We start from the raw sequence: 243,793 nt of genomic DNA on the forward strand, positions 1-243,793 counted from the left end.
AGGGACAGGAGGCCGTCCTGGAGGGGGGAGCCAGGGAAGGGGACCGCGCAGTGGCCTTGCTACGAGGGATGGAGGCTGTTAGGCCGAGGGCCCCGCGAGACCTCACTGTGGCCGGAGACTCCATGAGCGGTCACAGCGCTGCTCCCGTGTCTCCAGGCACTGCTCGCCGCCCAGTGACCAGTGGCCGTGGAGGTCGGTGGGAGGGAGGGGCCGTGCTCGTGGCTCTGACAAGACGAGGGGCCAGAGCGGCAGAAGTGACCGGCAAGAGGGGTGGAGTCAGGGGACAGCAGGGTGATGGACACAGTGAGGAGAGGCAGGCCGGACACTGGGCACGCAGGCCCCATGAGCCCGTGGTGTCCTCAGACTCATGGTCACAGGGGCCACCCAGGCAGCAATGACAGGACTAGGAGTGGCCCATCCCACTTTAAGAGCAGGTCCCTCCTGGGGGACCGCTGAGGGACCCCAGCCCAGCCCACCTGGCAGCAACCGCCTTCTCACGCCCCAGACGGGATGCTGCTGTCCCCCCCTGAGCCACAGGCAGCTGGCAGCCCCGGCCCTCCCCGGGGTCAGCCTCCCCTCCCGGGTCTTGGGGGCTCCGGGCCGGGGCCTGGTGCTCAGGGCTCTGCTTCTCTTGCCTTCCAGGGAGAAGGAGCTGCCCGGCCTCAGCCCCCGAGAGGCCAAGGTACGAGCCAGTCCTGGGGCACGGGCAGGACACGGTGGGTGGGCGTGGGGCCGGTGATGGCAGACCCTGTCCCCAAAGCTGTCCCCAGGGCTAAGTCACCAAAGCCCCGTCCCAGGAATCCGCACGTGGCCAGGAACGGGCCTGAGCCCCAGAGACGCGGTCCGCGGGAGCGGCCCTGTGCCTCTCAGGCCCCTCTCAGTCTGTTCCCAGCACAGTCCCGGTCCCCAGGGCTTCTGGACGCTGCCCATGGGCTGGTCTCCCGCTCTGCGTGGCTTATCCGGTGCCCCCTTCTCCCGCTCCAGCAACATCGCCAGGAGACCCGCAGGGCCGACAAGTGGGTGAAAATGCTGAGAAACTGGGACCACTAGGGGCCCAGCGAGAAGGTGGGTGCCGGGGGCCCGCAGACGGCATCTGTCCCATGGGGGTGGGGGTAAAGCCCCTGCCTCCCCCGGCCCCCAACCCCACGGGAGTGCCCCTGTCTGGGGCAAGTCTGCTGGCAGAGCCCAAGCCTCCCCAGTTCCAAGCCGGCAGCAGAGGAAGCAACGGGTCAGGGCCCAGTGCCCTCCTCCTCGTGGGAGACGGGGCCCAGCTCCGAGGAGACCCAGCCTCTCGGGGGACACCACGGAACCAAAGCCAAAAGCTTCTGGATGCCTCTTGCTCCTAGGCCTGACGGGGCGGGCCTGGTTCTGGGTCCCGGCACTGCCTTCTCTCCTGCAGATGCATCGGCGCCTCTATAAAGGGGTCCCTCCCCAGGTGAGGGGGTCAGGTGTGGGCCCTCCTGCTCCATATTGAGAAGGTGAAGTCCACCCACCAGGGGCTCTACGAGGTAAGCCCTTGTGCCCTCAGCAGAGGCGTGGCCCTTGGAGGAGGCCTGGGCAGGAGCTGAAGACACCCCGCGGGGAGAGGCTAGTCAGGGCCTGGCTGGAGCTCCATCCTGGAGGACAGGGCTCCGTGCGGGGGAGGGGAAGATGCCCGGGCTGACCCTCGGGAGTGTCCTTGGCCCCCAGGCCTGCCCAAAAGATCCCTGACGCGGGCATCCGGGCACGGTGGGCTCCTGGGGGGGACCCTGCCTCAGAGACCAGGGAAGGAAGGAGGTGTCCGCAGGACATGGCCCAGGGGGGCTCGGGACGCTCTCTGCTTCGGGGACAGTTGGTGGCAGTTGGGGTTCTGTGCCCTGATGCTGGCTCCTCCTCCCCGGTTCTGCCCCCAGACAATGAAGGAGCGGGCCCAACTATCCTGCAAAGAAGTCAGACAAATCGACCTGGACGTGAACCGGACCTACAGGAACCACATCATGCTCCGGGACCGCTATGGCGTCGGGTGAGGCTGGGGGACAAGCAGGGCTCTGGGGGCACGGGAGCTCCTCGGGGGGTCCGGCGCGACCCAGGGGGCTTCTGGGCGGGGGACGCGGGGTCTCTGAGGAGGGGAGGAAAGACAGCAACGTGGTCCGGCCGCATGGTGGACGTGGGAGCAGGACCCAGGGGTCCCTACCCCCCCCCCAGGGCTGCTGCGATGGGAGGGCATCGGGCCAGGGCCTGGCGGGGCAGCCATGTGCGCGGAACCCAAAGGTTGGCGGGGGGCTCGTAGGAGGGAGCCGGAGGGCGGGTCGTGGCAGGGGCCACTACGGGGAGCTGGGGCCGGGCAGCACAGACTCGGCCGGGCGAGGACACACGTGGACGGACGAGGGACACACGGTCAAGGGGACAGCCCGCTGGGTGTGATTCTGCGTGGACTGGCATTGTATTTTCCACAGTGGACACTGTGTGTAAAGATGGCCAGGACCCCGAACCCCCAAATGCCACCTGGCCCCGCCCCGGGTCCCGTGCTCACCCCCCGCATCCCCCGCCGCACGCGTCCCGCCCCGAGCCTCGCAGAAGACCGCGGGTCCCCTGGGGCTGCACTCTGCTCCTCGGGGGGCTCCCACGCGGCTCGGGCAGCCCAGAGCCCCCACCCCGCTCTCCCGTCCCCAGGCAGCGAGGCCTGTTCCACGTCCTCCTGGCCTATTCGGTCTACAACCCCGTGAGTGTCCTGCTGCCGGCCCTCCTGCCCCGCGGGTGCCCATTGTCCCCAGGACGCCTGAGCAGGCGGGACTCCTAGTTGGGACTCCAGTTCCCATGGCCCCAGAGACGCAAGCGAGAGGCCCTGCACCCTAGGCCTGAGGCCGGGCTGGGGTGCAGACCTCAGTGCGGGGGAGGGACGGCCCCTGAGTCCCTGAGGGCTGGGTGCGGGGGGGCTCTGGCCTGCACCGCTGTGGTGCTGCCGCTCGGGGCTGGGTCCTGAGGAGCCCGTGGGAGGATCGGGACTGGGCGGGGAGGGCGGTTCCCATTGCTCTGACCTCCCCCCAGCGCGGTGGCCCCGTCCCATGGGGTCTGGCTCTTGCAGGAGGTGCGCTACTGTCAGAGGATGAGCGACATTGTGGGACTCCTCCTGATGCTCCTGCGTGAGGAAGACGCCTTCTGGGCCCTGGCCCAGCTGATGAGCTTGGAGACCCACGCCATGCACGGTAGGGGGGGCCTGCAGGGCGCCTGGGCGGGACCTGGAACTCGGGACTCCCTCCCTGCAGGGCGGCCGCAGCAGCGGGGCAGTCCGGGACCCCCAGCCAGCCCGCCTCCCCTCCGGTAAAGGGCGCGGCCCCCTCAGGGCGTCTGTAGGCGCGGCCACTGGCCCCAGCGTTTGCAGACCGTTCTCGCCTTCCCACGGGGCCTTCTGCCCCCTGTCTGGCAGCCGGCTTGCCCGCCGGGTCCCCCGGCATCCCACGGCCAGATGGAGCCCTGGCGGTGGCATGTCCCGCTCCCTGGACCCTCAGTCCGGCACCCAAGCCCAGGCGTTGGGCCTGCACACCCCATCACCCTCCCCGTGGGAGGCTTGTTCTGCCCCTCAGGGCTGGTGACCCCCTTGCCCCTGCTGCGACCACGGTGGGAAGTGTGCTGGGCCCGACGGGCCTGGTGCTCAGCCCGGCCGCCCACTCAGCTGGGTCTGTGAGGAGGAGGGACCCCTGGCCCGGCCCCCAGGCCTGGACAGCTCTGCTGCGGTTGCGGACGAGCGGGTGCAGCCAGCGCTGGGCGGGCTGTGGGCACACACTCCGGTCAGGGCATGGGAGCGGAGCCCCCGGCAGACCCACCGCCCACCTGCTGGGGACAAGGCCCTGATGGTGGGGGTGCCTGGGGCCTTCTCAGGGTTCTTCGCTCCGGGATTCCCAAAGCTGGCCCGTTTCCAGCGGCATCATGACAGCATCATGGAGAAGGAGCTCAGAGGCCTGAAGAAACACCTGGCGAGTAGACGCTCCCCGGAGGCCCTGCCCTCACGGCCCGGGGCAGGGGTAGGGGACCCGCAGAACCCTGCCCACGCTGCCCAGAGCCCGGTGTCCTGCTCTGTCTCCTGCTGGGCCCAGGGCGCCCTCGGGGCTGAGCGTGGCCGCGGGGAGTGTGTCCCCCCTGGCTGCGCGAGTGGTGTGCGGCCGCTGGCTGGGCCCCGAGCACCTTGTGTCCTTCTGCCAGGACGAGCAAGGGATGAGCGCGGGGCTGTACACCACCAAGTGGTTTCTGCAATGTTTCATCGGGCGGGTAAGGCCCTCAGGCAGACCTGGTCCCTGACCTGCTCCCGGCCCCGGGCCCAGGGGAAGCCCGAGCTCAGCCTCACGCTTCAGACCAGCCAGGCCCGACCCCGAAGGCCCCGAGCCAGAGGCTCACGGTCCAGACCCGTCCTGCATACTCCAAGGTCGTCTGGAGCCCATCTTCCCCAGGAGGAGGACACCCACGGGACAGGCTGCAGAGCCCCGTCCGACGCAGCCAGGGGGACAGCAGGGGCAGGGCAGACGGGAGGCCTTCACACAGGAGGAGAACCCCTGGGCCCAACTGAGGCGGCTCCCCCCACACCCGCTCCCCCGCAGACCCCCTTCACGCTCACCCTGACGCTGTGGGACGCCTACATGCTGGACGGAGCGCGCGTCCGCACGGCTATGGCCTACACCGTCCTCAGGCTGCACCGCAGTAAGGGACCCTGCGGGAGCCCAGGGGTGCCCCATGCAGGTGTGGGGGGCCGGGGAGATGGCCCACTGCTCCCGGGGGCGAGGAGCAGGCAGGCCTTGGTGGAGGGACACTGGCTGGCCGGTGGCTTGGGGGCCCCCCTGCAGAGGAGCAGCGGCCACGGGGCCTCTCCTGCGCGGCTCTGCCCGTGGTGCTCCTGGGAACAGCGGGACGCCCAACCGCTGTCCCCGGGGCAGGATCCTGGGACAGTGGGGAGGCGCCCCTCTGCTCTGACTCACACCCATTGCCCAGAACGCCTCCTGAAGCTGCCCCTGGAAGGGCTGCAGGGCTTCCTTCAAGACACCCTGGCCCAGCCCTGGGCCCTGGAGGATGAGGCGGTCTTCAGACACCTTCGGGCCTCCATGGCCCATCTCCGAAGGAGGAAGTGCGACCTGCCCCCTCCAGGTGGGCTCCGGTCCCCGTCCCCTCACGCCTCGCCCCCCTGGGGCAGCTCACAGTAGACCCAGTCCCCGGGGGCCCTCCTCTGTGTCTCTGACCCTCTGCTCTTCTGCTCCAACCTCAGGGAACCCAGGCCCGGCCCGGGCATCGGGGTGCTCCCCGAGGGGGCGGGGCATGCGCGGCCTGGATGAGCTGTGAGGGGCAGGTCCGGGTGGACACCCAGGGAGCCGGGAGCACAGCCTGGGGGCGCAGCCTGCTGGGCACAAGCAGCCTGCTGGAGACACTGACCCAGTCTGCCTTTTTGCAGCCGGCCCTGAGGATCCTGCTCCCCAAGATGCCCCTGGCCAGGAGCAGATGTCCCCAGCCCCGACGGCCCTCCTCCCTGCTCCTACCCTGGAGACGCTCTCCGGAGCAGACGGGCTGGCCTACCCAGACCCAGCCACACACGCTGAGCAGCTGGGACCCCTTCCACGCCAGGCCATGATCAAGGCCGAGCAGCCGCTGCGGGAGGGAAGGTCGATGCAGTCCTTGGCTCCACCCCTGCGGCCGGGAGCACCTGGGACCCTGGTTCTGTCGCGGCTGCCCCTGCAGCAACGCACACCCTCCCCAACCTCCCAGGACACCAGGGGGTGTGTGCAGGGGGCCTGTGGACATGGCCTTGAGGCCACAACCATGGGCCCCTTTTCCTTCAGCCCCTGCCAGGGCCACCCGTGTGGCCACACCCCAGACCAGGCCCCAAAGCGTCTCTGGGTCTCGTGGGATGAGGTCGCCCCAGCCCAGGAAGGAGGACGCAGTAGCCCGGGACACCCTTCCTGCCTGGGGCCTCCGCAGCTCCTGCCCCTGTGTGCGCTTGGACCGGCCCAGCCGAGACACCTGCGGGCCAGTGCAGAGCCCGCAGCCCCAGGGCCCTGCACGTGCCTGGACCCGCTGACCGTCTCCTCGACGCGCAACGTCGATTCCCCAAGGCCTCTGGAGAAGAGCTTGGGGGCCGAGAGGCTCTGGGCAGCCAGCACGGTGCCCTGCCTCCTCACTCTCGACTTTTTAGAAGATGGCACCCTCGCCAGGAGGTACAAGTCACTGACCTAGAGGGACCTCCGCTGGCCTGACCCCAGGCCCGGGGGAGCAGAGACGACACAAGCTCCCCACCCCCACAATGACCAGAAGGAGAACTGAGGGGTCTGAGGCCCTGAGTTCTGACCCAAAGCTGGTGAAGTCCACGGAGAACTCTCTGTGTCCGCCTGGGGACTGGGCGTGCCCCACAGGTTCACGACTCCCACCTAGGGCAGCGCTGGGGACCACAGGTCACCCCAGCCTGGGCACAGCAGGGACGAGGAGTGGGCTCCGCCCTCCCCTCGCCCACAGGAGGAGGCCAGGGCCACCAGAGCCCAGGACTCCAGCGATCACCTGGCAGCCATGGGGCACTGGCCGAGGCCAGGCAGACGTGTCGGGACCCTGTCCGGGATCCCTGACGCTGCTCAGGTCAGCATCCTAGCACCCGCCTCTCAAGACCCCAAGGTCGGGAAACGTGTCGACACCCGCAGTCAGCACAAGTGGAGGCGACAAGTGGGGGACGCTAGCGCCCAGGCCTCTGTGCGATTTCCCCCTTCCCCCGAAGGAGAACCAGGTCTCCGTCCCCAGGGGAAGGCTGGCACCCTTGTTTCTGAGCCCCTGTTGACTGCTGACATTCAATAAAGTGTTGTTGAGGTCGAACGCAAAGCCGGCCTGACGTGTGAAGCCCAGACGCTCTGCGAGACGTGCCACACAGACACCCAGACAGAACAGGGTGGCTCGGCCCAGGCCGCCTCCCCAGTCCCCGCAGGGCTCCCTGCAGAGGGGCCTCCAGGCAGACAACGCGGAGGGACCCCCTCGGCCTGACGCCAGCGTCCAGACCCTGAAATTATGGACTGAGACCCAGCCTGTGCCCAAAGGGCCAGGACGGGGCTGGCAGCAGAGTGACCGCCGGGTGCCGCTGGCCTCGGGTCGCCACAGTCTGTGCGGAGCTCGTCCTTTTTCCCTCTGCCCACCCAGGCTCCCACCCAAGGGGCGCCGGGCCCTGCTCCCTCCGCAGCCTCAGGCCTGCGCCCACCGGGCAGCTCGCTCCTCAGGAGGTGCCCCCCCCATACACATACAGGGTGGGCCCGGGGTCTGGCTCCCGGTTTGAACACCCGTGTCCCACTCCCGTTCGACCTACCGACCTTGTCCCCACAAGCCTACGAAAGGGACAGGGCCAACAAGGGCCCACGGGGCTCTCTGGGGACCTTGGGACCAGGGCCCCAAGGTCACTGCTCGGGTCTGTCCAGGGAGATTCCCCTCTCCCTGGAGCTGGGTCAGCCCAGACCCTGAGCCCCGCGCTTCTCGACCACTCCACCGTCCGGGGACACCTACAGCTCTAGGGGCTGCTGGGTCCCGGGGGTCCCGGGGGTCCTGGAGAGTCAGAGAGGGTTCTGTGGCTAGAGTCAGAGCCAGTGTGGCTGCCCTGTGTGGGAGGAGAGGGGGCAGGGAGCCCTGCTTGCTGGCAGGGGCGGGGCGGGGCGGGGACGGTCCCTGGCTCGCAGTGTGCTTTATAGCTGTCTCACCTGGCCCATCTTGGTCAAGATCTCCATGCAGGGGACGCCACAGCTCTAGGTGAGGTCTGGTCCTGCCGTAATTTTTTTTTTTTTTTTTTGATGGGGTCTTTGTACAGTTTGGTGATGCTGGCTTCATAAAATGAGTTTGGAAGTTTTCCTTCCATTTCTATTTTTTGGAACACTTTCAGGAGAGTAGGAATTAATTCTTCTTTAAATGTTTGGTAGAATTCCCCCGGGGAGTCGTCTGGCCCTGGGCTCCTGTTTGTTTGGAGATTTCCATCTCCTTACTGGTTATGGGTCTGTTCAGGTTTTCTGTTTCTTCCTGGCTCAGTTGTGGTAGTTTCTATGTCTCTAGGAATGCATCCATTTCTTCCAGCTTGTCTACTTGGTGGCGTAGAGTTGCTCAAAATATGTTCTTGGAATGGTTTGTATTTCTTTGGTGTTGGTTGTGATCTCTCTGCTTTCATTCATGATTTTATTAATTTGGGTCCTTTCTCTCTCCTTCTGGGTAAGTCTGGCAGGGGTTTATCATCTTACTAATTCTTTCAAAGAACCAGCTCCTAGTTTTCTTGATTTGTTCTATTGTTTGCTTGTTTGTTTTAGTCTCTATTTCATTGATTTCTGCTCTGATCTTGATTATTTATCTTCTCCTGCTGGGCTGAGGTTATCTTTTCTGTTCTTTCTCCGGCTCCTGTAGGTGAAGGGTTAGGTTGTGTATCAGGGACCTTACCTGTCACTTGAGAAAGGCTTGTATTGCTCTACACTGTCCTCTCAGGACCGCCTTTGCTGTGTCCCAGAGATTTTAAACACTTGTGTTTTCATTTTCATTTGTTTCCATGAAATTTTTAAAATTCTTTTTCCCGGTTGACCCATTCATTCTTACTAAAGGATGGTCTTTAGCCTCTAGTATTTGAGTTCTTTCCAACGTTCCTCTTGTGGTTGAGATCTAGCTTCACAACATTAGTGTCTAAAAATATGCAAGGGATGACCCCAGTCTCTCAGTACTGGATGAGACCTGATTGGTGACCCAGGATGTGATCTATTCTGGAGAAGGTTCCATGTGCACTAGAGAAGGATATGTATGCTGCTGCTTTGGGATGGAATGTTCTGAATAGATCTGTGATGTCCATCTGGTCCAGGGTGTCATTGAACGCCTTTATTTCTTTGTTCATCTTTGGCTTAGATGATCTATCCCTTTCCCTGAGTGGGGTGTTAAAGTCCCCTACTATTATTGTTTATTCTCGGTATGTTTCTTTGATTTTGTTTTCATTGATGTATATAATTGGCTGCTCCCCTGTTAGGGGCACAGATATTGAAAATAGTGAGATCTTCTCGTTGGACAGACCCTTTGAGTAGGATAGAGTGTCCTTCCCTCATCTCTCGTTATAGTCTTTGGTTGAAAATCTAATTTATCTGACATCAAAATTGCCACCCCAGCTTTCTTTTGATGTCTATTAGCATGGTGAATTGTTTCCTACCCCCTCACATCAAATCTGGAGGTGTCTCGGGGTCGAAAATGAGTTTCTTGCAGACTGCCTCTTGATGGGTCTTATTTTTTTAATCCGTTCTGATACCCTGTGTCTTTTGATTGGGGCACTGAGCCCATTTACATTCAGGGTAACTACTGAGAGAGATGAATTTTGTGCCATTGGATTTCCTGTATGCTGACTGTTACTGTATGTTGTCTCTGTTCCTTTCTGGTCTGTTAGATTTAGGCTCTGTCTTTGCTCAGAGGACCCCTTTCAATATTTCCTGTAGGGCTGGTTTGGTGTTTGCAAATTCATTTAGTTTCTGTTTGTCCTGGAGGCTTATTATCTCTCCTTCTCCCACAGCCCATCCCATGTTAACGTGGAATGTGTTTTTACAAAATAACTCCATTTGCTTTTCAGAGGGACTTTGAGAGTGGTGCCTGGGTGGCTACGTGGGTTGAGCATCGGCCTTCAGCTCACCTCTTGATCCCAGGGTTCCCTGCTCAGTGCAGGACCTGCTTCTCCTTCTCCCTCTGCCGCACCTCCTGCTTGTTCTCTCTCTCTCTGTCAAAGAAATACATAAAGTCTTTTTAAAAATGAAAGGGAATTGAGGAGAAGAATGTCTCATTTTGCGTCTTTGCAAATGTCTTCACTGCTTGGTGTAACTGGAGAGACCTTGGCCCTCACACCTGTGTCTATATTTTGGGGAGAGGGTTGGGTGGGTGGGGGTAGCCCCATACCCCATTTCCCTAGTTGGAGGGTTCCCAATAGAGATTGTCAACTGAGAACTGTGCAGCCCACCAGGACGTGGGTGTGGCCACCAAGGGGCGGGGTGGACCAGTGGGCTCCTCAGGCTCACCTGGACAGGTAGAGACCATGGGATCCCTTCCTGCCCTCTGTCCCTGAGCCGGGTGAAGAGGGCCCCAGTGCAGGCAGGGGAGACTAGGCCTGGGGGTCGGACCTCGGGGAGAAGGGAAGGTATTAGTCATGTTCTGTACTTTCTATATTTCATGATGCTTTGACATCTCAGGGCCTTGCACACCTGGAGACAGTCTGTCCCTCCCAGGGTCATCCAGTTCCCAGAAGCAGAAAACAAGTATCCTGCAACTCCCTGCGGAGATGCAAACCAGCCATGTCTCTCATCTGCTTTCTTTCATGAAACTCCTGTAGTTTGGGACACGCTCCCCCCACCACGCTAGGGCTGGGTACCAGACAACTAGGGACCAGGGCTATAGCCCTGAGATCACGGAAATGATTCATCTCATAGGATAACTCCCCTAAAATCATCGAGACATCAAGGTCATGGAAGCTATGTAAACACTAAGAAGCTTTTCCAGAGGCGGACACAGAAGCGTTCCTATTGTGTGCTTGTGCTTGTTTGTATGAAATGTCCAAAACAGGCCAATCGATCGAGACGGAAAGGAGATTCATGGATGCTTGAGGCTGACGGCAGGGAGAGACTGAGATTGGGGCTGACAGCTGACGGGTCCAGGCTTCTCTCCGGGGTGACACTCACGCTCCACGGATGGTGGTCTCTTCCACAGAACTCTGGGACTGCACCAGAAACCCCTGAACTGGACCCTCCCGATGGGTGAATTATACGATATGGTAAATGCTATCTCAAGAAAGAGGTCGCCAAAATATTAATCAAAGTCATTCAAGACGGGAATAGAATCAAACACAAAAATCATAGGATCATCTCAACAGATGATAAAATTTGATACAATTCAATCTCAGTGGATGATAAAAGCCCTCAGCAAACTTGATATCGAGTGGACCTTTCTTCATCTGATATGAAAACCCACAGCCATCATGCTTAATTGGAACCCTTTGTCCTTGGTGGGGCACCTGGGTGGCTCAGTGGGTGAAGCCTCTGCCTTCGGCTCAGGTCATGATCCCAGGGTCCTGGGATCGAGCGCCGCACCGGGCTCTCTGCTCAGCAGGGAGCCTGCTTCCCCCACCCCCTTCCTGCCTCTCTGCCTACTTGTGATCTCTGTCTGTTAAAATTTTTTTTTAAATCTTTAAAATTAAAAAAAAAAACTTTCTCCTTGAGTTTATGATCAACACAAGGATGCAGCATTCTGCATTTCTTAGAAAGGCTGACAAGCACAGGAGAGAACAAGAAAGAGAGGCGTAAAGACCGCGCAGGATAAACCAACTCCTGACGTGCAGAAAACCCGACCCTACGTGCAAGAGCTCCAAACCCGGGCAAAGGATCTGTTATCGCGAACGTGTGGACGGAGCAAGGTCCCTGGATAGTCTCCAGAGACAACCGCAACGTGAAGTTTAGAAGGAACTTTGTTTATAATACGAAGGAGTAAATTCTGAAACAATCCGAAACTCTGGGACAAACCCGTTGGAAGACTTGAAGGATCTCGACACCCAACCTACGAGACCTTGCTGCGGGAAAGCCCAGAAGAGCCGGGCGCCCAGAGGGGCACACGGCCGCCAGGGATGGCGAGAGGGGATAACCCGCAGACGCCCGTGGGCTCTCCCTGCCCGCCCCATGGGCTTCTGCAGGCCCCACAGCGGGGTTCCGGATGGCTCTGTCCGGGGAGGGGGCCCGTCCTGAGGAGCTGCAGGTCTCCGTGTGGCCAAGGGGCCATTGTTCTCTGGTGGGCCTCTGCTGGCGGGTTTCTCCCATTCACAAGGAAGAAAAGGAAATGAAGCAGACAGAGAGCCCCGGGGGAAGTTCCCCAAGGATGGGAGAAAGGGAGGGATGGTCAGGGAAGTCTGTACGCGACGGGTTAGGTCATTAAAAGGAAGCACAGAAAAACTCATTTTTTCACTGAGCTTGACATTAATGACCCGCAGAAGCTACTCGTGTACATGTTCAGGGCTTTGTGACGTCAGAGAGGAAACACACCTGCCCAGACACACAGGTTTTCCCCTCCCAAGTTGGATGCTCCGGAAGGAGGCTCCGCGGGTGGGGGCGGGGGGAGGGCGGTGCCCCAGGGTGACTGTCCTGACGGCTGATGATGGGTAAGCCAGACACAGCGGCTGGAGAATGAGAGCCGGCGGCAGTGACGGCTCGACCCTCAGGCCCCAGAGACTTTCCTGGGGGGACCGGGAGCCGCGGGAGGCCCAAAGAGATAGCGGTCTTCCCAGGGGCACCCCCGGCGGGTGTGACACAAGACGGGTCCTGGGTTCCTGGAAGGCTCCAAGCAGCGGAGCCAGAGGAGCGGCTCTCCCTGGTCCAGCTCCCAAACCCAGCAGCCGCCACTGCCGCACCCTGTCCTCGTGCACAGAACCCCCGGGGCCCAGCCGCTGTCAGTGTGGGTGCCGAGGCTGCAGGCTCCCGAAAGCGGCCCTTCCCTTAGGGCCATCCCCTCATGGGACGCTTCTTTGTTTCCATGTCCTTGGGATTCCCCCAAAGTTCCAGGAAACACAGCCATGTACTTAAAAGGATGTTTCTCATTTTTTTTTTTTTACCAAGAACTTTCCATTGTTTTACAACCGAAGCTTTTGTCCACACATCTGGCTTACCGGCTTATCGTTTCCAGAAGTGAGCGTCCGCCCCAGCGTCTGGGGGCACTTCAGAAACATCAGCCTGCCGTCTCCACAGCCAGCTCTCGGCGAGGCCATTTAGGACAGCTTCTCCCTAGGCGTGTGAAGACCAGAGTCTGGAGGACACGCCACTTCTGGGGTTGCATCTGTGTCTCGGCCCCCCGCTGGCTTCTTGGGACACTGGAAAGCCACGGGGCTGAGGAGGGACATCAAACCAAGGTCCACCCCCGGCCCACTGTGTCTGAATGTCACACCAGGATGCAAAGGGGAACGGCTCCTCAAGACCCGGGGATCCTTTTGTTGCTTGACGGCAATGTGGGCAGGAGCAGGTTCCCACACCTGGCACAGAGACACCACCATGAAGCGGAGGGTGTCTTCTCCCGGGTCCCCCTTGAGAGCAAACCCTGAGACAAGGAATTGGGCGGCAGCAGTTTATCTGGGAGGTGATCCCTGGTGAGTCAACAAGATGGCGGCATGGGGGAGGTTGAGTGGCCACCGTGTGCACAGCTAGGACGGACCCACCAGAACCTTCGAAAGTCTCTCAGAGCTGTCGACCCCAGGTGGGACACAGAAGGGGACTTATTCACCAACTAACTCTCCGTCCCTCGAGCACCCCCTGCGGGGCGCTAACCCTCCCTAACCCCAGCACGAAGGCTGTCCACGTGTGCCCACGGGCTCCTTCCTGCTTCCCACGTCATGGTCTCAGAGAAGCACAAACAGGAGGCTGGGCAGCTGCCATAAAGGCTGAGTTTGCACCTGGGACCAGCTGTGACAGCAGGAAGATGGGGGCATGAGAGGCGTCTGAGCCCGTCCGCCCCTGCGTTGGTCAGAGCCACCGGAACTCCACAGGAAGGGCGGCCGGAGCCAACCCTTCACAGAAGCGGCCAAAGGGACACTTGTCTGCTTGGCTGAACACTGCCCCCGGGGCTCAGGGCCCGCTCCCCAAGGCCATGAAGAATAGTCGTCATCTGTCGCCCGCCACTCTGTGTGTCTCTGTCTAGTGGCTGCTTCCCCAGGAGGGTGACCCAAACCTTCTTCGCTGGGGAGTCTGAGCCCACCCTGACCCGGGACGGCTGCGTCTCCCAGCCACGCTATGTGCCACTGCCCGGGTCCACGTTCCTCCTTCTCGCAGACCACGTGTCCTCCCACACAATGCGGACCCCATGCCCGTAGCCCTGTCCACCGGGCGAACGTCCCCTCCCGCTGGCCTTTGCGGGCACCCCCCTCGTAGGGCTACGCTGGGACGGCCGTTCATGCTGTGCTCGGACCAACATGTCAGCCCACCCTCACGGGACACACGTCGTCCCTTCCACGCTGTGGCCCCAGGGAACCGCCTTCAAGTCTTTAAGCGTGAGCTACCGTAGAGCCTTCCGTGACCTGGAGGTCTGAGCCGCCTGATCCTAATTCCTGGACCCACTGGGCCTGCTCTTGCCCAACCCCCACGCTGAGGACAGAGTGCTGCCTGCCTGGCTGATTTTAGGACTTGGGGAGTCTAGCAAACCCCAGGTCGGGTGGGCGGCCTCCGGCACGTGGTCACCTGCTAGCCTATGGCCAGGCTCTCAGCCGCTGTGAAGACCCAGGGTACCCTGGGACCTGCTTTCCAAGCTTCAGTGATCCTGCCACGGAAGGCCGGTCCTCGCCCCGGAACCTCAGGGCTTCCCGAAGGAGCCCACAACGTCCTGCCCGGACCCACTGGCGGAAGGAAAGGAGAAATGGCAGGGTTCCCCGGCACCGCATCTTCGAGTGCACCAGGTCGGACCCTCTGAACAGTCAGGCTCCGGTCACTGGGCCACCGGCCGCTGAGGGCTCCTGCTGCCTGTGTCTTCAGCAGCCCTTGGACCGGGCACTTTGTTTCCAAAACACTGGAGTGGGCAACGCTCTCTCCCTGGGGCTGTGACTGTCAGTTACCAGGTTGTTAGTGGGGCTGAGCACCTTTCCACACGCACAGACCCCCTGGGCGTCCTCTTCTGTGAACGCCTGGAGCACGGTGTCCCCTTCCCACTCCCTGTCTCCCTCCACTCTTTACAGGCTACTTGCAGTCCCGTGAATGCAGTTACCGCACGTCGCGCGTCTCCCCTCCGACTGCGGCTTGACTCGTCTCTTAACCGGCGGATTTTGATAAGCAAAAGTGTAGATATTTCACAGAGCTGATAGTACCACTCTTTTCCTACATGTTACCATTTCCTTGGGATCCGTGATCTCGCTGCCTGTCCTGAGGCCACAAGCATATCCTTCTGTATATTTTCTTCTAACAACGTTCAAGTTTTGTCCTTGACATTTAGGTCTCCTTGGAGCACGCATGGGGTGCGGCACAGATCAAGACCACTTTTCCCAAAGAGAGAACCGAGACTCCCACCAGGATTCCTTGGCTAGACCCTCTTCGGCCCTCGTATCAGTCCGCCTACGCACCGCACAGCACTGCTCCACGGGAGGGTCTGGTCCGCAGCTGTGGGCCCATCTTTTGTGTGTTTCTGCTGCAGCCGCACTTCGGATGGATGCAGCCTTGGGCAGACTCTCGGAGGACCCACGGGTCCTGGATCTGAAGCCCCGGCTGGGCTCGGGTGGCCACATCTGGACAGGGACATACATGATATTGTCCCTCGGGCTAACGATACTCCAAAAAACCCTCCCCCTGTAACTCCCACTGCCCCACGGAGACAACTGACCACCGTCCACTCGTGGGCAAGAGTGAAGAGTCAGGGCCAGTCCTCCAGTCCCAGTTTCTCGTTACTGTATCACAAATGTCCCTTAAAATGGCCCCAAACAATGGAGCCGTTTTGTTGTGTTCGTGGATTCTCTTGTCTAGGGAAACAGAGCCCAGGAGGGATGGCTGGTCTCTGATTCACCGTGTCCGGGGCCTCAGCTGGAAAGACCCACATGCTTTCTCACTGAACCCACCACAGCGGGAAGGGGCCCCCAACCAGGGCCATCACCTGGACGCCTCTTCCCTCACTTCCCTGAAAGGCTCACCTCCGTGGGGACCGTCGCCCAGCATGCCACCATGTGTCCTCTCCAGGCGGCTCAGTCTTCCCCACGTGTGGAGCCTCAGGGAAGCTGAACGCCAGACATGGGCTCGGGCCTCCAAGCGCCGGTGTCCCCACAAACTAGGAGGAAGCTTCCTGCCCATCTTGCACCTGGTTTCCCATGTCCCGTGGTGCCACTTTGGCCGTGCCCCATTGGTCAAAGACACCTAGACTCAACGAAGGAGGCACACAGTGTCTCCCGCTAGGAGAGCTGACAAAAACACTCAGAGCATGTTTTAAAGCCCCGTGTCTGCTTGGGTTAGAAGTGGGTGCGGACAACTAACAAGGTAGTTTTCTACCCAGAAGCATGGGAGCAGGCCCTAGATCTGCCCTGCAGGGGCAGCCCTCACCTTGTAGAATCGAAGAAACAAACTGTCTTCCCTTCCCCATGGTGAATAAAAAGTAGAAAGAAGGAAAAAACAAACACGGGCCATCGCATTTTGGGTCTGTCCCGCAATCTTCCAAGAAAACCGAGCAAATGAATCAGACTTTCAGAGGAAAACGTTTTCTGGCGATAAATCCAATGTAACCAGGCCGAGATCCTGCATCTCGTGATGAGGTGACCACAAAAGGAGAAGTCACCAGCCTCTTGTTTCTTTCCATATGAAGTAATAGCCCCCGGCCCAGCGAGGCAACCCTGGGACAAACGTGCAGGCCTGGGCAGAAGAGAGGACACTCACCCGGGAGTGGGAGTCCCAGCAGCCGACGGGAAAGGGAGAGTCTCCGAGATTGTTCTTTGGAGAAGGGCAACAGCCAAGCTTGCGGCACTTGCATTTAAGATCTAATATTCTAGCCCAGCTATGAGCCAAAGAACTCCCTGCCTGGGGAGAGCAAGTCCTGGGACTGGGAAGTTCGTACCAAGGGGACGCGTCGCCTGCAACACAGACGGGAGGTCCCGGTCATTCGGTTTTCGCGAGGCACGCGGTTTGATCAGGCCGCACTGGACTTTACAGCTTCTGCATCAGGGAAGGGTCACGGAAAAGCAGGACTTTCTCCCGCTGGGGGGCGAAGGAACCACGCGACGTTCTTTGGAGATGGTGCCAGAAACAGAAGGTGGCACTTCAGGGAAGACAGTGCCTGCAGGCAGGACGTGGGGGTCCACAGTGGGGCCGCGCTGCCCCCCGGGGCCACGCCCCAGCCCAGCCGGGCTGCTGCCCACGACGCCGGAGGGAGGGCGGAGGGTGCGGGGCAGAGCACAGCCCACAGTCAGCCCGCAGAGCCGCTGTCGGTCGCCGCATCCCACGGTCAGGAGTCACCCTTGGGAAGGGGGAGCGGGAGGGGGGACCCGCTATGGTATCCACGAGGTGGGGACCCAGCGTCCGGGCCAGTGTGCCCCTGAGAGCCTGCCGTCTGGGGGTCTGGCAGGACGGAGGTGTGCGGGGCAGAAACATGGTGGACAGATGGCGGGAAAGAAGGCAGACCCACGGACGTACGTGTCATTAGTCCTCCAAGTGCGGAACGCCAGCGGCACGCTCCTGAGATACCTTCTGCGCCGGTCACCGTTCTCGAAACACCGGGGCTGGCCCGGCCTTCGACAGCGTCTGGCGGCTTTAACACTGCTGGCGCCGCCGTGAAAACAGCAGCTGTGTCCCCGCGGTGGGAGTCGCCGGGAGCCTCTCGGGGCCCAGCCGCAGCGTCCCGGACCGTAGACACTCACTGCTTCTGCCTTCATCTTGGAGAAGCAAAAAGACAAATTTGCTTACTAAGTGGATGTGTCCGAGCTTTCCTGCCAGCCAGTGTCTAGCTGGTATAAATAGAGGAGCCGCGGGTCGGTCCCTCCCAACGACTTGTGTTGACGATTTCAAACCCACAGGAGAATTAAAAAAACAGTACCAAGAACACCTGAATATCTTTTTCTCGACTGACCTACTGTTAAGGTTTTGCTCGCTCTCTCTTGCCCAAAACTTGGAGAATACGAGTTGCAGACCCTTGACACAAATCCAAACGCTGCAGTGTAGGGCCCCCACCGCGGCCCTTCCCCAAGACACAGCCACCGGGCTACCGCACTCAGGGAAGTATTTCGTGCTGGGAAATTTGGGGTCTAATTCCCCTTCGCTTAATTCTGGGCTGGCCCTCTGGCCAATAACCCTGAGCGAAGCGACATTCAGGACATCCGAGATGGAGTCCTGACAAGTCCTGTAGCTTCCCCTGGGTTCCACAAAGCATCGTGCATTCTTGGGGCCCCCACTAGGCTGGGAGTGGCCATACTACAGATACTGCGGGAAGGGTCTCCCATCAGCGGCCCCGCGGGCTCCCAGACAGACCGCATTAGCGTGAGAACAAACCCTCCGGCCCCATGGAGCTTTCGGATGACTCCAACCCCAGCGACCCATTGTCTACAATCGCAGAGAGACCCCAGGTGGGGCCACCAGCTGGTCCTGCCAACTCACAGATGAGTCTAAGACTTAGGACGTTTGGAACACAGGGACACGGGGTAGAACATTTCCCAGTGGGTTCCAGAGATGGCTTGTGGAGGGTACGTGGCAGGCCCCGGAAGCTTGTCCCAAGAGCTGGCCTCTAGATGGACCACACCCTGTGGACATGACCGCGGGCAGGGCAGGCGGTGACCCAGAGGGTGACCTGTGGATCCTGTGGGTATGGGCACGGTGATGTCTGTGAACCCCCCGGTGAGCTCCTCAGTGAACCCACGTGTCCCTAACAACAACGCCTTCCAGTCATTGCTTCCAGGGAAAGTGCAGGGGGTAGAGTGGTCATCTCCCCAAAAGATGTTCATATCCCCGAACCGCAGATATGCCCGCTGACCCCATAAAACCATGGCAAAATGGCTTGAACCACGATCACGAGGCATTAGGACGAGAATTCAAGAACAAAGGGAAAACTGGAAAAGGTCCGTCTTGTGAACATTTAGAAACTCTATCAAACAGCTCTGGAATGATACAGGAAATAAAATCCACAATTTCAGAATTTCTAAAACACAATGATAATGAAAGCAATTCGCCTGAGGATCCGTGAAACACATTTAAAGCAAGGGGAACAAGAAAATCTATCATTTTTAATACATCAGTGAAAAAAAGGGAACTCAACCAAAAGACATAGGAAAAAGAGCAACAGGGGTGTCTGGGTGGCTCAGTGGGTTAAAGCCTCTGCCTTCGGCTCAGGTCGTGATCCCAGGGTCCTGGGATCGAGCCCCGCATCGGGCTCTCTGCTCAGCAGGAGTCTGCTTCCTCCTCTCTCTCTGCCTGCTTCTCTGCCTGCTTGTGATCTGTCTGTCTGTCCAATAAATAAATAAAATCTTTATTTAAAAAAAAAGGAGCAACAAAGGAAGGAACAAAATAACCATAAATAACAAGGAAAGCACCCAAAAACAGAATGTGGTCTGCAGGGGCCCCTGGCCCCCTGCAGGAACCCCCCAGATCAGCCCTGTCCCACTCTGTGCACCATCCGCAGTGGGACAAGCTCAGGGGCCTCCCTGGTGAGGGGTGGGCACTGATTCCCCTCCACTGTCAACCTGAGCCCACGCACCCTTCCTGCACCCCTCCCCAGGGTGCAGGGTGAATCCCCCATCCTTCTGGCCCAGCTACATCTGATACTGTCCCCTGCCCTAGGGCACTGACCACTGGGTCTTGGGCAGAGGCTGACACTGCCTTTAACTCCAGAGGGCACTGACATAGAGGGGGCCGTCCTTCCAGCTGGAGCCACTGGCCAAGCAGGGAGCAGACCTTCCGGACTCCACCGGGCAAGGACAGTCTCCACGCCTCACCCCCCTGCCCTGCCTGCACCTGCTCTGACCTCAGCCAGGATCCCGACACAGGCCAGGAGGGGAGGCAGCTCAGGGTCCAAGGAGGCCAGGCCCCAGGTCCAGAGTCAGTGCCCCGAGCCCCCACCACCAGGACCCCAGGAGCCCCCGGAGCTGTCCTGGCCAGAACAGTGTTCCCGGGAACAGCACGTCCCTGGTGCCGGACTGATCAGGCAGCCAATGGTTCCCAGGAAGGGTGTGGGACCCTGCTCCCCTCTCCGGGGGCCTGTGGGGAGGGCTGCTGGCCCCACGCCTGCGTGTTTCAGGGCACGGGACAGCCTGTCAGCCAGGAGCCCAGGGAGCCGCCTGACATCCCCACCCTGCCCTGACTTGGATGCAAGTGTGACAGTTACTGTCCCTCGGGGGCGTGTCCTGGTCACGTGAGGCCAGCTCATGGCTCAGCTATTTAATTATCTCAGAAGGGGGAAACAGCAAAAGTATTCAACCCCACAAGTCCACTGGACTCGTATCTGTTCTTCAGGAAAACACACAGTTCTTCCAGAGGCCCCCACTCCTTCCTGCTCCCACCCACCCCTCCACGGGCATCTGGGATGGGCCAGTGGACTGGGGCTGGTTCTCAGGGCTCTGGGGTCCCCCCCACCCACTCAGCCACCCCCCACCGACCCGCTCCGTGTGGCCATGATGGGGGCTGAGCTTGGATCTTGTCACAAAGGGGTGTTTTTAGAGAAGACTTTTTCCTGCAAGCTGCTATAAACTTCAAATATGAATCTGGGTCTAGACATAATGTTTTCTATTTCCCTTGGGTAACCATTCCAAGGAATGGGTTGTGGGTCACACCGTAAGTGTAGATTTAACTCCATAAAAAAATAAGTCAGTCTGACTTCCAGAAAGGCTATGCCATCTGGGTCCCCACCAGCAGAGCAGGAGGGCCCTGCCTCGCCACCAGGTCCCTCTGGTTCCGCCTCACTGTGGGCAGGTGACCCAAGCGTGTGGGCTGCAGCGTGTGTATGCACGATGCTGAGCCCCTCCCTGTCTGACTCTTCTATTTGCTCCTGAAAGGCGTCTGTTCAATCCTTGACCCATTTCTTATCAAGCTGTCCGTGGTCCTCCTGTTGGGTTTAGGAGTTCTTGGTTCATCCCGAATACAAGTCATCTTCCGGATGCAAGTACTGGGCCACCTCCTCTGTTGTGTCTCTCGAGGAACAAGATTCTCATTTTGATGAGGTTCAACGTACCCATACGTTCCATCGTGGTTCGTGTTCTGGTATCACAAAGATCACCCAAGTTTTCTTCTAGAAGTATTACAGTTAGAGATTTTGTACACAGGTCGGGGACCCGTCTGGGTTAGTTTTTGCATCTATGGGGTAAGGGTTAAACTTGTTTCCCACATATGGACACGCTGTTGTCAGTAGGCATTCAAGTTATTCAACGGATCAAAACTCAGTTGGCCCCACGCATCCACGGATATATTTCCGGACTCTGTTGTGTTCCATTGATCTGCACGTCAGCTAGAGATTACTGCAACGTTCTAGTAAATCTTGGAACCCGGTTGGGGAATTCCTCCAACTCTGTTCTTTTCCAAAAATCGTTCAGGCTAATCTAGTTCCTTCCATCTGCCATAACTCCTCAGCAATATTTTGCGGGTTTTGGTGCATAGAGTTATACATATTTTGTTATATTTATCCCTAAGTGGTTCATGGTTTTGATGCCATTATGAATGGTATTGTCATGTCTATGTCCACTTGCCATTGCCAGCATACAGAAATACAATTGATGTTGTATGTTGGTCTTGTCTCCTGGGAACTTGGAAAACTAACTTGTGGGTTTTGACAGATGCTTTATATGCTCCTTGGGGTTTTCTATGTAAACAATCATGTTCTCTGTGAATGAGGTACTTTTACGTCCTGCTTTCCAATATGCATATCATTTCTTTTTCTTGCCTTATTACATTGGTAGGAACCTCTAGAGCAACAGTGAGTTGGAGGAGTTAGAGCAGACGTCCTTGTCTTATTCTCAGTTCTTGGGAGGCAGAATTTGGTCTTCCACTAACAGGGATGGGGGATCTTGAGTCTGAGTGAATCATCACGGTCTCAGACTCAGACAATCCTGCATCAAACTCTGGCTCAGGCCCTTCAACCTGTGTGAGTCAGGGCAGGCTGCCGTCTCACTCGGAGCTTCCTCACCCGATGAGAAAGATGATACTACCAGAATTAATGAAATAATAAACTGGAAATGGTTTGGAAAACATAAAGCTCTTTATGAAGTGTAAAGCACCACCAGCCTGTGCTTGACCCAATAGATCCCACTCTACATGGGTGATGGCTTTTAACACCAGGAGATGCAGGGAAATTAGCACGTCGTCAAAACTCCACCATGGTTCCCACAAAAATCAAGACTAAATGGCTTGAACCACGATTATGAGCCAATAAGGCTAGAAATTGGTAACAGAATGAAAAGAGGAAAAGGTTCTTCTCATGAGCATTTTAAAACTCTATTAAACAACTCTTCCTAAAAAGGAAAATAAAGGTCTGCATGGGTGGCCTATTCAGTTAAGCGTCAATTCTTGATTTCGGCTTAGGTCGTGATCTCAGGGTCATGAGATTGAGCCCCTGGTGGGGCTCCACACTGGGCTTGGGGGGTGGTCTGCTTGAGATTCTCTCTCTCCCTCTCCCTCTGCTCTCTCTCCCTCTCTAAAACAAAATAATAAAATAAACATTTTTTTTAAAAAAGGGAAAATAAAAACGAAAATTTCAGAATTTCTAAAAAACAATCAAGAAGGCGTTCCATGTGAGAACCTATGGAAGATTCCTAAAGCAGTACCAAGAGGGACATCTATAGTTTTTAATAGTCCGGTTAGTACAAAAAAAATCAAAGAATGAAATAAATGACTTGAATTCTCCACTAAAAGAGACGGAACGCAGATGGGAGCCTGAGTAACTCAGTTGGTTCAGCAACCGCCTTCGACTCAGGTCAGGATCCTGGAGTCCCAGATCGGGTCCTGCATCCGGCATCCTGCTTGGTGGGGAGTCTGCGTCTCCCTCTGACCCTCCCCCCTCTCGTGCTCTCTCTCTCTCTCTCTCATTCTCTCTCAGATAAATAAATAAAATCTTCTAAAAAGAGAAAGAGAGAGAAAGGGAGACAGAATGCAGAATAATGACGTGATCACAGGAGGCCACCACATGTGTGAAAATGCCAGGAGAAAGCATACTGAGCAGCGGCCAAAGGCCTTCCAGATTGTGCTCAGAACCGGGCGGAAGAGGTCTCGGAAGTTTTGGAAAGCCTCGAGGAGAGAAAGGAGTATTTGCTGAAGACAACAGAGGGAAGAAAAGGAAGAAACCTCTCCCCTCGTGGACAAGCCTCCCGTACCCGCTTCCAACCAGAAAAGAAAGGACCAGAAGCCACACTTTATTGGAGGGACGGGCAAGGGTGCTCTTGATCTAGGAACCCTGAGACCGCCTGCCGTGGGCCGTGGGCGGGGATATAAATGGAGCAGCCACTTTGGAGGGATTTCAGCAGTTTTGTTAAAAATCAAAGCATTTACAGAAGTATAGCTCTGGTGCACGTCCACGATGGAAGCTGATCACGCCGAGTCCTTCCCCGCGTGAGAGAGAAGGCGCCGGACTCCCACCGTCCTCTGTAGCGGCTTCACGGAAGCAAGCGGAGGAGGGTCCCCCTGGCTCCTGGTTTTCTGAAGGATGTTACAAATGGGTATTGAGTTGTTCAAATTCCTTTTCTGCATCTACTGAAATGATTGCATGATTCTTTCTCCTTGATTCTGCTGATCTGGCGAATTGCACTGATGGTTTGCGACGTCAGGCCAGCCCGGATTTCAAAGATCGACTCAAAGGGCTGAGATTCTGCCCCACGTCATAAGGGCACTTCGAGCCCCTGCTCATGAAGGACGCTGGTCTTTATCCTCCGTGAGGTCTTTGTGTGGAGGAGGCCATACCTGCCTCCTAAAATGAGCTGAAATGTTCCCTCCTCCCCCACTTTCTCGGGGTCTGTGCAGGGGTGCAGTATGGCCCCCTGTGTCCTGGGACCTCCCGGGGGCCACATTCAGTGCCAGCAAGAAAGCAAGCGGGAAGTGAGGACCCGCGTTATTTTCACCAGGAGAATTTCTCATCAAGATCAGGAACGGCTCACTGGGTGTCGAAGAACCCCACCTCTGCCTCACGCAGACACAGTGTGGCTGGCGGCTTTGCTGCCGTCCTGCCCCTCTGCGGAGCCTCTCAGCACCACGGGGTCCCCAGGAGAGGGGCTGAGCTCTGTATGGGGACCACAAGGCTGGAGAGACCCCACCTGCCACTTTGGGGCTGGGAGCTTCCCCGTGGGTCCTGGGGATGACTTCTGGAACACGCACGGCTGGGGTGGGGGTCTAGTCAGTGGACTTAGGAGCTCCCAAAACTCACGCGCAGCTCTCTTTCAGCCTGAGTGCTGGAGCCCCAGCCGGGCTTTCCTGAGTGGGAGGACATGTGTCACTGTCACATGTGTCACTGTCTCTGTCTTGGGTCTCTTCCCCGTCGGCTGGCACAGGCGGAGCCCCACGGAGCTCCAGGCTGCTGTTCAGATGCTCGAGTTTCAGCCTCACATACCCACATCCCAGCCCCACCACCTGCCCCTAAGTCCTGCCTTCCCGGGGCCTCATGGACTGAGGGGTACAGTGAAGGGCCCTCGACTCCCGCTGGGGCTTTGAGCCCAGCCCCCGGTGGACCCTGCTGGCCGGGAGATCCAGACTGGATCACGGGGAGGACTCAGGGTCCGGGAGCCACAGGGTAGCCCCACGGTCGCCTCTGCCAGAGGGCCAGTGACCCCCTGGGTGCCCGCTCTTATCTCCACCCACAGACCCCAAGAGATTCTGCCCAAAGCTTGACCCCGCAGACCCCGGGTGGCAGCCTTCCCTTTATCGGCCGATTATGTCGCCCCCGGGAGTTAAAGCAGGAAATACGATGTTGCGAACCCGCTGGTTACATCACCGAGCAAGGAGGTACGTCCATCTAAAACGGGGTGCCCCGCCCCCAGTACCCATGCTGGCAGTCTTGCCTGTTTATTGTTTCTTTGTAGAGGACAAAACATCGGGGCAGAATTTGGGGCTCAGAGAGGAACCTCCAGAAGGCCCCGGAGTGGTCGTTATGATCGGTCCAATGTTCAAGACTGTGAGACTCGATTCCCTGACAGATCTGCCCCTACAGCTCCACTCGTGCCTTGGGGCCGACCCCCCACCCCCATACACACCCTCATACACACACACACACACACACACACACTTTCCCAGGCCAGGGCAATGCGAACTCCCCCCTCAGAGTCAATGACGAAGGGCCCTGGGTATGTGGAGAGCCCACTGAGGGGGACCCCTATGGTCCTGGCCTCATACCCAGAGCAGCGCCCCTTGGCCTGAAGCCCAGGCTGCAGGCAGGACAGCACCCCGAGACCTGAACATGCTGATGCTCTGAATTGGGTCCAGCACCTCCCAAGCCAGCTTTACGATGTCCCCAGGACTCCACACCCAGGACTCGAGTCATGACCCAGGGATGGAGTCACCTGAGAGGGACCGGTTTCTCCTTCCCTAAGTGAGGATCATTCTGACTTCAGGCCCCTGGGCCTCGGAGCTGGAGGGACACTGGGCCTCAGCCGGCTTTGGGCCCGTCCAGTCAGGGTGAGGGCCCAGACGCCTGCCAGGCTGGGTGGGCTCTGGAATCAGAGGTGCGGCCAACCTGGGCAGGCCCCACACGGGGGGAGCTGGGGCCACATCCCGCCAGCAGCGTGCCTTGCCCCCACCCCAGGCATCGCGGGCAGGGCTGGGTCTAGGGGTCCGGGAGGCTGGAAGGCCTTGGGCTGGCCGGTTTCTCCCAGAGCAGACGGAGCCCCCAGCGGCTTGGGGCCTCCCACCTCCCAGGGCTGGACCTACCGAGTGTCCTCAGCTCCGCCTCCAGAGTGGGCATCAACGTCCCTCAGTTTGGGGAAACAGGACCCAGAAGAGGAAGTGGCCTCAAATTCTGCTTTCGGCCAAAGGGTGTAAACTTCCCGCAGGCAGGGGAGAGCCGCGGAGGAGGAGCGCCGAGGAGGAGCGCCGATATCCCGCACTGGGCGTCGTACCCCAGGGGGCCCTCGCCTCGCGCGGGAAAGTGCTCCCGTCTTGTACGTGAGACCCTGGGCCGTCCAGAGCGGTTTAGTTACTGACGCTGAGCCCAGCAAGAGAGGGGCAGATCCCAAAGTGACCCCTCTGCCCCACGCTGGCTGCCCCGAGCCCCTCCTGCCCCCACAGCCCGTTGCCTTCTCTGGGAAGCCCCAGGTCAGTGACTCTCTGTGCTCAGCCCTTCCTAGAGAGCCCACGCCCAGGGTTCAGGGGCTTGGGGTGGCCTAAATTCCTCCTCATCAGGCCCGTGAGCAGGGGTAGATCCCCGAGCAACTGCAGAACTGCGTGTTCTGGGATCTCTATGGGCACTGGGCCCCACCCCACACCCCGGTCATGCATGTAACAGCGGGTGTGTGGCCAAGTGTGAGGCGCTCGCCAGGCTGGGATCTGCCCGCTAGCCCTGCCCTGGGGTTCAAAGACCTCAGGACACCGGCACTGGGGGGGGGGGGGGGCGTCCTTCCAGCTAGAGCCACTGGCCAAGCAGGGAGCAGACCTTCCAGACTCCACCAGGCAAGGACAGTCTCCACGCGTCACCCCCCCTGCCCTGCCTGCACCAGCTCTGACCTCAGCAGAGCAGCATGTCCCTGGTCCCCCGATTGATCAGGCAGCCAGTGGTTCCCAGGAAGGGTGTGGGACCCTGCTCCCCTCTCCGGGGGCCTGTGGGGAGGGCTGCTGGCCCCACGCCTTGCGTGTTTCAGGGCACGGGACAGCCTGTCAGCCAGGGGCCCGGGGAGCCGCCCACCATCCCCACCCTGCCCCAACTTGGATGTAAGTGTGACAGTTACTGTCCCTCGGGGGCGTGTCCTGGTCACGTGAGGCCGGCTCATGGCTCAGCTATTTACTCATCTCAGAAGGGGAAAACAGAGAAAGTATTCAACCCCAAACACAGTCCACTGGACTTGTATCTGTTCTTCAGGAAAGCGCACAGTTCTTCCAGAGGCCCCTTCCTCTCCAAAACCTGCTCCCACCCACCCCTCCACGGGCATCTGGGACAGGCCAGTGGACTGGGGCTAGTTCTCGGGGCTCTGGGGTCCCCCGACCCACTCAGCCACCTCCCTGGACCCGCTCCATGTGGCCATGATGGGGGCTGAGCTTGGTTCTTGTCACAAAGGGGTGTTTTGTTGTTTTTTTTTTTAAAGACTTTATTTATTTATTATTTGACAGAGATCACAAGTAGACAGAGAGGCAGGCAGAGAGAGGGAGGGAAGCAGGCTCTCTGTTGAGCAGAGAGCCCGATGCGGGGCTCGATCCCAGGACCCTGAGATCATGACCTGAGCCGAAGGCAGCAGCTTAACCCACCGAGCCATCCAGGCGCCCCCACAGGGGTGTTTTTAGAGAAGACCCTCCCGACAAGTACAAGAGCTGCGACAAAAGTCCCGGCCACCGCGGGTCAGTCTTCGTGCCGGGCACAGGATCACATGTGAAACACGCGTGACAGTGTGCCGACTTCACGAGGAAGCCGTGGAAAGCTGAGGTTTAGGAATGAACACCCCAGACCAGGATCCACGCTGGAGGCAGCAGAGCCAAGGACTAACCCGGGGGTCCGGTTCAGCCGAGGACTGACCCGGCGGGGTCAGGGGGTACTCCCAGCCCAGCAGGCTGCCCACCCACGAGCCCAGGACAGGAAGAACAGAGCCCCTGACCTGTGTCCCCTCTGCCTTTATTATCCGTATTTCTGAAGCTCTGGCTTCTGGGGCCTTGGGGATCCTACAGGGACCATTGCCTGGGAGCTTGCTTTTCAAATGCAAACCAGCCCAGTGGCCCAGTGGCCCACTATCTCCAGTCCTAGTCAAGCCGGCTGGTCTCAGACAGCAGGGACAGCCCCTGACTTACTCAGAGGGGCCCATCCTCAGCCCATTTGCCTGGCCTGGCCAAGTCCGACTAAAACCACAGGAAGGGCTCCTGCCCACACGTCCTCCTGCCTCGGCCGCTTCCCAGCTGTGGTCTCCAGTAGCCTGCCCTCCCCCGACGATCGCCCCCGACGCGCTGGCCTCAATGCCCACAGGCCGACGAGGGCTGGCCAGTGGCCTGGGTGTGGTGCAGGGCGGCCCCTCCCTCTGTCCCCATCTGCCCCTGGGGGGCCTGGGCAATCTTGGCTCCCCACTCTGGCTCTCAGAGGTGCTGATTTTGTCCAGAGGCTCGGATGGTATGTCGGCTGTGGAATCCGTGTGAGAACAGGTTCACCCCACACCCCCCACCCGTTGCCTGTCCCTCGGTTTCTCCCGATGTGGGCTCCTCACTGACGTGTGCACTGACTCCTCCACAACATGTCCCTAACCTGTGACGTCCCCCTCACCTGTGGACTTGGGACCCGAGGGACCGAGGCACGCTGGCCTCCTGCCGCCTCAGAGCTGGGCTGGGCTTGAACCGGGTGACGCTGCCCATGGCGAATGTCAAGAAGAGTCTCCTTCCGGCCACTTTACCCCACGGAGCCCCGCGTGGCACAGTCAGGCACCGGCTGCGAAAGCAGCTCAGGAAAGACGCATCTAAACATACGGCACGTGGCCTTTCTGGCTTCGGCCCAGCCTCCGAGGGCCTGAGAACGCGGAGCCTTTCGGAACCGAGCGCCCTGTGTGCTCTGGCGGGGAGAGTTACACAACGTGGCCGCCGCCCCCACGAGGCCCACACTGCCCCGGACACGTAAGCCACACATCCTCGGGGAGCCCGTCCGCAAGTCAGGGGACCAGACGTGTTGGGGGTGGCTGCAGGGATGACCCCCGGAGAGCGCGGACAGCAGAGCGGCCTCCCCTCCCTGTCCTGGGGCAGCCATGATGCAGGACCACGACAGAGGGGCACGACGGAGGGCCACGACAGCCGCCTGTGACAGAAGGGATGCCCTCCCAGTCTGGAAGCTGCAAGTCTGAACCCCGGTGCTCCCGGCTCGTGCTCCCTGCAGGGTCCCAGGGATGGTCCTTCCTGCCTCTTCTGCCCCTCCTGGGGCTCCAAGGGTCCCTGGGCTGTGGCCACGCTACCCTCCACTCTCCCCCAACAGCCTCTGCCTCCGTGGTCTTGTGGCTTTTTCTTTCCCTGTGTGCGTGTCTCCTCTCTCTGTTAAGGACCCCTGTCCCTGGGTTTAGGGTCTGCCCAGGTAATCCAGGATGCTCTCCTCTCAAAACCTTCACTCACTTCTGCCAGACCCTTTTCCCCCATAAGGCCGCCCTCCTAGCTTGCAGAGACTTGCCACAGACGGTCTCCCAGGGCCCCGTGCAGCCCGCTGCAGGCATCACGCCACTGTTCCTACTGCCACCAATGGAGAGCCTGGCAGGTGTGAGGCTCCACTCACGGCGGGGGACAGAAAACGCCAGGTAGGACCTCCCCCCAGGATCGGGATGGGATAGTCAGCATGGCTGGGCGATTGAGGCGTGCTGGGGGCAGCTCCCCGGGAAAGCTGGCAGGGCCGGGCGGAGGGAGCTTCTGGAGGCGCTGAGTGTCTGGAGGTCCTGAGGCTCCGGCATGTTGCAGGGGGGATCAGGCAGGGCAGGTACGGGTGCGTCCCGCAGAGGACACCAGGCCACCTGGCCAGCAGGCTGCACACACGGTTCGCATTTTTAGGCAAAGCGCAGGAAGGCCGGGAGCTGGGGAGTCAGCAACCCTCGTCTGGGCTCGGGCAGGCCCCCTGTGTTAGGGGAATGAGCCCGAGGCCACTGGGAACCACGGGGACACAGCATCTTTCCAGCACTGTTTCTGACGCAGAGTGGGCGAGCCCGGGAGTCCCCAGCAACCACAGACAGAACACGGTCGGTGGAAGAGGAAATTCCTCATCCGGAACGTCTCAGGCTCTCCGGCTCTGCAGAACACAACTTGGGAAAGTATTTTAGCCCCAAAACATCTGCTGACGGCTGGCACCCAGGGTCTGCAGCCCGCATATGGTGGGAAGGGGGGTCCTTGGGAAGGGGAACCGACCTCTGCGGACCGCCTGCAGCAACGCCCGCTAGTGAGCCCTCACGAGACCCAGCCCCAAGCCAGGCGCTGAGCTCTACACCAAGAGCCAGTCCAAGAAGGGGTAAACTGAGGCACGGGGATGGCAGGTCCTTCTTTCAAGGTCCAGGACATGCCCACAGCTCCTGCCTCCCATGCATCTCTGCCGCAAACCAAAGGACCTCAGGAGGAAGCGCCATGGAACCACCCAGAAGGCGTGGCCGGCCGGGCTGGACATGGGGTCTGCAGCCTGCCGCTTCCTCCCCTTCAGGCATCGGGTGGGCGTCGGGGGCGCTGGTATCCAGGATGGGCTGAGGAGGAAGGCTCGGGCCAGCCCACACTGCCTGGACATCTCTGAGCTCATCCCTGTGAACGGGCAGCACACTCCTCCCATTTCCAGGGAACTGGCCCGGATGCCTTCGGTCCAGCCCTCTAGGCCCCAGAGGACACGAGAGGATTTAGGGCAGGTGGTGAGTGCAGTGGCTCCAGCAGATCTCAGAGAGGCTCCCAACAGCAGGTGAGAAGGCTCGGTGCCCCTCCAGCCACGCACCTGCTCTGCCCAGGTGAGGAGACAGTCCTCCAAGGACGCTGGGGGACCGGCATGGGGACACGGGTCTGGGGAAGCAGACAGAAGTAGCTGGTGCTCTGGGTCCCCTTTTGGGTCAACGGGCAGGTGTACATGTCCTGAGAGTCCAGACCCTGAGCCATCCCAGCACGTCCCCCTCCCCGGCGCAGCCTGGTCTCCCCACCGCTGGCCTCCAAGCCCAGAGTCCACTCAGTCCTCTTGGCATACACTGGGGACATCACAGCCCAGAAAGGAGAGGGCCAGCACAGTCACCTAGGACACCAAAGGCCGACCCAGCTTACTGGACCTGAGAATGAGCCGCCATGTGCCCTGATATGGGACAAGGCTCGAGGGGACAAAGGCGAGACCCCACGGGGGACAAGGGCGACCAAGAGAAGGATGCTTGGGGTGCCAGGCTGGGGTGCTCAGAGCAGGCGGAGGAAGGGGAGCCGAGAGAGCAGGTCCTTAGGGTAGATGGGACCTGGGGAGGTGGGGAGGGGTCAGGGTACCCCAGCAGGACACAGCCCAGCAAAGGTGTATGAGGGGTGTCAGGGGAGCCCTGTCTCTCGCCGTCCGCCATCTGTTTCCCTCTTCGTCTCTGACTCTTCCAGTGTCACCCGGTCTCTGTCCCCCTCCGCTGTCTCTGTCCTCCCCCCACTGCTCTCCGCACCCCACACCCCCTAACCTGGAGCCAGGGTCTTGCCAGCCTCTGAGGTGGCATCTCTGGGCTGAGAACAAGGCCCACTGTGGGTCTGGGAGGAGGGGTATAGGAGAGGGACAGGTTTCGAGAGACCCTCAGCTGCCCCAGGAGACGTCCCTGGGACCCATTCTCCCCCCCCCCCGGAGACTGTCCCCAGCAGGGCACAGCCTGGACGGGGACAGAACTGTCAGCTGCTGGTGGCAAGCACTCCTGTTAGCTTCTCCCAGAGGACCCAGGGTCTGGAACCTGTCGCTGCGGTCAGAGCAGCCCGTCCCCAACGTCACTACAGCAGGAGCGCTGGGGGGTTAACCTCTGCCCGGCGACGCTGGGGTCTCCGCGGCCCTCTCACACCTCCCAGCCACCTGCTGCTCCCACCGCGGCACCTTCCTCCCCCTCTCGCCAGCGCAGGACAGTGTCCTTGGGCCTCAGAGCCTCTGGGGTGGGGGACTCAGCAGGAGTGGGGTCCAGGCCCTCCTGGTGGGAAGCCAGGTCCCAATGGAGGAGGCAGGAAGCCCCTGCATGGCAGAGCCTCACGGGGGTCCCTGTGCCTGCAGAGACCTGCCTCTCATTTGCAGACCTCGGCCACCGTGCAGGGCCCTAGAAATCTTAGATGCCTTCCGTGGAGCCCCCCTTTGCCAGGGGGAGGGCAGAGCCCGCACCCACTAGTCAGCGCCCCTCCCGTACCCCACACTAGGCACAGCTTGTCACCCAATCTGAGGCCTGAAGTGTCAGGCCTGGGCCGGGGAGGGTGCCCCCCCCGGGGGGGCTAGAACACCACGACCTGGGGCCATGCCTCGCTCCCTACACCGGACCCCACTGCCAGCAGCACCGTCTGCTGCCTCCCCCCAGGGCCGCCCGCCGCCGAGCCAGCCGGGATGTTCGGGCTCTGGAGAACCATCAACAATGTGCTCTTCTACCTCACCCTGGCCGTGGGCCTCGCAGGCCTGCTGGGCAACGGGCTGGTCCTCTGGCACCTGGGCCTGCACATCAAGAAGGGCCCCTTGTCCCTGTACCTGCTCCACCTGGCGGCCGCCGACTTCCTGTTCCTCGGCTGCCAGGTGGGCCTCTCCGCGGCCCAGGCCGCCCTGGGCACCCAGGACAGCCTCTACTTTGTGGTCCCCTTCCTGGGCTTCTCCGCGGGCCTCTGGCTGCTGGCGGCCTTCAGCGCTGAGCGTTGCCTCTCCCACCTCTTCCCGGCCTGCTACCGGGGCCGCCGGCCCAGGCACACCTCCGCCGTGGTCTGCGGCCTCATCTGGGCCCTGACGCCGCCCGCCGTGCTGCTGCCGGCCCACGCCTGCGGCCTGCTGGGGGGCCGCGCGCGCCCGGGGACCTGCCTGCGGTACCACGCGGCCAGCGTCACATGGCTGCTGTCCCTGGTGTGCGGGGCCTGCGGGGCCGGCCTGGTGCTCTTCGTCTGGGGGGGCTGCTGCTCCCAGCGCCCGCGGCCCCAGTTTTTCGGGGTCACACTGGGCTCCGTGCTCCTGCTCCTGCTCTGCGGCCTGCCCCTGGTCTTCTGCTGGAGCCTGCGGCCGCTGCTCGGCTTCCTGCTGCCGCTCTTCCTCCCGCTGGCCACGCTGCTGGCCTGCGTCCACGGCAGCGCCAGGCCGCTCCTCCACTTCATGGCCGGCCGCCAGCCGGGCCCCCGGCAGCCCCTGCGGGCCGTGCTCCAGCGAGCCCTGGGGGAGCAGGCCCCGCTGGAGGCCGGGGGGCTGTCCCTGCCCATGGGCCTCCTGTAGCTGCCAGCCCCGGGCGGACCCTTCCGGGGGGACCCCGCGGCAGCCCCGGCTCAGCGGCCCAGGGGACCGCAGGCTGAGGACAGGGCCAAGGCGGTGGTCCTGACCCCTGCAGCCCCCGGAGCCTGAGGAGGTCCAGGAGCCCGGGGGTGGGGAAGGACCCAGGGGCGCCGAGCAGCGCATCCCCAGACAGAGCCCCCGCCCGGGCTCTGGCCTCCTCTCCACCCTGCCCCAGCTCAGGCCGCAGGCGCCGACGCGCACCTGGAAAAGCAGGGCTGACAGAGATGCTGGACCGGGCTGGACGGATGGGAGCGCAGGGGATGGCGGTGCCCACGCGCTTGACTCTTCCAACGCGAGAGGGGCATGGAACCCGGCCGCGCCCCCGCCCCCCGCCCTCGGCGGCCGCGCCCCCGCCCCCCCAACCCCGACGGCCGCGCCCCGGCGCCCCAGCAGTTCCTCGCCGGCCGCCCGCCGCACCGCGCTGCATCCTCACCAAGTGCGGCTCGCGGGGCTGTGGCGGGGGGCTCGCTGCAGGGGGCGGGCACAGCCGCGGGGGGGCGGGGCTCGCTGCAGGGGGCGGGCACAGCCGCGGGGGGGCGGGGCTCGCTGCAGGGGGCGGGCACAGCCGCGGGGGGGCGGGGCTCGCTGCAGGGGGCGGGCACAGCCGCGGGGGGGCGGGGCTCGCTGCAGGGGGCGGGCACAGCCGCGGGGGTTGGGGAGGCAGGGCTCGCTGTAGGGGGCGGGCACAGCCGCGGGGGGGCGGGGCTAGCCTCCCGGCCCCGCCCCCGGCCGAGCGTCCCGGGCACCCGCCGCGCTCGGACTGCTGCAGCCGGAGACCCCCACCCTCATCCTCCGCACCTCCCCCGAGTCCTGCGCTCTTCCTCTCTTCGCCCCATCCCTGCCCGCTCCCTGCAGACCCTCCCCTGCGCGCTTCTCCCTGGGGCTTTCCTCGCTAAGGAAGTGAGAGAGAGAGAGAGGGACAGGGAGGGACCGGGAGGGACCGGGAGGGACAGGGAGGGGGAGGGAGGGACAGGGACAGGGACAAGGGCGGACGGGGCGGGGGCGGGGGGCATGCAGCCAAGCTTTCTCGCTTTCAAAGTGCAAATCATTTTGTGGATTTTCGGACATTGAAGAAGGTAGCTCACGGCCACGGTCCAGCATTCAAGCCCCGCGGGAGATGCCGAAACTCCGGAGTCAGCGGGAGGCGCGCTGGGTGCCCGCCCTTCGGCTCTGTGTAACCCGGAGGAGGACACTGCCCCCACCCCAACTCTGTGCCTGTCACAACGAAGCCTTTTACGAGCCCAGGAGGTTTGTTGGAGAAAGTGGTCGGTGCGTCTCCCCGGGAGCGCCCCGCGGCTCCCTGCGGGAAGGTCAGGCCGCGTTAAGAAGTGGAGAGAAGGAGGCGTCCCCACCCACAACCCGGAGTCACCTGCTTCTGCACGTTTTCCGTGCAGGGGGTGCGGGTGCTGCACGGGACCCGCTCTGGCCACACCAAGCCCCTCACCCCCGGCCCGCCCGGTCTCCCCGGGCCACACACGCCAGGAGATGGCGGCGAGAACTCGGTCTGATGATGTGCGCCCAGGAGCAAACGCCAAGAGCGAATTCTTGAGACTATTTCGGTGCAAAACGGTTTTATTTAAAGCACAGGAACTGGACCCGTGGGCAGGAGGAGGGGCCCTGGGGCTGGGAGGGCTGGTGATCTTGTACAGGTTTGGGGGCGGGCAGAATAAAGGATGATTCCCAAAGCATCTTCCTATGTTAAAGAAGACCCCCGGATCCCGGAGGGCTATTGTCAGGCTAAGATGACTTTTGCCAGTAGTGTTAGCGGCCGGGGCTGGGGTTCCGAGGAAGGTGGCTCTGCCTGTCTCCCGCGCTTGTCAGTGGGCTGCAGGATGTAAGGACATTTGATTTTACCTACACTTCTTCGCCGTTGTTCTCGTCCTGAGGCCGTCCTGAGGCTCTGGGAGTGTAGGGAAAGGGCCCTGAGCCCCGAGAGGTCAGGGAGGCTGCTTTGGGGGTGGGATGCGGTGGGGTGCGAGGGGCTGCCCATTCTTGTGACGTTTCTTGCCAGACCGCAAAGAGGGGTGTGGCCTCTTTCTTGGAAGGCCTAGGAATGGGATGAGGGTTAGGGGAGCATTTTCGGAGCTGGGGTGCCCCAGGATCAGCCCCATCCTCCCAGCCCTAGAAAATAGCGGTGAGCCCCCTGTGGGGCCCTCCATCTGTCTGCTGGCAGGAACAGGTGGGGACAGGAGGAGACAGGCTGCTAGCAGTGTCTAGGGCTCGTGATAAACAGCCCCGTCTAGACGGATGAGGAGGGCAGGGGCTTCTGGCCAGGACCCCGCTGCTGCATTGTGGGGACACCCGCCTGAGTGCAAACAAGCCAGTGAGCGTCCTCGGTCCTGGAGGGACGGGGCTGTCACTGTGCTGGCTCCCGTCCTGCGGCACCTCTCTAGCTAGGTGACCTCCAGCAAGTCTCCTGACAGCCCAGAGGCCCGGTCCGCATAGGGGGCGGGGCAGTGTCTCCTTCCAGATCTGATTCAGAGCAACAAAGGCAAGACGGCTTGTCCTTGGGAGAGGCCATCCCAGGTACCATCTGCCTCTCCTGACCTTCAGGGCCAACAGCATCACCTCCCATACCCAGCAGAGCTCCAGATGTCCGCAGCCAGCCCTGACCTGGGCACCCTACCACGCTCTTGGTGTGTCCCACTCAGCCGTCAGCGGGCACATGGTCTCAGGTGTGCCCCTGCGTTGGCTGAGCTCTCCAGGTGACCACCTGGTCCACAGGAGCCCCCACCTCCACCTCAGTACCTCTGTCCTGCGCCCTCAGTGGCTCCCCTGTCCTTGTCCGCAGCTCACTAGAAGGTGAGCTCCAAGGGGCAGGGAACAGGTGACTTTATCTACTGCTGCCTCCCTCGAGCTGGGGGCTCAGACAGACAGGAGGAGGGGCTCAAGGGGCATTTGTTGAATGGCAGCCAGGTAGAAGCGTGCGTGACATGGTCAAAGAATCAGTGATATGGATGAAGCAAGGTACAGCTGAGTGGACTTGGACCCGGCGGATCCCGAGTTCTAGAACCTTCCCAGGCAGCCCAAGTCATGACCACTGACCTGAACCCTGAGCTGGCTGTTGGTTACAGAGAGCTCGGGCTGAGCCCTGCAGAGTCCAGCCACCCCAGCCCTGGCCCCGCTTAGCCACACCCTCCCCTTCCAGCCAACAGACATCATTAGAGCCAACTCCGAGCTGGGCCCAAGACATGGATGCGCCGTGGTGTGGCCCCTGGCCCCACGGAGTCTGGGGTCTGGAGAAGGGACAGTCATAAACACTGTTCAAAGACAGCACTGAGCGAGGGTGTACACTTACGTGTGCAGAGGGCTAGGGAGGCACCGCAGTTTGCCCCGGACCATCCCAGTTCAGCCACATGGCCCTTGTGCCCTTGTGTCCTACTTTGTTCTCCCAAGTGTCCCCAGCGTCATCCTCCAGGGTTGACAAATCACCTGGTTGCCCGAGTGTGAGTGAAGCATGGAGGAGGGTCACATATCCCCACGTGGAAAGCAGGCGGGCTTCCAGGAGGAGGGGGTATCTGCCTGAGCCTCACAAAAGTAGTGTGGGATGAGGAGGCAAGGACTGCCATCGGTGGGAGGAGGGGAGGTCTGCTACGAAGAAGAGAAAAGTAGGGACTGCCACGGGAGGCCGCTGCCCTGGGCCCCAGCATGGGAGTGCGTGTCTACCAGACAGGGAAGGTGGACACCCCCCGGGAAACCGGGCACAGGCACACGAGTGGCCTTCCTCCCAAGTGCCTTTCCTGTGGTTCATCTCAAATTACGTGTGGCTGGTCTGACACGGTGATCGAAGCTCCGTGGCTTCGTTTGGTTTGGTTTGGTTTTCCCAAGCGGATATCCGGGCGTTCCAGCCCACTCGGAAAGATTTCCCTTCTCTCGTTGAATCGCATCGGTACCACCGGTGTAAATCCATTGATCGTACAGGGCGGGTCTGTCTCTGACTCTGTTTCCCCGATCTACTTGCCTGTCCTTCTGCCAACACCACCGTGTCCGTTACCATGGCGAGCTCATACGTCCTGAAGTCGCGTGGTCCGAGCCCTACAGTGCTCTGTTTCTTTCTGGGGACCCGCACTTCGGCATACGTTTTAGAATCTGCCTGACAAGGTCTTCAGAAGCGCGTGGAAACTTTTACCGAGATTGCATTGAATCTGTTGAACAGAGAACGGGCACCTCAGCGACGGGGAGTTTTCCAATGAACGTGCACGGTCTGCCCGGCACAGTTCTCTTCCATCGTGGTCTCCTGGACGTGCTTTGTAAACCCCATTCCTAGGGACCTGAGGTTTCCGGATGCCATGTGGATAACCTCTGCATTTCATTTTCCAGCTGTTCGCCGACGGTGTCTTGGTTTTTTTATATTGATCCTGACTGGTTGTACGATCTAACAGCCATCCCGCCAAATTGCTAAAGGTCCTGGCTGGTTCCAGTCGTCTCTTTGAAGATGACTGAGGGTTTCCTCTGGACGCAACCCCACCATTTGTAAACGGAGATAGTCTCTCTACATCCTGTGTTGGCGGACACCTGCCACGCCACGTTGAGTAGAAATGGTTGACGGGGACATCCTCGACGTATCCCGATCTTAGAAGGAAGATGTTCGTTATTTTACCATTAAGTACAATGTCATCTGCTGGCGTTTTATTTCCTCTGTCGTGTTGATCTCATTCCCATCTATTCCTAGTTTCCTGAGAGTCTGGGTTTCTGTAAGTCATGTACAGGTATTGAATTTTATCAAATGCTTTGCGTCATGTGTGAAGACAACAACGCAGGCACGCCTGGGTGGCTCCGTGAGTCAACCACCAATTCTTGATCTCGACTCAGGTCATGATCTCAGGGTCGTCACATCGAGCCCCACGTTGGGCTCTGCATTGGCTGTGGTGCCTGCCTGGGATTCTCTCTCTCCCTGTTCCTCAACCTCTACCCCCTCACCCTCTGAAAGAAAGAAAGAAAGAAAGAGAGAGAGAGAGGGAGGGAGGGAGGAATAAACCTGGCGTAGGAAGACAATGGTATTGCTTTTCTCCTTCCTCTGTTGGCGCGGTGACTTACACCGATTCATTGTCAGGCCGACCTCGAGCTCCTTGGATGAACCCCCCTTGACACAGTGTGTTGGCTCTGGACGTCTCCGTGGACTCCATCTGCCAGTATTGCGATAAGGGCATCTGCATTTCCGTTCCGGAGCGATGTTCTCTCACTTGGCTGCCGGACAATGTCCTTGCCAGGCCGGGGCATCAGAGCCACCCCTCCTCGTCCCTCCTCTCTGAGTTTGTGGCTGAAGCCAGCATTACCCCACCCGGCGAGCCATCGGATCTAGACTTCTCGTGAACGGGGTTTAAAACAGAGTTTCCGTGTCTTCCACCCACAGAGGGCTTTAGGTTCCCTGTCTCTTTTTCCCTTAGTCGGGAAGAGTTTTATTTTTCAAGGAATGCTTCCCTTCCAGCCAACAGGAGTTTAGCCTAAACCTGGAGGGGACACGCCCCATCCCATGTTACGTGGGTCACACCCACGCACTGTCTCTTGTGCCTCCTGGGGGACATCTGCGTTGGTCTCTCGCCCTCTCTTGGCAGGTTTGATCAATATCCTTCATCCTTCAAGAGACCGGGCTCTCCGTTTGGTGGCTTTCCCTGTCATTCATCTGCGGTCCACCCGCGGGTTTCTGCTCGTCTTCATTATGTCTTTGCTCCCACTCCCCGGAGCTTTAATTCTCTCCGCTTCTTCCAGCTTCCCGAGTCCAGTCGCTTCCACCGTTTCTTCTGGATCTTTCCTGCTTCTAGGAGTGCACACGAAAGCCACGGTTCCCCTTCAGGAGCTTCCCCACCCGCTTCCTGCCGCGTTCGCCTTCTGCAGATTCAAAATAATTCCTCGTTTTCTCTGTAGTTCCTATCAAAAGCCTGTCACGGACTTCTCAGCACTGAGGGAATTTCTATTTATCTCTTCGTTTTGTTGTCAGTTTCTAACACAATTCCTCTCGGGTCTGAAAACCGTCCTTCAGTTCTCTTGGGTTCCTTGAGACGGGCGGCTGCCAGGGCGTGCGTCCCGAGTGCGCATGGAGGACCGGCCGCGCGTCCTTGTCCCATGCAGCTCTCTAAACAATGTTCCGTTTTCCTACATTTGTACCGAGCGGCTTTATGTTGGTCATGTCAGTCACTAAGGCAAGAGTGCTGAGATCTCCACCTGTGAGCGCAGAATGTTTCCTTTTCTTTCTACCGGGTTTTGCTTTCAATATTTTGAAGTCATGTCATTAGACCCACGCCCGTTTGGGATTATTACGTGCTTCTTATGAAGGGGCCACTTTCTCATGTGAGGATCTTAAGATATGTCCAGGGATGATTCTCTGCTCCGCACATCTGAGCCTGGAGGCTCGCTTCCCTGCCTGGGGGGAGGCACCGCTCATCCCTTGGAAGAGTGAATGGACTCAAGCAGACACAATGACATGTGGTGCAGACCGAGGTCACAGGAGGCACTGTGGCTCTCTCCTGGCTCTCTCAGATCACTCATGCAGAGGGAGGCCATCCGCCGTGTCACCCAGGCTGCAAAGATGCCCACGTGGCCAGGAACCAAGGTCTCCTGCCAACAGTGGGCCACAGCCCACGGCCAATTGAGCACACCGTCTTGGAAGTGGACACTCCAGTTCCAGCCAGGACATCAGGGGTCCACAGACCAGGTTCCCGGCATGACGGCAGCCACGGGACAGACCCTGAGCCAGAGCTACCCATGGAAGTCCCCCCCCAAATTCCTGACCTACAGAAGCTGCGAGATGATTCAAGCTTGGTGTTTTAAGATGCTACATTTTAGAGTATTTGGTTGTGAAGCAATCGATTCCTCGTGCAGTCGTTATGAGATGCCCCCTCTGTCTCTGGCAGTGCGCCACCCCCAAGAGTCTGCTCAGCATGAAATTAATGCCACGGCCGAGGCTGCCTTGTGATTCTCACCAACACGGCCCCTCTTCGTTCTCTTCTCGTCCACCTGCGTCTTCATACTTGGAGTCTGTCTCTTGGAAGCAGTGTATTGCTGGGCAGTATTTTCTTTCTCCAACGGGAAAAATCTCTGCTTTTTAATCAGAGGGTATAGTCCGCTTACATTTAACATAATTGCTGATACGGCTGTGGGCAAGCTCGCCGTCTTGTCATGGGCTTCCTCTTCAAGGCTCATGGTCGATGTCCTGCTGTTCTTCCTTTCTCGCTTCTCTTGGTTTCAGAAAATGATGTTTGGCGTTCCGGTTCATCTGCTTTACCGGTTTTTTGTTTTTCTTCTGGCAGTTTTCTCCGGAGACTATGACATGCCCCTTTAACTTATTGCTGATAACGTACAGGCTCTGCAGCATCGATCAAGTCCCTGGTCCTTCTCCAGCCCTTTGGGCTATTGCTAGATATTTTATTTCTACATCGGTGATAAACCCCAACCTCCACGTTCACTGCTCTGGCTATCCATGGTCTGTAGATTTCTAAATAAATTAAGGAGAAAGTGTCCCTGTATAGTCACCATGTATTTGCCTTCCCTGGCACTCTCTATTTCTACTTTTTTTTTATTTATTTATTTTAAGAGATTTTATTTTTTAGTTTTTTATTTGAGGGAGAGTGAGAGCTAGAGAGAGAGCGTGAGTGCACACACACAGGGAGAGGGAGAAGCAGGCTCCGCGCAGAGCAGGGAGCCCCATGTGGAGCTGGATCTCAGGACCCCGGGATCATGACCCTGAGCCGAAGGCAGACACGTAACCGACTGAGCCACCCAGGCGCTCCTCTATTTCTACTTTCATCTGCATTATTCCTCTTCAGCCCGAAAACCTTCCTTTCACACTTCATGTCTTATGACCACAATTGCAGCTTTTGTCTGTCTGAAATGTCTTTACTTGTCCTTTGTCTTCTAGGATATTGTCACTGAGTATAAAACTCAGCTTAACAGGGTTTTCTCTCTCTCTCTCTCAGCATTTAAAAATGGCATCTGGCTCCCATAATTTCAGAGGGCAAGTCACATTTAATTAGTATCATTGTTTCCCTCAATACAATGCGTCTTTTCTCTCGGTGCTTTTGAAATTTTTACCTCTGCATTTCATCAGCTTGACCATGAAGTGCTTTGATGGGGTTGTTTTGGTATTGGTTCTGCTTGGGATTCACTGAGCTTCCCAGATAATGCCTCCCCAGTGATGTCTATGCCCTTTGTAATGTAAATATACTCCGCCTGGGAGCCTAGATGGCCAGAATAGACTTTTTCTAATCATACACTATATCTGTCTATAAAAGACACGCTGTAGATTCAAAGGCACAAATCGGGCGTGGCTATGCTAGCACCAGACAAAATCGACTCTAAGTAAATAGAGCAAAGAAGGACCTTTCTTTGAAGATGAAGGGATCTTTCCGTCAACAAGACACAACAACTCTAAACACATGTGTCTGTGGAGTGCTGAACGAGGCCGCCTAAAAGACATCCAGATCCTGACCCATGCAACCTCGGGATGTCACCTTACGTGATAAAAGGGACTTTGCAGGTGCAATTAAGTTAAGGATCTTGGGCTGGGGGTGGGGATTCCCTTGGATTAGTTGGGGGTTCCGATGTAATAAGGACCAGGGTCCTTATAAAAGGGAGGCAGGAGGACCAGGGAAAAGAGAGAGCAGAAAGAAGATGGTGGAAGCAAGCTTGGAGAGAGAAAACACACCAACAGTTGTGCGGATGGGATGGCGGCCGTCTCACGGTCCTCCCACAGTGGAGCCAGAGCCATCGTCTCGCTGTGGCTCTTCTTACAACAGCACCAATCCCATCACAAGAGCGCCACACTCACAACCCGGCCGCATCCTAGAGGCCCACATCCAATACTGCCACGCTAGGGGTTAGGGCTTCGCCATATGATTTCAGTCCATGGCAGCGGGTTGCCATCAGAAGGGGGGAAAGGGGAGGGATCCAGGCCTCCGGCTTATGGGCAAATCGGCAGGACTTCCCCGTAGAACGAGTAGGCTGGAGAGCTGGTTTCCTCATGTGCAAGCATGCTTCCTCTCCCAGAGAAGGGGTCCCCAAGGGTTGCCATCACTCCTCCCAGCAGGCATCTTGGTATCTTTGGATGCTGAGTCTGCCGCACTCAGCTCTGTGCCCGTCGCAGAGTGCAGGCCTGACCCCAGGCAGGAGCTGAGGGTTTGCAGAGTTACTGCAGTGTTGGACCTTAAGGAAATCTGCTCTCGGGTCCAGGAAAGCCCTCTGCCTGGACCCGTCCTCCCTCGGTGCTCTGGTGTAGTCTCCTAGCAACCCGCCCACCAGCTGACCTTTGCCAGCCAGGGCCTCCTGGGGACCTGTCTACACTGGACCACCCTCCAGCAACACCAGGCACCAGGCAGAGGCTTTGAAAAGAGACCCGGCTCCTCCAAACTCAGGGTCTGGAGCTGCTGATGAGAACACTTCGCACCCTGGAGAGTACCCAGCATCTCTCCTGGGCAACGGGGACCCTGCTGGGCCCAAGGGCTCAACAGACACAACACAAGGCCAGAGGTCAGCAACTGTGACCAGCAAGCCTGCAGACAGGTAGCCTTTCTGGCATTCACAGGGATTAAATATGTTTTAATTAGTTGTCAGCACTTATCAGTTGGGGAATTTCACATCAAAATCCAGATTTCAGGTCTCTCCTGAAGGTCAGAGATCGGCAAACCTCACCCGCATTTCCAGTTGGCTGCGAAGGTAGGGCTGCCTCACGCTCCCCGGGGGCCCCTTCCCTGATGTCACCCTGAGCCCAGACCACTCCTCACTGACCGAAGAGGAAAGTGAATGGGTCTTTTTGCTCCCATCTTTTTGGTGAAAAGTGGGGAGAAACAGGCCCAGTGACCCCCAAGAAAAAAATAGGGCAGGGCTCATTCCTTTGTGGTTGTGAACATTCCTTCATATCGAATGGGCAACAAAAAGCACATGGCCCTGAATTCCCCTCCGAGGATAAGAATCCCCCACACCGGACCCCTTCATTGTTTGGATGGAGAGACCGAGGCCCAGACAAAGAGTGCCCAGCCTCAGGTCACACAGCCAGGCCCCCTCCCCCAGATGTGCGAGCACATCTGTGATGCTGGGAGCCACAACAGTGGGGGCTCTGAAGAGGACCCTCCATATCTCAACCCCGCAGGGCCCATTGGAGATGACCTGCCTGCCTTGCAGACAATTGTGGGGGCCTTCCGGCAGGGGGGCAGCAGGTGGCCCGTGGTGTAGCTAATGGCCTTCAGGAAGGGGGAAGGCCACTGCAGAAACACCAATTAAGCACATTTGATGGCTTCCTATGGGGAGCCAGGCCCTGTCTTGCCAGAGAGACGTGGGAGCCCGGAGCAGACAGATGGAGAAGAGCACAGCCAGCGAGACCAGCCAGGCCAAGCTTCCTCCTCGTTAGTGTCTCTTTAGGACACCACTCAGTGTCTGTGCCCAGGGGAAAGTCCAACCTGATCATAGGGCAGCCTTTCTGGAAGAGATCTGAGGATGGGGTTATTCCCTGCTCTAAAATATTGCCTCTACTGACCCTCATGGGGTCTGAAGCTCCACCACTAGCATCACGTTGGCGGGTAGAGTGGGATAAACCGACAGCAGAATGGAGATTGGCTCCCAGGGCTGGGCTGGGACGAGGGCTGGCCAGAAACCAAGAGGCCGGAAGAGCAGACGTTCAAGGTTAAATATGGCCTCAACTGTCTTGCTAAGAGGGCGTGGGGGACCCACAAGGCCTCCAGGAGACCCAAGGGTTATTGATGCTACCTTGCACCAGGGGCCTGACATGACACCTTTTCTGTTTCATCATTACGTCATCACCATCACCATCGTCACCACGTCATCGCCATCACCACCATCATCACCATCATCATCACCACCAACACCATCACCATCACCACCGTCACCACAGTTATCACTACCACCATCATCACCATCATCATCACCACCAACACCATCACCATCACCACCGTCACCACAGTTATCACTACCACCATCATCACCATCATCATCACCACCAACACCATCACCATCACCACCGTCACCACAGTTATCACTACCACCATCATCACCATCATCATCACCACCAACTCCATCACCATCACCACCGTCACCACGTCATCGCCATCACCACCATCATCACCATCATCATCACCACCAACACCATCACCATCACCACCGTCACCACAGTTATCACTACCACCATCATCACCATCATCATCACCACCAACACCATCACCATCACCACCGTCACCACAGTTATCACTACCACCATCATCACCATCATCATCACCACCAACACCATCACCATCACCACCGTCACCACAGTTATCACTACCACCATCATCACCATCATCATCACCACCAACTCCATCACCATCACCACCGTCACCACGTCATCGCCATCACCACCATCATCACCATCATCATCACCACCAACACCATCACCATCACCACCGTCACCACAGTTATCACTACCACCATCATCACCATCATCATCACCACCAACTCCATCACCATCACCACCGTCACCACGTCATCGCCATCACCACCATCATCACCATCATCATCACCACCAACACCATCACCATCACCACCGTCACCACAGTTATCACTACCACCATCATCACCATCATCATCACCACCAACACCATCACCATCACCACCGTCACCACAGTTATCACTACCACCATCTTCCTCGCCATCACTCCTCCTCCTCCTCCTGCTCCTCCTCCTCCTCCTCAAGACATCCCCAAATCCCTGCCAAGGATGAAGGAAAGAAGGAAGAGACCCATCCCGCACCTCCATGCTCCACACCTCCGCTCAGGACGTGCCCTGCACTCACCCCTGTGTGCCTCGACGCCCTCCCCAACCCCGTGCACACACATAGTCTCCTCCATTGGGCCAGTGTCCCCGTCCCCTGGATTCGACCGCAGCCATCTCTACATCCTAACCTGCCACTAGCCTACACAGCCGATACACTCGCCTGTGTGCAAGCTCAGGTGAGCCTGGGCCTCAGGAACCACGTTCTGATTTGATGGTCCCTGTTTCGGGCAAAGACCTGTCAGGTGCTCAGCAAACACTAACGGGAGGGGGGAGGGTGGGGAAAGAGAGGGCGAGCGGAAGGGGAAGGAGAGGAGGAAGGGGACGGGGCCGAAGGGCGCGGAGCTGGGGGCGGGAAGGAGCGTGTCCGCAGATCAAACTTTCCTCTTGGCTGAGACTCACAGACCCCCTGGAAGTGAAAGCTCTCCAGACCCCACTCAGCGTGACGAAGGGGTCCTGCCAAACCCTCCGGTTCTGCAAAGTTCCCTTCCTCAGAAGGGACAAAATTCCTGCCCTTTGTAAGAAAAGGAAACCAAAATGAAGACACATCACCTTGCCCTTCCTGTTTATCAGACGGCAGACTCCATCTCTCGCTCGGTAAACCGAAGGGCATTGGAGCAAGCCCACTGGAACTCCACTGCAGAGACTCCCGCCTCCTGGTCCATACCCGAATAAGGCATGGGTCCCACAGAAGGCCTCGCAGGCCCACGGAATCCTGATGGCTGCGGGGAGCATGAGAGGGCATGCAACTGCTCAGCCGTGCTCCAGCCTGAGCAGCGGAGGCCCCAACTCCTACCCCTCACACCTGTTTGGGGCATCCCCCTCCCTTGGTGGGAGTGGACCGTCCGATGGCCCCATGCCCCACATTGTCATCGGGACATCTGGAAGGTTCTAGCTGGCTCCTCCAGCCTCTGTTTGGCGCACAGTCAGGGCTTCTGTGCTCAGCTCCCCGAGGAGCTCTCAGAGGCAAATGCTGGGAGCCCCTGGCTCCAGCTGATGTGTGCGGAGTACCCGGGAATGCCAAGAGCCCCCAAGATGGACGAGACCGAGATCGCCCACAGGCAAGCGCCTCTGAAGCAAGGACGGTGCTGCCTGGTGTCCATCTGGAAGTCAAGACGTCATGGGCCTGGCAGAGGGGTGGCCAGCCCTGGCTTCTCAGTGCTGAGAGTGGGTGCCCACCCCTGCTCCTGTGATCCCAAGCTGCCGTGATGTCAGGGTCGTCCCAGGGATCCTGAACATCAGCCTGGTGCCTCCAGGCATCACCTTGAAGCTTGTGGGGCAGGTCCCAGGACAGACCGGGGCTTGGAGGCTGAGGGCAGGGCAGCCCGCAGAGCCTTGCTGTCACTGGAGCCTGTCCTGGGTCTCGAGAGGCCCAGCCAGTCCCTGAGTGTTGGGCCCTGGAGGGGCCTGGGCCGGGGGCTCACAGCCACGAACTTGCATGGGGACAGGCTGGGGTTCTCCACTTCTGGAACTGACCCAGCTCCGAAACTTCTTCGCTCGTGTGGGTGAGCAAGCTTGTTGCTTGGGTTCCACCGTACCTCCCCACTCCTGCCTCTGCCAAGCTGACCCCTCCCAGAGGGGTCCTGGCCCACTGGCTGCCTTCAGCCTCCCTGGTCTCCAAATGGGAATCCCCTGCCTCACCTACCCCCTCTCAGCGCCATCTCCCGGCAGGCCCCCTGAGCGCACACACGTGCACACACGCGCGCTCGCGCTCTGGGCATTCCACACCCCAGAGGTCTCCACGAGCCTCCTTTAGCCATAGTCACCCCTGCCTTCTGGTTCACGTGGACACAAGGCTGAGGCTTGCCATCGTCTGAGACATCCTCTCAGTGGCCCCGGATGACCCAGGGAGCCTCGCAGGGACTCCGTGCACACATCCGTGAAACCGGAGCTTGCGGCCGGCCAGGAAGCCTTCTCAGGAGGATCCAGTGAGAGAACGAACAGCTCACAGTGCCTTTCCTGAGCGCTTGCTACTCGCCATGAACTTGGCTCCCGACAGAGATCACCACCCCACATCCCCATGAGGCCAGGTAAACTGAGGCACGGAGAGGCTGAGGGAGGGGGAGTGTGTCAATAAAGCCCAGGCCTTGGACCCGCAGGGTTTTCTGCCTCCACTTCAGTGTGACAAGTTTGGGCCAAGGAGCCGACCGGGCAGGGCAGAGGTGGACAGGAGAAGCTCGGGCCACCCCGGCCCCCCGTCTGAGCCCACCGCCCACCCTGAATCCTGCAGCCCACACGCCACTCCGGCCAGCGGCAGAGCTGAGCGTGTTAAAGAGAGGCTGATACCTGGGAGGCGGAGACACGCACAGCCAAGAGCCAGGGTGGCCTGACCCGTTCCAGACGAAGACTCTGCCCCACTGCCCTCTTCCCCAGCTCCCACGAGGAGTCACCAGAGACCGGGGACCTGCGGCTCTCCCGCCTAACTTCGCTGCACAGACTCGTCAACTAAGGCTGCTGCGGGCCTTACCCCGGGCACTCCCAGGCGGGCGAGGGGTGGGCAGAGCAGGACTGGGCGGAGAGGGACCGGCTGGAGGCGAGGAGGGTGGGCAGGGCCGGGATGAGCAGGACCGGCCTGGGCTGGGCAGGAGCTGAACGCCCAAGGGCATGGGGAGTTACACTAGAAGACAGGGAAGACTCCAGTTCCTCTGCTGTGCTGTGTGACCCCAGCGGTGGCCCACCCTCTCTGTGCCTAGGGCTCTGCCCCACCTGCCCCCAGAGGTCCTGTGGGTCTTCTTGGCGTTTCCCTGCGTCATCACTAAGCAAACCTACTAAAGAGAAGGCAGGGCTGCCGGGGGCTGTTAGGTAACACCCCGGCGTGTCCCATGTGCACCTCAGAAGGACGCAGCCAGGGCTGGAAGCAGATCTGCCGGGCGCCCAGGAGGCGGCTTCCGCAGCTGGTCCCGCTGGCGGCGGGGCTGCGGGCTCCGGGGAGCACACGCAGGAGCAGCTGGAGGCCAGCTCCAGTGCTGCTCTCCTGAACATCACCTCCCCACCCCCGCACCCCCGGGAGCGCAGGTCCCCTGCCATAACCCCCTGACCCTGCCCCGCCACCGGCCACTGGCCGCCAGCCACACACCCTGCTGCACAGTCCTGGACACGTCTGCCTGGCCACCAGGCCCACGCTCAGGAGCTGCAGGGCTCCCCTCAAGAAGAGCCCCAGCCAGGGGCACCGGGGTCCGCGGCACTGGCTCGAGCCTTCTGCAGGCTGGCAGAGCCCGGGCGGCAGGCGGTGGAGCTGAGGACACTCGGGAGAATCAGCCCGGAGCGGGGAAGGAGCGGGCGCCCACATGCCTTGCTGCACGGTGAGTGCCGCCCAGGGAGGGGGCTCCCAGGGCTGCGGGGAAGGGGCTCACGGCCCGCAGGCGGTGGCGGGGTGGGGTGTGCTGGTGGGCGCCGTGGATGCCAGGCTTGGGGATCCGGAGCCGCGTGGGGAGGGGGCCGGGGAGCGGCAGGTGGCGAGAGCGCCCGGTGTTCTGCAGACTTCTTCCAAGTTCCGGTGGGCGCTGGCAGGAACTCGGGCCGCGGCCCCCAGCAGCGCGCAGCCCGGCGGGGACCTGGGGGCGGAGCCGGGTGGGCAGCCGGACGCGGCCAGGCGGTGCTGCATTGCGCCCACAGCCCGGCGCTCGCGGGGGCCAGCGCCACCTCCAGGGCTACCGGCCTGGCCCGCCCCCTCTTCCCCGGTGAGGGAGCCTGGCAGGATGGGAGCTTGGCGACCTGTAAGCAGCCACGCGCCCCCTTCGGGGTCACTTGTGCACCGTGCTCTCGCCTTCTCCGTGCCGGCAACGTTCCACGTTTTTGGCTCTCAACAGATTCTTTTTTAAAAACCCAGACTTGAAAAGGGTGTTGGGCAGAGCGGAGGCCGAGGCGGAGGACGGGGCGCTCCTCTGGACCTGGGGCACAGCGCGGGGTCTGCAGGCTCAGCCTCCCCGGCCGCCCGCCCAAGGGGAGGCACTGAGCTGGGCTCACACACACCCCGCCCTGGAGGAAGCCCAGCCTTGGGCCTGAGATCCTCGGGGCAGTGGCCCCTCAAACTGAAGTCCAGGGTGCCCCCTGGCATCATGGGGGGACAGTGTCACTGGAGGCTCCTCTGTGGGGCAGTTGTGGGTCACATTCAGGTGCTCAGAAGGACCAGTGCAAGCCCAGCTCCCTCCGGGCTCCGTCTTCACGGGAGCCCCTGTGGGAGCCCCTCACTTACCCAGATGGCTGCGCTGGCTGCATAGACGGGCTCCCGCTGGCCCGCTGCCCGGAAGGTCTCCCGAGGTGGCCTCCGCCGCATCTCTCCTCCTGTGTTGATGTAATGAGGCGCGGCTGCAGCCCCGGGGCTTGGGGTTGCAGAACCCAGAGAGGAAAGCACAGTAGCACCCACCGGGGCAGGAGTGGCCCGCTCAGGACCCTCAGGGAGAGGCGTGGGGCTGGAGCTCTGGTTATCGGGTGAAGCCTAGTCAGACGGGGCTGGGATGGCCCTGAGCCCTGCGGGGCCTGGACCCCAGTCTGGCTTCTTCCCTCCGCCTTGCTCTCCCGGTCTGTGAAATGGGAACAGTGGTATTAATCATTGGGCCCGCTTGGCCATCTTTGGGAGAATTAAATGAGCCCCTGTGGGGGATGGGAGTTGTGAGGGGAGGGTCTGGCCCTTCCTGACTTGATGCTTCGTGTGTGCGGGCTGTTGTCACCGGGTGTTTAACGAAACAATCATTAGCTTTGATGTGTGTCATGTACTCATCTTTGCGGGAAAACAGATTTATGTCTCGGGCAGTTATGGGGCAAGACGGGCTTACGGGGGAGACGCAGTGCCCCCAGGCCAGCCCCTGTGCTCCATGAAATGCCCCCGAATGCAAGGGTACACAGAAGGCTCTGCAGGTGCCCCGTGTCCCTCCGGGCTCTGTCCACAGCGCAGCTGACCCCATAGCCACACTCTGCAGCCGCCAGCCTGGGTCTGAGCCTCCCACCCCAGCAAGTAAGATCCCTCCACCACCGCGGCCGACAGGGGAGCCAGACTCTCCCGGCCTCCACAGCAAGGGGCTGTCAGGTCCTCTCAGCATCCCCGTGTCCTGATGGAGCCCCAGGCTGGGCGGTCTCCAGTCACCCTCCCAGGAGGCGCTGTGTGCGGGTCCGAGGGCTGGAACATACCTGCGGGTCCGAGGGCCGGACCCCGCCTGCAGCCCCTCAGGGGACGCGGCTCCCAGTTCCTCGACATTCCCCCTGCCTGTGGCTGGCTCCTGGCCCTGGCCGCCCGCTGCAGGACGGGAGGAGAAGAAGGCTGAGCAGCAGCCTCTCACACCCAAGCTCTGCCCCGCGGCAGGGAAGGAGGGCGGCCCAGGACGCGGCGCTGAGCACACAGCCTGGCCGAGGCAGAGGCTGCAGGCGCCGGGGCCGGGCCCCTCCCCAGATGCTGGCCTCTCCCTGCCTCTTCTCTGCGGAGTCCTGTGGTGATGGGCAGGTTGGTGGGCTGGGAGCTGGCAGGAGCCAGAGAAGGAGGTGAGGGTACTCGATAGTTTGGGGGTGCTGTTGGGCCGGTGTGAGCGATGAGAGGGGGCTAGACAGCCCCAGGCTAAGCCTCCTGGCTGGTCTCCTGCCTCCGTTCCCAGGGAGCCCCCCTGGACCTCCGGGGCCCACGCAGTCTCTGCTGCCCAGACGCCCCACCATAGCCTCGCTGCCCCGGCCTCCCCACTGCCCCTGGGGGTGGGGCACTCTGGCAGGGCTGCCTCCTCCTGTCCTCTCTCCACTGGGTGAGGTTGGGGCAGGCAAGGACGCCCAGATCCTGCCAGCCCGAGGAGCCCACTCTCTGTCCAGCACCGGGGCAACGCGGGATGTGTCCTGGGGACCTTCTGGGCCTTGATTTCCAGCCGGCGAATTTCACATTTCAGCTGGCTGAGTCAGAGGCAGTGTCTTCCGGATGGTCCGGAAGATGGTCCTCTGCCGGCCCATCCATCCTGGTCACACACGCGCCGGTCTGCCAGACCCCTGCCCTCCCCGGAGCCCTGGGTCCCCGGCTCTTCCTGTCCCGTCCCTCGGGCTGTCCTGGCTTCTTCCCCAGTTCCCTCTGGGCTCTGAGGACCAGCTCAGCAGGAGGGTGGCTCACAGGCTGGGGCAGGAGCCCCCCCATCTCACAACAGAACCACCGAGAGACCGGCCCTTTCCCTCAGTGGGGCCCTGCCGGCCATGGACAGTGAGGGCGCACGCCAGATCCCACCGGCGACCCACAGCCCTTCCCTCACCGGCCGCTCCTCTGTCTGTCTGGCCATGGGTGTTGTCACCAGCAGACACTTCACGGGCCCTGTTTCCGTGTGTCACCCTTTAGGGCCAGGAGGTACAGGGAAGAGCTCCAGGGAGGCCCCCAGAGGAAAGATTTGGAGGAAGTGGGCAACAGAGCGGTGGGGTGTGTGCGGCCCGCAGGGGGCAGGGCGCCGTCCCCCCGGCCCCTCCTTCAGTCCCCACAACCACCCATGAGTAAGGGCCCCATGGCCCCATTTTACAGCTGGGGAACCTGAGGCATGAGCCGGTCGTACTAGTTAGCTGCTCTTCTGTGACAAACCACCCTACACTTAGCCCCTTAAAATGAGCCCCAGCTACCACCTCCTGTGAGCTGACAGTCTCAGCTGGCCCGCTGGGTCCTGCGCTCAGGGGCTCACAGACAGAAGTCAGGGCCCGGCCCGTGGCGCTGCTTCTGTAGGCTCGGGGCCAGTCTGTTCCCGCGCTCATCCAGGCGTGTGGTCGGCCAGAGTCAACTCCTTGCCGCTGTAGGACCCAATCCCGTCTCCTTGCTCCTGCCCGCGGGGCCCCCCGAGGTCCCCTGCCACCGAGCCCCTCCATCTGGGAGCCAGCCACAGACGGCTTTTCACACTCGGGGCCCCGCTCCTCTGTCTCTGACCCCCGCCCCAGCCAGAAGGCCCATCCTGAGGGTCCCCCAGGCACCCCACGGCAACCCAGCAGGGACCTCCACGAATCAGCGAAGAGCGAGGCTGCGAGTCACGTGACTCTCCTCCTCGCCGTGGTCCTCCGCCGGGCGCGGGGTCCCGGGCCTCCTGACTCTGCCAGCCCAGAGGTTCACCACTTTCAAGTCACGCAGCTTGTCCTGTGGTCACCAACCCAGGAGGCCGGGTTCCAGGGAACCAGCCCACCAGGGAGGGAGTGCCGAGCCCAGGCGCCAGGAGGCACATGGATGTGGGAGCTGCGGGGGCCGAGTCAGAGCATGAGCATGGCCTGGAGGGCCAAGGAGGCGGCCAGCTGTGTGGGCAGCAAACACCCTGACCGCAGAAGGGGGACAGGAGGGCCTTTGGGCTCAACCCCTCCCTCCAGACCCAGCACATGGCTGTCCAGACGGGGACCAGCCAAAGACCCTAGGAGGTGCCGGGCAGAACCAGGGAGGGAAGAGACCCCTGCTTCGTAGACCCAGTCCACAGTGGTTTGTGCGAGGGCAGGCCTTTGAGAGAGGCCGGGCTGCCCCTGCTGCCGAGGAACTCTGGGGGCAAGGCTGCTGGGAGAGATAGCCGGGGGTACGCCCTTGGGTGAACTGCTGTCCTGCCATTCGCCTGTTTCTCGTCTGTCCGCCCCAGTGGTCGCCCGGGAGGTGGGACCTCTTGGCTTTGCTCCCCACAGGGCTCGCAAGGTGCACACAGCACGGGGTCAAGGGCGGCCTGGTACTGACACTGGACTCCCCAGCTTCGAGGCCACCACCTGCCGGCCCTCCTGCCGAGCAGACCAGGCTCCCAGGACCTCCTCTGAAGAGAGGCAGGCCGGCAGATGGGGTCGGGCCCACGCAGGCCAGCCTTATCCTGGGCCTGAGCTCCGACAGCCCCTGTGCCCTGGGACAGCGCAGGCCACAGCCACGGGGCTCGCAGCCTCCTGCTGGAGGCGAGGGCGTGGGGGGAGGCATCGCTGCCCGGACCCCCGCAGCCTGCTGTAGCCATAGGCCTCCACCAGGCGTCCTCATCCCGTGTGTGAAGGAGAAAGGCAGGTCGCGCAGGCCTCCTGGCACAGATGGGTTTTGTCAGCTGCCTTAAATCACAGCCTTAAATTACAGCTCGCTCCCCCAGCCGGCAAGGCTGTCTCCTCCCTCTCTCCTTGAGCAGGCTCTCACTCATTTCCCTCTGCCCTGCGGGGGTTCTCTGCAACTTCGAGAGGGACGTGAGACACGCGGGTGGACGGAGGCAGGGATTGCTACGGCCAGGGCGTCAGCAAGGAGGCCTTTCCAGGTGCCAGGGCCGGGCTCAGGGCTTCCTGCAAATGCTGCCGCTGAGCACCGATAGGACCACCTTGGCACCCCACCCCCTCCCCGGGCCCCAGGGGCCGTGGACCATTTGAGGGGGTCTGGAGAACAGCGTGGACACCACCACGGTCAAGCAGGAGAATCAACAACATCGGAGAGCTGGACCGGTGGGGAGTGGGCAGGGGGGCAAACAGAGGTGAGCAGGGGCCAGGGGCTCAGGAAGCTACCAGAGGCTCCCCGGAGGAGGTGAGGAGGCCCCGGGCGGGATCCCGGAGCTGGCCAGCCCCCACCCAGCCCTCTCCTCTCCTCCGCCCCAGAGTCTTCTCCTATCTCCAAGACAGGGAGGGGCCACGTTCAGTTCGGCCAGTCGCAGGCCACGTGATCAAAGCCTGGCATCAGTGCCCTTCCGACACCTGCCTGTCACCCGTCACCCACTCGCGAGCCCAGCCGAGACCCTTGCCAGAGCCCGGGACACCCCCCGGCACCGGCGTCCAGTCCCTTCCAGACCTGGGGGCCTCAAGTCCGCCGTCAGGCGTCCGCGGGCTGCCTCCTGGGGCGGAGCGGGTGTCTGGCGCCCGCATGTGCCCTGGCTTCTGGGGTCGCAGGCCAAGTCCGCCGCTCCTTGGCGGGGGCATCACCCGCCGAGCCAGCAGCCGGGCGCCCGCCAGGCCCCTCGCCCGCCGCAGCCCCACGCGCCCGCAGGGAGACTTCCCGCGGCTTGCGGCCCGGCCCGGTGAGCAGTCGCTGCGCGGCCGGTCAGCGCGCGGGTACAGATGCCCAGTGGCCCCGCCGGTGGCCTCCAGCAGGTGTGGAGGCTCGACTCCGCCTCCCCGCGGGCCCCGGGAGCAACTTCCCTTCTGCCCAGCAGAGGGCGCTGTGGGGTAAGGGTTCGGCCAGCGGGTCCCGGGAGCCGCCGCGCCGGGGAAGCGGTGGGCGGGGCCCCGGCGGGGGCCGGGCAGGTGGGCGGGGCTGGGGTCGGAGGAGCCCCCGCAGGGCGGGGCTGGAGCCGGAGGCGGCCGGACTAGGAGGGGCCCCGAGCCCGCGGCCGATGGCCGGGTGAGGACCGCTGGGCCGGCCCAGGGCCCTTGGCAACACGGCTACTCACCCCTGCTGACCCCTGGGACGCGCCGAGCCTTAATGGAGCGCCTTCTGCATGCCAGGCACAGAGCCCGGCTCGGGAGCATTCTCTAAGCCCTGCGAGAACCCTGGCCGAGGGGGCGGGAAAACCTCCCTTCTCCGGGAGCGGGGGCTGGAGTGACGTCTGGGATCCGACGTCCGCACACCTTTCTCAGCCCCTACAGCTCTTCTGCTTCTCCTACGCCGCCGCCTTCGCACGGAGGTGATGACGGCTTTGCCTCCCAGGGACAAGACGGCTTCTCAGTGGCAGACGCCAGACGAGCCGGGGCAGTCCCTCGCGTTTAGTGTGACCCGGCAGGAAGCAGGAGGGGCTGCTAGGACCGGCAGCGGAGCACTGGGCTTCAGGGGAGCTCCCTGTGTAGGGGGTGCACCGCGCAGGGGAGCCCCAGAAGGCAGCAGAGGCCCAGCCGGCCCTTCAGAAAGAGGAGAGTCTACACTCAACACTGCCCACCCTGGGTCCGGGGTCTCCCTGGCAGGGGCCACCTGCAGAGATGAGCCCCTGGTTCTCCCTGGAAGCGGGGAGGGGACCAAAGGGTTGGGGAGGTGAGGAGGCGCGCAGAGAAATCAGGGCCCCACAGGCATGTGCAGCCCACAGGGCGGGGCAAGAAGCCCGTCTCTGTCCCTAGAGGCCCTGTACCCAGGATGGGGCGGAGGCGCCCTGGGGGAGGGTCCTCTTTCTGCCATTCCTCTCTCTAGCCAGGAAAGGGGTAGCCTAACCTGGGTGGGGAGCACAGGGCTAACAGTTCTGAGACCTGCCACCCCCCTCTTCTCTCAGCCTCCAGTTTGTCAGGAAGGACCTGACCCAGGGTCCCTAAAGACCTACGTTGGCCAGGAGGCCAGAAAATGCCAGAAAGATCACGTGGGCTGGTGGGAAAGAATAAGGCTGTCTGCAGGCCTGGGGCGCTTCCCGGCCAGTTGTCCGGTCCAAGCCCAGCCACACCCCTCGTCTGGGAGACGTGGGGCTCCGTGCCAGCTGCACCCAGAGTGTGTGTCCCTGCGGCGGAGGGGGGCTCCTGCTCATGGCAGGGCCGACGGCAGACGCCACCATCTTCCCCAAAGGCCGGCTCTCAGACACACCAGCCTCCCCCCACCCTGGGTGCTGAGGCAGCCCCGTGACTTCCGGGGCTACGGCCCTGGCGGGTCCCCTCTACTCCTCCCTTGCAATCCCCGCAGCCCAAGCCTAGCGCTGAAATTCCAGCAGCCCGCAGGGGTGGAGGAGACTACCACTCACAGTGCTTTGCTCCAAGTGACCTATTTCTAAAATAGAGAGGCGTTTGTGCATGCGTGGGGGGCGGGGGTCATGTACCCGCACCCACCCAACCTCCCGCTTCCGTAGAAGGACAGCAGCCAAGTCCAGCCAGGCTGTCTCTCCCTCCCTGTTCCCTTCCATTCTGTGATCCTCCGGAGGTGGGGGACTCCTTCCAGCCCCAGAACCTGGGGGTCTGGCGTTCAGTGCCCTGGGCCCTGGGTCAGCAAATGAGCCAATGGGAGCTGTGCTTTTTGCGGCGCACCTGCTGTGTCTGAGGTCGGGGACTGCCCTGAGGACACAATTCATCCGCCTCGCTGTGCGTCCATGAACTGGGGCGCTGGCAAAACTCCCAAGGCCTGGACCCACCGCACCCCGCCCCCAGTTGCCAGGACCAAAGGAGAGTACCACATCCCGGGAGGAAGGGCCTGGGAATCCCGTCTGACTCGCCCCTGGACCTCGAGCCCTGCTGAGTCCCTGTCTGCTCCGGAGCCTCATAGGTGCGGGGCCGCCCCTGGGGCTCACGGGGACTTGCGGGGGTGGGGGGGTGTTTGGGAGGGCTTCCAGGAGGAAGCGAGGCCAGAGCTCAGAGCGGAAGCGGAAGTGGTAGAGGCTGGGAGGAGGGATGATGCCAGGTGCGTGCCAGGCTGAAGCACCTTTCCGTCGAGTTATGTTTCCCCTTTCGTGTTCTTGGCCCACGTGCGGTCAGGTCCTGGCATCAGCTCCCGCATTCACGCCCCCTGGCTTCATTGAGACGCTGCGGGTTCCCAAACAGCTCAGCTCTCCAGGCCCACTCCCTTCCTCGCTGGGAGCCAACCGCTTCCCCCATAGCCATCCTCTGGGGCCCCTGTTCTTGGAATGCCAACGCCAGAAGTGCCAATGTCCTGACCCCTCCAGGAATTAGTGGGTCTCGCCCAGGACCCTGGACTCTGCATTCAGTGCTCTAAGCTGATGAGCCCCCACATCCTGGTAGCAGAGGCCGCCTCTCTGCACCCACCGTGCCCAGCCCCCAACAGCCCTTCCGATGAAGCCAGTCCGGTGAGTGGACACCCCTCGGCACCACCAGCCATCTGCCCACGGGCGGGTGCTTGCGGAGGCTCTGCCTCTACGCGGTGTGCACAAACACCCCCCCGACGCCCCCCCCCCATGCTGAGTGCGGACACAGTGGGGCCCGGGGCTTCCTCGGGCTCCTCCGGGGACAGATGATCGCCTGCCAGTGAACGCTCGCGACAGCAACGACGCAGCGGATAAAACGGTGACACTCTGGTTGCAACAAGTACGGACCCCAAACCTGCCCCATCCTTCCCCTCCTGCGGCCAGCGTTTTGACCACGAATGCAGCAGGAGAGCTAATCCTCCGGGACTGGCCTGCGCTCTCGGGAAATCACATTCTACTGCGCCTTTTTTAGACCTGACGCCCTGTTTATGTTGACATCAACTGCACCACGTAAATCCCTAAATCTGAACACTTTGAAATTGGTGGTTCCATTTTAAGCCAAGTTTATTTTCATTAACAAAAATCTTCAGAAAAACATCTCCAGGGAAGAAGCTCCCCCTTGCGCACACCGTCGTCGTAGATTGCCGGAGCTCAAAGGATGCGCGGTGCCGGCCAGTCTTCCCGCCCCCGACGGCGACGTCACCTGTGCGGGAGGATCGCCCACACGGACTCAGGAGTCAGCAGTGGAATGCTTTCCCACCGAGCCGGCTGCAGCCTCTGAATCCCCAAGAGAAAGCACTGGGCCTAATTCTGCCCCTGGGGCCACTCACAACAGGCAGCACTTTCAAGCATCCCACTTCCCCCACACACACCCCACTGCCAGGACCCGAGCACGTGACCCCTCAGCGGTCAGTCTGCTCTCTCGGTCCACTCCTATTTGTCTGTGTCTGTCTTTGTGCCCACTCCTGGTCTCAAGAGCCCAGGGTAAGCAGGTTATGATACATTGGACCATCACCTCCTATGATGCATACACTGTACCTCTGTGAATGTGACCTGTGTGTGTGCGTAGCGTCTGTATCACATGGCCCAGTAACACATTAATGAGGATCTCCTTGAGACAATGTTTGGCTTTATTGAGGGCCCTGGGTAAGAGAATCACTGACCCACTGGCCCTATGAGAAACAGCTCACACTACGAAATAGCAAAGCCAGCCCACATGCGTGGGGCCTACGTGGCAGCCCCTTGTCTCCATCAGACTCAGCTGCAAGGCAGCCCTCAGTGGGGCCAGCCAGGCTTGGGGTCTCCTCCACAGTGCCCTCAAAGGACCTTGCCAAGGACGACACCCCTGCTGGACGCCCCTGCCCAGGCCTGAGACCTGAGCGTGGAGACACATTGCTCTGGGTGGCCACCCCACTTCCCAGGGACACCCCGCTGGCTCCCTTCCAGGTTCCCCCACATGGGGTGTTACACGCGTACTCGCCAGGGGTCTCCAGAGAAGCAGAACCAGTGGGGTGTAAAGAGGTGCCCACAAGAGGAGGCTTGTCATAGGAATAGGCTCACACACTTGTGGCCAAGAAGTCCCCTGATCTGCTGTCCACAGGCTGGAGATCCAGGGAAGCCAAGGTGTGATGTGTCTGAGTCTAATGGCCTGAGCACCAGGGGCTGCTCAGGCCATTAAATAAATAAATCCCGAGTCCAGAAGCCCAAGACCCAGGAGATGGAACCACGGAGGCCAAGGGAAGATGGATGTCTCAGCTTCAGAAGAACGAACGAATCCTCCCTTCCTAAACCCCTTTGTCCCGTTCAGGCTCTGGCTGGACTGGACGATCCCCAACCCACTGGAGGAGGCGGGTTCTTTACTCCGTCCGCTGGATCCAGTGCCAGCCTCCCAGACACACCCAGAATAGAGCTGCGCCACCTGCCTGTCCCAGCCTAAGAATGAACGCATGGGGAACAGAGTTGTCCTGATGGTTCCTGCGCTCCATGGGCCGGACGCGCACGGCGCTCAGCGAGGGCGCCCCTCCTCGTACGGTTGCCCCCGTCCTCTGGGTGTGAGGTGGTCTCTCCTTACGGCCCTGATTTGCATGTCTCCGAGGATCGGTGACGTCCAACATCTTTCCGTGTGCTCATTGGCCATTCATGTCTTCTTTGGGGAAGTGTCTCCAAGTCCTTCGCCATTTTTGAATCGGGTTTGTTGTTGTTGAGTTCCAGGAAATCTCTATATATGGTAGATACCAACCCCTTATCAGGTATGTGGTTTGCAGATGCTTGTTCCTTCCTTGGGTTGCCTTCTGTCTCCTGGTGGGGCGGTCTGTGAGGCACAAAAGTTTTTGATCTTAATCAGGTCACACTTTAGCTATTTTTTTCTTTAGTTGCCTTTGTCTTTGGCATCACATCCAAGAAACCACTGCCCAGCTCAATGTCACGAAGCTTTTCCTCTGTGCTTTCCTCGAGAGTTTCCATGGTTCCGGCTCTTACCTTGAGGGCTTTGCTCCATCCTGAGTTCATCTCTGTAGACGGTGTGAGGTTGGGTCCAATTCCATTCTCTTGCACGTGCGTGTCTGGTTCTCCCAACACCATTGCCCGAAAACCCCCCATTGAGTGGTGTCTGCAGTCTTGTTGCAGAGCATTTAACCTCATGTGTGAGGCTTTATCTCGGGCTCTCTCTCCCGCTGGTCTGTCCGTCTGTCTTTATGCCAGGACCACTGGCTGTTTTGATCATGTAGTAAGTTTTGAAATCAGGAAGCGCGAATCCTCCAGCTTTGTTCTTTTTCAATGTCGTTTTGGGTGTTCAGGGGCCCTTGTGATTTCATATGAATTTTTGGATGGATTTTTCCATTTCTGCAAAGGAATCACTGGGATATTGCTAGAGATTGCATTGAATCTGTAGATGACTTCGAGTCATATTGACGTCTTAACAGGCAGTTCCTTTTTGCCCTGGACCCTTCCCACCTGCTAACCAGCTTACAGTCCAAAGGCAGAGAGGCCCCTGCAGAAAAGGAGAGAAACTACTTTTCAGAGTCTTGACCTGCACGGTCCGTTACAGCCGCCGCCAGTCGCACTGGCCCAAACAGACTCAAACAGATGCCAGATTCATTAAAACTCAGCTCCCCAGTCACAAGAGCCATACTCTGAGTGCTCGGCAACTGCATGTGGCTGGTGGCCACCAAACCGGCCCATGTGGCTTACCAGACGTTTCCATCACTTCAGAAAGTTGTGTTGAATGGTGCCATCCTCAACTTTTTTTTTTTTTTAAAGTTTGCTTTTTTTAATTCCAGCAAATGGACAATAAAAAAAATATATACTCACAGGCACCTGGGTGGCTCCATGGGTTAAAGCCTCTGCCTTTGGCTCAGGCCATGATCTCAAGGTCATGGGACTGAGCCCCACATCAGACTCCCTGCTCAATGGGAAGCCTGCTTCCCTGCCTCTCTCTCTGCCTGCCTCTCTGCCTACTTGTGATCTCTGTCTGTCAAATAAATAAATAAAATCTTTTAAAAAAAGAAAGACTAAGACTTCAAACATGACCCACATATTTCTTTTTCCAGCATAACTGGTGCACAGTATCATCTTAGTTTCGGAAGTTCATCATTGTGATGTGGGATTTTAATCCAGTAGGATGTGATTCCCCCCAGTGAGTCCACCGTCCATCACCCTACAAAGCCGTTACACTGTGTCCTGTGCTCCCCAGGCCGTGTGCTCCCTCCTGTGATTTATTTATCCTGCAGCCAGAAGTGTCTTCTTCTCAGCCCACTCCTCCTCACCCACGCCCCCGCACTCTGGCAAAAACACCAGTTATTTCTGTGGTCTGTTTCTGTTTCCGGTTCTTTGTTTTTGTTTTGTTGAGAGTCTACATAGAAGTGAGACCTTCCAGTGCTTGTCTATCTCTGTCTGACCTATTTCACTTGTCATAATACCCTCTGGGTCTGTCCATGTCGTGGAAGATGGCAGGATTCCATTCTTTGTTATGACTGAGTGATAGGCCATCTCGTGTGTGTGTGTGTGTGTGTGTGTGTGTGTGTGTGTGTGTGTGTGCGCGCGCGCGCCATGTCTTTATCCATTCATCTGTCAGTGGACAATTAGTTTGTTTCCATATCTTGCCTGTTGTAAATAATGTTGCAATAAACAGGGCTGCAGATATCTTTGCAAATTCATGGGTTTGTTGGTGTTGGTGTTTTTTTTTTAAGATGAACACCCAGTAGTTTGATTACTGGTTCATAAGGTAGCTCTATTTTGAACTTTTTGAGGAACCTCCCCAGTGTTTTCCAAAGTGGCTGCACCAGCTTGCATTCCCACCAGCCATGAGAGATGGTCCAGTTTCTCCGCATCCTCGCCAGCACTTCTTGTGTCTTGTGTCCGATTTTAGCTATTCTGACTGGTGTGGGGTGGTATCTTATTGTGGCATCGATTTGCGTGCCCCTGGTGATGAGGGATGTTGAATGTCTTTACCTGTGCCTGATGGCTCTCTGTGTGTCTTTGGAGAGATGTCTGTTCATGTCTTTTGCCCATTTTTAAGTCAGGTTGCTTTTTTTTTTTCTTACTATTAAGCTGCAGGGAGTTCTTTATATAGTTTGGCGACTAACCCCCATCAGATGTATAATTTGCAAAGATCTTCTTTTATGCACTAGGTGGGCTTCTCGTCTTGGTGGCCTCTTTGCCGGTCAGAAGCTTTGGTTTGCTGTAGTCCTGCTTGTTAATTTTAGCTCTTCTTGCCCCTGCCTGAGGAGACCTGCCTAAAAACACACCACCAAGACTGATGTCAGAGCTACTGCTGCCTGTGTTCTCTTGGAGGAGTTTTCAGGCTCCTGATCTCACGTTTGGGTCTGTCACCCACTTGGACCTGATTGGTAGGTGCTGTGAGGCAGGGGTCCTGCTACGTTCCCTGCACATGGTGGTCCAGCCCAGACTTGGCTCAGCTACAGGAGGCCCAAAGTGGAAATATAAAAATCCCCATGCTGAACAGGCTGAGATTCTTTCCACAAAGTAGGGCCTCCAAAGTAGGACCTCCCTGAAGATCAAGGCAACTGCAGTCAGCTATTGGAAGGCAACATTGCAATCCTGACGGAGGACTTGGATGTGGAGGAGCTGGTTCTCATTACAAAGCAGGGAGGAGGGAGGGGAGGAGTGGACACTGGTGGTGCACACAGGAGGGCTTATCTGGAGGCCACCTCTCACACCAAGGAGATGCAGGAGCTGCAGGCAGCCTGGTCTCGCGTGCATCTGGGGACAGGAGACCCAGGCCCCGTTCTCTTCTTATAAAGATCATACTGGACAGACTCACCTCTGTGTCCTCCCCCTGCAGTGAATGGATGAGGCTCCCTCTTTCCTCCTGTGATTGGCACCCGGTAGCTCCACCCACTGCCCCGCCCCCTCCAAAGCTGGGCCTCCTGCAGCAGCCTCCTCCCCCCAGGCCCACCACGTGCCCCTTCCTCTTCAGCCAGCAATAGGAGGTATGAGCTGCAGAGCTGTGGGCGAGGGCCTGATTGTGCACACACCCACGTCTGCGAACAGTGTCAGGCCCCCCATCAGCAGCTGTGTCCGGGAGGACTGCCCCACACTCGTGGCCAGACTCCTCCGGAGAGGACCAGATGGAGGACCCGTCAGGCCCCCGTGACAGGTGCCACTCCTCTTCCAGCCCAGACAAGGCTGTGGTCCTTTCCTGGCCCGGTGCGCTCCAGGTTCTAGGTATGTTTTCAGAGACTTTGAAGGCACTGACATTCTGGCTCGCCCAGCTCCTGCCCTGCTCTCTGTGGTCCCAGGAGCGGCCCTCTACAGCCTGGCCATCAGCAGCTCCCTTGTCTTGAGTGGGCCCCATGGGGCTGTCACATTAGCCTCTGCGGATGGCCTATGTCCAGAGGCACCCCTGTCTCCTGGGATCCATGCTTTTGAGGGGCCCTTGCAATAAGACTCCAGGGAACTGGAACTGGAACCATCTCTGGAGCAGACTAGAGCTGACCCTGCACAGGCTGGGTCCTCTCCAGAGCGCTTATGAGCCCTGGCGCGTGTCTCTGTGCTGACCGAGCTGGTCTGGTCCCCACTGACTTCTTCCTGATGCACGACCATACTGACTTACTTTCAAATTGTCACTTACCAATTACATATACACACTTTTTCATTGTTCCACTGACTTGCTTTTTGAAGTGTAATTTATATTCTGTAGAATCCATCCTTTTCAGGGTATAACTGTAAGAGTTCAGATGAATGTATAGAATTGTGTCATCACCACCACAACCGAGGTGAAGACCCGTGGCGGCAACCCACCCGGATCTCCTGGTGTCTCCCCGTGTGGCTAGTACAGCCAGCCCCCAGCCCTAGGCAAAGCCAACGTGATTCCTGTCCCCACATTTTGCCTTTTCCAGAACATCACGTGAACCACACCATACGTCAGTGCTCACGTCTGGTTTCACTCACTTGGAGGGCATGTGGGGTTGGGCTGTGTTGATCTGTGTTGTCAAGGGAGTCTACGGTTTGCTTCTTAGATGGCTGGCCAGTTTCCCACTGAAGGGATGCACCGCATTTTCTTGACTCCCTCGTGTTGAGGGACATTCGGTCGTTTCAGTCTAGGATGATTATGAGTATGGAAATGTAAATGTTTTCATGCAGGCTTTGCGTGGGTGTGAGTTTCCAATGCCCTGGGGTCATTACCCCACAGTGGAGTGGGCGGGTCTCGTGGTCAGTGCAGATTTTCCTGCACGGGGAACCACCAAACGGTCATCCAAGCTGGCGGCACCACTTTGCTCTGCCCCCCATCCCTGCAACATGGGAGGGCTCTGTCGCTGCCCACCCCAGCCAGCCCTGGGTATGTATCAGCTGCCGGGGTGGCTGATCCAGCCAATCTAGCGGGGGTGCGGTGCTGTCTTCGTGGTTTTTATCAGCAATTCCCTAATGACCAAAGCTTATAAGCCACAGTTGGTAAGGTGATCGCTCAAATGTTTTGTCCATTTTTTATCAGGTTGTTTGATTTTCTTACTGAGTTTTGAGAATTCTTTGCACTTTCTGCACACCAGTCCTTTACCAGATACATGTCTGACTAACATGTTCACTTAGCCTATGGCCGGTCTTCTTGTTCTCGTAACAGTGCCTGTGAAAGAGGAGACGTTTTTTGCTCACTTGTCAGAGAGAATGTACACAAGCAGGGGAGAGGCAGGCAGAGGGAGAAGGAGGCTCCTTGCCCAGCAGGGATCCCAGGACCCTGGGATCAGGACCTGAGCCAAAGGCTGACACTTAACCGCCTGAGCCACTCAGGCATCCCAAAAAGATTTTAATTTTGATGAAGTGCCAAAGTCTGGTTTGCCATTTTATTCTGATACAGATTTTGCTAAAAAACCATAGGCCATCACAAAGTCGCTGAGATTTTTCTCCTATGGTTTTCCTAGATGTATTATAGTTTTATGTCTCACACTTAGGTCTATGATCCAGTTAGAGTTTATCTTTGGTTAAGGTGCAAGTTATGGACCAAGGCTGATGCATTTGTCTATGTATACGTCTGTTTACTTTTATGTGTGGATACCCAACCGTTTCAAGACCATTTGCTGGAAAGAGTCTCCTTTCTCCATTGAATTGATTTGTCATCTTTGTCAAAAGTTGATTGACCCTATGCATGTGGGTCTGTTCCTGTCCCATTGATCTCTGTGTCTGCTCTTCTGCCAATACTGCACAAATTGATTTCTTTATCTTTAGAGTAAGTCTTAAAATCAAGCAGTGTGAGTTTTCCAATTTTGTTTTTCAAAACAGTTTTAGCTATTCTAGTTACTTTAATTTTCCATATAAATTTTAGAATCAGCTTGTGACTTTCTGTACCAAAAATTCCTGCCAGAATTTGGATTGAGATTGCATTGACTCTATTGATCGGTTTGAGGCAAATTAACATCTTAACAGTATAGAGTTGTTCTAATTCATGAACATGGTATGACTCTCCATTTGTTTCTGTCTTTTAAAAAAAGATTTATTTATTTATTTCAGAGAGAGAGTTCATGTGGGCGCCCACAAGCAGGGTGGAGGGGCAGAGGGAGAGAATCACAAGCAGACTTCCCGCTGAGTGAGGGGGCCTATGGGTGGGGGTGGGAGACTCAATCTCAGGACCCTGACATCATGATCTGAGCCAAAATAAAATGTCGGAGGCTTAACTGACTGAGTCACCCAGGCGCCCCTGTTTATGTCTTATTTGGTGTTTTATCATCAGTGTTTTTGTATTTTCAGCATATAGACTTTTTGCATATTTTGTTACATTACATTTTAATGTTTCATGGACTTTGGCGTACCAAGGGTACCAAGGGTAGATGGTGATTGTGACAATAACGGTGATGATGGTGGTGATGGTGGTGATGGTGATATTGTGATGGTAGTGATGGTGATAGTGGTGATGGTGGTGATGATAGTCATGGTGATGATGGTGGTCATGGCTGATGGTGGTGATGGTGGTGGTGATGGTGATGATCATGGTGGTGATGAAGGTGATGGCGGTAGGAGGGAAATGGTGAGGGTAGAAGAGCCTGGATTCACACTGTGTTCTGACTCCAAGCCCAAGCTCGTATCAGCATACTGTACTGAAATCTTTATAATCCCCTCCCAGCAGCCTCTATATCAGTGACTCTCAGCCTTTTAACCTCAGGATCCTCTGCACTTTAGAAAATATATATTTGGGACCACAAAGAACATTTACGTCTCTAGATGAGTCTTTCAATGTTTACTCTAATTTTTAAAACATATATTTAATTATTCATTTAAAAAGAACAATGAGAAATCCATTATGTTAATATAAATAATGTATTCTTTATGAAAACTAACTATATTTTCCAAAATAAAAGTATTTAGTGGAAAGCGTGGCATTGTTTTTGCATTTTTTGAGAGACTTTTTAATGTCCAGCTTAATGGAAGCCAGCTAGAGTCTCACATCTGCTTCCACAGTCCGTCTGTTGTGATTATCACATGGTTGTGGCCTCTGGAAACGCCCCTGTGGGCTGTAAGAGAATGAACACAAATAGCATCCCGGAAGTATAGTGATTGCTTTCATGGGGGCGCCTGGGGGACTCAGTCGGTGGAGCATCTGCCTTCGGCTCAGGGTCTGATCCCAGGGCCCCAGGATCGAGTCCCACATGGGGCCTCCTGCTCAGCGGGGAGCCTGCTTCTCCCTCTCCCTCTGCTGCTCTGCCTGCTTGTGCTCTCTCACTCTGTCGAATAAATAAATAAAATCTTTAAAAAAAATAATCACTTTCATGTTTGGGGCCCCTGGAAGGTCTCCGAGACCCCCAGGCGGGTTCCAAGTGCACACTTGGAGAACTGCTCTAGATCCTCCAAAGCGAGTATACATGGTCTCAGTGGTAGGGTGTCCTGGAGCTTCTGCAGGAGCAGCAGAAGCTCCCCGGAGCTATGCAAGCTCTCTAGAGGGACTTGCCACGTGACCTGCATGATCTCCCTTCCTCATCTTCCCCGTTACCTTCCCCGAGTGTTGGCTGGGCTTCTGCTCTGCCTCTCGGCGGACGAGTTACACCCGCAAACCAGGACCCACCCCTACAGAAGAGTCTGGTGAGCGGCGTCCCGTTGAGGGGAGCGGCAAGTGAACCTACCAGCGGGCCCAGCTCCACGGATCTGCAAAGCCCCGTTCCCCAGGACAGGTTTCCACATCCCAGGAGAAAAGGCAGTCCCTCTCTCAGGCACATACACCCCGGGGCCCTTCTGCCCGCCTTGGGCACTCCTCCTCTAGCGCTCCCTGTCCGTGTGTCACCAGGCAGCAGCCCCAGGCCCTCCCCAGACACGGAAGACAGGATGTGCCAGATTCACCCTGGTTCTCCCAAAGGCAGGCCGTAGAAAGCCAGCCTTCGGTCAAACCCTGGGCCTCAGGACGTTGGGTCACCCCCAGTGCAGCGGGGCTCACCAGACAGAGAGGGCAGCCCTCAGGGAAGGCTCAGGCCTTCAGGGCTCCAGGGAAGGCCCTCCGTGCACATCCTGTCCTCTTTGCCGCTGGGCAGGGAGGGCAGGGATGGGCGTCCATTCTGGACTGACTTTCCGTGGCTTCCAGGACTCTGACACTGTCCTCACGTGAAGACACACAACAGAAGCATTAAGAACAGGAAAGAAGCCCAGTGGTCTAAGGACCCACCCAGCGATACAAGCAGTGCAGGTCTTCAAGAGTTACCTGCTGTCATGGGGTGAACGTGGGACCTATGAATGGGACCTTATTTGGACATAAGGTGCAATTTCAAGTGTAGTTAAGGGTTTCCAGATGAAATCACTCTGGATGATCTTGGGGGACCCTAATCCAATGACTGTGTCCTAATAAGAGGAAGGAGAGGGAGATTGGAGAAGCGGACACAGGAGGTGGGCGGGGACAAGGTCACGGAGGACCGAAGCGGAGGTCAGAGAGACGCATCCCACAGGCAGAGGAACGCCAAGGACCCCCAGCAGGGCCGCCAGCCGCATCCCAGCTTCTGAGCGCTGCTGTGGCCCAGGGAAGACGCCTCCAACAGGCCCCGCCGGCCTAGCTCAGCGGTGGGTGGGCCGTGGGGATCCTGGGGCTGTAGGTCCGTGAGCCAGCCCTGCCCCTCCGGGCACCGTCCGCCCTCGCCCTCGGGGCATTTCCCCACCTCTCAGCTGTGCCCTCCGTGGTCCTGCTCCCTTCCCAACGCTGAGTGCCCCAGAGGACGCTGCCAGCACCGACCCCACACGGGAGGGTCAGAGGTTGTGTCTGCCAGCCTGGATTCCCACCTGCAAGAGCCAGCTCATGCACGGGAGGGGTCCGGGCCCGGGTCCATGAGCACATCCGCAGGCCCCCGGCACCATGTGCTCCTCACGAGCCCCAGATGTCACACCAGCCTCCCCAGCGTCTGGCCCCGAGGTGTGCCCTATACACGGCACCTTCTCGCCTCCCCAGGCAGGAGAGCGAGTACGGCCAGCAGGAGAGTAGGACTTTACCATCCGGTGTTCGCCTGAACCTGGGGCTGGGATGTGTCCTCCTGGAGGGTGGGTATGTGTGTGAGAGAGAGAGGAAGGGCGCGTGTGAACTCCACCCGGCAGCGGGCCTCTTCAGGGAGCCCCAGCACCGTGGAAGGCCCCCCCGCCCACCCCCCCCCAGTCTTCCCAAGGGAGACTCTGCAGCCGGACTTCCCAGGTTTCCCCGAGAGAACCAGAAAACACCCTTGCCCGGCCCCCCACACCTGCTTGGTGACTCAGCTTGTGAACACATCACACAGCGACTCTGTGCCGGAGAAGGAGGGCCACGTCCGGGGACAGAGAGCCTCCCTGCTCCTTCCCCAGGCCCCGACCTCCTGCTCCACCCTCCACCGTGGGCGCGGAGGTGAGGCCGCAGACAGCAGGCCCGCCCAGGCCCGCCCAGACTGGGGGAGTGGAGAGGGAGAGCCCGGGACCAGCTTCTCCAGCCAGCGGGCCAGGCCGGGCGTCGGCCCCTTCCCAGCCGCCTGCCCGAGCGGACAGCCGACCCTCGCTACTGTGCCGAGAATGGTGACCGCCACCTACGGGGAGCGGGCGATGCCGTGGGGCCACACGCGGAAAGTGGGGCCACAGCGCCAGCCACAGGGCGGGAGATGCATGAACGCCACTGTTGTTTATATGATTAGGGTCTGGGTTCTGGAGGCTGTGTGGGCTCCAGACTCCGCATGACGCACCGCGCGGGGGGTGTTGCCTCCGCCCCGTGGCCCAGGTAAGGACCCAGACCAGGGAGTGAAGGGTCTCGCCGCAGAGACGTTCCCGGAGCTGGCTCTGAGTGGCTGTCAAGCTCCGCAGGCCATATGCCTAAGGTGGCCCTGCCCTTGGGGCAGCAGGGAGGGCCTCGGGGCCCAGGCTCACCTGTCCTGCCCAAGCCTCCAGGTTCCCCCACTGCTGCCCAGAGGAACAGGATCGGGGCCCAGCTAGGAGCAAGGAATCCCACCCACAGGCCTGCTCCTTGGGCCTCAGTCTCCTTATCTGAGAAATGGGGAGAAATCATATGCAGATTCTGCCGGTTCGGGAAGCATGGGTAAGGATGGGGCTGGCACCACGTCTGGCTCAGCGCTCTTCCCCTGTGGCCCTCGGCCGGCCGGCACGTGGCCCTGCCAAGGCTGGAGCCCCGGCAGCCCATCCCTGCAGGCACCCTCTCCGAAACGGGCCCAGGTAAGCGCCATGCTCGCCCAGGAGTGAAGTCTGCACGTGCAAAGGCCCTTTCGCACATCTTCCCACGGGCGGATCTCTCTGATCCTAAGATCAGAGCCGGGGAAGAAGACAGTGGCTGCTGTGCAGACTGTGCAAGCCGTCCCTTCCCCTGGGCTCAGCTCAGAAGTCTGTTTCTGCCCTGGGGATGCGTGGCCGCTTAGGCCAGAGGAGGAACAAAGCTACGGTCGTCGGCCCCGTTTCTAGGCGAGGAAACCAAGGCAGGGCAATGCAGAGCCTTGCCCACGCCCGCTCCCCTGACCCCAGCTCCCAGGCAGCTAGCTAGCCCTGCTCTGCTCACCCCCGAGCCCTCGGCCCCGTTTCTAGGCGAGGAAACCAAGGCAGGGCAATGCAGAGCCTTGCCCACGCCCGCTCCCCCGACCCCAGCTCCCAGGCAGCTAGCTAGCCCCGCTCTGCTCACCCCCGAGGCCCCTCCACAGTCGTGTTTCCTGCACTGACCACAGTGCCCATACACACCTCCATTTGACAGGTAGGTAAACAGAGGTCCAGAGGAGCATGTCACCTGCCCGGGACTGAGCTGGAAGAGTCCAGAGCTGTGTCCAGTGCGTGGAAACTTCCTTTCTTCCTGGGCCTGCGGCCCCCTGCTGACCCATCCCAGTGAGCCCAGCTCCGCCCTCTGACCCACCCCTGCTTTGTCATCTTGGAGGGGGCTTCCCACCCCCACCCCTCTATTTGGCCAGGTGTCCCTTTGACCTCTGCCCTCAGCAGTCTCATTTCGTGAGATCAAGCTGCCTGCAAATAGCCAGTATCATCCGTGACTGGAAACTTGCCCCGTGTGGGCCCCGGAGACCTCCGCCCCGGGGGAGAACCGCTTTGTTTTCTGGCTCAGTCCCCTGCGCATTGGCCCGGCAACCAGCACACCCCAGCTTTGTGTAGATGCGAGGCTCTTCAGAGAGTGAAGAGCCTGGCACACTGAGCGGACCCTATTCTGCGGGGGGCCGCCTGCTGCAGGAGCAGAGCGGGCCCCGCTATGGCCCTGAGCATCTTGTCTGAACACTTCTGCATCCAAAGGCCTTGCAAGGTGACAATGGGGCAGGAGCGGGCTTGTCCTGGGGATGAGCTTAGAGCAGGGCCCCCGGCCCATGGCCCCTCAGATAACCATCCCTGGCTGGTGCTTCTGTGCCCCCCTGGGGAAGGCACCTGGTCTAAGGTGGGTGGGCCCGGTACTGAGGCTGGGGGAGGGGGTTTGGTCCGGGCCACCCACCTGGCTGGTTGGGAGCAGAGCCAAGGTAGGCGATGGCTACCCCATGCCTACTCCAGTCCCAGGGCCTGAAGGGGCCCCCCCAAGGCAGCCGAATGTGTCCTGCATATGGTCCTGCCTGACCACCAGGCTTAGGGGGCACTCTTGGCCCAACATAAAATCAGACTGTGGAAATGCCTATGTGGGCCAAAGTGTCAGACGTGGGAAAGGCTGGGGCTCGGTGAGGGTCGGTCCCATCCCTCGGAAGGGAACAGACTGAGGGAGCGTTTCCATTTGGAAAAGGCTCTGTGCCCTTGCATGTCCTCCCTGGTCTGGGGATGCCTGGAAGAGCCCAGCTCACCCCGTCTTGGCCTCGGGGGGGACAGATGCTATTGGAAGGCTGCTGGCAATTCTGAAGAGGTCCTGAAGTCCTGAGGTTCTGAGGTTCTAGAGCACCTCAGCCTGGAGGGCCGGGGCTGGGGAGACACTGGGGCCAGTGAGGAGGTCACACGGCTTCAGGGCCTACAGGTGAGGAGCTGGGGAAGACCCTCACCTCCTCAGCTCCCACCTGCTGAATGAACGTCTTCCACACCAGAGGGCATCGGGGTCTAGAAAGGTCTCTGGGAGCAGAAGGGACAAGGGGACCCACAGAAGGAAATCTGCAGCGGGTGGGTTCCTAGCAAGAGTCCCAAGGAAGAGGTGCTGTTAGAAACATGGGGTGTGACCTCGAGGTCCTGTTCGGCATACCTGTAGGACAAGGACAAAGGGCTGGGGTTTCCGGGGTTCTTCATGTTCCGGTGGCTTCTGTCCCAGCAAGAAAACTGATGACAGTTTCTGGGGCCCAGGAAGAGAGAGGGGGCACCCGGGACTGTGCTTAGGGTGGGCTGGAGGTCGCCAGGCATCTACCGGAGAGCCCAGGCGGCCTCCCTGCTCACCGCCATCGAGCCTGCCCAGCGGCAGGACCTGTGGCGGCTCGGCGGCCCCGGCCGGGACTGGGGGGCGCGGAGTACGCCTGGGGTCCCCGTGCCCGGCTCCAGCGCCGCGGATCCCTCCCGGGTTTTGCGGCCGCCGAGCCCTCCCCCTGCCCCCTCCCCGCTGCGGCCCCCTCCCTCCTCCTCCCTGCTCCTCCCCCGCTCGGTCCTCCAGCGCCCGGCCTCCTCCCCGCCCCTCCCCGCCGCGCTCCCTCCTCCCGCCGCCGCCGCTCCCCGCCCGGGCTCCGCGGTCGGACCAGTGCGCTGGCATTTCCTGCAGCCGGGCCGCGCCGCCAGCTGAGCCCCGCGCGCCCGGCCCCCGGCCCCGCGTCGCCGCACGGTAGGGGCAGGGGCGCGGCGGGCGGGGAGCGCCGGGCCGGCCGGGGAGGCGGCCGGGAGGGCCCGGGGAGGGGCCCGGCGGGGCCGCGGCCGAGAGGGCCCGGAGCGTCCGGCGGCGGCCGACTGCGGGGCTCGGGGACTGCCGCGGCCGGCGGGGGCCCGGGGACTGGGGCGCAGCCCGGCGCGCGCGACAGCGGCCTGGCGGGGAGCCCCGGGGGCGCGGGGCCGGTCCCAGGAGCGGGCGGGCCGGGGCGCGGGTGGGGCCCGGGCGTGGGGAGCGGCGCGCGCAGCCCGCCTCCCGCCCGGCAGGGCCTGGAGGAGCGGGGCCGCGGGGGGCTGGCCGTGCGCGCCCCCAGCCCGGCGCACCCTGGGTCGGGTCCGGCCTCGCCGCCGTGGGCTCCCTCCGAGCGCGGCGGCGTCTGGGCCCACGGAGCCAGCGGCCGCCCGGCCTGAGGGACGACCCCTGCCTCGCCCACCGCCCTCCCATCTGTAGGCCACTGACACCCTAAAGATAGAGTCGTAGCCAGTGTTGGGAGGGGGCGGCGGACATGAGTCTCCCAGAGGGTCGCCAGCGCTTGAGGCTCCTGGGGAGGGTGGGACACGGTGGAGGGGGCGCTGTGGGCAGCCCCTGGGGGCCACTCTCCCGCCTGGGCTCCCTGGGCTCGGCCCCTCCCTCCTGGTGGGCTGTCCGCTGTCAGGGGCCAGCTGGAGCTGGGACTCCGAGCGTCTGGGGACAGGCACAGGTCGTCTGGGCCGAGGTGGGCTTCTCTGCCCCCACACATCCCTGGGCTGGGCCAGGCCAGGCCAGGCCTTGCTGGAGCAGCTGGCTGGGTTCCTGCTCTTTTGCCATCTTGGGATTCTATGAACTTGCTGCTCTGTCTACACGGGAAAGAATTTAGATACGCATCTGCCTCTCTGCCTGAATCCCTTTGACAGGTGGGCCTTTGGGATTGTACCCAGGTGTGTCCCCCAGGCCAGGGAGAGCCTCAGGGTGTCACAGCTAGGGACGTGGGCATGGCCTCCAGGTTCGATGTGTGAGTCCTTGGCCCCGCGTGCACCGTGTGGATCCGGTTCCAGAGCGCAGACACCCTGCCCTCAGCGCGAGCAGGCTGGGTGGTCTTTTGGTCACGCTCTTACCCCAATGCCTTGCTTTGCAGGGCCTTGTGGCTCCTCCAACTTGACCGGCTTTACGAACAGCGGGGCTCGGGGGCATCTGATGCCCCCCTTCAGGCTTCAGGCTCTGGATCTCGGAACCCATTGTCTGCCCCACGTGTGTGGGGCCGCGGGGGCCTGGGAGGCAGCAGCCAGTGGGTCTGTCTGCTGTGTCTTACCAGGCTGTGCTGAGAAAAGGTGACAAAGCAGATGGGCCAGGAGAGGGCCTTCTGACCCCGCCTCGTCCTGGGGAGGGGGGAGGCCTGTGCAGAGGCCTGGGCAGGGAGTCCTGGAAGCCAGCCCAAAGCTAGAAAGCTGGTCCTTCCTGGGCCCTGAAGGCGGCGAGTCTGTCCTCTTCTGAGCCCTGCTTCTGGCTCCGGCCGCTGAGTGCAGCCGGTCCCCCTTAGCATGTCCGGGATCAGCGTCGGTCCCGCAGTCTCTTCAGGGAAGCTTCCCCAGCCAGGGGAGTAACCTGACATGCTAAGCGGAAACCTGCACGAGGAACCCCTGGTTTGCAGACTGCTGGGTGTCTCTGGCCGCTGTGTTTTTGGGGACTCGTGTCTCTCGATTCTGTGGTGTGCACACGCGGTGTGCAGGTGGAGGGGATCCCCCCCAAGGTGACAAGGTGACAGAAGCACGCCCTGCCCCTTTCCCGTGTGTAGTCCCAGCGACAGGCATGCGGCCGCAGCCGAGCAACCGTGCAGACCCAGCTCTCGGTTATAGGGGTGAGGCATGAACCCCAGGACGGGGGCTGAACGGTGCACAACAAGAGGACCCAGATATCCTGGCACGAAGGGAGCTGTCAGATGTGCTTCCCCCCGTGGGGCCCCTGGGTCGGGTGCCTTGCTGGGGGGAGTGGCAGGGTTGGGGTGGTGCAGTGACCTCCCAGCAGTGGCCCGGCGCGCTGGCCCGGGAGCTCCTTGCACGGCTCACGGCCACCCTGGAGGAACAAGACACTGTTCTGGGGGCCGGATTTGCCCCGTAACCTACCAAGCCTACAGGTCAAGGGAACAGAACTTTAGCCCTCAGAGGCATTGCACCGGCCTGGGCTGGACTGGGGACCCTCACGAGGCGACCACTCATCTGGGGAGATTCTAAGCAGCCTGTGGACCTTCTGCAGGCCTGGGTAGTGATGGGTGCATACAAAGAACTTGGGCTGGGAGCAGGCGGTTCCGAGCCAGGGCCCTGGGAGCATGCACTGGCGGGTGTGAGTTTGGCTTCTGCTGGCCTGGTGTCTCTGCCAAGGGGAGTGGGCCCCAGCTGTGTGGTCAGGACCTGCCCAGTGGGGAAGCAGGGCTCGGGCAGGGCCAGGGCAGAACAGTGGGTCTCGCCTAGAGTTCTTCAGTAAAGTAGCTGGGGGACAAGCCACCCAGTGCAAGGAATGCTGCTGGCCCAAGATGTGGGGCAGCCCAGAAGAGCTTTGGGGATCTGTAGGGAGGAAATCCCCGCGACCAGGATCACGGATGAGGGGTAGAGTGCTTGATGACCCCTGGGAAGGGCCTCAGAGCCATCCGGCCTGGCCCTAGGGAGGCCCGGGACCACCAAAGGACTAGCAACATTATCTAGGCCATTGGGCCAGGGGGAGACAGTCCCCACCGCTCAGGACAGGAGCTGGGTGGCTGGCTTTGGGGGCTCCAGGACCCCCAGGGGGCCTTTGTCGTGTATCTCAAAGCCAGTGGTTCGCTCAGTCTCCAGAGGCCACCTGTCGGCCTCTCTTTTGTCCCGGGCTCAGACCACACCAGCCCCCAGCAGACTTCAGTCTCACCCCCCGGCTCTGTCTCCAGCCAGTAGCCAGCATGATCTCTGAAATACGGGCCACCTCGTGCAGCCTACCGGCTTCGAGTCCTCCGTGACTCACAGTGACCTCCAGATAGTCCCACACTCCCTTCTGGGCCTCACGAGGTGCCGGACGGCCGGTCCCCGCCTGCCCATAGGCCCCCCGCACCTCCGCGCCCCTGCCCACGGGCATCCGGCCCCAGGCCTAGCCTCTGTTACCTGGGGCCTTTGCCTTCCCTGTTCCCTCGTCCTCGGGGCCAAGCAGCTCTCAACTCAGGTGTCGCCGGGCCCCTCTGTGGTCACGAGGCACCCGTTCCGAGGTAGCTGGACGGGCTTCATTTTCTTAGCCACGCGGATCCGTGTCTGAATCACCTCCCTCCTCGGTTTGCTTCATGGAATGACCGGATGCGGAGAAGGCGGTCGGTCGGCCAGAGCCAGGCCTGCGGCAGGCGCTTAGCGTGAGCACGAGCGGTCGTCACACCCCCGTTGCCTGACTGTGTGCTCGGGGCCTGGCACCTAGTAGGTGCTCTGTGCTCACGCGAAGCCACAGGATTGCCCTTGTCTAGGGAAGCCAGCGTCTTGAGACGACGCCCGCTCCGCGTCTCCTGTCGGGTCCCCCGATGTGCTCATGTCCAAAAGGCCTAGTTTGCGGCGCTGCCCAGGGCGCCCGTCCTTCCTGAGTCAGAGACAGAAAGCGCACCGTGGCTCACCTGGGAGGAAAGGCTGCCGCTGAGCGGCGCGGACCCCCTGGGCCCCTCTCACCCTCACAGGCACGAAGGACTCGGGGAAGATGAGGCCCCACAAGCGAACTGTGTCCCGTGACGGGGAGTTTCAGGAGGCCTAATGAGGCCGTGAGGAGGGATCTGGCAATACCCCATCCCACGGGTCACTGCCCCGTCTAAGGCCCGGGCAGTCTGGAAACCAGGCACAGGCCGCACTCTGGATTGGAGATGGGCAGGTCCCCAGGAAAGCAGGAGGAGGAGAGGGAGTAGGGGCCTCTGCGGGCCAGCGGGCAGGCAGGGTGGCGCCTTTGTCCCTTGGCCACAGCCACACTGGGAACAGCAGCTTGCACACAGGGACGGGCATCCAGGCCGAGGGGAAGGAGCTCCTGCTGCTTCCTGGGGTGAATGGGCACCCGGAGGTCGCTTAAAGGGCCAGCTGATGCCTAGGAGGGACAGGAGGTGGGGGGGTGCCCTGGGATGTTCCTGCCTGCCTCGTGGGCTTCAGCCTGCGAGGGTCCCTTAGAGGGCCCGTGGCTGCATATCATGTTCCCTGGGCCACAGCAGCCCGAGGAGACCAGTGAGCAGCAGAGCAGCTAAATGGGGAGGCCAGATCGGCCTTATGGGACGGACCCCACCCCACTTGTCAGGAAGCCCCCCAAATCCAGAACCCTGGGCCCAGGGGGCAGGACAGCCACACTCAGACCTGCAGTCTCCCCGCTGTGGGATGAATACTATCACCAGGGGCCCCGGCTACCCGGAGCCCAGGGAAGAGCCCTCCTGCCGTTGCTTTGGCGTCGCTGGAATGTGGGTTTCTGTGCCTCGGCTGTTTCAAGAGAGCGCTCCTTTGTGGGGGCACGGGCGTGGGCTGCCAGTTCTTGTGTGTACCCTGGAGTTAGAGGAGGTCTTCAGGATGTCGGGGGGTCGGGGCCCTTGCCAGCATGGCCCTCCCATGGGCCTTGAGGTTGTAGGCCCCTCACCCCAGCCCTGGGAGACAGGATGTTCTCTGCTCCACACCAGCCGCTCGGACCCTAAAGACCAGAGTGGCTGTCTGGGGCTTGGGGCACTTTGTTTCCGCCTTTCTGCAGCAGCCCCTTGAACAAAGCCTGGGCCGGGGTCTCTGGGTTAGCCGCATGCCCCGGTCCTGGGGAATCCTGAGCAGGGGACGGTGGGGAGCCCTGGATCCCTGCCTGCCCGACCCCGCCGAGCTGCTGCACGGGGCCGAGCAGAGCGATGGATGACTCCACAGCCTGGCTTTGGAGCCGCAGAGATGCCCGACCCCGGCCCCCGGCGCTCTGTGGACAGGGGGCGGCAGGGGGGGTGAGACTGGGCCCATGGTGGGTGGATTGGGAGGCCTGGGCAAGGAAGAGACGGCTCTGGGGTTCTCAACCCCAGGTGCTGGGGGCAGCAGAAACTTCCTTTGCTATCTGTAAGTGCAGGCCACAGCAGTCCCCTGAGAAATCAGACGGTCTCCTGTGTCTCCTGGGTAAGCATCAGCCACACGTTGGTGGCTCTGGGCAGCTCCTCATGAGTTAGAAACCAGGTGTGGGCGGTGCTGACCCAAGGCCAGCTGCACAGTAGGACCATGGGGGTGCTGGCCAGGGGAGGGGCTACAGGGAGGGGGCGCTGGGACTTGGCATTAGAGCAGAAGCTGAGCTGTAGGTATGGTGACGAGGAAAGCAGGCTGTCACTGCACCTGCTGCCTTAGCATATGCTGTTCCCTTGCCTGGAACACTCTTCCAGCCCTGCAGCGGACCAGCTGTTTGGGGAGGCTCAGGCGTGGCCTGGCACCTTCTCTGTGGAGCCTGTGGTCTTCGGGGTAAGCTTGCAGGAGTCCCCCTCGCCTCCTGTGTTGGGCCTCCTGCTCCTGGCCTGACCCCTTCTGATCTGAGCCCCCGGCTCCTCCTTCCCACGCGCTGGCAAAATGGCATTTGTTTTTCCCCCGGCCGGACAGTGAGCTGCTGATTTTGTTTGTTCGGTTGGGATGTCTTGTTATACACAGAGGCAGGCAGAGAGCTGGAACTCGTCAAGCCAGATGCCCCGGTCTGTAAACACGGCCTCTGCCGAAGGTGCTCCGACTTCCCGTGGGGGCTCCGGGGCTGCGCAGTGCCTGCTGGTTAGGACATGGGCTCCGCAGTCCACGCACTGGCCAGGAGTCCCTGCCCCTCCTCTGATCCGCCTCTGGCCGAGTGGCCCTGGGCAAGCCCCTGGAGCTCCAGGCCTTGGTTTTCTCATCCATACAATGGGCGTCACAGTGCTGAGTCCTGTGCGGGAAGCTCAGGGCTGGCCCACGATGCGCACCGAGCCCAGACCGCCCTCTGCCGGTTCAGGTGCTGCCAAGCCACTGGGCTCTTGGAACGGGGAGGGGCCGACTCCTTATCATCAATTAAAACTGCGATTAATGGGCAACGCTTGTGAAATGTTGAAACACAGGAACCACACGAAAGGATACAACCCCCCCACTCCCCCGGGCCAAGGTTGTACCGTCCGGCTCTGGTTGCTTCGGGTTTAAAGCCCGGAAGGTCGAGCAGAGCACAGGGCCCTGACTGCCCAGGAGAGCCTGCAGGACGCCCTGCCCGCCGCACCCCTGCCCCCTGGAGACTTTCCCAGCTGGGCGCAGCCTGTTTCCGTGTTTTGACTATATATGGGCGGGTCCACAAACAGCGCAGGGCCTCCGGCTGGTGTCCCCTTCCTGCCCTCTCTCCTTCCTCTTGGGTCTGGAGGCGCAGAGAGCTCACCAACGCGCGTCCGCGGCCGTCCGCGGTTCTTGTGGGTCGCGCGTCCCTGCGCGTCCTCCTAGCTCTGTAAGGCGCGGGCTGTTCCCGCTCTGCCTCCCAGGGACGACCGGCTCGTTTCCATTTTATTCCATTTTCTCCCAGGAGCGCGTTCTGTGTCCGGGTCTCACCGGCAGCGGGGCCGGGAGCCCACCCAGGGCATCGGCCTGAACTGGGGTCTCGGGGTCTGAGGGTGCGCGCCCGCCCGAGCAGCCCAGCCGGATGCAGCCGAGTGGCCACTGGTGATGCTATTGGGGGAGGGATCGGTGAAGAACACAGAGCGTGTGTGGAGCTCGAGACCCCTGGGCCTGGGTGGGTGAGCAGAGGCCGCGGCTCCGAGCAGGGCCAGGGTCCTGGCCCGAGGCGTATGTTCTTAGCAACTCAGCTTACTTGCCCGGCCCAGGGGCCCCACCCGCCACGTCCGTCCCCGTGGGAAGACCACGGACTCCCACCCCACTGGAGGGAGAAGCCGTCCCCCGGCTGCTCTCGGCACGGGGCTGCAGGCTCAACGGCCCCTCCCGGGGGGCACGCAGGACAAAGAGGTTTGCCAGGGCCCCCTAAGGGGACTCTCGGTGACCAGCACACGCTGTTAATTAGAAACAGCAGATCCGTGTGGCGCGATGGCGCTAGTTGATGACTCCACCTTAGACTTAAAATATGCCAAGACGGTAGAATTTACACTTCTCACCTCCGGGAACAGACGAACACGCAGGGGACAGAGGCAGTAACAGGGCGGGGGTCCTTCAGCAGCGTGCGTGGTTGTGTCTCCATAGAGCTGGTAGAAGCAGCAGCCTGACCTGGAGCCCTCCAGGGTCCAGGGTCCCACTAAGCTCTGCTCCCAGCTGGTCAGGGTACACAGGCCACCAGATGGACCTGGGCCGCTGCCAAGGGCAGGAGGAGGGGCCCGTGATGGTTACGCCCTGGACCGCGGGTGCCCCTCCCTCCACAGTGGCCCATGTGAAACCAGACGTGGCCTTTCTTCCAGGCAGGATGTGGTCGATGCCGCAGTGGGCTGTGGGTGCTCATGCCGCCGGCCTTTCTCCGGGACAGTCACGTGGGGAGTCGTGGGGGCCCCTCAGGGTCGGCCCTCCTGCCCCACCCTCTAGAACTCTGGCTGGGGGCGGGGTCTTCTGGGTCCCCTGCCCCCCCTGCACACTCAGAGAATGGGGAGGAGGACTTCAGTGCCCGTAACCAGCGCCGTTCAAACGGCCCGGAGCCCACGGGAGGAAGAGCGGGCAGTGCCCGGAGTCCCTGCGTGGAGCTGACCACGTGAGCTTCGGAAGCGGGGCCTGGACTCTGCAGACCCCACCCAGAACGCCGAGTGCAGCCAAGAAAGGGGGGGGGGGGACGTCCTCCAGGCAAAGCGGACGTGGGTCCATCACTCTTGGTGCGGCCGGCTAGGGGCGGGGGGGTGGTTCCTCGGGCGCGTCCCCCCCGAGGGACCGTTGCTGCCGCCTGCCACGGGGCCCCACCAGCCTGTCCTCCCCCTGCTTGCCAGAGGGCACCGGGGCTGCCGCGCCGGTTTTACGCCGTGACGGGGCGAATGGCAGGAGGAAGACAGGCGGGCGACTGACTGTCTTCCCGACCCGTCATTATTTTGAACCGTGTCTGCTTCTCAGTTTATTTTTAAATCTCGAACGCGCAGGGAACACACTGTTTATCTCCGGTGCGCTCTCCCGGCGTGGCCGCGTGTCACGGCCGGGGCTGCGCCGGGCCGCCCGTGGGAGCAGGAGTAACCCCATGGGGCAGTTTCGAACACACTCCGTGGAAATCCTGCCAGCGTGAGTTAACCCCCCACCCCCGCGCCCCTGCAGGATTCCTCACGGCTTTAAGGTGTGAGAAATCATTTAACCCTTCCCTGGCAACGATTCGTTTTACGAGGGATGAACATTTTTTGAAGGGTTTGAGATGAACTCTCTCTTTTAACCCTTTGAACACACCAGTGCACCGAGCCCTACCAGCATCCCCGTCTGATGGATGCGCAGGTCGGGCCTCGGAGAGGCAGGAACGCCTGCCTGCGAACATCCGGCGGGGTGCGGGGCGGGGCGCGAGGGGACGGGGACCACCTGGCCACGTGCCCCGCGCCCCCAGCGCGTCCGGGACTGACTGTCCCTCCACTAAATGGCCCCAGACTCCTTTCCTGATGCTCCGTGTTGCAGACTTGCTGTTTGTTTTATTTTCTTCTTCTGAAAGCTGGTTTCTGCTTCGAGCCTGCTCCAGTCGAGGCAGCCAGATGAGGAAGGTTGTGGGGAGGGTGTGCGGACCCCGAGCGGGTGGGGCTGCAAGGCGACCTGAGATTTGCCCGCGAGTCGTGAGCGAGGCCGCGCACAGCGATGTGACTTAGCGGCCGGGACGGTTGGTCTCGGTGTGTTCGTTCTCGCCCAGGGTCTCGCGGGGACGGGCGTCCGGTGCGCACGGGTGCCTGCTCGGTTCCGGCTCGGGAGGGCTTGTCCAGAAGCTCTGGGTCAGACGCCGCCGGCTTCCCACAAACTGTGAGCGGGGGAGGGGAACGGCGGAACACGGGGCGGATGGGACGCCAGCCTGGACCCTAAGGTGCAGCGCGTGGTGGGTCTGGTTGTCCCTGTGGGTCTGGTTGTCCCTCGGGGGCGGCAGGGCGCCGCCTGGGGCTGGCATCCTGGGCGACCTGGGTTCTGACCCGGGTGGGGGTACGGCCCTGGTCTAGGAAAGTCACGAGGCCAAACGTCTGGCTGGTTTTCTGTATTTACATTTTATTTTATGGCTGAGACCCCGGCCGTCAAGGCGGGGCCTGCTCGAGTGGAGAAAGCGCGGGCCCCTGGCCAGGGTGGGACCCCACACTCTGAGCGGCTTCTGGCGTTTTCAGGACGCCTTCCGGGTGCTTCTCGGGCTTTCCATGGCTTAATTTCTCCACTGCCGTCTGTACTGTTACTCTGAAGCGCGTCTCTGTAAATCCGCTCACTTTTTACATAAGCGAATTTGTATCTGACAAGAACGGATCAGTTGTTGCGACAGCTAGAAAATCCCCATCGTCTGTCAGAGCCGGGGGCTGCGCGAAGCCAGGAGCGGGTGGTCAGCGCCCCAGCCACCCGAGATCGGCAGGACAAAGACCAGACGCCCCTCCCTTGTCACAGGCAGGAGGCCGGAAGGCGACTGTAGAGAGAGGCCACCATCCCCAAGACCAGCGAGGAGAGCAGTGTGGCCGCTGCCGGCGGCTCGTCCGCTGTCCGCCCACGCTTCGGGGAGTGTGAGTGATAAACGCATCTGGAGTCTGGCTCTGGGGGCAGAGGGGCCCATGGTGACCCTTCCAGGGGCTTCCAGAAGCCGGCCGAGTGGGATGGACAGGCTGCCGCCGGACCGCAGGAGATGACCCCAGCCGTGGGGCTGCGGTGTTGCTGCGTTGCCCGGAGACCCTCCCCGGGAGACCGGCTGGCATCTGCAGTCACGGGCCGGTTTTCTGCCGGGTCGATGCTGGGACGGTGTCTCAGCCGCACGGGGCTGGGAGGGACGGGGGACGCTGCTCATGGGGGACGGGGCAAGGGGCTGATTTGGACGTGCCCCAGATGGGGCAGAGGGAAGTGTTAGAGCGGAGCTGCCTGCCATGTCACTCTCCTCCGGTCTGGACAGTGTCCAGAGGCAGGGGGCCTCGGCCTCGTCCTTGGGGCAGGGAAGGAAGCCCCACTCAGCTTCGGTTCAGGCCACTCCCGCTCACAGCTTTGACCTTGAGCTGAGGGCCTGTGTCCGGCAGGGACTGCTGTGACGAGGACCGCATGCTGGGCAGGGACCCACAACCACAGAGGCCTCCTAGCGTCTCCCCGTTCCGGAGCAGGAGTCCCAAATCCAGGTGTGGGGAGGCTCCAGGAGACGATCCTTCCTGCCTCATCCGGCGTCTGGGCTGTAGCTGTCCCCGGGCGGCGGCCGCAGGGCTCCGGCCTCTCCCCTGTCTTCACGGGCCCCCCCCTGCGTCTCTGTGTGTCCTGTTCTCATACAGGGGCATCGTGGTCGGGCCGGGCCCACCCTCCTCCCCTGTGGCCTCGTCTTCACTTGGTCACCTCTGCAAAGGCCTTACTTCCAAAGGTGGCCACATTCGGGGGTCCCAGGGTTAGGATGTGGACATAGCTTGCGGGGGGAGCACCGTTCAACCCACTGTACCCGGGAGAGGGTGGCCACAGCGGGCAGCAGCCGGGAGCTCGCTGGGATGCGGAAAAGGGAGAGTTAAGAGCCGGGCTCAGCTCTCTGGGGTGATGGAGAGACGAGTGACCGTTCCGGAAGCACGGAGGTGACACAGGTACGGTCACACCGACCTCCCAACGGTCCTGGGCCTGGGTCCAGGAGCTGCCTTGTGTTATACACGAGAGCTGAGCTGGGAATGAACACAGTGTGACCACTGGGGCAGGACATGCACCCCACGAGGGAGGGGGTGTGCCCTGCGCCCCCTCACCAGTGTGTCCATGTGTTTCCACAGCACCCACCCCCGCTGGGCACAGGCCACCAGCCCCAACATCCAGGATGCAGGAGGCCAGGGTCTTCAGCCTCCAGGCCCCCGCCCTGCCCCTGAGATGTCCCTGCCCCCGAGTCCCTCCCGGCCCGCGGCTCCTTGCATCCTGCAGCGGCCGGCCGTCCAGACCTGGGTGCGTCCTGAGTGCTCACATCCAGGCGGCAGCACAACTCCGAGCTCCTCCCACTGGGCGGCTCTCTGCTGCCCCCAGGCCTGGAGGGGGAGCTCAAGGGGGTGCCGCTATGACCAGGGCACCCAGGAACCAGAGCGTATCCCTCAAAGAGGGCCACCTCCAAACAGAAAAGGAGAAAACAGTGCCCTGGGACTCGGGACCCTGAGATCATCTCCTCGGTGCCCCTCTGCGGGGGGCCTGCTGTCCCAGACACGGACACACACACTCACACACACGCTCTGGTCCTGAAGCCCCTTCTTGTCCGGATCCGGAGTGCTGCCCCCGGGACAGCTGTGCCCTCGGGGGAGGCCAGGCTAGCGGGGGGGCATGGTGGCTGCTCAGGTCACTCCCGATGTGCTGACGGTGTGGAGCCCGGTGTCCACACGCTGTGTGCACACGCCCGTGTGTAGCTGTGCGTGTCCGGGGTGGGGGCAGTGAGCACTCGGGGTGGAGAAGGGAGCAAGCAGACCCTGCACCCTTGGGCGCCAGCAGCTGTGCCCTGGAGCGCACGGAGAGTATCCAGGTCCAGGCTGGGGCAGTGGCCGCCCGCAGACGTGTCAGGTCGGGGAGAGGTGGTGATGATCAGACAGACAGGAAGGGACAGGAGGCTGCCCTTGCCTTGGGGGAGCTCCGACCTGTGCCGGGGCCGGGGTGCTCGGCGGCACTGACGACCTGCCGGGGGGCTGTTGGGAGTCGCATCTGCCCTGGGCAGCCAGGCGGCCGTGTGTTAGGGCCGGCACCTCTGAAGGGGGCTACGCTGAAGGCTGGGGAGTCCTGGGGGTTGGGTTCCCAGCCAGTGGGAGTGCACGGTCTCGGGCGCCTGCAGGCCACAGGGACGCTCCGCGGTGGCCGCTGCCTCCTCTTCCCCCTCGTGGCCCCGCTGGCTCTGGGTCCTCAGCACCTTCCCTGTCTCGGGGAGGTCCGGGGGCCTCCACCCAGCTCGCTGTCGCCTTTACTGCAGAGGTGACTGGCTCCTTTTCAGTCTTTGAAACTCTGAGCCTTCCTGGGGGGTTGGGACTGGCATGGGCTCGTTTATTCTCTTGCTTGAAACCTTGCAAGAAATTCTCCCTTTACGCCTTCCAGAGAAAGCTTTCAGCTTCTCCTTTTTCACCGTAGAGCGTGGAAAATGTCAGAAGCAGAGGGGACGGCGGAACGGAGGCCCCTGGGCACCCCGCGGTCGGTCGCTGACGCCAGCCAGGCGGTGTCGCATCCACCTGAATGCAGTTTAAAATAGCTTTCTGTGCTCACCCCTCTGCTCCCTCCCCCTGTTGTCTTTCTTGGGCCACATGCCTTTGTCAGCACCGGCAGGGAGGGAGGCGTCCGGAGGAGCGCAGCCTGTGGACCGTGGGAGGGCGCCGGGGCCCCCGAGGCTCCCCTCCAGGTCTGCGCCCCGTTCCTGGGACCGGGTCCTGTGGCCACCCACCAGTACTGCAGAGCACAAAAGGCAGGGAAGGTTCTGGAGCTCGCCCCCCTCCCAGAGACCCCTCATGAGCTAGACCTCCCCGTGGGGTTGAGCCCCCCTCCCAGAACACGCCCTTTCCTCCTTCTGCGGTGGTGGGCTACTGGGAGCAGAGCCTCTAGCTCTGCCTGTGCTGGTGGGCTCCGCCCTGGCGTACCCCCGACCCCGTCTGTTCTTGGCCACTCAAGCGAAAGAGAGGTCAGTGGTTCAGCCCAGTGTGGCTACTAGGCGCCTAATGTATACACAGCCCAGTGGGCCGGACGCTCTGGGAAGCATTTGTTAGCACCTGCCAGTTGCCTGCGCTGGCTGCGCCCCGGCCCCGCTGCGGCCCAGGATCCAGGCCTTCCCTCCTCCGTGCTTCCTCCCGGCTGGTGACGGCTCTGCTGGGGCGTTTTCTACTGTAAAGCCACTCGCGCTCATCGTGGGGCCCGAACAGATGGGGGAGGCCCCGTCGCACACGCTGGTTCACACAGACGGATGGCCACAGTCCCTGTCCCGAGGCCCCGCCTGGCGCCGTGGCATGTGGCTTCTCCTGAGCCCCCACCCCGCCCCGTTGCGAGACACGGATCCCACTGCCCTGGTGCGGCCGCGCGTATGGCCTCGGTGCCGTGGCTCCTTCACCGCCCACACCCACCCGTGCGTGGCGTCATCCTCCTGCGGACAACACCGCAGAGCATGTCCCTCACGCAGAGCCCAGGAGACGGGATTTTGGTCCCGGCGGTGAATCTTCGGAAGATCCGAGCGCGGGGTGGCCGGCCTCGCTGTTACAAACGGCCCTTCCGTCTGCGCGTCCACAGTGCCTGCCTCTGAGCTGGGCCAGCGGTCAGTCACCGGGATGACCGGCACGGTACTGTGGGCCGGGGGGTCCCCAAAGCAGAGCGCTTCCCACCTGCAGACCGCGATCTGTCACTGTGGTCCCGGCTGGTTCTGTGACGAGGCTTCCCCACCCCTACCCCACCCCCAGGCAGCTCGAGGTCAAGGGCAGCCCCCTGCCAGGCCCCCCGGGGACACAGTATAAGACAGGTCCACGCTGAGGGCTGCAGACAAGCGAGCAGGCCTGCTCCAGCCTCCAGCCTTCCTGGGACCGTCCCAGGGCAGGTGCCTGGGGCTCCTCCACAGTCCGGAGGACACCCACCCCCGGTGCCCTCGGGACGGGGCGAGGTATGCAGCGGGTCCCTCGTGGTGTTGGTGGGAAAGCGCCTCTGCCAGGTCCACGGTCTCTCCCCGGTCAAGCGCGGGTGCCTAGATTTACCGAGGGGGAAGCGGAAGGCTGGAGGTCGCGCGAGTGGGCAGATTGCCCGGGAGCCGTGCTGGGCCGTCCCCAACTGAGGATGTCAGTCTGTGTAGTCCTCGCTGGGGACAAGGCTGGGGGCGGCTGTCGCACCAAGACCCCTCTGTCCTCCACTGAGCCTGCTCTGAAATCCCAGCCCCTGTGCGGCGGGCGTGGCGGGGAGGGAGCAGGAGGCACGTGAGTAAATGGAGGCGCCGCCCCCACGGTGAGGGGTGCTCTACGCGCCCGTGCTCTGGAGGTTCGTGCTTCTCTGTGCCACACGCTATTTCCCAAGCCCTGCAGCTGCCCCCAGACTCCCCCCTCGTGCCGAAAAGAAACCTGCCCACTCCCAGGAACCCCGGGCACACACCGGCGCCCGCCGGCCACTAAGCAGTCCTGCTGGAGACGCGTGGCCAGAAGTACGGTGGAAACCCGGTGTCGAAGCAGACAGCCCGAGGCAGCCCGGACGCCGGCCCCAGGTCCAGCCTCGGGGCCCGTGGGGGCCTCCTGGCCTCCCGGGCTGGACGCTCTCCTTGCGTCCCGTCCCCCCTACACGCAAGGGCCCTGCAGGTCCGCTGCCAGGTTTCCTTCTGCCCTCCCAGAGAGCGCCCGGGTCTCCCTCCCTGCATGTGCTCCAGCAGACGCCCAGACGGCTCTCTGGGCTCCTGGGGCCGAGGCGCTGGGGCTGGTGCGGCCCAGGCGGGGCCCACGGACGGTTCACAGGTGCGGCTGCTCCCAGGGACCGTGTTTGGAGCAATTTTCAAGCTGATCCCTGGAGAGCTCTCAGCCCACCCAGGTCCTCCGGTGTGCTGCCGGTTGGCACCACCTTCCTCCAGTGACAAAGCAAAGGCATGTGATGAGCCAGCACCGGTTCCAGAAGGTCCCGGCCCCGACCCTTCCTAGACTTGGTGCTCTCACCAGTAAGACGTGCACTCGGTTCTTGCTGGTTTGGGCAGGGCCTAAGGGGTTTGAGTCTGGAATACCTTCTTCAGCTCGCACTGACCCCCGGGATGTCAGGGCCCTGATGGACATGGCTGTTCTGAGCTGTGGGGACCTGAGCTGGCCCTGGGCAGAGCCAGATCCAACCCACCATGGCCAGGCTCAGCACCCAGGGAGCCGTGCTGGCTTGCTGGAAGGTTCCGGGGTGGGTGGGTGGCAGTGAGCTGGGTGCTGAGGGGGGCCTCTGATGGGGCTGGAGGAGGACGTGGGCAGCAGCGAGGCACCGTTGGCCCAGGGACATGCACAGGTGGCGTGGCCAAAGGCACAATGACCGAAGCTCTCTGGCTTTGGGGGCCGGGTGTGGGAGCAGGCCAGCAGGGGTGGCCAACAGCTTCTGGGGCTTGCTGGGGCTTCTGGTAGAAAGGCAGGGGCAGGAGGGTCTGGGGCGTCGTGCGGGAGGTAGCTGGAGCCCTGAGGGCGAGGGGGCCACGCTGGATCTGCTGAGGGCGCTTGGTGGCATTGAGAGGACCCGGGAGGTCATCGGCCTAGGCCAGGCGGGTGTGAAGGGCCACCCCAATCCCGGAGGCTCCATTGGAAAGCCCTGCCGGGAGTTGAAGGGTGACCCCTGGAGAGATAGACCATCGTCCTAACCCCAGACCGTGAAGGTGTCCTTCCTTGGTACGTTGGGACTTACAGTCGGACCAAAGTGAAGGGTCTCGGTATGAGTTCATCCTGGATTGTCTGGTGGACCCTAAATCCAGTGACTTGTGGGAGACAGGAGAGGGAGTTTAAGACAGACACACAGGGACGGGTCCGCATAACCTCGGAGGCAGAGGCTGGAGGGACACGGCCACAGCCTCCGGACGCATGGAGCCCCCCAGGGGAGAGGCAGGAAGGACCGTCCCCCGGAGCCTCCAGAGAGTGCAGGGTCCTGCCCGCACCTGCAGTTGGGACTTCCGGCCTCCAGAACCGGGACAGAATGAGTGACTGCAGCCAAGCTGTCCTGGCGGCCCCAGGACACTCCTGCACCCCGCTTTAGGGAAACTTGTTAGCTGTCTTCCAGAAGCCTTGAGACCCAGTGGAGCCGCCCTCCCAGCCCCGCCCGGCCACCTCTATTGTCAGCGGCTGACACGGGGGCCAGACCTGGGGCTCACTGGGTCGCTTCTCAGCTGGGGGAGCAGGAGGGGGCCAGGGCCCTGGGGGGAGCCCTCCAGGCCTTCTGCCTCCACCTCCAGTGGCTGTCGTTGGCTCTGGGGGGATGTCCAGCATTCTTCCCTGGTTAGAGAGGAGAGCCTGGAGGGGAGGTCATGTGCTCACCCCATGGGGGGCCCTCCCACACCCCGGATGATCCGGGAATCTAACCCCACCTGGCGCCGGGAAACCACTGGGACCCCAAGCGTCACCAGCAGGGGCTGGGATAGGCTGTCTCTTGACACTGAGCTGAGGCTTCTTGGACCAGTGGCACGTGCCCAGGGCTGGGTTCCCTGCGGTGTCCGCGAGGGCAGGCATTGATGGAGGGACTTTGGGCTGTCAGTACCCAACCTGGTGGGCAGGTGTCCGTAAAGCCCACCCCGACCCGGAAGGACACGTCATGACCCGGGGCCGGCCTCCCCTCACTCGTGGTGTCATTTTCAGCTGTCACCTGCTGTTCACAAGGTGTCTGCTGGTGCTTCATGCCTTGGGACTTGTCATCTCCTCGTGTGAGCGCGTGTCTGGGAACAGACCAAAATGCAGGCTCAGATTCCCAGCCCTGAGAGCTGTGGGGGGGCCCAGCCTTGGGGCTCCGGCTCTCCAGGGGTCTCTGGACCCTTCTCCGTGTCTCGGTGACTCCACTGGACAGCTCCCAGGTGGCAGGATTTGGGGCTGGGTGGCCTCTGCTTCAACATCTGGAAAATGGGCTCGGGCGTGCCCACCGTGCTCCAGAGAAAGGCTCGTGGGTCCCGGGCCAATGCCACACGGCTTGGGGTGAGCCTGGGTCCCGTGGTGAAATTCAGCTTTTTAAAGAAGACCCAGCGGCCCTCACCGAGCGCTGCCGCAGCTCCTTCCTGCACGCCGCCCCGCCCCGCCCCCCGGCGTATTGCTTTCGCGGGTGAGTCTGAGTCCCCGAGGGGACGGGCCGCCGCGTGCTTCCTCATCGGCCTGCGGGGGGCTGGGCGGCCAGCACGCTTGGGCGGTCTTGAACACGTGTGTTCGCGTTGCTGTGTGGACCTTTGTTTCCATTTCTCTCTTCGCCTCTTTAGGGACCCTTGGCCAGCCCCCCTGTTTTCTCGGGTCAGGCCGTGACACTTTCTTAGCAGGAAGTCAGGCGACCTCGTGCAGGCTTGGCTCAGGACTGGGATGATAGGCTCCCGGGGGGGCGGGGGGCTGGTGGCCGGGCCTGGGGGCTTACCGACTTGGCCACCACACCCTGGAGATGCCAGGTCACCTTCCTGGACGGTCCCTTACCGTGGCAGGACAGGAAGACGGTGCTTGGCTCTGTGCCTGCCTGGTCCTGCCAGACTCGCAGGCTCGCTTTCTGACGGAACCAGTTTCCCCAGATGCTGCCAGGGAGGGGCGGGGGAAGCCGGGGCTGTGGGCCGTCTGCAGCCCGACTCGGGGTCACCGCCAGCTGCCACAGTCGCTCACCCCAGAAGGGCCCAGAAAGTGGGCTCCCTTCACACCCCAGCAGCTGCCCACCCAGCCCGTCAGCAGGGGTGTAAGGCCTTGTGCTGGAGGCTGAAGGGAGGGGGCCTCGGGCCATGCGAGACCCCATCGGCTTCACCCAGGAGAGGTGCGCTCAGCCGCTCCCCTGGTTGAACGTGAACCAGCAGGGCCCGGCCGCACAGCACATAGTGGGTGCGCTGGGCTGTGGGAGCTGGCCACTGTTGGACCCACTGCGCGCAGCACCTGGAAGCAGGGGTATGAAGGACAGCCGTCCCCCCAGCGGGGTCGAGGGCTCTCCTCCAGGGCCGACAAGGCCGGGGGTCCGGCACGGAGTCCGCGGGCAGCCCCGCAGACATTCTGTTCTGCTCCGGCTCTCAGGACAGTCCCGGCAGCTGTGGGGCGATCCCCGGGGCTCAGCATCACCTGCCCTAGGTGAGCTGCCGGTCGGGGGCCTCCCCTAACCAGCCCCATGCCCCGGGCAAGTCCACTCATCCTCGGGGCTCAGTTACCACATCTGCGGAATGGAGAGAAGGCAGGAGAAGGGAGCATTTGGGGTCGTCTTGCTTTCAAGACGTGCATCCTCCCAGCCCCTGGACAGAGTGGGAGGCGGGGAGGGATCGTGCCTGCCGCCCTCCTCTGACTCACTCCGCATCCGGGGCCGGTGAGGACGCAGTGCAGGGGTGGCGTGCGCACGTTGGTGGACCTTCTGCCGTGTGAGAACTGGGACTGAGGGGGAGGAGGGAGTTCCTGGTTTACGCGAGGACTCACCTCCGAATCCGGGGAAGCCAGGCCTCCCTGCGACCCCTCCATCCACGCGGCTCGAGGGGTGACCGAGCCCCGAACCCCGTGAAACCTGTGTGCACCTCCGTGCTGTGCAGGCATGAGCTTGAGCCCTTCTGGAAGCCCCACTGTGTGGGGGACCAGGGGCCGAGGGGCTGGACCCGTGTGCTGGGGTGGAAGGGAGTCTGGGGTTCGTGAGACACGTCCTGCCATTGGCAGAAGCGGTCACGGCTCTGGGTGGCGTTTCCACCCGCGAGGAGGCCTTGGTGGCCCCTGCTAGCAGGGGCTCTGCTCCCCTCAGGGGGCAGGCGGGGCACTTGGTACCCGTATTGAGGCTGTTAGAGCTGGGCGTCATTTGCAGGAGCAGAGGAGACAACGGGGGGCCAGGGTTCTGCCCCTCCAAGGCGGGGAGGCATTCCCGCCCAGGTCTGGAGCCTCGTTCCCAGCAGAGGAGAGTGGGGGTTTCATTAGGAAAGGAGCCTTCCCCCCGACCTGTGTGCCCATGTGGCCTTGGGTGTGTGGAGTCCGAAGCCAGGCATTAAGGAGGGAGCCGTGGAATCGCCCGCCGGGTGGGCAGCCGTCCGACGTGTCTTCTGTGATGTATTTTGAATAGTTAGTTCTGGGCACAACTTTAATCATGTTGACCCGGGCTCCTGCTCCTGCTCCTGCTCCGGCCTCAGCCCTCCTGGGGCCGGACCTTAGCAAAGCGAAGGTGCGCTGTGGTCGGGAGGCAGCTGTAGCCAGAGTGGGGCAGGGCAGGAGCCGGCCGAGATCCTACTGTGCTCCAGGGACATCCCACCCGGCCCGAGCCCGCGGCCAGTTCTGGGACATGACAGCCGCGTAATTACCGCTCAGCGTCCGCTGGCCCGGATTCCCCCGGGGCTGCGAGCAAACCGAGGGTCCCCATGTGCCCGTCGGCCCGGCCACCAGGGTCGCTCCAGCTCTGTCTGAGCCCTCCCTCAGCCTGGCATCCCCAGGTGGTGGCTTCCGTGGGGACGCGGCTCCTTACGAAGGGAGACCGCGCTGGTTCCCGCGGGCCCTGGCGCCGAGCCTCCCCGGGAACTGCAGCGCACCTGTGCTCCTCCCACACCGGGCTTCCTTCCTTCGGGCCTAGCGTTAGCCCCAGTAATAGTGCACGTGTGTTGGCAAGCAGTGCACCCCCGAATGCTGCCTCCCCCTCCCCTCCCCTCCCCCCACTCCCATCGGGGATGAAAGCGAGAAGAGAGAGCACTGTGTCTGGGTGTGCGGGTCAGGGTCCTCCTGGTGTGTTGGGGGCGGGGCTGGTGCAGGCCCAGAAGGCGGGGAGCCGGGAGCCCCCAGCAGCCTCCCGGTCGCTGGCTTGATGCCCTGCCACAGCTGGGTAGGGGGACACTGCCTGTCCCAAGGTCCCGGCTTTCCCTCTTTCTGCCTGGGGAGGGCCCCAAACCAGGCTGGGCTGGCAGACATGGTGGCACTGTGAAGCCTCGGGGACAGACCAGTTGGATTTCTGTGTTGGGAAGGCTGGACGTCACATTTCCACAGACCCCACATGCCCAGCAGCCCAGGACCAGGGGCTGTGCAAAGGGGGTCCTTCGAGATCGGGGGCCCGTCTCCTTGAGTGCGCCAGGGCGTCCCCACCCAGTGCCAGCAGCTTGGGCCCAGGCAGGCTGGCATTTGAGACAGGCCACAAGAGCCCGTGAAGGAGAGAGGGCACGGGACGGTCCGGCCATCCTGCAGGCCGCCCCGGCCATCCTGCGGGCCGCCCCGTCCTGAGATGCGAGATGTGTGGAGGGGGAAGCCGCCGTCTGAGCAGGGAGGGGAGAGACCAGCCTGAGGGCTCAGCCTGCTGGTGGGGCCCGGCACGGGGGGCTGTCGGAGGGGCCCGGCCTGGCTTCTCCTCTGCACAGGCTGGTCCTCAGTAGGACTGTCACTGGGGGGGTCCCTGCCTGGGCCTGCTCCCGACTCCTCAGCCGAGGGCTGATGCCCCCGTCCAGGGCCCCAGCAGGGTTGGGCTCCTCCTGCACTCCCTCCTCCCTGCCACCCCTGCCCCGTGTCCTTGTCACTGCTGTTTTCTGGCTCCTTCGGGGAGGGGTCCCCACGCTTACCTACCTGCTGGCCCCAGAGTCCCCTGACGGGAGCAGCTGCAGAGGGTCCCGTGGGGGTGAGGGGGGTGGGCCGTGGAAGAGACCAGGCGGGGGAGTCTGGAGGCGGGCATAGGCTTGGCCACGCTCCTGGGGCTCTCCTGGGGTCAGCAGCGCGTGGCCGTCTGCAGCCCCGGGGTCCCGGCCTCGGGGACAGTGAGGCACATGTGAGCTTCGTCTCCCGGCAGCCGGTGGCCCACTTTGTCCAGCTTTCTGTCAGAGCCCGCCCAGCCTCGAGGCTCCAGCCCGCGGGGAGGGGAGGTGAGCAGCGTGGGCTGCAGACGGCCATGTGCCCGGCTCCGGCCACGTGCCCCGCTCTGGCAGCCAGCAAACCACCTGTCTATCCCACAACCAGGGCAGCAGTGGCCGGTGGGGACAGCAGAGGCCACCCAGGACCGAGGCCAGGCCCCCCCAAGATGGGGGTGAGAGCATCTCTCCTGGAAGAGGATGTGGGGCCTGAAGCCCCCTCCCTCTTCCAGACGTGGACACTGAGAGTGGTCCGGGGCCCCCTGCAGGCCTGGGTCGCCTAGCTGGCCTCCCAGTGCCCCCGTTCTGGTCACCCTCCCCACCACACCCCTGCCCCAGAGAGCTCCACTGCCGAGCGGTGGCATCTGAAAATCAGTGCCCTTGCTGTCGGGACAGAGGGCAGGGTCGGGGAGGGACACGGTGGGGTCAGGCCCGCAGGGGACCACGTGGAGTCCTGCCGGGGGACCGGGTCCCCTAGAGCTGGGTGGGAACGGTGTGTGCCGGGGAGGGCGGGCGGGCGCGTGCCAGGGCCCGGTCTCAACCCCCAGCCACATGGCCCGGCTGAGCCAGCCTGGGAACACCCGGGTCAGCAAGCACTTCCTGCCGCTTCCCCAGGGCCCAGCCCCACTTGGCGGCCGTATCTGGGAAGTGTCTCTCCTGCCCAGGCTCCTGCCGTCACCAGCCTGGCCCCATCCGCTCCTTTCTGGGCCTGGGCTTGGGCCTCCAAAGTACAGAAGGGACTCGGGGCTTGACGCTGCATCGCCAGAAAGGGCACAGGAACGGGTCACGCCGCGGGGCCTTTTTTCCCTTTGGGGCCTTGGTTTCTGCATCTTCAAAAACAGGATGGTGAGGTCTGCCCCCGTCTCTCCTGTACCGTAGGCATCCCCTGCGGTGGAGGACATGCATGGAGGGGCCCGTCCCTGGACGGACTGGAGACACCCCAGCTCCAAAGCCCCTTAGGCCCCAAACACCCCGGCCCAGATGCATCGGGGTGGGCACGGCATGGTCCCGAGGGACCAGCTCCCACACCCCAAAACGCACGTGGGTGCTCTGAAGAGGCTGCAGCTCCCGTGGCCCAGTTTGAGCCCAGGTGGTCGCTGCCGCCCGGGGACCACAGCCAGCCCAGCATGCTTCTGGAACCCCCTGCTGGTGTCTGCTCTCCGGAAGGGCCCTCATTGCTGGGCTAGACCATGAGGTGGCCTCTGTGGGGGGCTCCGGAGCCCCACGAGGCTTCCCACCGGCAGGGTCCTCGGGGTCACGAGCCTTGCGACCTGCCAAGCTCTCCGTGGGCTGGGAGGCTGGAGACCCAAACGGGTGGCCTCACGTGGCTTCATCCCTGAGCAGCTCCGTGATTCCGGAGTGTTTTCCCCATAGCCTTTCACAAGCCACCGGGTCCAGACAAAAGTGCAGGCACAGCCACGTCGGTGGTGCCATGGCCGTGGCGGTAGTGGCCAGACCACAGGCACCCGTGTCTCCTGCTCCCACCGGCGATGGAGAGGAACCTCCATTCATAGACAGGTGCTCGGAGGTACACGCGGCCAAGAGAGGCCCATAGCCGTCAGAGTCTGGACGCTTCTCCCCAGCTCTGTGTGGCCCCCAGACCTCTGTGGGGTGGAATGTGTTCAGAATTGTCCCTCAGTTCTGTGCCTGCGGTGGGGATGGAAAGTGAGTTCGTTCTTTTGGATTCTGCTGGATTCCTTCTTGGCCTCAGCCCTTCCCACTGAAAGCCGAGGCTTGGCGAGTTTTGGCCCAGATAACCAGGCTGTGCGTCCCGCCTGCCGAGCCCCGATAAGGCACCAGTGACCTTTCTTTATAAGGATCTCATTGTTCCGGCCCGAAGGTGGGCGTCTGGGTGGTGGTAGAGGGGACTGTGCTCGGTGGCAGGAAACTGCCCAGGACGCAGCTTGCAGTGGGGGGCAGGGCACCGTGCTGGCTCTGTGCCCACACCCCAGGCCTCGCTTTCGGCCAATGGGCCTTGGCTCAGAATCAGGGAGCCTGTCACCTGGCAGGTCCCCAAACTAGTGTTTGAACTCAGGAACATGGGGTTGGCCCAGGCCGGGGCAGAGTCGGACCTGTACCTGTCTGCTCCGGGCCAGCCCCACAGGGGACGCGTGGCCCACGGATGTCTGGGGTCTCTCGTGCCCCAGGTGGGAGACTGGAGGGGGTACCCCTGAGCCCTTGGGCAGCTGGAGCCCAAGCCCGGGTGGGCCTTCGGTTTGCCCATCGTGGGTGCAGCCCTGCGGGGGGGCTGGCTCCGTGGGGGCCGTTTCCTCATCTCTCCTCACTCCCCTCTTCAACCCTCTCTCCCTGCCCTCGGGCTCCGGGGTGGGCTGCGGGTGGCGATGCCCCTCCCAGGGCCTGCGGGCCTTCAGGTTTCACCGCGAGGAGGACGCCCAGCGTCCGGGTCGGTAGTCCGGGCAGCCCGGCAGCCTCCCGCTACCCGGTCCCCCGGCCCCCATCCTGCTCCCTGCCAGCACCCAGAGCGCAGGGCTCGGCCCTTGGCCGCACGGGGCTCTCTGACGCTCACGCCCCACGCCCCACGCCACACCTGGCTTGGCAGGCAGGCGGGAACAGGAAGCTCTCTGGGGCGGCGCTGCAAATCCTCCCAAACCGACCCTGGCCGCCTCTCTGGGATCCGCCCCTGACCCGCAGGAAAGGAGGAACGGGCCGTTTGTCGTGTGGCCTTGGCGCACCGCAGGGAACTCCGGGGTCCTGGAGCCCTGGGCCATGCTGCGAGCTCCTACTCCGGGCTTGTGTGGGATAGACAGTGAGCAGGACAGACAGACGCCACCCCCTCTCCTAGAGTGTGCGGCGTCCTGTGGGGAAGGCGCGAGAGAGGGACACTGAAGGTTCTGAACTCCCAGTGCTATGTGGAGAATTTGCCTACGTGAGGGGAGAGGGGGCAGCCCTCCGGGAAGGGGCATTGACGCTGAGTGTGGGAAGGGCCCCACCAGGCAGAGATGGGGGCCAGGGCGTTCCAGGGAGGCCCTTGGGCACGGGCTCTGCGTTTTCCAGGGACAGAAAGGGGCCCGTGTGGCCCGGACAGGGAGTGGAGGAGGGGACGGGCGCGGAGGGGATTGGGTCTGGACCGTGTTCCGCCGCTGGGGAGATGTGACCTGGATTTACTTCTGCTGTGGATCCAACGGCCTCGACCGCGGCGGAGAGAAGCACCCAGTGTCCACAGCAGCCAGGGCGGGCAGTGGGAAGACAAGGGAGCTGTGGAGACCCTGCGGCCCTACTGAGTAAGAGGGCTGCGCGCCCGATCCGAGGGGGCTCCCGGGGGCCCAAGCCCAGGTGTGGGGCGTCGGGACAGAGGGGACGCCCGCTGGGGCACACCCGCACTGCGTTCGGGGGGGAGGGCGTCTGTGCCCGCAGTAGGTCATTTGAATGTCACCTCTGATGGGCCTGATAGGGGGTCACCTGGGTCACCTCTGATGGCTAAGAGAGGGGAGGCGGGATATCAGGCCGCTCGGCTGACGGGACGGAAGGATCCATGGAGGAGGGAGGGGGGGGGAGATGAGAGGTCGGTGGACAGATGGTGGACGGACGGACAGAGAGGCAGATGAGGAAGGAAGGGTCAGCAGGCGGGTGGCGGGTCCCGGGGGGGAGGGAAGACGGTGTGGGACGGTGGGGAGGTATGGCACAGGTGCGTGGGCGGGGGAGCTCCCGAAGTCCCGTGGCCATCAGCCGTGCCAGGACAAGGCCCGCTGTAGGGTCTGAGAAGGTCGTGCCCTTCTCAGGGCACAGGATCCTCGTGCCCTCCCCACTCCGCCCTGCATGGAGCTGAGGCGGCTGTGAGCCGGTCTCAGGCGATGTGGGCGAGACTCAGGCCCTAGCAGAGGCCCCCGGGGAGGGAGGCCTGCCTGTGCCACTGGCCCTCGTGGCTCTCCCGGGGGCCCCTCTAGGTCCAGGTCATGCCTGACTTCCCTGGCAGGCTGCCCCTGTCCGCTGACCCTGCCACGCACGGGTGGGCCTCCCAGACGCCGACCCTGCTGGCCTGGTACCCGGGCTGCTGGACGCCGAGCCGAGGCCTGGGAGCGCAGGCGGGAGCGGGGTCCGCTGTCCGTCCCAGGGGCCTCAGGCTCAGGCCTGGCCAGTTAGTAGCTGTCTGGACCTTGGGCCAGAATCCCACCCTCTCTGAAAACCCGTTTCCCTGTCTGTCAAATCACGACGGCCACAAGCTCAACCCGGTGACAAGGTTAAGAAGGGAGGGTCTGGAGGGCCCGGGGCCCTTCACTCTGACCCCAGGCCAGGGCCCCGGAGGAGGATCTGGGGCTGCCATGAATGCTCGGGGGCCACCCTGCCCACCCCGAAGCCCTGTCCAGTCCCCTCTCCCACCAGGCCCCAGCTCCGTCTTAAGAGGCCCTGGGATCTGTCCTGGGCCTGGCAGGAAGCCGTGGGCCCACCCAGTGTGGCGGCCCAGGCCCCAGACCTGGCAGTGAGGCGGCTCAGTGGGCCTTTCCCGAGCAGGTCCTCAGGCAGTGGACGGAGCACGGGAATGGGAGCCAGAGTCCCTGTCCGGCACCACCCCCGGCCGTGACCATGGGCAAGGCCTTTAGCTCCTCCAGCTGCCATTTCCCCATCTGTAGCGTGAGCTGTCAGCCCCTGGGACCTACCGTCACTGGTCACCTGCTTGCGCCAGGCCTGCCCCGGACCCTGCTGTGAGGGGACAGGGGGACCCTGGAGGAGGCCCAGGCCCGCTCAGGAGTGCTGGTCTGGGCGGCCCCGGGGCTGTTTTGGGCTGGCTTTGGGGCGGGAAGGAAGCCTATTCAGGTGTGCCGGCCTTGGGGAGAGTGTGAATTAGGGCACCCCTGGCTTTGCACACCTCTGCTCTCTCTGTGTGAAGCCGCTGGGGCGCCAGCAGCAGAGACCCCTGTGGAGGAGCCCCAGCAGCGGGAGGGAGTGCGTGGCGCAGGGTCCCAGGGCAGCGGCCTCACCGTTCCCTCTCTGGGGGCAGCGCTCGTCCACCCCCCCCCCCATGTGTACCAGCAGCCACCTCCCCACCGAGAGCCCCGTCCCCAGGGAGGGAAGGTCTGGAGGCCCGGCATGGGTCAGTGGCATATCTCAGGTCCCCATGGCTGTGGCCTGGGTCCGACAGAACCCATTTAGGGCCGGGCCTGGGGGCGGGATGCTGGCAGAGAGGGGTCCTGCGGCACCCGTGACGGGCCACACTCGGCTGGGCTGGGTCCCAGTCCTCCCTTGCCTGCCCTGGTAAGCCCAGGCATGGCCTTCTCTGGGCTCAGTGCCCCCCACTGGCCCGCGGGCCCCCCAAACCTCCTCGTCTGTTTCTGAGACGCCCCAAGTGACCGGGTCACCCCTGCCACACACCCCCAGCCCCGGGAAGTGCCTCTGTCCCCCCGTCAGGGTGGGTGGGAGGCTGCCCACCTGGGGCCACCCCTGCTCTGCACATGAGGTGTGACTGCGTCTCTTCCTTCCTTCCAGAAGCCTCCCAGTGCCCAGGCCATGAAGGAGGAAGCCTTTCTCCGCCGCCGCTTCTCCCTGTGTCCACCTTCCTCCACCCCCCAGAAAGTCGACCCCCGGAAACTCAGCCGGAACCTGCTCTTCGGTGGGGAGAATGAGCTGTACCCCCTCAGCCCAGGTCAGCGGCGGCACGGGCTGGGGGACGGCACAGGCTGGGGCGGCTCCTGGGGCCTGGGTCCTCCCGGCTTTGTGCGCGGCTCTGTGACCGCAGGCAGGTCCCTTCTCCTCTCTGTGCCGTCCCAGCTCGTGCGGGCGACAGCCGTGCTTGGCTAACCCCTGCCCGGGGGCTGGGCTGTGCCGTGTGAACAAAGGGTTAGCGGGGCCCTGGAGCCCTAGGACCATGGGGCCAGGTGATGGTCTCTTGGCCGTGGAGGTTGGCAGGGGGCCCCCCGGCCCCAGCTCTGAGGGCACTCCTCTGTGGAGAGGCAATGTAGAGGGGCGGTCTCAAACCTAGCCCCCCAGGATAGGCAGCCTGAGTCCCAGCCACCTGGGCCAGCAGCAGGACCTCCCGGGCCTCAGTTTCCTCATCTGTAAAATGGGGATGTTAGTACCCTAGTCCAGACTGGGGCTCTCAGGCCTCTGGTGATAAAGCACTGAGCCCACGGGGCACAGGGCACAGGTCACCTGCACCTGCTGGTGCCTTCCTGGTTCCAGGTGCTCTGTGCCCCATCACCTGATTCCGCACAGCCCACCCAGTGGAGCCTAAGCTGAGCATGCTGTCCCTGTCTGCGACTGCTGCCCCCGGAGAGGCTGGCCTTTCCTCCCGTCCTGGGAGACCTCGCCTCCTCCCACAGCTGTCCCTGCCTGGCCTCCTCCAGCCCCCCTGGCCCTCGCTCACTGCCTGCCTGAGGAGGGAAGAGAGCAATACCCGAGGTCCTTCCTGGCTGTGGTGTCCGTCCTGTCCCCGGAGACCCCGGGAGAGCCTCAGGCCGACACGCCGTCAGGACTTGGGGGCTTTTGGGGACCCCCGCCCAAAATCCAGTGGATTATGGAAACAGGCCACATCAAAGATGCCTTGTCAGGTGACATGGGCCAGAGACACAGGACGGCTGGGGAAATATGTCCGACCTCCGTTCTCTGCCAGCGTGTCCTCAGGAGCCCGGGGAGGGAAAGGATAGGTCCCAGTTGGTGGCCAGTCTCAGGGCTCTTTGGTCCCCCGAGGGGCTGCCCCATGTAGTGTCGGCCCCAGCAGGCAAGGGACCTTCTCTGGGAGAAGAGCGGACAGGTCCTGGGGACAGGGGTGAGGAGGGAGGCCTGGACGGAGCAGACAGACCGGTCGGTACCCTGCTCCGACGGCCGCAGGGACAGAGCTCCTCCCTTGCGGGCTCCGAGGGCCCTCAGTCGTCCCAGGCCAGCAGGCAGCGCCCACACTGGGAGGTGACGGCGGCAGGACAGGCCGTTGAGTTGAGGGGGCCTGGAGGGAAGGGCGCCCTGGAAGCAGAGCAGAAAGCCCCTGCGCCCCCAGCCCGCCCCACCAGGACGGTGCTCCCCCTTCCCGGAGCAGAGATCCGGCAGTAAGCTGGAGGGTGTAGCCACCGTGCCTCCTCGGAGCCCACCCCTCGTCCCTGGCCCGTGGCCCGCAAACCCATCTGGAAACCCGCTCCAGAATAGATGGGGCGGGGGAAGGGTGCCCGTTTCCCCCGGATTGAATCCAGACACTTGCCGGGCCGCTTCCCCAGGAGAGCCAAGCTCCCCGGGGGTCAGGACGAGAGGGGACACCAGGCATGGTCCGGGCACCCTGAACCCACCTCGCGCCTCGGAACTGGACACCGCATTCTTCCTCTGAAAGCGGGGAGCCTGGCCTTGTGGGACCCCAGAGGACGTGCTGCACCCGCACCCCGGGTGCCTGGGCTCCTCCTGCTGGTCATGGGAGCTGGGCCTCAGCTCCAGGGTCCCTCCCGGCGGGGGACCCCAGCTGGTGGTGGTAGATCTCGGCTGGCTTGCTGCCTTGCCCGGGGGGCCTGTGGCCCACCCCTCTTCTGCCTCACGGGAGGCTGGGTGCCCGCCGGAGGGGCTGGTCTGCCCACCGCGCCCTGGTCCTCACCTTGGCCACTGTCTTGCAGGGAAGGACACGGAGCCCAACGGCCCGCTGCCGCCGAGGGATGAGGGGCCCCCGACCCCAGGCTCTGCCACAAAGGGGCCGCCGGTAAGAGCCTGGCTGTGGGAGGGCTCAGGGACAGGGGCTCTGCCCAGGGAACAACAGAAAGTAGCTCGGGGGGGTGGGCGGAGCAGGGGCACCGGGCCCAGCCCGCCGTCCCCAGGTCCCCAGCCCGTGTGTGGTAGGAGGAGCAGCTCTTGACGCCGCATCTGGGGAGGCTGGGACGAGGGACAGAGGGACAAACAGGGCCTGTCAGCTGGTTTATCGGGGCCCACTTCTTGGCATAACACAGGCGGGGAGGCCGGGAACTGGAGAAGGTGGGCTGCTTCGTGGCGTTTAGGGGCAGCACGTACCGTGAGAGGAGGCCTTGGAGTCTCTGTTGTAGGGAACCCCCGAGGGGCCAGCCTTCCCTTTCTCCGCCTGTGACCTGCTGTCCCTCCAGCAGGGACGCCCGTCTGCAGGGGTCAGGGCGAGTCCTGGAAGCACACGCACACCCCCAGCCCACCCGCCGCGTGCTGCCCAGCCCAGCCCCTCTTCACCCAGGCCTGGCTTTGCCCCTGCGGGCAGAATCCGGACCCCGGGAGGGTGCCGAGGCCACGGGCACCGCGGGCAGGTTTCATGCACACCTTCTTCCCCCAGAGGGTGTCGGGCCCCCAGACACTGGTGGGGGTTGGTGGCTCTCGGTTCTGGTGATGGGGCTGGGGAGCAGTGCAGACAGACACCAGGTCCCCCTGCCCAGCCCCCTGTGGCCCCGTGTGCTCTTGAGGGACGGCCTCACTGCTCTTGGACCTCGTGTCCTCGTCCGTCACATGGGGCTTTGCTGCGGCTCGCGGGGCCTGTCCCCTTGTCTGCCTCAGGCGAAGAAGAAACCAGACCTTTGGGGGGTGCACCCCGCTTCGGAGCCCGTGTTTCCCTTTTACCTTCCTGGACCAGGGCAGCCCGCTGCGGGCGGAGCCGCCAGAGTACACTTATTTTCTTACTTATTTTATCTAATTAAGACTTTCTTTTCCCATTTTTCTTTGCAGCAAAATATGCACGCCCCCAATTTACTGACCTGTGTGTCTCTAAGCCCAAAGCTCTGGGGCGTCAAGCATCGTCGCACTGTGGTGCAGCCACGCCCCCATCCGTGACCGGAACATTCTCTCTCCCCAGACAAAACTCGGTCTCATAAGACCCCGACCCCGTCCCTCCCCCGGCCCCAGCACCCCCGTCCACTCTCCAGATAAGTTTGACGCCCCTAAGGACCTCATACTCATACACATAAATGCTGCAGCATTTATCCCTCTGTGTGTGGCCTGTTTCGCTCCACATCACGTCCCCCAGGTCCATGGGTGCTGGCTGGTGTCAGAATGTCCGCCTTTTCAAGACTGGGGAGTCCTCGTGGCCTGGACGGACACTTTGTTGACCCATGCATCGGTCCCTCGGCAGTCGGGTTATTTATTTTTTTAAGATACAAGCTTCTGGCACAAAAACACCGAAAACATAGTTGCGTCCTTCCGCAACCCAATAAAACACAAACACCGTCAGAACCACGTGACTGGGCTCGAACCTGAGCCCCCGTGCATCCAGTAATTAGGTCTGAGCTGCCCGCGGGGCCGGGGGTGCCCGGGGAGGGCACACGGAGAGTGCGCTGGTCCTGGTGGGGGGCAGCACCGGATGAAACGAGTTAAACCTACAGCACCAGAGCCTGGGGTGGGGGCAGAAGGGAGGCTCCCCTGTGCACCCCCAGATTCCCAAGGGCGGCTCAGGGCTGCTGCCAGAGACACAGCCCGAGAAAGACACAGGCTAGGGTGGTGCTCCGTCTTTTTTGTCAGGTGGAATCCGAGGGTCCTAAAACCAGCCTTTGAAAGTGGGTTCAGGGACATTCAGTGCGTCTGCAATGCCTTGCAATCGCCGCCTCTGTGTAGTTCCAGAACATTCGGGTCCCCCAGCCCAAAACCCCGCCCCCTCACTAGCCCCGTGGCCCTGACTCCGCCTCCCGTGGCCGTGGCCTTGCCTGTCTGCAGGTTTCGTGTCGATGGAATCGTGCGGCGAGTGTGGGCTCTGTCCTCCGAGCCTGCTCCAAGACCCCCCCGGTCCGCAGCGTGTAGCCGCGCCCCGCTCCTGTGTGGGGCCGAGTCTCCTCCCGGTGTGGACGGCCCACACCAGTCTGGTCCCTCCATCCACTGGCAGGCATCTGGGCTGTCTGTTCTTCAGCCCCTGGGCCGTGTAGGAGCCCCTAAGACCAGGATCGTGGGCCCGGGGTTGCTCCCGGGTCACGTGGACTTCTCAAGCTTTCTGTGTTTAGCTTTTCAGGGAGCTGCCCCACTCGCCCGCACAGACAGCATCTGCACCATTTCACAGCCCCACTGGCAGGGAGGGAGGGCTCCCCGTTCTCACAGCCGCACCATACTTGGATTTTCCGGGTCTTTCCTTAATCGCTGTTGGAGTGGTCCCAGCGGTGTGCGGTGGTCTCTCTGTGGTTCTGATGTGCATGTCCCTAGTGACCTGTCACTGGTACTTCTCGACCATCATAGGCCTCTTTTGGAGACATGTCTGTTCGGGTCCTCTGCCCATCTTTGAATTGTTGTTGTTGGGTTGTAAGAGCTCTTTACATATTGCTGGACACCAGATCCTTGTCAGGTGTGTGATTGCAGTGCAGACGGTTTCTTGAAGTCACTTACAGTTTGCGCGTTTGCGGTCAGACTCCGGAGGTCCCAGCTCTGAGCTGCGTTTCTCCTGCGTTCTGCACTGTGTTGTCACGGTGCTATGTCACCTCGCTGTGCCTCGATGTGCAGCAGTGTGCCGGTGGGTGCGGTAGGGCCCAGGAGGCCTGGGCTGGGTCCCGGGGTGGCCCCGAGGACAAAGGAGCTGCCAGGCAGGGCTGTGGTGGCTGGAGCCCGAGTGGCCTTGCAGGACGGAGGCCCACGGGGAGGCGGGGCACGGACGCTCCGTCCCGCCCACCTTCCCCAGGCCCCGAGCCTGCTTCTCGTCCTCTGTTGCCCGGAACAAGGACAGCGGCACCTAGCCACGCCTGGAGGAGAGCTGGGCGGAGGTTCCCTCACGCATTCACTCATTCGTTCAAGATGCCTACCACACTCCCCGCTGCCGTGCCTGGGGTGTGCTGGGCTGTCACTGCCCCGGCAGGAACTGTAGAAGACAAACAGGACGGTCCGCATGGCAGTCGTCACAAGCAGTACTAGGCTGGCCATGGGCAGGTGTACAACCTTGGGCTCAGGGGCCAGCAGGGCGGGCACAGCCATCCTCCCCGTCCTGGGGAGTGGCTGGGAGAGGCCTGAGGGGGGAGCAGGGAACAGCATTCCAGGCTGGGGGCACAGCCTGCGTGAGGGCGCTGGGGCGCTGTGCGCGAGAGGCCCAGCTCCCCAGGAGGACTGTGGGGGCACCTCCGTGGGTCAGCCCCGGCCCCCAGAGGCCTGTCACCGGCCAGCGGTGGGTATATACGTCGTCACTTCCGCTTTAGCTCAAAGACAGCATCTAGAGCAGAGTCCCCGTGGCCCCCCGTCCCTCCTGCCATCAGTCCCAGCTCGGCCCCTTGGGAGCTGTGTGACCCCGGGCGGCTTCTGAGCGTCTCTGTGCCGTACCTCCTCATCCGCAGGATGTGGAGAACAAGACGGAGCCCCGGCTCTCGCAGCTCCAAGAGTCGTGGGTGGCCTGCGTCTCCTTCCCGCCCCCGGTGCCCAAAGCCGCGCCTGGCACGCGGCGCCGTGGGGCCGACCGGCCTGCCTAAGGGTGCAGGTCCCAGCCCTGCGGCGTCCTGACTCGCGGGGAGGTTCTTGCCCTCTCCGGGCCTCAGTTTCCCAGCCAGTCAAATGGGACGGTGACTGGGCCCATGGCTCCAGCGGGCCGGGGGCTCAGGGCCACGGGGCCTCCCTCCCTTGTGTGGGGGCTCAGGACGGCGGTGGCGGGAACGCCCAGGGCGCTCAGCCCAGAGAGCAGCGCAGGGCAGGCCGAGAGCAGCGCAGGGCAGGCTGGCGCTTTCTGGAAAGGACCAAGAGCGAGTCTCCGGGGCTTCGTGGCCCCGCGGGCTCTGTCTCAAGAGCTCATGCCGCCATCACGGAAAAAGCAGCCACGAATCGTAGGATTTTCACGTCTCACAAAATAAGACTCTTTGACTTTCTTTTCAAGCACTTAAACATGGGAAAGCTTTCCGACCCACGGGCTGAACCGAGACAGGTAGAGAGCGGGACTCAGGCCTTGCTTTGATCTGCCCTGCCTCCTGGCTGCCCTCACCACGCCCGGGCCTCAGTTTCCCCTCTCTTAAAGGCCACGGCCCCTTGCAGCCCCAGACTCCTGACTGCTGCTCTCGGCCCACAGCACGTCCAGCCCAGGAAGGCCAAGCCGTCTCCTCGGTCCGCTTGCCTCGCCGCAGCCACGGGCCACTCCCAGGGCACCAGGGACGAGAGTCCCCACTGCACTGTGGCCCCCCGCCCAGAGGTGGGGCCCATGGCCGGGGATGGGGCGGATGCTCCCCGGGCACCTCGGAGCTCCTGCGCACGTGCCGTGCTTGGCTACCCCGCGTCCTCCGTCTCTGCACCCCCACCCCCGGCGCTGCTGCTGAGCCGAACAGGGTGTGGCGCGGTGAGGGACAGGAGCAGCTTTCTGTGACCACAGGCCGCCCGGGCCGTCCGCCTCCCCCTCCTCCGCATACCCCAGTCCACGTGCTGATGCCCCGTCCGCCCCCACCTGCGTCTCTCTTGCAGGCAGAGTACAGACTCTACAATGGTTCTGACAAGGAATGTGTGTCCCCAACAGCCAAGGTCACCAAGAAGGAAGCTCTCAAGGTGGGTCCGGGCCCGGGAAGGGGGAACACAAGGGTGTCCCATGCCAGAGGAATGGGCGAGCGAGGTCATCACGCCCCAGCCTGCCCAAGGGTGGGGCAGACCACGTCCTGGCCGGCTCCCCGCCCCCACACTGCCTCTCCTCCCCTCCCTGCTCCGTCCTCCCTCCCCCCCAGGCTGGATCGTAGGGGTGCTGGCGGGTGGGATGGGGACCAGCCGGGCCCTTGTCCCTTGACGTTCCCGCTGGGTGCCCGGGGTCCAGGCACAGAAGGAGAACTACCGGCAGGAGAAGAAACGAGCCACAAAGCAGCTGTTCAGCGCCCTGACGGACCCCAGCGTGGTCATCATGGCCGACAGCCTCAAGGTACGCGGGGCGGGCAGGTGTGTGGTCTGGGCTTGGCCACCTCCACGGTCACTAAGGAGCAGTTCAGCATGTTTGGGCCTGTGGTCTGTGTCAAGGTCCTGAGGCATCCCTGACCAAGGACCACGAGCCGGGGGCTTTAAGACAGAAAGGACTTCTCTCCCAGTTCTGGAGGCCAGCGCCCGAAACCAAGCTGCGGGCAGGGCCTCAGGCCTCCAGAGGCGCTAGCGAGGCCCCTCCCGGCTCCTCGAGCTGCTGGGGGCCCCAGGCATCCCTGGGCTGCGGGACGCACCTCCCGGCCTCTGCCTCCGCGTGGCCCTGTGTGCCTGTGTCCAGATGCCACCCCTACGTCAATGTGGCCTCGTCCCCGCCTGCTCCAACCTGCAGACCCCCCATACCCGGTTGAGCTGGGGGCCCCGGCCTGCAGATGTGGGTCCCAGGAGGCGCACTAAGCCCCGCGTTGGGGCACAGGGGTGGGGAGGCTGCGCTCTGCCTTCTCGGGCTGGGGTCAGAGGCCCGCGTTCAGTCCTTCCTGATCCCGGGGATGTGTCTGCGCGCCCCCGCGGTCGGGGGAGAGCTGCCAAATCCTGGGGTTGCCTCAGAGGCCCAGAGGGACAGGCCTGTCCGCACGTGGTCATCTGCGAGGACCGGGGCCCGTGGGCTTTTTCCCCCAACGCACAAAATTATGAATGAAAAATGAGATGTCAAAATGGGTATTTCTTGGGGATGAGAAAAGACATGATGAGTGTCACGGCTTCCAGAGCTGGCGACAGTTGCTGGTGGCTGGCTGCTCGCGGGACCCCGGCAGGGCCTTGACCCTGGCCTTGGGCCTCCCCAGGAAGTCTGCTCCCGGCTGCCAGGCCCGTCTGCAGACTGGCGACCGTCTGTGCACGCGTCCCGTGCACTCCCGCTTCCGCACTCCTTGCGAAGCCGGAACCGAGCTCGGCCCGCCCCAGCGCCGCCCCCCGCCCCGCCCAGGCTGCCCAGGTGCCCCCGGGCTGTTGGCCTCCCCGACAGCGGCGCCCCTCCCCACAGATCCGGGGGACCCTGAAGAGCTGGACCAAACTGTGGTGTGTGCTGAAGCCGGGGGTGCTGCTCATCTACAAGACGCCCAAGGTGGGCCAGTGGGTGGGCACCGTCCTGCTGCACTGCTGCGAGCTCATCGAGCGGCCCTCCAAGAAGGACGGCTTCTGCTTCAAGCTCTTCCACCCGCTGGACCAGTCCGTCTGGGCCGTGAAGGTACCGCGGGGGCCCGGGGTCCAGGGCACGGGCCCCAGGGGAGGAGTGGGGCCTCGGGGGACGACCCCTGGGAGGCAGGTCCTGGGGGGCGGGGTTCCAGCTGGGCCCGTCACCACTCTGGTGTGGGGGCTGCGGGGTGGGTCTCTCGTGTGAGCCGCTGCTCCGGGCCCAGGACTCACGGGGGTCCGGTTATCAGATGAAACCCAGAAACCCAGTTAGATTAGGATTTCAGACGCACCGAATCGTTTCTGTTGGTGTGAGTGTGTCCCCGGTAGTGCACGGGCGACGCTTCTGCTCTTCTGCTCTGGTCTTTCTCTGAGATCTGAAGCGAAGCGGGCTGATTCCGGCCACCCTAGCACAGGCGCCCAGGGCTCAGGGGCCGAGCAGAGAGCCAGCGGCTCCTTCCCTCTGCCGCCGGGTGCCTGGCCCCGCCTGGCGGGTCTGCGGCCCCTCGTGTGTCGGCGTGGGTGTGCACAAGTCCACGTGACCGGTGTGTCCCCCAGTCCCTGGGTGTCCCCCCCCCCCCCGGGTGACGCCGGGTCTCTGTCTCCCCAGGGCCCCAAGGGCGAGAGCGTGGGCTCCATCACGCAGCCCCTCCCCAGCAGCTACCTGATCTTCAGGGCCGCCTCTGAGTCGGACGGTGAGTCCCCGCCTGCCCTGTGGGTCTGCCCAGTGACCCTGAGGGAGGAGAGCACCACAGCCGGCTTGTAGAGCAGGTGTGCGGGGCTGCTGTTCAGGCGCTTCCACTGCCCCCCTAGAAGGACAAGCCTGGGCTTGGGTCGGGCAGGCCTGCCACTCGCTAGTACCTGCTAGGGCCTCAGTTTCCCGAAAGTAAAACAAGAACGGTAGGGCCCGGCTCCACGGGTGTTAGGAGAACCACATGACCTGATTTCAAGTCGCCAGGTCACAGCCACTGCATGCCAGGCGCTTGCCGGGCACCCCTGAATCAGGAGGTTCTACCCACATGTGACGAATCGGGGCCTCGGCCACCTGCCAGCAAGGAGAGCCACGGCCTGGATGGGATCCCAAGTTCCTGGGACTCCGGATGCCGTGCACGCTGTTGGGGCGCCCTCCAGTGGCTGCTCCGGGTACCGCGGCTGCCGCCTTCCTGGCCCTCAGGACCCAGAGCCCTGGGCTGGTGGCGGCCACCCCTTAGTGGACAGACACCACGTCCACGCCCCGGGAGGGACCTGTCATGCTCTCCCGGAGCCCACATTCTGAGGGGAGAGAAAAGCAGCCGTCAGACGAGGCCGATGGGGCTGCGGCGTGAGCTGGGTCCCTGATGGGCCGGGACAGCGTGGGCAGGGAGGGAGGGGCCCATGGCCCCTGCAGGTGTGAGGACGGGCTTCCCGGAGGGCGAGGAGGGGGCCTCGGAATGGGAGAGTGCGGGGAGGCTCGTCCTTTGTGGCAGCTGCAGAGCTGGTGTCCTGCTGGGGCTGCTCCTCTCAACCTCCTCTGCCCCCACGATGTTCAGCCCAGGCTGGGCCCGCAGTGACATCCCGTGAGAACCAGGGCCACCAGCCCTGCAAACCCTTGCCACCCCGGGACACAGGGGCACCTCAGTGGACACATGTCCCCACAGCTGCTAACATCCCGGGGACACAGAGGTGGTGCTGGCTGAGCCCCCTGGCCGCCTCCACCAGGAAGGCAGCAGGGCTGGGGGGATTCGGTGGCTCTGCCCCCGGGTCCACTCGCTGCACTCCTGGCCCAGCCTCTGGAGCTGCCTTGCCTTTCGGAGGCCCCGGCCAGCCCTCCAGGACGCTCCAGGCCCCTCCCCAGCCTGCCACCCACCCTCCGGGCCTGTGTTCCAGGCCCGTGGGAGCCCCTGTGGCCCCTGAGACCTGTGGCAGGCAGTCCTCCGGAGGGAGGGCCTCCTCCCCGACTCTGTGCAGAAGCGGCGAGTGTCTGGGTGGAATTTGGGCTCTGAGTCTTGCTAAGGTGTGACCTTGAGGGCGTGCTGGGAGCATCCTGTGAAGGGCATCTCCCCGGGCAGGCGTCCCCCCCGACCCGGGCCTGCCAGCGGAGCCCCCGTCCTCCTCCGCGTCTGCACCCCCCAGCACGGCCCCCCACACGGCCGCGGTACCTGCGTCCCAGGAGGATGGGGAAGGGACGGGGCGTCCCTGGCAGAGGAGGGGCCACCCCCGGGTGTGGAGTGGGCTCACTGCATGCCGCCCCGCAGGCCGCTGCTGGCTGGACGCCCTGGAGCTGGCCCTGCGCTGTTCCAGCCTCCTGCGACTCAGCACGTGCAAGCAGGGCCGCGACGGGGAGCCTGGGTCTTCGCCAGATGCGTCACCCGCCTCGCTCTGTGGGCTGCCCCCCTCGGCCGCCATCCATGACCAGGACCTATGCCCGTGAGCAGGGGCGCAGCGGGCAAGGGTTGGCCCCTCCCAGAAGCCTGGGTCTCCTGCCTACTGGGGACCCCAGGACCCTGGCTGTTGCTGGGACTCCTACGTGGGGTCTCCTAGTATGTGGGCGGGGCCAAGCACCGGGGAGTCTGGTCCCCCAAACCTCAGATCAGGGGCTGGGGGCACCCGGGCCGTGCCTCTGACCGGGGGGACCCACGGTGCGCTGTGCCCCTCCAGGCTGAACGGGTCCTCCCTGGAGAATGACGCTTTTTCAGACAAGTCAGAGCGGGAGAACGGGGAGGAGTCGGATAACGAGACGCAGGAGCACAGCGGGAAGCCCGTCGGGGGTGGGCGCGCCCAGTCGGAGACCCTGGAGGGCCCCGTGCCGAGGGGCACCACGTACGTGGAGCAGGTCCACGAGGAGTTCGGGGAGGTGAGAGCCCGCCCCCTGGAGAACCGGGTGTCGCCCTGCACCTCACCCGCCTCCCTGAATCGGGGCGAGGGGGTGCTTGCCGCGCCCCTGGGGCCGGGGGAGCAGATCGGGGGGCCACAACTTGGAGAGCGTGGGTGGGCCGTGAGGGCTCGGCTGAGGGTGCTGGGAAGACCACTGGGGCAGTTTAGGCGGGGCCCCCTCGGGTCCAGGCGAGGCCTTTAGAAGCCCAAGGGATAGATGGAGAAGCCCTGGGCCCACTAGGCGAGAGCTGCTTCCGGGGGGGCCTTGCTCCTGGATAGCCATGGAGAAGGGCCACCAGGAGCCTGGCAGCGGGGAGTAGGGACAGGCCCATGATGGGGCTAGATGATGCCGGCGAAGGGCTTGAGGCAGAGCGCGGGCAGCCCGGGGGACCCTTCTGAGGCTGAGCACAGGCAGGCTCGGCTGAGCACCGACGAGGGGGCCGGGGGGACCTGGCAGGAGGTCCCAGGACAGGTGTGCAGGCACAGAGAGGCAAAGCAACTTTTCGAAGGCGGCCCAGCAGGGTCGTGACGGATCCTGATCCTCTCTGGGGGCGGCTGCCGTCGGGCCACAAGCGGACAGCCCTGAGTTCACGTCCCACTTTGGCCTCATGCCAGCTGTGTGAGCCTGGGCAAGTCACGTGTCCCTTCGGTAAGGCCAGAGCGACCACAGTGTGGGTCCCAGGGCCAGTGCGGGGAGTCAGCATGGGGAGCAGGAGGGGCACACAGGTAGCCTGGACGCTCCCTGCCTCCTGTGCCCAAATCCGGCTCCGGGCCTCTTCCAGAAGCCAGTCTGAGCCCACCTGTGCCCGTCCGGACAGGGGTCGGACACTTGCCAGGGAGGGCGGGGACAGGACAAGGCAGGACAGGCCGGCCAGGCCTCGGAGGGGCGCCTCCCGCAGCCAGAGCCTGCCGCGCTCCCTGCGGCTGCCTGGGGCCGGGCCCGACGGCAGCCCCTCTGCCAACAGCTGGGCCAGGCGTCCCAGGTGGAGACGGTGTCGGAGGAGAACAAGAGCCTGATGTGGGTCCTGCTGCGGCAGCTGCGGCCGGGCATGGACCTGTCCCGCGTGGTGCTGCCCACGTTCGTCCTGGAGCCCCGCTCCTTCCTCGACAAGCTCTCTGACTACTACTTCCACGCCGACCTGCTGTCCAGGTGAGCGGGCGGGGGCCGCCCCACACGCCCTCAGACCCCAGACGCCCCTCGGCATCTCCCCCCACCACCGTGGATATTTCCGGAGGGCCCCCCCGCTGAACTCCGCCCGCAGTCCCTTCCAGCCCCCTCCTAGTGGGCCCAGTCCTGCGGGGCAGCAGTGTGTCCAGTCAGGGCCCCCCCATCAGAGATGACTGTGGGGCCGTCCCCAGCACCTTCTAGCGTCCTGAGTACCGGACCCTGGCCTCAGTGCCCTCGAGCTGCCGCTTACAGGCTGGAGAGGCTGGAGAGAGCCGGAGGCTCAGGGGCCCGTGCAGCGGAGCTGGGGAGCGTGGGAGCTCCCGGAGGCCTGCCTGGAGGCAGAGGCACCCTGCCAGGGCTGAGCCAGAAACATCCTGTCTGCCCCAGCCCTCTGGTTAGGTGGAGAACCTGGGTCTCTGTGGGAAGGTGGGAAACTCCCCGCTGCCCCCGGACTGGGCGGGACAGGAGGGGCCTGGGTGACCCACGGGGGGAGGGCGGGAGGGAAGGCAGTCAGGGAAGAGGGTGGCCCGGCGGGAGGGCGTGAGAGGGTCTCCCGTCTCTCCCAGGGCGGCTCTGGAGGGGGACGCCTACAGGCGCATCAAGCTGGTGCTGCAGTGGTACCTGTCTGGGTTCTACAAGAAACCCAAGGTAAGTGGGGAGGCCCAGTGTGCTCTGCCCCTCAGAGAGCCTGGGGCCACGCCGACCCCACACAGCCTGGAAGGACCCTGATGGTCCCCACTGTGGCCCCCGGTCCTCAGAGATGGGGGCAGCGCCCTGACCCACCACCCAGGGACCCCCTAGCCAGGCCAGGCCTACCGGGGTGGTCCCCTGCAGGGCCCAAGCGGGACCGGCACACCTTGGAGAAGCACACACAACAGTGCCAGGAAAGGGGCTTTCAACCCTGCACCTCGGGGAGTCCCCTGGGACCTGTGGTTTTCGTGGTTTGTCTCATACTCATGGAAACCTTTTTGAGAACCCAAAATGCAGGCCCCGCTGAGCACAGGGTGTTGGGGGGCAGGAGGGAGGCACCCACACAGCTGGAAGGGACATGTCTGGCAGGTGGCATAAGGGGCGGTCGGCTGCCTCCCACCAGATCGGGGGTCTGAGCCCCGGAAGACGGGCTGTCCTGAGCGGGAGCAGTCCCCGCCCCCCAGTGGGGATGACCTTGGGGCACCGGGAGAGCAGGAAGGTGGTGGGCAGGGCAGAAGAGGAGGCAGGGACAGGAGCTGGGATTTTATCAAACGAGCAGTAGAAGCCACGGGTGCCTTGAACAGGTTAGGCACCTTCCATCCAGAGTCCGGGGACAGCACGCCCAGGGGTCTCAGGTCCCCCCAGGAGCCAGGAACTAGACAGGACATCTCAGAGGCTGCCCCCAGGACGTGAACTGAGGGCAATGCACGTTCTCCCCAGAGCACAAGTGGGGTGAGGCCCCCCGTGCTGGTGTCAGACCAGGCCCTCCCGTCCAGAGGGGCAGTGGGCCCTCCCCGTGGGCCCCTGAGGAGTGGGCAGTGGGCAGCCCCCACCTTGGCCCTCGCTCCACACCCCATCCCACGTGGGTCCTCACAGGAGCTTTCCACTCGTTGCTTGCAGGGGATCAGGAAGCCCTACAACCCCATCCTGGGAGAGACCTTCCGCTGCTGCTGGTTCCACCCCCAGACCAACAGCCACACCTTCTACATCGCCGAGCAGGCGAGTCCTCCCCATCCCCAGCTGGACACTGGGCTCCACGGTGGGCGGAGTCTGAGCCCTGCGTGCATTCTGGGGGTTCCCCAGACGCAGGCCCAGCGCTGTGACAGCAGGAAGTGTTTCCTCGGGTGGGGAGTGGGGGGTGGCAGGGGGTGGGGAGCCTCCCGTTCCCCCGGGGCACTGCAGATCGCGTGCATTGCCCTCAGTTCACGTCCTGGCCCACGACTCCGTGTCTGCTTCCCCGGGCAGCCGGCGTGAGTGGGGGAGTGGCCCCACGCCACGGGGCAGGGGGAGCCAGGCTCTCCCCTCCCCCCGGCCATCCCAGAGCACCTCTCTGCTCACAGGTGTCCCACCACCCGCCTGTGTCCGCCTTCCACGTCAGCAACCGGAGGGACGGTTTCTGCATCAGCGGTAGCATCACGGCCAAGTCCCGGTTTTACGGTGAGCGGGGGCTCCCCGGGCTCTGCCAGAGCCTGTGGGACATGGGGGCAGGGCTGGGCCCCCGAAGGCAGTGGCCGGCTTCATCTCCCTTCCCACCTCTCCGGGCCGGGAACCGCGTGGGCAGTGAGGTGCCCAGAACCTGGAGTCAAGATTCCTGAAGCCAGGCGCAGCCCGTGGGGCCCCCACTCCTGAGCCACAGGAGTGGCTCAGTGACCTGTGTGAACAGGCACCACAAGCCACGTGTGGCTTTTAGATCAGAATGAAGGAACATGAGCCGCGGCTGCTCAGATGGCCCGGCCACATCCTGCGTGCTAGGTGGCCGTGCATGGCTGGTGGCCCCCATGTCAGCACAGAGTGGAATAGTTCCATGGCCACAGAAGTTCCGTGGGGGCCTGTCCCCCCTCTGGGGGGTGGTGACAGTCAGAGCAGGGGTTTGCATGCAGCCTCTACCCTGAGAAGCCCTCCCTGGGAGCCGGGCCATGTACACCCTGGCTGGGGCGGGGGTGGGGGGGGCGGGCTTTTCCAGAATTTGAGTTTCAGGGAGGTGCAGTGACCCACAGGTCAGGTAGAGAAGCCCAGCGGCCCCACGGTCACCCGGCTGGAGGGACTGGGGACCCTTCGCACCTGCTAGAAGGGAGCTCAGACCGCGTGACTTAGGGGGTGGGCGCCCAGGTCCTGAGGGCCTGTGTCCACTCCCTGGTCACCCACCACCCCACGTCTGCAGGGAACTCGCTGTCGGCTCTGCTGGACGGCAAGGCCACACTCACCTTCCTGAACCGGGCAGAGGACTACACGCTTACTATGCCCTACGCCCACTGCAAAGGTGAGAGGCTTCATGCCCACCCCACCCCCACCCCGGGAGGGCAGAGCCCTGGCGGGTGCCGTCAAAAGGAAATGCCGGTCTTGGCATGTTTGTTGACGGTTTACCCTGTGCTCTTCTGTGACTTTCTAGCCTGGAAGGGAAGTCCCCCGGCAGGTTGTCTAACAAAATGTTTTCAGCCTGAACCGCAGGCTTCCTGTCGCAGACCGCAAGCCAGATCTGCTTCTTAAGAGGGCTTTTATCCTTGTTTCTAGAACTTTCCAATAAAAGAAACAGAAACATTTTTTTTTTTCTTAAAGATTAAAATGGATCCTGAGTTTATAGGTTTCCGATCCGGATCCAAGGCAGCGGGTGTCCGGTAGACCACGGGCTGACAGCAGAACCGGCTCCCCTACCCCTTACTTTCCCCTCCCCCGCCCCCGAGAGAAAGCCTCTTTGTAAACAGGCGGTGGTGGGTTGTGGTTACTCTCCCTAACCCGCTTCACACACACCCGTCAGAGGGGCGGCTAACCGGCCCTCCGCCCAAGAGGGCCAAGGCTGGAAACAGCCTGCCGCTTCCTCCTGGGGTTTGCTGTGTCCCAAGCATGCCCCGCTGCTGCGGTTTGTGAGAAGTCAGCAGGAGGTCCCTCTCCTGGGTCGTCCGCTTCCCTTTTGTTTCGGTTTCCTTTTGTTCCCCAGCCTCGCGCTGAGATTTCACTGCGTAGAGAACTACGGAAATACAGTTCTTTACCGCGGTCCAAAGTTCAAAACTCCACTGGCAGGTGTAGGCAGAGAAGGCTGGCACGTCTCCCCACCAATCCGCGGCCCCCGTGGAGCATCGGGCGCAGCCCCTGCCCGCAGCGGCCGCTCCCGCCTGGTGCGGCGACCCGGGCGGCTCCCCTCCTGTGCGCGGCAGGACTGGGGGGCATCCCCGGCCCTTCTGCTGTTTCCCTTGGCTTGCCTTTTTTTTTCCTTTCCGTTTTATCGCACATCCCCAACTGTTTCTAAGACACGTAGCTCTTCTTTTCTGTTTGATTTAAGTCCTCCACGTGGGAAGACACAGAAGAGCCATTCTGTTGTGGGTTTTTTTTTTTTTTTTAAGATATTATTTATTATTTGTCAGAGGAGACACAGCGAGAGAGGGAACACAAGCAGGGGGCGTGGGAGACGGAGAAGGAGGCTTCCCGCCCAGCAGGGAGCCCGATGCGGGGCTCGATCAAGTACCCTGAGATCATGACTCGAGCCAAAGGCAGACGCTGAACGTCGGAGCCACCCAGGCGCCCCAGAAGGGCCATTCTTTCCTTCATTAATTATTATGTACTGGGGACGCCTGGGGGCTCAGTCTGTTAAGTGTCTGCCTTCGGCTCAGGTCATGATCCCAGGGTCCTGGGATTGAGCCCTGCATAGGGCTCCTTGGTCAACGGGGAGCCTGCTTCTCCCTCTCCCTCTCCCTCTGCCTGCTGCTCCCCCTACTTGTGTGCTCTCTCTATATATCAGATAATCTTTAGAGTACATAAACATGATGTATGCACTAGTTAGAACAAACACGTCGGGCCAGTCCTGGATGCAGGAGTGGGGAAGACAGATGAGCCCACCTTGGGGCCCAAACTACAGAGCAAATGCAGATGGTGATCAGCGTCTCACGGGGGCAGCGGGGCACCTGGGAGCCTGGGAGCCTGGGAAGGGGACCTGGACGAAGGAACCCGCCAAGGGCGGTACATTCCCTGGACAGAGCAACTCTCAGAAGCAGAGGCCCTGGGGGCAGAGGGTCACTGAGAAGCCAGGCATGGCCCTGGGGTCAGCCTCCGGCCCCACCAACTCCTCTCCATCTCGAGGCTCTGCCTCCGGGGCTCCTGTCCTCTCCCGCAGGGTCCAACACCGGCCTCCTCGGGGTCAGCGTTGCTGGGTGGGGACACGGAGCGGGGACTGAGCAGGCGCCTGTGTTTCAGGAATCCTGTACGGTGCCATGACCATGGAACTGGGCGGCAGGGTGACCATCGAGTGTGAGAAGACCAACTTCCAAGCTGAGCTGGAATTCAAGCTCAAGGTAGTGCTGACCGCAGTACCCTCGGCCACCGGAGGCCCTCGAGGGGAGGGGGCTCGGACCAGGGAGGAGCCCCCCCGTGCCCAGGGGTGGCTTCTGGAGCAGGTGCACTCAGGAGGGGGCAGCTCCTGGCATTTCCGTAGCATAGGCAGGACCCAGAGAGAGGAAGGGGCTCCCGCAGGCCCCCGAGCAGAGCCAGGACGGGCCCAGACCCCTTCCCCGCCATGGGGCGCACAGGCCCGGCAGGCCCCCCTGCCTCCTTGAGTTCAAGCAGAGGCATCAGGCCAGTGTGGCGGCCTCCAGCTTTGGGTCCCATCCTAGCCGGGCTCCCACGCCCCGGGAGGTGAGAGCCGGCGCCCTCGTGAGGGAGAGCCCTCCCCCTGCCCGGCTCACGGAAGGGCACCAGGGGCCTGGGGAGGCTGCCAGCCCCTCACCAGCCTGGTCTCGGGGTGTCCCCACAGCCTTTCTTTGGGGGTAGCACCAGCATCAACCAGATCTCGGGGAAGATCACGTCAGGAGAGGAGGTCCTGGCGCACCTCACCGGACACTGGGTAAGAGGCCGCCGACCGGGGCAGGCACGGGCGGGCCCGCAGTCACGGGAGCAGCCGGGGGCCGCACCTCTGACCCTGCCTGGGGCGTCTGGAGCAGGACCGAGAAGTGTTCATCAAAGAGGAGGGCCGGGGAAGCGCGGAGCTCTTCTGGAACCCGAGCAGAGAGGTCCGGGGGCAGAGGCTGAGGAGGCGCACGGTGCTGCTGGCGGAGCAGACGGAGCTGGAGTCCGAGAGGTAAGGCCCGCCGGCACCAAGGGGCCCCCGGACCCAGGCCTGGCATGGCTGGGCAGAGTTGCCGCGCAGACAGCGTGGTCCCGGATGTCCCTGGCAGGGAGGGGACACTCCGTGACAAATGATATGTCCTGCTGGGGCAGCTGTAGGAGAAGGAGTGAGACCTGGGGACGCCAGATGCCCGGCAGCTCCCTAGAGGGCAGCCTGCCAGTGGGAGTTACGAGCTCAGGGTTGGGGAGAAGCACCTCATGGCAAATCTCCAGCACTCTAAGAACCCCTCGGGCTCCCCAAGAGACACTGAGCTCCCTGTCCATGGAGGCAAGCAAGTGGAGGTTGCTGTCTGAGCCTCCGCTCCAGGGCCGGGGTGGTAGGACCGTCCAGGTCACCCACTCAGAGCGCGTGCCCCGCTCCTAGGCTCTGGCAGCACGTCACCAGGGCCATCGGCGAGGGCGACCAGCACAGGGCCACACAGGAGAAGTTTTCACTGGAGGAGATGCAGCGGCAGCGCGCCCGCGAGCGCCAGCAGAACCTTGTGCCCTGGAAGCCGCAGCTGTTCCGGCTGGACCCCGCCACCCAGGAGTGGCGCTACCGGCATGAGGAGTGAGTGTGGCCCGGGGTGGGCAGACCGGCCCCACGGGGGCTCCTGCTGCCCTGAAGGGGAGGGTGATGGAGGAGAAGGGGATCCTGTGGGGGCCCCGGCCGCTACTGAGAAACTGAGGCAGGGCCGAGTTGGGGCCCCCTGCCCCCAAGGGCCACTGCTCCTGCCAACGGATACCCTCTGGACCCTCTAGCCGCAGCCCGTGGGACCCCCTGAAGGACGTCGCCCAGTTTGAGCAAGACGGGGTCTTGCACACCGTGCGGCGGGAGACCATGGCCCACCAGACCACCCTCCTGGGCAGCCCAGGGCCCAGGCACCAGGTCAGCTCCCCCAGGGTCCCTGCCCGGGCTCAGCCTCAGCGGCAGGAGGGAACTGTGGGGTGTAGATTCGGCTGCCGACCCCACCGACCTCTTACCTGCCTGCCACTCCCTCTCTGGTCCCCCCACCAGCCCCGTGCACTTACCCCTCCCAGCAGAGGTTCTTCTGACCACCCTGAGGCGGATTTGCAGGAGGCTGTGTGCAGGGCGTACCCGGTGTATGGGGCGCTGTGCAGGGGTGCCCTGGCTTCTAGAGCCCCCACCTGCCCCCCGAGCGTCTATCTGTGATGCTCACAGCACCCTCGCCAGTCTACAGAGGAGAAAACGGAGGCTCAGGGCAGCCTGGGGGTTGCTCAGGCAGGCGGAGGAGGAGTCCACATTCGCAGGGATGCTGAGCGGGGCAGGGAGGGCAGGTGGGGAGGCCCCAGGAACCCTGCAGGGGGTCTCCTGGGACAAACACCAGGTGCAGCTTGTGCGGAAGCCTAGCGCGTCCTCCATGGTGCCACGTGGACAGAGACCACCGCGTGACAGTCCCCACCACATGCTGCTGGTTTTCTGTGCCCACAGCGACCGCCCCTGTACACAGCGGGAGGCCAGCGATCACAGGGGCAGAACGGGCACGGACCTTCTGGCCCAATGGCCCCAATTTGCCAGCAAGCAAGGGGCACAGTATCTCACTACCCTTGTGTCCCAGCCCCTCCCCTTCCCCGCCTGCTGTAGCCCCTCAAACCGGGTGGCCCCACCCCCCTCCACGGGCACCGACCTGGATGCCCCCCGGGGTATCTTCAGCCAACCACCCCTCGGCCACTCCTGTGCTCTGGGCAGTTAGCGGCGGTCAGCCAATCCCGCAAGTCCCGCTGGAGAGGCCCCGCAACATTTGGGGAGGCCGGGCTGCCAGCTCCCGCGGTGGGACAGGACCAGCCATCACAGCCACACCTTCTAGAGCAGTCCCGTCCCCGAGGCCAGCACATCCCTGTCTCTGCGGGCACAGCCGTGGTGGACCCGGGTGTGCCCCCAGCTGCAGTGGCTCCGTCTCTCTCCAGGGGCCTGGCCCAGACCGGCAGCTCCGCAAGGCCAGCGACCAGCCCTCTGGCCACAGCCAGGTCACCGAGAGCAGCTCCACACCCGAGTCCTGCCCGGAGCTCTCCGATGAGGAGGAGGAGGAGGAGGAAGAGGAGGAGGACGGTGACTTCATTCCCGGTGAGCCCTCCCAGGCCGGCTACTCTGCAGGGTGGGAAGGGTCAGAGAAGCACCTCCCCGGGCGGGTGTATGGCGCACCTTGACCATCCTCCCAGGGTCCTCCAGCAGGCCTCCCCGGGCCCAGGGGCGTGGAGGACCGCGGTCCCCAGCCCTGCACTCAGATTGGCTGGCAGGGGCAGTGCGAGGGGCGGGGCTGGACAGTGTCCGTCTGCGTGTGGCCGTCTGATTCTGCTCGCTCCTCCCCGACTCCGTGCCTGTCTCTGCAGTGCGTGAGCCGCTCCCTGCCGTTTCTGTCTCCCAGGGCTTATTAGACGCCAGCTGAGCTTGGGGTCCCCTCTATGCCTGCCCCTCAACCCCCCGTGTCGTTAGCTTCACCTGAAGGCTCTTGAGAAGTGGGGTGGGGGCCCGAGCCGGGCACGACCCCGGGACCCTGCATGCCAGCTCCCTGGACACGCCCACTCGTCTTTGATTCTCCTCCATCCCCTGTCCCCTGGGTCCTGTGACGGGTGGCTGGACACCGCAGGCAGCGAGAGCCCGTGCCCGCGGTGCGGGAAGGAGGCGCGGCGGCTGCAGGCCCTGCACGAGGCCATCGTGTCCATCCGGGAGGCCCAGCAGGAGCTGCACAGGTAAGCCCCGCTCCCGGGGACACAGCCAGGGCGCCACCGAGGCCAGGGGTACCGTGCATCTGGACTGTCAGTCAGAGCTAGGACTCTGGGGGTTGGCAGAGGGTCTGGTGGACGGAAGACCGGAGGAAGGAGGCTCTGCCCTGAGCAGGCCCCGGGGGTGGGGGTGGGAGGTGCCGCGCTGGAGGGGATCCTGCTGGAACAGGACCAGCCCATGAGCTCTGTGCAAGAAAACAGCGGCTGGAGGCCCAGAGGCCAGGGGTGGGCTGGAGGAGCCGCGGTGAGTCAGGGAGTCCGCCCCCGGCACCGGAGAGGACGCCGGCCGTGAGGCAGGGAGCCGCGGGAAAAGCCAGCCTTTCTGCACGCGGTGCCGCCCGAGTCCAGGGTGAGGACGTGAGTGTCGCGGGTGGCTGTGACACCGTCCACAGACAGGGGACCTCACGATAAATGTTCACGGTCCCCCCGTCCCAGAGACCGACACCGGGGATGTAGGCGGGGACAGGGCCAGATTCTCCGGAGGCCTCTGCCCTCGTGTGCGGAGGGTCGTGCTCTCCCTGTGTCCCCACGGGGTCATCCCTGCGTGTGCGTCTGTGTCCCGGTCCCCTCTTCTCATAAGGACCCCGGCCAGGCTGGATTAGGGCCCACTCTGGTGACCTCAATTTAATTGAATCGCTTCTTGAAAGACCCCATCTCCAAATAAGTCACACCAGGGGTCCCGACGGTCAGGACTCCAACATGGGACTTTTGGGGCACGGCGACCCAGGTCAGCCTGTCACAGCAGGAGTGGAAGAGAGGCTGTGAGAGTCCCAGCTTCTCCAGCTGTGACTCCCTTTACCTGGAATCCGGGCCCGGGGGCCCCAGTGTAATGGGCTGTCCACTGAAGGTAGGGATGCCTGCCCTGCGTGGGCCGCCCGCCCTGCGTGGGCCGCCCGCCCTGCGTGGGCCGCCCGCCCTGCGTGGGCCGCCCTGGCTCAGCCGCCTCCCTCCCTGTCCTTGCAGGCACCTCTCAGCCATGCTGAGCTCCGCAGGGAGGGCCAGGCAGGTGCCGGCCCCAGGCCTCCTGCAGAGCCCCCGCTCCTGGTTCCTGCTCTGCGTCTTCCTGGCCTGTCAGCTGCTCATTAATTACATCCTCAAATAAGAGCCCTATGGGGGCACTGTGGGCGTGGCCTGCAGAACTCGGCCAGCCCCCTCCTCCCTTCCAGGCACCTAGCACTTTCAGCCAGCCCCGGAGAGGCAGAGAGAGCCGGCAAGCGTGGCCCCGGCGGACAGAGAGGCCCACGGGGGCTGGAGCACAGCAGGAGGCGCCCGGAGGGCCACACCGGCTCCTCCAGAGGAGCCGCTGACCTTGCCGGTGGGACCCTCCGCCCCGTGCCAGCCTTAACGCTAAAGCCAAATGCAGCTTTCGTCCTGCCTCTCGCCCCCTGGCCAACACGCCTGCTCGCTCCTGGTCCAGCGTCCACATGCCCCGCCGGAGTGACGGAGCCGGGCGTGGACGGACTGCCCAGGTTTTGCACGGTCACCCCTCAGCAGCATTGAGCTGGGGAGCTCTGGCGGGACAAGCCTGGAGTCCCAGAGGTTCCCACGCCTCCTCCGTCCGGATGCAGAGGGCCGTCCTTCCTGAGAGCCTGCCCGCGCCGCCCGAGGCGTGCTCAGAGGGGCCTCCCGGGGACTCCCGGGCAGACTGGAGCTACTCTGGAGACAGCACTGGGATTTTACTCTGCTTCTGTGCGGAGTGGACAGGACCCCCCACAACGCACACCCGGGGAGCCCACCCCGCCTCGCACAGCCTGGGCGTGAACCGGCACAGGCGTGCCTGTGTGGGCAGGCGTGCACAGGGCGCGGCCTCTCGGGCCCCAGCGTTCCCTGGGGCAGGGAAGCCCAGGTTGGCCACTTGGCTGGGACTGATGCCCGGTCTTCCTGTTTTACACTTTTTTAATAAATGCAATTGCAATATTTTAGGCAGGCTGCAAGCAGCGTCTGGCGTCTCGCCTGTTTCTGTGTCGAGTGCCACTGTGTGTGTGTGCACGCGCGTGTGTGCCCGTGAGCATCTGTGAGCCTATGTGTAGTCACACTGAGCCTTAAACTATGTGGGGGAGGTGCCGTCAGGACCCACAGCCCCATTCTGCGGAGTTTATATCCATGCTCTTGTTCCCTGCCTGCACTCCAGGCCGGAAATAAACAGGCACACACACTGTGTTGTCTTCCTGGGGGACTTCCGGAAACGTGGGGGGTGTTCCCATAGACAGAAGCCATGCCAGCGGATGCTGTCAGGAGGGCCCGAGGACGGGGAGGAAGTATCCAGGGAAGAATGGGGGGCAGCGTGCGGGCACCCTCCCTCAGGCCCCCAGCTCCCGGACAGGGTGGGGCTCGGGCTGGGGAGAGGCAGGGGCGGGTGGGTGATGCCTCTCCAGGCCCTGTGGCTGCCTTGGTCAGAGGGGACCCCAGGAACAGGATCGACCCCCGAGGGCGGTGCCCCCAGACTGGCCTTGGATCCCCTCGTAGAGGCCACCCACTGCAGAGGTCGGGTACCCCCAAGATCATAGTTTTCCACGACTCCTTACCAGGGCTGGCCGCCCCGGAGAGGAAGCCTGTGGCCACCTCCTCTTCCGTTCCGACCCCTCCCCCAAGTGTGGCCTGACTCACCAGCTCCGCTGCCACACCCCGAGGCAGCCTCAGAATTCCCTCCAGAGCTGGCCCTGTGTCCCTGGTATGCTGATGTGCTAAACCAACCAGGGAAAGGTAGACGGGTGGACGTGACTCTGCGGGAGCAGCTGGTCCAACCCAGATGGGCAGTTACAAGGGCGTCACGTGGCCCTCGGAAACAGGATAAAGTTGGGCATGGTGTCTGGGTTCCTAGGGTTAACCTGGGTGTGTAGACACTGCTGTGATACTCTCAGGTGCCGGGGGGCCGGAGCTGTGCCTCCCACCCCGCCACGCAGTCCTGCCCTTGCCTTGATCCAGGCGTTTCTCATCGCCTTGAACCCTCTCTGCGGTTCTTCGAACCCAAGGTACAGTCTGCCGGTTTCTGACTAAGATTTGTCAAAAAGTGCCAAAACCAAGAAAACCCAGAGCCATGTGCTAGACGATAAGGCTGAACATAAAGCACTGTTTGTGGTTTGTCTTTTTTTTTCCCCTCTCAGAGACTGGGGAGATGGTTTTAAATCTGGAGTCCATTGGACGCCAAATTCACGGTGAGCAGGAACAAGGCAGTGGGCCCAGCTCGGGATCCTCGGGCTGCGGTCGGCAGAGCAGAAACCGTGGTGGTCTGGGGACACCCACCCTGCCCTGGGCTGCACCACGAGGCGGGGCACCTGCGGGACTCTGAACGAGTCTGGGGTTTGCTCCTTTACCTGCTTCTACCTTTGCTGGGACCCGACCCCCAACTTTACACGTGCCTCATAGTGCACATAGGGTCTGTCCTCCCTGTAAGGACAGGCAGCCCCCAGACTTCTCAAGAGGCTTCCAGCGCAATGCCTCAGGAAGCACTGGGCGAGAGGGACGGGGGAGCCATCCCAGGCACGTTGCAGACCACCAGCCCTAGACGCTCCACACCCAGGCCCCTGGGCCCCAGGCAAGGGCTGTTTTATGAAGGCCCCCTGGGCCCGTGCGTGTTCTGGTTCTAAGCAAAGAAGAGACGCTCCTCGCCTTTCTGCCCCCCCCACCCCGCCCCGGCTCTGCACCGCCTCTACCTGCCGTCTACACCGTCAGTAAATCCGCTCCCTCCCGCCAGCTCGCGTGGGATCTCAGCCCTGCCCGCGGCCGGCACGCGCTGGGCTGGTCCCGCGGGTCCCCCGGGCTCTCGGACAGGCCGGCCCGCACCTGCCCACCGTGCCGGCGGGTGGGAAGAGTCCGAGTGTCCCCTCCGTCTGCTGGGACGGGTCTTCCGAGCTGGGGCCGCGCGGCTCCGCTCCCGCCCCCGACCTCAAAGGTCCCGACGCCGTGCGGTGCCGCGAGCAGAGACGGCGACTGCGGGAACGTGCGGGACAACAGAAGCTGCGGGACGGCGGCGCCCCTCGCCGCGGCGGCTCGTCCTCACAGGGGCCTTGTCCCGGAAGAGGCCGGCCCCGTCCCGGCCCCCGCGGTCACACCCGAGGGCCCTCGGGGGTCCCCTCCGACTCCACCCGGACAGGGTCGGGACTGGGCGCGGCGGAGGCCGTTTTCGAGTCGGGGCGGGTCGGATTCGCTCCGCCGAGGCGGCCGTGCGCGGGGTGCGGACCCGCGCGGACTGCGGGGGCGGCGTCGGGGGAGCCCGCCCTGCGGCCCAGCGGCCAGGCCCGGCGGGAGGGCGCTCTGGGGGCGTGCGGCGGAGCCGGACAGCACCGCGCCGGCTGCGCTGGGCTTCGGCTCTGCGGCGACGGCCCCACGGCACCCCCCGAGACGCGGGGGTCGGACGGGGCGTCCCACCGGCCTCGGCCGCCCCGCCCGACTTCTAAGCGGTTGTGGCCGCGCGGTGCGCTCTCCCCGGCGCTGTGCGGCGGGGCTGCCCCAGAGAGCGCGGGGCGCCGCCGCCCGCTCCACAGCCAGCCGCGCGGGCTCCGGGGTCCCGTCCCCGCCCCCTCCCCCGCCTCTTCCCCCTCTCCGTCCCGCGCACCCTCTCCCGGGAGAGCGCGCACGCGCACGCGCACGAGGGCGCGGGGCGGGGGCGGAGCGGGAAGGGGAGGGGCCAGAGCGGGGAGGGGCCAGAGCGGGGAGGGGCCCGCCCCCAAAGACGCGGACGAGAGCTCTTCCGGACCTAGGGATTGGCGGAGGCCCCACGGCCGAGATGACGTAAGCCGCACGGCGGGGAAAGGACCGCGCGGCGCCCATCACCGAGCCGCTAAAAGCCGGGCGGGCGCGAGCGCGCCGCAGAGCGCCGTGGGCGGCCGCCGGGATGGCCGCTCTCTGCGGGCCGCTGTGCCTGTTGGCGCTGTGCGTGCCCGTCCTGGGGGTGCCTGTCGGAGCCGCGGTGAGCGCTGCGGGGCTGCGGGGCTGCGGGGCGGGGCGGGCCCGGGTGCGGGCGGGGCAGTCGGGGGCCCGGGTGCGGGCGGGAGAGAGTGGCCCGTGCGGCGGGGGACCCCGGAGGCGGCGGGCCCGGGCATGCCCGCGGCGGGCGGGGGAGCGGCCGGGAGGGCTCGGGCGGCGCTGCAGGGCGCGCGCGGAGCCCGGTGTCCCGCGGGGGGTCCGGCGGGCTCGGGCCTTGAGCCGCGGGCGTGTCCCGGCGTTCGGGTGCCCTCGGCGGCTGGGGGCGCCCGCGGCTCGGCGAGGCTGCGGCCGGCGCCGGGGGTTGCGGCCGGGTTGGGGGTGCGGGACTGTCGCCCGAGGGCCGCGGGGAGCGGAGGGCGGCTGCGCTCGGACGGCTCAGCTGCGGCCCCGGGGCCGGCCGGAGGGTCGCGCTCCCGAGCCCGCTCACGGTGGGGCCCGGCGCTGCGGTCGCGGACGGGAGGCCCCGGCCCTCCGCGCCCGGCGATTCCCAGAGTGTCCCGGAGGCCGGGTGGCCGCGGCCTCGCAGGTTTTCTCCCCAGAAAAGGACGAATCTCCGGTTCTAGCGCGCGGCTTCCGCTCACTTATCTTGTACTTGTACTTCTCTTCGTTTTGTTAAATTCGGTTCACTGAGCTCCGGAGCATCCCTGGTTCCGAGGTAGAGGCCAGGGACTCAGCGGTCCCGGTCGCGGGCTCCTTCCCGCCCGCGGGCGGTGCCCCAGGCCGCCCCCGCCGGGCTCCAGCGAGCCGCGGGCTGTCTCCTGCACTCCGGTCTCCCCTCGGGCTTGCTGCTCTTCCCCTGCCTGCCCCCGCGCTGCTCCTTGTGTGGCTTCGGTTCCGCGCGGGATGGACTCCTGTGGTCACTGTCTCCGTGTCTGACCCGTCCCACCTAGCGCGGCGTCCACTAGCTCCATCTGGGCTGCTGCAAACGGCCAGATTTCTCGTTTCTGGTGTTGTTTTGAAGGCTGAGTGATGTTCCTTGGTCTGTAGGGCATCACCTCTGTCCCCGTGTCCGTCCCTGGCCGTCTGGGCTCTCTGTGTAGCTTCACTGTCCTGGACGTGCTGCTCTAAACCTTGGGCGCAGATGCCCCTTGGGATCACTCCATTTGTATCTTTTGGGTAAATAATAGTGCCACTGCTGGGTCATAGGGTAGCTCTGTGCGGAACTCTTTGAGGAACCTCCATACAGTCCTTTAATTTCTGCAAGAGTTTGTTTACTCATTCACTTATTTCTTAAGATTTTATTTATCTGAGAGAGCGCACAGCACAGGAGGAGCAGGGGGAGAGGGAGAAGCAGGCTCCCCGCGGAGCAGGGAGTCCAGTGCGTGGGGCTCCATCCCAGGACCTCAGGAGCATGACCTGAGCTGACGGCTGCTGCTTCACTGACTGGGCCACCCAGGTCCCCTGACTGAGAGACAGACCAGAGCAGAGGGGGAAGGAATTCCAGCAGACTCTGCAAGCTCAACACAGAGCCCGCTGCAGGGCTTGATCTCAGGACCCTGAGGTCCTGACCTGAGCCAGAACCCCGAGTCGGATGCTTCACCCACGGAGCCACCCAGGCGCCCCGGATTGTAGTTTTTGTAAATAAGGGTCAGGGTGCCAGTGGGAGTTGTTCGTGGAGTTCCCGATTTCAGTCCCGTCTTGGCATTTTCCTGCCCGGAGGCTGCTGGCAGCGGACACCTACTTAGATGTGCCCTCCGCCCGGGGCTGCCTGCTTCTGCCCACGCATTTGCCGGGTGTGCATAAGCACGTTGGTCCCGAGTGAGTTCAGAGCAAGGTCTGCCGGGTCCGATGGCTTGTCGTTTTCTCTGTCCTCATGTGTTCGCCGTCGACGCTGGTGGCTCGCAGCTTCCTGGATTGGGGGGGGGTCCCTTTGTGCCGTCTGGTCAAGTGTGTCCGGTGATGTTTGCAAGACCGCTCGGATGCGCTGAAAAGCTTGACGCAGAGGGCCTTTCTTTCTCTCCTTTTTATTGTGAGTTTCATTGGTTTTTGTGGCGAATATTGCACCCTGTCCATCTACCAGGCGTTCCTTGCGTGTTCATCTGTCTGTGGAGTCTGGCTGCTGCTGTGTCGGGGCCGTTGGGAATGATGTTGCGGCGACACGGGGCTCCGTGGGTCTTCTCAGACGACCCAGAGGTTGAGTTGCTGGGTCGTAGGGTAGTTCTGTGTTTAGTCTGGTGAGGAACCTCCAGAGTGTTCCCCAGAGGAGCTGCCCTCATCCGAATGCCCACGACAGCGTGGGGGGGGGTCCCTCTTCTCCGCACCCTCACCGACACTGCTGATGTCTCTGATCCAGCTGTCTGACAGGTGTCAGGTGACACGTCACTGGGGCTTTGATTTGCATTTCCCTGACGATGAGTGATGTCGAGCATCTTCCCGCAGGTTTGACGACCATCTGTGTCCTTCGGGAAAGTGTCTGCTCGGGTCCTATGCCCGTGTTTTCACCGGCAGTTCGGTGTTTTGCTACGGTGCTGTGTGAGCTCTCTGCCTGTGCTGGGTGTTAAGTCCTGGTTGGACGTACGGCTCGCAAGTGTCTGCTCCCTTCCCGTCGATGGCCGCTCCTTCCGCCGATGGTGTCCCGTGCTGTGCAGAAGCAGCGAGCCTTTGAGTCCGCGAGACGCGGTCATGCGTCAGAGTGTGTCACTTGGCGCCTGTTCGGGTCGGTTCTTCCATCAGCCTCTTGTCCTACAGGCTGAAGCTTCCGGGCTGGGAGAACCGGGGACCCGCGCCTTCTGGAAATAGCCCCCCGGCCTGCCTTAAAGGGTGCAGGGCAAATGCCTCCCTTCCCTTCTGGATGGCTGCGTCGCGGCTCAGGGTTCTCAGGACCCCCCTCCGGGGCCTTTTCAAAGCAGGCAGCATGGCTGGTAACTCCCGCGGGGTCCCTCCCCGGAGGACCTTCCACTCCGTGGGGCCAGGGTTGCCGGGAGGGAAGTGCTCACTTGAGAGCGGGGGCGCGTTCTCGTTCCCTGACGGCTTTGGCTGCTTGCAGGCCCCTCAGGGCTTCCCCCCTCGAGTGCCGGGGGTCTCTGAGTGCTGGATGGCTGTGGCTCCCAACAGCACAGCAATTCCTTAGGGGTATCTTGGCCCAGATGTGAAGGGGCCGGAGGGGACTTGGAGCTTGGGGGGCTGCTGGCAGGGGCCTGAGGGGAGGGCGGGGAGCAGGGGGACCTGGGGCTGGGGTGAGCCCCATGGCGGTGGGGGCATTGCTGCTGGCAGGTGGGCCACGGTGGGACCATGGGGGACCCTTAGTCATCTGGAAGGGAGGTGCCTGCCGGAGGCGGTGAGCTGGGTGCTTGTGTCTGGTGGAAAATGATGGAGTCCCCACAAAACTCAGGTCGTGTGCTGAAGAGTCCGATGCGGTCTTTTTGAGAAAGGAAAATCTGGGATGCGTGGGTGGCTCAGTGGATTGAACCTCTGTCTTTGGCTCAGGTCATGACCTAAGGGACCTGGGATCGAGCTCCGCATTGGGCTCTCTGCCCGGCAGGGAGCCTGCTCCCCCACCCCCACCCCCCTCTGCCGCTCTGTCTGCTTGTGATCTCTGTCAAATAGATAAATAAAATCTCTAAAATAAAAAATCCATAAAAGGAAAACCCATGTGAAAGCAGTCCATGCCAAAGTACAAACATTTCAGATAAAGAGAGAATGGGACCCTGTGCTTGGTCCCAGCCTGCCCACCCGCTTGCCAGGCTAGCGCCCCAGCTCTGGCTCCAGGAAAGCTGTATTCACAAAGGCTTGCAGCCGTCTGCTGATGCAATCTTTAGAAATACCGCGTCACATAGCTTTACCTCGGTTGCTGAGTTTGGGGGTGGGCTTCCGTTTTTCCACACCCTTGTCGTGGGCCTGCGTGGTCAGGACACACAGGACATGCCCCCAGCGTGCCACGGGGGTGCAGGTGAGACCGCCCATCCCCCCAGCCCGGCTTTCCTCCTGGCCGGGGGTTGGGGCACCGTGTTCCAGCATCCCCAGAGCTGGACACTGGGCTGAACTGGGCTGAACTGGACACTGGGCAGAGTTGGGGTGTCGGAGGGGGCGGGGCGGGGTGGGGCGGAGGCCAGTGGTCCTGAGTCAGGAGTGGGTAGAGGACAGGACACGACTTCTTTTACTGTTCTTTGCCACTTGGAGCGTCCCCTTGCTGACTGAGCTGGAGAGCCTCAGGCGGACAGAAGGAAATGGCCTCCATTATGTTCTTGACCAGGCTGAGTTCCAGAAAGGAAAGCCGCTTTCCTCTTGTCGTGAGAGTTTTTTTCCTTTTTTACTAGGGTTTTAATTTTTCAGGTTTCATTTTGAGATAGCGCTTGACTTTTGAAGTTACCAAAATAGTCCAGATGGTTGTGCAACCGTGTCGATGGGCTGGGTGCCACCGCACTGTACACTTCCCAGTGGTTCCTTGTGAGGGGCGTGCACATGAGCCCCCAACAAAGAAAAAACGATCCTCCCCTGCCCCGCAAAAAACCAAGCCCAGGGAGCTAAAACAGCAGAGACTGGGCGCTGGTAGATCCCATGCAGAGCTCTACAGCCGGCCCCTGTGCCACGCGCTCAGAACCAGGGGCCGACTTGGAAGCAGGGGCCTTCCTTGGGTCCCTGACGTCCTGCCAGTGACCTGCTGCCCCACCCCTGTCTCCCTCGGGCCGCGTTGTTGTCAGTCTGTCTTCTCTTCCATGATCTCCACGTGCTTGTCGAGTACTGATCCATGGTTTCGTGGAATGTGGCTCCATTTGGAGCTCGGCGCTGGCTTTTTGTGAATAAGTTCGCATTTGGCATTTTTGCAAAAGTGCCGTGGGAGAGACTCTGTGTCCTTCCGGCTGCCCCATCTCAAAAGACGCCCGACATCAGTTGGTTCCTTCAGTGACGACGATGGCTTTGGTGACAGTTCAGGGGGTGTCGGCCTCAGGAAAGTCCGTGTCTTTTCCATCTGTGGTCAGCAGTGTCTTGAGGGCGTTGCCTTTGGAACTGCGCCTACACTGCGTGTTCTCGGAGCTGTCGTCCACGCGTGCCCTCACCGCTCGAGGCCGCCTGAAGTGTGTGTCGTCGTCGGACTCGCGTGGGATTTCCTTCCTTAAGCCCATCCAGATACTCTCCTGTCATTTTTTGTTTTGTCTAAGTCAAGATGTAACGGAAACCAATAAAAACTGAAAACGGAATCTCGTCAGTTTTCCTGGGAGAAAAGGGAAGTGGAGACAAGGAATAAAGGAAGCAAAAGCCGGAAAAGAAAGGGAAAGGGACTGCACGGGAGAGAGGGGTACGGACACAGCGTCCCCCGCCGCGGCCGTCGTCACGGGAGAGTGGGGTACGGACACAGCGTCCCCCGCCGCGGCCGTCGGCCCGCACCTGCGAACAGGTCGAACTCCTTCCCAAACCATCGGCGGGCGAAGAAGGGAAAACGCGGCGAGCCGGGCTCTGCGGAGCCTGAAGGGAGGCGGCCGGCCCGCGGGAGGGGCGGCGCAGGTGGGTGGCAGGCTCCTCCCGGCCGGACGCAGCCCGAGTGCCATCAGCTCGAAAGGGCAAGAGTCCTGCCGCTTCGCGGAGCCAGGAGCGGCCGCCACTAGCCGCCTCGGGTTAGAGGAGAATGTCGCCGAGCGGGCAGCCTGGCAAACCGGAATTCAGCAGGCGGCCCGGGTGCCCGGAGTCCCGGCAGCGCTCGTGAAGCCCCTCGCCCCCCGCCGTGGGGCTCAGCATGCAGACCACAGAGCCTGCCGTAGTCGGGGACCCCTACAGACGCACGCACTTGGCGGGAGGCTGACTGCACCTCGCACAGCAGTAGCCCGAGCAGCGCGCGCAGTGAGGACGGCGGTCACGGGACCGCGTCCGGGGGCTTCGGTGTGTGCACGCGGGGGCAGGTACACGCTCTGCATCCCCTGTTCCACGCGGAGGCCCATGTGCTCTCCTGACACGTACACACATAGCTGCTGCACCCGTGAGCTCGGACAGAAGCGGAACCCTCGGGGCCCTGGGGCGGCTCAGTCCTTTGAGCGTCCGACTCTTGGGTTCTGCTCAGGTCACAGTCTCCGAGTCGTGGGATCGAACCCCGTGTCGGGCTGTGCACTCCGCAGGCTTGGGGAGTTCTCCGCAGTCTGCTTGGGGTCTCGCTCCCTTTCCTCGGTCCTGCACTGCCTCTGAAGTAAAGAAGTAAATCATTTAAAAAAAGAAAAAAACCCAAAAACAATACTTAGTCCCAAACGATTCAGCTCTGGCCAGACCAGGGGGTTAGACAGCAGCAGTAGGAGCAGTGGACCAGGCCACCTGTGTAGGGAAACGAAAGAGCGTTTTCCCCCAGAGTAACAGTGCTCCAGGTCAAAGTCCAAAAGTATGGGGATACGTAGGAAGTTCCCACGAGGTGTCCCCCAGCAACGCCGACCCCCGTGAGATGGCAGGGGCTGTCCCCTGTGTGCTTGCTCCTGTCCCACCAGAGGGTGTGTGTGGCTCCGTCTCCAGCGGCGGCTTCTCTGATGGCCCCGTCTCCTTTTCTGCTTGAAGGTGCCTCTGCTGGGCGGTGAGCCTGACTGCGGCCTGGATGAGTACAAGCCGGACGGTCTCGAGCGGTGCTGCAAGAAGTGTCCTGCTGGTGAGTCCCAGGGAACCTTCTGGAGCCTTGTGGGATGGCCCTCCCAGACTGGAGAAGGGAAGCTGTGGGCCCTTGGAGCAAAGCCGGAGGCTGGCACTGGAGATGGGTGGGGAGACCTGCACTGGCTCAGGTGGGTGGACCCCTCCTTGGCCATCGGCCACCCCATGTGAACAGGGTTGTGGGCTTGTTTTGTCGGGGAGGTACCTTGAGGAGGACGGAGGACAGCGTGGGGGTGCATGGCCAAGCCGGATACTCTCCGCCGCCCTCCCATTGGGGTGACTGTGGACACCTGAGGAAGGGGGTCCTCTCGGGGCAGCAGTGAGCCCTGTCGTCAAGCACAGCTTGTCCACGGAGGCTCATCCGCCTTCGTGAGGAGTCTCTGAATGAGTCCCATGGGTCAGGTGGGGGCCCCAGGCCCCCAGTGCCGCTCTGCCCAGCCCCCACGCCACGTCCTCCTCTCCACTCGCAGACACATGTGCACACGTGATCCGTGAGAGTTCCTTCACGGATCCCCCTTCGGGGGGTGACCAGTTCCTCCACCCTTCACCACCTGTGTCCCCCACTCCCCCTCCGACACTCTCGGCGACTGCAGGGCTCCTGCTTCGGGTCCCGAAGATCCACACCTGCACCCTCACCCTACATGCTCCCAGCACACCTATGTATGCACCATGCGTGTGTGTGTCCACGCCTGTGCACACCGGCACCCACAGCCCACACGCACAGCCCGTGTGGGCACGAAGGAGACACAGGTTCTTCACCCGGAAACCTTGTGAACTCAGCCCGTGGGCCAAGCACAGGTGTGACACACCTCTCCCAGCAAGGTGTGCTTGGCTCAACTACAGCCTTTGCCCGAGGCAGGCAGTAGAGCAGGGGCGCCTCTGGGACTGGTCAGAGACCTCTGTCTCCAGACCTCGGGGTTCCCCGTATATGAGTTGGACGCTGTGCAGCCCACCCTGGGGAGCCAGGGGTGGACCCTCAGACGTGGGGCTCTCGGTCCTCTGGTGTGTATGCTCAGAACCGTGTGCTGACACGTGTTCCGACATGTTGCTGAAAGCCGTGGGCACCAGGTCCCCAGTTCCTGGGACACGTGTGGCCAAGTGTCAATAAAGAATGTTTCAAGGAGGGGGCGCCTGGGGGGCTCAGTGGGTTAAGCCTGTGCCTTGGCTCAGGTCACGATCCCAGGGTCCTGGGATGGAGCCCCACATCAGGCTCTCTGCTGAGCCTGCTTCCCTTCCTCTCTCTCTGCCTGCCTCTCTGCCTACTTGTGATGTCTCTCTCTCTCTCTCTCTCTGTGTCAAATAAATAAATAAATAAAGTCTTTAAAAAAAAAAAAAAAAGATTGTTTCAAGGAGATGGTTGGCAGGGGTTGGTCCTCGAGTAGGGGCCTCAGGGGTCGGGTCTCCCCCCCCCCCCACCAGGGCTCCTACCTCACCTCTCCTCCTCCCCCTTCCCAGGCTCTCACGTCAGCAGACACTGTGTTGTAAACCATGGTGATCCGCTGTGTAGCCAGTGTGAACCCGGAACCTTCCTCGCCCACCGAAACGGGCAGACCAGCTGCCAGCCGTGCACTGCATGTCGAGCAGGTAAGTGAGCCACCGTCCCGCCCAGAGGGATCTTTGGATCGGAAAACCTCGCCGCCTCGCCTGGGCTTGTCGGTACGGCCCCCGACGGAATTAGGCTCGACGGGAGAGCTGCCGGGGTACCAGTGCCCGGTGTTCTTACACACGGGATGACGTGCGCTTGTGGTTAAAGAGTGAGCCTGCGGGTCGGGACTGTAGAGACGCTCTGTGCAAGAAACATACACAGAAGTTTCTTTTTCTGTGTGAGCAGCACGTTGTTTTAAAGGACGTAATTCCTTAAGACACCGTCTGCGCTAGCAGAGGAAACAAGGTGCTCTGAGATAACTCAAGCAGAGGTTGTCTAGAACGTTTATGTGAACGTTGTATGGAAATCTATGAATCCAGCTGTGCTCCGGCCCATTTTGTGCCGTGGCCAGCGCGTCTGGTTTCGGGAATCACGAAAGCACGGGGATGGGCTTTGGAGGGCTGATCCTCCCTGTGCGTGGGACGTGGTCCCCAGCGGGGTGTGGTTCTGTTCTGTCGTCATCTGGCCGCGGAACGCTGTTCTTGGCGTCAAGCACCACAGAAGGGATCGAGGCGGGGGGTGGTCGTCAACACGTCCGCAGTGGGTATTGCCGGAGTTGGTGGGGGTCTCTCTGTGGACCGTTGCCCGTCTGGGCTTTCTCTCCCACTGCGTCTCTGGCAGTGCGGTGCTCTTCTCTGTGGGGCGGACACATGAACGGAACCACGGGGTGGTTTCAGAGCAGGCAGCCCCGGCCCCTCGGCCCGGATGGAGGGCTGAGGTCTGGCTGTCAGGTCCCTCTCTGCCACTGCTAGGAAGGGCGGGGTGGGACTCGGTTCCATGGCCTCCACCGTGGGACTGCGCGCAGCCCTGTATGGGCCAGACGGTCCTGTCCCCCGGGCTGACCCTCAACCCTCCTCCTACAGACCAGGAGGTGGTGGCAGCCTGCACACAGACCAGCGACCGGCAGTGTCAGTGCAAGACGGGGAGCTTCTACTGTGACTCACTGAACTGCGCGGAGAATTGCTTCCGGTGTAACAGGTGCTGGGGGGGCACGGGTGTGGGCCCTCCTGTAGTTACAGTATGGCGGACCCTGAGCCCCCAGCAGGGGTGGAAACCTCCAAGAGGCGCAGAGGGAGGGGAGGGGAGGAGGGAGCCATCGAGGGTTCTGGGGGAAGAGCGGTCTGCGCAGATGGAATGGGCGCAGAGCAGCGTGACCACTCGTGCGCCATGAGTGGCCTGTGGCTGCCGTCTCTGGGCCACAGCTGGGTGCATGTGAGAAAACCAGCAGAAGTGTGTTCTCTCACAGTTTTGGAGACCAGAAGTCTGAACTCGGGTCAGCAGGGCCATGCTCCTGCCGCAGACTCTAGGGAAGGACCCTGCCTTGCCTCTTCTAGTCTCTGACGTTGCTGTCACTCCTCGGGGCTCCTTGGCTTACCTGCTATGCCCACTTCTGTCTTTATGAGGTGGCTTTGCGTGTTTGTGTCTGTCTCTCTTCACATGGCCCTCTCTCTATCCCAGCACACGCTGATCTGCTGCAAGGACACCGGTCACGGATGAAGGCCCACCGTAGTCTGGTGTGACCTTATCCGTCATGTGAGCATCTCTGCAGACACCCTTCCGAGGTTCTGGGTGGGCACGGATGTGGGAGGACCTTCTGGGGAACATTAATGGTGGCAGAGCCACTAAAAGAGTAGCTGGCATTGGTGAGGCACGTTATAAACTGACATGCCTCGGGCTGTGTTGAACGGTAGCTTCCTTGGACTGAGTGTCCAAGGTCAGTAGTGCTTTCAGGTGAGGTTCGATCAAGGCTCTGGCTGCTCTGTCTCCCCTCGCACATCCACCTTTCCAAGAGCTTCAGCTTTGGGCTAACTTCTTTCCTGAGGGAACTAGAGATACAGGTGAAGAGGCCAGTTCTCCCAGCACACACAGTGCTGTCCAGGAGCGGGTGTCCCCCATCCCACAGGTCCCAGAGCACAGGACAGAGCTTTACTCTTATGTTTACCAATCTGGGCCAGACATCGCGGAGATGCCGGGCAGTGACTGGGTGAAGGCTGGCAGCCATCCTGGGAGCTGGGGTTCCTCCTGACCCCTGACCTGTGGGTGGTAAGGATGATTTGGGCCGTGTCCAGACAGGGAGGAGCAATGCTGAGAGAGTCCTGCCTCTTTCAGATGTACTGGTGCTGTCATTCGGCCCTGCAATGCCACACATGATACGGTCTGTGACTCGGACGCTGGTGCAGACACACCAGGTAAGAAACAGGTGCTCTGTCTTCCATCCAAGTCGGGAGACCCTCCCTATAAAAGTAGGATGTTTAGGCTTTGCAGGCCTGGGTGCCATGAAAACGTGCAGGAATGGGCAATGGCTTGGATTTGGCCCAAGGGCCACGGTGCACAGCCCTGGGTCTTGAGTAAGCAGATTGCTTGGCTCCGGCACCGGGCGTGTGACCAGGGAAGCTCCCTGCCGGCGCCCCCACACAGCAGGAGGGGCGGGGAGTGGCTGGCTTCCGTGAGCCCTGGGGTTTGCTCCCGCTCAGTTGACACCTCTTCTGACTGCCTTTGTGGGACCCCGAGCCAGACCAGGTCCCTGCCTTCAGGGGCGCTCAGTTGGGCCCCAGGGCTTTGAGGTGTGCAGAAGCCGGGAGGCGAGCTGAGGACCCGGCCTTTGGGCCTCTTGTGCTCCGTGTCTGAGCGAGACTCGTGCTGCTTTCAAGTTGAGTCGTGGGCAGGTTCCTTCTTGGTTGTGTTTTTTGTTTGTTTGTTTTATGTATTACAGCTTTATAGCTTTTTTTTTTTTTTAAGATTTTATTTATTTGACAGAGATCACAAGTAGGCAGAGAGGCAGGCAGAGAGAGAGAGAGAGAGAAGCAGGCTCCCTGCTGAGCAGAGAGCCCGACGCGGGACTCGATCCCAGGACCCTGAGACCATGACCTGAACCGAAGGCAGCGGCTTAACCCACTGAGCCACCCAGGCGCCCCTCCTTGGTTTTGAGGGTTAGAGCAGACCCCTGAACAACGTGGGGTCGAGGGCACCAATTCCCCACCTAGTGGAAAATCCACTGAGAACCCTTGATTCCCCACAAAAGCTTAACTACGAAGGGCCTCCTGTAGAATGTAGCCTCCACAAAGACGCGGACGGTCGGTCGTTTCCTGGGTCGTGTGTCACACGCACCCATTTGCTGTGCTGTTCACGCAGCGTACACTAGAGAGACCGGGGTGCTAAGGAGGCGGTGCGGACCAGCACACATGCCGGCGGCTCAGGACCGCACTCACTGAAACAGTCCGTGCGCACGTGGGCCCTCGCCCTTGAACGCTGGGTCGTGGACGGTCAGCTTTATCTGTAGAGGCGGTGCTGGCGTACAACTTGTGGGTACAGCCCCTTTGTGTGTCGTATCCCGGCCTCGGCGGGTGCCTTCTCATCCGACGCTCGAGGGTGTCTTGGTGGCAGGACCTCCACTTTCATGGCATCCCTTTATCACCATGTCCTGTGTGGTTGGGGCGCGGGTGTCGTGCGGGAGAAATCTCTGGTCACTTGAAGGACTCTGTATGGCTCCACTTTGCAGATGTTGGGCTGCAGTGAACCCAGCCAGGTGTGGGGTAGGAGCTCAGGGTTTGGAGTGTTTTTCCCACCTGCACATCCGCATGACCCAGGATTGTGTTTTGCAAAGACCGTCCCTTCCAGCTGCTGCCCTGGCTGGACAGTGAGCATCCCTGTCCCGTCTTGGGCCACGGCCAACTTCACAGCAGGCCCTTACGTCAGAGGCACAGGATCCCTCACTCTTCCTCTGGGTCGTCCGGCTGTCCTGGGATGTTGGGGTGTCCGGGGTGTCCGTTTATGTGGCAGCATCAGCTTATGGATCCCACTGAACATTCTGACTCGTGGAGCTTGCACTTTTAAAGCATCTTTTAACACCAAAGATAACAAGAGCAAGTTAGGAACGGCCTAAGCAGGGCATAAAGAAAATCTTTGGCTCAAATGGTGGCATCACGTGAAAGACTTGCCCTGTCGCCTCCCTCGCAGCCCTGGCTGCCGATGCCGATGCCTCAGGTGGCCGACATCCAGGCTCTAACAGGCCTGCCCTGCCCCATGTGTCCATGTGTCCTTGTGTCCTTTTGGTGCTGTGGTGTCACCAGCGAGAGACCAGGACACCTGAGTGGTTCTGCCAGCTCTTCCCCAGGGTGGACCTGCCCTGCCCCTCGGGCCACCGTGGTTGGGCCTTGCTGCCGTCAGGACTGACCATCCTGTGCCTCAAGCTGGTGCAGGTGCAGAGGCAGAGCCCAGTCCTGGGAAACCAGGACCTCTCGCCACTCATCTGGCCATGCAGAGCTCCTGCTGCCTCCCGCCTGCGCAGGATCCCACGTCCTGTGAGCCCCGGGCCCTCGTCTGTGACACAGGAAGCATGAGCCTCTCCTGCCTCCCAGGAGGGACGTCACATTCAGGATCATGGTCAGCGGGAGACAGGGCTTGGGGCCCTGAAGGACCACAGGGCCTCTGTTCCTCCCGGAGCGGGGCTTCCTATAGCTTCCTATAGCTTGTCTCGTGAGTGAGGAGCACATGCCTGACCCTGCTCCCCCCGCCCTGTTCCAGGAAAACAAACACCCGAGGATGTGTCCGCCCATGGGTTCAAAATAGTCATTGTTGTCCTTGTCATCTTCGGGATCGTTCTCATCGGGATCTTCATCATCATCAGCAGCATCGTCTTCCCTGGCGTCTTCCCTGGCGTCTTCTGTTGCCTCTTTAAAAGGAAAGGTGAGTCGGCGTCAGGCCAGACCTGGAGAAGGCAGAGCAGCGGGTGCACCGGGGGCTCCGAAGGGACCTGCGGTTGGGCGTCCCCGATGGGGCTTCTGCCGTTAAAGCAGAGCTGTTTCATTTTCGCATTCTCAGGTCTGAGCTCAGAGCTCTGCCGCCCGCTCCCGGCACACAGCGCTTAAGACGCGAGCCTCCGCTCAGCTGGCTGGAGACGCCGTGTCCGGGCGCTGTGGGACCTGGCGCAGGGAGGGGCGGGTGTTACGTCAGCCTGGGGGCTCCTGGAGGGAGGCAGGGCAGCCGGGTGCGGGCCGTGCACTGGGGACACTCGCCTCCTGAGCTCCCCCTGTGCTCCCCTGTGATCCGCCCTGTTCTCACCCTCTGTGCTCACGTCCTGTTCCCCCTCGCAGGTTTGTGGCCTCCGTGGTTTTTCACCAGCATCTACAGAGGTAAGGACACTATGTCATAGATTCAGAGCAGTGTCTTCCATTGCAGAAGTCATTGTCCCTCTTGGTAGTGGTTCTGATTCTTTCTCCTCTTCTTGGTCCTCAGGAACGGCAGACGGGCCAGGCAGCACTGTAAGTATAGCCCTTCAGATTCCCTGACGATGGCACCAGGCCTTGGTGGCAGCAGAGTCCCATAACACATCCCAGGGGGTGGGGGCAGTCAGTGGGCGCACGGGAGCCCCTGCTTTCTAGCCGCATGTGCTTCTACCTTGGTGGATCCCCAGAACATGCTAGTCGGAGACTTCCGTTCTGCCGGTCTAGGCCAGAGTGGAAATGAGGGGCAGCGGGGCAGAGGGCTGTGCGTGAGCATGCGGGGGCTCCTGGAACGGGTCAGCGCCGCTGGGGAGCACAAAGCAATAGAGCCTGTTGCCTCCAATCTGTGGGCTGGACTTGGGGGCGGGGCTCTTTCAGGGCTCCGGGGAGCATCCCCCCCGCCTCTTCAGACGGGCTGGGAACCCAGGTTGTTGTGGGATTGATGTCTCAGCGCGTCTGCTTCTCTTCCCGCGTCCATGCATCCCCGAGTCGGCCTCCTGGAGGTCGCTCCCCATGGCGGTCGGTCACTCCTTACGGCAGGGCTCCCGTCAGTTCCGCTAGACCTCCTGTAGTCGGGTCCTGCTTGCAGGCGTAGAGCTCAGGGTGCAGACCCACGGGCACAGCGCGGGGGTGCTGTGGGGTGGTCCTAGACCCCTGCCGGGAAGCACAGAGGGCCAGATGGATGACTTGTCCGGTGCCCTGGAGGGTTCCAGAGTTGTGCTCGCACCACGGTGGAGACTCTGAGTGTGCGGGAGCGTTTCATCCCCAAACCCAGTGTGCACATCCTCCTCGAAAGATGCTTTATTGCGGGGCGCCTGCGGGGCTCAGTCAGCTCCGCGTACGACTCTCACACTCAGCTCAGGTTGTGAGTTCAGGCCCCACGCTGAGGTGCATGCTGGGCGTGGGGTCTACTTCAGTGGAAAAAATACGTTGCTGTTCTTAAGTGCTACCTGTCACCTGAGCAGCCAGCAAGTGGCACAGGTCACTGAGCAGGGTCCTCAGGGAACAGTCCCAGAGCCGGCAAGAATTACCAGAGTATGAGCCGGAGACAGACGTGAGCGAGGCTGTTGGGAAGACGGCGCACCCAGCCTCACCTGGGCAGGGTCGCCGCAGACCGCCCCTGTGAGGAGGCGGTAGGACCAGATATGCCTCTGTCTTTGGGGCCCCTTTCAGACCGAACAGGTTCGGGGGAGCTGTTCTCTAAAATTGCCAGTTTGCTGCCGGCCCCACAAGCCGCAGGAATTTCCCGCCGTGTGGGGACTTGGGAAGTGCCTATGTGGGCAGGCCCCGGGCCAAATAACACGACCTTGTCCGACCTTGTCCTTGACCACAGACTTCCCCTTGGCACAGTGAGTCTTTGGTGCCCTTGAATTCTGAGAACGAGCAGCCAGCCGCTGACGTGGAAGTGTCCTCCTCGGGAGCCAGGCTGGAGAGGGAGGGCTCAGCCTCGACGCCCACGGCCGCGCCCTGCCCAGCGCCCTCCGAGGAGCAGGCGGAGGCCACCGAACCGTTGCAGGAGGCAGTCGGGGGGAGCCCCGTGATGCCACAGCAGGCGCTCCAGAGTGTGGCCCCGATGGCCCCTGGGCCCCCCACCCTCAGGACCCTGGAGCAGGTACGGAACCGTCTGGGAGGGACCGCGGGGCAGCCTGTGCGTCCTGAGCTCCTCCCGGGCTCCGCGTTCAGTGCCAACGTGCGTGCTGCTCGGCACCTGTGGGATTTTCCTAGGGCAGCTTCCGCGGCCCCCGGGGTGTGTGTTGTGTCCCCGTCCCGGGGTGGAAGTCCAGGAATGACGTGGGGACTCGGGTGCTGCTGCCCAGGCTGTGAGAGACTGTCTGGGCCGGGCTTCTCCGCAGGTGGCAGCTGGCATGTGGCCGACTGCCGGGCTCGGTGGCTTGTGGGAGAGTCACCCCAAGATCTGGGCCCATCCCCGCGGGTGTCTCCCTGTGTGTGAGTCCGTGTCCAGATTTCCCTTTTCCCTGAGGACGCCGGTCAGCTGCAGTGAGGCTGACCCTCACGCCCTCGTGCCTCTGTCGTCCACCACGACCCTATTCCCAGCTACAGTCCTGGTTAGGGGTTTGGACATCCATGTCTGGGGGTACAGTTCAGTGCCTAGGAGCCCCACCTGCACCTGCTTCCTGGAGGGGATGTGACACCGAGGTGGGCACGGGGGCTCCCAGAGCGTCCTTGTCCGGGTCCCGTGGCTGGGGCGCAGTGGGACCGAGGAGGCCCAGCCGGCTGGTGTGGACGCCATCGCCTCCACAGCACGTGTGGGTCTCAGGTCGGCCCAACGCCCCTTGGCTGGCACCTCCTGTGCACCAGGCCCAGCCTCTGTGTAGCAGGGACTTCAGAGGGAGGGGCGAGCGGACACAGCACCCCTGCACAGTGTAGGCCGGGCTCGCCAGGGAAGAGCAGTAGCCCCCATGCTCTGTAGCTGGGCTGCGGGAGTCTGTCCCCCTTGTGACCCCTGCAGAGGGTTTGACTGGAGGAGCCGACACCCGCTCTGCGGTGCTGGGGAGTCAGGCTCTTTGGGAAGACGGGACAGCGCGTGCATCAAGGGACAGAGCTCGGGTCTGCAGACTGGCCAGGCCTGATGTCTGAATTCTGAGGTCAGGGCACAGGTGGGGAATAGAGGGACAGGGTTCCAGGGAGGAGATTGCAGGGCTCCTGTTCCGCAGGCCGTGGCCCGTGGGGTCCCGTGGTGTGGGCGGGGAGGTTGGGAACTCCAGCGCAGAGACTGGGTTCCTGGGCCGAGTGCCCACGGACATCACTGCAGCGAGGGAGCCCCTGACTCTTCAGATTCTCAGCCGGCTCCGAGACGGGTCAGGGTGGAAGTCGGGACCCGTGCCCGTCTCCGCGGGAGCCCCAGGGGGCCCTCTCAGCCATGCCTCTGGAGCACCTGCATTCTTACCCGTCTTCTGGCCGAGCAGCCCCTGCCCAGAGCGGATAGTTCCATGCAGGTCCAGCTGCGGGGGAGGCAGAGCCGGGGTCTGAAGGTGTGGCCCTCGGGCCCGCAGCGGGCGGCCTGACAAGGACAGGGTCTAACTTTGTGCGCGGGATCCACGGGCTGCGGGGCTGCCGCTCACAGGTACTCCGCGCTGGCATTGTCCTCCGCTGGCTTGTCCATGCCGTCCCCCCGGCCCTTCACGGAGCCTTCCTGGGGACAGGCATGCTGTGCTGTCCGCTTGTACTCCCTGGAGCAGAGCAGGTCACCCCCGAAGTGATACAGTTCAGCGGTACCTGCCCGCCCACTGGAGCCGGGTCCACGGGGCCGCCTCTGGGGGGTGGGCGTGACGTTGGGGGGCTAGACCTGGAGCACATGCCAGGGCTGTGAGCTCGAGCCCCCATGGGGTTTCCCCAGATGCCTTCTCGTGTCCCCCGAGGCTCCCCTGTCCGCACCCACTGCTCCCGCAGTCCTGACCGCGCTTCTGCTTCAGCCTCGCGCCTTCTTCCTCCTCCTGGAACAACCTGTTTCTTCTCTCTGTAGGAATACGAAGCTAAGTATTTTGTGAGGGACCCGTCCCGCGAAGGTATGTATCTGAACCCCTCTGTTCTAGGGACTGAGAAGTCTCCCTCTTGTCTGCCTTGAATGTCAAGGCCTGGCGTCCTTGTTTCCCAGAGCGGGCCGCCTGCCTGCGTGACGCCGCGGGGACCATCTGGCCACCTGAGATGCGTGTGTTCCCTCTCCAGAGGGACATGAGGGGAACAGTGTTTGTCAAACGAGGGTTGTGTGGGCTTCATGGACCTTGAATACCGTTTCAATGGGAGAAAGTGTTCGTGCTTTTTCAGGAGAAGTGGGCGGGGGAGGGAATCCTTGGTAGAGTCATCGGTGAGCAGGCCCCAGCAGGTGCCACGTGGCCCCCCACCGGCCGTGTCAACAGTTCTCCCCTTCGTTTTTACTTTTCTCAGCCCAGATCTACTATAAGTTTGAAAGCAGCATCTCTGATAGAGACTGGAAACCGTTCATGAGGTTCCTCGGACTAGGGGACAGTGACATTGACAACTGTGAGTGCCAGTACCCCGGCGACGTGATGGAACAGCACCACCAGATGCTGCGCGTGTGGAAGACCCGCACGGGGAGCGGCGCCTCCGTGTTCGGGCTGCTCGCGGCCCTCCGTAAGATGCAGCTGCAGATGCCTCTGGAAAATATCATAAACTGGTTACTCGACGAAGGACTCTTGGGCAGGCGTGCGGAGACCTCTGAATAAACTTCAGGCTCGGGCTATGCCTGTACCGGCGTCCTGAATGGATGTGATCTGACCTCCGTTCCTAGTTTGTATCGTACTGGAACCTTCTTGAGTTCGTGATAGAACGGTCCACACTTCCTAATAGATTCGCAGATTGTTTGCGATGGGGAGGTCGGGTCTAGATCCCAGCAAGACCGCTTCCTGCCCGACAGGACGAGCTGTGGGACTGCCTGTGGCTGAGGTGCTGCGTTTGGGCAGGGTGTCATGGTCTCCACGAGTCCTGAGCGGGGTGGTCGGGGAGCCGCGGGCGGCACCCTCCCTCTGCAGCCCTTTCCCCAGGCATGGGGGCTAGAGTTTTCTGCCCTGATCAGCTCTTGGGTCTCAGATCTGGGACGTCCCTGTGACCTAGAAGGGGGTGTGAGTGTGACTGAGGTTCTTCAGTATAAGCCTCAGTATAAGCAACTCAGTGGCAGGTACCCTCTACCTAATTGTTGAGTGTTTTATTTTTAAGTATATTTAGTTAAATTCAGTTATAAAAATCATGATTTGATCTTATGTATACATCAGAAGTAGTGGTAATGTTTATAGCATTAAATTAAAAAATTAAATTTTGTGTGTTTATAGTATTTTTTCTTTCAATCTTGTTTTTTTAGTTTTTAATAAGTATAATAAGTTTAATAAATTGTTTTGTGTATTTATAGTGTTTTTTTCTTTCAATCTTACTTTTTGCTTTTAGTAAGTTTAATAAGTTTTAATAAGTTTAATAAATTTTCTTGCGTTTAGTATGTTTTCTTTCAATCTTTTTGTTTTTAATAAGTTTTAATAAATTTAATAAGTTTTTTAAAGTTTATTAACATATATTGTATTATTTGCTTCAGGGGTGCAGGTCTGTGAATCGTCAGGCTTACACACTTCACAGAATTCACCATAGCACACGCCCTCCCCGTGTCCGTCCCCACCTCCCCTCCAGCAGCCCTCAGTTTGTTTCCTGAGTTTAAGGGTCTTAAGGTGTGTCTTTCTCCCCAGTCCCATCTTTCTTTTTTTTTTTTTTTTTTTTAAGGTACTTTTATTTAGCTTGGAGAGCGCTTGTGTGTGAGCAGGGGGAGGGCCGGGGCGGGGGGGAGGTGCGGAGATCAATCCCAGGCAGACTCCCTGTCCAGTGCAGAGCCAGGTGCTTTCCAACTGAGCCACTGCCAGACTCCTGAAGTTAAAAATTAACCTTTACCTAATAAGATTTATATTTTAAATCACACTTGCTTCCTTTCTGGTGGGCACACAACACACAACCTGGCTGTGACGCCCTTGGCGGGGGCTTCCTACCCAGCGGATCACACGGCTGTCATTTGCTAGAGGGAGGGCTCTGCACTGAGGGCTGGAGGCTGGAGGAGCCTCTCCGGGTGCGTGGTGTCCCCCAGGGTGTCTGTGTCTGGAAGTGACTGTGCTGTCCTCCCATGGCCTCAGAATGTGAGCTCCGCCCTGCCCCTCACCCCGAACGTCACCGGTCCCTGGGGTCCCCCGCAGATGTGTCTGTCTTTCTTTCCCGCTCATAGCCTCTTCAACTCCCCTGTGAAAGTCGGTGCCACACCGCTCAGCCATCTCAGAGTGGGTCACCACCCACTCTCTTGTCCCCTGCGCCCCAGCCACATCCCTGGGTTTGCTGCTTCCTGGGGCGCTCCCCGGACTCTGGGCTCGCCCCACTAAGGGGGCCATTTATGCTCCTCTGGATTGAAAGTCTTCGACCCTGCTTTCCTCTGGGTCTCCTCAGTGCATTCTGCCGCCAGCCGGCACTGGGGTCATTCTAAAGCACAAATCCAGCCCCATGCCATCCTGTCGGAACCCCTCTTGACTCTGCTTACAACATGCTTCTAAAAGGTCCAGCCCTGGCTCCCCCTCCGGCTCCATGACACCAGGCCTGCTCCAGCGTGGCCTGCACCCACATGAAGCCCTCAGGGGCTTGCTTTCTGCTGGGGCCCGTCTGCTGGGACGCCGGCTCGCTGGAGTGCACGCCAGGCATCCCGGGTCCCGTCCTCTAAGCTTACTCCGAACTGGGCCTTCTCCAGGCCAGCCCATTCCTGTCTCTGGGCGGCCCCGTCTGACGGGCGGGCTGGGGTGGCGGGGGCCTGTCCCCATGCCCCTTGGTGCAATGCTAACTTAAACAGGCATGCATGAGCCGTGTTTGCTGTTTTTGTAAAGATTTTATGTATTTGACAGAGAGATCGAAAGTAGGCAGAACGGCAGGCAGAGAGAGAGAGGAGGAAGCAGGCTCCCCGCGGAGCAGAGAGCCCGATGCGGGGCTCGATCCCAGGACCCTGAGATCCTGACCCGAGCGGAAAGCAGAGGCTTTAGCCCGCTGAGCCACGCAGGCGCCCCATGAGCGGTGTTTTCAATGCCTGTCTAGCGAGGCAGAAGAGCAACACCCCCCCCACAGCCGCACCCACGCCCGCACCGAGGCCCGCGCCCGCGCCGGTCCGGCGGCTCCGGTCAGGACCCGGAATGCGTGCCCCAGGGATGCTCCAGGAGGCCGCGCGCGGCAGCGACGACTACAACTCCCAGCATTCCTCGAGGCGGTTGCCTGGCGACCGGGCGGGCCCCGGAAGTCGGGCCGGGCGCGGGGCGGGACTTCCGGGGCGGTGGTTGCATCAGATTCTGGGAAGCTGGTGCCGCGGCTGCTGTTTGGGGCTTTCTACGATGTCAGGTTCCGCGGGGGAGCAGGGTGAGTGCGCGCGGCGGGGCAGGCGGGGCAGCCCCGGGCCCGGGGACGCGGCGCGTGCCCGGGGCGGGCGAAGGATGACCCCCGGCCCAGGGGTCGGCGCGTCTCGGCCGGGCGGGCAGTGACCGAGGGCCAGGGGGGCCGGCGGGTCCCCGGGGTCAGCCTGCAGTGACCCCGGGTCTGGGGGTGGCGGGTCCCCGGGGCGGGCAGGGGACCACCCCGGGCTTGTGGGCCGGCGGGTCTCCGGGGCGGCCTGGCGGGCGCTGAGCCACCCCGCGACCCCCGGCCTGGGCCTGCGCCGTCCGCGCTTCGCCGGGACCCCGCTTGGCTCCGGGCTGTGCCGAGGCCACCCCCTCCCCACCTTCCTGGGGCCGTGCCGGGGGTCCCCTGGCGGCCCGCCCCACCCGTTTCCCTTAGCTGCTGCCTGGGCCGGCCGCGGCCCCTCCTGCCCCAGCTGTGCTCCGGGGACCCGCAGGGCCGGGGTGGTCAGTCCGGCTGGCAGCGAGCCGGGGTGGGCGGAAGACGCCGGGGTTTGCAGACACACATGAAAGGCCTCGGGTTTTACAAGGCTTTCATCTGGGGCTCCACAGACACTGGCCATGGCCTCTGCGCGGTCAGAGCGTTATTACCCCGCTTTACTGCCTGCCGCCTGCGGGTTCAGGGAGCAGCTCTGCCCACCAGGGGCTCTGGTGTCACCAGCGCCCGGTCCGGCGGTCGGCAGGCCGGGCTGGCGCTGGGTCTTTTCCCACCGTCCATCAAGCAGGGCGGGGGCTGCTGGCCACACCAGAGATGGTCACCGGGATCCCTAGGTCTGAAGCAGACCTTCCGCCGGACACATTGCGCTAGAGTTTTTCTGCTCTTGGCGGGTGACAGTAACACGCGAGTGTAACACACGAGTGTCCCTTTTGCTCCTGAGTCCTTTGGGCTGCCAAGTGGGGAGCTCTGACCACCTGGGTAACCCCGTGGTGTGGGAGGCACCCGCGTGACGGGCTCGCTGGACCTCACCAGACGGGTGTGCCAGGATTCCAGCACCGTCCCCACCTGCCTAGAGCCTGGCAGCCCCCAGACGTCAGGGGAAGAGCCGCCTGTTCACAGCCCTGACTCCGGAGCCGCTGTGGCTGGCCTGGGCTCCGGGCTCAGCCCCTTTCTCGAAAGCACACAGGGGCCAGCGGCCCACCTCAGACGACATGGACCCTTAAGGGGCATCCCTCGGAAAGGGTTTAGAGCAGCAGCACCTGGCACAGGCCGGGCTCTGTGTCTGGGTTGAAACCTGGAGCTTGTTTCTCTGTTCTTTTTCGTGTTTTAAATGAAAGTGTGGTTTTGCTTCATTTGTGAACATAAATGACATGTTGGTATTTTCTTTTAATTGCTTTAGAAAGTCAGGTTTTCGTAGCCTTGGTAAGTATTGGCCTGTTTTGGAGATTGATCTACAGATTAGAATGAAGCCCCCAGGACATCCGGACAGGTGATGGACTTTTCTAGTCCTAAAGGGGCCCAGAGCACAGCCCGCCTGCCCTCCCTTCACTGCTGCCCCTCCCCTCACCTGTCCCTAGGCTTCCTCCAGGGTGGAGAATCTGTGTTCGTACCCCGAGGAAACAAGAAATAAAATCAAATAGGAAAGGCTGTGTGTGGGGGTACTAGACTCGTAGTTAGCCTCGGTTTCCAGTTTTTGAAAGTTTTTTATTCCAATGGTTGGATTCATCGAAAGTGACCGTCTTCCCAGGTTTTTTTTTTTTTTTTAAAATTTAAAGATTTTATTTATTTATTTGACAGAGATCACAAGTAGGCAGAGAGGCAGGCAGAGAGAGAGGAGGAAGCAGGCTCCCGGCTGAGCAGAGAGCCCGATGCGGGGCTCGATCCCAGGACTCTGAGATCTTGACCTGAGCTGAAGGCAGAGGCTTTAACCCACTGAGCCACCAGGTGTCCCGGTTATTTTTTTTTTTTTTTTTTAAGATTTTTATTTATCTGTTTGAGAGAGAGTGAGCAGGAGAGAGAGAGTGCACGAGCCAGGGGAGGGGCAGAAAAGCAGACTCCTTGCTCAGCCAGGAGCCAGACATGGGCTCCATCCCAGAACTTCAGGATCATGACCTGAGCCAAAGCAGACGGCTCAGCCCAACCGACCGAGCCCCCCAGGCACCTTCCCCAGGTCCCCGTTTCGTCTTCCCGTTTCAGCTCTACCTCACGTGGACTCAGAACGTGTTTGGTTCCCTGTGACGACACCGGGTTTGCAGCTTCTCCTTGGCTTCTCGGAGGGGCCGCCCCATTCCAGGCACACTGGAAAGACAGGGCTCCTCTCTGAGGGCGCCTGGGTGGATGGAGCTCCTCTCAGAGGCCTTGCCCTGCAGGCTGCCAGCAGTCTGGGGGGAACTCTGTCAAATTTGCTGTCTCATTCTTCACGCCGTGTGATCCGAAGGGCCTTTGTAATGTGGTCCGACCGCCGGACCAGGCGCTGGTCGCATTTCTCTCAGCGGCGTCTCTTCTGGGCACTGGTCTAAGCACAACTGTTGTGTCCTTTCGTCCTGAGAGCAGCCCCTGTGGCCGGTACTGCCCTTACCTGGCTGTCCAGGCGACGGTCCTGACATTCTGAGAAGTTGCCTGATCTGTCCGGGGCCACGCAGCTCGATGGAGGCCAAGGCAGGCTTCCGGCCCTGGCGGTTTGACCTTGGCGGAGACCTCAGCCGCCGTCCTGTGCCGGCTTGGATGAGAATCGGACTGATTCCATCAGAGTCACAACGAGAGCCCCCGGGCCGGAGTGCGTGCCATGGCGCACGCGAGACCAAGCCCATGTGCTTTGCTGTGTCTCCCGAAGGGAGATGGAGTGTGCGTATGCAGAGACGACAAATATTTGCTCTGCTGTGAACTCGTGTTTCCATGTCTCTGAGTGTTTACCTTTATTTAAGAGTCGTAAGAGAGGGAGCCCTCGGGGTAGAGATGAAGCCGTCTCAGTGTCGCGGTGGCAGCTACCTGGGCAGCGGCCCGTGATTCTGATGAAAGCTGCGAAAGGCAGGGAAGGTGAAACCGCCAGGTGAGAGCATTGTGGCTTCCCGTCCGGGAGGAGAGCGTCCCCGAGAGGCTCACAGGATGTACTCGGGTGTTGCCCATTTGCTCGCTAGGGACTTGTGGAGCACCTGCTGTGCCAGGCCGTGCCGAGTGCCAGAGATCCGACCAGGGGGGCGGCTGCACTGGGCCAGGCCTGCAAGCAGCAGCAGGGGCCAGTGGTCTGCTGGCCAGGCCCCAAGCCCGGAGATGGAGGACGGGGGCCTGGGAGCCAGAGGAGTGTTTGTGGAAGGGAAGTGGTTTGTAGGGCTGGGTGTGCAGAGCGACTGCAGGACGCAGCCCGGAGTGCCCGTACGCCGGGGAGGCGGGAGGGGTGCTGACCCCGGAGCCCAGGCTGCTCTTTGAAACACAGATAGCCCTGGCCTGGGGCTCCTGTGGAAGGCAGGCCTGCTGCTGCGAAGGGTCTGGCCTTGAGCAAGGGAGCTGCTGGCACACGGAGGTCTGCAGGCCGTGGGCCAGCACCGGGGCCCCCGGGGAGCTGCTGTGGGAACCCACTGTGGGCCCGCCTCACTTCCCTGGTGCTGATTCTGAAGGGCTTCAGTGGGCCTGGCCGAGCACTGGGCTGGAGCAGAGGAGGACGAAGAGGCAGGTTGAAAGGCTGGCGACAGGGACGGGGGAGAGGGAGGGGATGCTCGGAGCCGCGTCCAGACTGCGGTTCATTCCGCGTGGCGGGGGTTGCCACCGGTGCGGGAGATCGCCTGGTGTTCGGTCTGTGTGAGCTCGGGAGGTGTTTTATGACGGCTTCAGCGGTTAACTTGGAGAAACTGGGGGACAGATGGGTCTGAGCTGGCCCTGCACAGAACGGCGTTCCCGGGGTCAGAGGGGCCGCTCCCTTGCTGTGTGGGTGCGCGGGTGGCCCAGGCAGGCCGACATCCCCCCGACCCCGACACAGGGCGCACAGCGAGGGCCTCCACCACCGCCCCTGGGGATCCTGCTCGCCCACCGGCCCATCTGGTCTCGCTTCGGGGCTCGCCAGACCTCGGTCTGGCCGAAACCCGTAACCACGTCAGAGCCGACCTGGTTCCTATCAGTTTCCTCAAGACGCGCTCGAGTGCAGCCCCCACAGTTAGTGCGGCGACCGTCTGCTCCGCGCCGCCTGGGAGCCTGTCCTCTGGCCGCCTTCCCAGGGCCCCGCGCCTGCACGCCCCGAGAGGGCCCTCTCCTTGGGACGGCTGTGGCCGACGCTGCATTTTTAGTGTGCGTGTAGTCTCCGGGTGAACTCGCTCAGGGCCGTTCTGATAATGACAGAGGGACAAGTGTAGTCGTCAGTGGCAGACTGATGGGGCTGGCTGTGCACCAGGCGGTATTTTAAAGGTTTGCAAGGGTAATTTTACTGAGACGCAGTAGCTTTTACGAGGCGTGTGTGGTTCTGAGCCTGTTTTATGGAGGCGGGGAGGAGCTCCAGCCCCCGGCCCCAGCGCCGAGCCCCCCAGCGCTGAAACCCCGCAGCGCCGACCCCAGCACTGAGCCTCAGCACGAGCCCCCCAGCGCCGAGTCCCCCGGCACTGCCCTGGCATGGTGCCTCACCCAGCCACCGCCCTGCAGCACAGGTGTCCTCTGAGTCCCTCACCGGGGCTCCAAAGCCAGCATGGTAGGTAGGACATTTGACCTCTTGTTCTCATTTTAAAAATGGTGCATGCTCTTCGGAGGACACGTGGGGAGAAAAGAGGGAACTACCAGTCAGCCCTGATCCTGCTCCTCGGGGACGGCCATTCGACGTGCAGCGTGGCCCTGGGGGTCTGCTCTGGTCAGCGGACCTCGTTCCAGACGAGAGGAGTGTGCCCTGTCTGCTTGCTCTGGGAGTGGGGGGTCCCTGTCTGCTTGCTCTGGGGGTGGGGGGCGGGCTGGGCCGGGGCGGTGCTGTCCTTGCTCCGACACCCTCGCTCCCGGGGCTGGCGGCACGGGCAGGAGCCGGAGGCAGGGATGCAGAGAGCCAGCGTGCGGAGGACGACGGGCCGCAGGAGGCCGACCCCGGCCCCGGCTCTGCCCGCACCTCTGCCCGGTCCTCTCGTCGGGCTCACTGGACGCCGTTTTCTTCATCACGAGAGCGTGCCGGCCGCGCCCTGGCAGGCCGCTGAGCTGTCAGAGGCGTGTTGCCCGGTGAAGTACAAGTTCCCTGGGAGGAAGGCGCTGAGCAGAAAGTGCTCCGGAAGCCGGATGCTTACGTAGGGTTAGGCTTTCCCGGAGCTCTCGGCCAGGCATGGCCTCCCTTCTCCCCGGATTTCGCCTCCAGCCCGATGCCCCGCTGGAGCTGTGAGGTGGGCTTTCAAGGGCAGGCCCCTCTATAGGAGAGAGGGAGGCACAGACCCACTGGAACGTTCCTCCTGGTCTCAGGCAGAATCTGAGCCACAGGGATGTGGGGCCCGTGGCATGGGAGCCGCTGCCCAGGAGCCCTCGGGCTGGGTCCTCAGAGCCACCTGCTGGGGGTGGGGGGCGTGGGGCGGCGCCTCAAGGTCTTTCTGCTTCCTCTGACGATCCCAACGGTGGACATGGAAGGTGCCTTGTTCTCGCAGGTCTAGAGTGAACGAGAGGGGTGTCCCCTGTCGGCGTGCCCCCCTGGGCAGCAGGGCTCTGGCTGGGCAGGGCCTTTGGGGTTCAAAGCAGCTTTGGACTCAGCCGATGGGAAACCTGGTTGTCCCTCAGTTGAGGTGGGATGCCGTAAGGTCACGTTCACTGTCGCAGTGCTACGGAGAGTGCACCGTGTGGGGGCCCTCACGCCTCCCGTGCCGTGCAGCCACCACCGCAGCCCCGTTCCCCCGCTGTCCCATCCCCGCGGCTCGAAACCCCACTCAGCACTCCCCAGGTCCCTCCCCAGCCCCCACGGCCATCGTTCTGCTTCCAAGGTTCCTTCCCTGGGGAAGCCCTGTGCGTGTCCGCGCTCGTCCCGAGGCCCCCGGGCCCTGACTCACGCTGTGTGCCTCTGTCTTTCCAGCTCCTGCCTACAGGTCCATCCTGAGCATTAGTGACGAGGCAGCCAGGGTGCGGGCCCTGAACGAGCACCTCAGCACGCGTAGCTATGTCCAGGGGTACTCACTGTCCCAGGCAGACGTGGACCTGTTCAGGCAGCTCTCGGCCCCCCCCGCTGACCCGCGTCTCTTCCACGTGGCCCGCTGGTTCAGGCACATAGAAGCCGTCCTGGGTGGCCCCTGCGGCAGAGGCGAGCCCTGTGGGCGCCAAGCAAGTGAGTAGCAGAGGGAGTTCTGCAGCTGGTAGCGCGCCTCCCGTCGGCGGCCACCTCCAAGGTCAGGGCCCCAGAGGAGTGCGGCGCTGGCTGGGGGCGGTGGCAGTCCGGTGGAGCCCGCGGGGCTGCTCCTGTGACCACATGCATGCAGGTGCCCCGGCCGCCGACCAGCGCACCCCGAGTGCGGGTTAGGACGGACTCTGCCGAGGTGTCAGCCCTCGTGGATCCGAACTGCCCGTGGCCGCTGTAGCAGAGCCCAGGGAGAGCCACAGCAGGAGCCACAGCAAGAGCATGCCGCCCCTGGCGGGGAGGGGGTCTGGCGGGGGCCTGGGCACAGGCTGCGGCCTGGCATTCTCCGCTGACTGCTGGCCTGGCTGCGGTTGGACCCGCTGCTTCTCCTTCGTTCTCTCTGTGCTCCGGGGCGTGTTCCCGCCGGGCGTCCGACAGTTAAGGCCTAAAGCACTGTTAGCGGACGTTGAAGTCCCTGAAAATCCAAACAAGGTCATTTCTCGGCTTTGAGCTCGAGCTCCGGTCTGGGGTGCTGGCCTGTTGGCGGCGCCGTGACACCGATTATTTTAGGAGTCCTTCTGGAAGGTCTGAGGCCCCGTAGGGTTTCTCTCCTCGATGAACCCTGGTGCTGCGTCCCGAGTCACCTGATGCCCTCGAGCAGCTCCGCTTGGGCACTCAGGTGGCTGCGTGGGAGGCGTGGGCCATGTGCTGTCTCTGCTGGTCCTTGCCGAGCGGGGCAGCCTCCTGGGGGCTTTCCCAGGCTCCTTCCGTATTGCCCAGCACCTGCACCGCTGCGCTGGGCTGGGCCCTCTGCCCTAGCAGGCCAAGGCCGGGACATTGTTTCTCCCACGTGGTGTGGTTTGGTTTTCTGGATAATCCTTCCCCAGCACGGGGTGGGAGCTCTCTGTGTACATGGTCTCCTCCGCGGGCATCTAGTCCGGTGACCCCAGTGATATCCATGGTGTCGGGAGCCACATCCCCGTGGGTCCCAGCTCCTGAGAGACAGCGTGCAGGGGCGGAGGTCGGGGCTTCCGGGGCTCCCAGTCTTGGCAGCGGCCCGGCTCGTGGTCCATCCAGGACTTTGTCGGGAGAACGAGCAGAAACCCTTCAGCCGTGCAGAGGCAGGCACTCGAGGTGGAGGGCCGCACTGCGTGTCCACACGTCCCGGCTGGCTTGGAGGTGGGGGAGAGACACCCCACAGCGTTTCCTGACTCTGTCTGCCTCCAAGTCCGCTCGTGTGCCCGGGCTGACCAGGCTGGCCCCAGGACCATCTCTCGCATCCCCGGGAGGACAGGGGCTGAGCACCTGCCACCCCCCTTTGCTGCCAGAATTGAGCACTGCTCTGCCTCAGGGCTCTGATGTCCTGTCCTGGGCACGAGCGCCGCCTCTCGCAGTCCCCCACTTGCTGGCACCCTGTCCCCACTCCCTCCAAGCCCATCCCACCAGGGCCTGTGACAGCTTGTCCCTGCTCCGGTGGCTGGTGCCTGGTCTGTCCCTCTGTGTCCCTCCCTGGGGCTGTGGGCCTCAAAGCCCGAGGCACCTGCAGGTGCAAAAAGTGGGATGTGGGTGGCCCTCCGACCTCCTCCCGTCCCCTCAGCCTCCCCCTGCCCCGCCAGGGCCTGGCCCGCTGTGTGTCTGTCTGGAATGCTGCTGCCGCCGCCCGCGGGGTCTCTCCCGTCTGCCCCGGCTCCCGGCCCCACGGCGGGAAGCTCAGGGCCTGTGGCTGGAGGAGCCCCACGGTGCGGCTCCACCCTCTGCCCCGTGGCCCCCACCCCATGTCCTGGGGGAGCGTTTCTCCTCCCTGGGTGGTGAGATGGGCACAGCGCCCCTCGGCGGCGTGTGCAGTTCTGTCGAGTCAGGGGTTTGTGTCCACCATGTGCCCAGGACAGGGCCTGGAGGGGGCTGGGTGTGTGTTGGATAAACGGGTGTGTGGTCTGTGCTCAGTGGTTGGAGCAGAAACCGAAACAGAATCTGTGCGCGGGTGACGGCTGCCACGGCGGAGGTGCGGGGGTCGTGGAGAGACTAGCGGGAGCCCGGCCGGGGGTGGAGTGTCGCAGGAGGCCGCTGTCCCGAGTGAGCTGGGCTCAGACTCCTAGCAGGGATGGCACAAGGGACCGCTCGAGGACAGTTTCCTCACTGAGTCGGGGGTCCTTGTGTGCCCCACACCCTCAAGCCCAGTCGTGGCCCTGCGGGGCATGGCCCAGCTGCCTGGGCCGTGCCCCTGGCTTTGTCCTGCCACGTTCCCGTGGCGTCTCGGGTCAGCCTTCCCGCCTGGCGGGCCGGGCGCTGCCGGTCCCCAAGCTCCTGTCCTCTGGCCGGCGGCCCTGCCCAGCCCAGGGGGCAGCGCTGGCTCTGTTTAGGGGCACGGGGTCTGAGCAGGAGGGGAGGCAGAGGGCCGGTGATCGTCCCCGAGTGACAGCCGCGGGGCTTCCTCCCAGGGCATCAGCGGCGGTGTAGGGGGCGCGCGAGACGCCACCCGAGCTCGGGAGTGCGCACCGCTGATCACCGACAGTGCCGCCCAGCCCTGCCACCCCGGTTTGCCGGCGGTCACCGCAGGACCCAGCTCCTGTCGGGTGCGGGGCTCTCTCCTCGTCTGCTTGCTCCCCGTCCCCGTGCATGCGCTCACCCGCGCACACGCACTTGCTCTTGTGCACACGCTCGCGTTCACACCCACGTGGCCATGGCCTTCCTCCTGCACTCTCTGCTGTGGGTCACTGAAGTCAGCGTCTGCGTGGCTGGTGCAACTCTTGGGGCACGTGGCCAAGCCCGGGTCGGCCTTCCCCGTGACTCCCAGCAGAAGCAGCGAGCGGGGCTCTGTGGGGTCCCCGGTGGCAGGCCAGCAGGCACAAGAGAGAACCTTCGTGGGGGGCCGAGGCAGGGGCGGGGACTGGAGAGGAAGAGGGTGGCTCAGTGCGTTGCTGACCCCTCCCTGCTTGGGGAGGTGGGACAGGGACTGTGGCGGCCTCCGTGTGCCCATGCTGCGCAGTGTGAGCGAGTGCTGGGGGGCAGCTGGGCTCCAGACACAGGGTGCACCCCCTTGGGCTCTCGGGGCGCGGGCCGCAACCACGCCACCCAGCGTGGGCCTGGGACACCGAGAGCAGCAGGGGTAGCCCCGAGGCAGTGCCAGCGAGGGGGCGGGGTCTCTCCTGGAAGACTCTGAGGGCAGAGCCACCCCACAGTTTCCAAGTTGGCTGAGCCCCTGTGTGGAGCTGGAAGCCACAAGCGTCTCGTCCCAGCGGAGTCCGGGAGTGACAGCACGCTGTGGGGGGCGGGAGCAGACCTGTGGGGGGCTGGCCGCTGCTTACCGCCGTCCGATGGAGCTGGGCTGGCTTGGAGCCTGTTCTTACCGCGTGTCTGGGGCTGTGAGCTAGTTGTGGCCCGGCCAGCCCTGTGCTGCTCCGGACAGTGGCCCGTGTCCCTACCCAGCACCCCCACTTGTACGCTGCGCTTGTGTCTGGCACTGCAGGGCCCATGCCCTCTCGTGGCCACGAGCTGTGTCCACTATGGTGTCCGTTGGCGGAGGGAGGGCCTGGGTTTGGGGAGCCGGGGAGGAAGGGGTGTGACCCCTTCTCCCAGGTACCCTGGGCCGTGCTGCGGTTGCTGCTGCACAGACTGTGAGTGGAACAAACTAGAGACACCAGTGTGTCGGGCACGGGCGATGCTGACGGAGCCCCGGCCAGCCCCGTGTCAGGACATGCTGAGGACAACCTTGTGCCCGGGTGCAGCGTGACTGGTGTTCTCTCCACCTTGGCAGGTAGAGGCCGGCGGGGGCAGCCTCAGTGGTGCCCTCCAGCTGGGTCCCCTCCGTGCAAGCTTCGCCTGTACAACAGCCTCACCCGGAGGAAGGTAAGGGGGCGCGGCGGGGCGCAGGGGAGGCTGTGGACGAGCTCCGCAGCCAGCGGTCCAGGTGGGAGTGGAGATGGCTCAGCACTCGCTCCCCTTTCCACATGGGGCCCTGGGTGGGGCAGAGCCGGCTCCTACAGCGGGCACGCCTGGGGACAGCACGCCTTGACGGGACCGCCTGTCTATGGGGCTTGCGGGCCTGGAGCACCCCGGCCACACGTCACTCGGAGCCAGGCCACGTGCCCGCTGGCTTTCGGGAAGGCCCCGTGGTGGTGGCAGTTGTCTCCGGGCAGGCTGAACACAGCAGGGGGGCGCGGGGGGTGCTGGTTGGCGAGGTTGGGAGGAGACCGGGTTTTGAGAGGCGGCAGGATCGGATCCCGGTTGAATGGGGTTTGCTTGGTGTGTTCTGCTCCGCGTGGCCGTGGCAGCAGCGCGGCTGGTTGGGATCTCAGCCATGAGCACGGTGGCTGACGGGGACGCAGGGGTCTCGGCGATTCCAGCCGACTTCACCGAGCGTCTGTGACTCCTGTCCGTGGAACGGGAATGTTCTCGTTGAGTTTCTGTAGAGCAGCCATGCCCTCCGTCGCCGGCCGGGTGCCCCCGCACGGCGTCTCTTCCGCGGCTGACGGTCGGCGTTCTCCATTTTGAACACAGGACGTGTTCGTGCCTCAGCACGGGAAGAGGGTGACGTGGTACTGCTGTGGGCCTACCGTCTACGACGCGTCTCACATGGGGCACGCCAGGTAGGAGCTGCTGCCGGGCACCCAGCACGGGCCGGGGTCCCCGGGGGTCTGGAGGCGTGGGTCCCACAGAGCATCTCGGCCCTTCTGAGATCTCCTGTTCTTGAGGCAAACACCCCCACTCAGTAAGTAATCCATGCAGACGATGGGAAAGTTGGAGAGTGCGCACGGGCCACGAGCTCACTGCCCTGTCGCGCCATGACCAGCGTCCTGGGCTGCACGCCGATGTTTTGACCGCAGGCCATGGTTCCCCACCAGGAGCTGTGGCGGAAACCCAGGTGTGGAGCAGGCCGGGCCCCATGGCGCTCCCAGCCCCTGCACGGGGCAGCAGCTGACTGGTGGCAGGACCGTGGAGGCCTTCCCCTGGCCCTCGTGGCCACGGCGCAGTGGGCTGGGGAGTGTGGCGGGCGGTGGGCTGCGGCGGGCAGTGGGACAGGTGTGTCCGCACACTCCAGGTCCTACATCTCCTTCGACATCCTGCGGAGGGTGCTGCGCGACTACTTCGGGTATGACGTCTTCTACTGCATGAACATCACAGACGTGGACGACAAGGTGCGGCTCTGACCGGCGTGTCCGCCCACGCGGGGCCGGGGAGGAAGCAGTGTTTGTGGATGAAATGCGGGGGCCTCAGCCGGATGCACGGGGTGTGAGCCATCTCCGTGTCGCGGCATCACAGTTTATACCGATAACGTTGTGCGGGGGCCGAGAGAACCCCGCGTGTCCAGGCCCACTTGATAAAATGGCAGCCCGTGGGGCTTCGTGGCAGCAGGACCTGTGGTCGCGCGTGCTCTTCTGCGCAGCACAGCGTGGGGAGGCCGGGAGGGGGCAGCCCGTTTCCTCGAGACCAGCATGGTCGCAGGAATAGCGGTGGCATGGCGGCGCAGGGCTTGGAGCCTGCCTGCTGCACAGGGCATGACCCCAGGGTCCCTCTCCTTCTAGATCATCAAGAGGGCCCGGCAGAACTACCTGTTTGAGCGGTATCGGGAGAAGCAGCCGCAGGCAGCCCAGGTCCTGCAGGACGTTCACGCCGCCCTGAAGGTGGGCCCCTCGCTGTCTCCTCCCCGACTCCTGGCTGTCCCTAAGGCGGTGGCCATCCCCGCTGGGCCTCCCACAGTGGATGCAACTAAAACCAGCTCCGTCAGGGCCCCGGGTTCTGACCGAGGTGGTCGCCTGGCTGCTAGGAAGCGGCTCCGGAAAGGCGCTCAGACGGGGGTGTGCCGTCGGTGCCTGGGCCCCCCACTTCTGGGAGAGTGTCCGAGGGCGTCACGGGGGCACTGACAGACGCGCACTTGTGCGATGCTACAGATGTGCCCACGGGCTCTTCCAGGGCTTGGCCACGCGGTACTGCCCGGGGCGACCCAGGCGCTGGGCCGAGCCGCTGAGACCAGGGGTGCTAGAAGTTCCCAGAAATCGACGAGACGCGTCCTCCCGGTGGGTTCGCTTTGAAGGACAGCGTTTCGAGTTACTGTGGTAATGGAGTGAGGTCAGAGCACGTGGTTCCTGCTCCCAGCAGCAGTGACTGTTCGAGGAGCCGTGGTGGTCGTTCCTGGTGTGCCGCCACGTTTTACGTCCACAAGAAATGCTGGGAGTGAAATCAGAGCTTAGTCGTCTTCGGCCGACCAGGGGCTGGCCCGCCAGGTCATGGGTGCTTTCGTGACGTTCACAGAGTCCCCAGGTGACGCCCCCATGACCCGAGCACAGCCTGTGACATCAGACCACCAGCCCCAGGGCAGGCGTGAGGAGCCGGCCTTCAGGGTCCGTCTGCCCCGTCCGTCTGACCGTCCGGCAGGGAAGCTGGGCCCACACCCTTAGGGACGCAGGCTTCTCTCTCGCCTCCAGTGAGGAGCCCCCGGGCACGTGGGGCTGTGCTCAGCCGCATCCCATGGGCCTGCCCTGTCCTCTGCTTGCAGCCCTTTTCAGCCAAGTTACGGGAGACCACGGACCCCGACCGAAGGCAGATGCTGGAGCGCACCCAGCGAGCGGTGGAGCTGGCGGCCGAGCCGCTGCAGAGGGCTGTGCAGAGCGGCCTCCCGGCGGAGGCAGCCAACGGCTGTGCGGAGGTGAGGTCCCCCCGCGCCCGCCGCACCCCGGCGGCCTGCCGCCACACAGTGTCCTTACGGCACCGGGGGTCCCGGAGTGTGTGCGGCAGGACTCCGGAGTCTTCCCGCTGGCTCTCCGGTGCTGCTTGGGGTCCCCCTGCGCAGGGAGCAGAGGGAGGCTGAGGTTGCGCTGGGCTCTCCTGCCCCTGGGAAAGGTTCTCCCTCAGACCCTCGGAGGGCAGGAGTGCAAGCGGGCCCCGGCTCCCCGCCAGCCTTTCCCCGGAGAGGCAGTCAGTGCAGGCCGCCACGGGTCCCCCTGCCGGCCCTTCTCAACACTCAGGGACGCGGGAGCTCCAGAAAAGACGCGGCCACAGCCGTCTGCCCGCCTGGAGGCCCGGGAAGAGATGCCCCCAGAGCCCACCCGGTTTAGGCTTCGCTCTCGCTTTCCTCTTCGCTTACATCAGGCTGCCAGCGCCGCTCGCTCTGAGCTTGGCGAGAAAGAGCGCGGCGGACGCGGCCTTCCCGTGGCGTGCTCCTGCGTGGGGCCCCTGCGTGGCCACGGCGGCCTGCCTGCCACGGGCCGCCCCGCTCGCCCTCCCTCTCCTCCAGCGGCAGTCGCGTGCCCGCATGACGAGCAGCGTCACGGCGAATTTTTTCTTAATTGGTCCACTGATTCTTTCTCCTTTAGAAAGTGTGGTAAAATGTACACTTGTCAAATTTACCATCTTAACCATTTTTAGGGGCAGAGTTCAGGGGCATTAAACACATGCACACTGTTGTGCGGCCGTCCCACTATCCATCTCCGGAACTTTCCATCTTCTGAGACAGAGACTGTCCCTGTGAGACTCTGACCCCCATCCTCCCCCGCCCCTGGCGCCCACCGTCCACTCTCTGTCCCCCTGAGACACCGACCCCCGTCCCTTCCCCAGCCCCGGCACCCACCGTCTCCTCCGTCTCTGTGAATCTGGGGACGCCGGGGCCTTCATAGAAGCAAAATGCTATGGTGTCTCCTCTCACAGCTGGTGTCTTTCCCTTGGTATGATGTCCTCCTGGCTGTGCCAGGTGTCCTAGTGTCCTTTCTCAGACCAGGGGGCACTGGCGGATACGGTGTTCAGTTCAGGGTCTGACACACATTTGTGTCATTCCTGCCTTCGGGCCATCATGAGTGACGCAGCTGTGAGCAGGGACGTGCTCGGATTCGCTCAGATCCCTGCGTTGGGTCCTTCTGGGCAGAGACTCCGAGGGGAGCTGCTGGGCGGTGCGGCCGGTGGGTTTGCGGGATGCGGAGGAAGTGCCGCGCTACCCCCCACGGCAGCACGCCGGCAGTTTGTGCACATGGCCGCCGGCCCGGGTCACCCTGTTTCCCACATCAGCTTCCCGATGAGCGTGACGCGGTGTCCCGTCGTGCTGTCGGTTTGCATCTGCCTGCTCTGTTCACGGTTGGGGACAATTTTCTGTCCATCTCTGGGCGCACGTTTGCAAGCGTCTCGAGACCGTAACCCTGGGAAGGCTCTGCCGGACCGTGGGGCATGTGACCCAGGAATCTGGGTAACTCTCGGATCCCCAGCAGCAGCCATGCGTCTGGCAACCCCCCAGGAGGGTGGACGTGTCCTCTCATCTGCGGTGTCACGGGGACGCAGCCGGGGGCGGCTCCACGCACAGCAGACACGGCCAGACACGGCATGCTCCCCCACCGGCCGCAGACATTCTAGTTTTGATGGCGTCCAGCAGCCACCCCGTCCTCTCACAGACGGTGCCGTCAGAGTTGTGGCACAGACGTCACTGCCACCCGCACTCACGGAGCCTTGCTCCTCTGTGACCCTCTAGTTGTCTGGTTTTCCTCTCACTCTCAGGCCGGTGACCCAGTCTGAGCCACGTTTCGGACGGTGAGAGACCGGGTCTGGACTCGTTCTGAGCATGGACGTCCGGTCGTTCTGCACCTTCTACCGAAGGAGCCTGTATTTGTCTCGCTGAACGGCCTCTGCTCCCCCGTCACGGATCGGGCAGCTCCGTCGGGGTGGGCTGGGTCTGGGCCCTCTCTTCTGCTCCTGGATCTGTGTGTCTCTGCTTCTGCCCACACCGCACCATCCCTGTCACTACGGTTTCTGGAAGTCAGGTGGTGTCAGGCCTCCGACTTTGTTCCCCTTCAGTACTGAATTGGCTCTTTGGGGTTTTTGCCTCCGTGGAAGCAGAGAATCCGCATGCGACGTCACTGCAGTGCCGCGCTGGGATGTCGACCCAGATGGCGTCGGATCCGTGGATCGTGTTGGCAAGACCTGACATTTCGACAGGGTCGGGTCTCCCGTTTGTGAGCAGGAAGTAGCTCCGCTAGTTAGTCCTCCGACTTCTCCCATCAGACTTCTGTCGTCCCCGTGTAGATCTTGCCCACGGTTCGTTGGGTTTACACCTGAGGATTTCGTCTTGGGGCGTATGACGTAACGTGTTTGTGGCGGATTCCCCGTGTTGCATGCTGGCGTGGGGTCTCACGTCCTGCTCCCCGTGAGTATGCCTTCCGTTTCCTCCACTTGTCGCCGCGTGAGCCGGCGCGTCCAGGGTGAGGTGGAGGAGGGGTGGCGAGAGGGCATGTCCTCGCCTCGCCCTGGACCTAAATGGAAAAGCTCGTGTCTCACCACGAAGCACGATGTTAGCTGCGTGACTTCCGTTGCTGTCCTGATCAAGGTGAGGAAGTTCGGCGCTATTCCCGGTTTACTGAGACTTTATCCTGAGCGGGTGTGGGTTGTGCCCGTATGCTTTTCGCACATCTGTGTGATTACGGCGTTTTGCTTTCTTTACCGTGCCGCTGGAATGATTTACATTGATTGGTTTTGTGCTGTGGAACCAGCCCTACATACCTGTGATAGCCGCCACTTGGCTACGGTATATAACTCTTTTAGGACTTTTCTGGCTGTAATTTGCTAATATATTGTTAAGGATTTTTGCATCTATGTTAATGAGGAATATTGATCTGTAGTTTTCTGTTCTTGGGGTATCTTTGTTTTCGGTATTAGGGTAATGCCTTCCTCCTAGAATGACGTAGGAGCTAGTCCCTCTGCTTCCTCTGGGAAACTACAGAAAATCCATATAATTTGTCCCTTACATGTTGGGTAAAATTCACCAGTGAAACCCTCTGGGCCAGGTGATTTCTGTTTTGGAAAATCATAAATTATTAATTAAATCTCGTCACTGGCTCATAAGCTTCTTCAGATTCTTTGTATCATTATAAGTTTTGGCACTTTGTGTCTTTCAAAGAATCAGACCATTAACAGTTATCAAACTTGGGGGCACAGAGTTCTGTATAGTGTTTCTTTGTTATGCTTCTAATTTCCGTGAGGTCTGTAGTGATGTCCCTCCTTCGTTTTGGGTGTTAGAATCTGTGGCCTCTCTCTGTCTTAGGTAGTAGCCTGGCTAGAGGCGTAACAATTTCATTTATTTCCTCAAGGAACCAATTTCTGGATTTGTTGATTTTCCTCTGTTGATTTCTTGTTTTCGGCTTTAATTTTTATTGCTTCTTTTCTGTCATTTTGGAGTTGACTTGTTCTTGTTTTCCTACTTTCCTGGGGTGGAAGCTTGGATGACAGACGTTAGATCTGTCTGTGAGTCTAACCCGTCCGCCCGCTGTTGCGGGCTTCTAACTGCTATTTCGCTGCATCGCACCAATTTGGATAAGCTGTGTTTTCACTTTCATTTATTCCAAAAATTTTAATTTTTTCTCAAGGTACCTTCTTTGACCCTTCTGTGCTTTGGAAGCGTGTTGTTTGTGGGGACGTTCCGGCTCGCTCTCTGACTGATTTCCAGTTCGGTTCCATGGTCGTCCGAGAGCAGACACCATGTATGACGTCTGTTCTTTCAAATTTGTTCAGGCATGTTGTGGGGCCCGGACTGCGGACGGTGCTGGTGAACATTCCAGGAGAGCGTGAGAGGAATGTGTGTCCTGCTGCTGTGGGACCCAGTGGTCTGTAGAGGTCCTTCAGGTCCGGCTGACCGAGGGTGTGGTTGAGGTCAGCTGTGTCCTCACTGACCCCTGCTGGGCTGGTGCGTGCCGGAGGGAGGGTCCTGAAGTCCCCAGCCACCTTCGTGGGTTCATCTGTTTCTCCTTGGAGTTCTGTTTGCTTTTGCCTCTTGTGCTTGCTGCCCTGCCGTTGGGCCCGTGTCCCGGGAGGACCGCTGTCTCGCAGAATGGACCCCTTTGTCCTCCGAGCTCTTCTCTACCGCTGATGGCCGTCTTGCCCCCAGCGACGTGGCACTGTTGGAAAGCAGCCACTCCTGCTCTGTCTCGGTTCTTGTTAGCGTGGCTCGTTTGTCTCCGTCGAATGCGAGTCTGTATGTGTCTTATAGTCAAAGCAGATTCCCGTGACAGCGTACGGTCGGGGCGTGTATTTTGATCTCCCAAACTGAGCTGTGAGGCGCATTTAGACCGCTGGCGTCCCCAGCGGCACGGGGACAGCTGGGTCCCTCGCTGCTGGATTACTCTGTCGCCGCCCTCGCTCTCACTCCCTCTCCGTCCTCCGGTCCTTCCTGCCGTCTGTGGTTCTGACTGAGCATTTCCCATGATTCCACTTTCTCTCTTCTTAGAGCAAATCAGTTAACCTTTTTTTAGCGGTCACCGTAGAGTTTGCAACACTCCCCATGAATTTCAGTCCACTCTCAAAGGCACAACCCCACCCTGGGTGCTTTACAGGGACAGTGACCTACTTCTGCCTCCCGTCCTCACGCTGCCGCTGTCACTCTCTTTACCTGTCTGTGAACCCAGCGTGCGGGGCTCCGTGTGCGTCGCAGACGCACATAAGCAGGCAGACTGATGTGTTCTTGCTGTTACTGTTTTGATCTAACAGGTGTTAAGTCAATGAATAAAAGCGACTTGTGTGGCGCCCAGGGGGTCTCAGCCGTGGAGCTCAGGGCATGGTCTTGGGGTCCTGAGCTGGAGCCAGGTGTTGGGCTCTGTGCTCAGCAGGGGTGGCCTTGAGATTCTCTCTCCCTCCGCCCCCGCTGCACTCGCGTCCACACACACACTCTCCCTCTCAGCACATAAACAATTTTTATTTAAAAAGGAAAAACCCAAGTTTTCACCTTACCTTTGCATTTTCTCTCCGATGCTCTCCACAGACCCAGGCTTCTGACTTCTTTTGTGTGTTCTCTCTAAAGAACTTTTCCCACTTCTTGCAAACCAGGTCTCCTGGCAATAAGTTCCCGCGGCTTTTGTCTGCCCGAGAGCCTCCGTTTCCCTTTGCTTTTGAAGGATGAGCTCACAGGGCCCGAGGTTCTAGGGTAGCAAGTGTCTTCTCTGGATACTGATGTGTCCCCTGCATCCCTTGCTTTGTGAGGAGGAGGGGGCTGTGGTTCTTACCGTGTTCGCTCATGGGCAAAGTGTTTGTCCTCGGACTCCTTTCGGGACTCTCTGCAGCTTGCCCGTGGACGGCCCGGCTGCGGTGTCCTGCCGAGGTTCCCGGGGCTCCCTGTCCCTGCAGTCCAGGCTCTGCTGTGAGCGGGGCGCCCTCCGCCGGTGGACTCCGGCTGTTCCTCTGCTCCTTCCCCTCCTGTCCCTCTGGCGTCTCCCCGAGCACCCAGCACACTCTTGGTGCTTGTCCCGCAGTCCCTGGCCATTCTGCGGGGTTCCGCTCTGTCTCTGTGAAGGCAGCCCGTCTGCTGTGCCATTGGGGTTTCTCTTCAGGGGTCCCCCAGCTCCGAGACTCCTCCGTCGGCCACGTCCGATCTGCGGATGATCCCACCGAAGACGGTCTTCGTTTCTGTCCCGGTGGCGCCGCTCTCTGGTGTCTCCTTCCCGTTTTCTTAGGACTGCCTTCTGGCCGCTCGCAGTGCCCTCTGTTCTTGCCCACGGGCGGCCTGGTGCCCTGGAACCCGAGCGTGTTCGTCCTGGTGGTTTCCGGCCCCGGGGCTGAGAGCCCGGGATACCCGCCACATCTGGCGCTGCAGCTGTCCCATGTCCTCAGTGTGGTGGCCCGGCTCAGGGGGGGCCCGTGTGCCAGGCGTGGGACTCAGTCCCCAGTGTGCTTCGCCTATGGACCGAGCGTCCTGGTGGGTCCCCCTCACCCCTGGCCTCCCAGCAGCAGTTAGCAGGGCTGTCCCACCTGGGGGCTCTTGGCGGGACACCCTAGCAGCCCCTTCCCTGTCAGCCGCGTGGATCCACACGCGCCCACCCTGCATGCCCTCACCGTGTCTCCCACATGCACGTTCCCTGCACTTTCTCCCTCTGCCCTTTGTTCTTTGCCCTCTCACCCTCACAGGGGACCCCAGACCGCCTGCCTGTCCCCACGTCCCTGTCGCTCCAGTTCACGTGCTGGAGACCCCGGGTTCCTCCAGAGGTGGGCCTCGGTCCCCCCCGCATACGAGACTCAGGCTGCAGCTGTGACACCCACATCCGGTCCCAGATGGACGTTTCTCTGGAGTGACGTGGGTGCTGCGGTGACAGGACTGGTCTCCTACCATTGCCGCACTTGCGTGACATGGGGCTGGCATCTTCGGTTGACGGCCGCTGACTGTCGGGGCGCCGTGGCCTTGGCGCTTCTATCCGGGATGGGTTCTGCCCACCCGTCCTGGCCGCGGACGTCCTGAGATCGCATCAGCGAGCGTCTGAGCCTCCCGTTCGCAGTCTGGTGCCTCTCAGTGCTGAGCCGATCACAGGAGTGTCATCGTCTCGCGGGTTCGGCAGCCCTCCGTGGAGCAGGGCCGTGCGCGGCCGTGATCGAGGCCGTGATCCCCGCGGCCGACTGCGCGGGGTGCGGTCCGGCACGTGTGTGTGGACGTTGCGCTCTTTCTGCTCAGGTGCTGCTGGAGGAAGCAAAGGACTTGCTCTCGGACTGGCTGGACGGCAGCCTCGGCAGTGAGGTCACCGACAACTCCATCTTCTCCAAGCTGCCCAAGTTCTGGGAGGAGGAGTTCCACAGAGACATGGAGGCGCTGAACGTGAGTGCGGCCGGCGGGCCTGTGCCTTCTGCGCCCCGGTGCCCCCGCGGCCTCACGCCCCCAGGCGGCTTCCTGCGCACGCACCGAGGGCACAGGCTGCTTCTCGGCCGCATTTGGTTCCGTCGGTTTCCTGGGGGCGCTCGTCTGAGGCCGACGTTTCAGAAGGACATAAACCTTCTCTGGCGTCCGCAGGTCCTCCCTCCAGACGTCCTGACCCGCGTTAGCGAGTACGTGCCAGAGATCGTGAACTTCGTCCAGAAGATCGTGGACAATGGTTACGGGTGAGCTGAAGGGTGGCCCCTGCTCGGGGCCTGGTGCCATCCAGGAGGGTGGTTGCCGAGGAGGGCAGCTCTCGGTCTCTGGGAGGGACACGGAGCAGGGAGGCCGCCAGGGCAGTGGCTGCCCCGGGCGTGTGGTTGGCTGGCGCTGCTCTCACCAAGCCCACAGACCAGTCCGCCAGCATGCCCACGGGGCGGGCTCCTCAGGGCCCTGCGTAGGGGGTCGGTGCTGGCCCCGTCCTCGGCTTGCGGGCAGTGGCCTTCTCACAGACTTCTCTCCCGTTTGTCACTCTGCCTGTGGGCTGCTCGGGTTCCTCTTGTGTCCCGATGACCTCTTATGCAGGCAGCTGCGTGGGGGTCCCGCGGGGTTAGGGCTCACCCTGGGGACCCCACTTTGCTTCTGGGAAGACCCGGTCTCCAAACCCACCCCCACTTGGAGGTGCTGGCGGTGAGGACCGTACACAGGGATCTGGGGGCCTCTGCATGCTGACCTCCCGGCAGGCCTCTTGCCTCTGCACCGCTGGGTCCCCAGCTTCCGGGCTGCTCCGTAAGAGACCTGTCCGGGCTCCCCTTGGTATTGGCCACCATCCAACAGGTACTCAGCCCTGCGGTCGCCAGATCTTTGTTCAAGGCAGGCAGGAACAGCAGGAGGGTGTTGCTGGCTGCCCCCGGAGCCCTCGGCAGACAGGCAGGTGCAGCCTGGGATCAAGCCAGCAGGGGGCCCTGAGCTCAGACCGTGAGCACGGAGCCCAGCCTGGTGAGCGTGGACCTGCCAGGCGTCTGGAGGCGTTGGCCTCGCCATGTGGCAGGGAGTCACCTCCCAGGGCAAGGGTGTTCCCCCAGGGCCCTTCGCGTGGCTCTGATACCACACGCTCCGCTGCGGCCCTGGTCTTCGATCCTAGCACTGCCTGATGGCAGGAAACATGGCCAGCTGTCCGTGCTGGGCATGCTCCAAATCACCGCCAAGTGGAGGCATAAACGGGCGCGCGGTGTCTGCGGCACACGACGCTCGTTTGTGGCCCCCCGAGGAGATTGTTCTCCCCTCGCAGGGCAGATGAGGCAGCCACTGAGCCCAGTGAGGAGTGTGGGGCTCCTGGCGTGGGCCTGGCGCAGCGCCTGTTCTCTGGAAGGGACGGCGCCTCTGCACTCTGCCCCACTTGACACAGCCGCTCAGGGCAGCGCTGTGCCACCGAGTGCCGCAGGCAAGCCCAAGGTGGGAGAAGACGGAGCGTTCTGGGCCGCCACAGTCTGGCGGGCTTCTGGGAGTCAGAGAGCCGAGGCTGGGCACATGGGAATGTAGCCAGAGCAGGAGCCTGGCGGGACCATGCTGTTGCCCAGCTGAGGGGCCAGGTGGGAGCTGCAGGGTCACCACATGCGAGCAGAGGGTCTGTAGAGGGACCTGCTGCCCGGCGAGTGAGGAGTTGGCCTCCGTGGCGTGAAGTGTCCTTGTCGGGCCCGGTCAGCCTGCACCGTGGCCGTGGTGGGGTGTTGCCGTGTCACGCGACTAAATGGCCGAGCCTGCCCCGGACACACAGGGCAGAGCAGGTGGAAGCAGCCCGTGACCCTGGGCTCTTTGGGGCGTCCTGTGGTCAGGTGTCCTGGGCTATCTCCGGATCCTTCCCGCTTTCCCACAACCTTGTTCTGTTCTTCCAGCTACGCCTCCAACGGGTCCGTCTACTTCGATACGGTGAAGTTTGCGTCCAGCGACAGACACTCCTACGGGAAGCTGGTGCCCGAGGCTGTGGGGGACCAGAAAGCCCTGCAGGAAGGAGAAGGTGCACAGGCGGGAGGTGGGGGCGGGGGGCTCCCGGCCCGGGCCCCAGGGCTGGCGTCTGTGGGGCCGAGGGCACCTGAGGGTCTGGGAGGAACACGCCGTGCGCCCAGTGTGTTAGCAGTATGCGGGTTGTGCCCTGCTGAAAGAGGGCACGAAAGCCGCCCACGCGGGGTCGGCCGGCGGCGCCCCCAGCAGCCGAGCTCCCGCTTTGGGGAGATGAAACCCCGGGGCTGTTCTGATGGAAGGCGCGGTTTCAGTACCCCCACGCGGTCCCAAGGAGCGTAGCGTGCCGCTTCCAGAACGGGCACTGTCCTTGTACAGGCAGGGACGTGGGGCAGGAACTGTGTGACCGTCCTTGTACAGGCAGGGACGTGGAGCAGGAACTGTGTGACCGTCCTGGTTCTGGGCGCGAGCAGGGACGTCACACTGTCAGCGCCCCCGCAGCACCTCTCGGAGCTGTTCTCTCGTCCCAACGAGGGACGCGCGGCTCCCGCAGCCCTGGTGCTCATCATTTGAGCCCGGTGTGGCTGACCCTTGAGTGACACCGGTTTAGACCGCGTGCAGGTGACTCCCCGTGAGTGCAGCTCGGTACTGCCCACAGGTTCCTTCCAGTTTTCTCCATGACCTCTTCTCTAGCTCACGTTCTGGTCCCAACAGCGTGTGTGATGTGTTGTGCACAGTGTGTGTCTCTGTGCTGTTCTGCCGTCGCGGGGGGCTCTGGCCAACAGGGGAGCACCTGGCACTGGTCGTGGGAGTCAGCCTCCCCAGCCCCCTGCCTGGTGCTGTTCAAGAAGGGTCACCTGTATTGAATGTAGACACGAGGCTTTTTTGGGACCAGGCCAAATAAGGTTTGTCTTTCCGGTGTCCCTCCCCACTTACGCCCTCAGGAACTCTGGGCCAGACCACAGAAGCTGCAGTCCAGGGGCACGGGGAAGGCTCGCACACCCTTGAGGCACATGCTGTTTACCCGCTGTGTTTCTGGAAGGCAGTTTGCCCATAAAAACGTTCATACTTTTTGAGGAAGTACTTTCCCCTCTGGGACTCTGTGTAGGGAGACATCAGGACCTCGCACAGCACGGCGTGGAGATGCGGAGAAGCAATAGGCTAAGAGGGTTGGGTGGCGCTGGTACCAGACCCTGGGGCATCCGAGGCTAAAGGCTTGTCAGAGTGAAGGAGGCGTCTGGTGGCCCCTGTGTGGCCATCCCTGGGAGGGAGAAACACCGTGTCTGTGAGGGGAGGCAGTGCGCATGGCCCGCAGGCTGGTGGCTCAGGCAGGCTAAGGGTCTCGACCCGCAGGATTGGGTACACAGGGAGCAGGGCTTTGCATAGCAGATCAGGACTCGGCAGCATGAGTAAGGGCAGGGCCTGTCCTAGACGCTCATGCAGGACACGCGCCGGGCGCAGAGCAGGTCTCCGCGGTTCCCCAGCGGTTGCTGTCAGGTCGCCTGTGCCGTCCGCCCGTGACACACTGACCTGAGCCGGGTCCCAGCACCTACGCGGCATGCACGGGGGACCGACCCGTTGACCATCACAGTCCTAGTGACACCACAGGGACGCCACTCAGCAGCAGGGGCACAACCCGTCGCTTAGGGCAGCCGGGGCTTTGGGACTCGCAGTGAAAGAGCGAAGACGGAAGGCTCCTGGGGTGCGCGGCCAGGAAGCCCCGGAAGGCGCGGCCGAGAGAGCAGAAGACCGAGCAGGACAGACCGGATAGAGCGCCGCCGCCCGCCGCCGGCTCGGGGCAGAGACGGATCCCGGGGAGAACGTGCGACAAGCCTGACGCGTGAGCCCCGATGATTCGTGGAGACGCCTGGACGGAGCCGCACGGGACTAGCGGCCGCGCAGGGACAGCGGGCTGCACAGAGCAGGGAGCTCGGACAGCAGGTGGCGGGCACCGGGGCCGCGGCAGGGGGGAGGGCGCCGGAGACCGGAGCGCGCGCACAGCTGGCCAGCGGTCCTCACCGTCCTGCCGCTGCTGGGTTCTTGCTCTTCTGTTTTAAGTGACCTCTGTGTCCCGTGTGGGGCTCAGGCTCCCGGCCCGAGACCGAGTCCTGCTCTTCCGGCAACGCCAGCCGGGCCCTCGGAGTTCTTAAATATTGCTTGCTCCTCTGCCTTTTTTCTTCCAGACTGACTTTAGAATCGCTTCGTGGTCCAGGGACGAGTAGCAGAATCCAACAGCAAACACACAGGAGAGGGACATGCCTTCCTTTGGGGACAGTCCCGCTTCTGGGTGTTGTGACCTCTGGCACGAGCCCCTCACTGCAGGGACGCAGGGGTGTGGGGACTCTGGTAGAGACGGGGCCTGGAGCTGTCTCAGGGCTCCTGATGCGCGTGGGGTCACGGGGACCGCCTCCGGGGAGGGAGACGAGAAGTGACCCTGGAGGAGCAGAAGCGATCGCGTGACGCGTCTTAAGAACTTAGAGCACATAGCAGGTACTCGGCCAAGGTGACTCTGTCGAAGAGTGGGACACGGGCCACCTGTGGAAGAGGGTCCTCTCTGCAGTCCCAGAATTTCTCAAAACAAAATTTCAAAAGTCATGTGCGTCGTGAGTAACTGTGTACACAATAATGGAAGTCAGAAGCTTAAACGTGCGTCATCGGCCACACAGCGGCTAAAGGAATGTCATCGCACCATATGAGACCATGTCAGGGGTGCAACGCGGTGACCTGCTCCGAGAGAGGCAGAGGCAGCGGCAGCGAGGGCGGAGTCTGTCTGCTGCTGGGGTGGTCTGGGTAGGACACCGAAAGGCCAACGGCGAGAATCTCTTTATTTGTGATCATGCCTTTTTTTTTTTTTTTTAATTTTATCCATTTATGTGACAAACAGAAATCACAAGTAGGCAGAGAGGCAGGCAGAGAGAGAGGAGGAAGCAGGCTCCCCGCTGAGCAGAGAGCCCGATGCGGGACTCGATCCCAGGACCCTGAGATCATGATGTGAGTCGAAGGCAGAGGCTTAACCCACTGAGCCACCCAGGCGCCCCCGATCGTGCCATTTTTACTGGCTCTTCCTCGTGTTTCCCGCGTGTCCCACTCAGAGCGCCTGTGTTGCAGCCATCAGGTCTGTGGTGCAAACACCCTGGGTGCTCTCCCTCTGACTGCTGCCAGGGCGCCTTCTCCGTGGCCTGACTCCACGCCCGACTCCGCGCTCGGAAAGGTGGCTGTCATTGAGTTCGGGCCTTTGCGGCCCTGGACACTGGGCGTCTGAGGGACCGGCAGGTGTGGTTCAGGCCCTGGGGAATGGGAGCTTCCTGGGCTGGGGCAGCACCGACATCTGGTTGTGGTGAAGCCGTGTGCTGACCAAGCAAATGAGAGGAAATTCGAAGCACCAGCTAGTCACCCCCAGACGTGGCCTTGCAGTGACATGGCTCTGTCCGGCAGAGTCCTGCAGGCAGGTCCGGGTGACCCGCTGGGTCCAGACAGGCAGCACTGGGTGACCCGCTTCTTCGTGTCGGCAGGTGACCTGAGCATCTCGGCAGACCGTCTGAGTGAGAAGCGGTCCCCTAATGACTTTGCCCTGTGGAAAGCCTCCAAGCCAGGCGAGCCATCCTGGCCGTGCCCCTGGGGAAAGGTATGCTCCCGGGAAGGTGCGGGCGGCAGGGGTGGGTGCCCTCGCTGCTGTGGTGCCTGTCTGCCCTGTCCTGGTGGCCCACACACCAAAGAGTCTTGTGAGCCTTTGGGCACATGACTTCCCTTCTGGGACTCTGCCCGGTGCCCCTGGGGAGCAGGTGTACGGACTGCCTCCGATGCCTCTGTGTCTTTGTGGCCTCAGACTGGAGGCCAGTCCATGCTCTGGTGTCCCCATGACAATAGTCCTGGTGGCCCAGAGCCAGAGGATGGGGTGCGGGCACCTGCATCTGGTCCAGACCTGGGCAGTTCTGGGAGTAACGTGGTTGGGACCCAGACAGCAGGGGGCCCCCCGAGTGTTCATGTGCAGAACATAACGTCTGTTCCGGTAAGGCTCAGGGGTTTTGAGGGTCAGGAGTACAGGAAACTTGAAGGCCTAGACCGAGAGTGGCCGGTCATGGGGTCGTCTGGCTCTGCAGGGGCGTCCGGGATGGCACATCGAATGTTCTGCCATGGCGAGCGCTCTCCTGGGGGCCTCGATGGACATTCACGGAGGGGGCTTCGACCTCCGGTTCCCCCACCACGACAACGAGCTGGCCCAGTCGGAGGTAGGCAGGGGCTGGGGCTGCTGTGCCCACTGGTGGCATGGCGGGGGGGGGGGGGTTCTTGACATCCCCACGGTGGTGGAAGCAGCCAGGGGCGCAGCCAGCCAAGAGCTGGGCACAGCCTGATGCCCACATCAGGGGTCGCTGCTGGGATCTGAACCCTTGTTCGGTCTGATTTCCTGCACAAACAGCCAGAGCGCTGGCAACAGACAGGTCTGGATTGGAACCCGTCGTTGCCGCTGGGCTCGCTGGTCCAGGGCCACCCCAAGCCCCAGCTCGAAGAGGCAGCCCCCTCTCGTGCGTCCACCGTGTGAACCGAGTGCCCGCAGAGCGCCCCGACCTTGCCCCCTCTGCCCCTTCCCGAGCAGGCCTACTTCGAGAATGACTGCTGGGTCCGCTACTTCCTGCACACGGGTCACCTGACCATCGCCGGCTGCAAGATGTCCAAGTCACTCAAGAACTTCATCACCATTAAAGACGCCTTGAAGAAGCACTCCGGTAGGTCAGAGCCCCGCCCCCCAGGTCTGAGCCCCGCCCTGGAGGCCTGAGTCCCGCCCCCGAGGCCTGAGCGCCCGGTTGGGAGGCGCCGTGGCAGCGGCTGACCTGGGGTGCTGTCCCCGTCCCAGCGCGGCAGCTGCGGCTGGCCTTTCTCATGCACTCCTGGAAGGACACGCTGGACTACTCGAGCAACACCATGGAGTCGGCACTGCAGTACGAGAAGTTCCTGAACGTAAGCCCCTCCTCCGCTCGGCCCGGCGGGGTCCTTCCTGCTCCTGCGCCCACTGACGGGGCACGCGGGAGGGCGGCCCCGGAGGGCAACCGGCCTGGCTCCCCAATCCCAAAGCCTCGCTGACCTGCTAGAGTCAGGCGCCCACATCTTCTTGTGCCCGTGGGGCCCGTTTCCTGCACACCTGCGGGCAGAATCGCTGTCCCGGGCGTACCACTGTCCCAGGCAGAGCCACTGTCCCAGGAAGAGCCACTGTCCCAGGCAGAACTGGCCACTGGTGCGGTGTCGGCACTGCGGTTTCTCTGGTGACCCGTGACGGAGACGCGCTTCACCATGGAAGTTCTCTCAGATGCCTCTGGGGCGGAAAACTCTTCTACAGCCGTTAATCCAAATCTTCTGACTTTAGGAGTTTTTCCTAAACGTGAAGGACGTCCTCCGAGCTCCCGTGGGAATGACCGGTCGGTTTGAGAAGTGGGAGGAGGAAGAGTCGGAGCTGGACAGGAGGTGGGAGACGTCTCTCCGGGCCGCGAGCGTGGCAGACCCACCGGCGGGGAGGCCGCCTGGCACCGTGGCTCCCCAAGTGCAGACCCACGCCCAGGGCCTGCTGCACCCGCGGGGACCACGGTCCGGAGCCGGACACGCGCGTGCATGCACACTGTGTCACCAGCTGACGCGCCCGGTCCTCTCGCTCAGCTTTCAGGACAAGAAGGCGGCGGTTCACGAAGCCCTGTGTGACAACGTCGACACGCGCACGGTCTTGGAAGAAATGAGGGCTCTGGTCAGCCAGTGCAACCTGTACATGGCGGCCCGGAAGGCTGCCAGGAGGAGGCCCAACCGGGCGCTGCTGGAAAGCATCGCCCTCTACCTCACCCACATGCTGAAGGTAGGCGGCCCTCAAGCTGCAGACCCCTGCAGCTCTTGCCAGGCTGCGTGTGCGCAGGCAGCGGGCCTTGGCCAGGACCGCGGAGGCCTCGGGCAGCATGGGCCCTGGTGTCCGGTCTCCATGGGCCCCCTCTCAGGACCTCCTGACGCACGCTGGCATGTCTGTTTCTCTTTGTAGATCTTCGGGGCTATCGAAGACGAAAGCACCCTAGGATTCCCAGTGAGAGGACCTGGAGCCACCCTAGATGTGAGTAGAACACCCTGCGCACAGAGAAGCTTCCCCCCGGGGGCCATCCCCCCCCGGGAAACGGTGCCCCCGTCGAGGAGCAGCCTCCGGCTCTCCCCTCCGGCTCTCCACGCCGGCTCCCTGCCCACCCTCGTCCCCCTCCTGCGCCAACCCTGGGGACATCGGGAGGCCCCCATTAGGTCCCACCTGCACCGGACCTTCCGGACTGAGCCCCGGGGCTCGCCTGGACGTGGCTGCGGAATCGAAGTGAACGCAGTCAGCTCTTCTCCCGCGTGTGCGCTCAGCCTTTCCCTGCCCGATGGTGGGGGCTGCCGTGTGCTGTCTGTGAGCTCGGTCCCGGGGCAGCAGGCGCGGTGGGACCGACTCGGACGGCGCTGCAGCCAGGTGGTGCCCGTGGGCTCACGTGCTCGCACGTGTGGATTCGGCCAGCATGCCGACCGGTGTGTCCAGCGGGGAGAAAGGTCCTCGGTAGAGGGCAGCGTCGCCTGGGACTTGTGGTCTCCACTGACCCTCCCTCGTGGCACGTGCTCGCTCAGACTCGCCTCAGACACTCCTCAGGCCTGGTCCTCAGTGATTCGATGAGAAGGTCTGCGTAGCTGTTTAGACGTAATTTATTTAAAGGACAACAGGAAGCAAGGACAAAATAAAAAGACAAACCTTTTTTAGAGTTCAGTTTCTGGACGGTGGCCAGCGTGAGGGTCTCCTGCAGAGGGAGCGTACAGGTGGTTCCCCAGGAGCTGGCTTACGACGAGGGACCAGCTCCTGTTAGGACCAGCACCCGCACCCCCCTCCCCGAGCTCCAGGCCACATCCCTGGGGCCCCACGAGCCGTCGAGCTGGTTGGGCTAAAGGCATTAACCTTCCTCCGCGCTTTTCGGAAAGAAAACCCGCAGAACTGCTGCGCTGTCTCGTACAAGTGACACCAGGTGTTCTGCTTCTTAGAAAAAAAGAAAGGAAATGCTTCCTACGTTAACGACAGTCTGCTCTCAAGCTTAAAAACAATGCTTTTAATGCAGTGGTTGTGTGGGGGCCTTTCCACGTGGCCTCAGTGGACCCTTTGAAAGCCGCGTGTGGGAATAAGCAGCCAGGAGCTTGGCCCGCTGGGGCACTCCTCCTCCAGACAGACCTCACGGCACGCTGGCGGAGGCCTCCGTCCCCTCGTGCTGAGGCTCACCATGGCGGTCTTGGTGCCTGGTGGAGATAAAGAGCAAAACCCCATGCCCGGTCCCCCTGCACGACTGCGGCGCCCCAGCCCCAGGTGTGGGATTGGGCCGCAAGAGGCCGGGGCACTCGCCAGCCTAGCTGGTTACTACTCTGGTGACTGAGCCACCGGAGGACTGAAGTAGGAGGCAGGGAGAGACTTTGCTTAAAAGCCTGCCGCAAAAATTAGGGAAGATAGAAAGGAAAGATTTTATCAAATCATCGTTTCTCTAGTTTGGATTCTGCCGCCCTGGCTTTCCCTTCATTGGGCTCGCGGTCCCGGGCCGTCTCCGGGTCAGTGCAGGTGGTTCACTGTGGCCGGGTGTGGACATGGCCAGGTGCGAACCTGTGCGTGCATGGCGACGGTTCTGGGGACCCTCCTTCCTCTTGGCGCAAGCGTGTGCGTGGCCACAGGTCAGACACAGGCTTGGCCCGGCTCCTGGTGCCAGCCTCCGCTCCCGGCCCAGGAGGGACGGCCTCAGCCTCCCAGAAGGCAGCCGCCTGACAGACCCCTGCGTTGAACAGTTTAACCGTAGAGATGGGCTTTTTGTAATAGTGAGTCTGACCAGAGGGAAAACCACGCCTGTGGGCAGGTGCACAGAGCACCTTGCAGAACTCATCTGGCTGGGCCGGGGGTGCGGAACTGCCTCCTATCTCTGGCCCACGTCATCCACACGAGGACTGAGTGTTGAGGGGGGAGCGTGTCCCAGCTCTGGGGCAGCGCCACCCGCACCCCCCCTGCCGCGCCCACGGAGCCCTGTCCAAGCTTCTCTCTGAGCGCACCTGTTCTTCCCGCAGCTGGAGGCCACGGTCCTGCCCTATCTGCAGGTGTTGTCCGAGTTCAGGGAAGGCGTGCGCAGGATCGCCCGGGAGCAGAAAGGTGAGGCGCTTCCTCCCTGGGGCTTCTCACCCTCAGACCCTCTGTGCGTGGGCTGCCCTGGGTGCCGGCCGGTGCTAGTGGCGCCTGACCTGGGGCATGACCCCTGCAGCCCCCGCCCCCCGCATCACGACAGCCACCACGTCTGTCAACACTGGTGTCCCCCGCGGGGCAGGGCAGTGTGAGAGGTGCGGTTTCTTGGCCTATGCTATCTGGAAAGGCAGAACGAGGCCACTGGGGGACCCCTGCCCTCTGTCCCCGCGGGGCTCATTTCCACTCTCGGTGCCCCCACGGGCCTGTTCTTGCTTCCAGAAGCGAGCACAGGGAGCTGGGGGAGCCAGTGCTGCCCCCACTGTTGTTCTGCCCAGCGCCGCCAGCATTCCTGAGGTGGGTCCCTGTCGCATGTCCCTGGGGACTTGGAGAGTGCCGCGTCGTCGCAGGCTAGTTTGGACGGGCCGTGAGCCAGACGGCCGAGCGCCGGCAGGCGGGAGCACACGTCTCAGTCTGCGCCCTGTGCGCGGCCACGGGGTGTGCTGAGCCCGGAACGGGCCGTGGCCGCTCCGCTCCTCATGCGCACGCTGCCCGGCCTGCCACGGGGGCAGCACCGCGCCAGAGCTCAAGCCTTGCCAGGGAGGGACACACGGAGTCACTTGCTACAGATGCCACTTGTCCCTACTGTGCCGTGCTCCATGCCCAGCCTCCCAGACAGGCTGTCCTGAGGGTGGTGCGGGCAGAGAGCCCCTGGGGCGCTCGGGGAGCCTCTGGGGGGAGCTGCAGCTTAGAGACAGGCCAGGGTTTGTCCCAGGGAGCTCAGAGCAAGAGGACAGGAGGGCCCTGAGGCCTTGGGCCACCAGGGGGAGCCTGAGTCTGACGGGGGCGTCAGGCCTGGGCGTGGGGACTCTTTGAACAAGCATGGCCCTCTCTCGCCAGCACCTGGCACCCTCACTCTTGTAAAGCGCTTGCGAAAGCCTGACGGACTCTGCCAGCCCCGTGCCACCTTGGCCAGCCATGCTGCCGACACTGCCGTCTCAGTCTTGGGGACGCCCGGGCACCTTTTTCCGAATGTCCCCCTGAGGCACAGCGTCCTTCATGGCAGGTGCTGGCGAGCGAGGGCCATCGGAGGCTGTGCACGGCCAGGCAGACCACGCCGGGGGCTTGCACAGGCCCTCAGAGCAGTGCCTGTTGATGGGCTTGGGGAGTACTTTGGTTCTGCGTCTCCTCGGCTTGCTTTATCTTTCTGCTTTGATCTGTTTGTTGCTCAGGCAAACAGAGAGCCCAGATTCCGGAGTCGGGATGGTGGTAGTTGTGTCTGTGCCGTGTGTGCCTTGGCCTCCTACAGTGCTCTCCTGCCCTGAGGACCGGGTGGATTGAGGTCATCCTGCCTGAGCCTGTGGTCCGGGAGCCACAGACCTGGGGCCCTGCAAATCGGGTGCCTTCTGGGAGCCAGAGACCCGCGGCCCGTGCCCCTCGGGCTGCACAGGCGAGGACAGCATTCTGGGCTGGCGACGGCTCCCGCCCCACCGCGGTACCGGCCGTGTGAGTCTTTGTTGGGCACCCGGCTGTCCCGGACCCTGGGCTGGCCGTGGAGACAGTGAGACACGCAGAGTAGGCCCCGGGGACCCGGGGCTCGCCTGGCAGGCGGGTACGAGGCCGTTTCCCCGATGCCCACCGTGGCGTCACCTCGAGCTCAGCCCGGGAAGGATGTGTGCCGGGGGTGTTTGGCCAGGCGGGGCTTGGGAATTTGGGAAGATGTGAGAAGTGCAGGGATGCGGGCGCGGCCAGATGCCCCTCTCCCCGGATTTGTTTCATTTTTGGTAAAACGTACGTTAACGTATAAAACGTATCGTCTAATCGTGAGCAAGTGTGCAGCTCGGGGTGCTAAGCTCGCTCACACTGTTGTGAGGCCGCACCCACCATCCGTCTCCAGAACTTTCCACGGACCCAGACGAAGATTCCCACGGAAATGACCCCCCCACCCCTCCCCCGTCCACTCTCTGTCCCCCTGAGACACCAGCCGCTTTTCCTCCCCCGGCCCCGGGGCCCGCCGTCCCCTCTCTGGATGAACACTGACCCCCGCCCAAGGACCTGCCGATGTGGAATCCTGCAGGACTTGTCCTTCCGTGAGTGGCTTCTGTCACTCAGTGTGACTGACACCCTCCGGGCCCGTCCGCGCTGTGGCAGGTTCAGAGTGTGCTCCCTCTTCACGGCTAGCCGGCGCTCCCGTGTGCCTGGATCCCGTTTGGCTCGTTCGCTTGTCCACGGGCAGAGTCTGTGGTCTTTTGTGTCCTCTCCCGGGCCTCCCTGCAGTGACCTGACGGGCCTCCCTGTTGAGAGCCCGGTCTACTCTGTGGCCCTGCCTGCGGCCCCGCCAGCAGCAGCCAGCCCCGGGAGACTCGCTCCCCGCCCGTGGCCGCATGCCTCCAGGTGCCGAGCTCTGCGGACGCCCTGAGCCCTGTACCGTGCTGGCCCGCGAGGGCGGTGCCGACAGGGACTGTGCTCGCCGTGTTCGCCCCAAGTGCTTCCGAGCTGCTGCTCACTGGCCGGCGACCATAGCAGCAGCCCTCTTTCTCTAGACCCTGCTCCAGCCAGAGCCTCTTGGAGGCAGCAGGACTGCGAGGTGCTGGTATGGCACACGTGGCCAGCGGCGCACCCTTAGCTGCTGTGGGACTGCTTCTCTCCTTGGACGAGCGTGCCCAGGCTGGTGCCTGTGCCTCTGTGGTCTCCCCCTTGGGAGCACTTGTCCTGTGTGTGCCCTGCTGCACGGGGCGGCCCCCGCTGTCCCGGGTCACAGCCCCACCTCCCCCAGGGCCGCTTCCCGTGTGACGGCCCTGCCCCGTCCCGGCTTCTCCCCCGGGTGCTGCGGCCAGAGCCGCAGAGGGGATCTTCCCAGGGCGGACGCACGGCACAGCCTAGCGTAGCTGCCGGCAGCACGTGGCAGTGAGTGGAGTGGGACCCGGCCCTGTCCCCGGCCCCCGGCCCCCGCCCCCCGCCCCGTGGTCGCGTCCACGCGTTGGTCCTCCTGCTTCTCCCCGCCATCCTGGAGGCAGCCCCTGTTCCTGCTCCTGCTTTTGCCTTTACTGTGGAGATCCGCCTCCTTCTTTAGGCTTGAAAACGTTGACTGAATTCGTTAAAAACGTCCGACCAGAGATTTCCCTTTGAAAAACAAAGAGTCTATTGAGATGAAACGCAGAGAACCCAGAGCCAGCCGCCATGAGAGCGGACACGTCAGCCAGCGCTTAGTATGTTCAGGGTGTCGTGCAAACACGCAAGCCCTTCCGCCGTCCAGGGGAACAGCCGTGGCCCCTGGGCCCCCAGTCCGGCGCCCACCAGCCTGCCTTCTGTGCCCACGGATCGGCCTGGTTGGGACGCCCCGAGTCTGTGCGGCCATGCAGCCCGGGACCTTCCGCGTGTGGCTTCCTGCACATCCCAGATGCTATCACCGTACATAGCCAGCTCCTTGCCGGGGCAGCTAGTGTTCCCCTGGCTGCGAGCACACATCTCGCGTGTCCGGGTCACTGCCGGCGGACACTTGGGCAGCTCCCACCTTGCGGCCGTTGCGGGGAGTGGGGCTCTGGACGTGTATGCCCAGTGCCTGCTGAGTCCCGTGTTCAGGGTTCAGGGCCGTCCCTAGGAGGGGAGCCGTGGGGGTCATGGGACAGTCATATGTGTGATTTTCTAAAGAAGCCCCGAACTGTGTTGCACGGCGGCTGCCCCGTGTCCCCCACACCCTCGCAAATGCTTGTTATCTCTGGCTGTAGGAAAATGCCTGCTGTTGGTCCCACCGCCCCGGGGGACCTCCCTGCGGGGCTTTGCTGCGTCCGTCCCTGACCGCACATGGTGTGCAGTCACTGCACCTCGTGGCCACGAGTGCCTCTTGTCTGGAGAGCTGTCCCTTCGGACCCTGTGCGTGTGTGTCGTGGGGTCGCTCGTCCTGTCCCTGTGGGCTGTGGGAGTCACTGTGTGCACGGGGCTGGTCAGTTTGTGGCCGGGAAGACGGAGGAGGAGAAAGTGAGCCCCAGAGAAGTCAAAAGGTTCGGAAAGACAGGCAGTGGGGGCCAGTTCTGAGCTGTGTGCACAGGGCAGGTCTCAGGTGGTGGCGATGGCCACTGTCCTCAGCTCTGCACAGCCTCGCCCACAGGACAGATGGGCCTCTGGGGGTCCTGCCACCCAGCACCAGCTGACAGTCAGCGGGTGGTGACGGCGGGATCACTTTCCTTATGGCTCCGGTTAGCTTAGCCCAGCTCCTGCCCTGCGGGGCGCTCTGGACGGGGCGAGGGCAGGGAGCAGGGGTGGAGGGCGTCATCCCATCGGCTGGAAAGGCTGGGGAGGCACGGACGGCTTTTCCTTGAGCAGCGTTGGGAAGCGTGAAGCTTCCCAGCCATGGCCATGCTTCGGGGGTGCAGGAGGGCACAGAGGTCTTCCGAGACACGAGAGTCGCTGTCCGTTCCTCATTGGTCTCTTCCACAGCGAGTGGCCCCGTGGGCCCCGGCCAGTGCTGCCGAGGGACAGGCGCAGCGGCGGGCGGGGTGTTTCTCATCGTGTGAGGCCAGGGCGCACAGAACCACTTGGGTTGGGCCCGTGGTGCAGGTGGATGCCTGAGGGAGGGCTGAGGACGTGGCCGACGCTGCCCACGGTGTGTCCTCGGTGAGACGAGGCCCGGTGTCAGCCCTCCTGTCACCTGACGTCCTGGTTTTGGGTGCCGTCAGAGCTTCCTGAGATGGCCTGCCACCCCGTGCCCTGTGACGGCCCGGCTCCCACACGGGCGTACCCCCAGGGGACTCGGCGGGGCAAGCGGCCTTCTGGGAGCCAGGAGGTGAGCCAGTCTGAGACCTGGCTTTGGGAGACCGCCATGCACAGCCTGCTCCCACACGTGGCCCCCCACGACCCCTTGTGGCTGCTCTCAGGGATGGCCCCACGTCGCCGCTGCACAGACGTCACCTGCCACTTGCCCAGTTCTTACTGCCACCGGGTCCCCTTCCCCAAGGGCAGGTTCTCACCCTCGGGTTTCCGAGTGAGGCCTCCGAGTGCTCTTGGCTCTCCGCGGCAAACAGACAGCCTTTCTCTGCCGTGTGGCTCCCAGCCTCACGTCTGACCCGAGGGACTGTCCCGTTTAGGCCTAAAGGCTGCATCATCCCGGCCTACTCTGTGCCAGGATGTGCCATCTTCAGTGGAAAAGTCACTTACGGGCCCGTGAGATGGCCAGGCTGGGCGCCTCCTCCTGGGCTTCTCAGGCCCTCTGCTCCCTCCAGCCACAGCTGGGGTGGCCGAGGATTGGCCGAGAGTTGTGTGCCCCCAGAGGAGCCTGTGCTCACGGCAGTGTCCCCCTGGCCTCTGGCCCTTCCCTACCCCGCGGCCAGACCTCGCACGGCGGTGACAGATGCTGGCCGCTGAGGGCTTCACCCCAGCCTCCAGACCCAGTTCCGGCTCTCGCTGGAGACATGTGGGTCCTGGGCCTAGCTGCCTTGCCGCGAGGACATTTGGAGGAAGCAGGGGTGTGGTTCCCGAGGAGGCGGGGGCTGAGGGAGCGTGGGGCACTACAGCAGGTTCTGGCCAGTCCGCACTGAGGTTTCGGCACACTCATCCACGCCGGTGTTTCTCTGCACCGGGCAGGCCTGTCAAGGCGTGAAGAGCACAGGGAGCCTTTGCAGGTTTTCTGGGTGACCTCAGAGTGCGTGTGACCTTGGGTCCCTGCGTCTGGAGTGTGTGACATGGCTACCTTTCTGGATCGCCGGGCCAGGGCTGTGGGGGAAGGACACCTGCCTGGTTGACCGGGGCTATGGGGGGTTCTGGGCTCCTTTTCTGGGGGAGAAACCTCATTTCCCTGGACCCGCTGCCGGCCTGGCTTCCTGCTCTGAATCCCCCGCCGCTGTGTGGGCACAGCTGCAGACAGGATCTGCCCCAGAGCGGGGTCCCGAGGTGGTGCACAGTCAGCTGTGTCCGCGGAGCCTGGGCCTCGGCTCCCCCAGAGTCTGCGGGAAGGCGCGTGGTAGGTGCGTCCTGGTGCTGCCTGTGTGTCTGGGTGGACTGAGCCGCTGTCTTCGTCACAGTCCCTGAGGTCCTGCAGCTCAGCGATGCCCTGCGGGACGACATCCTGCCCGAGCTCGGCGTGCGGTTAGAAGATCACGAAGGTGCGTCCCGCTGGCCGCGTCTGGGGGCCCGTTGTCGGGAGCTGCGGGCACGGTGGCGGGGGGAGGAAGCTGGGGTCGGGCTGGTTTTGAAAGAATTGCAGGACGGGGTCGAAGGTCCCTTGGTTTTTGCCCTGAGGAGTCCCAGAGCAGTACCCCCGTGGCCCCTGGGGGCGGCCTTGTGGTTTTCTCTCCAGCTGTCCTGGATACCTCCCAAGTCGATGGGCGTTTGGGTGTCCCCTCCCCTGGCCCAGCTGCGTGTTCTTGCCAGGACACCGGCCGCCCTGCCTCGTCTGTTCCTCGGCAGACGGCTCGCAGGACTGCCGGCGGGTTTCTCCCTGTGTCTGTTGACATTGTGGGGGTTACAGCTGGGCAGGAAATTATCAGATTTTAATACTCAGGTGACGTGTCGCATTTTATGATCTCTGGGCCTTGTGGCATGAGCGGCGAGGCCGCCCCATGTTCCAGTTAACATGGAAGCCCCATGAGCAGCGAGGGGCCGCGGGGGCCGCGTGGACGGGGTGGGGGCTGGGCCCCACCTCACGGACTTGGCTCTTCAGGGCTGCCGACCGTGGTCAAGCTGGGGGACAGAGAGGCCTTGCTGCGGGAGAGAGAGGAGAAGAGGCGGGTGAGTGGCTGGGGCGGCCGCACGGTGACGGGAACGGGAGGCAGTGGGCGCACTACCCTGCGAGGGCTCCCGTGTGGGGCCCAGCATCTGCGGGTGTCAGAAGGAGGCCTAGCGGGACACGGACTGGGGGGCAGGGCAGTCACGGAACAAGGTCTGTCTGCCAAGGGAGGCCCTGGTTTTACGAAGCAAGCCCCCGAGGTCAGGGGACAGCTCTCAGGAACCGTGTAGCTGACGTGTTGGCCGCAGCTTCATCTGTGGAAGCGGGGTGTCCCTTGTCCCTGCGGGAGGACCTGCCAGTCACACCTCCATCTGCCCAGGAAGCGTGGGGCAGGGGCCAGGGCCGGGGGCGTGAGCAGCGCAGGCGGGAGGCGCGTGTGGGTGCGGGAGCTCGGTTCACGAGACGGCGCCGGGCAGGTGCCGGACCGCTGGCGCTGAGCCGCGGACAGACCCACCACCGTGGGGCGTCCCCGAGAGCCAGGGCCCTGTCAGCTCCCATTTCTGTCCCATTCGCTCCCCCAGCTTAGTGGCCCGTCCCCAGGACCAGGGTCTCACCTCGCCTTGGACAGCGTACCAGGTGGCCTGGCCACAGGGGCGACGAGGGGCTGGCGTGCTTCCCAACACCCCGGGCTGGGTGAGGACACACACGCCGCTGCTCGCCACACTCCTCGCCCAGGCCCCTCTGCCCACGCAGCCGCACGCAGGGAGAAAGGCAGACGGGTCTCTGAGGAAGGCGGCAGGGGACGGCCCTGCCTGGTGGGTTCCCACACAGGCTGCGGGCCACGATGTATCTTCCCGCAGCTCCTGTCTGTCTGCCAGCGGGGCCGTCCCAGCCAGCAGTAGCCGCCTCTGTCCCCACCCCTGAGTGTTCCCACCAGGAGGCAAACAGTGTCCTCACGCAGGAAGCAGCCGCCAACCCCGTGCCAGGCTGCCTCTCTGCCCGCTGCAGGCCTCCCCTGCGCCGGCGGCTGCTTCCCCCGAGCCCATGGCTCCTGCTTGCCGAACTTCGCTCCCCTTCCCACTGTGTGGGCCCTGCCCTGACCTCACCTGGCCCCACGATTCTCTGCTCAGGCCCCACAGTAGCCTGTACCCAGCCGCCCCCCTGACAGCTTTGCTGACCAGGAAGTCCCGAAACCCAGGATGTCCACGAGGGTATCGGGACTGCACTCCCCAAACCTGGACCTCCTTCGTGGTGGCGCAGCTGGGGGCCTGGGCCTCCCCCCTCGGCTGCCACCCGGCCCCGCGTCCCTGCTCCCAGGCCGCCCCCCGCAGCCCTGCCCTGACTGCAGGTGGGGTGGGCTCCGGGCCTTCGTGATGCTGTCCCTGCCACGCACCTGACCGACCCCCCCCCCCCCCCCCGCCAGCGGGCCTCGCTGTTCCTTTCTTCGCGTCCACCGGGTCCCAGACCCCATCCCGTGCTGTCCGCTGCTGCCACGCGTCCGGAGCGGGCCCAGCGCCCACAGGGGCTGCTGAGGGTCTCCCGGGGAGTGAGCGAGAGGCCCTAATGACCAGGGCTCCCCAGCCCCCGTGGGGTGGCCGGTCAGAGTCCAGGTGAAGGCGATGGTTTGTTCTACCTCCTGGCCCCAGAGGCCCGGGCAGATCCGCCTCACGGGCCTCCCGCCGCCCCCCTAGGCTGAGGAAGAGAAGAGGAGGAAGAAGGAGGAAGCCGCCAGGAAGAAACGGGAGCAAGAGGTGACACCCCTCCGCGGGCCGGCTGTCCTGGGCGGGAGTGCGCACTCGGACCCCGGGACCTGCGCTCTGTGCCTCTCAGGCCCGGCGAGGGCCCCGCTCCCCTGTGCCCACCGGCAGCGCCTCCCCACCACGGCACCCACCAGTGCAGGAAGGCCAGGAGGCCCCGGGGAGGGAGCGGCCTGGCAGGGGAGCTGCCCCCCGCGGCCGCGGGCTCGGCGTCACTGGGGAGGTGTCGGATGACCCTCGCGCTGTTGGTGGGGATTAGGCAGGACCCACCGTGTGCAGCTGTCCCCCTGACCCGCTCTGCCCTGGCCTCACCCTCCCCATCTGCCGTCGCCCTCTCCGTCCCAGGGCTGGGCTGGGGGAGTGCGTGTGATGCGTTCCCCGCGCGGGCTGGGCTGCAGTGACCAGGGCTCTGTGTCCAGGCAGCGAAGCTGGCCAAGATGAAGATCCCACCCAGTGAGATGTTCTTGTCGGAGAGCGACAAGTACTCCAAGTTCGATGAAAACGTAAGAGTCTCTTTTCTTTTCAGAACCCTGTTAGACCACTGAATCGGGGTTACAGGGACTTCCAGCCGCGGGCGAGCAGCTTTTCTGTTTGGGGAGCCATTTGTGGGGGTGCCCCAAGTGCCCGAGGCAGCCTCCCTCCCTCACGGCGGCCGAGCAGAGTCGTGGCCTGGCTGAACTGAGCCCAGGTCACCCTCGCAGCCCGGCCAGAGGTGATGTGGCGGGGCGTGGGGGGCATGGGTACTGTCCCCAGACCCGTCCGTACTGGCCCCCACCCGCACTGGTTCAGATGTGTGTTTCCCTCTTTCCTTGGCGACAGCCCTATCAGAACTGAGCCACATTGACCCAAAGGGGATCCGTGGCCTCGGCCCCAGGCAGGAGGGTGCCCCTCACCCCCAGCCCAGTCGCTGGCTTCTCAGTGGCCAGGACGGGGGTTGCCACGTGGCCACGCAAAAGTGCCGAGTCTGTGTCCCAGGGCTGTGTCCAGGGGCTCCGAGGGGGGGGCCAGGCGTGCCCTGCTGACCCAGTGCTCCCCACGTTCTCAGGGTCTTCCCACACACGACACAGAAGGCAAGGAGTTGAGCAAAGGGCAAGCCAAGAAGCTGAAGAAGCTCTTTGAGGCCCAGGAGAAGCTCCACAAGGAGTACTTGCAAATGGTGCAGAACGGAAGCTTCCCGTGAAACCTCGGGGACTGGGCTCTAAGCCACCGGTGGCCGGACTTCCCGTCCGCATTCCTCAGTGACCGCATCCCGGGTTCCAGCCCTGTTTACAGCGGTGCCCGGGGCCTGAGCCCAGAACTTCGTGCAGAGAGGCCCCCGCCGGCACCGGCGCTGAGACCGGGGTAATAAAGATTTCCGAACAGTGAGGCCGGCCGTCCCGTGTGCTGTCGCCCTGCCCGGTCAGCGCCTGCGCAGCCTGCCTGGGGCCGCTGGCTCAGCGGGTCACAGCTCCGATGCTCGGGTCAGCGGAGCTGTTCCAGCCAGCCGAGAAATTTCTCCCCCGTGCAGATTGCTATCGGCTAATCTCTGGTGTGTGGGTGCATTTGGAGGTATTGAAGTAGGAGAAAGACGGGCTCCAGCTGGCGAGCCCGCTGACCCCTCACACAAAGGCCGTGCAGCCATCCCCTCTGGTTCTGATGAGTAAACACAGCGTCTGGTCTCCCGCAGCAGCACCACCGCCCAGGGGCCCTGCCCTGCCCGCCTCCGCACAGCTGCCCGCCGAGATAAGGGGGGAGGTCGTGCACGCATGGCAGGTGGCCGTTGGTCTCCGGCTCCCGGCGCGGGCACCGCCCTGCTGTGGCTGAGCCGCGCCCACCTGGCCTGAGGGGGCTGCGGGCAGAGTCAGCAGTCGGCAGCCTGCAGAGGCCGGGTGCCAGGGCAGCCCCGTGGCGGCAGAGGACGGACACGCCAGTGCTGGATCATCAGGTCGGGGCACGCTGTCCGAGTCTCACCAGGCCATGATGGCCGCACCGAGCCACCCCGCCCCTGGGGGGGATGTGGGCACCGTCCGGTTGTAGGCACCCTCAGCCCTCGGCCCTGTGACCCCCCGATAGGAAACCCTGGGAGACAGCCCACTCCCCACAGCGTTGTTTATGGAGCCGATGGGACAGCAGCCCGTCCCCAGGCGCCTGGTGCGACTTGGCACTGCCGGCACGGGGAACGTGTGCTTATGAAACCGGGTGGGGGGCTGCTCTGGTGCTGAGACCTCGACTCCTCAGCCCTATAAACATGTGACGTACAAACAAATCAGTAAGACAACAAGGCCCCACAACACAGTGAAACCTGTTGCCGGACGACAGATCACCCCAGAACTTAGTGGCTGGAAACCGCAATCACCTTACTGTCCTCCCTGGCGCCTCTCGGTCAGCCAGGTGCCTTTTTGGCTGTACCCTTAGAAGTGACAGCAGGACTGCCGCCATCCTGCTGGCGAGCTGGGGGTCCCAGGCACCCGCATGCTCCATGGGATGCGGTGGCGAGGTTCCAGAACAGAGTGAGAGCCTGCAATGTCCCGGCAGCCTCCGCTCCTGTGGGGGGTTTGCTGCTTTGCTCTGCACCCGCCGTGGGCTCCTCGAAGGCCGAAGAGGGCAGAGGAGTCAGACTTCATTCCGGCATCCCGCCGTTGGCAGTGATGTTGGCGTTGTTGTTCATGTCTATCGCGGGACGAAGCAAGCACTCCCGACGTCAGCACCCGAGACGCTGGCGTCAGAGAAGAAACACTGGCGTAAAAGCAAAGCAGTTAAGCAAAACCGCAGTAACGCCCATATATGAATTAGAACCAACAGCATGAACTGAGCCTGGGCTTCCTAGCTGTGTAGACGGAGGGCAGGCCTGGCTGCAGGAGTCCCTGGAGAGCCAGGCTCGGGGCTCAGTGCCACCCGCTCCCTGGAGAAACGGCCCGTTCCGGGCCTAGAGCAGAAGCACCAGGACACCCGAGACCTCTGTCCCCAAAGGGAAGCTCTCAGGGACCAAGGGGGTCGTGTCAGAAGGGAGGGATCAGGAGGGCGTCGTGTGGGGTCTAGGGGCTGCCGGTCGGTGGCCCTGCTGACGTGCTAGAACTGGAGGGATGGGGCGGAGGGGGGTGCATGGGAGTGAGGCCGGGGCGGGGGGATCTGTGCTCTGGCCGGCATGGCGGCACCCTGGGGGGGATTCCTTGAGCATCTCGGGAATCTCTACTGCAAGATAAACCGTCTCGGGAGCCGCCACTGACCAGGTCGGGGACGGCGAGCCCTGAGAACAAGGATTTGCTGAAATCCGCGCAGGTGTATGCCGTCCCAGAAGCAAGGGAAACCAAGACATACTCGTCTGTCCTCCTGCAAGTGGGTTTGCCGCTGCCTCTTCTTGGACTCAGTGACTTGCCGGAGGCAGAGTCAAGGCCGCCCCCACGGGGCACGGGGCACGGGAGCTGTACTCGGCCTCCAGCTGCTCCACTTCGGGCGCGGCGCCTGCTGATGTGAGGGGCGGGATAGCAGGCGCAGGAAGCCTCCGTTCCGTGACCCCAGTGCGGCGCGACCCAGGCCAGGCCTGCCCGCGGCTGCTGATGCCCCGGGGACAGCGGGCGGGAGCGGCTGTTTGCACCATGCCAAAGCGTCACCTTGCAGGTGGCTCGTAGGTCACGGGGCAGGGGAGATGTGCTGTAGGCACATCACCCTACAGCGCCAGGCTCTGCTGGCCCCCCAGAAGGGGACAAGCACAAGATCCGAATCTGGGCAGGGGAGCTGCAGGTGAGTGACCAGACCCTTCCAGGAGGTGGGCACTCGCGCTGCCGGGCTGCCAGGCCACAGGGGCCGCCGTGTCGGGGGTACGGATGGGGGGTAGGAGGCAGACCTGATGGCAGAGACACAGGCCACCGGAGCCTTGCTAGGTTTGAACACACCGCCCTGGAGACCGCCAGGAAACTGGCAAGCAGACGGGGTCTGGGATGATATGAAGGAGGTTCTGCTAGTTGTGTCCACGTGACTGTGGCACTTGTGTCTGCCTGTGTCCCCAAGGGGAAACGTAGCAGGAGGCTGCCGGGCAGTCCACGGCAGCAGAAACGCAGCGAGTGGGGGCCTGCGCCCTGATGTCCTCCGCTCTGCTTTTCGGTGCGGAACTTCTCACGACCGAACGTCCTTTAAAGCACGCTGCCAGGGAATGTTCTCGTCTTCCGTGAGGGACGGGAGCCCTGTCCTGCCTCCGCAGGGACCAGTGAGCGGGAGGCTGGCCTCCGCCCTCGCTGCTCGGAGAGCCAGGCAGCCTGGGGTGCTGGGGGATTGAGGGCCCGGCTGCGGCCTCCATCGGAGTCACGGCCCTCCGGCAGGTCCCCTCGGGTAGACTGGCGAGGAGAGTCCTCAGTGCCCTGCAAGCTGCAGGAGAAACCTCTGGAACAGGATGGGGTGGACATTTTTAAAATTTATGTTTAATTAATTAATTCACTGCTGGGCGCCTGGGTGGCTCAGTGGGTTAAGCCGCTGCCTTCAGCTCGGGTCATGATCTCAGGGTCCTGGGATTGAGCCCCGCATCGGGCTCTCTGCTCAGCGGGGAGCCTGCTTCCTCCTCTCTCTCTCTGCCTGCCTCTCTGCCTACTTGTGATCTCTCTCTGTCAAATAAATAAAATCTTTAAAAAAAAAAATTTAATTAATTCACTGCTGAATTAATTAAGTATGTGCAAGAAACCTCTTCCCAGACTCTGGGAGCCTCGTCTTCCTGCTTCTCCCCAAAGTGAAATACTTGGTGTTTCCAGTATAAAAATACCAGGGATGGGACGCCTGGGTGGCTCAGTTGGTTGGACGACTGCCTTCGGCTCAGGTCATGATCCCGGAGTCCCGGGATCGAGTCCCACATCGGACTCCCAGCTCCATGGGGAGTCTGCTTCTCTCTCTGACCTTCTCCTCGCTCATGCTCTCTCTCACTGTCTCTCAAGTAAATAAATAAAATCTTTAAAAAAAAAAAAAATACCAGGGATGGGCGCCTGGGCGGCTCAGTGGGTTAGGCCTCTGCCTTCGGCTCAGGTCATGATCCCAGGGTCCTGGGATCGAGCCCCACATCGGGCTCTCTGCTCAGCAGGGAGCCTGCTTCCCTCTCTCTCTCTGCCTGCCTCTCTGCCTACTTGTGATCTCTGTCTGTCAAATAAATAAACAAGATCTTAAAAAAAAAAAAAAAAGAAAGAAAGAAAAGAAAACCATGCCCCAAATTCCCAGGACAGACTGAGCAGCCCCCTGAGGCCGTCTCAGAGAGAACCTGTAAGGCTTTGGGGACAGTCTCCTGGACTCTCTCCTTCTGAGGCTCTGAGGCATACAGACATGCTCTGCACGACACACCCCTCTGTGCAGGGAAGAGGCGGTGCGGGTCATCCGAAGTCCACACCGTAGGAGAGCCTCCAGTCCCTGGTGTCTCCATGTGTCCGTTCCGTTGCAAGGCCGTGTGGGGGTCGCCGCCCCGTGGACGGACGGGCCCCCGAGGCTCGGTCCCCTCCCCGCTGCCAGCCCCAGGGTTATTCTGCCATGAGGTCAGGCTGCCCTTGCCTGGGCCATTGCTGACCATGGGGCTGGGGGCAGCTGTCCCACCGGTGTCTCTGGCACCTCCTCTGGGGATGATGTCTACGTGGGGGGCCCCTGGGCCGAGGCCAATGAAGCTGAGGCCAAGGAGCAGGAAGGGCGGGGGACCCCGGAGCGCAAACCCCTGAGGTCCCCATGGCTGGAGGCCACGGAGGACCTGCGTGCGGGGGGCTGTCATCAGGTGTGCCCAGCCCAGAGCTGGGCAGGGGCGGAGTCGGCGCTGGGAGACGTGGGAAACCCCACACCCCTAGGGGTTCTGGTGCCAGCCTTTCTCGGGCTTGGTTACAGTTAGCATCACTTGGGGACTCTGAAACAAACCCGTGCCTGCCGCACAGCCCCAATTCTGAGTTCACTGGAGGGTGGTGGAGCGCTCTGGAAGTACGGAGAGCAGAAGAGCGGTGCAATGGAGCCTAGCAGCAGGCTGGGCCACAGCGCGGAGGGCGGGGGAGCTGACGGGCACCCTGGGGACCCCCAGGCGGGAGGACTGGCTATGACCTCGAGCCAAGGGCACGAGGGGTGCCTTAGCTGGTGACAAGTAAGCCTTCCTGGCAAGAAAGGAACCCAGCCCAGAGCAGCTCCATTTGCTGGTGCTTCTGCTGTCCAGGGGATAATCAGAAAGAACCGCGTCTGAGGAGGAACTAGGAAACATCTGCACAAGGCTCTGGGGTCAGCAAAGCTTGAGTGTGTCTCAGGGCCTGGGACGGAGGCAAGGAAGCTGTTCAGAATAAACATGTCTTGAGAACGGAGTTGGGGATCTGGTCCTACCTTCTGGGCATGGGTGTGAAATGGTATGAAAATGAGCCCACCTTCATTCGGGGCTCTTGGGAAGCCTCTTAGCGAGATCCTCAAAGCCTGTGGTCCCGAGTGGGGTGGAGCCTTCAGACACAGGCCCCCAGGCGCTGGGCGCTGGGGTCTGAAGCCGATGTGATGAGACAGGGAGCCCACCGTCGCAGGGCTGCTGGGGGTGGAGTGGCTGGGTGCCTCACCCTGTGTCCCCAGGGACTAGAAGGGTGAGGACAGACCCCCGAGTGGAGGTGGGCAATGGACAGGGTCAGCCCCTCAGCCCCGACGCAGAGTGAAGGCTCCAGAAACTCAAGGGCCAGGAGCAGTTGCCCCACTGGGAAGCAGAGGCAGACTTCCTTGCAGGGACCACTTCCTGATCGGTGACCAGCTGGCCTGGGAAGTGCCAGGTTTCCAGCACAGAGGTTGTACTGGGTTGAACAGTATCCAGGTGGAGTTCTACAATGTGCCTTATTTGGAAACAGGGGCTTTGCAGGCATGATTAGTTGGGTTAGCATGAGCTCACACTGGAGTTGGGGGGTCCCTACGTGCAGGATGGCTAGTGTCTTCATATGAAAAGGAGAGACAGAAGGCCACGTGGTGACAGGCTGAGACAGGAGGGCCTGGCCACAAGCCCAGGGAGGCCTGGAACCCCCAGGAGCTGGAAGTGGCAAGAAGGTTCCTCCCCTAGTATCCCTGGAGGGAGTGTGGCCCTGCCCACACCTGGATTTCAGACTTCTACTGTCCAGAGCTGGGAGAGAAAACTTCTCCGTGTTTAAGCCACTCAGCTCAGGGTACTCTGTCGTGGCAGCCCCAGGAAACCACTGGAGACATCCATTCTTGTCCCTTTAACAGAAAAATACATTTGCTACAATCTAAAGCTTCATCTAAGTCAATCCATCTATCTGTAACAGGGGCACAGTCACAATGCACAGGCCTGGGCTGCTTTCCCCCGTGTCTGGGCCCACCACGGACCCAGGAGCCGGCTGTGCTGGCCCCTCAGAGGGTGGCTCAGGACCCAGGCTCCACAGTGGCTGCCCCCGGTCCTCCTGAGCACCAGGGCCTGTGGGGCATGGTGCCAGCTGAGCCGCTTGGAGAACAGACTTCTTAGGAGAGCCTCAGGTAGCAGGGTCTAAGGAACGGGCCCAGGCACCGGCTCTTAAGACCCTTGTCCTCAGGCCCCTAGTCCCCTCCCCTGGCCAGGGAGGGTGGGGTCATCACGACAGTCCACACCTGCTTCAGGCTGCTCCCCAGTGTCTTCCAGCTCCCCACCAGCTCTGTGATGTGAGCGCTACAAGTGCCCGTGATTGACAGATGGTGAAACGGAGCCGCAGGCTGTCCGGGACACCCAGCTAGCACTGGGAAGGTCAAGAATACGGCCCCAGAGGTCTGACCGAGTAGCGCCTGCCCTTTTACTGCTGCTCGCCACTACACAGCCGGCAGGCCACGCCTGGGTGTGCGCCGCGGGCCCCACGGCAGCCCCCAGCTCCCGGTTCCTGTGCACCTGACACGTGCAGAAAGGGTCCCCGCCCCGTGGTGGAGCCGGAATGAGGCCCCTGTGGCAGCTGTCACGTCGTGGCGGGAGGGGCCACGGGACACGGAGACAGAGCCTGGGGGGGAGTGGCTGCAGCCGGAGATGGCCCGGGCCTCAGAAGCCGGAAGAGGCAAGAGTCCCCTTCCCGGGACTTCTCCGAGGAGCCCAGCCCCGCGACCCCCGGACGTCTGCCTTCCGGCCTCCAGAACCACGGCACCGTGTTTCTGCGGCTCCCGCAGCTCCTCGCGCCGCGGCACCTCGCGGCGGCGGCCACGGGAGAGCGGAGCCGCGTTCCCCACGCGCTCCCGGCCGAGGGTCTGGGCACCCCCGCGAGCTGACCCCGGGCCCAGGGCGCACGGCTCGCACCGGGTGCGCGGCCCGCGGCGAGGAACAGGGCCCATCGGCACGAGGCAGGGGGCACAGCTCCGGGGTTCGGGGAGGGCCGGGGGCCGCGGGAAGGGTCGGGCGGGAGCGGGGCGGCCGCAGGTGCCCTCCGCGCGTCCTCCGCGCGCTCCGCCCCTTACAGAGGCGGAAGGAAGGCGGGCGCGCGCCGCCCCGGACGTCACGCGCCCATAATGCACGGGGCTCCGGGGTCTGCGAGCGCCGCCGCGTGACGTCCCTTCTACCGCGGCCTCTGATTGGTTGTCTCCGGCGGCGCCGGAGCGTATTTGACTTGCGCCGAGTCCGCCCAACCGCCTCCCGTCTTGCTTGTAGAGGGCGGGGCCAGGGGCGTCGGCCAATGGGAGGCGGTGTTGTTGGCGGCCACGGCGGCGCAGCCTCTGGAGCGAGCGAGGCCGCAGCCGCCGCCAGTGCCGCAGCCGCAGCAGGCGTGAGGAGCGGACGCGAGGCGCTCGGCCGGGTAACGGAGCGCTGCGCCGGCGGGCGGGGCACCGGAGCCGGGGCGGCGGGGGCCCCGGGGCGCTGGGCGCGAGCCCCGGGGCCGCCGTGGGAGCAGGCCTCGGCCGCAGGGGCGGGGCGCCGGCGGGGAGGCCGGGGCGGCGGGCGGCGGCGGGCGGCGGGCGGCGGCGGGCGGCGGGCGGCGGCGGGCGGCGGCGGGGCGGGGAGCGGGCGGCCGCGGGGGACCCGCCGCCCCGCCCCCCGCCCCCCGCCCCGGTGCGGCCCTGAAGGTCAGGAGGCGCTTTGTTCCGCGTGGCGGTCCGGCCGGCCGGCCCGCGCCCTGACCCCGAGGGGAGCGGCGGCCGCGGGGCCCCTTTGTTTCCGGGGCGCCGGGCTGTGCCTGCGGGAAGCCGCCCTGCGGGGCCGGCGCCCGCGGCGGTCCTGGAGCTCGGAGACGCCGGCGGCGCCCGCGGCGGTGCGTTTCCGCGGCCGGCCCGGGGCCCGCTTTCCCGGCGCGCCCGCTGCTGCGGCCGGCGGAGGGCCGGGTGGCGGCGACGAGACCCGCGCGTCCGCGGGGTGGGGGGCGGGGTCCCGGACGTGCGGCTGCGGGTGTGCCCCGCGCTCGGCTGCGAGTGCGCGGCGGGGCGGCCGGGGCGGGGGGCGGGGGGCCGCGGCGGCCGCGGCTCGCACGTGCGACCCGGTGCCCCGGCGCTGGCCCGCGAGGAGGGGGAAGAAGTTCCGCGGGGTCGGCTCGGTCCCGCGCGGGAGGGGTCGGGCCCGGCCACCGCGTCCCGCTCCGGTCTCCGGGCCCTTCCCGAGCGCGGGGTGCGTCCCGCAGTGGAGTCTGCGGACCTTCCGGCCCGCGGTGCGGGAGGCTGCGGCGGGAGGCCGGGCGGGCGACGCGGCCGGCGCGTGCCGGTCTCCGCGTCCCAGTGGGTGCTGCTCGGGCCGGGGAGGCTCCTGCTTTCGCGGCTGGGGTGAGGGATCCCGGCGCGGTGTCCGCGGGTCGCTGGAGCGGAGGCTGGTCCGTAGGAGCCTGTCGGCCGAGTCCGCCGCCCAGCACCTTGCGGGACGGGGGGTCCGGCGCGGCTGCGTCGCTGCGGGCTGTGGCTGCGGTCGTGGGGCCCTGCCCCCGGTGTGCTGAAGCCGGCGCCCTCCCAGCACTCGTGTCGGGCCGCGCGGCCGCCGGGCGGGACGTGTGCCGGCGTGCGGGGTGCTGCGCCTGCGGGCACAGAGCAGCGTGCGGGCCGGGCTGGGCGCTGTCTGTGCACAGCAGCCGTGCTGGTCGGCGAGCCGGGTCTCTGCCTGCGCCGGCTCACCTGGTCGGAGCGTGTGGGCAGGCGGGCGAGTGTACCTGGGCTGGTGGCCCGGCTCGCGCACAGCTCGCAGCTCTGTGCCCCGCGTGCGGACCACCCGCCTCTCTCTGCTGTTCTGGGTGCCGACGTGTTTGCCTGGGAGGCCGCCGCAAGGAGGAAGGACCCCAGCCGGCGTGTTGGTCCGGGCCGTGCGAGACGTCCTACCCAGCGTCTGGGGACAGCGTCCCTCCCGCCCGTCGGGCTCCAGCGGCCCCTTGGCGCCGGAGCGCGTCCGTGTGGGTGCTGAGCAGCCAGGGCCGGGGCTCACGTCCTCGGGCTTTTGTCCTGTGCAGCGGCTGGTGGTGCTGTCGTCCCCGGTGGAGGTGACTGCGGACGGGAAGTCGTCGGGGCGCGGTGGTTTAGGATTACTTGGCTTCGGAGGTTTTTTCTTGCTTCCTCTTTGTTGTCCACAGCGTTGAAATGGTTCAACACTGTTTTCAGACGCTGGTGTTGTACTGCCGAAGGTTTGGCCAGAAAACCTGACTGCCTGTGGCAGGGAGACACCTGACTGCCCCGGTGTCTGTGGGCGCGGGCGGAGCCGCCGAGTGCCGAGTGCCGGCGCCGTGGGGAGGCCTCTGGGCTCCGTCTGGAACTGCTGCCTCCGAGGCGCTCCCGAAGCAGGAAGCGTGTTGGGGCGTCCGCGGCACCAGGGTAGTGACCACGCGGCGTGGCCGCTCCGCCACGGGGAGGGGTCCTCGCAGCACGCGGCTGTCTCCCGGCCTTCCCTGTACTGTGATCCCTCCTGGCTTAGCAGGTACTCACGTCCCCAGGCCGCGGGGGTTTGTCCCACCCCGCGGCGGGGCCTTGGCAGTGGGAGTGAGGAGACGGTTGAGCGGACTGAGTGACACAGGTGTGTGATGGTGACAGCGCGGGTGGCTGCTGCTGCTCTCTCGAGCAGGTGCGGCGGCTGCCTCGGCCGTTCACTTGTACTTTCACGAGCAGTCCGTCGCCGGGTCGCGGAGTGTTTCTGTGGTACGAGTGGTGAGAGCACGCGGTGGCCGGGGCCGCTGGGCCACTCGCTGCGTCGCCTTCGGTTTCCTCTCGCCAGCGCACTCCCCGGCCGTTGAAACTAAATATGCTTCCGTTCCGGGCTCGCGGCCTCTGTGCGTGCGGTGCGTTCCGGTACCATCCGGGAGATCAGACGGTTTCCATCAGGTGTGTGGTGGGGAGGTCGACTGCGCACCTCAGCCGTGTGCATGTGAAGGTCGGTAAGGAGTAACACTTTCCGCCGGGGCTCTGCGCGGGGACCGGCTCTCGGTGCCGCGTGTCCGTCTGTCCCTTGCTTCGTGAGCCTTCGTCTGCGCCACACGCGGTTCCAGGTCCCGGGGCTCCGCGGCTAACAAAGCCAAGAGCCAGCCTCCGAGATGTCCGTAGCGGGAGACCGAGACCGATCAGGTTGCGGAGGTGCTCTTGAGAAGAAAGGTGGAGGAATACGGACTAGGGTGGGTGCGATTTTTCTAAAAGCTTTTCTTTAGAGCGAGCGGGAGGGGCGGGGGGAGTCTCACGTGCGGAGTCCGGAGCTGCGCGCGGGGCTCCATCTCAGGACCCCGAGATCATGGCCTGAGCCGACGGTGACGCTTAACCGACGGAGCCCCCCACGCGCCCCAGTTGTGGTTTGTAAGTGGGGTGAAGAGGGGAGATCACAGAGCGGCCGGACTTCGAAACGCCGGAGTGAGGGAAGCTTGCGACCGTCAGCCTCATTTGGTCGTGCACTGGTGAGCTGCGGAGAAGACGCGGAGCGAACCTGGACTTGCAGCCGCCCAGAGCCTCGGCCTGAGGAGAAACCGGGCGTCTGGTCAGGGAAGGGAACTAAGTTTTGTATTTTCTTCTGGAGAACCGAGGGCTTGGTGTCTTGCCAGCTTCTGAAGACGCGGTTGGTTTGCTGCTGTCCGGTGGCCGTTCCAGCTTGCAAGCGGGCCTGACGTCCTCCGGGGGTTCAGACGCTCCGCGGGAGAGACTCGGGTTGGGGGGGGGGTCCCTGACGCGGCTCAGGGGCACGCAGGGACCCCTCAGCTGCGAGTGACAAGCAGACCGTCTGGCCGCTGGGTCCTGCCCTGGCTCCGGCGGTTGCTCACTGTCCCCGTGGGACTTGTTCTTCAGTGGGAGACAGACTTGCATTGTTGATCCATCCTTTAAAAAAATGGTAATGGAACAGGAAAACACATGCAGAGGAACGATCCTCTGTATCTTAACCCCTGCCTGTAGTAACGCACTATTTGCTTATCTTAGTTCACCTGTAAACAAACATACGCTTCTTTATTTTATCTTTTTAAAGATTGATTTGAGAGAGTGCGCAGCCATGCAAGTCGGGGAGGGGGCAGAGGGAGAGAACCTTCAAGCTGCCTCCTGACCCGGCGCTCCGTCTCACTACCCATGAGATCGTGACCTGTGCCGGAATCCAGAGTCGGACGGATGCTCCGTCCGTTAAGCGACTCGGTTAAGCGATGGCCTTTGGCTCGGGTCGTGATCCCAGGGTTCAGGGATGGAGCCCCGCGTCCAGCTCCCGGCTCAGCCGGAAGTTGTCTTCCTCCTTTCCTGCTCACGCTGGGGGTTTTCCCTCGCTTGCTTTGTCTCGTCAAATAAATAAAATCTTAAAAAAAAACAAAAACCAAAACTTTTTCCGGATGTCCAAAAGAAAAGGAAAAACATATATTATCAATTATTATATACACTTGAAATCAGTTTGAATCCAACTTCAAGACTGTCTTCAGGAGCTTAGGAGCTGGGCGGTCTTTTTGCTGAGAATGTGAGCATAGTTAACAAGGACACTTTCCCTTACTGGAGAAACGTACGGAAGTTTTTTGGTTGTTTACTTTAGGCATGTCTTCACGCGTTTGCTTGCGTGTTGAACCCAACACAGTCACCTTCTCATGCTCCGGAGCATAATGATAGGCTGGATAAGAAATCTGCCGGTCAGGGCCATACGAAGGAGATCCGCAGCGTCCCAGGGCTTCATGTATTAGCCAGGTTTTCTGAGTGGAAACACTGGGGTTTCTTGCAAGGGGTACCCTGACCTTCTTAGATTAGATGGTTCCCTTGTCCTTTCTGATGTGGTCTCAAGCTAAAACACGATCCAGTCCTGGAGGACTTGGACCTTCACACCAGGGCTGATCACACTCCCTCTTAGGTTCATAGGGATCCCCGTCCCTCAGACTTTTACGTGAACCACGTGATTATGCTATACAGTTCATTAACACCACCCTCACTGAATAAAAATTGTAGACTGTAGTGAGATTCTGAAGTCTTACAGAGCCATTGGGCTACATTTAATTTTAGTTATTCAATTATTTCATGGAAAGACAGTGAGGACCTTTGACTTAAGACAGAGAATGTATGAAAACGTCGGTTATGTGAAGGATGACTGCATTCCCCGCTTTCTCCTCCTTTGTGTCTTAGAAATGGCCCAGCTCGAAATTACATGCTTACTGTAGCTATAGACTAAGTGTTGTGTGTTTGCTTCTTGCTTTTTTTTTTTTTTTTTTTTTAAGATTTTATTTATTTACTTGACAGACAGAGATCACAAGCAGGCAGAGAGGCAGGCAGAGGGGGAAGGGGAAGCAGGCTCCCCGCTGAGCAGAGAGCCCGATGCGGGGCTCGATCCCAGGACCCTGAGATCATGACCTGAGCCGAAGGCAGCGGCTTAACCCACTGAGCCACCCAGGTGCCCCAGTTTTGTTTTTTCTTAAGTAGGCTCCATGCCCAGTGTGCAGCCCAACCGGGGCTTGAACTCATGACCTTAGATCATGACCTGAGCTGAGGTCAAGAGTTGGATGCTTAACTAACTGAGCCACCCCGGTGCCGTATAGATTGTTTTTAAAATTAGGAATTTAGTTATATATGGATAATTTGCCATAAAGACTAAAAATTTTCCCCATGGAAACAATTTTTTTGTTTGGGTTAAAAATCTATAAATAGTGTTGTGAGGGATCTTACATAAGTAAAAGTAAAGCATTCGTTCATGCAGTCGTGGAAGTTTGGATGCCAGTCCAAGTTCAGAATTGTAGACTCAGTTGTTAGTGCTGGGAGGGGCCTGAACGACTGTATTCTTCTGTATTTTTGAATGTTCTTTCGCCTGGTGACCTGTTCGCATTTTAATACGATCGCCTCGAGGTGAAGCAGACCTTCAGATGAGGCTTCAGCATACCAGCATTAAAACACATGGATGGTTGTCTGTCTCAAGCCTGCAGATTGGGTAGTTCCTTGTTCCTTTCTATTTGAACTAGTCGGGATTGCTGGACGTGAAAATGGACAAGTAGAACTCTGGCTCATCTGTAATGTCACCAACCCGAGATCGGTTTTCCTTGTACGAAGGGAGAACTGTTGAGAGGACCTGGGTTTGCTGGTCCCTGCCAAGCAGCAGGCGGCGTGTCGCAGTTATAGAAGCCAGGGGAGGCCTGCAGCGGGCCGTGTGCTCTGGGCGCCTGGCCCGTGTCGTCGTGTGTCCGCAGCAGCCCCTCGGGAGGCCCCGTGGAGTTTGTGGGTGTCGGACCCCGGTTACACAGCTGGGAGACGGCGGGGTGGGCCTCCGAAGCAGGTCACTGTGTGTCCGCTGTGTTCTAGGTGTCGAGTCCTCGTTTGCTGCTGCTCAGTCCTCAGACACGGCCTCTTTCTGCTCGTGTCAGCTCGTTCTTGTGTTTGTGTTTGTCCTGCTGTCCTTGATGGAGCACTTTGCTTTGTTTTCGCCGGTGCTGTGTCGGGTTTAACTGAGCTGCTTTGTCATCGTGTCACCAGAAATAGTGTTCAATAGCACATGGCTTCACGTAGTTGGACATAAAGTGGATCATTATGTGAACGGAGTCTGTTACTTCGAAGTGGCGTCATTTTTCCGGAAGGTGAAGCTCTCTGGCTTGTGTCCTGCAGTGGGGCGTGCGTTCACTCAACAGCTCTGGTCCCAGACGCTGCTCAGGGCCCTGGGACCACACAGCGCACAGCCGAGGAGGAACATTGTTACTTCGCATTTTCCTAGACAGCGGCGCTCTCGGGAACGGTGCTGCAGTGCAGGATCCTGACTCTGACCGGGCTGTCGGTGGTCATTTTTCCCGTAGGACAGCAGCAGGCATCTTGAGTTAAGCTGGTGGAAGCGGCCGCAGGAAGTGAAGTGGTTGGTGGTGATAGGGAAAGGTCAGGAGGGTCTGGGTCTGAAATGTGCAAGGATGCTATTCTAAAACGGGACCAAAGGAGGTGAAATGGAGACTCTCACGCACATGCTTTCAGAAAAATACGACCGAGACTGATTTCCCACAAATCCTTGATTTATAGACGATAGAACTTCTTGTACCATTAGTGAGCGTCCGCCAAGGATCTCCTTATCTTTTGAGCCAGTGAACTCACTGGGTGACATTTTTGCTGGATTTTCCCCTTTTATAGTCTTCCCACAAAAGCGGTCTGCCCTAAACCTTTAGTAGTTGTGTAGCTCACTGCATTTTGCGTGTCCTGAATCACAGGTCCTCTGCTGTTCCTGCAGAAGCGCAACGTCTGGTAACTCAGCCTTGCCTCAGTTTACCTCTTTTCTTTCAGGTTAATATTACATGGTGTCAGGAGTGGGATCTGAAGGAGCCAGCCCCTGAGGAGCGACGACCCCCAGAATCGAACGAGGTACCCACATTTGAGCCTTTGTGCTCTTTGCTTCCACGAGTTGCCGTAACTGTCAGTTTGGGGAGTCTCCGTTAATCAAGCTCTCCCTTCTTTCGGGTGAGCCTCTCAGACTTGATTCAGGATTTGTCAGTCCCCTTTTTTCTCGACCTTATGATGGGGTCCAGTAATCTCAGTGTTCTAAGGGTGCCCCTCTTGGAGGAACCCTGGCCAGTTCTGTAGGCCTGTTTCTGCCTGTGTGTCTCAGTCCTCCTGAGAAGGGTAACTGAGGGCTCTGATGGCCATTATGGGGAACCTTTCGTCTTTTGAGACTTTTCTTTCTCCCAACTGAGTTAGAAGACCATGGCTACAAAATTTAAGAATTCCAGTGGAAGAGTTATTTTCATGAGTATCTGGAGGTTTCTAAAAGTGTTCAGGATTCTAAAGTTGCCTCCTTACAAAATATTGTTTCCAAACTGACTGAAGCAAATAAACAAGTAAAGATGGATAAAAATAAAGTGTCAGAGGCCTCTTTCTTGGTGCTAGCCAAGGTTCCCTCCTCCCCGCACGGCCCCGCCTCCTTCCGTATTCCTCCTGGCCTCCTCACCCCCCCTCTGTCCGATCGTCCTTTCCTTCCTGTCCCTGAAACCTCGTCAGCTTTAACCCGTTAAAACCTTCCCTTTCAAAACTAGATCTTCTGAGGATGCTGCTAAACCACCCCAAAGTGCTTGTGCCCCGTGGACAAAAGCTGAGCTTAGGGCTATAATTAAGGACCTCCCCAGGGTAACCGAGGGTCCTCATAGAGGGTGGAGGAATTCAGTATTGTAACCCTGACTTACGAGCCTGGTCTCTGATCTCTGTCAGTTCGCGTGCTTGTTGGAGAAGGTCAGGCCCGGTGCTGGATGAAAACAACCTAGGATTTCAGTCATACTAGCCACCAGCCCTTTTACGTGACCAAGCTCGCAGCATAGCCAAAAGGCCACATGAAGTGGTCCCTAGGGCTTTCCCCAAGCCCATGGACTAGAATAAGATTCCCCCACACACCCAGAAGCCTGCTGAATCTGTCTGTGAATGTTACGTGGCTATCCATGACTCTTAAGTTGTTTTCAAGGAGAATTCCAGGCTTCCCGTAGGTGTCGAGTCCACCCTGGTGGTGTCCTGCACGACCCTGCCGTTAGTGCAGACAGTCTGCCCACTGGAAATTGAAGTCCAAGCAGTTGCAAACCCTCCACGAGGCAGTGGCCAAACCCTCCCCAGTGATGGGACCCCAAGGGCCCATGAAGCCCATTTCCCAGCCTTGGGGGGGCGGGGAATTACTTAGAATGGGGTGACTACTCTCCAGTTTGGGGATGAATTTTCTCACCATTTCAGTTAACACTTGAACTGTTCTGTTAGTGCCCAATGCCAGATCACACTGTCCCTCCCTCAGAGTAGTGCATGTGCCGCTCGTGGGGCTCGGACAGACCACAGCATCGCCCTGTCTCTCAGCCCATGGCCTTTAAGCTGGGGTCTGTGCGAGACAGCCTGTCACTGCTCTTCAGTGGTCTGGTGCCTGTACGTCTGTCTAGGCTGAGCTGTCCCGGGGAAATACATGGCATGTCTTTTTTCCTTTCCCAAAGGGGAAATGGTGCTTGAGTTCAAGTCTAATACTCAGGAGCGTTCCGGCCCCTTTATTGCACTCTGCAAACCAAAGTAGACCAAACTTGGGGCTCGTCCCCACTGTTAAACCTGGTACCCCCATTCCTGGGGCAAAATCCTCCACAGAGCAAGGCAAATCCACAGTGTTCCTCCCATTAATATCTAGATCAGCCCTTCAGAATCTCTCCCAAGAATAAATCAGTACCCTGTAAGTCATAAAGAGGCCTGACCAGGGCATCAGGCCTAGAAGACAGTAAAGACTCATCATCCTTTGTATAGTCCTTGAAATATCCCTATTTTACCCATGAAAGTTCTGTGCCCAGGAATGGAGCTGGGTCGGGCACATTAAGGCAGTAAACACTGTAATTCCCCCACCCTGTTGTGTCTAATCCGTACGCACTGTTGGTTTCCAGCCCTGCTGTAGGAGGGGTCTTTTTTTTCCCTTTCTAAACTGTAGTGAAGTAACGGCAGTCCACTTTTTTAGTATTCCTTTTGATAGCGGTATATATAGAATGATAATGGCCCTTTGGCCTTTACCTGGGAAGGATAAGACTGTTCGCGGATAATCCTGCCTCAAGGGTTTACTGCGAGTTCTTCTCCACACAGAGCACAGCAGCCGACTTAAACGACGTGCTCTCGTCCGGAGGCTCATCTCAGCACAGATCCGTCACGGATTTCACTCTCTGCTTGCCTTCCCAAGGCTGCTGTCCAAAAGACCTGCTCACCTGTTAAAAATCTTAGTCATTAACAGGGACAAAAAATTGCCATTTGTTCAAACCTCTGGTTCAAGATTTAGGATAACTTAATCTCAGAATGGGAATACTTCCTGAAAGACTTCAGGATCCTGAAAGACTTTGGGGCATTTTAAACTTTCTGTACCCCAAGGTCAAATGTGAATTACAGGGTTTTCTTGGCTGGGGTCACAGTTGGATTCCAAACCTCTTAATAGCTGAGCCCCTTTGTGCCATACAAAAGAACACCAAACCGGACCCCGTTGTTTGGGATGACCAATGTATCTTCTCCTTCAAGACTTTGAAGGACGGTAGTAAGTCCACCTCTCCGCAGACACCCGGATTATCAGCTACGTTTTCCCTTTTGTAGATGAGAAGGAAGTAGGTGCCCTCAGATAACTTACCCCAAAACATGGGGCTATCACAGACCCCTAGGTTACTCTGGCCAACAGTTAGGTCCACTGCCTGAGGTTACATCCCCCTGCCTTAGAACTCTGCTTGCCACCACCCTTAGTCAAGGCTACTAAAGGGTTAGGGGATCTTCCTGAACTCTCTTGACAGTGTTGGGCCTGGTGAGGCTCTCTTGAAGTCACGCCACACCCAGTACCTTTCAGCAAGCTCTTTCCTCCTGTCAAGCCCTCTTACTGACCCCCACCCCATCACTCTTGTTCACGGTAGTAGTCTCAGTCCTGCCGCCCTTCTTCCCTCTTCCGCTGATGGAACTCCCCACGACGATCTTCCGCAGATCATCTGTTGACCCTATAAGAAACCCCTGTGATGCACAATGCTATTTCCTGGTTGACAGGTGACTCTTACCTGAACTGTGCAAGTGTGAGTTTCGTGCTGGGTATGTGATAACAGTTTGGAGGTTATTGAGGCTGGACTCTTACCTTTGGCCGCTTCAGCTCAAACCAGCTGAAATCGATGCCCTCACTTGAGCGTGTCTTTTAGCTGAAAGCAAGAGAGGAAATGCTGCTCCTGATTGTCCTTATGCCTTTGGAATGGCCCCTGATCTTAGAATCTTAGGGGAAACAACAGGGCTTCCTCAGTGCTCGTGGAGGTGAAATTAAGAATGGCTTCTGTGCCCAAAATCTAGTGGTTGCCAATCTAGTGGTTGCCCCCAGCAACTCTAACTGTTGCAAGTTAGAGGAAGCCAAAGGAATCTACCTCGCCAGTGCCCCCGTAAGAAATGCTGCCCTAAGAAATCCGTTGACCAAACTTCCGTCACGGCCCAGAAGACGGCTCCCGTGGCGAGGACCGAGGAATGACCAGGGAAGAGCAGAGCTGACCCGTGAAAGAGAGAAGCAGAGTTGGAGATCTGAAGGCTGTTGGTCCCACAAAGAGGAGGGACTCTGCTTTGTACCCAGTAAGATGCTGGTCCTTCCAGAAGTTCTAAAGCTTTCCTTATGGGCCACTGTGCCTGAATTAAACCATTGGACCCCCGAGGAATGATAACTTTACGGGTTAGTATTGGTGGGAAAACGCCAGCAAGGCCACAAAGAGCACCACCTGGTTGTTCCCCCTGACCTGAGTGCAGCCCAGGAAGTGTGTTGGCACCACTCCGGGACCGTTCGGGGCCTGGCAGGTGAATTTCATACATTCGCCTCATCTCCGGAAGTAAATATGTTCTGGCAGTAATTTGCGTGTTCTCACATTGCACTGGAGCGTTTCCATGTAGAAAGGTCACTGCCTCTTCCTTAAAGTCCTTTGAGGTAGGACTTTTCCCACTGGGGGAGTACCGTGGTGATCAGGAGACCCACATCCCTGGACCAGTGAGCGTTAGACGAGTGGGCTATGTGGCCAGTTCTGCATGTTTCTGCTCGGTAGCCTCGGACTTCAGGACTGGCCCCCGTACACAGAGAACTGAAGATCCAGTTTGCTAAGTTAGTTGAAACCCTCTAAACAGCTTGGCCCCAAGAACCGCTGCTGCTTCCTTGAAACCCTTACTCTGTCAGTGTCACAGACTCTCTCCTCGGAAGTAATGACAGGACGGCAGCGTACCCCGCTCCTGCTTCCTTGGACCCACAGCTAGAAAACGGGGACAGACTGGAGTATTACAAGGGTCTAATTAAATCCATCGAGAGTAATCACGCCGTGGTAGTGTAGGACAGTCTTTCCACAGCAAGTCCTGAGAGACAGGAGACGTTGGACATCACACCTCGCAGCCGGGCGCGCTCATCTGCTGGAGGAGGCATGTCCGTGAAGATGCACTGCAGCCTCGCTGCGAGGCTGCCTGCCAGCTGTTACCGAGGAAGCTCAGTGCCACCACGTTCCAGGAGACAGACTCCTGGATTCATGTGTGCCAGCTGAAAAGGCCGCCAAACCTGGGAGGACCTACATCCAAGCTGGTAGCTGAAAGCTAAAAATGTTCAAGGACTGAAATACATGACATTGGAAGCAGTCAGCCTCCCCAGGATACTGGGGTCAGTCCTGTAGCACCTCCCGCTTCGTGGAACTCTGCATTGCCCGACCGCTGAGTCCTGCTGTCTGAAGTTGTAATTGTCCCTTTGCTAGTCTCCTTGCCACTCCTTGGTTTGCCTGTAACGCACTGCTTTGTTCCCAGTCCACAAACACGTTTTGAGTCCACCGACCCTGCGCATTGCTGGGTTTGCCCTGGAGTGAGCAGTCATGATAAGCCCGGACTGGTGGCCTGGCCATTACCTCTAGAAGGATGGCAGAAGCTTTCTGCTGGAGATGACGGCCTTCCCCTCGTGCCTAGGAAGCCGTACACATTCTTCTGGTAGGGGGGCACCAGACGTCACAGCATTCCGTTGGGTGCTCTTCCCCGTAGAGGAATGCGTGCACTCAAGTCCATGCGTCTGCCCACGGCCTTTCTCTGTGTTACGCAGACAGTGACAGGACGAGCAGACGTCAAGGCTGCCTCCCAGGAAGCGCGTGTGACAACAGCGGTGCAGGACTCAAGATAAGTACGCTCCGCACGGGGATCGAAGCGACGACAAGGTCTCCGTTACCGTAGCTCTGTGTGAGGTACTGGGACCGGGAAGCCGAGGTGCTTCCTTTCAGTGGCGCCTCCTGAGCAGTTGCTCAACATGCTTTCTTCTGGGAAGAGCCCCAGATCTCCATTAGAACCTCACCCACAACCACCAGACTCCCTTGTTAGTCCAAATATATTGAAATTTAAGACATTCCTATAACCATTTCCATGGTGCTGAAAGCCCCCTTACTGCACGTCGGGTGGAAATGACTGTGCTTTGATCGTGAGGCCGTCTTTTTCATTCCAGGGGAAAGAACTGGGCAAAGGGGTCTACCTGACCTCCCATCTTTACAAAACACTAGGTACTTCTTTCTGCGCCCCCTGGATGCTGTGAAGTTGCTGCCCTCACTCCTGCTGCTGAAACCAGGAAACCCTCCTGGCACCCCTGAGTCCATTCTGGGGTTTTCTCCCGCTGTCTTAAAAGAGCACCTGGTAACAGGGACGGATAGCACTTTGGGTGCATGCCCACGAGTACCCCCCATAGATAAGGATCTGCCTGAGTCTTGTTCCCTTGTGGGTTGGGCCGCAGAATTTCTAAAGTCAACTCGGAACCTGTGGCTGTGGTACGGCCGTCACTGCTCCCGTTAGAGCTTCTCAGTGACCAGCCAAGCTGGAGAGTCTCCGTAGTGGGCTTCAAAACCACAGTCCCGTGCCTTCACCCTCCACAGCAGGGAGGGCAGGAATGCCATTTTTGTATTAACAAATTGTAGGAAATGGTGCAAGAATGAAAAGTAACAAACGGTAATATCAGACCCTGAACTGAAATAAGCCAGGTTCCCGGGGACCTGGGACGCTTTAGTCTTATTAAATACGGGCGGCTGGGGAAGCTGGTCGAGGGGGGTTTGCAGCCAGAAGCCGTAAGTGAACCTTCGACCGTGGGTATAACCCTCCAAGACGCAGGCATAAACTAAGGGTGGTTTTCCCTCCCAAGATTTCTGAGGCTCGAGTGGGAGACACGTGACTGGCTTCCCCCATTTCTCGACTGTTGGCTGTTCAGGTGAGGCCCGATACCCTCTTGCCGATCCCCTCCTGTGAGGGACAGACATCTGAGGATGTCCCTTCAGTTCGGGGGCCGCCATCCACTCACAGCTGCGGGCCCCTCTGACCAGACCAGCCCCCCAGGGCCTTCTGTGAAAGATGTGGGCAGAGGGGACATCTGGAGGACTTGAACCTAAAACGGAACCGAAGGCTTTGAAGTGGAGAATCTGATACGGAACAGTGAGCTAGAGGACTGTCCGGCCGCCGGCCCTTGGGCGCTTGACCGACAGCAGATGGAAGCGGCCTCCAGCCAGGGAGTGACCGCCGCCGTGAGCCTCTTCCCACCCTGCAGCTGTTGCACTTGCCACATGGCTCCTGGCCGGATCGCCCCCTCCCGTGCAGAAAAGCCGCCTGCTCTGGCCCTTCAGCTGACTCGCCCATAGCTCCCGACGCCAGTTCTGTGCTTTTCCCAAGTCAGCTCTCTCGCCGGCCATCAAGCTTGCCTGGGTCTATGTCCTTTGTCATAGGTGATAGAAACCCGGGTCCACATCCTAGTAGCCAGATGACCTTGGGACAGGCATGCTGCCTTGACCGGCCTCTGTGTCCTCTGCCACACACATGGGACGTTGCCTCCCTGGCAGGGTTGTCGCTGGGTAGAAGATGTGGGAAAGCACCTGTCCCACGGGGCCCTTGCTAGTAGAAGAGGTGTTAGGTTTGGGGGTGGCTTGCCTGGGTGCTGCCGATGTGGGGAAAGACCGGAGCCTGTCGCTGAACCAGCCGGGACGGCGGCTTGTGCCAAGCAGACTCTTGCCGGCCGCCGGTGTGTGTCTGGCCGCCAGGCCTTGCTGCCTGCGTCTGTTCCACGGGGCACGCGGCTCGGGTCGGCAGGAGGTTCTGGAATCCGCCTGTGCTCTCACCCGGAAGGCCTGCTGCTGTGGTCCTCCCACCGCGTGAGTGATGGATCGGTTCCCCGGGCCGCCTGAGCCGCAGAGGTGCGTGGTCAGGGGGAGCCAGCGGGGCTCAGCAGCCGGCAACCAGGAGGCCAGGACGGCAGCTCTGAGGCTGCTGTCGTTGGCTGTTTTCTTGAAGTCTTCCCTGCCTGGTACTTGTCGCGTGGTGCGTGGGGGACAGCAGAAGGGGAGCGTGGGGCTACTGTGGCTGTGGCTGTGGCCGTGGCCGGACGCCGTCGGAGAACCTCAGAGGAGCGGGAGCTGGGGTCAGCGTTGAGGGAGATGCCTAGAAGGGCCCCGGATTCCGGGTTCTGTTGGGGGAACTCGGGACTCAGCCGCAGGTGCTGGGTAGCACTAAGGAGTCTTCAGAGCCCTCACTGACCATGGGCACGTGTGGGGGCGGGCGGGCGGCCGCCTCTCACGGAACGTTCGTATCGCTATTGTGCGCCTTCTGGGCTTATCAGCAAAAACCAAAATAGCCAAAGAAAAATGCAATTGAGTGGGAAACGGAACAGGTGCAGACCGTAAATTCCAGTCGGAGCTGCTCTCCTTAGACGTGGGGGTTTCGTTGTTCCCGGTTGTGGTGGAGAGCTCGAGTCCTGCTCGGGGACGTGAGCATGTGAGCCCGGGCCGGCGCTCGGGACACCGCCAGGATGCCACTGGGACGCGTGTGCTCTACGTGTGAGAGGCGGAGCGTCCCCACCTCCGACTGGTGTCACGTTCGTCAGGGTTTTGAGACTTCACTAATCACGAGTTCTCTTGAAGGAGTAAATGTCCATGATTCACTTTAATGTTTATAGGTAAGAAACCATCTAATTTGGAGAGTCTTGTGTGTGTCTTGTAAACGTGGGGTCGTACCGAGTGTCACTTGTTCGTACATAGCACTGCCATCTCCAGTGTGGGAGTAAGAGAACACACAAAACCAGTGACCTTTGAAATCCTGGGGCTTCTGCATGGCTCCACTGGTCAAGCGTCCAGTTCTTGGTCTCAGCTCAGGTCTTGATCTCGGGGTCATGAGTTCAAGCCCCGTGCTGAACTCCCCCCCTCCCAGGCGTGTGGAGCCTGCTTCAGAAAAATAATAACGGGTGCCGGGGAGACTCAGTCAGTCGGGGGCCTCCCTTCAGCTGAGGTCATGGTCCCAGGGTCCTGGGATCAAACCCCGCGTCGGGCTCCCTGCTCAGTGAGGAGCCTGCTTCTCCCTCTCCCTCTGCTGTTCCCCCTGCTTGTGCTGTTTCTCACTCTCTGTCAGATAAGTCTTAAAAAAATAATAATAATAGTAGTGATAATAGAATTAAAACCCACTTGTGACTTCAAGTGTGAAAGATAATAGAAGCACTAGTAAATGCTTTGAAGAGTTCTGGGATCATTGGCCTCCTAGCATAAACATATGTCCCTGTTGCTGAAGCTTATTAGAGAAGGCAAATTAGAACTGATTAGTATTCCTTTGAACTCTGGTCATTTTAGCACCAAAAAGAGAGTTTGTTCCTTTGTTTTTATTGAGCCAAGTATGCGTGCACTGAAATGCATAGATCTAAGTGTAAGATTTGATGAACTTGACAAGTGTGTATACCGTGTATATACCCAAGAAACCCAACAGTCCGTTTAAGATCTAGACATTCCATCACCCCAGAAAGTTCCCTCCTGCTCCTCCTGGTGGACCCTCATCCCCCATAGACAGCCAGTGACTGCTACAAGCACCCTAGAAAGTTCATTGTGAATATTCGGCAATGTTAATTGTTATAACTCTCTTAATTTGTAGGAGACCAAAACACTCAGATGGCAGATAACAGGTAAGCCAAAATGAACTTGCTAATTGGGACTTAAGTTTTAGTTGAAGAGCATGAGCCTAGACACCCATGAGGAAATGTCATAGAAGCTCTGGTGGGACGGCTTCCCTCCCCCGCTGTGTTTGAGCCCATGAAGGAAGGGGCTTCGCACAGGGGAAGTGTCTCAAGCATCGATACCGAGAACGCTTTCGTGGGAAGTGACCACGTTGCTGGCCGAGAGTGGCTGGACACCGCCCTCACATCATTGGCCTCTGGGGGGTTGAGTGAGAGAGAGATTTTGTTTCGTGGCTCGTCCTGAAAGCCGCAGTTGGTGCTGCGCAGTATTTGACGTGGTGTAATTTTGGTGAGGGAAGCCATGTCCAGGCGTCTTGGAAAACTGATGCACCTGTTTTCATGACGTCTCATTGTTGGTAGACTTTCTGTGGTGAGCTTACACAGCCACCGTGGGCACTGTGTCCTGAAAACTCGGTAAGGTAGCTCTTCGATCCCGTTGGCCGCCGACCACAGTGTAGCATGCGTGTTGGTCGGCTAGTGGGTTCGGTTTGAGGGTGCGGAGCAGAGTTTTGGGGGCAGAAACTAGAAGTAAAAACTAAGCAGCTTTGGCCAGGGTTGGAAATGAGAACTTTGGGGCGCATTGGGGTAGCAGTGGGGTGCGTTCAGTGGTAGGTGGTTTTTGTTTTATTTTGTTTTTAATAACCAAAACATACCTCATAGATACACCCGTGTGTCTGTAGTTCTGTCCAAGTGTGAAGTTGTTGTAGAGCTGCCTCTTAATGTGTTGCACAAGGAAAATGCCCTTGAACTCTTTGGAACGTCTTGATAGCTAATACGTAACGTACGGTCTTAGTTTTTCAGACGGTGTTCCTTCAGACGCCTTGGAGGCTGCTAAAAATGCAAGTCACACAGGTCAGTTCACGGCCCGTGGGGAAGGGCCCCGCGGGAGAGTCCGCGCGCAGAGCAGGGTGGCCTCCGCTCTTGCGCTCGTGCTCGCGACAAGCCAAGTCATCCACGTGAAGCATCGCTGGGCTTCGGGGGTTTGGGGAAGTCGGAGTCGTTCACGTGAACAGTACTTCCCGTAAAACCTTCCATGGCAGGAGCTTCGGGCTTTCCAGAAGTAGGCTAGCCAGCACGGCGGGCCTCCTTGGGCCCACTGCCGCGCAGGGCCCGCGGGGCTCAGCCGGGGACCGATCGTTTCCATGTGTCCTTAGTTCTTCCCCGATCCTCCTGGAGCAAACCAGACTCCATGTCATTTTGTCCCTCAGTTCATAGATGTGTTCTTTTTTCGCCTTCTTAAAAATTTATTAGATCTCTACCCTTTTCCCCTTTAAACTGTTTGAAAGCAAGTTGGGGGTATCTTGACTTTTTTCTCCTAAAACAGTTTCGTGTAAATTTCCTAGAAACCAGGATGAATGCCTCTAACCCCAACACTGTGACCACAACCAAGAAATGCAGCATTTACACAACACTGTCGTTGTGTGAACACAGAGTTGTGTTACTGTTGCCCCGCCATTCTCAGCTGCTATTTTTTAGCCGTAGCCCCCAGCCAGTGGTGACGTCCCGAATCTAGTTCCGTGTCCCTTATTCTAGAGCTGTTCTCCTGCCTATTTACCCTTCCCTGCGGTGACACAGTGGCAGACTGTGCAGGCCGGCTGTCTTGGAGAACGGCCAGGCTCTGGATTGGTCGGGTGGTTTTCTTCGCATTAGATTCAGACTGCCGCATAGTGACCTGCTGCCGGGGAGCACACTGGGGTCGTGGCCAGGGATCCCGAGATTGAGGACTTGGGGAAGGTCAGCCTTCCCCTTGTGAGGGTCTCTTCAGTAAGTGACCCGTCGGTCATCCTGTGGACATCCTGTTCTCCCCGAGACATACTAATGATGCTTGTGGAATCAGGAATGACGTTGGTGTTTGCACGGGGCACTTTTCTAAGTATGGCAGTCTGACTGCGTATTACAGCTGTCAGAGACGGCCTTTCCCTCTCCCAGCCCCTACTTCAGTGTTCTAGATCCTTCCTCCTTCAGGGTTTCATCAGTGCCATCAGTACTCTTTTTGGTGTGCAAATGGTCCCATGTGGCAGTGCAGGTCTTTTCAGACTGGCTTCTGTGACGTTTGCCTTGTCCTCTTGAGCTTTGAGCACCTCGTAGCTTTCTCATGCTCCATTTTTCCTTGAACTCTTGCTCTGGACCTGGAGTATACCATTTCTGCAAGGGGCCCTGTTCCTTTCAGTAGGGGGAGATGGATAAAAACCAGAATATAAATGCTAGGTGTTCACTGTTTCTAGGCCTTTCAGTGGCAGGAGCTAGAGAAGATGCGTGTCTGTGTGGTGTGGTATTTACGGATTGTACGCATGCCCCGTTGTATGCGTACAGAACTGCAGAGGTGAAACCACCCAGTGCTTCCTGGTAGCCGCGCTGTATAACTAACATGTTGGAATTGGCTTGCCTGCTTGGTGTCCTTTGCTTGCCCATGTGACTTCAGTACAGAAGGGTGGGGAGAGCTCCCAGGCACCTTTGGAGTTAGGGGAGGGTGCTAAATTAGGGTTCCTGGCCAGTGGGAACGAGCAGGCGTCAGTTCAGCAAACACTGAGCATCTCTGCCATGGGCCTTTGCTGTGTCGTGCCACTGTTGGTTACGGTGGAGGAAAAGACCTCCCTTCCCCTTCAGTGTCTTGTTCGTTCGTTGGGAAACCGTGATGTGTGTGGGCCACCAGCACAGTGTGGGGGAGGAGGCCAGTGATTTGGGGAGGGGGTAGTGAGGGAGTGCGGTGTGGAGGGGGTGGTTTGGGCAGAAGGGCAGTGTAGTTCAAGGTGGAGGCCAGAACTTGCACTTCCGGTGCACCAGGAGCCAGTGCATGTAGGACCTCCTGGGACATGAGCTGGGCCACCAGTAAGCACTTCTGTCCCTCAGAAGACATCGTTGCCTTCTCCCTGTCCTTGGTTTCTGGGCCCCCTTAGGTCTGGGGAAGAGAAGGGGAGGTGGCAGGAGATAGGCCCCTGAACTGGGAGGTGATGGCATCTTTGGGAGGTATGCGGCTTAAACAGCTGAAGCAAGAACCAGAGCTCACTCCCTGGCTGCCCTTCAGTGCATTTCTGACTGCCCGCTCGGCTGGGTAATGGGTACTGGGGTACTGGGTAATGGGGTACTCGAAAGGTAATGCCTTTAGAGTACATTTGAAGGGGCGCCTGGAGGGCTCAGTCAGCTAAGTGTCCGACTCTTTATTTCAGCTCACGCCATGATTTCAGGGTCACATGATCAAACCCCAGCTCAGGCTCTGTGCTAGGCAGGGCGTCAGCTTGAGATTCTCTCCTTCCCTCCCCCTTCCCCCCATCCAGAAAAAAGTAAAATAAATTTTTAGTATTTTCAAAACATGTTTTTAAGAAGCCACTTGCTACATGTAGAAGTTAAAGTGAACCGTCAAAGCTGGGGAGGTCCGTGCTGATGGTTTTGTCCCCTTGGTTGTTCTGTGTTGGGCGTGTCTTAAATATTCTGGCCTTGTTTTTACCTCTTAATAGAAAAGCTCACTGATCAGGTGATGCAGAATCCTCAAGTTCTGGCAGCTCTACAGGAGCGGCTTGACAGTGTCTCCCACACTCCTTCCAGTTACATCGAGACGTGAGTATGACGTGCCTGCGACTCGGTACAACTCAAGAAGCAAAGGCGAAAAGACCGATTTCCTGGTTCCTTGGAATAGGAATACACGTTCCGCGTTGAGCAGATTTTGGGTGCTGAGAAGCAGGCACTGGGTTCCAAAGAGGAGCGCCTGGGCTCGGCAGGTGGCAGAGATGCAGGCCTGTGGTGGGGGGCTGCAGCGGGGGGAGTTGGCTAGCCACAGGGCTTTTGGGCCCGGCTCAGGGTGGCAGGGTGCTGGCTTCCAGCTGACTCTCCGCAGGCCGACGTCGTGGTACTGTGAGGGAGTGGGAGAGTTGAAGGTGATCATGGGCTCTCTAGTTTGCTGGCTAGACTCCGGGTGAGTGGGGTGGCTTTCACACCGAGGGAATGCCGGGGCGGGGAGCGAGGTTTCATGGACTAGGACTAGGCCTGTGTTAGACGTACTACATGGTACGTGCCTGTTGGGGGCACGGTGTGGAGTTATTTTAACTGATTGGGGGACAGCTGGACGTAGGATATCAGGGTCCAGTTTGCTTAAAATCGTTTGTTGTTTTTACTCTGTTAGGAAGACGAGGAAAGATAAAAGAAAATCGTAATTGTGTGATTAATGCAGAAGAGAAATAGTGGTGTTTCTGTGTGTTTCCCATTTCATTAGGTCCTCAGTGTGCTTCCTCCTTGTTCTCCTAGAGATAGGACAGTAGTTTAGGGGTCTTGGTAAAGGACCTTTACCCTGAGGTGGCTCTGGGTAGGGTGGCAGGGTCCTTTGATGTAAGGCTGTTCCAGTGTTTATTCTAAACAGTGCTGCATGTCGGAGCAGCTAGGACTCTGCATGTTGTCAGAGGAAGGGTAGAGTACTCAGGCTACTGCTAGTCCCACTTTGAGGGCTCAGCCCAGGTGGACACTGCCCAGGAGGGCTGTATGGGTCTGTGATGAGGCCCAGAGATCTCTTTGTTCTAGATGGTGACCGAGGGCTTCAGGCTAAACATGGAGTTTTGATGGGTTAAAAGAGGGTATGTTTCTTCTGATGTATAAAAGTAATGCATACAAACGGAAATGTTTCTAGACTATAGAAAAGTACTGGGGTGCCTGAGTTGATCATCCGGCTCTTCATTTCGGCTCAGGTCCCAGTTTCAGGATTGTAAGATTGAGCCCCGTGTCCGGCTCTGCTCAGCATGGAGTCTGCTTGTCCCTCTCCCTCTGCTCCTCCCTTTCTCTCTCTCTCTCTCTCTCTCTCTAAAGTAAATAGAGGGCGCCTGGGTGGCTCAGTGGGTTAAGCTTTTGCTCTCAGCTCAGGTCACGATCTCAGGGTCCTGGGATCGAACCCTGCATCGGGCTCTCTGCTCAGTGGGGGGGCCTGTTTCCCCCACCCCCTGCCTCTCTGCCTACTTGTGATCTCTTTTTCTTTGTTAAATAAATAAATAAAATGTTTTAAAATTTTCTTAAATAAATAAATCTTAAAAAAAAAGAAAAGAAAAGAAAAGAATGTCGAGAAGTATCAAAAGGCAAAGAATCTCAAAGTTACCCGACCATGGAAGGGAACAGACCCCACTTACTTGTCTGTGTTGTGTCTGATTTTCCCCTTAGTGTAGCAGCATGAACCCTTCACCCGGTGCTGAAGATCCTCTGGAAACACAACTCTGGACAGGCTGTGGCCTGCTCCTGTCCAACGTGCCATTGTTCTCAGTTGTTCGCTTCTACAAGTAATGCCCCAGGGGACCCAGCAGCACGCGAGTGTTAGCATAAGTTCCCGGAAGGACAGTCACCGGGCCCAAGGACCATCGAGGTTCTGCTTTGTCTTTAAGGTGGATGGGGCTGTTAGAGGGCTTCTTGGGCTCATCAAACCCAGGAGGTTTTTTTAATTGCCATTTTGGTAAGGAACAGACAGCAGTTCTTTTAAAGATTTCATTTATTTATTTGTCAGAGAGAGAGAGCGCGCGTGCGCAGACAGAGAAGCAGGCTCCCTGCTGAGCAAGGAGCCCGATGTGGGACTCGATCCCAGGACGCTGGGATCATGACCTGAGCCGAAGGCAGCCACTTAACCAACTGAGCCACCCAGGCGTCTGGACATTTTGTGGGATTGAACTTTCTTCCCATGCTTGATGATTTGTTCTGCTTCTTTTGTGGATTCTCTGTCAGCGCCGGGCCCCCCAACCCCTTCTACTGGGATGTTCATCTTTCTAACGCTGTTTAGGTCTCATTTCTGCGAGTGAGGATGTAAGTTCTCTGTTAGTCTGAGTTTATCTAAGGGGACGACGGACAGGCGTGCTGCCTTCTTTCGCAGGCAGGAGGGTGATTTCCTTTTCCCTGGCTCTTGCAGCCTGCCGAAGGCCGTCCGGAGGAGGATCAACGCGCTGAAGCAGCTGCAGGTGCGCTGCGCCCACATCGAAGCCAAGTTCTACGAGGAGGTGCACGACCTGGAGAGGAAGTACGCCGCCCTGTACCAGCCCCTCTTCGACAAGGTGGGCCGCTCCCTCTGCGCTACCCGCGCCGGCACGTCCTTCTCTTAGGGCCCCACGTTGCAGGGCAGAGGATCCCGAACGGTTCTCCTTCAAGCCCCAGACTTAGAATCTTACGTTATAAAAGCGTCGATTTTCACGGGCTTTTCACAGACGTGATGTACAAACTGACCTCGAGTTTCTGACTAACCCGCCCTGACTCTAAGACCGTCTCGTTCTTACTCAGAGAAGGGAGTTCATCACCGGGGACGTGGAGCCGACGGACGCCGAGTCAGAGTGGCACAGTGACAATGAAGAGGAGGATAAGTTGGCGGTGAGTGTTCGCGAGCGAGCTGGGCAGCTGCAGCGGCGCTGGGAGTAGGAAGTCTGTCTCGGCGTCCCAGAGGATGGCGCCCCTGACGATGGGGGCCGCTTCGCCCTGAGGTTGGCCGCTGCGATTTCTTTCTGATCGGACCGTGGAGCGACCGGCGGGTCCGGTATCCGTTAATTCCGTGACCCGGCCAGTCTCCCGCTGCTCCAGTGTCTAAACAGCTCCGTGCCACAGGACAGTGGGATGTGGGATCAGAGGAGTCCGAGTGAGAACGTCGGCAGAGTCTTCCATCGAGACAAAAGCGAAGTCCCACAAGGGGAGGGGCCCCTGTGTCGGCAGTCCCTGCGGGGTCAGGGTTGTGCGGAGGGCTTGGTGGAGGTCTGGGCTGCCGCCCTCCAGGACCGGGGCGGTGACCCAAGTAACCGCGGTGCCCCCAGCCCCTTGGGCTTCGGAGCTCCTCCTCGCCTCACAGCCTTTGGCCCCGTTCCGGAGCCGCGGGAAGACTGCAGGGTAACTTGGTCCGCCAAAGTTTGTTGGGAAGACAAGTAGCTTTTGTCCTTTTTTATCCATCGGGGCTCCTTTTTAGGCATTTTTTGGCAGTGTGTGTTGGTTGTAGTAACCGTATGCTTTGATCTTTCAAACATCCTGCAGAAGCTGGCCTAGTTGAGGCTGTGGCTGTGGGTGAGCCTAGTTATGCATCGTTTCCTTGTTGCTCAAGAAACATCAGCCTCGGGACGCCTGGGTGGCTCAGTGGGTTAAGCCGCTGCCTTCGGCTCAGGTCATGATCCCAGGGTCCTGGGATCGAGTCCCACATCGGGCTCCTTGCTCAGCAGGGTGCCTGCTTCTCCAAACTCTGCCTGTGCCTGCCATCCTGTCTGCCTGTGCTCACTCCCTCTCCCTCTGTCCCTCTGATAAATAAATAAAATCTTTAAAAAAAAAAAAAGAAGAAAAAGAAAAGAAAGAAAGAAACCTCAGCCTCTGTTACTCTCTGAAGCCCCTTACAGTCGTTCTTACATGAGACGGCCCCGCGACGGAGCGGTTGCGTGCGCCGTGGCTCCAGTGAGTGCCGTGCCCGAGCTCCCTGGGCCTGCCCGTTCCCGGAGCCCTGAGGTTAGAAAAGCCACCTCTGCACGTCACGTGTAGCCTGTCCAGTCGCCTCCCCGGTGTTGGCGAGCAGTTCCTTCCTGGATGCCTGTAGCCTCCTCCTCTCTGTCGGACGGACACAGTGCTCAGCGCTCCTTGTTGCCAGGGCACTGGGTTCTGGCCAGCGCTGGGTGGCTGGTTGTCCCGGGACAGGCATCTCCTAGAGTGGCACTTGATACCTTCCCCGAGGTGGATGACATTGTACCGTCTTCTAAAATCATGTCACAGAATCACCTCTGAAGGGAGTGCTCTGACTGCCTAGGAACATTTAAAGTGGAACGTGTGCGGAGGTCTTGCAGGTGTGAGAACGCGGTTTTGTTTTTTTGTTTTTCTTGTTTAAAGATTTTATTTATTTGACAGATCACAAGCAGGCAGAGAGGCAGGCGGAGGTGGGTGGGAAGCAGGCTCCCCGTCGAGTGGAGAGTCCGATGTGGGGTTTGATCCCAGGACCCTGAGATCACGACCTGAGCAGAAGGCAGAGGCTTAACCCACTGAGCCACCCAGGTGCCCCCGGAGTACACGGTTTTTGACATTTGTGCAGGATTCCGAAATGTATACTCTGTGTTAAGCCATTGAATGTAAATGTGTTGTTTTGTGCTAAGTATTCTGTTTGGCATCTTCACTTTTTTTAGGGAGACATGAAAAATAAAGTAGTCATAGCAGAAAAAGAAGCAGCAACAGCAGAGGAGCCAAACCCCAAAGGAATTCCAGAGTTCTGGTTCACCATCTTTAGAAATGTAGATATGCTAAGTGAGTTAGTCCAGGTAAGCAAATTTCCGCCTTAACAGAGAGCTTTTAGCCTTAGTAACTGTTTACTTATGAACCACTTAACCGAGAGTTGAGCATTTGTTCACCGTGGGTGGAAAGGCACTTCGTGTGACCGGCAGCTCACCTGAGTGGTCTCGGTCTCCTGAGCTGGGGGTCTCGCTGTCGTGCTGCTGGGAAGCCTGCCCCTCTGCGGCTGAGCCACGACTTGGCATGGTCTCACTTTCTTACCTGGGTCTGCCACCTTACCACAGAAAGCCTTTGAACAGGCTTGAGACCCTTCCCCACCTTCCTGTGAATGGACAGGTGGGAAGGTGTGAGGGCAGGAGACCAGAAAATTGGCCAGCAGGGTCCGAAGCTGACCCGAGATGTTTCTTCTGAGACATGAGGCCCAGCAGGCCTGGTTGATCTGTACGCAGTGACGGCAGGTGGCAGTGGAAACAAGTCGGGCTCTTGCCCTCCCTGCCTGGCCTGGATGACTCCCAGTGCTCCGGACCAGAGAGAAGTGGCACCCTGTTGCTGACCGCTTGTCGTTGCACAGATGTGTGTGACTTCCTGTTGACGCCTGCGTGCACTAGTGAGCCCCTGGGGGGACATGTGTGTTGTTCGGGAAAAGCCCAGTAGAAATTTCTTTTTTTGTCTTGTTAATCAGGAGTATGATGAACCGATCTTGAAGCACCTGCAGGATATCAAAGTGAAGTTTTCAGACCCTGGGCAGCCTATGGTGAGTGCCAATGGACGGAGCTCCTGGCTGGCATCTAACAGGTCAGGCTCTGAGGGCGAGGGGCTCGGAGCCGTGGCAGGCGATGCACACCTGGCTGCACACTTGCAGGGTGGCAGGCTGGTCCTGAGCAGGACGCTCACCAACAACTAGAACGTTCTCACGTGGCCTTCCTGGATCCTGCCCAGCAGTGCTGCACATCGTGGCAGGCAGCTCAGGCCATGGGCTGCCTGTGGCAGGTGGAGTCCACATAGCACGGGACTCCTTGACCGTGGTGTCTGCCACGCCACGTGCCGCTCTTGGCTGGTTTGTTCTGTGTCAGAGGGGACAGTGTCTTTCTCCTAAGCATCTCCCGGGTTTGTGAGGATCTGACGTCTGTAAAACGGGGTGGCAGGTATGCACTCAGGTCCGGGCGGCGCTCCGCTCTTGTCTGTCTGTTCATGTCCGTTTATCCTTGCTGTGTCAGTTAGCGAGCGCATGCACGCGCACGGTCGGTGTCTGATGTAGCGTTCGGTGACTCATCAGTTGGGTGTGGCACTCGGCGCTCATCACAGCACGTGCCCTCCTCAGTACCCACCACCTGGCAGCCACACCCCCGCCCCTCCCTCCTGACCCTCAGTTTGATTCCCGAGCAGCACCTTAATAGCAAGCCGAGATGCCCATGAACAAAGTCTCCTAGCTTTGACCCGAGACGTAGTTGCAGGTGGGTAAACCTGGACAGCGGGTGCCTGCTCTGGCTGCCACACAGCGCCCTTCCCCACGACCTGCTGCGCGGAGAGGGGCCTTTCTTTTCCTCCAGGGAACGGGCCCATCACCCTGCGTGAGTGGGTCCTCGTGGAGGCACTGTTCGTGGCCTCCTAGCCTGGCTGTGGCTGACGGGCTCCATTCCAGTGCCACAGCAGCTCCAGTGGCTTGTCACTGATGGACTCGTGGCTCTCGGTTTCAGGCCCTTGGGACACGGGCCTGGACTTGGAGTCCGGCTCGTCTCTTCCCATCGCAGAGCACTGGCTCCCGGTCACAGATGAGGGCCAGCTTTCGTGGGCTTTCCCTCTCTGGTCCTGGCGGAGGTGCCTTGCTGGAGGCAAGGGGCAGGAGGACACATGGGATGTGTCCCTTCAGCTTTTCCTGCTGAGCTCACTCTGAGAGGTGACATTCAGCTTCCTCTCTGCTGGTGGGGGCCTGGGCAGGAGCCTGAGTGATGCCTGTTCCCAGGCCAAGGGGAACCCCTTTCCTGCTGCACCTGGTTAATGGGGTTATCGCAGGGCCTCTTGGTTGGCGGGTGCAGGGGCTGGGCCCCGGCGCCACCCGGAGGCCACGTGGGGCAGTCGGAGGCTGCGGGCTTGCATCTGGGGGGTGGGAGCGTGCTGTGGAAGACTCTGGGTCCTTTCTCTCCTGACACTTCTTTCTCACCTGTGGGTCGTCCAGACCCCGTTTATTAATTTTTCCCCTTTGGATCAATCCTTTTTTTCCTTCCTTTGCTCTTATGAGACTCCCGTTTGGTGATTTCCTGGGTCTGTTTTCTTTCTCAGCCTGTCTGATGCTTTTCTCCCTCTCTTACTGTGGTTGATAGACGGACGGGCCCTAGTCTGGGTAGAGGATGGGCCGGGCACCTTCCCTGTTGGGAGAGTCATGCATGCTGCCTGGGGAACGCTGAGAAGAACCAGGAGGTGTGAAGAACAGCAAACAGATGTGTCCCCTGTGGAGTCAGGCTCCCCGTAGTTTTTGTTTCTGTAAAATTATCATGAAATATTTTAGATGGTAAAATTAGAAATACGAACCATCCGGCATCCGAGTGAAGCCAGGCCAGTGTGTTTGCTTCTCTCACGCCCACACCTCTGCTCCTCTCCAGGGTCTCCACGCTTCTGCAGCACAGCGGGGGGACGTGTGTGGACACTGTTGTCCCGGCTCTGCTGGGCGGAAAACAGTTACTGTAGCCTCCGTAGGCCGGGAAGTGCTCGACTGCCGTGGCCCCCGCACGCCGCTGCCACCTCCGCCCCGTTCTCAACTGTTGCATTATCACCAGCATTCTTGACCCCAAATCTTTGTTTAGAACTTGGATGATTTCCTCCGTTTAGATCCATTTTAGTGCAGTTTTACTGGGTTAAAGGAGGTGAACATTTATAAGGCCAGAGAATGTTCATTTATGTATTTTTCACACTTTGTTTTTTTTGTAGTCATCGTGGTTTTGTCTCCGTTTTGAATTAATTTCAAGCATAGTGCAGAGTTCCCGTGTGCCGTCTGCCCAGACTGCAGTGGCCAGCGGTGGCCCGCGGGCAGGGTGGGCACAGGCGGTAGCAGCCATGTGTACCCCGCTAGGCAGGAGCGGGGTCTCAGTTCACACTTAAGTACAGGGACTGTTGGGCCTCCGCTGTGTGCTTACGGCTGACTGGCTAGAGGGGGCGGTGTGGGATGGAGGCGGCCTCATCTTTGGGCCCGTTTCTGTTGGATTCGAACCCTCCATCCCCGCCTGCCTTCCGTTTCAGACAGGAGCGAGCGAGCATGAGCCGGCCGGGGGCAGAGAGAGAAGCAGGCTAGCAGCTGAGTGGGGCGTCCAGTGCCGGACTCGATCCCAGGAGCCTGGGATTGTGACCTGAGCTAAAGGCGCTAAAGGCAGACGCTTCGACAACTGAGCCAGCCCCAGGCGCCTCTTGAACCCTTCCTTAATTCATCCTTAGTCGTGTGTGACACTAGACTAAACGGAGGCCCCGGGGAAGGAAAAGATAGGAGAACCTGAGAGCAGAGAGATGACGTGCTCGGTCTGCAGAGCTGGTGGGAAAGGAAGTGGGAGACGAACCTGCGCCCGCGTAGGGGTGAGGCGGAGCCCATGCGTGGCGCTTGCGAGCCCTCTCTGTCCCCTGGGGTGCCCGGCCACGCTTGTGGGCGCAGCCTGCAGACTTCGGGGCTCCTAGCAGCCTCCTCACTGACCGAGCACTCGCTTTTGGCTTCAGGGTGGGTGCCGCCCTGGGGCGGGGGCCAGGAGCCGAGGGGGGTCCGTGTGGGGTGCTGCGGCTGTGCCTGCTCTCTGCCAGGCCAGGGCCTCGAGCTCTGCACGGGGCAGTTTCCCCTTCCCCCTTAGTGGAAGTGGTTCGGTTTTAGTCTTTCAAATCTATTTTTTCCCGGCTGGTAGTTGTGTCCTTGTAAAGAAAATTGGAATAACTACCATTTAGCAAGCACTGCCTGTATAAACCGTTTCTAAGTGCTTCCAGAGGTCAGTCCTCTAACCAGCTCGGGGAGGGGGGGGGGGCGGCTGTTTGCTCCGCTTCGCAGATGAGGAAGCAGTAGCACAGACACACGGTGACTCGCCCCAATCACACAGCGCTTGCGGGCCTCCCAGATCCTTGTCCAGTCTCTGTAACTTACCGAACCGGCGGCGTCCTCTCTTCCCTGGGCAGGGGCTGAGGTGCGCGTCTTTGCACTTAGTGGTGATGCCGTTCCCCGGGCGGTTTTCCCAGCCCGTGAGTACCTCAGAGTAGAGTTAACTAGGTCAGAGAATTCTGTTTTACTTTAATTTCTTGATACCGTCAGATGGTCCTTTCTAGAGCTGCCCACAGTCTGCGAGTGGGCCTGATTTCCCAACACCCTTGCGGGTGCTGCCTTTGCTCATACACACGGAAGAGGCGAGCAAGGGTCCCCCCTGCCGCCCCGTGGCTGGATTTGTGCCTGCTGCTTTGTCCACATCCTGTGGCCGTTTTTGCTCCCCGGATTACACGGGGCTTGGCGAACAAAGGCTGAACTTGCCCTGGGTGTGGTTTGAGGAGGCCCAATCGATGCCCCCCACCCCACCCCACCCCACCAAGAGTCTGGCTCCCTTGCGCAACAGGGAAGGCGGTGCTCTGCCTGAGCCCGTGTGCCAAAGGAGGGGAGGGCTGGGCACTGCTGCCTGGTTTCCCGGCTAGTCCAGACCCCCTCCCCACCTCCGAGGGGTGAGGCCAGAGCTGCAGAGGGAAGCTAAGGTTTCCCAGGTGAGCTTAGACTCCGCTGGGGAGGGGTCTCAGAGGGGCTGCTCGGGCTGGAGTACAGCAGGTATTCCCCCACCTGTCGTGTTTGAACTTGGTGTTGCTGATTTTTGTAATGAAGAAGCTTTTCTTGATACGTGGCCATACCTGTTGAACTTCTCAGTAATGGTTTCTGTCCGTGGCATCGTGCCCAGAGAGGCACTGGCTCTGGTACATACCATGTGGTTCGTAAAGTCTCACTGGCTTGTCGGTTTTTAAGTGGCACTTAACCGGAGTTTTTGTTTTTAGTCTTTTGTATTAGAGTTCCACTTTGAACCCAACGACTACTTCACCAATTCAGTCCTGACAAAAACGTACAAGATGAAGTCAGAGCCGGATAAGGCTGACCCCTTCTCCTTTGAAGGTCCTGAAATCGTTGATTGTGATGGGTAAGAACGTGCCATTTCCACTTTTTCTGAAACGAAAACAGATGATTTTAGAACTTAATGAGTAAGAAATTAGGAATAAAGCAAAATATTTTCAGTTTTCTTAAAATCCCAGTAGACCAAGATTTACATTAAATAGCCTTCTGGTGGGGGTTGTGACGGCCTGTGCTGGGACATGAGTCATGAGGTCACATGTGTCAGGTGGGGGCTGGTGGCCCAGTCTCCTCCTCGGATGCAGGACTAGACTCTAGGCCCCTTACGGGATGCTGTCCTCACTGAGCCAATAGACGACCTCTACGAGTCTTTGCTGAGAGAAGGGCGGGGTCTGTGCAGGGCGGTACCGGGCCGCTGCTTGCTGTGGGAATTGGGGGGCGTTTACGTGTTGGACTCATGATGGAGCAGCTTGCGATTTCAAGAGCGATCACCAGGGAGTGTGGTTTGGAGCTCCTTCCTCTTAGCTTGTTTGAGATGGTTTGGGAAAGTCTGTTTCTTTGGTTTGGGAAATGATTTTTGAATTGGCACAATTATCCTTGTTCACTGGAACCAAATACTCCTGGACCTCCTGCAGGAGCAATTCAGAGCTTTATCAGACCCTGGCCACAGTGACCCTGACGGCGCATTTCCCGGGACCGGGCCGTCCAGGCCTGTTCCGGAGCAGACGAGTCACGTGCTGCCCAGGGGTTCCTCGTGGGCCCGCAGGCGCTGGGAGGCGAGGAAGCATGTGGGGCTCGCCCCCAGCCCAGCCCACTTGGCAGCCTGGACCCAGTGCACTCGGCCCCAGTCAGTACTTGGTGCAGTGGTCACCTGCCGCCTCTCCGGCTTGTCCCGCCCGCTGAGCTGCTGGAGAACTCGGGGCTGTGAGTGGGTGACTTCAGGTGTGCTCCGGGGCCTGGACAGAGGCGGCAGGTGACAGGCTCTTGAGCATCCTCTGGGCACCTTAGCCCAGCCTTGACCAGGCTTGGTCATAGCAGTCGTGCTTGGGGAGAGTCTCCAGAGAAGCCCCCGGCTTCTGATGGCGCTTCCTGCAGGGGCGTGGCAGCCCACGCCACTGGGCCAGTTCCCTTTCGCTGGCCGTCACCTGGACTCGCGAGGTGTGTGGTGCCGGCTGGCAGGCTGCTTTGCCTACGTTGTCCACGTTCGGCCGCTCACTGTGCCTTGTTTACTGGGATGTCCGTGTGCTTCTCAGGGCGCGTGTCTGTGTGCGTGATGGCTGTCTGTCCCCACAGGTGTGTTATTGACTGGAAGAAAGGGAAAAACGTTACAGTCAAAACAATCAAGAAGAAGCAGAAACATAAGGGCCGAGGCACAGTGAGGACAATTACCAAGCAAGTTCCCAACGACTCCTTTTTCAACTTCTTCAGCCCGCTGAAAGGTGAGTGGGGTGCGTCGTCGGCATTGATGATGATGAAGTCGCATCATCACCCGCGGGGTCTGGTCTCAGTCCTCTGCCGAGCGTGGCCAGTAAGGACACGTTTGCTGTGCCAGGAGCCGTGGTGCCGGTGCTCACGGGGTCGGGGAGGGGTTAGCAGGAGGGGAAGGCCTGGCAGGCACTCTGAGCGCCTGCTGAGAAAGCTGGACGGACGCCCGGAGTGCCCCAGCCGATGCGTCCACACCTTGGTGCTGCGGCCCGCTGGTGGCCCCGGGGCCACCCGTCCTGCTATAGGGCCCCTCTGTCGCCAGTCGCTGGTCACAACCCAGGTACGCCTGCACAGCTTAGGGAGTGTCCCCCACCCTTTCTTTCTCATAAATTCTGCTTTATTTTTCTCCATGACTTGGTAGAACTCAAGGGGTCTTGGGGTTTATAGATTGTGACAACACAAGTAGTTGGATTTCTAGCTTGAAAGACTTAGCTTGGAAACTCCGATTTTTTACTGCCCTAAGTCAAAAATAAAGATGGAAAGTTGGACCTTGTGGAGGGTGAGCAGCAGGTTTCAAGAGTAAATACTGGCAAGTCTTTTTTTTTTTTAAGGTTTTATTTGTTAGAGAAAACCAGCAGGGAGAAGGGTAGAGGGGGGGAAGCAGGCTCCCCGCTGAGCAAGGAGCCCCATGTGGGACTCAATCCCAGGACCCTGGGGCATGACCAGAGCCGAAGGAGACACTAAATGACTGAGTCCCCTGGGGACCCCAAATATTGGCAGGTCTTTTCTTTTTTACACTTTTTTTTTTTCGTTTTTTTTTAACATTTTCTTTATTTATTTGACAGAGACCACAAGTAGGCAGAGAGGCAGGCAGAGAGAGGAGGAAGCAGACTCCCCCTGAGCAGAGAGCCCGATGTGGGGCTCAATCCCAGGACCCTGAGATCATGACCCGAGCCGAAGGCAGAGGCTTAACCCACGGAGCCCCCCAGGCGCCCTGATACTGGCAGGTCTTAACAGAATTTCCCAAACTTGAGAGAGTGTAAAGGCAGACCGGTTCGCAGTGTTAGAGGAGCGCGGGTCAAACGGTTTTCCTCTTTGTTTTCCATGAACACAAACAGACTGAAATGAAACGTGGAAATGCAGCCCTGCCTCAGTAACTGGTGGGTGTGTGAGCTGTTTGCCCTCGGCCACAGGGGTGCTCCGCGCTCAAGTGTGAGCCTTGGACCCAGACTGTCTCGGAGCCCAGGGCCCTCGCTTCTCAAGCTCCGCCCCTTAGCCTCGGGCCCGCATCTTTCTGGCGTTTGTCTTTGAGCTTAGGGGATGCACGTGTGTTGGTTTGGGGGTGACAGTAGCCACAGAGGGACTTGTTCGGTTTCCTTCTTTTAGACCAGGGGGCCCCTTTGGCGGTCACCTATGAGCTTTTGCTGTGAAGCAGAGGGGCTTTGGTTTCCGAAAGCAGTGGTTTGTTGCAAGGTTTCTTAAGATTGGATTTAAGTAATTTAATCAAAATGAGATTAAGTGGACTCAGAATTTGGAGGGAGGTGGCGTTCAGCATTCTAAAACTGTCCTATGATGGCTGTGTGGCTCTAAACATGTCAGACTCGAAGCTGTCTGGGAGATAAATTACACCTAAACGTAGCGGTTTTTAAAGGAATTGCACATCATATCCAGTGATGAGCTCTATAAACAGGTATACAGGGGCCGTTGGGGGGCAATCGGGCAGGCCGGGAAGAAGCGTTGGAAAGCAGGAAACGTATTTTGAAATGAGGGAAACAGAAGCTGGCTGGCCCGGTGCCCTGCCTGTCCTTCAGTCTGCAGAACATGTCCCAGAGTCACGCGAGCAGAAGTCCGCGACCGGCGTCCCCAGACCCAAGTCTTAATCTGCGGGGGTTGCTCATGTGCCGAGACTCAGGGACCGTGGTGCGGGGTGGTACTGTCACGTGGGTGCCCAGCCCGTGGGGAACAGCCGAGCGGGGAGAGGCCCCGAGAGGCAGGATGAGGCCAGTGCTCTGAGCCTCCAGCTCCTGGCAAGACCCGGCCTTGAACAAGTGTCCCTCGAGTCCCGGATTTGGGTCCCGTGATCATTCGAGTGTCACTGGGCTTTGTTGAGTGGTTTTAAGTCCCTGTCTGTCCTGTCACCCTTGGTTCTGGGTCGGGCTCTGGCCAGCTGCACACACGCATGTTGGGTCGGGAGGGTGGGGGGTGCTCTGTGGTGGGCAGCGACTGCAGCACCGTCCTGCCCACGGGGAGTCTTTCCCTTCGGCCGGAGGGACGCTTCGCACTGAGCGAGCACCTCCCCCTGGCCGTGCAGACGCCCGTGGTGTCGCCCCACTGAATGTGGAGCTTCAGAAGCACGGCTGGAGGATTTTCCTCTTCCCGACAGTCCTACAGGATTGCATGCACGTTCCTTAAGGTGTAAATGCACGGGGCGGCCACAGTTGGGGGCTCTTGATGGGCCTTTCCACCTGTTGGCACTGGACTAGGAGAATCTTCCCCCCAGCTGGCGTTCCCAAGCTGGGCAGGCCAGGGTGGGCGAGGGGGGGCAGTCAGGGTGCCACGGGAGGCACGGGTGCGCCCTGTCCCACCTTCACTACGCGTGTGGCTGCGCCCGTGTGCCTGCAGAAGCTTTGATTGTCAGCGTAACCTGCGTGTGTTTTGTGTTTTTCCCCTAGCGTCTGGAGACGGAGAGTCCCTGGTAAGCTTTGTGTCGTCCTTCAATCTCTGTGCTGCCAAAGTCGTTATCTCCAGAGCAGGGCTGCCTCCTTCTCAGTCTCTCCTTTCTCCTCCCTGAGACCCGGGGTCCCCTGTGTTCGCAACACTGCAGGGTGGGACCGGGGCGCCCCGCCATCCCCAGCAGCGCTGGGTCCCCCAGACCACGGGTGCGGTGCGGGGTGGGGGGCGTGGGGCTCGCCCGTACACACGCGTTAACGTGGAGGTTTTCCCTTCTCAGGACGAAGACTCGGAGTTCACATTAGCCTCTGACTTTGAGATTGGACACTTCTTCCGTGAGCGGATAGTCCCGCGGGCTGTGCTCTACTTCACGGGGGAGGCCATAGAGGACGACGACAACGTATGTGGACGGGAGCTCCGGGGGCCTCCCTCCGGCGGTGTGGGGCGCCCTGAGCTGCAGCCTGGGGACCCCTGGTGTCGGGGGCTGAGGGCCGAGCACGGGCTTGGGTGCTGTGAGAACAGATTGCCACCCCCATCCAGGGACAGCACCCTTGGAAGGTCCTAGTGCTCACCTTATCCTGCTGAAGGGCTGTAAGCTTTGGGTGACTTGGAAACATGGGGAGAATCTCCGTTTCAGGGGTCTGGCAACAGGAAAAGGTCACCCACGGAGCTGACTTCCGCTAGCCTGTGGTGTGCCGGCCCCAAAGACTTGAAACCCGTGGTGCACGGAAGGGCAGCTGGGCTGTGCAGGCCCCTCTCTCCCCCTCCCCTGCTGGAGCACAGCCTCACCAGCAGTCCTCTGACGGTCACCCGAGGTCATTCTTCGTCCTAATCGAGGCTCAGCTCTCTGTGTCGTCTGGGTTTGTGGGAATCAAGTTTGGTTTTATAGTGGGCCGCTAGTAGTATGTTTCAGATAATGGTTCCCTTGCTCTGAGAACTCGTGTTTCCTGGAAGGTTCTGGGTTCTCTTTCTAAGTGGTCTGTCGGGGCTTCAGGTGGGCAGCAGGAGCCGGGCAGGTCGGAGCAGCTTCGGGCCAGAGGCATGAAGGGCTGCTTCTCGCGTTCTCCGTGCCGGCAGTCCCAGCCGGGGGGCGCGGGCTGTCCAGTGCGCGCTGTGTAGTCTGAGACTTGCTCACTCCAGAAAGGCCGTTCGTCCGTCCCTGGGCTGGGAGGTGGTTGTGGGTAGCAGAACACGCAGGCACACAAGTCCGTGTGGTGTCGGCTCATCCAAGCGCTCGAGTGATTGCTAGGGCTTAAGGTGACACAGCAGTCTGCAGACCAGCACAGTCCGTGGAACTTTGTAGACGCTAGAGCTGTCTGTGGCCTGCCTGCTCTGCCGGTGTGGTGGAACGGGCCTCACGGGAGGCCGAGGGTGTGGAACGCGTCCATTGGCAGCTGAGGAACCACATGTTCCATTTTACATAGCGTAGCCCCCAGAGTCTGGTGACCACCCACTGAAAAGCCATCTCTAGCCCGGCGGTCTCCGCGCTTTGTTGATCACACACCCGTCGGTTCTTAAAGCACCAGACGCAGCTTAGTGTTTTTCTTTATGTGAGATACAGACTGTGTGGCTGGTCCTGGTGGGTGGTGCACGGCTCTGCCGGTCCTGTGCGCGCACGTGTCCGCTGCCGGTGCCTCTGGTGCAGGGGCTGCTGCTGAGCGGGTGGCTATGGGGGGCGCCCCACGCGGGCCTGCTGAGACCGGGGCCCTGGCTTCTGCACTCACGGCCGTAGAGCCTCTGTGCCGTGGCGTCCTCATATGAACATGGGCTTGAAGGTTGTGATTTTGGTGGCTCGTCAGGCTCTTAGAAGAACCCCTGTTGGCACAGTGACTCACGTTGGGATAAAGGTGGGTTTGCAGGGCTCCGATCTGTTGGCAGCCTTGCACACACACTGGACGTCGGTGCGGAGGGATGGATGCAGGAGCGCTGCCTTTGTCTTCCCTGTGTTCTATGGGCTCCGTACCCCGACTCTGTTACCCCTGCTCCATGTCTGTGTGAGATGTGTTTGCTGCAGGTCCCATCAGGTCCCGTCAGGTCCAGAACAAAATGATCTGAGAACCTCAGAATCCGTGCTTGAGTCTGTTTGAGGCTAGTTCCAAGCTGAGCTAAGATGTGATTGGCTACAAGACCTCAAACCTCGGTCTTTCCCTCTTAGAGGCTGGTGAGGGTACCAGGGCGTGCTTGGACCCCTGACGACCCAGCTGGTGCGGGAGGGCATGCAGCCTGGGCCCTGCCAGCCCCTAGGCCCTCACAAGTCCGTGTGAACTGTCACTGGGGAATATGTGTGGGCTCCAACAAAAGAAATGCTCTTACGAAAAAGCCTACTTAATTTTTAGGTGTCTTGTGTCGTGCAGGACATAGTGTTGAGGTGTGCTTTGTTGTGTCTTTGGTCTTGATCTGAGTTTGATATGGGGAGTTTGGGCGGGCGTCTGACCTAGAAGACATTTAACTCAAGACCAGTCAAGCGTAGTGTTCAGCCTTTTTTCTATACACTTAAACACCGAGGGGCTTTTTTCATATTTCTAATATGTAAATATTTAACCTCGTATGAGTTTAAAAAATACTAGTAAAATTCATGGATTTGCGTAGTAAAATCCTGTTCCTGGTTTGCCTGGATCAGCCGGTTCCCCGGGTGGTCCGGTCCCTTCTCGCGCTGACCGTCTCCTTTCTGCACCCGTGCCGGCCCTCGGCCTTGTCTGAGTGCCTGTCAGATACCGGCGTCCTGTCAGCACCGTGGGGCCGGCGAACGGGTGGGCCCGCAGCGTCGGGGCTGAGGTGCCCCGCGGCAGACCGTGCCCCCTGAGGCGGGCGCTGCCCTCTGTCCAGATGCCAGGCTGCGCTTCCGCTTCCCCCAGACCTGACCAGTGTGGGGTGCTTGACGGGGACCGTGCCTGGGTCAGGCTGCCCTCATGCTTTCGAGACCTAAATTGTGTTTCCTTTTTCCTTTTTCAGTTTGAAGAGGGTGAGGAAGGAGAAGAGGAGGTAAGACATGGCGAACACGGAGAGTCCTCTCCCTCAGGCCTCGCGGGGCTGCTTCCTCTGCTAGAGCGGACGGGGGTTTGGAAGCAGCCGGCGCACCCGCTTTGTGTGGAGCTGCCGCAGGGCCTCCAGCCTGTGGAAGCTGGGCGCGGTGGGGGACACGGCACTTGCTGTCCCTGTGTCCAGTTGCCCCGTGATTAGCTTATTAGGACGTGTGGGGTGAGCACACAAGTCACGTTCTCCGCGGTGTGCGTATCCGTTATCGCTGCCAACAAAAAGGTGTTCAGAAGTCATCCTGCCCAGAGGTGACCTAATCGCTCACGGGCAGGGATTGATGACCTCCCGCTGGGTCCTGGGCAGCTGCTTTTGTGGGGGGCGCGCGGGTCCGCGAGAGTTTAGATCCTGTGAGCTCCGCTTACTCTCCCCCTCTTACGCAGGAGTTGGAAGGTGACGAGGAGGGAGAAGATGAGGACGACGCCGACATTAACCCCAAGGTCAGTTGGTGGGGAGCCACCAGCCCAGGGAATGGCGTGCTGCTATGACATGGGGCCGCATCCCCCCCGGGGGCGCCTGTGCTGCTCTAGTCATCACAGAACACAGAGGAACGGGGGTGAGCGGCCCCTCGTGCGGGCTGTGGGGCTCAGTGCACAGCGCCCGGGGAGGGCTCTTCCAGCTCGAGGTCGGCCTCTCGCCATGAGCTCGCTGGGGAGAGCAGCTTGGTCTGCCGCACCTGCCGTCCTTTCGGGGGACCGGCTGAGGGACGCGTGAATAAGCTGTTTCTTGTGTTCATGTTTGGAAAAGGTGCAGAGAAGGAAATTTTGAAAGTTTTTTTTTTTTTTTTTTTTTAAAGAATAGAGTCCTAAAATTGTAGACATAGTTTTACAGTTGCCCTTGGGCTGAGAATAATCAGAAGCTGTGTGTAAATACCAGTCCTTGAAAGTCTACTGGGAAGCTTTAAAAAGGAAAAAAAAAAAAAAAAAGACACAAAACTGAGGAGAGCGGGTGGCCCCAGTAACCTCACTTGGAGGTCCGGATGCTCACTGCTGGCGGATGAGCTGGAGGGCGGCACTGCCACTTGGCACATCCCTTCAACCCGGAGCTGCTTTAGTGCAGGCCCGGGTGCGGCCGCCGTCCTCGCCCTGGCGAGCAGGAAGCCGGTGGGAAGCTCGCTGCGCGCTCACAGGCCGTCCGAGCACTCGCCTTCTTGCCGTTGGTGACCCGGATCTCCGGTGACCTGGGCGCTGTTTGTTTGTTTGTCCGTCCTCTGTGTTTGCCCGAAGTGAAACGTGCCCGCAGTGCCGGGCTCATGACCCCGCGCTCTAAGTGCGTGTGGGTCTTGTTTCTGTCGTGAACACCCAGTGTTGCCGTGAACGCATGCACTACAGCACAGCTCCCAGGGAAGGGTGGGCGGCGGGCTTCAGACGTTTTCACACCCACCACGTGAATACTCGGCTGGGACAGTGCTCCCGGGAGGGCTCGCCTCTGCCCAGCCAGCCTGTCGAGCAGGGGCGGGGGCCAGGGGTCGAGTGCAGGTGCCCCTGGGCTTGGCTCCCCGATGCGGGGGCCCTGGCTCGGGGTCGGGGCTCCTGGGCAGGGCTGCTGTCCCCTGCGTGTCTGCCTGTCTTTCTGCCTTTTGGGGCGCTGCCGTGCACACTCACGGTTCGGATTCTCAAGCAGAGACAGAGGGCAGTTTGCAGTGGGGGCTCCATGACTCCATCACTCGTCACTCCCTTCTGTTGTTTGTCCTTTGCTGTCTCCTGCCACGTCTGTTTTCTGGAAGCGCCTTTCCTCACGAGTCCTCTGGTACCATGGGGGGTGTCAGGACTGGTGCTCCCTGGTCTCCACGTGTGCTGTCGGTTGGGGGGGAGAGGAGGTTCCCTGGTGGGAGGCGCCGGGACTGCGAGCCCTGCGCAGCCAGGAGGGCCCAGGGCTTGTCCTTTGGGGGCTGGTCTGCACATGGGCAGACGAGGGAGGAGGATATTTTGGTGTTAAATGTGCAGACCGGGTGGGTTGGGGTTGCTCGTCTCAGGCTCGAGGACTTGTAGCCCTTTGTGTCATGAGAGAGCCACTGCTTCCCGCCTGTACGATTTTGTGCATTTTGTTTTCTTTTATGCTGACACTTCCTTTCAATTTTTTCCCCATTTAGGTGTAATTTTTGTCTGTTATTCATGCATTTTTAGGTAAGGTGGAATTCCATTCATTCCTAATCCAGTCTTCTGATCTGTGCTTGATAACGGTGCTGTGTTGTGACTTTGTGACTAGCGGGGAGCCTGCGGGCCGGGCACACTGGGCGCGCGCAGGGCTGAGCACGGTGCATTCGGAAGAGCGGAGCGCGCGGGCGGCCGTTGCGTGCGCTTCTGAAACCGGCCGTCGGAAACCACCTCCGGCTCCTTGCTGAGCTGCTCTTCGCTGCTGACCACGTCCCAGGCGTGACTGGTGTGGCATTTCTTTTGTGGGCGGGCCCGTCTGCCAGGAAGAACACAGGGCGCGGGCCCCGGGAGGTGAGCGCCAGGCCTCGGGAAGCCCATGTTCGCACTGGCTGCACCCCATGCGGCGGGAAGCAGCTGCTGGCTCTTTCTGTCCGTTGTTTCTACTTCGTAAATTCAGGTGGGGTGCAGACCAGTCGGTCACAGAGGGCCGCCTGAACCTGGACTGTGCTGGTGTTAACAGCCCTCGTGGCGTGGGCCGTTGCGTCTCTGTTCCAGCCATCCGTTCCCTCCCTTGTGGGACACGGTCCTCCCGGGGGCAGAGCCGGGGGCAGTGATCCGAAGATGCTCCAGGAGGCGGGTGCCGTGATGGTCGCCCCTGGGAATGGCCGGGGGGCCCAGGGCGGGTGCCAAGGGGCCGCTCTCAGTGTGGGAAGGGGCCGCTCTCAGTGTGGGAAGCAGGGCCTGTGAGCTCTGGGCCGCAGCGGCGTGCCGGCGCTGACAGGCAGACCACGGGCCTCTGACAATCTCCGCGAGGCCTTCCTGTCCCTGTCCCGCTCCCGCGGGCTCACGCTCAGAACCGAGCAGAAGCACTCTCACCTCCTGGCAAGGCAACGTGGTAGCCAGGGGAGGTGATCGGACGCCCGGGTCCTGTGTGTTGAAGGGCGCGGGTCTGATCACTGCCGTGGACAGGACAGCTTGTTCCATTGCCCTTGTTTCCTGTCACCCCACTCGTCTGAACAGTGTCCCCCCCCAAGACCCGCTCCTCCCCACCAGTCACGGGAAGGCGTCCCTTACCTGTTCAGCCTGTCTCTGGGTCAGGGGGACCCTCCTGTGGCATAGCCACCAGGCTGCCTCAGGCCGGCAGCCGCTCTGCTGTGGGGGCCCTGCCCTCTGCTGTCCAGCAGGCTCTTGGGCCCCGGCTCTGGGCCCCTGGGAAGCTGTAGGGGCCAGCCGTGTGCACGGTGGCTTATTCCCGCCCCCCTTCTGTTACAACATGGCTTTGAAATGGCTCCCTGACGTGCAGGATTTGGGCTGTTAGTTTGTGCCTTGGAAACACCGGACTCCTCTCCTGTGATAATCGGGGCATCGGATGACCAGGCTGCCATCGGACTTTGTGGCCTGAGACCGAGGATGCAGGGTTTAGTTGGAGTCCTGTCTTGGCCTGTGTCACAGGCTGAAACCCAGCGGTGTCTCGTTGATAAAATTCACGTCAGAAGCTTTGGGATTCTCTGTTGACTTTACAACCTAGGACGTGTGTCCATGTGGATGCTGTCCCCAGAGGTGGGGCCGCCTGCCTGCCAGCCAGGGGAGCGTCCACGAGGCCCGCTACCTCCAGCAGGCTTTATCCCCCAAGCTACTGAATGTGTTTTAAACAAAAGGATAATACGTTTTCCTGCTTAACAGTAAGCGTCTGAAATGACTCACAGCGTACTGTAAATTGTGTCAAGCCTGCTGTCGCAAAACGCTGCGTGTGTCCCCCTCGTCTGTCCACAGAAGGGCAGAGCAGGAGGAGTCCTTCCCGGGCTGTGCCCCTGCCCCGTTCCTACCACATCACCCTGCAGGGCCACTTCCTTAGCTCCGTCTTCTCTAAGCCACTTCCTTCCTGCAGACACAATGTGGAAACATGCGCGTCTCCCTTCACCCTTAAAAAGCTGCCTGCCCTCCCCCACACCTTGCGCTACGGCCACGTGGAGCTGGGTGCGCCTCCCGCTTCCCCGGCCACTCCTGGCCGCCGGGGCTGCCTCCAGATCCACAGTCTGATTCTGATCTTTTCCCACCTGGATTTCTGGTCAGATGTGTTTCGTTTGGGGGCCTGGGTTCGTTTTTTAGCAGAATTTCAGATGCGCATGTGACGCCCAGGCCAGGACACTCCTCCTAGGGTGGCCCGTTGCTGGGCAGAGACCTGGGGCATCCCGGCGGCATCCCTGTGTTTTTTCCATGAGACTTTCTTAGACTCCGGTCTGAGATCATGGCTTGCTTTCTGCATCCTCAGCACGTGATCTTTTTCATATCAAGTGTAGTTTCTCAAAGAACGGAATCCCAGTTAAGCCATAGAAGATTCATTATCTCCCTGTTTGTGGGGTGGTGGTGGTTTTTTTAAGGCTCCATAGGCTTGGCAGATTGTATGAAAATAATTTGTAATCTTGGCAGCCGAGAGTTAGAGGCCACTGATGAGTACGTGTATTGCCCGGAATGGCGGGTGATCTGGGGGCCTGGGTCTCAGGCTGCGACGTCGGCCTCCCCACAGAACGCGTAGGTCTGCCGGATGTGCTCCGAACGCTGAGAGGCGTGTTAGATTCTCCCGACGGGGACGTGCTTCTCTGCAGGGGGCCTGGTCTCTCCCTGCTGCCTTTCTGGAAGGATAGGATTCCCACTTGGGGAGGGGCCTGGGGGGACCGAGGCCGTGGGCGGGGCTGTTGGCGTGGCTGTTGGCGTGGCCTCCTGGCTGTGGGCTGCTGCCTGGGCCGGTGGAGCTACCCGGCCGCCTCGGCCCGCCGCACAGTGGCACCTTCCCCTTTCAGGTGCTGAGCCTGCCTTCAGGTGGCAGGGACAGAAAGGGGAGCCGGCTGGTGTGTCACGTGGGCAGGGTCGGGGGGCTTGCCTGAGACGCCGAGCCTGCCATGTCACTTTGGAGTGTGGCTCCCCTTGCACAGATGAGTGTCCCTGACCCTGAGGCGCTTTTCCTTCCTGGTGCCTGGGCCATGACTTACACTCCGGGCTTGTCTCCCAACAAGAAAGGCAGCCCCGGTGAGACAGTTCCTGGGAAGTTGGCTGATGTTCGGTTACTGCCGTAGAAGCACGTCTGCGGTAACCGTTTGTTCAGTTAGAACGAAGGTACTAAATCGAGTCTTGGCTTGCACTGTCGGTTGGCGGTAACGGGTTGATGACACCAGTTTCCTACAAGTCCTGTCTTCTCTCGTTGACAGAAGGAGCCCAGCCAGCCCTCGGAGTGCAAACAGCAGTGAGGAGCGAGGCCCCCCCGGCGGCAGCGGCGGGACTTGGCGCGGCGGCCCCACCACCGTATTGGCAGTGCTTTCTTCTAACTTGTTTTCAAGTGCATGATTTTGACTTTAACTTTCCCTTTATCCTTATTATTTTGCTTAACCTGTACAGCGGCAACTTAAATGCATTTCAGAAATAGGAGGTTTGATTCCAGCACCCTCTACGGCCTTGGGTGCAGCCCAGTGGACTTTCCCAGGCCCTGCCTCCGGGAGGGCCCCAGAGACCCCCGGGGGAAAGGGGTGGCAGAAGGTGGGGCGATGCCAAGAGCAGACGTGTGTGGGGGGTGGTTCCGGGGCCTCCAGAACCAGTCCCGCCCCTCCGCGGTCGGACTGGATTCTTCTTCCCTCGAAGAAAGCTGCGTGCTCTGTCTCCCACCTCTCGGTCTCCTGTGCTCTAGCGGGCTCAGAAGAGCTGCATAGGGTCCTGTTCTCCGTAGAACACTCCGTCTCTGGTTCTGTGTCCCTCGGGGTGCGGCAGGGGTGGCGGTGCGCCCCAGCCCTGAGGCTCGAGTGTTTGTGGCTCATCCTCATATTTATTTATTCTCTCCTGCTGGTGAGGGCTTGGGACGCTTGCTGCCACTTGTCCTTACACTCTCAGAAACCATGTGTGTGACGGGTGACCTGGCGACTCGCCTGCCGGGGGTGGTGGTGGCTCCCCGGGGAGCAAGGCCTGTGGAGAAGGAACCTCGCTCTGTACTGCCTGCGGCTGAGGGCGGGCGCTCGTTTTCATGACATACAGACCGCCTGGCTCTGGGGGGTGGCGGGCCTGCGGGCGCAGGTGAGGGGCCGGGGCTGGGGCGTGCTGCTGTCCTTCTAGTGTGTCCATGTCAAGTCTTGCTTTCGCACAACCCCCAATTCTTGGCCCCGTGCTCATCTTGTTCTAAAAGCCCTGGGTTCAGAGCGACCTGTTCTTGGCTGGCGTGTGGGGTTTCTGAGTGTGCGACCATGGTCTCTGGCAGCCGGGGACGTGTGTCCACACTGGCCAGGTCTGTGGAGTGCTCGGCCTTACTTCTAATAACATTTGTAACTGAATACGGTGTTTTCAGTTTGTACAGAATAGTTAGAATATTCTATTAAAGTTGTGAAACGTGGAGCCAGCTCTGTGCGCAGTCTCTCTGTGGGAGGAGCGGGGGTGGGGGGCGCTGGCCCCTGCCCACTCCCGGCAGCTCCCGACCGTGGCTGTGCGGCCTCCTGAGCCCTGCAGATGGGCAGACCCGGACTGGAGGCCTCTGCTCTTCCACGTCTGCCAGTTCTCCGGAGATGACTACGTTTAGTTCGCCCCTTAGGTCTGCAGACCCACTTCACAGTCTGGATGGACTTGGGGTCCCCCCCAGGAGTACACCGTTTCTTGAGAGTTTGTGGGGCTGTACCTTTCAGGTCCAGAAGGTTCCAGGAAGGAAAGTTCCTGCATAAAGCCCACTTCTGTCTGTCTTCTCACTGGTACTTTTCCAGTGGAACCTCCATTCCTTCCTGAGAGGGAGCGCTCCCCCCAGAGACGGGTGTCACACGAGCCCTTGCTCAGCGCGTGCCCGGGGGAGTGCAGCTGCCCAGAGAGGGTGAGCACGCAGCCACGCCTCCCGCGGGCCCGCTGCCCATGCCCAGCTCACCCTGAGCCTGTCTGGGGGCCTGGCTTGTCCCTGGGAGTGCCCACATGAAGGAGCGGGAAGTGCTGCCCAAGGGTTTGGAACAGCCGGGCTTCCAGCGTGCCCCAGACAGCGAGAACCAGGACGTTCTCGGTTCTTGAAGTCCCCGGCCCCCCACGCCCTACCCAAGCAGCCTGCGGGTGCCGGAGGTGCTTTGTTCCAGCTGACACAGGATGAGAACCCCATCCCCCGAGGGCGGTCGGCGGAGAGGACACGTGAGCGCAGGGAGCACCTCTTGAGGGTGGGCCCCCGGACCTCCAGGGCAGCTTCTCATCCCTATGGACCCTGCCTGGCCAGGGCTCCCCAAGTTCTCCACGTGTCCTGTTGCCCTGGAGCATCCAGGGTGCAAGCAGGGGCGACACACAGTGCTGTGCTCGGGGGATGGCGGCACGTTGGCAGGGACGGCTTCAGCGGGGAGCACCTGTCCTGCTGGCCCACGGCTCACTCTGAGCGTGACCTTTCCGGGGGAATCCTCTCCCGCTGGCTCCTGAGCCTCTGCGGTGGGTGATAGAGGCGCCTTCACGGCAGCAGCAGCACTGCTCGGCCTGAAGGCTGCCGGGCCTCACCGAAGAGCCGCGGGGCTTGTGGGACAAGCCCCCTCAGATCGACACAGCACGGGCTGGCAGGGTGCTGGGGGCCCCAGGGGCCGGGCTCTGTTGGGCCCCCTCTGCCCGCAGCTCCTAGGGATTCACTGGGAGTCGACACACATTGCCTGGGCCGGGAGTCCAAGCCACGTGCATATGCAGGGCGCCTGGCCGTCATGTGCTGCCATGGCGTGGGATGGCAGGGCTGGGGGGAGCCCGTGCCCTTCCTCGGAGACTGGCCGAGTCCGTGCCGCCGGCCCGTGGCAGACGTGGGCTGTGCCTGAGAGTGTGGTCCTGAGGAGCTGCCGACGGGCAGCCCCGTGTGGGCTCGCATCTGCAGCGGCTCCCTTTAGAGCCTGGCGAGAGCAGCCTGCCACCTGGGCTCCGAGGGAGTAGTGACTGGGCTTGCTGGCTCTCGGCGGCGACCTGCACGGTGCGGGAGGGGGTTCTGGATGGTGGCCGTCTCTGGAGGCCCTGGGTCTTGTTTCTCTGGGGGAGGACAAGAGTGTGCGTGTGTCACCAGCACCCCCATGTGGCTTCCATCATGGAGCTTGGTCCCTGCGGCCTGCAGGGCCTCAGCCTGGCGTATCTGGACAGCAAGACTCCAGCTCGAAGCCTGAGAAGCTGTGTCTTCCCCCACCATCCCTTGTGGCACTGCCTCCTGGCCTGTCCGCAGAGCTGTCCGCTGGCCGGGGAGCCTGGCATCCGTCCGCCATCCGGGCCTCTGCTGGCAGCCCAGGGAGACCGCCGGAGGCTCTGTGGGGTCGTTCAGGCCCTGCTGCTTGCGCCAGAGAGGCCCCGAGCCGCCAGGAGCCAGTGGGGAAGGGGGCACTTGCAGCGGCTGTTCTGGGCGATTGCTGGCTCTGCATGGGTCATGACCCCCTGAATTGCCTGGAGCCACCTGTGCGTCCCCCTTCTGGGCTGGGCCACCACAATGCTTTTCAGAGGGTTCCAGTGACCGTCCAGGGCTACCTTTCCACCCCATGGGCTCTGCGGCCTGCACCCTCCTTCCTTCTCTACTCCCTCCTTAAACTAACTTGTCCTACATGAGACTGGGCCCAGCTGCCAGGTCTGTCCTTCCTGGTTCGCCCGCCTCTGCACCCTTAAATCTGCGGGCGGCTCGGCACCCGCCGAGTGGAAGGGTCCCAGCCTTGGCTGGGGGAAGCCAGATACAAAGAAGGGCCTACAGACGACGCATTGTTCTGGCTTCTGAAGGCTGTGGGATGGCCGGGGCCGCGGTGGCAGGGTGACCGGGACACCCCCGAGGAGACAGGGACTCTGGGGACTGCTTCACTTGGGAGTGTCTGGTTGTACATGCGTAAACTCTGCCTCAGTGAAGCTACTTTCTCAGCAGTGCCCCGGAGTTGGGGTCAATCCACTTAAAATTCTGGTTTTCCTTTGGGTAAGTTAGGAATCGTGGCCACCCAGGGCCAGGTGAGTGGCAGAGGTTGCCCACGCCCTGCAGTGGCCAGCAGTCCCACTCCCCCTTGAGTGCTAGCCCAAGTCAGCCCTGTGGCTTGTGCTCCCAGAGAGCGCCTGGGCCCGGGGAGGTGAAGCCCAGACGTCAGCTGGCCTGTCTCGGTCAATCTGCCGGTCTCTGGCCCACTCTCTGCTCAGGGGTCTTCCCTGTCTCCGTGCCCCCGCGTGCCCAGTGGGTGATGGGGAACAACACAGGGTCACTGCGGGGGGTGCCTAGGGCAGCAGTGGGAGACGTGTCCTCTGACCTGACCCTTTGCTGCACAGCCCAGGAAGGGTTCCGCCCGAGAGCACTGTGCCCAGCGGGGGCCACCCTCGGCTCTGTGCCAGCCAGCCTTGCCCTCAGCCGCTGCTGAGCTTTGGCCCCTGCCTTGACGCTCTTTGAAGCAGAGGAACTGGCCGCCTTTCTGTACAGGCAGGCACACTCCCCTGCTCCAGCCGGCGAGCACAGCCTGCCGGTGGGGGAGCCCCAGGGACCCCAGACTCAGTTACCAGGCCTTCCACCCACCAGGAGATGCTGGCAGGCGGTACCCCCAGTGCCAGGGGCTCCCGGACCCTCCTCAGCTGACCCCGGCTGAGCTTTCCATCCTTCTGAACTTGGTGTGATCCTCCTCGTTGGCCAGGGACCCCCTCACCATCAGAGGCCACAGTGGTGGGTGAAGCCTACATTCCAAGGTGGGTGAGGCCTAGACACCTCCTTGAGGCCAAGTCACCTTGGTGCACCAGGGCGGAGCCCCTGTCCACCCCCAGGATGTCACCATGGTGCCATTCGCGGGGCCCAGATGACTCAGCTCAGGGAGGGTGGCGGCCGGATGTTCCTTTCCCTGACAGCCCAGCAGGCTTGCCTGGCCCGGCTGGGCTTCTGTAGGCCCTGGAGACATGAGGTGCCCCCCCAGCACGGGCCGGAGACTTCCCGAAGCCCAGGAATGTCAGTGAAGCTCCCTAGATCTCAGCTTCTGCTTCTGGAACATGGGGAGAACCCTCCCTCCTGGGCACAGGCCGGAGGCTTCAGAGAGAAAGCCCAAGGCACATGGCTACAGCTGCCTCCCTTCCCAAAGCCTTGGTCCAGGCAGAGCCGCCCACGCGGGTCCTCTGCATCGCCTGCCAGTGTGGAGCAGGGCGGGGCGGGGCGGGGCGGGGGGGTGCTTGGGGACGGGAAGGCCTCTGGGACGCAGGCCAGCAGGGAGGCCCTTGGGTCCCTACCTGCCCGCGTTTCTGGCAGGGGCTGGAAGTTCCCAGGAGAGCGCCCGTCCTGGAGAGGGGAGAGCTGAGCAGAGGAGGGGCTGGGAGGTGCCCCCCCCCGCCCCCTGCACAGCCCTGGGAGGAGGACGGGGGACCTGCAGCAGCTCCAGGAAGTGTGGGGCTGGGGTTCCCCGCTGGGCTTCTGGCCTCCAGATCTGGGAGGGGAGTGACGGTGTGGCGTTCCCGGCCATGCGATGTGCGGCGCTGCCCGCGTAGCCCAGGACGCTCACGGAGGTAGTCGCCGGCGTCCAGGTGAGGCGCTCAGAGTCGGGGGCGGCAGCGGGGGTGGGAGGATGGAGGGTCCCGGAGGGGGCGCCGTCAGGGCGGCGGCGCTGTTGGAAGTGGTTGCCGGGAACCCTGAAGAGCCTGGGCCAGGACACCCAGCACTCAGGCACTCGGGCGTGGGGAGCTGGGGTGGGACCTGGTGACAGCAGGGCCACATGCAGAGAGCCTTGAGACATCGGTGCCCACAGGCTGCTGGTGCAGAGGAAGCGGTGAGGAGCCCCCTCCCAGAAGAGGGGCACCTCCATCTCCCACGGGTCCTCGACCGCTCAGCCCCCTCGTCCACCTGCACCGGGCAGCGTTTCTGACTTCAGAGCTGCGCAGAGCACGCTGAACTCTCCCTGGTCCTCGCCTGGGGAAGGCCCGGTGCTGCGGAGAACTCCTGCACATCCTCGCAAACCCAGCGCGGAAGGCCCCGGTGGTCTCCGGAAAGCCTCGACCTCCTCAGCCAGAGCCGGCTCATGCCGCCTCTCTGCTGGGCCGCCTCTGCCAGCAGACGTCGTGACCGGCCGAGGCCAGCAGCCCGTCGCGGGGCTGGGGCCTGTGCTAGAGTCGGCGGAACAAAGCAGGGCTCTGAGACCAGAAGCGGAAATCCGGGGGTCCTGCGGCGCTGGGGGAGGGTCCTTCCTGCTCCTCCTGCTGCTGCTGGGGCCCTGGTGTCCCGGGGCTGTGGCCCCTCCTCCCTCTCTCGGAAGGACACGGACCGCATTCAGGGCCCACCCAGATAATCGGGGGTGGCCTCTCATGGTCCTCAGTCACATCTTCCATCACATCATGTAGTGACTGACCCCGTGATGTCCCATCCACTGGTTCCATGGACAGGACACCCCAGGTTTGCCCACAGGGTTGGAGAAAAGTTGCACGAATGCCGGCTGCCCGGCACGTTCGGGTGGGGGTGAGAGCCGGCCGGCGGGCAGTCTCCGAGCTGTCGCGGTTCACCCAGCAGTCTGTCCCGTGACCGCGTGTGCGCGTGTGCGCGGCCCAGGATCGTTCACGCGGCCTCACTTGTCGCTTCTGAGAATCGCCTAACTGCGCCCCCCGAACACGGAGGGGGACACCGCAGAGGACTGCCCGGGACAGCGGTCGGAGAGAACAGCACGGGGCCGCGTCTCCCTGTTAGGGAACACGGCAGGGTCCCGCCAGGGCACGCGTGCGTGTTCACGTGTAAATACATCTCTTTAACTGGCAAAATACACAGAAATGTTCCGTCTTCCCGGCCTCTGAGTGCGCGGCTTGGGCACGGAGCACATTCACACTGTTGTGCGGCCGTCCCCACCGCCCCTGTGCAGAGCCTTCCCATCTTCCCAGAGGGAAACTGCCTGTGAGACACCGACCCCATCCCTCCCCCGGCCCCAGCGCCCACCGTCCACCCTCTGTCCCCCGAGACCCCGACCACCATCCCGGCCCCGGCGCCACCGTCCACCCTCTGTCCCCCGAGACCCCGACCACCATCCCGGCCCCGGCGCCACCGTCCACCCTCTGTCCCCCGAGACCCCGACCACCATCCCGGCCCCGGCGCCACCGTCCACCCTCTGTCCCCCGAGACCCCGACCACCATCCCGGCCCCGGTGCCCACCGTCCACTTTCCATCCCCGAGACCCCGACCCCCAGCCCCAGAGCCCACCGTCCACTCTCCATCCCCCTGAGACAGCGACCCCCATCCCTCCCCTGGCCCTGGCACCCACCGTCCACTCTCTGTGCCTGTGAATCTGGAGACTCCAGGGACCCCATCTGGGTGGGATCCTGCAGTATTTGCCCTTCTGTGTCTGGCCTTTTGGACTCTGCATCACGTCCCAGGTCCATCTAGCTGTGGCCGGTGTCAGCGTGTCCCTCCGTGTTCAGCCTGAGGGACAGTCTGGTGTGTGGACGGACCATGTCCTGTGACTCCATTCATTTGTTGACGGACGTGGGTTGCTTCCCATTTGGGGACCAATCTACTTGCCTGGGGGCAGGAGTGAGAGTCCCTCAGGCAGCCGTGTGAATCCCACGTGGGACCCTTGGGTAAGTAATAGTACGCAGCCCACCTTTCGGGGGCGGGGTGGACAGGCGCAGACGTCCCTTCTGTCCTGTGATGACGCCGCCGGGGGGCCTGCAAGGGCTGACACCGTCCAGAAGGCGGCGGCCTCAGCTTGTCCGTCTCTGCTCTCCCTGTATTTCGTGCATCCTCGTTTGATTCAGGCTTCCAGAAAGGTCCTGTGTCCCCGTGACCCAGGCCCTGGGCAGTCTGCCCGAAGTGTGGGCGTGCCTGCCGGCTCCTGCTCCTCTCCCCACCCTGGCCCCGGCCCCCCAGCCCCGACCCCTCCCTGAGAGCTCTGACAAGCATGCAGAGCCCCCACTGACTTCCGTTGCTCTGAATAGTCCCATTTCTGGGACAAGGAGGTCGATGCTTTTTAGGTCCACGTTTCCCAGAAACTTCCCTGAGCACCTGGGCTGGGCTCTGGGGGCCCCACAGTGTGCGACCCTGGCCCTGCATCCCAGGAGCTGATCGAGGTAGTGCGGCATGGATGGGCGCTTGCGGGGGCCGAGGAGGAGGAAGGTGCTCTGGGCAGGGGAGGGGCCGTGATTCACTGATGAGCGTCTCGCGCGGAGGCCCACCTGTCAGACTCCCGCCGAGGGCCCCGAGAACCAGAGAGGGGGACAGGGACACAGGAAACCAGGCTGACCGTGAAAGTCGGGGTGACACCCGCCTCCCGCCCTCCGGCCTCTCCCTTTTCCCAGGTTCCTGATGGGAGGAGAGAGATCAAGGGCGGGCCCGGTGGCAGGCAGCGGTGGCCAATGGGCCATGTCAGCCTCGGGTCAGGTGGCATCAGGCCACCTCCCAGGTGCGTGGACTTCCCCCACCCTCCCGGGGTTCACACTGGAGCCACCACCAGGACCCCAGTTCCCAGCAGTGCATAGTTGGTGGGAGTAGGCCTTAGGGTATGCTCTGACCATCTGAGGGGACTTCCTGGAGGGGGCCGGGGGAGAGGGTCTCCCAGGCACGGGAAGCAGGGAGCCCCCCCCCCCCCGGGGCTGTTCTGAGCACCGCCTCCCACAGGAAGAGGGCGGTATGGAGCCCGGGGCGCCTGGGCTGCCCTGGGCTGCCGTGACGCACGCCTTCCTCCCAGGCCGCTCTTCCCAGGCTGGTTGGGCGAGAGCCTCCGGGGCTCGGCCTCACGGCCGCATGGATGAGCTCACGAGGGGCGTTTCAGAGAGGTGCCATCATTCTGTCTGGGCCGTCTGACGTCCTCCCCCAGCCGGACGGGACCGCAAGGGCCCCTGGCCGGATGTTTGGGGACTAGCCTGTCTGCCTGGCAGCAGGAGCGGGTGTCCCCCCAGACAGGCTGTGCGTGAATCCCGGATGCGACCCTTGGATAAATATTAGTAAACTTGGCTCTGACCTACACTGCCTGACGCCACCAATGGGAGGCAAAGCCCGGCAAGGTCCCTCCCTGTTCATTTGGGTGGGGCTACTTCCTGCCCCGGGGCCTTGGGGTGCACAGGCTGGCAGCGGGACCCTCGGCTGAGGCCCTGACTTCTCTGAGACCCCACCCTCCGTTCCCTGCAAATCTGAAAAAGTGACCCTAGCAGCCCCCACCTTGTTGGGGGACCAACAAGGGCAAAGAACGCGAACGAAGCCCCTGTCTCTCTGGCGGGTGGCTGGCCGTCCAGCACCCATGTGGCCAAGAAGCCTGGTGGGCTGCAGGTCCCCGCGGGGTGCAGGCCGAATTCGCAGCAGGGCCCCCACTGCCCGGCGGGAAGCCGTCTCCCTGCTGGGTCCTCTGGGCTCCCGGCCACCAAATGGCTCAGGGAGGGAGCTCCCCCCAAAGGTCCTCCGTTGGGGTTACAAGGGCAGTGCTTTGCGTCCTCATCCCTCCCAATTCCCTGCCCCAGAGGGTCCTCCCGATGGGCCTACTCGGGGGCGGGCACGGGGCCCTCTCCTGGCTCCACGCTTCTTAGCTGGGAGCAGGAGCCGGCGGCAGGTGGCCCACGGGGCCGCTGCTGGCCCAGGGCAGGAGCCGTTGCTAGTGAAGCTGCCTGGGTGGGCCCAGCTCCCGACCTCCAACCGTCTGGGAACCCCACCCAGGCTGCCCTGCCCCAGGGTCTCCCTCCCAGGTTGGAGGCCAAGGTTCCTCCCCGCTCCCTGTCAGAGCACCCCCCAGGTCGCTGGCCGGCCAACGCTCCCCGGAGAGGCCTGGCCAGTGGGAGGCAAGGAGATAAGGCCTCTCCTGGCCTCACTGGGCACCCCCTGGTTTGGGGGGCCCCCACAGCCCCTTCCTCCCACTCAGTCTGTTCCTCTAGCACCTCAAGCCCCCCACCTCTTCTTCGCCCGGCCTCACCCCTCCCACCAGGGCCCCTCCTCCCTAAGGCCTCACTTCTCTGTGAAATGGGGCTGAGAAGAGCACCCCTGGGCGCCCCCTGGGCAGCTCCGCAGGCACCGCCCCCTCCCCTAGGACTCCTTCAAGATGTCCTCGTGGCCCCAGGCCCCCAGGGTCCCCTTCCTGAGGGCAGGCAGGACTCCCATCCTCGGGTTCCTAGCCCCAAGCCCCTGGTCCGAGCCGGTGACCCTGAAGGGCCGGGGTTCTGGACTGCCCTCTGCGAGGTTAGGGGACTTCCCAGGCACGGGACGGGGTGGCTGGGGGAGGGTCAGGTCAGCCGCAGGGCGGGCTTCCTGAACCCGCACTGACTCCTCCTGCGCTCTGCCGTCACCAGCGCGAGAACTTTTTGAAGCAGGGGCCTGGGTTTTCCTCCGCACCTGCACCTGCGCTGTAACCTTGTCCCAGCCCGCCAGGGCACCCGGGCCCTTCCTGTTCGGTGTGCAGTCCTTTCCCAGGGTCACAGCTAGGTGGGGGTGTTGGAAAGTGGGTGTCTTGAAGAGGCCCTGGCCGCCGGGACCCTCTCCGGGACTCCACCCCCACCCCTGGGAACCGGGCGGGGCCAGCCGTCCCTCCTGCTCCTATAAAAGGGAGACAGTAAAGGAAAAGCCCGCCCCCCCTTCCTACTGGGAAGCATGACTCAGCCGCCCCCACCGCCCGCCCCAGGCTGAGCCTCCAGCACCGGCAGAGAGTGTTCGGCACCCACAGGGTCTTTCGGAGGCCCCCTCCCCCCTGGGGGGTGCAGGCGGGGGCCAGCCGGCAGGCGGGCGCGGGAAGGACAGGACCCCGGGGAGGGAGGAGGCTCGCTCACGTCCACGGGGCACTGTCCCCGCGTCCCTCATCGAACAGAAGTGTTACTGTCCCCACTTCACGGAGGAGAAAGCAGGCTCACAGCACCCGCTCTCCGCGTCCGCCTGGCCCCGGGGTGGGGAAGACGGAAGGTCCGGCCAGGGGCGGCCCGCGCGGGTGGAGGTGGGAGAGCAGGCCGGCGGCGCAGGGCCCTCGGAGGGTCTCCCGGGGAAGGGCTCTCCGGGCGCGCGAGGACTAGCTGCCCGGGCGCCTGGAGGAGGGTGGGGGTCCGGGCCCCGCGGACTTCCCGCCCTGGGCCGGCCCCGTCCCCCGGCGGTTCCCGGGGCTCCCCGGCGGTGAGTCACCGCGGGCAGGGCCGGCCGCAGCGCATTCCTCCGCGGGGCCGGCGTCCGGGGCGGGGTGGGACCGCGAGTCACCCCACGAGGCCGGGGCCGGGGCGTCGGAGGAACAGGAGCCGAGCGCGCGGCCTCCCGCGGCCGCGGACGGCGGGGGCGCGGTCTCGGGGGCAGGGGGCGGGGAGAGGGGCGGGGCCTCGGCGCGGGGGCGGGGCCGGGCCCAGGCGGGGCCCTATAAAGGCGGCGCCGGGAGCCCCGGAGCGCACCGTCCGCACCGCCCGCGCCTCTGCCGCCGTCACCGCCGCCATGAGGACGCCGGGCGAGGTGCTGCGCGAGGGCGAGCTGGAGAAGCGCAGCGACAGCCTGTTCCAGCTGTGGAAGAAGAAGCGCGGGGTGCTCACGCCCGACCGCCTGCGCCTGTTCCCCGCCGGGCCCGGCGCGCGCCCCAAGGAGCTGCGCTTCCACTCCATCCTCAAGGTGGACTGCGTGGAGCGCACCGGCAAGTACGTCTACTTCACCATCGTCACCACCGACCGCAAGGAGATCGACTTCCGCTGCGCGGGCGAGAGCTGCTGGAACGCGGCCATCACGCTGGCGCTCATCGACTTCCAGAACCGCCGCGCCCTGCAGGACTTCCGCAGCCGCCAGGAGCGCGCCGCGCCCGCCGCGCCCCCCGAGTCCCGGCCGGCCCGCGCGCCCTGAGCGCCGCCGCGGTGAGTGCCGGCCGTCGCGGGAGGCCGTCGCGCGGGGGACCGTCGCGGGAGGCCGGCGCGCGGGGGACCGTCGCGGGAGGCCGGCGCGCGGGGGACCGTCGCGGGAGGCCGGCGCGCGGGGCACCGCGGCCGCGTGTCCGCGCGCGGGGTCCCCGGGGGGACCCTCCGCCGGCCGGACCCCGGCCGCCCGCCGCGCGCCCTAACCGCCTGCTCTCCCCCCCAACCCCCTCCAGGAGCCGCGCACTGGACGAGTCGGGTCGACGCGGGGCCGCGCCGCCGGCAGGAAACCCAGGGGGCCGCCCCGGACTGCGGGGGACCCGGGCGGGCCGCCCGCCCGCTGACCACAGTGAGGACAAAGGCCGGGAGCCGTGTCCCTGACCCACACGGAAGGATCTTCCCATGCAGAGCCACAGAGCCTCGGCCCGCTGAGCGGGCGCCTTAAATTATCAGACTATCTATGTATTTATTGGGTGGTTATCATGGAACCATCTGTCGTAATAGTTCGTTTTGCATCAATGTGTTCATTCCAAATAAACTGATCTGTTCCCTTTTCTACCAGCCCAGGCGTGGTGCGGTGAGCTTCCTGCGGCGGGTTGGAGGCCCTGCCCGTGGGCGTCGGGTGGGGGTGGGGAGAGCCACCACCCTGGCGTCGGAAGGGCCCCGGGAGAGCTCTCTGAACGAGCGCAGTGTCATCTGCGCGGCCCTGTTCACGCCCTCCTTGCCAAGCAGCCTCTCCCGAGGCTGGGAAGTGCCCCGAGGTTTGGCCCCAGCTGACTTCTGCTCCTGGGTGTGCCTCGGGAGGACAGGAG

General features: G+C 61.7%; 8 protein-coding genes and 1 non-coding gene across 17 annotated transcripts in view; all 9 read left to right on the forward strand.

Annotated features, from left to right (window-relative positions):
- The window catches only part of LOC116600170 (TBC1 domain family member 28-like), a 3,761-nt gene extending 2,180 nt beyond the window's left edge, over positions 1 to 1,581 (forward strand). Inside the window, exons 5-7 of the mRNA XM_032360296.1 lie at positions 643 to 682; positions 985 to 1,065; positions 1,400 to 1,581. Coding sequence (XP_032216187.1) covers positions 643 to 682; positions 985 to 1,050 — 106 coding nt within the window. The 3' untranslated portion in view covers positions 1,051 to 1,065; positions 1,400 to 1,581. The remainder of the gene's footprint in view (positions 1 to 642; positions 683 to 984; positions 1,066 to 1,399) is intronic.
- A 1,499-nt stretch (positions 1,582 to 3,080) lies between these two features.
- Positions 3,081 to 6,964, forward strand: LOC116600171. The gene is given in 8 exon segments (XM_032360297.1): positions 3,081 to 3,185; positions 3,859 to 4,001; positions 4,180 to 4,671; positions 4,960 to 5,112; positions 5,414 to 5,698; positions 5,701 to 5,727; positions 5,730 to 6,026; positions 6,029 to 6,964. Coding segments are annotated over 6 exon segments (1,368 nt in total). The 5' UTR covers positions 3,081 to 3,185; positions 3,859 to 4,001; positions 4,180 to 4,229; the 3' UTR covers positions 6,193 to 6,964.
- Positions 6,965 to 29,735: 22,771 nt separating this feature from the next.
- On the forward strand, positions 29,736 to 32,637 carry MRGPRG (MAS related GPR family member G). The gene is made up of 2 exons (XM_032360032.1): positions 29,736 to 30,004; positions 31,556 to 32,637. The coding sequence occupies exon 2, from the start codon at positions 31,582 to 31,584 to the stop codon at positions 32,440 to 32,442; it is 861 nt and encodes a 286-aa protein (XP_032215923.1). The 5' UTR covers positions 29,736 to 30,004; positions 31,556 to 31,581; the 3' UTR covers positions 32,443 to 32,637.
- Positions 32,638 to 70,278: 37,641 nt separating this feature from the next.
- OSBPL5 (oxysterol binding protein like 5) lies at positions 70,279 to 119,334 on the forward strand. 4 transcript variants are annotated; one of them, XM_032358442.1, is made up of 23 exons: positions 78,534 to 78,537; positions 87,625 to 87,627; positions 96,394 to 96,550; positions 98,496 to 98,578; positions 103,231 to 103,311; positions 103,571 to 103,672; positions 104,705 to 104,908; positions 105,464 to 105,548; positions 107,088 to 107,259; positions 107,491 to 107,686; positions 108,672 to 108,856; positions 109,441 to 109,522; positions 110,465 to 110,563; positions 110,905 to 111,001; positions 111,726 to 111,824; positions 113,750 to 113,847; positions 114,306 to 114,395; positions 114,493 to 114,629; positions 115,041 to 115,226; positions 115,418 to 115,544; positions 116,585 to 116,741; positions 117,265 to 117,367; positions 118,364 to 119,334. In XM_032358442.1, exons 3-23 carry the CDS (start codon positions 96,415 to 96,417, stop codon positions 118,500 to 118,502), a joined length of 2,658 nt encoding a protein of 885 aa, XP_032214333.1. In that variant the 5' UTR covers positions 78,534 to 78,537; positions 87,625 to 87,627; positions 96,394 to 96,414; the 3' UTR covers positions 118,503 to 119,334. The 4 variants fall into 4 exon arrangements, with proteins under 4 accessions (XP_032214330.1, XP_032214333.1, XP_032214332.1 ...); XM_032358439.1 differs by lacking the exons at positions 78,534 to 78,537; positions 87,625 to 87,627 and adding an exon at positions 70,279 to 70,428; XM_032358441.1 differs by lacking the exons at positions 78,534 to 78,537; positions 87,625 to 87,627 and adding an exon at positions 86,824 to 87,251.
- Positions 119,335 to 122,187: 2,853 nt separating this feature from the next.
- Positions 122,188 to 140,543, forward strand: LOC116598809 (tumor necrosis factor receptor superfamily member 1A-like). Its single transcript, XM_032358139.1, has 11 exons — positions 122,188 to 122,309; positions 128,798 to 128,885; positions 130,340 to 130,468; positions 131,393 to 131,507; positions 132,639 to 132,718; positions 135,054 to 135,215; positions 135,623 to 135,661; positions 135,765 to 135,790; positions 137,085 to 137,363; positions 139,236 to 139,278; positions 139,658 to 140,543. Exons 1-11 carry the CDS (start codon positions 122,235 to 122,237, stop codon positions 139,954 to 139,956), a joined length of 1,335 nt encoding a protein of 444 aa, XP_032214030.1. The 5' UTR covers positions 122,188 to 122,234; the 3' UTR covers positions 139,957 to 140,543.
- Positions 140,544 to 142,544: 2,001 nt separating this feature from the next.
- CARS1 (cysteinyl-tRNA synthetase 1) lies at positions 142,545 to 182,402 on the forward strand. Of its 2 annotated transcripts, XM_032358137.1 has the most exons (23): positions 142,551 to 142,648; positions 148,635 to 148,883; positions 152,647 to 152,738; positions 153,390 to 153,478; positions 153,931 to 154,027; positions 154,415 to 154,513; positions 155,386 to 155,535; positions 162,295 to 162,435; positions 162,628 to 162,716; positions 164,367 to 164,488; positions 167,943 to 168,055; positions 168,531 to 168,659; positions 169,025 to 169,154; positions 169,283 to 169,386; positions 169,790 to 169,887; positions 170,077 to 170,266; positions 170,444 to 170,512; positions 172,510 to 172,591; positions 178,636 to 178,716; positions 179,274 to 179,341; positions 180,971 to 181,030; positions 181,456 to 181,539; positions 182,082 to 182,402. In XM_032358137.1, exons 1-23 carry the CDS (start codon positions 142,624 to 142,626, stop codon positions 182,214 to 182,216), a joined length of 2,496 nt encoding a protein of 831 aa, XP_032214028.1. In that variant the 5' UTR covers positions 142,551 to 142,623; the 3' UTR covers positions 182,217 to 182,402. The 2 variants fall into 2 exon arrangements, with proteins under 2 accessions (XP_032214029.1, XP_032214028.1); XM_032358138.1 differs by lacking the exon at positions 148,635 to 148,883 and having other exon boundaries at positions 142,545 to 142,648.
- Positions 182,403 to 189,617: 7,215 nt separating this feature from the next.
- NAP1L4 (nucleosome assembly protein 1 like 4) lies at positions 189,618 to 232,637 on the forward strand. 5 transcript variants are annotated; one of them, XM_032358142.1, is made up of 18 exons: positions 189,618 to 189,741; positions 196,592 to 196,669; positions 202,257 to 202,311; positions 205,697 to 205,727; positions 206,572 to 206,630; positions 209,234 to 209,333; positions 211,648 to 211,789; positions 212,013 to 212,099; positions 213,872 to 214,003; positions 214,657 to 214,728; positions 218,970 to 219,109; positions 220,333 to 220,478; positions 223,137 to 223,159; positions 223,415 to 223,534; positions 226,087 to 226,116; positions 226,551 to 226,607; positions 228,260 to 228,293; positions 231,470 to 232,637. In XM_032358142.1, the coding sequence occupies exons 1-17, from the start codon at positions 189,622 to 189,624 to the stop codon at positions 228,263 to 228,265; spliced, it is 1,398 nt and encodes a 465-aa protein (XP_032214033.1). In that variant the 5' UTR covers positions 189,618 to 189,621; the 3' UTR covers positions 228,266 to 228,293; positions 231,470 to 232,637. The 5 variants fall into 5 exon arrangements, with proteins under 5 accessions (XP_032214033.1, XP_032214032.1, XP_032214036.1 ...); XM_032358141.1 differs by lacking the exon at positions 228,260 to 228,293; XM_032358144.1 differs by lacking the exons at positions 189,618 to 189,741; positions 202,257 to 202,311; positions 228,260 to 228,293 and adding an exon at positions 202,941 to 203,006 and having other exon boundaries at positions 196,591 to 196,669.
- LOC116600487 lies at positions 215,564 to 215,686 on the forward strand. The gene has a single exon (XR_004289687.1). It is a non-coding gene; the product is annotated as a small nucleolar RNA SNORA54 (small nucleolar RNA).
- A 9,871-nt stretch (positions 232,638 to 242,508) lies between the features above and the next one.
- Positions 242,509 to 243,542, forward strand: PHLDA2 (pleckstrin homology like domain family A member 2). Its single transcript, XM_032358874.1, has 2 exons — positions 242,509 to 242,984; positions 243,218 to 243,542. Exon 1 carries the CDS (start codon positions 242,578 to 242,580, stop codon positions 242,971 to 242,973), a length of 396 nt encoding a protein of 131 aa, XP_032214765.1. The 5' UTR covers positions 242,509 to 242,577; the 3' UTR covers positions 242,974 to 242,984; positions 243,218 to 243,542.
- Positions 243,543 to 243,793: the final 251 nt, after the last annotated feature.

Source organism: Mustela erminea, chromosome 9, assembly GCF_009829155.1.
Source record: "Mustela erminea isolate mMusErm1 chromosome 9, mMusErm1.Pri, whole genome shotgun sequence".
NCBI lineage: Eukaryota > Metazoa > Chordata > Mammalia > Carnivora > Mustelidae > Mustela > Mustela erminea.

Bases quoted from the DNA above. Each gene is read 5' to 3' on its own strand.
- CARS1 (XM_032358137.1), top strand. From the start codon at position 142,624: ATGTCAGGTTCCGCGGGGGAGCAGG. The intron at 178,717-179,273 runs GTGCGTCCCGCT...TTGGCTCTTCAG, and splicing joins GCGGTTAGAAGATCACGAAG to GGCTGCCGACCGTGGTCAAG. The intron at 181,540-182,081 runs GTAAGAGTCTCT...CCACGTTCTCAG, and splicing joins ACTCCAAGTTCGATGAAAAC to GGTCTTCCCACACACGACAC.
- PHLDA2 (XM_032358874.1), top strand. From the start codon at position 242,578: ATGAGGACGCCGGGCGAGGTGCTGCGCGAGGGCGAGCTGGAGAAGCGC.
- MRGPRG (XM_032360032.1), top strand. From the start codon at position 31,582: ATGTTCGGGCTCTGGAGAACCATCAACAATGTGCTCTTCTACCTCACC.
- OSBPL5 (XM_032358439.1), top strand. From the start codon at position 96,415: ATGAAGGAGGAAGCCTTTCTCCGCCGCCGCTTCTCCCTGTGTCCACCT. The intron at 113,848-114,305 runs GTAGTGCTGACC...GTGTCCCCACAG, and splicing joins AGCTGGAATTCAAGCTCAAG to CCTTTCTTTGGGGGTAGCAC. The intron at 114,630-115,040 runs GTAAGGCCCGCC...CCCCGCTCCTAG, and splicing joins ACGGAGCTGGAGTCCGAGAG to GCTCTGGCAGCACGTCACCA.
- LOC116598809 (XM_032358139.1), top strand. From the start codon at position 122,235: ATGGCCGCTCTCTGCGGGCCGCTGTGCCTGTTGGCGCTGTGCGTGCCC. The intron at 128,886-130,339 runs GTGAGTCCCAGG...CCCCCTTCCCAG, and splicing joins CTGCAAGAAGTGTCCTGCTG to GCTCTCACGTCAGCAGACAC. The intron at 139,279-139,657 runs GTATGTATCTGA...TACTTTTCTCAG, and splicing joins GAGGGACCCGTCCCGCGAAG to CCCAGATCTACTATAAGTTT.
- NAP1L4 (XM_032358141.1), top strand. From the start codon at position 189,622: ATGGGAGGCGGTGTTGTTGGCGGCCACGGCGGCGCAGCCTCTGGAGCG. The intron at 205,728-206,571 runs GTAAGCCAAAAT...GTACGGTCTTAG, and splicing joins ACTCAGATGGCAGATAACAG to TTTTTCAGACGGTGTTCCTT. The intron at 223,160-223,414 runs GTAAGCTTTGTG...TTCCCTTCTCAG, and splicing joins CTGGAGACGGAGAGTCCCTG to GACGAAGACTCGGAGTTCAC.